The 288,358-nt window shown below is 44.4% G+C and overlaps 1 long non-coding RNA gene across 1 annotated transcript; it reads left to right on the forward strand.

Moving 5' to 3' along the window:
• The first annotated feature begins 35,740 nt into the window (after positions 1-35,740).
• Positions 35,741-187,713, forward strand: LOC142803081 (uncharacterized). The gene is made up of 4 exons (XR_012893997.1): positions 35,741-36,002; positions 152,325-152,511; positions 184,831-184,891; positions 187,579-187,713. It is a non-coding gene; the product is annotated as an uncharacterized LOC142803081 (long non-coding RNA).
• The last annotated feature ends 100,645 nt before the right edge of the window (positions 187,714-288,358 follow it).

The raw sequence follows: 288,358 nt of genomic DNA on the forward strand, positions 1-288,358 counted from the left end.
CGATTTTGTGGCTGATAGCAAATTATGTTAATTGGAGAGCCATCACCATCGTTGCAGCCCTGTCCAGACAGCACAATCGAGTGAATGCCATGGTCGTTCGTACGCGGAAAGTCAGGGAGCATTAGAACAATCGTGCGCACTGGCGCACGGGCTGGTTTGTCACGCGGTAGTTTTTTTGGCATTTTGCGTGCACTCGTAGTTAGCAGAAAAACACTAATAATGAACAGGTATAAAGTTTTACATATCATATCAAACGTTTTGTAAACTGATCTACAACTACATCATTGAAATGTTTGATCCATCTTCGCTCTTTCAAAAGTTAGTTATTTAAACACATATAATTAAACAATATTTTAGAACACGAAAAACAGTCTGTGTAACTCTAGCCAATTGCAAACAACGTGCGATTGGTCGCGTCGTAGTTGTGTGTGCTGGCATGTTTTCATACTCTGGCTAAAGATAGCGGGGACACCCTGTATAGTGAGAACAATAGTGATTGAACTAGCGTAATTTATTGCTTTGTGAAATGAGTGAGCCACTGTGAAAAAATAGAAAAGAAACAGGCATGCAGCTGCCATGGTTTGAAAAATTACTGAAATGTCACAAGAAGCCGACCAACGAAGAGTTAAAATATTTTTATATCCACCCCATACTACAGTTACACTTGAATGAAGCAGCAGTGGTGGTGGTTGCTTCCATCGATTGGTGGAAGAAAATGTAAATAAATATGGAAGCATGTAGTATAATAAAAGTTCAAAATAAAAGTCCAAGAAATGTACGCCGATGGAAAGGTCGGCTGTAGGGGGATTTCAGAGGGACTGTGCCAGAAGTTTAGTTGTGCGAATAAGTGTGCATGACTTTTCCTATGCTGACAAATGTCCGCATTTAATCATGCCCGACTAAAGGCTACTCGAACGCGTAGTAAGGCTCTTATATACTGTACTGACAGAACAAAATCGTGAGCGAAGGGCCCGAGGGCCCGAGAAGCAGAGGGCATAAAGCAATTAGCAAGGCCGAAGTCGCCGTCACGGCAAACACCATGACGCAGCCATTGCCACTGCGGTCGGGTTCACGACGCCCAGGAGCGCTGCAAATCGAATTGCGAGCACTACCACCACTGCCGTCACTGCAGTCTACGTGGACTTGGCTAGAGAGGAAGCGGAAAGTGTGCTATCAAACCGAAATTCTCCGTCTATCGAGCAAAAAAAAAAAAAAAACTTGGCATCATAGTTAAGTTTGCTTCCTCAAGATAAAACAGTACAAAAAAGTGCTATGAGCAACCACATAAAAAGCGAAGTGGAGAGACGGCTGAAGTAAAGACAGAAAATGGAGAGAAGAGCCAAGGAACTAAGCGCACACAGAAAGCGACAGAGCTGTTTTGGGGGAAAAAGAAAAGTAAGGATTGTCTCGAAGAGATGTCGCATTGCGATCGATGATGGATGCTTGCAGAGACACACCTCCCTGCCAGACCTTCCTCCTCTGCCCTCGGTGTCTTCTCTCCAGCCATACTGTCTTCTCCATGTGACAGTTTCGGGACCTTCCACTTCACCTCGGGCGGGGATAGAGAGATGCGCGATGTCGATGATGCCCCGACTTCACTTAAAGAATAGTGCGACATTTTGTTTTGTGGCTTCACAGCATCAGCGCCTACTTAATGATGGTGCCTCCCTCTGCGACTTCCGGCGACCCATGGCGTACGCCTGCGTTTACGCGATTGAAAGGCCGCTTCACTGCTTGAAGTTACCCGCCTTGTCGGAAACTGCGCTTACAACTCAGACGCCCAATCTTGCCTCGGTGCCCTCTCGTCTCGGTGTCTCGTTATGTCCATCAGAAGGTCTCAACCGTTTTTTTACTGCATCGTTCGAGAGAGGACCGTAAAGGCAAAAAACTTGAAAAGATGTGCTTATTTTGCTAAGCCATATAAATGCGAATGAGGTTGAGGTTGAGTGGAGTAAAGTTTAAAGAAAATGTGCAGGGTGGGAAGAGAGGGACTACTGGGGTGGGCTTACAGAACCCCCAAAATGAATGCAGCTCCTCAGTAAGCATATAGATAAGGTATAAGAAAGTAAGTCGTAGAAGTACCTCCATTTAGACTCTTTCATTTAGAGCATTCTAGATTCTTCAGGATCGAATCGTAAAAACACTGATTCGTTTCACTATGTAAAGGGCGATGACCAACGAAGCCATTTAGCACACTGCACAGATTCAGCATAACAGAGGACAGTCTTGTATTAAATGCAATTAGGAAAAGTGTCTATCAGCGCTTGAACCACTGCGCAAAGCCTACCGTGACACGTCGATGGCGATAGTGGCAGCCCATGAAGTGAGCCTTTTTTTACAAAACCGACTTGTAAGCCCGCATTCTCGGCTTCGCAGCTTGAGCCGTCTTGCCTAGCTTAAAAACTCTTGTGGCAGAGCTATTGGTATACAGTTCACACTGGTTCGCCGCACGTCTTGCTGGCAGCTCTGGCTCGCCGTGCGCATTTGGCGTTTCGTGCACTGGTCTTATTGGTGTTTACCGCCCGCCAGAGCCGTTGATATTCCCATTACCATTCTTTTTACCTTTGGCTGTATGCACTTTGCTCGTCGGTAGTCCTAACTGTAGGTATGCGTATCATGGCTAATGCAGAACATAAACACAACGCCTTTACTCCGCAGATGCTGTTTCCATTTACCTCATTGCGCTCCTACCTAGGCGTCCTTTCTTTCTGCATGACTAGGCATCCTTCTAACAACGAAGGTTTCAAAGCTTTGCAACTAAAAGCAAACTCACATCGTTATTTTTATAGTCAGCTTTATTTTTAAAAGCAAAAGAAACTTTTCTAAAAAAACAAAACAGAGGAGTGTTTTAGCTCTACTAACGCAAAAGCAGTGTAAGAAAAGAAAAAAAGACAAACACACGTTTGTAGCACGAAGTCACAGGGAAATTCATACGAGTTTCTCAAATAGCGAATTACCTTATTTGTCGGAAAAAGTCATCCTGATTCGGGGTTTTAACCTGCACCTTGACCTTTCCAGGTCAGTGATTTGTGATAATTTTGTCCATGCGCTTCGAAATGTTGATTAATGCGTCCTCGCGCTGGCAATTGCTAGCTTCCTGGCTAGCTCAATTATTAGAGTGACAACCCCGGAAAGGCGTTGGTCCCGGGTTAAAACCCCGGATTAGGCCGACTTTTTCGGCAACTAAAAAGCTTATATTGGGAAATACATACGGATTTCCTTGTGACTTCGAGCTACAATCTGGTGGTTGTCTTCTTTCCCTTTCGGAACTCTTCCACCACCTTACGAGTTTCCACAGAACTCATTTGTAAAACCAGTGTAGGGACGAAGCAAGCAGTGAGCGTTGATGCTTCCCACTGCAAACCATTTACTATTTATTAGTTAACTCACCTCTGGTGTGCTAACGGTGCTAACGTACCATGACTTTGCAGATAAGATTAACGAAGTGGCGCTTCGAAAAGGTGTCTATAATGCAGGTGAACTTTTATGTCTGTGATTTTAGATAAGGAACTTGAGCGCCTTAACGAACTTTGTAGGGGATTCTGGTCCCGCTGCTAAACAAAACGCATTGTTTTACGCTGTAACGACGAACTCCTAATATGCGATCTATGGGTATGTGTTAAATAGTGAGATTCGCCCAATATTTGTGGCACACATCTGCTTATGATGGACCATGACGACGCCATGACACGCCTACAAACCAAGACACTATAAGGCACCTCGCCCCTAACGGCTGAGATATTTCCTGCAAACACTGTATTGACTTTAGCCTAGGGTTATTCGTGGGATTTTAGGATTTAGGATAAAGGGTATTAGACTCAACCCACGGAAGAATATCTTGGCCATAGACGTTGAGCACCCGGCTGCGCTACATACCCTGCGAACTGTCACGGAGCTTGGAGGCATTTATCTCAGAACTTACATTTCGCAGGATAGTGACACGACGACAGGCGTCATTTATGACGTTGATGTTTCCATACCGAACGCAGACCTTCCTGTTCTGGTAAAGCCAGCTACTGGGCAACGGAAATATTGCAAGTATGCTGACTTGGCAAATCTCGTTGCATCAAGGTGACCTTCAGAGGTGACTGCATCCCATCACATGTAAAGGTTGGTCATTTTCGTCACGTCGTCCGACCATACATCTCAAGACCACTACAGTGCCACAACTGTCTAAAACTGGGTCATGTTAGTGCTGTGTGTAACAACAAGCAAGCATGCCCACGGTGTGCCAGACCCCACAAAGCAGAGGCTTGCCAAGCAACTCTCCTAAAATGCAGCAACTGAAACGGGAACCATGAGACCCCGTCCAAAGACTACCCAGTACTGAAGAAAGAGAGGAGCATTTTGAGACAAATGGTTAAAGACGGATCCTCATGAAAGGAAGCGGTAACGGTTGTTCAACGACGGCGTTCCCGTCGACGTCGGTGCTCGAAGAAAAGGAAAAGCAGTCCTGTGCCAAAGGTGCCTTCACTAACGCCGCCACCGCCACCACCACCGCCGCCACGACCACAGAGACCTCCCCTGCCCTTGCCACCAGGTGGGGTACGTCCAGAGGGGCCGGAAGACACTGTGGCGCTACAGAGAACATCCGGCTCTGACTGGCCCACTTTACCGCGAGTACACGTGTCTACGGAACCACAATATCGACAGTCAACAACGAATATGCCCCCAGCAGGCAGTCTGTCCGCCCAAGTGGTACAAGTCTTTTCTGTATTGAGGTCGTTCATGAGTGTTATTCGCACTCTATTGGATAGTCTACAGATCCCTGACGCTAAATGCGCGCTGCAAATCTTGGACACACTAGAACCAGTTCTTGCCGGACTTCAGTAACAAGATGGCGCACCATAGACTACATCAGCCTTTCCGAGAAAAAGTCAAGCGTGCTTCCATAATTCAGTGGAACGCAAGAGGTCTACAGTCAAGAATGCCTGAGTTCAGACAATTCATTTTCGAAAATGGTTTTCCCATCATCATCATTTGTGAACCGCATTTTTCAAAAATACCTCGTCTGTCGGGCTATAAATCGTTCGTTTCTTCATCGTGCATTGAGCGAAGTCAAGTTGCTGTGTACATTCGTAAAGAACTCACTTACATTCTCCAAAGAGTGGAGTCTCACAATGAAAATCACTACGTGTGTCTATATGTTAAAAAGAAGAAGTTGTCGTTTACGCTGGTAGGCGCGTATATAGCGCCTTCAGGTCGACTAGATCAACAGATATTGAATGGTATATTTGCAACGACTCCAGCACCTTGGATATTGATGGGTGTCTTCAACGCCCATCATCTATTGTGGGGAAGCATCAGGACAAATCGAAAAGGCACGGACCTAGTTGATCGCACATCAGAGCACGGGCTTCAGGTGCTGAACGACGGCAGCCCTACTTATCTCCGAGGAGTAACTTACAGCAGTTGCCTGGACTTGACATTAGTGTCACATAGCATTGTCACGAAAGTCCAATGGTTCACAGATATTGAAACACATGGCAGCGATCATATCCCCCTGTACGTGACAGTAAGAGGTTTGAACGATTCTCCTTCCCCTGGATATTCAAGACTTATTGACTGGGAAGAGTTTCAGATATCAGTGGAGAGCAAGTGCATGCACGAACCACCGGAATCCATTCAAGAAGTGATTAGTTGTGCAATGGAGACTTCCACGAAGATATTTTCGAAAGAATCGAGACGCACGGCACTCGGCCAAGAGTTGGAACAACTTCGAGTGGTCCGCCGACGTGCCGAAAGACGATACAGACGCACGAAATCTATCTCTGACCTCAGAGAATCCAGACACACTCAGAAAAAAATCCAGCGTCGAATGAACAAACTTCATGAACAACGGTGGAAGAATTTTCGTGACTCGCTAGACCCTCGAAAGCCCTCTTCTCCCGTATGGAGGACTCTTCGAGGTATTCACTCGCATCCGCAACAGCGTCACCCCTTCGCCGCTCTCGCGCTACATCAACGTCGCTCACGGCTTGATGTTTCTGGGGAATTTTGTGCAAAGATCGCCGGCGACATCTCTATACAGATCGATCTATTGCCACAGGATGTTCCAGTCGCACGAGATCAGCAAACGGAGGTTGCATTCACCATGGAAGAACTTCATGCGGCATTGAACACATGCAGACGCTCATCGTCCCCAGGTCCGGATGGATGCTATGGCTGGTTTTCGACGAGGTCGGTCCTCAGTTGATAGCGTTATTGACTTAGTGATCTCTGTTCAGCATCAGAAAGCTCAGAAGGGGCTGTTGGTAGATCTGTTCTTAGACGTGGAGGGTGCCTATGACAACGTGACCCACGAGGCTGTTCTCAATGCTCTTGAAGCAGCTGAACTTGGAGGTCGTGTCTTTCGATGGGTAAGAAGCTACTTCACAAAGAGATCCGTGTTCGTTTTAACTGAAGATGGGTCTACGAATAAGTATTTCACAAGTCGTGGGGTGCCACAAAGCGGTGTTTTGAGTCCAACACTTTTCAACCTGGTTCTCGTGGGGCTCACCGAAATGCTGCCACAGACGGCTTATATATCTCTCTACGCTGACGATATCTGCATTTGGGCGTGCAGCGTGACACGGCCTCAAGTGCGCGCAAGAATACAAAAAGCGGCAACAATGACATCGACATACCTTCGCCAGCAAGGTTTGACTATCGCCACAAAACAATGCGCAGCGGTGGCGTATACACGCAAACCGATGTCTTTCTTCTAATTGTGCATCGATGGCAGGTCAGTCCCATATAAGAGCACTCATAGATTCTTAGGCGTCATCATAGATCGTGACCTAACCTGGAGCCCGCATGTCACATACCTGAAGAAAAAGCTCATTGCCATTGAGAATGTATTCAAGTTCGTCGCCGGAAAATCATGGGGCCCATCCGTGCACTCCATGTTGCAGCTGTACACAGCCTTCTTTCTCGGAACTCTCCGGTACAGCCTTCCTGTCCTGTCCAACACGTGCAAGACTAACATCCGTGCACTGCAAAGCGTTCAAGCCCAAGCACTTCGGACATGCCTTGGCCTTCCAAGATGCTCATCGACAGTGTCAACTATTGTTATTGCACAAGAACAACCGGTCACAACGCACATCATTGTCGAGACACTGAGAGCGCACATTCGGCATCTATCACGGCTACCGTCACATCATTTAGTGTGTTTGACAGCTCGGAGGCCCCATTCTTCGTACTGCGGTATCGGGACAAAACATCAGGACATACTACCGCCTGGCTTCAAACTTGCGATGCATCCAGCAACTGCGCCATGGAGTCTTCGTCAACCTGACGTGCGCTTATCAGTTCCTGAAATCTTTAAGAAGGCACACATGTCAACGGTAGCCCTGAAGCAATTGTCTTTGCGTCTGTTGGACGAAAGGTACTTCGACCGCATACATGTTTACGCCGATGGCTCCACTAAGTCTAACAGCTCCACAGGAGCAGTGGTTGTTCCATCTGAAAATGTGTTGCTTCAGTACAAGTTTTCTCACACTACGACGTCGACAGCAGCAGAGCTCGCAGCACTTCATGGTGCAGTAAAGTACATTCTTCGCCAGCAACCTAACCAATGAGCCGTCTTTTGCGACTCCAGGTCAGCCTTACAGTCACTACGGTTTGTTATGCAGCACGGGTTACATGAACAATCAGTATATCAGATAAGCCACGACTACCACGAAGCGCTCGCGGAAGCTCACGATATTGTATTTCAGTGGTTGCCGAGTCATTGCGGAATCGTCGGCAATGACCGCGCGGATGAAGCTGATGGATGACCAACACCAGCGCACGCCCATACCACTCTTGAGAACGGACGCTGCAAGGCTACTACAATTACTTGCTCGCCATATATCTCTCCTACAATAGAATACGCAGGGTTTCTCCAACACGCACCTGTATTCGATCGACCCAAACTTGCAACTTCGTTTGCCATCCGGGCTTCCACGATGCGCTGAAACTTTACTGTGTCGCATGAGGTTGGGCGTGGCATTTACGAATTCGTACTGTCGTCTCCTTGGAATGGCGAGCACTTCAGCATGCAACATCTGCGCCTGCGAGGAAACGCTTGAGCACATTCTATGTCATTGCCCAGCATACCAGACCGAACGACGTATTACGGAAGCCAAGCTCTGTCAGCTGGATTCACGGCCGATTACAGGAGAGAAGATCCTGGGACCTTGGCCGACGGCTTGCCATACGCGCAAAGCCACAAAAGCCCTCTTGTACTTTTTAAGGACCACCAAACTTCACGACCGCTTGTGAAAGAACTGTGCGAGGCCGTGCTGTGTAGTCTCGAGCTGACTATTTATGCTTCTCTTTCTTACTCGTCTTCTTTTCTGTCTCTTTTCGTTCTATTAATCTCCTTTTCCCCCACCCCAAGTGTGGGGTAGTCAACCGAGCCAAGCTTGGTTAACCTCCCTGTCTTTCCTCTCTATTTATCTCTCTCTCTCTATCTCTCATAGGATTATCGTTGTTATCAACAAACGACTGAGAGGAACAAGAAAAATGTATCTAATAACTGCACTATTTTTTACCCTTCTTTTTCTCTAACAATCCATACCTTACACCCTCAAAAATTTATATGATCAATTTTTGGCCAATCTTCTGGTGGGGGCATAAGACATAGGCGAGATCACATCAACAGCAACCACCGCCACAACAAAAACAACCACAACTTTCACTTTCAAGTTGTCTTGGGTGATTCCACAAAGAACTCCGCCATTTTTCAGCAATGCAGACATTTTTTTTTGTAAACAAGTCTGTACGAACATGTGCGCCGAGGGTACAGAAGGCAGTGAAAAGGAACCTGCAGAAAGAGCAAATAGTGACGCTACCAAACAATCATAACAATATTCTTCCTCATGGTATAATCATTGCAAACGTAACCCACTTCACGCAACCTCTAACTGAACAGGTTATATCTTTCCTTTGGCTGTTCTTACTACATTAACTGCTACTTCATTTGAGCTTCGGTTGAGCCCTGAAACCACATGCTCACTTTTCTCCACTCGACCTCTCGCTCAAGGAGCGGAGCTCCTTGAGCGAGAGGTCGAGTGGAGAAAAGTGAGCATGTGCAACGTAAACCTCAAGGAGCGGAGCTCCTTGAGGTTTACGTTGCACCGAGTAATTCTAACACGAATTATCGTCATCACTAACCACAACGCTATAGCTTTGTCCTTTTCAACTTCTGCTTCAATCCCACAAAACCTGCGCCAATTTGTGTGGCCTGGAATACGAAAACCAAGGCTGGCCACTTTGTTACACTGCTGAAACATCTCGTAATTAGTTACAAAAATATCGCGTAACATCGCGTAACAACAAGTTACGTGACTCAACATCTCGTAATATCACCTAGATTTGTCACGGGACTAAAACTCATGTACCATAAAGTCGCGACACTAACATCATGTAATATCACGTAATTACTCAGGTGGCCAAAAAATCACGCAAAATTCAGTCGTGTGATTGAAACGTGCGTAAAATTTAGACCTGTGGTTCTAGACAGTAAAACATAGACACGTGAAAATTCAGACAGCGCCTCATTGAAGTGGTTGTACCCGCCATGAAACATGCAACAGCTGGTCCCATATCATGTTCCCGCCAAGAGCCACACAACAGCTACAGTAACGTGGCTAAAAAGACCACGTAATAGGTATTCACCTGACATTTCTAGCCAAGTCTAGCTTATACTTAACGCTACTAGCCAAAACTTAGCATCTCTCACAAACGCTTCGCATTACTAGCAAAGCTTAGCTAGGTTCCACACTAGCTGCACTGGTTGTTCCAGCCTTTGCGGCACTAGGACAAGCTGGTCACTGTTTTTTTTTTGTGAAGACACAAAAGAGTACCCCCGAAAATTCTCTAAATCGCTACAACAAAGCACCATCCTCTTTCCGACTTTCTTGCTGGTCACGTTCCAATGGAAGCAGATTCAACCCGATATTTTCGCAAGCGCTCTGGGTGAACGTGGTTGCAGGGCAAGCAAGAAATTGTGCAGTGCCGTGTCTGACTCACGTCTTACGTGCGGTGCCTATTAGCGCATTCTGGCAGCCATTTCCACGAAAAAAGTATAGAAGTAGTTATCCACGTTTTAATATTGCTTCATTTCATTTTCTTGTACTCCTTCATTATTGCCAAATATTTGTGGCACCGCTTACCATTATCATTTCGTTCACGTTTGCAACACAAAGAGTATGAGCACGTTAAGGTGTGGAATACTTTACCACGCATGTGTACTTCACGAAAACCGTGCTGGCCATCTCTGATAAAGTTAGACAATCCTGAAACGCATCTCTGTTTCCACAAGAAGTCTTCAAAAATCCTTACCTTGTTTGCCTTAAATTCGAACAATTTCTTAGTGAACTACAGGTCCTTGAGCATTGCTATCTATCTATCTATCTATCTATCTATCTATCTATCTATCTATCTATCTATCTATCTATCTATCTATCTATCTATCTATCTATCTATCTATCTATCTATCTATCTATCTATCTATCTATCTATCTATCTATCTATCTATCTATCTATCTATCTATCTATCTATCTATCTATCTATCTATCTATCTATCTATCTATCTATCTATCTATCTATCTATCTATCTATCTATCTATCTATCTATCCATCCATCCATCCATCCATCCATCCATCCATCCATCCATCCATCCATCCATCCATCCATCCATCCATCCATCCATCCATCCATCCATCCATCCATCCATCCATCCATCCATCCATCCATCCATCCATCCATCCATCCATCCATCCATCCATCTATCTATCTATCTATCTATCTATCTATCTATCTATCTATCTATCTATCTATCTATCTATCTATCTATCTATCTATCTATCTATCTATCTATCTATCTATCTATCTATCTATCTATCTATCTATCTATCTATCTATCTATCTATCTATCTATCTATCTATCTATCTATCTATCTATCTATCTATCTATCTATCTATCTATCTATCTATCTATCTATCTATCTATCTATCTATCTATCTATCTATCTATCTATCTATCTATCTATCTATCTATCTATCTATCTATCTATCTATCTATCTATCTATCTATCTATCTATCTATCTATCTATCTATCTATCTATCTATCTATCTATCTATCTATCTATCTATCTATCTATCTATCTATCTATCTATCTATCTATCTATCTATCTATCTATCTATCTATCTATCTATCTATCTATCTATCTATCTATCTATAGAGTTTCCCAAAATTAACTTTAGGGCACTCTGGCGATGCGACCGTTCAGCGACCATGGGAATGATGGGCAGTACACACAATTGCCTAGTCTTCGTACTTGCCGGTGGCAAATCGTACTTGCGGCTTCGTTTATTGCTGGTTACGGTTTTGTTTTGAAAAAAAAAACGAACCCTTTTGAACCTAATGACTTGATTCGAAATGGTAAGCCTAAATGTGGTGAAGCGCAAACGGTGAACGTTTGCTAATTTATGTTTTCGTGAAAAAAAAACAGCTCCAAGCCACACAAACACACAAGGAGCCAGAAGCAGGCCAGAAGTACGAAAATTAGACAAATGTGTGTACTACCCATCATTCCTACGCTCGCTGAAGCGCCATGTGTTGCAGCTCCCATAGACACTGGCGCCAGAGTTCCCTCTAGTGTGTATTAAGAGACTCTATGTATCTAACTGCCTGCCTGCCTGCCTGCCTGCCTGCCTGCCTGCTTGTCTGTCTGTCTGTCTGTCTGTCTGTCTGTCTGTCTGTCTGTCTGTCTGTCTGTCTGTCTGTCTGTCTGTCTAGCTAGCTAACTAGCTGCCTACATCTCGGTGTTCTCGTGATTACCTCCTATAGGCTCAGGCGGTCCAAAATTAGTATGAGAGGGTTAAAAGCATCGACGAGTGCGTCTTGCTGGTCATGGTATCAATAATGGTAAAAACCCGTCGCGTATATCCTCAAGCTCTTTCCTCCAGACACGTGTGGCACATAGCCGTAAGCCATGGACAGTGGTATGCTGGTATGTGCCATATACGACTGACAGCTTTTATCTGAACATGAATGGGCAGGGGTATGCTGGTATGTGCCATATGCGATTGACAGCTTTTGTCTGACCATGAATGGCGAGAAACTACAGTGGTAAATTTAAGATGTGGGAGCATTAAAATAATTAGACAATGACAGTGCTGACCCGACGAATGGAAATGAGAATTAAAAGGATGCCAGCAGGAATCGAAGCCAAGCATTCTGCATGGCAATTATTTACTTTACCACATAGCCACACCAGCTCTGGAAACTGTTTTTGAAAAAGAGCCCTTGCAGGCTTAATGTTGGAGACACAACTGTGGTTACAGTGCTGATCATCTATTTTATAAACATTTCATATGTACTTCTATGATGCAGGCGTCACGTCAGGTTACCGTCAATAGTAGCTAAGCACCTATACTAGCTAGCAATGAAGTCGGTTTAAATAGCCCTGGCCAGGGATATCATTGTCGCTATAGCACAAGCGCTACATATCAGCTTACCGCTTCTGGCGTTGGTAATACTTTAGTTTCTGTTGGCACCTTCACGCATTTGTAAGCAACTGGTCATGTAAAACATATGGGACTGTTCAACCTATGTCTCTGCATACAACATTTGTACATATATTTAGCGTGAAGTCGTAACATTTTGCTAAATAAACATTTAAATTTACTGTCATATTTCCTATGTCTTATTTCACATTTTGCGTTACTTTTCACAAGAACGCGTATTAACTGAAGCTAATCTTCATCGCTAAAATAACGCATTATATCTTGATGTCAAATCTACAACACAATGGTAGGGCAGTGATACCTTCCTTGCTGAATGAACCTTCCAGATCTCACTTCCATCTCACGGTCATGAAAAGATTCTTCAATAAGCTTTACCTAAAAAAAAAAATGAGCAAGCTTTAATTTAAACAAACCTCATACCACTTCGTTTAACACTCAGAAAACAAGCGCCATGAATCTCAACGAAAGCCATTCGAAGCAGATCCGAAGCCTCTACTACCGATCATTCGCAAAGCGGTACTAGAGTGTACTAGAACTTCTAGTACACTGTAGCGGTACAGCACCACTGAAAAAGCCGTTGTTGACACTAGCGCCAGATAACCCTCTAGGTGTTATAACTTCTAGTGCAATGTAGCGGTACAGCGCCACTGAAAAAGCCGGTGTTGACACTAGCGCAAGATTACCCTCTAGGTGTTATAGTCTGAAACTGTATGATTCGAGTCAGATGGAGTCAAGTAAGCGGCAAGCACAAGGTATATGTAAACCGGTACCGTAACTTCCATAGAAGCCCATGGATCCAGTAGTCAGCGGCTCGTTGCCACCGTCGCCATCTACGTCAGAAAAAGACAACTAACAGCAAAAACAAAATAAAATTAGAAAATGACGTTACAACTAGAAGCGGCAGCGACGTCGCGCATTTGCCCTATGTGGCACGAATTAGAAAATTTTCCCAATCGCTGGCCATGCCTTTATTACTACGTGACTTCATTGCGCCTTGATTGTGTCTCGGTAATTGCATTCGAGAGAAAAATAAACAGAAATAACAAATATTGAGGAAGCAGAGTTGTTTTATTAGCCACATGACGTACCCCCAATATGCAGAAGGAACTTTGCAGAGGCAATCGTGAAACAACTGTTCACGAGCACAATAGAATAATAGTTCGAAAACTCACGTTGCGCAATCGTTGAAAACCACTGCAGTGAGACAGCAGTTCTGAAAATACAGCTTTGGCAGCCGTAAAGTACAGCGTCTTGTTGCTTAGCTTGTTGTGTTGTCAGTCAACATAGGCGAGGGCACGCCGGCTATGCTCCAGCTAAGCAGTCGGCAGTCACATGAGTGGCTACTTACACATTCTGTGATCTAGTTGAGCTATGAAATGCACATAAAAAATAAGCAAACTTCTGGAGGTACGCACGGAACCAGCGCAGAAAAGTGAGCGATGCCTCGTTGACCTGGCAATGCGCCGAACCAAAAACACGCAGACACAAACTCTGATAACATACTACCTGGATACGCCCCCAAATCCGTTGGCCCATGTTAGCAGACTGCCAGCCCTGCCCGCTGTTTCTGAAACCGAAAAAAATGGGTGTTCAAGCACATAACAAAGATCAGAGCTTTAATGAAGTAATCTGCGATTTTTTGTTAAAAATAAAATTAAAACTATTGAAAAGGACGTCTAATTCTTTTCTTTTTGTTTTCGCTATTTGTCGCCTCCTCACCTATTTATTCAATAGTCAAGCGGTTGTTCATGTCTGTCGCGATAGGTTTCAGAACACTTATCGTTACGACTTTTGGGACCTATTTAGATTGATCTTGGCAAGCATTCAAAGGGTAATGCACGCCCTCCAGTCGCCACCCAGTCGGCACAAAGGTGCGCACATTGGGTACGGCAGCAAAGCACACATATGCGGGCTTCACCACGGTGATAACCAGACCATGCGCAGTATATCGTTGCGAGTGCTTGCCGCTTTTCGGGTATCATTTGACGCCGATAGTACACGAAGTGAATATGACGAAATCCACCAATATTGCATTCTCTTGACGCACGTCATAGCAGCCTGAAGATTTCAATCTCCACACAATAATACACGTCTTTAAGCAAATGAATCAGGAAAGTAAAACTTTATTTGCATCCGGAACTTGTTACTGGATACGCATTTGCATAATAAATCCGCTAAGTGCAAGCCTATGCGCAGGATCTATCCGTCTAGTTTTTACCGAAAAAGAGTAACCCACTTCGAAAGACGGAGCACCGCACAAGCATTCCTTGACGTGAATCTAGAACTGGACTTCGTATATGAAAGGTGTCTCGGATCTCGCTAAGCCGTCTCTCTGAAAAAGAGTTGCTTCTTGATGGAGCTGTAGTTTAGAGTAATTCATTATTGACCCGCGTCACTAAAATGCAGCCCCCACCACCACTTTTGCGTTAATGTGGTCGGGGTCTTGATTCATTTATATATTGGATCTCGTCATCCCTCACCCACAACCGTGATTATGACCATTAATGAAATGGCTTTGAAAAATGAAAGATGCGCAAAGTTTGTGCCAATGAATGTAGATGCGTGTAGGTGGCCTAATGAAGGAGCATAATGCTCTTGTAGTTTTCGAATAGATGGTAAAACTTTCATCTTCCTTTAAAACACCCCAAAAACAGGAAACAAAAAAAAAAACTGCAAGAAAATTATATGGCTAAAGCTGCTACAGCGCACAATTCAGCAACGTTCGCAAAGTGTATCCACGTCTAGTGCACCGTACCCTCTGTAGTTGTGCCTGGCACTCAAATGTGGTCGCAGCGATGTGCTTTCTCTTTGCCAATGGCCGCAGGTTCCACAAGACAATTTGACGGATCGTTGCCTGTCTAAGCCGTCTCTTTCAGACGATAAATGAAAATCCGCTTTCCTCTTTCTCCTGGTTTTTCATTATTTACATAGCGGAACAATAAACCTTAGGAATAGCAGAAGCTGCTTCTCGGACTTAGCACGGCGTCGTCTTTGTTGTACCTAAAGCACATTCTTTTCTTTCGCGGAAAACAATGAGAGGAAACAAAAAAAATGAAAGTGTAAAAAGTTGGATAATGATTGGCTTTTTTTCTTTCTGAGCTATTCAGCAGGCAAACGCTCCTAAAGCACTGCCGTGATCCGCATTGACCGCACAATAAGCCGACCTTCTTTAAGCCGTGAAATGTGATAACCAAGCAGCTTTTTAGGACTTCCTTGAATAGCTATGTTGAAAATTTGCATAATAATACCGCTTTCTATCTTCCGTACCAGGTTGATCACTGACTATGCATTGCCTCGTCTGTATTTCTTTCCTGTAGAACTTCATTGTACATAAAACGTCTCAAGCACTAACGATCACTGCCCTCTGGTTTCCGATATCTGCGTTGCTATCACGGGGCCATGTGGAACACCCAGAAGGAATAACGTAATGCTAAATTGATGAGCGAGAAATGGGCAGCACACAATTGTTTCCCTTTCCACTCCTCATTTCAGCTATTCAAAACAGTTTCTTCTGGTTGAAGCAGTGAATGATTTTTTTTATGTCATGCTCATCAATGGGCACGCCATGAAGCTTCACGTACTTTCTTTTTCAACATTTTCAGTGATAATCGAGCCACTGACCGTACCGCGACATAATAGGTACAGGTATCATTTGAGTACTGCACTCGTTTTCTATGCTGTAATTAATCTCCTGAGGAAGAGCTACTTTATTCCATCACTCGTAAATGTCTATTTGATAAGAAAACACATGCTTTATCCTAGAGCTCGGCTTGAAATCCGTAATGACTTGACGCGTAAAAACTGGTGTTATTTTTTGTGCTATGGGTATGTCAATACTTTTCGATATATAGCAAACGTCACTAAATCATACGTGATAAACCTTAACCAGACCGCAAGCATACCTTAACCAGACGGCAAGTACTCGGTATTTATTTATTTATTTATTTATTTATTTACTTATTTATTCTAATGCTCTCAGGACCCAGAGGCATTACAGAGAGGAGTGCTTAAACTTTAATACATCAATAACTGCAATATTGATAGCGGCAGGCTCTTTGATTGAAGCAACGGAGGCAGGAAGGTGGTTCCAGTCCCTACCAGTTGGCGGCAAAAAAGAAGCATGATAAGTGTTAGTGCGGCATAAGGGAACCCTAAGCTCAAGTTGATGGTATAAACGTGGTCAAACGTAAGCTGGGGGGAAGAAAAAGATCACTTTTGAGTGTCGAATTGGTGTAAAGTATTTTGTGAAAGAGGTTTCAGCGTAAGTATTTTCGACGCGACTTAAGTATTTGTAGACTTAAAGTAGCTTTCATTGGGGAAACACTGGCGAAGCAGGAGTAATTAGAAAGCACAAAACGAGCTGCACGATTCTGAACGGTCTCAACAGCTGTGGTTAATACGGAACTAGATAGATCCCATATAGAACACGCGTAATCTAATGTAGCTTTAACGAGTGTTTTCTACCATGTAAGCTTCAATTCTGAAGGAATGAATTAAAAATTACGGCGAATAAATCCAAGCATGCGATTAGCGTTATTAAATACGTGCTGAACGTGCACACTCCAGGAGAAGTTTTGGGTGATATGCACGCCAAGATAACGGTAACTGGTTACGGGAATTAAGGAGAGCTTTTTAGGGAATTGGAAAAGTTGTCGTTACTTTTATTATGATGCGTTACTCTCAATATTTTGCACTTATTAATGTTTAGTTTTATGAGCCACTTGTCGCACCAGTTAGAAACAGCATTGATGTCAGACTGTAAAGTAGAAATGTCTTGGGTGTGATGAATGACACAATACAGCACGCAATCGTCAGCGAAAAGTCTAATGGTAGAAATAATTCTGACAGGTATATCACCAATATAAATAAGAAAAAGTAGTGCATCCAAAACAGAACCCTGTGGTATATGCCTGATGTAACGGAATGAAAGTTTTAATTATTAGCATTAACATACTGTAAACGGTACGTCAGGAAACAGTGAATCCACTCCATGATGTCTGGGTCTATACCGAGCTTGCTCATTTTATAAAAAAGAAGGGTATGCGAACCAGTGTCGAAGACTTTAGTGTGACCTAAAGATATGCAGTCGGTAATTACCAATAAGGTTATTGTCGAAAGCACGAAAAAATATTTTTTGTAAAATAGAGTAACTGCGTTTCACAAGAGAAATGCTTTTTGGAACCATGTCGCCATGGTGGGAAAAATGAATTGGATTCAAGAAAAGATACTAAATCTGAATAAATGATATTCCTCGAGAAGTTTGCAGGGTACACGCGTTAAATATATTGGCCTGTAATTGAGAGAGATTGCGTTTACCTGGTCTGTGAGGTGTAACCACGTAACCAACTTTCCAATCGTCTGGCGAATTAGAAGACTGCAAAGACTGCGAAAAATGTCCAGCAAATATAATTGAGGAATAAGATTTTGTGCCTTTTAAGAACCTTGAGTGGATCTCATCATTACTTGCGGAACTAGACAAGTACCTCCAAGAAGTGTTTGTGTGCTTTCGTGGAGTAAAATTTATCGCGCAACGACAGCAAAATAAACTGTGCTGTCAAACAGGTATCTGATTTGATTGATTGATTGATTGAACGTTTATTATCATTTGTCACATTTATTTATTATCATTATCATTATCATTTATTATCATTTGTTTCTCAAGGCCATCACCTTGAATATCTCTTGTCAAGAATAACCTTGGGCACTTGTATGTCTTCGTAATTGTTTAAATTTTCATAGTTGATTTTTATTTTCCATAAAACTTTCCAGCACATTTTTTGGTTGCCAACTCGTAAACAACGGAAGTGAGCGTAGCCCCTAGAGATATCTACGAGTGCTGGTAGCAGCTGTTGGCATGGCTCCTTTCTGGTTCTCTTTCCCCAAAGGATAGACACCATGCACTCGGGATGGTGTCTATGCTTTGTTTGTTTGTTAGTATTTCTTTTTCTTTCTTTCTCATTCTCTCTCTTTGACATGAGGACGCTCGTAGGTGATACTGTGTCTTTCTTTTTATACATGCCTCTAGGCACAGCCTATCCTTTGTAACAAACTGTTCACTGCAGTCTCTCTTTACAACATCACAAATGAAAAAAAAAAAGACAAGGTATTACAATTCATTCAATTTTGCTCCCTATTTTGTCTCATCAACCGTAGAGCCTGTTTTATAGCAGTGTTTTTTCCCCAAGGCGAGCATTTCTTCGTAAAAGAAATCTTGAAATTAAAGAGAAACAATAAAGAAGCTAACTAACCACTTCGAGCGAAACGCCAACGTCATCTTTGTGATCCACACTGATGTGTGTGCGTTTCTTTGAGCACTCAGGCGCGCCCGTGCGAAGTGCTGACGACTGTTTGTACGTGGCACACGGAGTATCTCTGGTACACGGTCCACGCCTCTAATGATTGTACTTCTGATACGCCGTCGATGCTCGATCGAAGGAGATTCGTTCTACGTTGAATGGGAGAACGTCTTGCCGTGTTCGATACTTCCAACGCTGCACTGTTTTGTACGTGCTCGCTGATCTCTGAAATTTAAGCAGGAGTTGCTGCTGTCCAAGCTGCTCATCTCTCCGTAGTTGCAGTGTTGTGAGGGATTTCGTTTGCAAATTCTATATTTACTACTGAGAAGTACAAAATCACAGTATTGATGCTCACTTGGACGCAAACGTCCAGCCTTTCTTTGCCTCAGTATCTTTGCTGCTTGAAAGAATCGAGTGGCATGGCTCACTGAATGAATGCTTCCGTCGTATTGAAGCAGGTTTGGTAGACGCTCTTTATGTTTTGAAAATACTGAGCTAGCCGTCAGCCGATGTGCGTAGGAGGTAAGGGCTTTTTTGCACATTGCGAAGTTTATAATTACGTTCACATACCAGTTTTATCAGTATCATGAATAAAATGGGATAGAAAACTTGACAAATCGGCACTGACATATACTTGAAAGATTGAAGTTAGAGCTAAAATGAAATTACAAAATGAAAAAAAAAGCGAGGCTGCAAAAAATAGGTTTCATGTTGTGACTTCTTTCTGAAGTATTCACATCACTGCCTAGACATCAGAGCTATAAAGCACAAGACGTTTTATTCGAATTGGTCTACAGAAGAAGAAAGAGACTAATAGGACTTGAATGGTCGTCGCTGAGGAATGTAGTCCCCTAAAACAGGCGTAATCATTCTGGTGCGCTCTCCTGCTATACTACCGGAGAGTGTGACTGTACAAATCTATTGTGGTACTTAATGTTTTCGAGATTTAAGCGAAAATTTTGAAAATACGTCTGTCATATCTAATACACTGCTCAATTTTACGTCTTCGATCTATCATTATCATAAATACTATTGACTTTCCTGTATTTATCAGCATGTCTCTCTCTTTAAACAACAAGAACAACACACGAAAACAAACTTCGTTATGGTGGCAGTGTCAACAGCATCATAGCAAGTGCCGAAGTGGTATACTATGCCTGCACGTATTAGACACGCGTACAATTTAAAAATAGAATCTATTGCTAGACCACAAGCATTGGAGTAGCTGGGTCGTATTGATCTTAACTGTCACACAAATTACCTGTATTGAACTGCGGATTGAAGCTCTACATTATGCGATATCATTCATAGGCATTGTGGGTTCTTGAATCGCATTCCGCGTTTTTGGAGGTTAACGTCTGTGGAAGCATTCAAAGCTTTATATTTTCTGCTTAGAAGCGGTGCATCAAGCTGCGAAAGAAAAAAATTCACTTCTTCTGCAGGCTGCTCTAACGGCAGACGACGACAAGATGTGACCGTAAAGACACAACTACAATTTGCCTGTGAACTACACTTTTTTTCTTTCTTTTCCTTTTTGTGTTATGTACGTCGCAGTACTGATGGTGAAACAGTTTGTATCAAATAGTAACGCATCCCTTTTTTTAAAAGCTACTTCATAGATCATCTCATTTTATGTTTCCTTAGCCACGCTGCACATGTATTATGTATTACAGATAAATGACCCCCTCCCCCATCTACACAGACCCAATTAGGATGAAATCAAACCTTACGACAGCACTTCAGCCGTGTCAGTGGTTATATAACGAATAGCTGTGTCATCCTTATAACGTTTAGAACTAAGTAAAGCAATAGTGCCTTTCGGTCTGATGAGTACTTTATCCAAAAACTTGGCTTTGAGTGGCGGCTAGCATATTCATCCGCTGGTTCACCTTTAAAGGGTATATAGCTGTGGTCATTCTTGGTTGTTTAATCAATCATTGTTCACGTTTTGGTGTAAATAAACGCCATTGCAATACTTTTTGATAGTTCCACAATATAGCGTATAGGTCAACTCCACTAATCAGGAGCTTTGGTAATGAATTGATCAAATTAGAAACTTTGAATGAATTAGGTTTAAACTAGCTTTAATGGCGCCACACATTCAACTTGGGAATCGTTACCTGATAGTTTGATGTGCGTATAAATCTAAGCTACGTTCGAATGTGGGTGGTGGTTTTGACAAATGTGCTCTCAAGCTTGCGAAATAAATGGAATGCTGCCCCATTCGCTTTCACAGTAAGCTCCATGAAATGCAGTAAAACTGAGTTCGCCATTCAGCTATCTCAATAATGAAAACCCTTTTTTTTATTCTGCATTCACGCTGACCGATTATCGATGACACATAACACTTCTAATCGCTTTATTATTACCTGACTCTCATCGTACTTGGCATATTGTCATAAAAATTATATATTTCCCAAGTTAGTATACATAGTCAAATAGGAATCAAATTTTCATGTAATTCGTAAGAATAATGATTATTTAACCGGGTATTTAGGAACTAAACTTACCATTCAAATTTATCACATGAATTCCAGTTGACCTAAGTTTCCTTGCAGAGCACTAGTCTAAAGAAATGCTGTAAGCTTTCTTCGCCATCAACAATGTTAAAGAGGGAACAAAATTAAATATATAAAAGTGAGTGTAGATCAAGCAAACTTTATTTTCAGCCTATTGCATATATGTGTACAATGCAATCGAATAATACGCATGAAGACCAAAAGTTGGGGGGGGGGGTTGCCATTTTATTGGAGTGAGTGAGTGAAACAACTTTATTCGGTCCACAATAGACGCGAGTAAACTCAGCGTCACCTGGCTAGGCCCACTCGGGGACCATCAGGTTAAACCTGACGGCCCTCGCGCGGGCCCTCTGGACGGCCAGGATTTGAGAGGTCTGGTCCTGGGCCTTAATGAGTCGCTTCATTTCCTCTTGGGTGAAAGGGGGACCGGCAGAGGCGCAGCCCCACAGTACATGCTCGAAGTCCGCATAACCACCACACAGGGGGCAGTCCGGGCTTGGAAACCGTTCAGGGTACATTGTGTGCAGTGCCGCAGGGCTCGGGTAAGTGTTTGTTTGTAGCAGTCGGAGAGTAACAGCTTGGGCCCTGCATAGCGAGGAGTGTGGTAGAGGCAGCAGTCTTCTTGACAGATAGTGGTGCTTGCATATCTCGTTGTACGAGCAGAGAGGCTCAGGTCGCCCAGGAGATGACGCGTTACCCGGCACACGGTCAGTCAAACCTCGTGCAGCCGAGTGCGCCTCCTCGTTGGGATTGAGCGAGGCACCCTCAATGGTTCCAAGGTGCGCAGGAAACCAGACCAATGAGTGATTTTTGAGGAAAGAAAATTTATTGGAAAGAAAATTTTGAGTACGTAAGCGTAACAAGTAAATGTCACACACAAAAAGGGCAGTCAGAGCGATTATTGAAGGGCTGCAAACTACCGACGAGAACACAAGTGACTTTTTTACATCACAGAGATTCATTATTCCTTGTTTGTGGGTTTTCGCTTATTTTTATCATGCTTAACTAGCAAAACAACTTTACTTAACATGCAGCAATCACAGAGTCACGGAAGTTGTAACTGACGCACATGCTCTCTCTCTTCTTCTTCTATAGCCGGGCAAAGCTGGAGTGCCCTATCTCGAGAGTTTCACGGTTAAAGCAAAAGTGCACAGAGATCAGCGAATGCACCGTGAAAGTTCATCTCTGAGAGCTTCTTTTTTCACGTCTACCACATTCACGTCTAACCAGATTGAGTGAGTCTGCGCAACGCTGCGATTCACTAGATAATGTAGACGAACATATTAGGGTGAAGAAGAGGGCGATCTCAATTTTGAAAACCTTTAAAAAACCACTCAGGCATTCTTATTCCAAGGACAAATGTTTTTCGCAACCAGTTCTGGCCTAAACAGTTTTTCTTCACGCTCTTAAGGTAAGTACCTCTTGGCAAGAATGAAATATGCAGAATCGCCCCACCACCACTTTTCTATCTTTGTGTTACACTTATTCAATAGTGAAGCTGTATTTTTTAATTTGTGTCACCTAGTCATTTAGCTGCTAATTTCGACTAGCTAAAGTTTATATACGTTTTTGGGAGCGAATCTCCAGTTGTCCACAAAATAACACCATTTGCATGGTGAGTGAACTCGTACGGCACTTCTTACCGCCCTTCCTACTATAAAACTTTAACAGAAACTTTGCGTATTTTATTATGTCAGGACAGTCTCATTATCCAACTGTTCTTCGTTTTGTTAGGTGAGAGTTGCTGGAGTTAATAAAATAATCTTCTAAAATCTACATACATCTAGCTATTTCAGATTTTATGCAGCTTAAGGAGGGATTAAGTCACGTTGAGAAGAAAAAAATACACGATTTCACAGGAGAAGAGATACGTGGGCAAGTCTTACCACAGCAATGCTTCTTTTTTGTTTATTTTGTCTCGGGTTGATAAAAAATTTCAGCAGCTATTATTTTACACCTATGTACTGGGCAATCGCTGTACCTCGCTGGCACAATGCAACTATTTGAGACATTCCATCATCTCTAGCGCGCAGATGAATAAAAAACAATCCGGTGAAAAAACTCTCTGTGTTTTTTTTTTCAAATAACGTCAAGTCACGCAACATATAAGCATCTTCAACCAATGAACGTCGTTTTGCGTCGTTCACTCAACTCTCAAATAATCTGAAACGCAAGCACCTTGCTCGCTCAGCACACACTGCAAAGCAGATTTTACCCCATCTATCTTTATCTTGCGTGAGCTGTAGACTGTCTAAGGAAAGGAAGCAGGTTTGATACGTCACTAAATAAAGCTTCTTTGCAATACATAGGAGAGAGATGCTGAAAAAGATATTGCTACTTGTTCTGCGGGGTGAACAATTGGAAGGGTCAGTGTGTTGAATATGACTGTCTAAAGTGGTGATAGCCACTCCTTGGCGTGGCGGACTGGCTTGTGACGTTGGACATTCTGAACATTGATCGCATGCACTCAGAACTTCTTTTCTTTTTCTCATCTCAAGGGTTCTTAGCTCTGGACATAGTTATTTTTACATAGAACACCTTCTAGGCCACGTTTTTCTTGAACAGGCTCTAAAAAGTTTTGACCTGACAAAATATTCTCTTGAACAAAATGTGCGCGTACACGTTGCGCATTTTTCAACCCTTCCGATAGAGTTGCCGAATCTCGTCGACAACCTCAACCTCATCGTGTGCTGACTTGCGTGCATTCGTTACCACAGTGTCGGCATGTGTGAGGTACACCGTCAGCTCTATCAACTTCTTTATCGCTATCAGGTCTTCGTGACGTGCCTTAGGTGACAAGGTTAACATATCTGTTCAGAATGTAAATGTAGGCTTTGGAAAATAGGCTGCCGCTTCAAAAATGTGTTGTCTATTGAAATGTGCGTAATATCGACAGCGACAACACAGCTCGTTCTCTCTGTTTCTGCATTGTGGGCAACGTGAACAACGTGGCCATGCTGATTTCGGTCCCCGAAAAATATATTTTCCCGTTAGAAGGATGAAATTGGAACTATCGCTTCCCCGCACAAAGACACGTTTGATAAACGTTATGTATATGATATTCTATTATATTTTTTGGACAACAAACAAGACAAATGAAAAAAAAAACTTACCCGTGTCATTCAACCGACTTTTGGAATTTTCACTCTGCAATCTCCTGATCTCTGGAAGCACAGCCTATAGGGAAGTAAGGTTCTTCGCTGAAGCAATAAATATTTGTGTTTTCACAGTCGTTTTCGGTGAGATCTGCTTAGTTCTCTTTTTTCGGGCTTGAGCAAAAAGTCCGTACGCTATTCTATTTCTAATCAACCCATGTTCAGCCGACGAAGTAACTTGAGAAGCGCTTGCTGCAGCAGCATGAAAATTGGTTGAGCAAAGAATAAGGTATGTTGCTCTCTTGCCATTGACGTACATTTAGCGACGACACTATCGCGGTTGAATCTTCAGTAGCATAAAAGGCTGAACACAGTGACTAAGTTTGATCACCTCTATATCAAGATTAGCTTGAGCCTGCCATCTCTGTTAACAGTTCAAGAAATTACACAAAAATTGAAGTCGGCACGTCCGTCTAATTCCTACAGCGTCTAACGGAGGATGTCTCTTGTCGTCCCAGCGTGTGAGCTGCTAAGTGCCTATTTTATTGAGCACACTGGCACTAGACTTCAATAATGCTGGAAAGAAAATAACAATCTCTAATGTGCACCATTTTTACCAGAATTATAGAGAAGACTGAAGGCGCGACAGAAGATCTCCCCCTTCTCCAAACCAGGAGTTTCTTTTAGATGGGAAAAGAAAGTATTTTATGGATTATCATAGAAAGAGGGAGAGAGAGAGAATAAAATAGGGGAAAGGCAGGGAAGCCAACTGGAAATTGTGGTATCCGGTTTGCTACCCTGCTTTAAGGGACGGGGGATTGGGTAAGAAATATGTGAAAAAAAGCGAAGATTAATATAAACGCGCGAAAAAGAAAAAGAGAGTAGCAGTGCTATAGCCTGTTTCATAGGCCATTACCAAGCAAAAAGTTCAATAAGGTCTTCATAATTTTTTTTGTGCGACGCACAGATCATTGGTATTCGAGTACTTACTGTTCTGACAAAGGTCTGTCGTCAAGGTGGGCTAACGCAGCAACTAGCGGCGGGCTGTCTTTGCTGAATGTAGCGAGGTAGTGACAGAGAACGTGCCTTATCGTTTCATCGCTGCCGCAATAGTCGCAAGCAGTACTGTCAAGTATCATAGTCACCTGAATATTTCGCAGTCTATTGACTCGCTGCCAAAGTTTTTCTTGAAGAAAATGTCAGAAGTCCTTGATTTGGAAAGATGCAGTTGTTGGTGGCTTTTTTTATCATTTTTAAAATCACAGCTTTGCTATAACTCTGACAGAACGCTCTGGAGTGGCAGATAGTCTTTTATTATGGTTTTTTCATCACAAAAAGTTTTAAAATTAGCACTACAGTGCTTTCATCTTTGCTTTAGCTTTCGGTTTTTTGCTCTGTTTAGTAAATGGTCGACACTCAATTTTCTTTCTCAACAATATTGCAGAAGTGCCTCGTGGCAGAGCCCTTATTGACATATGTTTGCTGTACTTGATACAAATAAGTCACCGGGCAACGAACATCAATTCGTATACCTTATAAATTTTACCTAAAATCTTATCTTTGATGGAAAGCCATCACAGCCAGTTTCACTTAACATAAATAGCGCACTGCAGTGATAAATTAAGAGCAAGAAAAGCACCCAAGGTTTTTGTGTTTCTTGCGCAAGCCAGAAACAAATCACGAAAAGCATTAGTACGCTACATGCTGTTCATGTCGTAGTTTTCAGCCTATTCAACGGTGTAATCGCCTCACTTGGCAAACCAGAGTGCAAGGGTTCTCAAATAAACCTCAATGAGCGGGTCTAAACGGGTGTATTGCGAGAGTAGGGTGTTTTGTGTTCCGACCGTATAGAAGAAGACATCTTGCGCTATGAGGGCTTTCAGCAGCTTCAGTTGAACATCGTTAGGTTTCGATAGAAGGCGAGACGAGTGTGCGAGATAAACTTGGTTGCGTCAGCTTAGGGCTGTCTTTGCCTCAGTGGGAACATAACACGACGAGACTACGCAGAACATGAAAACCTTGGTCCTTGGACGCACAAGACGAGTTGTTGGGTAGAAAGAGATGGGCAGATTGCTCGCGATGAACAAGGTTGTCGCTGTAGGTCTCGCGAATAATCTAACTCTCCTGGTATAGAAGTACTCTCATTTAGATACAGTCTTGTAACGAAACCCTAAACATATTGAGTTGCCAAAGAACCATACACGGAACAGAAAATGAGAAGCGCAGGCGCATAAATATCAAGTTGACAAAGATGGAGCATGTAAATAGGGAAGCAGGCGGCTTCTTTTTGTCCCCCAAGATACGTAACTATATACGCGTTGTCACGCTACTCTATCTTTTGACACGAAGCATAAAAAATCCGTGAGAGTGAGGATATATACATAGTCAACATTCTATTGTAAGGTACAAGTTGGGTGGCGGCCCGTTGCGTATTTAAACACGCTCTGCAGGACTTCAATGAATGTTACTATACCATAAAATAGCAGGTTTTGAATGTTGCTGTCCCCAACGATTGATTTCTTTGGGTGCATGTCAGCTTAATACGAACTTAAACCAATACTTTTCATCTTTGACCCGGCCTCTTGCGCTCAATCAAGAAAAAGGAAACGATGGCGTTATTGAAGTTGTGCTTTCATTATCGATGCGCTAGCGCGTGACTTTTCGGGTAAACGGTCGAGCACCATAGCCACTAGACCATCATGGAGGGTCGAAAAGGGTCTTGTCGGGGTTAAAAGGTGGATAGGTGAAGGGGAGGGTTTCAGGCGGTATACATGGCTTGCGCCTATATGCGTTACTTGACGGTAAGCGCGATCGACCATATTGACAAACAGCAGTTAGACTGTGTTCACTGCTGCCTCGCCGCAGCGGGCGAGTTTCTTCCTGCAGTATGGTTATATTGTCACGGGTTCGTGACGTGGCCGAAGAAAACAGACTCGATTATCGGACCAAACTGTTTATTTGGCCAAACTTTTGGTCGGTAAACGAAAGGTCAAATCACCTGAGCTTGCAGGGGTGATCACAGCGTCGTCTATCAATCAACTGACAAAGGCCAAGTGGGTCGGCATTCATACATATGCCCATCATAGGATGAGTGTGTGCGTGTGTGTGTGTGTGTGTGTGTGCGTGCGTGTGCGTGCGTGTGCGTGTGTGCGTGTGCGTGTGCGTGTGTGTGTGCGTGTGTGTGTGTGTGCGCGTGTGTGTGTGTGTGTGCGTGTGTGTGCGTGTGTGTGTGTGTGTGTGTGCCGTTGATAGCTATATTATCACTGGTCATGGCGCAAGCTCTCGACCATTCTCGAGTGTCCGCGTCTTGTGCGCAATCTTAGCAGAACGATCTACAATAATCATAAATCTTCTCAAACAATGAGGTGCCGTTTGGGCTGAGCATTCTTGAAGACTATTTGGGCGAAAGTCTAATGAAATAAAAGTGAAAAACAAAACAAAACGAGCGTTGCAATATGTGCAGTTGTGGCTGCTCTAATCTGTGCGGCAGCAACGGAATAAAAAAAGCAGCCCAGTGGTATGAGCTCCTTTCCTATAACAAATGTTCTTGACGGCCAGCGTGAGTGTTCAGAAAAGCTTAGCGAGAACTGTGATAGTACATGGCTTACGCGCGCAATGCGTGTAAATTTCAACAAATAAAGCCCCAACGTTTGCTTGCGTGGAGCGAGCTTGGTATAGTAGGCAAGCGAAAACAAGCGGAGATATGAAAAAACTAATTAACGTGCATGTTCTTTAGTTCGCAGGAAAGCCGTTCACGTTGTTCAACGAGACGAACCCATTCTGGGCGCCGTCTCTACGACTCAGCTACACAGTTTCATGCATGCAGGTGCGGCCCGACATTGGCGAGCGGAAAACAGCCTCTCAAAAAGCGGCAAGGGAAGGCCACCGAATTCCGACTACGGGCTAATTCGTGTTGATGAAGCTCATTGCAGATCAATCTAGATGATGGTCAGCATGCAGGGATCCCTGCATGCGGACCTCATATTTATTTAAATAAACCCCCACTGCTATGTTCACACAATTGTTACATAAATCACTCTAAGTTTATTACAAAACGGACAGCAAAGGTGACGCGCGATCAAAAAACGCGCGGCCACGTGAGCAGCTCGCTGCAGTCGTGTGAGAACTAATTGATTGATCGGTATGTGGGGTTTAACGTTCCAAAACCACCGAATGATTATGAGAGACGCCGTAGTGGAGGGGTCCGGAAATTTCGACCACCTGAGGTTCTTCAAACGTGCACCCAAATATGAGTACAAGGGCCTACAACATTTCCGCCTCCATCGGAAATGCAGCCGCCACAGCCGGTATTTGATCCCGCGACGTGTTGGTCAGTAGCCGAGTACCTTAGCCACTAAACCACCGTGGCGGGGCAGTCGCAGAGGATGTGGTGTAGCGTCTCTTCGCAATGACAGGCATCGCAGAGAGCGTTGTCCGCCATTCCTTATGCACAATGAACGGCGCAGATGCGATTGTGACACGGCTCTTCATGAGCAAATTACCATATTTGTTCGGTAATTCACGTTGCTCAATCGCCGAAAGCTACTGCAGTGAGACAGCAGCTTTGATAATATAGCTTTGCCAATGTGAGAGTTGAGCGTCTTATTGCTTAGCTTGTCACACTGCGAATGATGGCAATGCAATATTCTTTGGACTTCAAGCTTGTAGAAGTATTATTGACCTGACTTTGCATTAAAGTGACGTTCAACTTATGTGTTGCACTGCTCCGAACAGAATGGGAAGTGATCATTTCCCTATATATATCAATGTTTCTGGCTACCCTATGGCGGTAGCTAATTCCTGCAAAGTAATAGATTGGGATCGCTACCGAGAGCATCTAGATCCCCGATCAGGGGATATGTTCCAGGATATGCTGGCGAGCAAAGGGGCCGCAACCACTGTGCTTAAGCTACCTGCACATTTTCCAGCCGCGGAATTAAAACTCCGTAATTTGTGTGCGTCTAGAAGAAGGGCCGAGAAAAAGATTATGCCGAGAGGTGGCGAACATGCTAGCAAAATTCAGTTCAACAGGCTTAATGCAGCAATACGGCGACACAGCAACACACTTCGGAGTAAACAATTGTCAACGTTTTGTGAGGGTGTAAGTGTATTTATTCCACTGTCAAGGATATGGCGAGTAGTAGATAGTGTCGGAAGCACGTACGCCCCAGCCTTTGAGACTGTTCATTGCCCTCGCATTATTCAAGGATACATTAATGCTGTCTCTAGACGAAGAGTTTGCTGACGTCTATGTAATTGGAAGAAAAAGTGAACTACCTTACCCTTTTCCGCCTCATTCTACATCTGCCGTCGATGCACCGTTCACGCTGCGGGAATTTACGTCAGCCATAAGTTGTCTCCATCGACGCTGTGCTCCTGGACCTGACGGAATTACAAACCTAATGATCTCAAATCTGCATGCAAAAGTTAAGAGCATGCTTCTGATGCGTTTCAACTATGTTTGGTAGTCGGGAAACATTCCTCAAGCCTTGAAAATCGCCTGGGTCGTGCCAGTGCTGAATCCAGATAAAGACAGAACAGAACTGGCATCATACAGGCCTGTATCACTAACTTCATGCGTAGCGAAGCTGGTGGAAAAGCTGGCCTGTGTTCGGCTGACATGGTGGATGGAGAATCACAAGGCCTTTCCAGAATGTATGACTGGGTTTCGGCAACGGTTGAGTGCACAGGACAACATCTTGGACTTGGTGAGTCTCATAGAACACCAACGAGCATACGGCTTTTCAATTCTGGCATTATTCCTGAACGTTTCAAAAGCGTACGACTGCGTGTTCGAAGGTGCAATAATTTGTTGTCTTGCATCTATGGGAATAACAGGGCACCTTTTACGCTTTGTTCAGGCGTTTTTTAGGGATCGCTTGATGCACGTGAAGTTAGGGACAGTGCTCAGTAGCTCAAGAAAAATTACCAGAGGAGTGCCACAGGGCAGTGTTCTGTCTCCAATGTTGTTCAATATGGCCGTGGCTGGTTTGCCTAAGGAAGGAAGGAAAATAATAGGAAAATACGGCAGGGAGGTAACCAGCCTATAGGTCGCCGGTTTGCTACCCTGTGCATGGGAGGGGGATGGGGCAGACGAAAGATAGAGAGCAGAGAGGGAAGAGAGATAAACACAGCACATTCGGCAGCACACACGCGCACACTCATAGTCCAGTCTTGTCTTTCGAGGTGTGTGACATTGCTGTTACAGCCGCTTGTTCAAGTCCGTGTCGCGTAGGAATTTCAACAGAGCTTTTGTCGTCTTCTGTTGCAATGTCTTCCCTCGGGCACATGACAGAATAGTGTCCACAGACATTTGGCTGTTGTCGATGCGCGCAAGAACGGACGCCTGTGGCTGTCTCTGGATGTCATGCAACGGACAGTCGCACAGGATGTGATGTAGCGTCTCTTCGCAACGACAGGCATCGCACAGAGCGTTGTCGGCCCTTTCTATGACAAAGGAATAAAATTTTCTAAATGCCACTTTTAGCCATAAGCGATGAAGAAGGTGGCTTCTCTTCGGTCGAGCCCAGTGGGCATGCGGAAAGCCATCAAAGAGGACACGTGGTGTTGACGATTCGTCTCGTTGCTTCGTGGGCACCATAGTGACCATAGTGAAAACGTTATTTCACGCGCAAGTCGTCGAAAATTACTGGCAGCATTGGTCCGCGAAAGTGGTATGGCTTCTTCTCGTGTTACTTCAAGAGCTTCCCGCACGGCAGTATCGGCATGTTCGTTCCCTATGACGCCGTTTACCTAATGCTCTCAAGATTGGGAGCAAGACAGTTCAAATATCAATTTATGCCTACGACATAAGCATTTGGCTGTCTGGATATCAGCATAAGCGATAACAAATGATTGGCCAAAGAGTTATACTCTCCGCACAATGCTATTCTAAATCTATTTGACCAATATTATCAGCTGAAAAGTTTCTATTTATGGTATTCCCAGGTATGCGACGAGAAAGAACGCTGAAAATATTACTTCCTGATGCATCAACTGAGCAAGTTAAGTACATGAGATTCTTTGGAGACACACTAGGCACCAGGATAAATTGGCGACGGGTAATAGACCAGATAATGTCAGCGCTGTCACCCCGTGTAAACGTTCTTCGAAGGATGGCCGGAAGAAGCTGGGAGAGCCACCCAACATCAATGATAAAGTTACACGCGTCAGTAATTGTCAATCGTGTGCGTTTCCCATTGCTTCTGATCTCTTCGAGTGAGTCACAATATGAACGGCTGGAAAAACTTCATAGTAAAGGCCTCAGAGTCGCCTTGGGAGTACCGAAGTTTGCAGCGAGCATAAAGGTGCTCTATGGAGCTTGTCTTCCGCTGTTACGTTTTCTCGTCTCTCAACGACTGCTGGTACAGTTTTGCCAACTTGGCGAATCGAGCCCAGGACGAACACTACTCAGTCGTCTTCGGTGACGCACAGAATCACGAACTTTCGTGGCCCTCAACACCCTTCGCCATCTCGGCATCGATTTCCCCAAACAAAGACAACTTTGACAAGACCCACCTTGGTAACAGGCGGATGTTGACTATCAGGTGACTACTCGTTAGATCCGCAGCAAGCGTTGCACACCCACAGCAGTAGTACGTTCTTTTGTATATGAATATATTGAAGAAAAGTGCAGCGATCATTCGAAAGTTTTCACCGATGGATCAGTCGACATAGTGCGCGGAGCTAGTGCTGCAGCGTTTGTGATCCCGTGTCTAATGGTGTCCTGGGCAGCGCGACTCGAGTGCGTTGTTTCGTCGACAGCTTGTAAAAGCGTGGCAATTCAGGCAGCCCCCAAGAAACTGAAGTTTTGTTGGCCGCAACAAGTCGTGCTGCTTTCGGACAGTAAGCCCGCTTTGCAGCGGCTAAAACACGTATTGGTTTTGAATAAATGCACTCAAAGATGATTGCGAATCCTTAAAGACCTGCATTGCATTGGTATAAACATAAAGTTTCAATGGATTCCATCACATGTGGGTATAGCGGGTAATGAGGCGGCTGACAGACTTGCCCGGAGTGCTCTAGAGCTTACAGCAACGAAGAAGGCTCCCAAAGACAATCAGGGTATCTTACGAGAGGCTGTCAATAAGCATTTTCACTCATTATGGCTGACGCCTCACCACCCATGTGTGACACAAGGGCTATCAAGGGAAAAGGCCTGCTTGCTTCATCGCATCCCCAGGATCAGCGCGTATGCCAGCTTGGCTTCACAAGATCAGACTCTCCGCGACGCCCTTGAACCCGAAGTGCAAGGAAAATAATGATATAAAACAATATTTGCTTAGGTGTCGTGAGCTTAAGAAGGAACTTCAAAGTTTTTTTGAGGAACTGCAACGTTTAGGCAAGCCATGTGGCAGCGTGACTGATATTGTGTTTCCACGTGGTCACTCGATCTTCAGGAAACAGGTGTCGCGACTACTTTTGCAATTTTTGAATGCTAGAGACCTCCCATGTGACTGGTGATAAGTAACAATTATGTTTGGGGTATAGTGCAGCGAGATAGAGTACCGGCATAATAGTGCATGTGGAATAAGCACAGAGGCCATCGCCTTATGCAGACTTACGTCGCGCTATGCACAATTTTTATTCTAACCGCCCGCTCATGTTTAGTTAAAAAACATGCAAAGGACATCAGCTACAATTAACAAAGAGAAAATTGGGCGGGACAATTTCCTGCAAATTATTCAAGGCTGGATCCGCCAGCTACCTCTAATATTCTAGCCTAACCTAACCTGACCGTCACCAGAGGCGAAGGCACGCGCCAGCGAGAGCAGTCAGCAGCCACAGCAGCACCTATCTACACATTCTCTGAGCTATGATAATTGAAATGTGGGGTTTAATGTCCCCAAACAACCATATTATTATGAGAGACGCCGTAGTGGAGGGCTCCGAAAATTTCGGCCACATTACGTGAGCCGATTCAGCTCTGAAATGTCACACCAGCAAGCAGCGCATAAAGAATAAGTAAACTACGGGAGATGTGCACGAAACCACCACGGAAAAGTGAGCGATGCCTCATTGACCCGGCAATGCGCCGAACCAAAGAACACGCCAAACTAAATACAAGCTCTGATAACAGATTGCCTCGGTACGCCCCCCCCCCCCCCCTCCTCGCCATTTACGGCACTCGACCGAGAATTGGGCAATGAACCACTTAGCCAAGTGTTACACCATGAAGTTAGTTTATAGTTAAATTTGACATATATAATATTACATCTATTTGAAAACATCTAAAATGAGATTTAGTTTGGTTGTTTGTCCCCTCCACCGGCGGGCGTGGATGCCGGCAGGCGTTGATGCCTGTGGCAATAGGTTGCCGACACTTTTCGTTCCAAGTTTCGCGACCCATGTAATTCGACCATGGTGCACCAACACGGAGGAAGGAAAAAGGTAAGGAGAGGTCATGCCCAGCCGGCGCAGGGCGTAAAAAATGTGGCGGAAATGACATCATGGCGGCCATATTCAGTAGGCACAATGGCGGCGTTGTTATGGTTACGTGTTGCGCAGTGAAGCTGGTCTAGCAGTGAGCGGCCGCGGCTGGCGGCGGAATGTGTGCCTCCCCAGGTCTCGTGCTGAGCCGTGGCGGACAATATCTGTGCTCTGCGCCGCGTTATTGGTTACGCAGTGTTCATCTGGCTGTTACATTACTCTTAGCAACGTTTAGAAATCTCTTTGTCCATCACGGGGTTTTAACAGTTCGTAGAACAAGTGCATATCCATGTGTCGTGCGGCGGATGACGCGGATGAAGCAGTTCGTGTTCAGCGAAATGGCGTTGGGCACCATGACGAAGCTGAATGGCGACGAACGCCTTGCAGGTCAGTGACGGTTGAGCAGTGCTCCTGCTTGTGACAATGGACGACACTGTTGAGCCCAGCAAGACGCCGTGAGGACCATGTGCACATACGTAGTTTCGTGTTGTGTGTACAGTAACAACTTGCATGTGCGTATTAAAACACCTGTTCTGTTCCGCTTGGTACACTCTCCACCAGCATTGCATGTAATCTCAACGTAACAGCAACCACGTTCAACTCTCACTAGAACCGTGCTCAAAGTCACCACGGTCGCAGAATGCTGACGCAGGTGAGTTTCACGCGGAACACGGACACAGTGGCAGGACGCTGCGTCAGTCGCGTGGCGGAATGCAACCGTAGAAGGCGCACGACCGATTGTGTTGTCTGTACAGTTGCTGAATTAATGACGTGAAAGCACTCGCCGTTGTCAGTGCATCTAGCGCGCGGTCTTTCGTAGTTGCTTCGTTGTCAGCGAGCTGTTACTCTTTGTTATTACTCGGACGAAGCGATTTCGCTGAAGGTGTCCCGCTGGTTCTGAGTGATGAGCCCAGTTCCATTAGTTTCGGATCGTCACGACACACGCGCTGCGCAGCCCACGTGCTTTCCGAGCCGGAGAGGGAGTCGCGCCTTCTGCTTCGCATTCATATGTAAACAAGAGAGGAGAATTTGCCTACTCCATATGGCCGACTTCCGGCTTCATCGCGGCTTCACAACGAGTGACGTCAGGGCCTCCCCTTACCTTTTTCTTCCTCCGTGGTGCACCAATATAACCACCGCAGTACCGCAGCGATGATTACGTCACGTGCAAGCCATGAAACAAAGAGCCCCTAAAGCACCTCTGAAAATACGAAAAACGAGCGCGTTATTCCCTGCCGGCGTTTCTCAAGTTAGCGGCGTTATTCGTGAGGCCTTGGCTGTTTGTTCACGTGGCGTCCGCCTAAAAAAAGCTGTTGATTGGTCGAAAAACGAGACATATTTGTGGCGAATGGCCGACTATCCAGCGTTGCCATGGAGTCAGATGCTCAGTCTGTCACGTCTGGCATTAAAATCTTGCACGACAAACTGCTGTCTTTCCGTTTTCGGCGTTTGCAACTTCAGCGGCGGGAATAGCAGGGTGTTGTCATAACGCGCAAAATCCTGACTGGCGAAAACCCTTAGCGCTCACATTCCAACATCTTTTTTGAATCAATAATTGGCGAGGAGGAAATAGCGTTCGTAGGAACGGTAGTGAAGTCGATAGACCAACTACTGTTCCGCCTTTAAACTCAGTGCGATTTAGCGGCCATTTGAAACAATGAGTTTTGAAATAAAAAAAACAAGAGCAGTTTTATATTTAGAAAGCGAAGGGTATACCAATTAGTTTCAAATAGATATAGTGTTAGACCAAAAGATGGTTGTCTTTAGTCTTATGAATTTGCGTCATTTTTGTTAGCACCGCTTGAACTCGAAAGGGGGAGGGGCGCTCTCGCAGCTTCAGAAAAGCGCCTCGTTACGTTAGTCCACTTAAATACACCCACCACGGGATGATATCTTACTTTGTTTCACCGAGTGTCTCCGGAACTCATGTGCCGTGAATGTAGTGCCTGCTGAGTGCCCTGTTACAGAGACGCGTTACGACGGGATTGCAGGCAGTGGTTGGCAGGTTAGGCGAGATTTAACAGTGGATGAACATCGGCTTCGGCGATTGTCATGCGAGTGCGGGGACCGAAAGGGCGATGTGGCCGCACCTGAAAAGTGAACACGTTTTCCTGCACAGGAAGAAACAATATTTTCATCAAAGATGCAAGAAGTTCTGGAGGTATTGTTTGAATTCTTGATGGCTTGCCTTTTTGTCAATTACTACATTGTCTTAGAACACACAGCGGCTTGCATCGTAATAAGGCTAAAATGCACGACGACAGTTCAGATATGCGAGCATCAGGGTTCATGAACATGCATCTTTCTGTCTGTACCGAAAGTGGGTGAAGTGTAGTATAGTGCTATAATTAAATGAAATACACGTTTCGTTTTTACAAATAACTGTAAATCTATAGCCTACGAGCAGGAAGATACGTTGGATTCGATCATCAATTTAAATCGTACATACGTGACGAAAATATTGCACCACTTATTTGCATTTTTTTTATTTCAGCCATAGCTTTCATCCGCGAAATTTTAAGGAAAGATATGCATAGGCATATAAGATGTACTTCAGCGATATAGTTAGATAACAATCAAATACCATGGTGATGCATTCATGATTTAGACTCACCTACCTCTCTGTTCAGTGCGCGAGCATCCAGCCCGCTTTGCCGAGGAATGACACATCGTGTTGGTTGAGAGGCCTGACATGGTGCGCATGTGACTTGGAGCACGCGTGGGCTAATCGGAATGCAGATTTTAGGTTACCTTTCTTTTTTTTCGTTAATTCATTTCTTGGATGAACCAAAGAGCGTGCATTCGTTGGCTTTGATAGCCGCAAGTGCTCCGTGGATGAATGCACTGGCTTGTTTAAGCGTGGTCGCTGTTATGATGCAGTTATGCGTGTGTGTAAGGGCACGCGTGCCCTTTATTACTACGTGAGACCCCTCATCTGCCGCAAGGTGCAGCCCAGCAGAGCAAAGCTGGCTCGTCATGCACTCTATATGCCGAGGTGCACGAAACTGTATTATCGTGAGTAATATGGGTTCGAACACGTGAGCGCGTGGCGGGTATAGCCTCGCACCTTACATCAGCTGATTCTCAGCGGCCGTTCTCGGAAGCAAAGTGGAAAGGGCGGCGTGCTTCTGTTATCTGTTAGCACTACCGCCTGGGTGTCGTTGCTGCAAAACGGGGGCTTGAAGCGCGTTAGGGGCTGCAAGTGGGGATATGAACTCATATAACGCACACAGCCACACACAATCACCCACCATGCTATGTAGCTGCTGAGATATCGGCTGCGACGTAGGCTGCCAGAATGCCGAGCCTGGTGGTGTTTGCTGTGCATTTTCATAAGTCTTTCAGTCTTTGTTTTTCGTGCATTTTTCTTCGTGTGGTTATCGCTAGCGGCAAATTGGACGCAATGACGTGCCGTTCAATTGATTGATGAATTGATTATTTGATTGATTGATTGATTGGTTGATTGGTTGGTTGATTGATTGATTGATTGATATTTTACGTTGGACGTCCCAAAACCACCATATGATTATGAGAGGCGCCGCATGTGGAGGGCTCCGGAAATTTTGGCCAACTGGGGCTCTTTAACGTGCACCCAAATCTGAGAACACGGGCCTACAGCATTTTCACTTCCATCGAAAATGCAGCCATCGCCACTAGGATTCTATCCAGCGCCCTGCGAGTCAGCAGCCGAGTGCCTTAACCACTAGATCACCGCGGTGGGGTGGGAAGAGTGCCAACAGACAGTGGAATGGCACTTCTTCTTTCCCTTCTAATTTGGGCAGCGCCATGCACGTATCACGCTATCTCGGTCTCAAGGCTATTTTTCACGCGTTCGCGTGTGTAAGCTCATATTGCACACGATACGTACAGGTATGTAGAACAAATGTTGGGGTATCGTTGTTATGTCGACGTAACTTATCTCATTAGGACCAATGAGATGATCCCCTAATGTCAAACAAAGAATTTATATGCGGAAAAGATATTGCCTTCACCACCTTGTAGTGTTCGACTAAACTGTGTCTATTTTCCCATTCAATGCAACGAAAAAAATGTGAAAAAAGCCACGTCGTTACCTTTAGGCATTCTTATCGCCTTTCGTATAATTTTTATTGACGTTCATGAATATAATGCTGACGTGGCAGTCAAGTATTATACCAAAGAGTAGCGTCCGTGCTTGAAATGCCTTCACAAAAAGGCCTTATATCTACAAGCGTCATGTCGGGCACGAAATGATAATAACGTATGTAATACATAGTGTGGTATAAATAAAGAAACAGCAACCAGGTGTCACAGAATGCGAAGCGTGTTCAATGCTTTCAGCACAATATAAAGTTTCAGCCCTAATTATTTTTATAGCCATAGCATCAAGAAAGATCATATAATGTCTTGCAGATGTGTAGCGGATACCTGGGTCATCTTCTGAGCAAATAATTAAGATATAGTGGGAGGTCTCATACTTGAAAAAATATTTTTTATGACATAGTGGGTTCGTTGCAAGCATAGTAGTAAGACTGAACCCACGAAGGGCTCTAGAAAAGCGTCTTTTACAGCTTTCGCTATGTCCTCCGTGCAGGCCTGGTGATTTTAGAATTGTGAGTGAGCGGCTTGTAACTATAAAATAAAAAAAAAACATTTTTTTAAATGAACGTGTGAATATAGTATGTTGTCACGTTTGAATGGGTTATTCAAGGAAATAATTCATCCCCCTCCACCTTTTACGCTCTGTGGAAGCATGCTAAAAAACACGGAGTATATATTCTAAAAAAAATGTCTAATGAATAGATTAACCATCGTAAAAAGACAAAACACTTTAGTAAGAACACACTCAGCTAAAGGGGCTTGCACAGCCCCCCTAGCTGATTTATGCCGTTATGAAGATCTTTTCGACAGTTCAGGGCCGTTATCCTTTCCCGAACATTCTTGTATTATCGTAACGGCAAAGTAAAGCGGCTTCCCATATTCAAAAAATGCAATAACAAGCCTTCATCGGCATTGTAGACTTTATCATAATAATTATTCTCAATTTGTCAAGCCTTTCAGCTACTGCATTTTTACTGCCTTTAGGGTTGCCAAACGAGAAGACAACAAAATGGAACATTTTCGGGGGCTGCGGGGAGAGGGGCGAGAGGTGTCTTTGCGTGTTTCGCTGCTTCAAGCGCAACACACGACAGAAGAACGGGAAGCTTTTTCGTCAGGCACAGCAGCTACTCGTGCCGTCTGAATCATCCTTCATTGCACAGTATACAGCAGCCACTTCAATCAGCGACGCATGCCACAACATACCGCAATGCAGTAAAGGACACTTAGCCACCAAGAAAAGGCGTTAGATTAAATATTCATTTGGTTTGAAACGTCGTGCATATCTCTTTGCTTGAAAATTAGAATTAGAATCATTATGAAATTATATTAAAATTAGAATCATTATGTGTATGGGTCATGTTTCTTGGTACACGTCAGGTGATCTGAAATTTCTTGAATTGCCTATAGTAGGCCAACTAGATAACTGCTCTATTGATTAATAGGCCTACTGCCACCGTGGCTGTTTACGAAAGATGAACAGGAAAAAAGAAATATTTATACGACAAATAATGGTCTTCACAGGCAATGGTGCTTGTCTGGCTATCGTCTTTGGTATGACGCCTTTTTGAATTTACAATATATTCGATTAATCACAAGACCATGCATGTAGAACCAAGCTAATGTCCTTGAAACAAATTTTCCTTTCATAGTTAGCAAGATAACCAACAGCCCATAATATAGAAATACCCAAGTATGGTGTAACTCGTGTGGAACGAGAATGAGACATATTCTTTTTAGAAACAAATGCCTCAAACATTATGTAGCAATTTATTAATTGAACAATGTTTCAAGATTTTGTCAGGTGATCGGCTTTGATTACATTTTGGCACATATGGTGATGGATGGCAGGCATCTGCTTATCGCTGCTTGCCATCCATCACCAGGTAGAGTTTTCGTATGCTCCAGAGATTCGAGCTCGTGCTTTAGTATGTTACACGCAACCCATCACCCTACTTATATCAACCTTGATATTTCCCCCAACCACGTAACCCTTACAGCTTTCATTCACTCTGTATTGGGGTCAAATGAATCTTGCTTTTTTTTTGGACACATGTCTTATTTTTATCATTTTGCATTCACTGTCAGTTTTGGCTGAGATCTAAACAGAACGCTTCTGGTACTTTTCAGTCCGTGTACTGATGGCTGTGGTGTGGCGGCAATAATAATTTTTTTAGAAGCGAAGCTCCTTATGGCGTGGCTTGTGCGTCCCCCGTTGTGGTGCGTAACCACCCGTGGTACATACTTGAAACATTGGTCCTTAGTATTTCCGCTGGATGGCGATACTTTTATATGATGAATACATGATGAAAAGATTTGAGATGGTGGTACTTGGAGTGGTCACTACATAAAGGGATGGATAGGTGGACATACATATAGACGGATGAACTGACTGACACACAGACAAGAGGAGTGGACGGACGGATGGACTGATGGACAGGCCTGCAGACAAAGGGACGGCCGCGTGAACAGACGCATGGACAAACGGATAGACAGATAGGTGAACGAACGGGCGGGCGGGCGGATGCATGGACGGATGCATGGACGGACGCACCGACGGTCACACGGATGGACGGATACACATACTGACGAACAGACGGACGCATGGACGGACGGAAGCAAGAACGAATGAACGGACGGAAACATGGACGTTCTTATGAACGCTTCGCCCCACCAATTATCATTCACTGCGTGAATATGCTGTAATTTTTTTTTTTGTAACTTAAACTTCCGGGCGCGTCACGAGCCAGGTGCCTCCAGGGACCAGTTTTTACTGTTTTGCCACTGTTCTAATACAGGATTAGCAGTTCTTGTTATTCGATTCACCCGCATCAAGACATTCAAATACCCTTCAAGGAAATTTTTACTTTTTGTATTCCTAATATGACAGGTTAGAATGCAACGACAGGATGCCGCAGTAGGCATGTGCGAATAAATGAAGTTGAAAAACTTTTCGACTTTTTTTTATTTCCTTCGCCTGGCTGGTTTGCTTGTTTTAGCTATACATGGTACGGCCATCACTGAAGATTCCCTTCAGTAGAATGCATGCTGCGGGCATTTTTCTTCAGATGCTTGAGCAGTGGTACACTCTTAAACGGTGAGAAAAGAAGCCTTTAGCATGCACGAACTTGGAAAGGAATCAATGGGAGGTAGTCTCCCGAATTCCTTTATCGTAGCATGCGGGATCAAGACGGCTGCCTAAAAGAATTCTTCAATTACTCTCCCTGAAGGATGCTCAATTATACCCTCAAATAAATATTTTTAAAGTTCTGAAGCGCAAAAAGGCATGTTGTTGAAAGTTCTCGGTATGAAGAAAAATGTATATAAAGTTGTGTTGCATTTCAACTTTGATGAAGCTGAATGACCACTCGTTTTTTTATTTATTTACAAATACTACAGGCCCTAGTCGAGCGCAAGCAGGAGTCGGAATATCATAAAAAAACAAAACCAACAATAAAGCTTAGAACTATCGACAACCTAAGCAGTAAAGCACAACCAACAAGCAAAAGAAAATGAATAAATAAATATGTTTCGCAATAACAAACACACAACATTATAAGTGATACAACATGCACGTACAGTATTTCAACACATAAGATGAACCCTGTGCATAAAAAATGAACGCTAGAATCAACTGCAACAAAGCTGTTCAGCATAAACCGAATTTTACATATCAAACAAAAGGTTATTTAGGAACTGAACAAATTATTCAGCTTTGCTAGCGTTTACTACTTCTTCAGGTACTTCCATTGTGATATATCATGTGAAAAAAGAGAATACTGATGTATATTAAGATTACAAAACGGCTGCCTAATTGTTTGTAGTGGTTTATACGACCAGACTGCATGGGGGGCTCAGTTATGTAGTTTTCACGTGGTATTTTGTAGTGACCATGATACAGCTGATATCAAAATTTCTAGAAAGACACTTGTCTGGCTCGTCTCAACACAAGTGCTGTTTGAGAGGCTTAGAAGAAAATCGCGTCGTTGTAAAGTAACGCCCTAAGGGCTAGAATCACGTGTAAATATGTCATCGAGTACTAATATGTATTGGCAGCAAGGTCTTGTTTTATACGTCATGTTTTATAAGTTTATGAAATCGGCTGAATTGTTTAACACTGTTTCGAAACTTGGAGCGCAGCATCAGTTACCGACAGCTGAGACAGCTTCACTATTAAAAGAGCATCCATACACGGATATCAGTTAGAACAATTTTGTTTCGAGAAGATGCGATATGCTTTCTGAAACGAACACACGTATACTGAAATGAGCAGCTTTTCTCACAGCATGCGATTTATTTTTGTTCCCCGAGCCTTGTTTCAATATTCCAAGGTACCAATGCTTCGCAAATGATCTGTAGTACTTAACGCGACAGCAACAGCGCGGAGTCCATTAAGTGCATACGACAGACAACAGCTGCGTCCAGTTTGTGTAGAGCAGAGAGCCAGGCAAGATCAGTCCCGATGGCTAGCTGAACATTGCTGACCACGCAAAACATTGACGTAGCTGCCCCGTGCGATAGCGGGTGCCGCATTGGAAGATTTAAATATATATATATCTTCCTAGGGCACCACATTTACCCTACCAGCCAACATAAACTTGTGACGTAGGTTGGTTAACGTTACCACCGCAATGTTTCCAGTTTCACGAGGCGCACCACATCTCGCTCATTTGCGTAGCATGCACTTCAAAACTGCGTTTAAATATGTTCTAGGCTTTGTGTGCCTTTGCTATTTCGTATATATTGTGTATGCCTTCATATAAATCTATGTCACTCATTTTCTCGCCTTCGAAATGTTGTGTAAGCGCTACTTTGAGCAGTGTCTGTTTTCCTTCATTTTTACTTTCCCTGCTGTAATTTTAGAGTGAAGCTTCTTATGGGGTGGGTCTGTCGCTCCTCCGTATGTATGTATGTATGTATGTATGTATGTATGTATGTATGTATGTATGTATGTATGTATGTATGTATGTATGTATGTATGTATGTATGTATGTATGTATGTATGTATGTATGTATGTATGTATGTATGTATGTATGTATGTATGTATGTATGTATGTATGTATGTATGTATGTATGTATGTATGTATGTATGTATGTATGTATGTATGTATGTATGTATGTATGTATGTATGTATGTATGTATGTATGTATGTATGTGTCACAAACGAGCGCTCAAAAAAGGGCACGCCACCAAATTTTCGCGACCAAGCACCGGAGAGATGCCTCGAGGTCAACGATAAAGAAGAAAACAAGCATCCAAAGGCTCCCCGGGTGCGCTGTCTCTCTCCCCTCGGAAGCGTAAGTTTGCCGACGAACCTCCTCACATCAGCGGCCGAGCAAGCCCAGGAAGGTTCTCGAGGGAAAGGGGCGTGTTGATCCAGAGTTGCGTCATGTGTCGCGGACGGACCTCGAAACATCTCGCTCTTTCCCCAGCCTCGCCGGCGCATCGCGCCGACGGAAACGATGAGAGTTTTCTGGAATCTAGCGCAAAGGGTATTTAACTGAGCAGCAGAGATGGAAGATCAGGAGAAGGAATTCTGCGCCAGAGTGCGTAGGGTGTTTCCGCCGTGTCGTCGGCGAAGCCTTTGGTCCTCAGTCACAAAGGAGGAGAAGAAGAAAGTATGCGCAAATGTGTGTAGGGTTTTTCCGCCGTGTGGGCGAAGCCTTTTGTCTTCAGTGACAAAGGAGGAGAAGAAGAGGATTTCCACCTGAGGGGTGAAAACTCGTGCTACAGGCAGGAATGTGTGTCTACCGCCAGCGAGCGAAGACGCGTGGCAACAGCTGCGCGTGGGAAGCCGACGGGTTACCGGCGAAGAAGTTTGGTGCTTGGAGAGCGGCCAATCGAAGACGCGAGGTTTCTTGGAAGAGAAACTTCGGGGGCAGCGGAACCACAACAGCGCTGGACTTTGAGTGAGTGATTCTCGGAAGAGTATCATTCAGACTTTTGTTCCAAGGACTTTGGACTGAATAAGTTTTCGAGCTCTTTAGTCTTTAAGTGTCTTGGTTGTCCGATGCATGCGACTGCATTGTAGTGCGTATTGTTGTTTGTGTCCGTTGTTTCAAGTGTGGCTGATTGTACTGTGTAATACGTTGTTTGATTGGTGACATATCGTATTCAACTATTGTCGAGTGTGCATATTTTTGTATCGATTTGATCTGCCATAATTGAGAATATAATTTTGTTTTGTTTACCAACTCTCGGCTCTGACTTTTTCTTGGGGCCACAACCAGCGTCCGCTGGCGCGCCAAATAGAACCACTTCTAAATTGTCCATGCTTCCGTGGTGCAGTTCAGGGGCCAATATTTCGGTCCTTGGAATTAACCCGGCGATCGCCTCCCTAATTAACGGTACCTGTGACAGTATGTATGTATGTATGTATGTATGTATGTATGTATGTATGTATGTATGTATGTATGTATGTATGTATGTATGTATGTATGTATGTATGTATGTATGTATGTATGTATGTATGTATGTATGTATGTATGTATGTATGTATGTATGTATGTATGTATGTATGTATGTATGTGTGTGTGTATGTATGTATGTATGTATGTATGTATGTATGTATGTATGTATGTATGTATGTATGTATGTATGTATGTATGTATGTATGTATGTGTGTGTGTATGTATGTATGTATGTATGTATGTATGTATGTATGTATGTATGTATGTATGTATGTATGTATGTATGTATGTATGTATGTATGTATGTATGTATGCATGAATGCATGTATGTATGCATGAATGCATGTATGCGTGTATGCATGTATGCGTGTATGCATGTATGCATGTATGCATGTATGCATGTATGTATGTATGTATGTATGTATGTATGTATGTATGTATGTATGTATGTATGTATGTATGTATGTATGTATGTATGTATGTATGTATGTATGCACGCACGTACGTAGCCACAGGGGTTGCGAGATGGGAGAGGGCGGTACTTGGAGTGTTCACTATATGGACGCATGAACGGAGACGTGGACGGATGGACAGACAGGCTAGCAAACAGACGGACGGATGGATGGACTCACGCACGGACGCACCGGCAGACGGATAGACGCATGCATTTATGCTCGGATGGTCACGCGGACGGACGGAAAAAAGGACGAACAGGTGGACGGGTAACGGATGGGCTGACGGACGCTTCGCTTAACTCATCATAGTTCACTCCGTGGATATGCTGTGATTTCTGTTAATTAACCTTTTTGCTCAGCCCATGGTAGCCAGCCGGTCAAAGAACTGGCTAACCACCCTGTCCTTCTGCTTGTTTCTCCTTTCCTCCTTCGCTTCCTTGTCCAACAGTTAAATTCGATGAAATGTTTTATGCTGTATTGTGGGTATTCACACGATTTTCTCACGCTATTCATATGTGAACTCTATTCCAGAAGTGCTATTAAAAATGCCGTTTGTAACGAACAAATACAGTGCCGGAAGCTAAAACAGCTATTTATTAATGGCGAACTTGTGCCCGTCAACTCAATACACAAAGGTTGTGAGCTCACTGGTCAAAACCTCGTCAACTTCTCCTGCGTCTCGCCTCGAGCTGCTCCTCGAAAAACCACCAGCGTTCCTTGTCCAGCGCGTGATGTGGAGACACCTGCAGCCAGCGTTGCATGGCGCGTTGGCGCGTTTAGCTTGGCGCGTTTAGCTTGGCGCGTTTGGCTTGTCAGTTGGTGTGGCAGCTCCTCGAAAAACCACCAGCGTTCCTTGTCCAGCGCGTGATGTGGAGACACCTGCAGCCAGCGTTGCATGGCGCGTTGGCGCGTTTAGCTTGGCGCGTTTGGCTTGTCAGTTGGTGTGGCAGAATTCATAAGAGCAGGAAGCGGGGCAAGACTTCGGTAGGTGCCTAACAACATGCGGCATTAGTCCCCCTGCCGAAACGCATCGTCCCGATGCGTACGCTGACGTCGAACAGTTTTGTAATGGAGTATTTATCTGATGTTTGAGCACATATATCAGTTGTCTCGTTCAGTGCCTTTCGTAGTACGGTTTCATTCGTACTACATGTACGACTTCTGGGCGATTCCTGCGTCGGGTTGAGCACACTTGCCCTTCAGGAATTACTTCGTAGTTTAGCGTGCCTAACTGGCGAAGTACTTTGTAAGGGCCGAAATAGCGCCGCATCAGTTTTGCTGATAGGCCAGGTGCGCGTATAGGTGTCCACACCCACACTTTGTCTCCGGGGTTGTACTGTACGTCTTTCCGCTTCAGATTATAGCGACTTGCATCGGAGCCTTGTTGCAAAATGATACGATGTCTTGCCAATTGCCGTGCCTCTTCTGCCCTTTCTATGTAGTCACTGATGTGTGGGTCACTCTCATTCGAATCGTTGATAGGTAACATCGCGTCTAAGGTCGTTGTGACCGTCCGACCATAAACAAGTTGAAATGGCGTGAAGTGTGTCGTTTCTTGTACTGCGGTATTATACGCAAATGTTGCATAAGGCAAAATACTGTCCCATGTCTGGTGCTCAACGTCCACATACATCGAGATCATGTCGGCGAGAGTTCTATTGAGCCTTTCGGTTAATCCGTTTGTTTGCGGATGGTATGCTGTAGTCCTTCTATGATCGGTGTGGGTGAGCTTCATAACAGACTGCATCAAACGGGCAGTAAATGCTGTTCCTTTGTCTGTAATGACAACCTGTGGTGCGCCATGTCGAAGTACAATCTGAGTGACGAAAAACTGGGCTACTTCGTTCGCCGTTCCTTTCGCGAGAGGTGATGTCTCAGCATATCGAGTCATGTAGTCTGTTGCTACCACAATCCAGCGCTTTCCCGATGAAGAGAGAGGAAATGGACCAAGCAAGTCCATTCCCACTTGCTGAAATGGCCCTTTTGGTGGCTCTATTGGTTGCAACAGACCCGCTGGTTTCGATGGTGGTATTTTACGTCTCTGGCAATCGCGGCATGACTTAACATAATGGTGCACCGAATTCCTTAATTTCGGCCAATAATACTTGCGGCGAATTCTGGCCAAAGTGCGACTACTACCCATATGGCCAGCCGATGGGTCGTCATGACACGCTTCTAAGATTTCTGCTCGCAGTGATGATGGTACAAGAAGCAGAAACGTCTCACCGGTGTTTACGAAGTTGCGCTTGTATAGGACGTCGTTCCGGAGGACATAGGATGTCAAACCACGGACGAAAACTCGTGGTACCTCAATTTCGTGACCCTCCAAGTATTGGATAAGCGGGCGTAGTTCCGGGTCCTCTCGCTGAAGACGAGCCATGTCCGACACATTCAGAACTCCAAGAAATGGGATGTCTTGTTCTTGGTCAGATGATGGAGACTCAACAGGTGCGCGAGACAGGCAATCCGCGTCATTGTGCTTGAGACCGGACTTGTAGACCACAGTGATGTCGTGTTCCTGCAGACGCAGGCTCCATCTAGCAAGTCTTCCTGAAGGGTCCTTGATGTTTGCCAGCCAACACAATGAATGATGATCACTGATTGCTCGAAACGGTCTGCCGTAGAGGTATGGGCGAAACTTGCTGATGGCCCATATAACTGCGAGACATTCTTTCTCTGTCGCTGAGTAATTAGACTCAGCATTCGATAGAGTGCGGCTCGCGTAAGCAATGACCTTTTCTTCTCCATTCTGCCACTGAACGAGGATGGCACCGAGGCCAACGTTACTCGCGTCGGTATGTATGTCTGTATCGGCCTCTTCATCAAAATGTGCAAGTATTGGAGGAGACTGCAAACGGCGTCGCAACTCTGAGAAAGCCGCTTCTTGTTCCTCCCGCCAAGAGAATGGTACACTTTCTTTCGTTAGCCGTGTCAAAGGCTCAGCGATTTTAGCAAAGTTTTCAACAAAGCGTCTGTAGTAGGCACATAGTCCCAGGAATCGTCTGACGGCCTTTTTGTCTTGCGGTTTCGGAAATTTTTCAACTGCTGCAATCTTTTCCGGGTCTGGGCGGATGCCTTCCGCACTAACTATGTGCCCGAGGAACCGAAGCTGACGAAATCCAAAGTGACACTTTTGCGGTTTGATGGTCAGTGCTGCCACGCGAATGGCATCCAGTACCATTCTCAGTCGGTGGATGTGCTGCTCGAAGGTTGAAGAAAAAACCACTACATCGTCGAGGTAGACGAGACACGATTGCCACTTGAGTCCGGAGAGCACAGTGTCCATCATCCTCTGGAAGGTAGCGGGAGCAGAGCACAAACCGAAAGGGAGCACTTTGAACTCGTATAGTCCGTCTGGGGTCACAAACGCCGTCTTCTCGCGATCTCGTTCGTCCACCTCGATCTGCCAATATCCACTTTTTAAGTCCAATGATGAAAAGAAATGAGCATTGCGTAACTTATCCAAGGCATCATCGATCCGTGGAAGGGGGTAAACATCGCGCTTTGTGACTTGGTTCAGCTTTCTGTAGTCAACACAAAACCGCAGAGTGTTGTCCTTCTTTTGGACTAGCACTACCGGTGATGCCCACGGACTGTTGGATGGCTGGATTACATCATCGTTGAGCATTTCCTGCACTTGGTTCTTGATGGCTTCCCTTTCTTTTGGCGCTACTCGGTATGGGCGCTGATGCACAGGTCTCACGTGTTCTTCGACCACGATACGGTGCTTTGCGGCGGGAGTACGTCCGACTTTCGACGAGGTGGAGAAGCACTCGGCGAACTCTGTGATGAGGTCAGCAATCTGTTGCTTCTGAGATGACGAGAGCTCTCTGTCAATGTCTACTGACTGGAGTACGTTATCTACTGTCTCTGAAGCTTTATCAAGAGTGCAAACATCTGAGACTTGCACGTACTCATGCAGCGATGCTACGGATGTTCCCTTCGCAACATGCTGCAGCTCATTTCGAAAGTTAGTTAATAGGACATACGCACATCCATCACGAAGGCTCACCAGGCCTTTTGCCACGCATAGTCCTTTTTCTAGTAGCAGTCCGATGTTTCCGTCAGCTAATCCGTCACAGTCACGAAGAACTTCACTCCTCACAAGAACGGTCACACTGGAACGTGGCGGCACGGTTACATCTTCGTCCACAATGCGGAGAGGTAGAACGATTGGTTTCTCCGCATGACAGAAGGCGATGGCATTCTCCGTAGAAAAGGAAACCTGGGACTCTTGCAAGTCAATGACTGCACTGTTTGTTTGCAAAAAGTCCATGCCTATAATCAGTTCCCGGGAGCACTCAGGAAGCACAATAAAGCTGCCGACATACACAAATCCTCTTATTCCTATCCTTGCGGTGCATAACCCCACGGGGCTAACTAAGTGCCCTCCAGCGGTACGTATCTGAGGTCCGGTCCACTCAGTCATCACCTTCTTAAGCTTCTTTGCGAGAGCATTACTGACAACGGAATAGTCTGCACCAGTGTCTATTAGCGCAACGGCCTCGACGTCGTCGATCGTGACTAATATCTCGGAGGTAACGTCGCTACTACTGCACTTGACCGTCGTTGCGTAACTGCCACCGTCCTGTCGGGCTAACAATGGAGGGTCTTCAGTTGTCAGTATATCAGCGGCCTCACCTCCAGAGGTCGCTGGCTCTAGTTTTCCCGCCGCGGGCTAGGTGAACGTGATCTTCGGAGATTTGATGACGGACGAGGACTCGGCGACCGATAGCGCATCGGTGCTGTCGAACGCGACTCCCGTTGTTGCGTGTCTTGAGGGGAATAGCGTGAAGACAAGTATTCTTCGATTTCGTAGGGCCGTTCACCGTTCCGTGGGCATGGTGCATTGACTGGAAAACCACGCAGTCCCGCTCGTCGATACTGGCACGCCCGGTAAAGGTGACCTGCTTCTCCGCAGTGGTAGCAAAGGGGCCGCCGGTCTACAGTGCGCCATACATCGCTCTTACGTGGTCTCGCTTCCGGCATTGGTAGCGGCGTACTCGGAGAAAACGTCGGAGGCATCACAGCAGTCGCAGCCGTCCGATTCATGCGTCCGAGGTCCTGTCGTACAGCTTGCGCGTACGACAACTGAGGCGGAGGCTCCGGTTGTGCGCGCTGTAGAACCTGAGGTTGTGGTTGTAGAACCGCTTGCCGCACTTCTTCGCGCACAACGTCGGCAAGTGAGGACATCGCTGGATGAGCTTGAGTCATTTGTATTTTCTGGAGTTCTTCCCTTACGACAGCCCTCACCATTTCACGCAAGAGATCAATGTTACTCGTGAGGGTTGTCGACGCCGCGCTAACAGATGAGACGCTTACATCCCGGTTGTATTGGCGCGCGCGCTGCTGCAGGGTCTTTTCTATCATGGTTGCCTCTGATCTGAACTCAGCAAGAGAGCGCGGTGGATTACGCACCAGGCCTGCAAAAAGCTCCTCCTTCACTCCACGCATCAGGTGCCGCAACTTCTTTTCCTCAGCCATGTTCGGGTCGGCCCGGCGGAACAGTCGAGACATGTCTTCAATGTACATGGCGACGCTCTCGTTGTTCCGTTGGTTTCGCGTCTGAAGAGCGGCCTCTGCCTTTTCTTTGCGGTCCGTGTTTGGGTACGTAGCAAGAAACTCTCTTCGAAAGTCGTCCCACGACAATAAGGACGCTTCGTGGTTTTCGAACCACGTACGTGCAGAATCTTGCAGTGCCACGTAGACGTAGCGAAGTTTCCTAACTTCGTTCCAACCGTTCAGTCTGGCAACGCGTTCGAAACCGTCGAGCCAGTCCTCGGAATCCTCGAAAATATCACCATGAAATACCTCTGGTATGTGGGGTGGGTCCATGACGATATGCGATGGAAATGAACTCGCTTGGGTGGCCATTGCAGGGGCTCCGGAACTTACGTCCTCCACTGGTCTCGAAGAATCGAAGAGGGCACCAAACTCGGGCTGCTCACCTCGTAGGCGACGACTCGTTCGTTGGTGTACGGGAGTCAACAGCGCTGGCTCCAACCTTCGGGGTTCTGGGCTATGTTCCCTATGCTGAGATGGGCTTGGAATCATTACCCCGCACCTCCACCAGTTTGTAACGAACAAATACAGTGCCGGAAGCTAAAACAGCTATTTATTAATGGCGAACTTGTGCCCGTCAACTCAATACACAAAGGTTGTGAGCTCACTGGTCAAAACCTCGTCAACTTCTCCTGCGTCTTGCCTCGAGCTGCTCCTCGAAAAACCACCAGCGTTCCTTGTCCAGCGCGTGATGTGGAGACACCTGCAGCCAGCGTTGCATGGCGCGTTGGCGCGTTTAGCTTGGCGCGTTTAGCTTGGCGCGTTTGGCTTGTCAGTTGGTGTGGCAGAATTCATAAGAGCAGGAAGCGGGGCAAGACTTCGGTAGGTGCCTAACAACATGCGGCACGTTGAACGAAGTTGTGCAATTAGAAGTCACGTACTTTTCGGCGTATTGGTATTAACTCCAATAAAATAAAACTTGAATTCTTGCGTAGAAGGCAGGTCTTCATGGTTTCGCTTAGACATCAATAAAAGTAAAAAGAAAGCAGTTCACAAATCCTGTGTGTATAGAAACAGTCATGAATGGTACGCCGAGATTAAATTGCGTGAAATCAATTTGGCAGTAGTAGACGACAAGCGGCCAACCTATAGTGGTCAGCCGCGGCGGTAAAATGCAATCTATAAGGAAATACAGTGAATTGTAAACCTTGGACTTGTGCAGAACAGTGATCGTCGTCGGATATTTCCCCTCTTGTTTGATGAAATTGTATCGACAAGGTTGCACCGACTCCACTCTTCAATTAAAAGCAGTCTCATTTTCCACGTGCATATACGTTCAACACAGATTTATATTTTTTGTATACCGTGCCTCACTACAGCTGCCGTCATTCCCCTTCGTGTATGTGAGTGCGTGAGTGTTCATTCACCTTCGCATTTGGGCAGGCTTGAGAAGGATAGACGAAGCACTTTGCTCGAATGCATCCCCTCGTATCAGGTGATCGGGGCTAAGGAAAAATGAAATTGAAGTGGGATATCATTGCGCTCTGCTATGGCTACTCACTGAGCATAAGGTACCTTACACTAAAATATACTTATAGCCTTCATTATGACATCATTTATTGACGATTTGCCCACACTTGATTCATGATGGAGTAACAAACCAAGATTTTCATAGGCTAAAATCTTGCTAAGTTTGCTGCAGCGCATTATGAGAGACACCTGAAGTCTTTGTAAATGACGGCTGTGGTAAATAATTCCGAGATGCGAAAACTAGCCAGCGAGTTTTTCTTTATGCAAATAAACTTTAAACCATGGGCAATACAATTATTTATTTTCATCTTCCGAATTCACTGGGAATTTCAAAAACTAAAAAAGGGTAACGTCCTTCGTGATTGAACAGTATTCCTACTCTTCAAATGCAGCATAAACATCTTATTATGCAACTAACCAAAGAAATAAAAAACATAAAATTGAAACATTCGTGAATAAACATTTGTGTGGCTACGCAGGCTTATCACACCTTGATCAAAAAACTTTGTGCGCTGTTATAGCAAACTCATGCGTTAAACAGTAGACGCTTGTTTTGCAGAAGATGGTGCACGCTATTGAATGTTTGCTGTGTTTGGGTGCTCTGATCTGTCTCCCTTGAAGACAACGTGAGGTGCAAAACATCTTTGGGACCAAGCTTGTCGGCGTCTCCTGTCATGATGGAGTACCATGTGGACACGAATAATTATGAAAACGGCTGTGTGCCAGAAAGGTAAATCCGACTACTCTCCACTGGCTCGCCGAACACAAAAAATGCAACACTTAGCTTAACTACTAGCCGATGACATTAGTGCACCTGAAACGTCCTTACCTAGATACCGTAGTGAACTGAAATCGGGCATATAGGGAAGAAGATAAAGCACCTTCTGAGGGTAAGCTGCATTCCGATGCAAATTTCTTATGAGGTATTGTGGAATGGGATCACCCTTCCCTACCTGCCCGTTTCAGGCTTTGCACCACTCGTTTCTCCTCAAAGAAATCTATCTCAAAGCACTGCTCGCTTCACCCCACCCCCATATTTTATGTTGGTGGAGTATAGACACGTTTCCCTAGATGCTCCGGCCCTCTCCAGATTTAGGGGCGGAGCACGCTAAGGGTGAGGCTTGTCCCATGTCTGCTGTCATGGCTTCAATATGAGGCCATGCTCAGGTAAAGCACGGTGTAGTCTCCACATATGTAAGCATAAAGACTGTTTATCAGTAGATTATTATCTATTATAGTTGCGATACAACAATATAAAACAGCTACACGCACACACCCTCTATTCAGAGTCGGAGACTTCAACATAGACACTATACTGATCTTAACCCCTAGCTTTGTCAAGCCGTCGTAAATGACTTCATGGAAATGCGCGGATTTTTTTTTACGTGAAAAAAAATCCGGTGAGCTACCGCGTGACCTATCAGGGGATGCCTGTGGCTCCCCTAAATATTAGTCTCTTAGAACTCCAATAAAGTTCTCGTCATCTCATATGCTAGATGACAATCGAAGTAGCGCAAGAGTGCTTGGTGTGCCTTTCAGGAAACTGAACTCCTCCTCCACATGAATATTGCTCAAACAACTAGTTAGCTTAATGCAAGCCTTAAATTCACGCACGCCCAATAATTTTGTGCAAATTAATTCGTAATAATAAGAATTACGTTTATTTTTTATTTTTGTTTGAAAATATTGGGGGTATAATGGGGGTGTGTGGGGGAGGGGAGGGCATGGGTTAACCTTTAGTTTGTGAGCGACTACCAGCCGAAATTTCCCCTATAAAGAAACCACAAGCTCCAGCGGGCACAGGCGCCCAGCACCTCAGTTGAAGGCTTGCCCGACTACGTTTTTACATGAATAGGAGTGCATATCAACGCAATCGACAGGAGGGTACACAATAGAGAACACAGAGCGCTGATGTGTTTGTCCTCTCTTTCAACACGCCCCATTCTAGAGTCTTCTCCGTTTTTCGCTTTCTCCCTTATTTCTCGCAGCTATCACTGACAGTCTTTACACGTGGCATAGCGGCAGATAATCTTTTCAGCATTTACGCAGCCATGCGACGTGTTATCTTCTCTGCTGCGCTCTTCCCTACCAAGGCGAAAACGAGGAAGCTCTCTCGACGTCATCATCATCTGTCGTTTCTCGCCCGGGCCCGGAGATTCAAATTCTCGTGCTGTGAGCCTAGAACTGCACCTAGCAGTTCTTTCACTCCCAACCAATTATTTGTACGCGGAAGGAGGTTCGTGATTCGAAAAGCGAAAAAAAGGAAAACAAGGAAGAGAAAACACAAAACTTTGCAGTGTCAAGTAGTATGGCTAGAATTTATGAGAAATATAGTAAAAGGAAAAGAAAATAAGGAAACTGCGGTATTGAATTAAGACGCGTGCAATACGTGCAAACACAGAATTGACCTGTCAGCGCCGTCGTCTCGTCGTACTGCGCTTGGTTTCATATTCTCGGCGCGAACGACGGTGGCTCACCCCGTGTGTTGACGCCTCGTGTTCGGGAGATCACCTCCATCGTGCTGGGTTTGTGGCGAGTATTTTGTTCGAAATTCGAGGGAGAATACAGAAAACAGAGGAGGAGGTTTACTACTCTTATTTTAATTCCGACCTTGCGTCACTGTGCATACCGGTATTTGAACCAAAAGAAGAAAGAAGTTTGAGGGGAGCCCTATAGAAACCACCCCAGGTGCGTGGTTGCGTGGGTGGCGGTGATATATGCAAGATGGGGAGCGAGATAATGCGATGGGGTGCTGCTGCTTATTGTGCGATGCGAGACGCTCTCGCATGAGCTTCACAATCTGGAAATGACGAGGATCTGCCTGCCACCCGCATGGATCTCAACTTGAACAATTTTTCATGCGTTGACATATGGACGAGTTCGGGAAGAATAGATCATAATGTACCGCAGTTTATTTCCTTCGTTCTCACCAGCTGCCATCCGAGAAAACATTTGAAACATCATGTTTGCACCAGTCATATACCATCGTCGTTAATTGACATCTCGTATTACCAAAGTTAGTAAATGTGGAGCTAACAAAACGGCCGTGAGCGCATCATGAGCGTGGTATGTAGTCATGTTCTTACAAGACATGCATGTAACGAATAATTGCGTTTGGCACCAGTCACATACTTTAATCATCCATTCACGTTAGGTATTACCAAATTTGGTATATGTGAAACTAGCGAAACAACCACGAACTCACCATGAATGTGGCGCGTAGTCATGACTTGCATGAGATGCATCTCATGGTTTCCACATGAGAGCATGCTACCTATGCTCGCCATGCAGTCATGTCATACCAAACCAGTGTTGCAATATGTCACGTGAATGAAAGCACCGCAAGACCAGCAAGACAGTGACATGTAAACTATGACATTCATGACATACATATCATGAATCTTATGTTATGACTAGTCGATCCTGCTCGTTATACTGCCTTTTTATGGCATGTCAACTTTGGTATAGATCCCATAATCTGAACGGGCAGGACAAATAAATGTCTTTGACGGCTAGACAGAAAAAAGTGGCAGATCCCAAGTACAGGGGGAATTGACGATATGCGAAGCACGAATCAGAAATTCTGATACGTCACTTTAAAATCGGCACAACGTTACGAGGTGGAGGTAAATGATGCCGTACATGACTTCCGTGTCGAGGTTATCATGTTTGGGTGGGTCGTTCACCTTCGTCATATATTCACGTCACGTGACACAAAATTTAGTATATGGGGAGTTCGCGAAACGGCCGTGAGCTGGTGAAACGACATGACATGAGCTGGCGAAACGACACGACGCGCGTGTCAGGATTATCTTGTTTGCATCAGTCATATATTTCGTCATCCATTGACCTCACGTAACACCTAATTTGCTATATGTAGAGCTAACAAAACGGCCGCGAGCGCATCATGAAGGGCTCTATTAACCCCAATGTAGCGTTGACGCGTGCGCACGCTGGGCACAGCGACGCTAATTTGGCCAAACGCGAGCAATTTATAGCCTGACGCCAGGCGCGACGAGTGCAACCAGCGTCCGCCGGCATGGACCGACGACAACCGCGCGAAATGTGAGATGCTGTATTTCACGCCGATGTGTAACCCAGGCAACACTGTGTCTTTCTCTATTCGTGTAGAAGGGACGCCGGACGCGCTGAAATGCGCATGCGTCAAATCAACGCAGCGCAGCGCGCGCCTGCGATTATACGGCAAGACCGGCGCCTGGCGTGGCGACGGCGGCATGACGCGACGAAATGAACGCCGGCGAGCACGCGCACCGCGTCACGTCAAAATGTATTGACGCCTTGACTGTGGCATGTAGTCATGTTCTCACATGACACCCATCTCATGATAATCACGCCCCGCCACGGTGGTCTAGTGGCTAAGGTACTCGGCTGCTGACCCGCAGGTCGCGGGATCAAATCCCGGCTGTGGCGGCTGCATTTCCGATGGAGGCGGAAATGTTGTAGGCCCGTGTACTCAGATTTGGGTGCACGTTAAAGAACCCCAGGTGGTCAAAATTTCCGGAGCCCTCCACTACGGCGTCTCTCATAATCAAATGGTGGTTTTGGGACGTTAAACCCCACAAATTAATCAATCATCTCATGATTATCACCTTTGCACCAGTCACATACCGTCGTCATCCATTGGCGTCACCTAATACCGAATTTGGCATATGTGAAGACTAGCGAAACGGCCGCGAGTATATCATCAGTGAGGCATGTAGTGATGTCGTTACATGACACGCATGTCGTGATTATCATGTTCGTATGTGTCATTTACTTATGTCGTCGTTTCGCGTCACGTATTACCGAGTTTGGTGCATGTGAAGCTAGCGAAACGGCCGTGAGCGCATCATGAGCGTAGCATGTAGTCATGTTGTTGCATGACACGCCCCTTATGTTTATCATGTTTGCACCAGTATCATACCTTCGTCATCCGTTCACGTCCCGTAATACCAAGTTTGGTATAGTACTCGGCTGCTGACCCGTAGGTCGCGGGTTCGATTCCCGGCTGCGGCGGCTGCATTTCCGATGGAGGCGGAAATGTTGTAGGCCCGTGTACTCAGATTTGGGTGCACGTTAAAGAACCCCAGGTGGTCAAAATTTCCGGAGCCCTCCACTACGGCGTCTCTCATAATCAAATGGTGGTTTTGGGACGTTAAACCCCACAAATCAATCAATCAATCAACCAAGTTTGGTATAAGTGAAGCTAGCGAAACGGCCACCAGCGCATCTTGAGCGTGGCATGTAATCATGTTGTTACATGACACGCATCTCATGATTATGATGTTTGCACCAGTCACAAACCTTCATCATCCATTCACGTACTGTAATACCAAATTTGGTATACGTGACACTAGCGAAACGGCCGCGATCGCATCCTGAACGTGGCATGTAGTCATGTTGTTACATGACCCGCATGCCATGATTTTCGAGTTAGGGTCTGTCGCTTGTCTTCGGCATGCAATCATGCCATACCATACCAATTTTGCAACATACCATGTGAACAAAACCACCGCCAGAGCTACAGGACCATGAAATGTGAATCATGACATTCATGACGTACATGTAATGATTTTCATTTTATGACTAGTCAAATATGTTCTCCATACAGTTATGTTATGCCATACCAAGTTGGGTATTGATACCATTATCGAAACGGCCAACAAAACAAAACCACCGTCAGATCTACAGGACCATGAAATGTGAATCTTGACATTCATGACATACATGTCATGGTTTTCATTTTATGACTAGTCAAATATGTTCTCCATACAGTCATGTTATGCCATACCAAGTTGGGTATCGATACCATTATCGAAACGGCCAGGAGAGCTAAAAGTCGTAGGCGGCTAGATAGATAGATAGATAGATAGATAGATAGATAGATAGATAGATAGATAGATAGATAGATAGATAGACATGCTCAAAGTCGCCGAAGTTCGCTAAGAAATGCTTCGCATTCAATAGACAGAAGCAGTCAAAGTCACCGAAGTTCACTGAGAAATGCTTCGCATTTAAAAGCGCTTTTAGGTATGACAGACTTCATTTCAATGTTGCCAGCGGTAAGTACCATTCCTTTAACTCTGAAGGTAATTTAGTGGCTTGTACTGATTCTTTTGGGGACGAAGCTCCTTATGGTCTAGGGCAGCCCATCCTTCCGGCGAAGCGATCACAGCATATCCACAGACAGACAGGCAGACAGAGAGACAGACGGACGGACGGACGGACGGACGTTCCGCCCCACTCCGTGGATATGGTGTGATTGTTGTGATTTCCCATGTCACTTTTTTTCCATACACCACAGCCCCTGTGTTGAGCCTAATGCTTGTCGCCTTCCGCAATGCAATTGAGCGAAGTGGGGAAACAATAAGGGTTAGCTTCACAGGCATCATGTGCAGTTTAACACCAGAAGTCGTTGAATGCCATCGTTTATTTCATCGTTCAAAACGCGCTGCACGAATTAAATTTCGCCGTGTGCTTCTGACCCCTTTTTCTTCAAAACGCCAGAGATTGCTTTAAAAGTTAAAAAAAAATGACAGCATATCCACGAATTGAATGATGATGAGTGGGCGAAGCCTCCGTTAGTCCGTCTGCGCCTCCGTCGATCCGTTCGTTCTTGCTTCCATCCGTCCGTGCGTCTGTAAATCCGTTGTGCATCCGTCTGTGCGTCTATTCGTCCGTTCGCGCATCCATCTGTTTTTTGATGCATCTGTATGCCCGTACGTCCAATCGTTCGTGCATCTATCCATGCATCTATCCGTGCTTTCATCCATGCGTCCGTCCATGCGCCAGTCAGTGTCTGCCTGCGTCCATTGATCTGTTCGTCATCTGTCTGTCGGTCCGTCTATTCGTCTGTTCTTGCATCCGTCTGTTTGTTTATGCATCTGTATGCCCGTACGTCCATTCGTTCGTGCATCCAGCCATGCGTCCATCCATGCTTTCATCCATGCGTCCGTCCATGCGCCAGTCAGTGCCTGCCTGCGTCCATTAATCTATCCGTCATCTGTCTGTCGGTCCGCCCGTCTTTCCGTCTGTCTGCCTGTCTTTCCCTCCATGCGTGTGTTCATCCGTCCGTTTAGTGAATACTCCAAGTACCGTCATCTCGCATCTTTTCATCATATTGCCACATTTCTTTCTCAAGCTTTGTTATCGCCCCATTACACTACGTTCAGCGCAAGGCGCGCGTACGATGTTCCAGAGGCTTCGAAGTTCTATTGATCGTTTCGGTAAGACTATGCCCACTTCATGCACATTACAGATTTTTCGGAAGCGTACGTCAGCGCTAGCGATAACGCTAGAATATTTGATGGCAAGGATTTATATGCCGACACGCTTCGTCGCTTGCCAGTGGATCGACAGCCGATGCTCTGCTCACCGCTGTTAGTGCCAGTGTCCTGGTGTGCGCTCGCTGTCTTTGCCCCACCGCAGTGGTCTAGTGGCTAAGGTACTCGGCTGCTGAGCCGCAGGTCGCGGGATCGAATCCCGGCTGTGGTGACTGCATTACCAATGGAGGCGAAAATGTTGTAGGCGCGTGTGCTCAGATTTGGGCGCACGTTAAAGAACCCTAGGTGGTCTAAATTTGCGGAGCCCTCCACTTCGGCGACTCTCATAATCATATGGTGTTTTGGGACGTTAGGCCCCACATATCAATCATCAAGGTGACTTTCTTTTCACGTGGCCAGGCCCGAATAAACAGTTTAATATTCGACCTGCAGTCTGCTCCCTGTGTCCACGTCACGACCCTGTGACATCTGGTGGAGGTGCTTGCTATCCATGTACCGAACGCCCCCCTTCAGTCGAGAGCAATGCCCAACCGTGAGGCACACATCCAGCCAACCTTGACCTGCGAGCAAGCCGCCGACAACAGGGGCTACATCCACAGTACGGGGCTCTACTCGATAATACTCGCAAGACGAAGGCCACCAACACTACTGCGACCACTATGACAGCCCTTGTTTTGACACCCCCCATGGTCGTAATGGAGCAGCCAAAAGAGCCATCGATCTTCCACGGATACTCATTTAAAGAACCTGAAACCTGGCTGGAAACGTACGACCGAGTGGCCGCCCTGAACCACTGCGGCTCCGAAAAAAAGTTGCACCGCGTTTTCTTCTACCTGGAAGACGCGGCGGGTACCTATTATGAGATTCTAGAGTCTGCAGTGCGATCCTGGGATCTTTTTCGTGGAGCATTCCTGGAAACGTTCACGATTGTCGCTCGCGAAGAAAGACCCGCTGCTTTGCTTAAAACCCGGGTGCAGCTACCCAACGAAAATGTCACCATCTTCACAAAAGTGGTGACGAAACTATTTCGGCACGCCGATCCTACCATGGCTAAGGACAAAAACCTCCGCTTCCTCATGCAGGGCGTGAAACAAGAGTTGTTTGCTGGACTCGTTCGCAACCCACCCAAGACGGTTCCTCACCGAGGCCTCTACAATCGAGAAGGCACTTGAGATGCGCACAAGGCAGTATGACCGCCCCTCTTCAACCTCCAGCTACGCCGAAGCACATGCCCTCAGCACGGACGACCTGCACGAGACCATCCGATAGATCGTGCAAGAAGAGCTATGGAAACTGTGGCCTTTGTTGCAGCCCCAAATGGATTTGACTGCCGACACCATCCGTGAAGAAGTTCGGGAATCACTAGGAATATTCGAAGCTCTGCAGACTCAGCCGCAAACAATGAGCTACACTGCTGCAACCCGGCGCTACGCTCCCCCTTCACTCCCACGTCAAAGGCCACACTTTCACAGTTTCGTCGCCAGCTACCGTCGCCGCCGACGCCATACCGTCCGTCTGCTGGACGACGCAACGCTCCGAGAAAAACTGACGTGTGGCGGGCCGCCGACGAACGACCTCTCTGCTACCACTGCCGCTGCCAGTACCGTCATATGGGACTGCGTGGTTTTGCTGTAGATGCGCCATGTCCACAGCGGCCAAAAAGACCCCGCAACCTCCCCGGCTACCTTGCAGCAGCGCAGTGGCCACATCGAGTATCCCCTCGTTCACCGTCACCTAGCCGCTAGATTTCCTCTCACCGCCGATCGTACACTGGCTCAACCCGGGGTCGTTCTCCTTGCCCTTTTACGGGAAACTAAGGGCAGCACCCACTGGAGGTGCGGTTGCTGTACGACGAACTGCCGAAGATGCTCCGCTGAGGACGACGCCGCGACGAAACCTCAAGAACCCGCCGCAACATGAACGTTGCCCTGACATCTAAATTTTCGGGCAGGAAGACGACTTCATGACGCAACGTCGAAGCGGCGGCACAAATCGTCGTAGCCAGGATACGACGCTGCAATCTAACTACAATGTGAGGAGACGAACTAGCGACCTCGACGTCCTCATCGACGGCCACAGCATCACAGCTTTTGTCGACACCGGAGCCGACTATTCCGTCATCAGTGGGACATTCGCCGCGAAGTTAACGAAAGTTATTACAACTTGGGAAGGCCCCGAAATCCGTACAGCAGGAGGCCACCTAGTTACACCTGCAGGAACCTGCACAGCCAGAGTCACCATAACCGCCAAATTTATCCTGCAAGCTTCGTCGTGCTGCAGCATTGCTCGAACGATGTCATCTTTGGTATGGACTTCTTAAGCCTCCATGGTGCCGTCATAGACCTGAGAACAAAGTCTGTAACGCTATCTACAGAAAAAGCTCTGCCGCCACTCACTTCGTCAGGAAGGCAGACCCTGAATGTGCTGGAAGGCTAAGTCACCCTTCCTCCTCATTCCGTCGTCAGCATTTCCGTCGGCACTCCAGAATCGACACACATGCAAGGCGTCGTTGAAGGCGACCAACACCTCTTGATCAACCGCAAAATTTGCGTCGCTAGAGGAATAGCCGAGCTGCGAAGAGGAAACGCAAGAGTGATGCTCACAAACTTCAGCACGTGAGCAAAGCGAAACGTCGTGCTCACAAGGACGTGAGCAAAGGCCCGACGGTCGCCTACATCGAAGGAATACTGGAAGCCAGCAATGCTTTCACCCTCACCGATTCCGCCCAATCTACTCCGACGACTAAAACCCTTCAACCAACATTCGACGTTAATCCGAGCCTTGCAACGCATAAACAAGAGCAGCTTGAAAACCTGCTCCTGAAGTACAAGAACTACTTTTCGTCGTCATCGAGCATTCGAGAGCCCCTGTCCCGAAACATCGAATCCTAATAGAAGAAAATGCCAGGCCACTCCATAAGAGTCCGTACAGAGTTTCGACGCGAGAACGCGAAGCCATAAAGAAACAAGTCAACGAAATGCTCCGCGACGACATCATCCAGCCTTCAAAGTGTCCATGGGTGTCACCAGTGGTGTGAGTGAAGAAAAAGAATGGAACACTACGCCTCTGCGTTGACTATCGCCGACTGAACAAGATAACTAAAGAGGACGTTTGGCCTCTCACCCGAATAGACGATGCCCTTGATCGGCAACACAGCGTCAAATTTTCTTCATCGGTGTACCTCAAGACAGGCTATTGGCAGATTGATGTAGATGAGAGAGACCGAGAAAAAATTGTGTTTATAACACCAGACAACCTTTTCCAGTTGAACTCAATGCCCTTCGGTCTTTGCTCTGCTCCTGCGACTTTTCAACGCGTTATGGACGCAGTGTTGGCAGGATTCAAGTGGCAGACTTGTCTCGTTTACTTGGATGACGTTGTCGTGTTATTCTCAAGCTTCGACGAGCACTTTCGGCGTCTTGAAGCTGTACTTCAAGCTATTAAGACTCCCGAACTCACCCTGCAGCCAGAAAAGTGCCGCTTCTCATACGAGGAACTTTTGTTCTTGAGCAACGTGATAAGGCAGTCCGTAGTAGGATCTGATCTGCAGAAGAAAGCCGCCATCGATGCATTTCCGCCGCCCGCTGACAAAGCCGTGCGTTAATTTCTCGGCCTGTGCACCTATTACAGGCGCTTCGCCAGAAACTTTGTCCGCATCCCCAAGCCTATCACTAATTTTAGGACAACTGACGTCGATTTCAAGTGGGAAACCCCACAGGAGAAAGCATTTGAGGATCTAAAACGACGTCTGCAGATGCCTCCAATACTCGCGCATTTCGACGAAAGTGCCGAAACAGAAGTGCACACTGGCCCAAGCAGCGTAGGACTAAGCGCCAGCCTTGTGCAGAGAACTGATACACTGGAAAGGGTTATTAGTTACGCTAGCTGGTCACTATCTAAAGCAGAAAGCAGTTATTCCGCAACAGAAAAGGAGTGCCTTGCCATCATTAGGGTGACGTCAAAGTTTTCTTCTTATCTCTACAGCCGGCCATTAAAAGTTGTGAGCGACCACCACGCCTTGTGTTGGCTAGCTAACTTAAAGGACTCTTCAGGTCGCCTTGCCCGATGCAAACTGAGACTTCAAGAATACGACATTACCGTCATTTACAAGTCCGGCAGAAAACACTCTAACACCGACTGCCTGTCTCGAGCCCCCATCGACCCACCACCGCCCGAAGACCTGAATCACGACTGCTTCTTGGGAATGATAACTGCTGATGACGTCGCTAAACGTCAGCGGGCTGACCCGGAACTTAGGAGCCTAAACGAATACTTCGAGGGCAGAAGCTCTGTTGTTCCGAAGGTATTCAAACGGGCACTTACGTCGTTTTCGTTGTGAAACAGCCTTCTCCGAAAGAAGAACTTCTCGCCGCTTCGAGCCAAGTACCTTCTTGTGGTACTTTCAGCGCTGGTACCAGACCTCCTCCATACCCTGCACGATGATCCAATGGCAGGATAACTTGGTGTTTCCGGCACGCTCGCGAGGATATAAGAAAGGTATCACTGGCCGTGTATTACCGCCGACGTCACTCGTTACGCGAGGACATGCCGAGACTGTCAACGACGCAAATACAGCTACAAGGCCAGCAGGTTTTCTTCAGCCGATCGAACACCCTCGCCGACCGTTCCAACGAATCGGGATGGACCTACTGGTGCCGTTTCCTACATCAAATTCAGGAAACAAACGAATCGTCGTAGCTATTGACTACTTCACCCACTACGCCGAAACAAAGGCCCTACCCAAAGGTAGCGCCTAAGTGGTAGCAGAGTTCTTCGTTGAGAACTTCGTCCTTCGTCATGGCGTCCCAGAGGTTGTCCTCACCGATAGAGGTACTGTCTTTACTGCTGGTTTGACTCAAGCGATATTGAGACACAGCCAGACAAGCCACCGCCGCAACACCGCCTACCACCCACAGACAAATCGTCTCACCGAGGGGCTAAACAAGACAATCGCTGACATGCTGGACCTATAAGTCGACGTTGAACACAAGACGTGGGAGGCCATCCTTCCGTACGTGGCATTCACGGACAACACGGCCGTGCAGGAGACGACGCAGACGCAACCGAACAAGTTGGTGAACGGAAGGAAGCCGGCAACGACGCTCAACGCAATGCTACCTAACATTGCTGAGGAAAAAAGCTCGACGTTAACCTTTATCTTCAGCGCACTGAAGAAGCTCGTCAACTTGCTCGCCTCAGCATCACGAATCAGCAGACTACCGTTACAATCTTCGGCGACGCTCCGTGGAATACCAGCCCGGTGAAGGTGTTTGGGTATACGCCGACGTGGACTCGGTGAAAAGCTTCTGCGACGCTTCTTCATACCGTACAGGGTGGTTAGACGTCTCGACCCACTCGATTCGGAGTTTGTTTTCAACGGCAACACGAACTCTCAACGTCAACGACGTTGATCGCGACCAGAAGTCATCCATGTCGCACGCCTTAAGCCATTTCCAGCGCGTTAACGAACTGTAAAAGTGTATTTTCTTGTTGTATTATTGCTGTATCGTAATTTATTGCTTTCACTTTCTTGCAATATTGTTGTACTTTGATCTTCTGTTACAGCATCGGGACGATGCCTTTTTAAGAGGGGGGGGGGGTGCAGTGCCGCGTTCCTTTCTCAACTTTGTTATCACCCCGTTACACTACGTTCAGTGCAAACCGCGCCTACGAATGTTAGAGAGGCTTCGAAGCTGCAGATCGTTTTGGTAAGATTACGCCCACTTCGGGCACATTACAGATTTTTTTGAAGCCTACGTCACCGATAGTGATAACGCTAGAATATTCGATGGCAAGGGGTTTAAATTCCGATACGCTTCGCCGCTTGCCAGTTGATTGACAGCCGACGCTCTGTTCGCCGCTGTCAGTGCCAGCGTCCTGGTGTAAGCTGACTTTCTTTTTGCATGGCCACAAGGTCGGCCCGAATAAACAGTTTAAGGAGGAGGAGGATTGAAAGGGGAAGGACAGGGAGGTAAGCCAGTAAATAGTTTAATATTCCACCTGCAGTCTGCGCCCTTCGTCAATGCCACGACCACATGACAATGCGTTCATCATATAGAAAAATCGCCATCAAGCAAACATTCCAAGGACTAAACGAGAGGTGGCTACCTACTACTATTACTACTACTACTACTACTACTACTACTACTACTACTACTACTACTACTGCTGCTGCTGCTGCTGCTCCTACAGCATCGCGGACGCACGACCCTTCGCATAAGGAGCTTCGCCCCTAAAATGAAAGTGCCCCCTAGCGTAAGTATAAGATTTTTTTTTTGCTTGTTCATCATAAAACTATACGGGCGTCATCTGTGTTATAACATCTGCATGATTTATTTCAACGAGAACTATATCACCTAGAGGTGAATCCTAGAACGAAGCGGCTACGTACCTCATACATGGGAGGTGGCCGACCCACGCCTTAAGGAGCTTTTTCCCTAATATAACAGCGTATCTTCGGACTGAATAATGATGAGAGGGTGAAGCGTCCCTCAGTCCGTTCGCTCTCCCGTCCATCCATCCGTGCGCCCATCCATCCGTTCATCCATTCGTCTGTGCTTCCATCTATCTGTCCGACCGTGCGTGCAATTGTCCGTAGTCCACCCATGCGTCCGTTCGTTTATCCATCCATCCTTCCATATGCTTGTCTGTCTTTCCGTTCGTCCGTGCGTCCTATTATGATGGTACCTGGAGTGATTGATTGATTGATATGTGGGGTTTAACGTCCCAAAACCACTATATGATTATGAGAGACGCCGTAGTGGAGGGCTCCGGAAATTTAGACCACCTGGGGTTCTTTAACGTGCACCCAAATCTGAGCACACGGGCCTGCAACATTTCCGCCTCCATCGGAAATGCAGCCGCCGCAGCCGGGATTCGAACCCGCGCCCTACGGGTCAGCAGCCGAGTACCTTAGCCACTAGACCACCGCGGCGGGGCTGGTACCTGGAGTGTTCACTCCAAGTACCGCCATCTCTCGTCTTTTCATCATATATTCGCCATATAGAAGTAGCGCCGCCCGGCGCACAATTCAAGGACCGAGCGAGCAGTGGCTAGTTTCTACTACTATTACGACGACAACTACTACTACATACATCGCGGACGCACGAGCCACAGCATAAGGAGCTTGGCCCTAAAAAAATGGCAGACCCCACGTAAAGTGGGAATGGATTATATGCGAAGAACGAATGAGAAAGGTTAATATGTCACTTCAAAATGAGCTCAACATTACGTGGCAGACGTAAATTATGTGGTACATGACTTTCATGTCATGATTATCATTTTTGGACGTGTCATTTACTTTCGTCATCTATTAACGTCACCTGATACCAACCTTGGTATAAATGGAGCTAGCAAAACCGACGCGAGCGTGCTTTGACCGCAGCATGTAGTCATGTTTTACATGAAATTCATGTCGTGATTATCATATTTGGACGTGTCATTCACATTCATCGTCCATTCACGTCAGGTAATACCAAAATTGGTATATGAAGAACTAGTGAAATGGCCGCGAGAACACTATGAGCGTATCAAGTAGTCATGTTTTCTATGAAACGCATATCCCGATCATGAGGTTTGGACGTGTCACTTATCTTCGTCCATTCACTTCACGTCATACCAAATTTGGTACCCCAAGCTGTACCCCAAGCTTGACGGGCTGCTGTTGGCTTGATGCGAGCGTACCTTCAAAACTATTCGTTCGACCTAAGAACCTCGACGCACCGGAAGATCACTAGCACTGAATGATCACCAATTTCATTTCTCTGGAGACTTGTTAAATGCGAAGCATTTCATAGCGAGCTTCGGCGACTTTGAGTCTATCTATCTATCTATCTATCTATCTATCTATCTATCTATCTATCTATCTATCTATCTATCTATCTATCTATCTATCTATCTATCTATCTATCTATCTATCTATCTATCTATCTATCTATCTATCTATCTATCTATCTATCTATCTATCTATCTATCTATCTATCTATCTATCTATCTATCTATCTATCTATCTATCTATCTATCTATCTATCTATCTATCTATCTATCTATCTATCTATCTATCTATCTATCTATCGATCTGTGTGTCTCTCTTTGTGTCTGTGTGTCTGTCTGTAGGTGTGATTGCGTGCGTGTCTGTCTATTCGTATGTGTGTGGTCTGTGTGTTTGTATGTGTGTAGTCTTTGTGTGTGTATGTGTGTGTGTCTGTGTGTGTGTGCGTGCGTGCGTCTTTGTGTCTGTCTCTTTAGGTGTAAACCAAAATGAGTATAGGGGGGATGAAATAATGTCCAGTTGGAAATAGTGTTTTCGTAATTATCTTTAAATACATGTTTCCTTTTGTCTCAATGGTTCTAACACAAACACTTCAATATTCTGTCAGCACGTAGGAGCATTTCAGTAACTGTGTTAATATGAATAGAAGCAACATAACAGAGACCTGAAGCTTCCCAGAAAAACTCTCTGTCCTTTCACCCCCCCCCCCCCCCCGCCTTCCTCTGAAAAAGAAGAATATACGTTCCGTGAGGTAAAAAATTCAGAGTAATAAACTCAACGTTAAACTATCGAACACAACGCCACAAATAGAGACCCACTGTTCAATATCCAAGATGTGCGTCGCATTATTGGCCGACATAAGTGCTTGTAGTGACTGGCCGGATTACGTCATGCAACTTTTCAAATGGTGCGTTCCATTTGTTTCTTTGTAAAACGTGCTTTTCTGCAAGAGTGCTGTGTTAGCCGGCAGAGTACAGTTGCACAGAAAAGTTAGGAGCCAAGTCTGTCGAATCGTTGCTCGTACAAGAGCACGTACGTGACCGCAAAATGCACTTGTTCTTGTTATTTGGTGAAGAGCAAAATAAAGCAATAACTAAATATAGTGAAGTTGACACTTTCTTGATTCGATATACGTGATGTAGAAACTGCGTACAACGTAGTTGCCGCTTCTCGCTCTAGTATGTAATTTTTTCTATATCAATAATGCTAAAGGGCCCGCAAATCTGCAGTACTTGTCTTCGTTGTATATATACGCTTGAACATAAGCGCTCATTGCTTGTGAGAAGCTCGCTTTTGTTCGAAACTATCATCACCAGTTACACAATAAATAAACTGTCGGGCATTATTTATTCAGTAATACACAGAAACAGGTACAAAAAAACAGAGATAGGGAAGAGCAGTTCTCCGAATTCTCCTCGCTTCAATGTTTATTTCCCTACAGATAACTGCATCCCCTCACAGAATATTCTCCATTGTTCCGCAACAAGAGGCACAATGCTGTAGCTCTGTTATATTCGAATACGAGGAAATCATGTGCTACGTTCAGCTGGCCAAACATTTGTTCTGAAAACGAACTAAACCTGTAGGCAAGCTGAGAAAGTTTTTGATGCGAACATCGAAAAGAGATCAAAAGAGTGGAGTGATGGAGGAGGCATGTGTACGCCACACGGTGGTACCAGCGCACCAGACGCTAATTGTGACGGAGGGAAAGTCGTATGCATGATGTAAGAACAATGCAAACAAGAGTGCCGGGCTCAGTGTGGGTGCTGGTGGTTGGGAGCGCAAAGTAAGCTTTCGTCGGCATTGCGTGAATGCGTTGCCAAAGAGGAGCAGCGTCGCTAATCCCTGAGGAATGGGGGACCTCTTTTCCATAAGGTAAGATGAGCGGGCGTTTCTGTGTATGCCTCCTAAAACACCTGTTGATCCACTGCCGTAACATCTGCCATTAGCCTTTTGGGTTATATATATTCACTTCTATTAGCTGTTATTTCCCACGTAGTGAATTCTTCGCGCAGAAGCTAAGTTACTCGCTTTTGCAAGTCATAGTATGATCTGGCTTGTGCAAGAGCTTAAATGTCTACGTGGTATCTACGTTGAAGTTACCGAATACAAAACCATAGATAAGAATAAAAAGAGAGCTTTGTTTTCTAGCGACAATTTGTAGGACCAAAACAAGAATACTTACTTACGAGTACTTTTGTCAGGGCAATTTGTTACGATGTCTTTTCAAGTTGTAATCACCTTGAAATACACATAAAATAACATGCATGCGCAGAAGCAGCGCTGACGGACGACATAGAGGATGAAGCGTTGAATACCGGTATTGTGTGCGCATGTTTTTTTTTATATCTGATTCTGCCATGCTGAATAAGGATCACATCTTGATAGCTTTGTGAATTAAAAACTTCTAAAGTGACTGCGGTCGAGCGTTCATATAGAGCATATCGGTGCAGACGAGATGGTCACACGTAGTAAAATTTTCAACAAAAGTTACACTGCGGTACAAAGTTATAGGCACACTAAAACACGTCTACTTAAAGCCGTTTTTTTATACGCACTCGCACGTGCTGAAACCTTCTGTGGCATTACATACGAGCACGCACGCCCAGACGTATTTCCTGCAGCATCCTTGTACTGACTTCCCAGTGTTCTCATTCGCAGAATATTAGCGAGCGTTCACGAAGCTCTAGCGCACTAAAGTTGCTTGTTACAATAATGCGGCAACGCTGAGCTTGTCCAACAGATTCCAAGGATAAAACTGCGTATGTCGAACAATTTGAAATGTAGACGATCAATGTTAGGCCACGGATTCTATTAGACAAGGTGCGCAAAATCTCCAGCCGAAAATCTGCACAAGAAAGCGTCAGCACTAACGTTTAGTAATGAAAGAGTTTTATAATAGGGCCCTTTTCGTCGCAGGCCCAGGGGTCAGAGGTTCAACTCCCAGGGGGGGGGGGGGGGCAATAGAGTTTTTTACAATAATATCTAGAGTGAAATCTGGCGCAAGTGCCTATGGGGGCTCCTTCAGCGCGCAAACCTTTACTTCCCATAATTCCCACGGGAATTATGGGAAGTAAAGGAATTATGGGAAGTAAAGAACGGAGAACTCCAGGCCATTGCGCTTTCTTGCCACCTGGATGTCGAGAGCGGGCAGGCAGTGGTCGCTTTCATACTCGACCTTGTTAGCGTGTTGCTTCAGTCGCTTTCAAAACGACTGAAGCAACACGCCAACGATGTGCGGAAGTTCTACAAAGAGCGAAGCGCAGTCGCCGAACATGCTGAGACGTTGGATCACAAAACAAATTTCGAAGTGACGGCCATCCTTGAAAGCGAGCCGAACTGGAGGAGAAGGTTGTTACTCGAGCCGTGGCACATACAGAGGACAGCCCATAATATCTACCACTCTCTCGGAATCCTTTCCCCAGTGTAATTACACGGATCGTGCTCCACGGCGAAACGAGAGAGAGAGGTGGGGGGGGGTCATGAGCCACCCCGCGAGTGCTTAGAAGACGACGCTGCCACGTAGCTTCCGCAGTCACCCCTGAGGAACAAACCAAGTCGGTTCCCGAACGTCAGGTTTCTTCAAAACTTTTGGTTGGAGTCTAAATCATCTCCCAACACTGCGTCTCCCTCTTTTAGTCACGGAGGGACGCAAGATGCACTAAAACGCACATGCGTCAAAGCAAGGCGTCACGGCACGCACCTGCCAGTATATGGCAGGACCGGCGCCTGGCGTGGCAACGCCCGCGTTACGCGACGAAATGAACACAGGCAAGCTTGGCACCGCGTCACGTCGAAATGTATTGGTGCCTTGACTGTGGCAAGTAGTCATAATCTCACATGACACGCATCTCATGATTATCAAGTTTGGACCAGGCACATACATTCGTCATCCATTGGCGTCACGTAATACCAAATTTGGAATTTGTTAAGCTAGCGAAACGGCCGCGAGCGCGTCATCAGTGTGCCATGTAGTCATGTTGTGACATAACACGCATGTCAAGATTAACATGTTTCGATGTGTCATTTGCCTATGTTGTCCATTCGCATCGCGTAATACCGAGTTTGGTACATGTGACTCAACTGAAACGGCCACGAGCGGATCATGGGCGTAGCACGTAGTCATGTTGTTACATGACACACATTTCATGTGTATCATGTTTGCACCAGTCACATAGTTTCGTCATCCATTCACGTACGGTAATAGCAAATTTGGTTTAAGTGACGCTAGTGAAATGGCCACGAGCTCATCATGAGCGTGGCATGTGAACTATAGTCATGTTGTTACATGACACGCATATCCAGATTTTCATGTCAGGGTCTGTCGCTTGTGTTAGCCATGCAATCATGCCATACCATACCAGTAATGCAATATGCCATGTTAACAAAACCACCGCCTGCAGGACCCTAAAACGTAAGTCATGACATTCGCGACATACATGTCATGATTTCATGATATGACTAGTGAGATAAGTTCTTCATACAGTCATGTTATACCTTACCAAGTTTGGTATCGATACTATTATCGAAACGGTCAGGAGAGTTAAAAGTCGTAGGCAGCTAGATAGACAGATAGACAGATAGATAAGAATTTATGCAAAATTCGTTCCGTTAAACGAGCTTCTCAAGAGCAAACACTTCACTTGAATGAGCTTGATCTGTGGACCCGGGCTCATTTTTGAGATTAATTCAATGAAGTTTCGTACTTTGTTGCATGGCATGGCGTAGCCGATGCGTGCCCCCTTATCACATACGTTGGCATCTTTACAAAATCACTTGTGCATAAAGTCACCATGCGGAATATGAAAATAAGCCACGTGTGCTGCATCACCTGTGCAGAGATAACGTATTCGGATATTGTTTCGAGTTGTCGACCTAAATCGTAAAACACAGAGTACGACGAAGGTGTAATGGCTGATGTAGGTTGAAATCCTCTATTTCTTGCAAATGTTGCAGAATATATTAGAACTGTGTGGGACTTTGAGTCACAGCAACAAGCTATGCCAGAGGCAGTGCACAGAAACCTAGACGTTTTGAACAGCTTTGTTTTGTATTTTTTCCAGTGTAAAGACACTAGTCTTCGTCCTTCTTTGGGCAGTACGTCTATCTTCGCTTTTGCCTAGATTTTGTACGTAGTTGTACAGAAAAGTGCACGTTAAAATATCACAAGGGGTCTAAATTACCGAAAACGCCTCACCGCGCTGCGCCTCACTATCAATTCGTGGTTTTGTCAGGTAAAAACTCCAAATATGGTACATACCGTATGTACAAGAAAAAAAAGAAGGAAAGAAGGTAAGAAAAGTAAAAGTAAAAACCCATGCCAGTGTCATTCAGAGGAACATCACTGGTGTAGCTATAAATGATTACACGACTGCTCAACAAAGAAAAAGCGAGTTCTAAAATATTCCGCTGCTTTTATTCCATCCTAGTCAGGGTCTAGTTTTGGCACACTTGATGTCTGGAGGAACTATGCTAGGAAATATAGGTCAGCTGCCAGCTCTTGGGTTCCAGAAGAATCCAGACGAATGAGCGAAGCAACTCCCACAGATATTCTTTAATAAAATGAAGCCTTACAATGTGATAACTTTTTATTGTGAAGAAAATTCTACTGAAGCCTCGTACAATGTCACAACTACGTTGAGAGCATCTTTCACTTGTTATGAAACACGCTATCCTACCTTCTTCTCTCTTTCCCTGCCCTTCCAATCCTTGAACTTCATCGTTCCGTGTTACCCCGCCCCACTTCTGAAGCTCAGTCAGCCCGACCATTGAACTGAACTTTTCACTGTGAACTATATTCCTAGCGCATCTACGTGTTCCCTCAAGCTTTTTTGGACTCGCCTTCGTTATACTAAAGCGGTGCGAGTCGCTGGTGCACCCGAGAAAATCTTGTCCTACGAAAATGCGATCGGATTTAATATTGCTTGCCCAGCGATATGAATTAGGCTCCCAAATGACCAGAAGGTTCCGTTAAAGATGGAAAAAAGTCTAGAACTAAGAAGTCCCGACAATATCAGTAGTGCCGACCCTCGGCCGAATGCTCGACGGCTGTTTTTTTTTTCTTAGAAGCCCTTGCTCAGCGCGTGCATTAGATATTCTTTTAGCAGACTAAGATCCTGGCTCTCTGCAAACCGGTGTTTTATAGCGAAGCTAAAATAACATCCTTCTTTCCACTTTCCACTTCAACTGTCTTGCTGTTCACTTCTTTTATCATGAGCTATGTCACTGGACACCTTTCTCTCGTGAGCCTAAACCTCTGCTGATGCTCGTCCGCCTCCTTCTAATGAAGACTTTACGGGCTTCGCTCGAAGAGGCGCATTATTACTCTCTGGCATATCACCGCCCACATACTGTTTTTCTTCATTATCCATTTCCTTGTACGCCGTTTGGTTAATTTTTCTGTTTCTCTTTACCTTTTGCTTCACACTGCATTTGGCCATTGGTATTTCCTGATAGTTACGGCCTTTAACAACTAACGGCAGGTTGTTATCCGATTGAAAATATGCGTGATGAGCTCGAGTAAAAAACGAGAAAGAAAACATGGGTCCGCTCATGAGAGAAAGCTTTCATTAACACCAACTTCTTGTGTGATCTTGGAGTCATCACTCCGCCCCTTCTTCTAGGGAGATTCTTGGGTGCTTGCATGATTTTGCACTATATGCGTATTCAGCGGGCAAATAATGCACGAAGTGTACAAGATGTCAACACTAACGTCACGACAACCACAGGCTGCATTTAATAATATACTACAACTATTTCTCAATGACTGCACTTTAATGAAATGGATGAAGCCTTTGAGGCGAAGTCTGCATACGAAAGTTTGAACGAAACCACGTTGCTCCTTCAGTACTTCATAGCGGTACTCTAGCCGAGTGCCTAATCCATTATTGACATTACATGTTTAAAGCGGCATTATTATCGTCAATGTCTAAGGCCTCAGTATTCTTCTCGCCTTTTCTTATTCACCTGTACGTGGGTACGCTGGAGAACATATTATCCCGAACCAACCTACGTGCCGTACTCTACTAAACTCTCTCTTTTCAACTTTTTTATGAATGACTAAAATGCTTAACACTCAGTGGATGGCTGCTCATCTGCAAGAACCTAAGGGTTCGTAGCAATGGTCGTTTGTGCGTCTGCACGTTCGTGTAGTTGCCAACAACTGCGCAGAAATACCAGATATGATCAAGAAAGAAGTTGTGTTACAAACGCAGCACAACTTTAGTCGTGTAACATTTGATTTCAACATATTAACCACTGTAGTTGAGAAGTGGAACTCCCAACCCCACCAGACAGACTGTCGAATGTTTACATTGAAATGGAACTCAGTATCAGTTCCATCGATGGTGTTGCAATACCAGTGATGTCATTGTTTGAACGATACCTCAACATCGGTAACAGCCCCAGAAAATTTAACTTGACCAGATAATTCAAAATTTTATGAATGTGGCCATTCGCTTCGAGTCACACGCTTGATGTTTGGTTATTTCGTTCGAAATAGGGAATAGCTGGAGTCTCAGAAGATATCATTAGGGAAACACGTATACGGGTGAACTGTGTGCAATAATTTAGGGCAAAATAGTTTAAAAAAAGAATGCCCAATGGGTGAGCTTTCATTAATTATGACGAAAATCTCTTTCTTTTGTTGAAACTACGGCAAAGCTGCGTGAAACAGTGCGTTCTGTTTTTACGTATTTGTTCTGTATGACTTCTTGAGCAGGAAGAAGAGGAGAAAAAATAGAAGGTTAAAGAAGCGCATGGCCAGACTTGCTTAAAAGCACGCAGCACTGATATCCCCGATGACCCCCCTATTCCGTTGCGTGTTAGTTTGCATCTCTGGTTTTGTAGGGACGTTTGCCTGCTGCGTTAGCTTGTTTCTTCAATAACACGATGCTGTAGCATGCTCCTAAATGGCTACTGGCATTGCTGCCATGCTCATCGAGTTAGGGGAGGCTTGAAAGTCCCCACATGAATAAGTTGCAACTCTGGCTGCCATAATTATTTTCGAACTGCGCTAACAAAAAAACAATACCAGCACTCTAGCTTTCTTTCTGGCACGTACATATTTAACACTAACTGGTTTTAAGACTTACTGAAGCTTTTAGGAGCCATTTCAACATTCGCTTAACAGAAACGTGGCTTTCGCCAAAAAGACTTGTTTAGATACTCACAAAAAATAATAAAAACTGGTACATGTAATCTCGACAGGAAGAACAACACAGCTGCAAGGTGGTGGTTGAATATGTTCCAGTATACAGCTCTAACAGAAAAAATAGCTACAATACATCATTGCGATGATGAATTAGGAGAACGTAGTTGACAAAACTGTCGTTCGTTCATTTATTGCTTCAATGGGATATATCTGCTTGAAAGAACACTAACATACGCATTTCAATTGGAGTGCTGCATCGCATGCTGCACAAAATTCACTTAATGCACTTCGAGGAACGTTCGTTCACATAAGCCACCTGTTGTAGACAGGCAATGTTGAACTCAGTTCACTACAATATCATCGTTTATAGACTACAGCACGAACGCAAGAATTGTATTGCTCCACCGCTTTGCCTGGGGAATGAAAAGCTGCAAAAAGGGCTATCGACAAGTCTGTGCCATTGCTTGTATGCACGCATGTCGTGTCACCCTAAAACCACACTGTTGTTTCTGAGTATATATAGCGCACAGCACACCCTGCATGCGTAGGCAGCATTACACGGAATTTGGTCATCGGTTTTTGCGAATTAAAAATTTCTCATGAGGCAATGCGACAATGACCGAAAGCACAATGAATTTGCACTGACGTAGAGGTGTGGATAACACCAATTCATGAACTGAATTCTTAATAGATAATAAGCACTGAAGAAAAGCATTTTATTAAGAAGTGACCTTTCCACTTGGCTAAGGGGATTGTGAAAGCTGCAAGGGGAGCTTCGAGACCCTGAAGAGTATTCAATAAGATAATGAAAATTCGCACAAACAAAGTTATGTAAACCTGTGCCTATGGAAACACAGCAGTACCTTTTTATGAATGTTAAGCATCGAAAAGTGTACAAAGAATAAAGAACCTCTGAGCAAAACGGAAAATGGCCCAATGTTGAATTAAGGCCACTTCGTCTGTTTTCCAAAATGAGAAAGAGAGGCTATTAGGAGCGCTCTCCTGAAGCCAAATTAGTGTCTAATTAAATCAAGCCGACTATTCGCGATAAGTGCCAGAGACGGCGGGATATTAAAGCTCACCGCAATAACTTGATAGCAAAGTGGAAAACAACTGACGCACGTCCCCCTCGTACGAGCCAACACACCGTAAATGTAAGGCATATGACATGCACAAGAATTTTATAAGTTCTATGCTAAAGCTCATTTGAAGGGACATAAAAAACAGAAGGAGCGTATTGGAACCTTTCATGACCCTAGGTGTAATATAATGAATTCATTATTACGAGAAGAAAGTGTGAAGTGGTGTGAGCAAAGCAAGGGCAGTTGAGTGGATGCTTTTTTATTTGTTGGTATATAAAAATGCACTACTGAGAGTAGTGCACGAAGCAGTGATATAAACCAAAAGGCGCGACAAAAAAGTAAAAAAAAGTGTGCAAGCTGTCCCGAAGGCCCATAGTTCATCCCCTAATTGCAGAATTTCACGCTTCTCGTTTCCCCTTTGCGTTGTTTGTGCCAATTTGTTCTATTGGCGTGCTTTTTATTTGTATTTCTACAAAACAGAGTGGAACAAATTCAGGACAGATAGCTTCCGATTCATCTGCATGACACAGCAAAGTCCATTGTTGGAATTTCAACAATAAAATGGGGCGTACTTGGCTGGGAGCCACCATGTCACTGGATTCGGTCCAATTACTCTGGTATGGTTATTTTAACTTCAACGACCTCGGGGATGAAATGAACGCCAAGTTATAGGAACAGAAATTTTAGAATAGCTTGGTCCGTATCAATATACAGAACCTCTGTATTGAGCTCAACTGTTTCGAACAAGTGAACCTGGCAACATGCAACATGACTTGTGCACTGCTACCTCTACCAGTTCGCGACGCTTTCGACTAAAGCAAAAGCATACTGTCGCTCTATTCAGCTCTTCTACCGCAGTGAATATCTCTGCGTATCTCTCGTTGCAAAACATGGAATCATATAACGACATGTGTGCACCTTTCAGACGGATTGGTTGTTCCCGTCTGTGGCATTGCCCACATTGGCCAACAACCTTCTGCCACGTTGAAGAAATTACTTACTGTCAACTAAACACAAACTGAAAGTAAATGTCCTCCTTTCACAACTTTTCCATTCCCAAATAGCAAGACATGAAGATCAGTGCCGTGAAGTTTAGGCGTTATTGTTTATAAGGAGGAAATAGGAGATGGGGTAAAGTTTGAACAACACGTGACAATAGTACCTGCTAGAGTGATGAGCAGCAGCGCTATAACCAGCATTGTAGGTACCGCGGCTCTTTATGACATGACATTATATGTACAATACTTAGACCTTTATTGCTTGCAGACTGAAGTGTACACTCTATTATTTTAAGTCTATGACGTGCACAGCACTGCCATATTCTCTCATTGGAAATATAGAAACTCTATAGCGGTTATACGCAGAGTCCCCATACAAGCAAAGGAATGCCGAAATGTGCACGAAATGTGTAGCCCAATTCGTTCACATTGAGTTCAATGAGCGAAGACGCACTTTTCCAATGACAGCCCTTGGCGTTGCACGTTGGACGCTGTAAAGAAGGACTCCAATGGTAAATGAAAGCAACCTCCAAGAGGCGTATTTCTAGTGACATTCTAATTTCCCTGGCAATGCGAGGCAAAGCGTAATACTGCTGCCACGTTTACCGTATACTTACTATCACGTTGAAACAGTCAATGTAAAGGTTTCAGATGTGCTTATTTTGTAAATAATCAAAATAAATACAGGAATAAATTGATATGCTCATTTCGTAATTATTCAAAAGAAATACAGAAAATATTTTATACTCTTTTGTCAGCTTATTTTTTGGATCTTCTTCAACTTAGGAAGCACGAAGAGATGGTAACTAATGTTTATGAATATTCAAACTGCGACAAGAAGCGATGCTGACTCAGGTATCGCCAATTTCACAGTATCTTACTGAGTCACACTACGTCTTACGCAATATTTTCTTCCAATTACGGTACGCTCATTGCAAACTTTAGTGCGCTAATCTATATTGTTTGAGCCCGAACAGATATATCTAAACCCCGAGCAATATATTTCCTAAGAATCGGGACGTTATATTATAAGCTGCGTTTAACACTCGAAAGGTCATGATACGATTAACGATGATGCTGTAGCGAAGAATTCTGGAAATTTTAGCTTCTGTTATTTCTTTTAAACTGCACCTAAATCTAAATAAAAAACCGTTAGCTTGTCGCCTCCATTCAAATGTGGCTACCGTGGCCGGGATTTCATACCACGACCTTCCTGTAAGCAGTCGATCACCATGTGCACTAGACTATACGGCCAAGGTTGGAATATATGACTTATTAAATCCAAACATGTGCCCTGAAGAAATCTTCTGGAGAATTCAGCATACCAACAATACATTTCGAACAGACTTGCTAATATTCATATCGCATGACAAAATGCACTAAATTTATGGTCCAAGACAGTGCAAATTTCCATAATAGTCATATATTTAAGGAAAAGTGCTCCTACCCTAGAGGCGGAAGAGAGAAGGACAAGAGAACAGTTCTTACATCAGTTCTACTTGGATGACGAATAGTATCAAATCTCAGCATCACACTAACTAGCGAAAACGCACTATGACAAGGCAGCGCCAAATAACAGCGAGACATTTCAAACGGTTCGAGATTCAAACGGTTCGAGTTGACCTGTGACAGAAGCAATGCCAGACTAACTCTAACAAAAAACTGTGATCTAGTCTGTGAGCCCTTAAGACCTTTTTTTACTGGCTGTTCTTTTTAACCTATTTTTCCACCCAATTAGTAAAACTTTCTTTGCATGCCAAAAAGCTCCAACTATGAAGAAAGGAAAATAAATGGGGAATAGTCAGGCACAAAACACACTGCAGTTACTTCCCGTCAGTGCTCGCACAGACAAAAAGCCGAAAGTGCATCAGGTAGAAAACAAGATAAAACAAGTCCTTGAGGGGGCTGCACTCAAGTGGAATTCTCATCTGGAATTAGGCGTGAGCAGCTTTGGTTGCGAGTCACCTACTACTCCTCCGGCCTTTGTTTTAAGTTTTTTAGTTATTCTTCATCTAGGTTCCGAAGTCCCAGGCTTCGCGTAAACTTTTCTCACTTTTTCACTTAGAAAGTAGTGTCATGATCCATTGCAATTCGCCACCTTCCGACTCGCTGGAAGAAAGTCAAGAATATCAAAGCGAACAATGAGCTCTGAAAGTCAAGCTCCTGCTCAGAACACTCGTTTATTTATTTATTTATATATTTATTTATTTATTTTCATACCTCAAGGGCCTCCTAGAAGGAGGCATTACATGAGGGGTGGTACAAGTGACAGACTAGAACAAAAAACGAGGATAGGGGTGAGGGGGAGGTGTGCTACAAACAAAACTATATACAAGACCGTTACAACAATAAATGAGTGAAGAAGCATAAAAAAAACTACATGGCCGGACACGCTACACGTTCTACATTGGGACCAATGTAGAACGTGTAGAAAGAGTTTCATGAGTTTAAACTCATGAAACTCTTTACACATGCAAAGGAGGAAACGGTAAATTACAGCAACTATGGGGCTCCAAGTCAGCCTGGTCGTAAAATACGAGAACAAATAGTTGAGACCTAGACGCGAGAATGGCAAAGGTAAAGAAGGAAGTGCGTTTGTCTTTGTGAGCGAGTGAGAGCTCACGCTTTCGCTTCATGCAACATAAAATAGTAGCAGTATACAATAATGCAAACTCATCGCAATATTTCCGGGCGCGATTGCTCAGTTACCAGGGTTTCAATGAGCTTGTTGGGAAATAATTTGAAGAGCTTTGAAGCAACGCCGAAGAACACCTGCACAAGAAACGGCATATAATGACAATGTACGGCGGGATTTTCCTCCTGGACACAAAGACGCTCCTAGCACGCCCAATGAGCTAACGAAATACTTTTATTTAGAGAGAAGGCTCTTCCTGCCACCTCATACCAAGCTAAACAGACCGCAGGCGGTCACGCTCATCCTCCTGCAAACCAACTTTTACCCTAGTCCTGCGTTCATTAATAGTATATATCCGGAAATTTACATGAATATTTCTTGCGCGGCTTGTGGTGAGGTGGCTACTTTGCTTCACGTGCTCTGAGGGGGCGGATCGCGGGGCCCGACGTTCAACAGGAAAATGGAGGACACCCTCCTGCGAAGTCCCGTCTTCGAAGACTGAATTCTGGCCGTCCAGCGTGCCCGTAATCGAGCCGGTAGGCTAGACCTGTTGGTTCAGTGATGAGATTATCCGGGCGCACGTTTCGTCACGCTTTGCCAGACCAAATAAAAACTCACTCACTCACTCACTCACTCACTCACTCACTCACTCACTCACTCACTCACTCACTCACTCCGCTCACTATGCAAAACTGAATTATGTTTCAAAAGCAGACGGCTTATACACCTCAATCGGTATGGTTTTAAAAATAAGCATTTTGTTGTTAGCAACGCTGTGTGGTGTCCCTATGTGCCTTCTATATAAGTGTGCTGTTTTGCGCTACACGGAAGCTATTCAGATGCTTCAGCATTGTATGTAAAGGACGACGAGGTGGCCGTGATTTTTATATTCCTGTGCCCCTGCCGTCCACAATTCAATCGCTTCTGCCATGGTGTAGCCGTTACAAAGCTGGGCAGATAACGATGGCCACAACTTCAATCCTAACAATGATAGTCACATCTCGATGAATATGAAAAAGCTACAGTTATACGTATAAGTGCTAAATCAGTGCACGGTAAAGAACACCAGATGTTCAAAGTTTGCGTAGCCGTTCACTAACTTATAGTTGTATCGTTTTTCTTGGCACAAAACACATTAAATATTTTAATTAATAATAATGTCAATCAGAAAGTGCGGGCTAATCATTATGAAGTGTGGATGCTTGTTACAAGCTGCCACTCTAGCGTCGCAAGCGCGAAGTCGGCGACGGGAATGACAGCAGGTTGGTTCGTTCCGTACGCAAGCAGAGACAGTGAAGAGATCAGAGACGTGGGAAAACAAAACAAACTTTATTCTAGTGATATTGCAGCACACGGTATCTAGTACAACACTTCAATACAACTAACGAAATACATCAACACTTGATACAACAAGAAATACATATAAAGAAACAATAAATCAGCTTACGAGAGAGAACTATTACAAACTACACAAACTAACCTCAATAGAACTACGGAGTAGAAAGTTCGAAGATATAAACAGGTGAAGGCATACGTGTGATGACCGGCAGCGTTGCGTCCCCGACGATCGGATGCGAGAAGTCGCAGAGAGTTCTGGCACGACTGCGATGTCAGCGGTGTTGCAACGCTGGTGGCTCCGGGTGGCTAGTGCTTGCAGGTGACTTCGAGCAGGTTGAGCTAACTCGAGGCGAAGTCCCGATGTCTACGTTGCAGACGTTAATATCGCGTCCCAACTAGACGAACGGCTAAGTTTAGGTGGCCAGCCGATACAGAGCCACACTAAAAACTTCTAGAAGAGATGCTTGTTGATCTGTTTCTACACCATGTTGGTCAGCGACTAGTCTGCCTAGCAGGGCAAACTCCTGCGCTTAAATCCCCTTCCTTGGGGATTTAAGCGCTCTCTTCCTCGCTCTCTTCCTTGGGGACAAGAGACCTCTACATGGGTCTAATTATGCGCGTTTAATTGATGGAAACTCCGCCTTAAAATATATTGACCCCACCCCTTTTTAATTAAGAGAGGGCCCTCAACTAGCGAGAGTGACAACCTGTTGGGATGTTGTCATACGGCTTGGCCACCATAGGTTTTCCCTCGCTTTTCCCCGTGGGAATGGTCAAACCGTTTGGCTCTCAGCCGGTGCGTCTCGTAGTCTAATCCTTGTTCGGGGTACATCGCGGCCTTCTACGACCTTGCAGACGCCGCCGTAGTTACAAAAGGATCAACCGTCGGCGGCGACATTCTAAGAAAAGCACCCCATTCTGCACTTCTCGGCTCCCTTTCATGCGCCCGCCGTTCCCACGGTCAGTGGGGAAGTACGGCGCCCGTTAATTGCCGTGACGCGGGGTCGCCAAAATTGGCCGTCCGTGACGTTGCACCCCACTTTCAGAATGTTATTTATAACATTTGTTCACGCGGAGGGGAATTTTTCGACAACAAGGAACAAAGCACCACCAACAAGGGAGATATGAGGACTGTCCCTCTCATACACAACATAAATAGGCAGAGTGCATCAAAGTAACAACAAAAGGGAAGAAACAATTGCTAGAGTACCAACTTCAGTTACACGCAACAATATCAATGCGCCATACGAACAAGAAAAAGAAATAGCCGTGTACGGCAGCCATCAATACAGAATACACTGCACGAATGTATACTACGAAACAAAACGGAACAGGTGCGCTCCTCTACTGTAGTGAAATCTTTCAATGTGCATTACAACATGTAAAAACAACCAATGCACCAAGCAAAAAGAAAATACTCAAAATACACTTTCTCCAGCTTACAGCTGTCCCTCACTTCAATCGACCACGCGGCAGTCGCGGTCTTGCCGGAATTCGAGAACTTCCGAGGCAACGACGCGTATGTGCTACCAGTTGAACGACACGGTCACGCATCATTCGCGATTTCAGGCGACTTCGGTCAATCTGGCGGAGGGGACTCGGGCGATGCGTAGGACAGAGTGGCCATGCTTTCTTTGGGCTAGCTCCCGTGTGGTGTTTAGCTATTGTGGCCTTTCTTCTAGGACCCCTTCGACAATCCTGTCCCCGCAAAGCCTTAAATCTCCAGCGTACATTCCGTCGCGAGGATGCGCGCTGTGGCCTACCCTTTCGCACTGGCGCCTTACTTCCCGCCACAAAGGCCTCTTCGCTGAACTGGCCGATGAGCTACCCTCTTTTCGTTCTCCCCGAGGCTTGCTTCCTCCTTTTTTTCCTTCGCTTTGTCGCGTGCGTACCCTTCACTCCTCTACGGCGACGTCTGCGACCGACTTTTCCTGCACCGTTAGGAAATCGGCCTCGGGTTGCGTCATCGGCAGTTTTACAGCTCAAGGGCACAGCATTAATCATGGTGTTAATAGAACGGGAAGTCTGGCCCTTTTCAGGTGATTTTATTTGCGAACCAGCGTTCTTTCTACTTTTGGTCCGGCTCCTCGCACGCATGCAAACCGGCTTTCAAGCCGATGCAGAACTCCTGGTCTTACTTGCTACGCTGAAAGAATTTGTGCCTTTTTCCCGCGTAGTACCCTTTTTCTCTCGCGCGGCTTTCCGACGTCTCTTGCATCTGCGCCGCTTCTTGCGACTCCTTTCCGAGCTTCCCGATCGCAACTCCAGCTCGTCAACCCTCGCACACCTTGCGTCAGCTGTCGAATCCATGCAGTCTAAATAATTTTCTAAAAAATCATCTCTTTCGCACTCTAGACTGGTGGAAAGCTCAACACACTCAAGAACAGTGCTGCAGTTTTCCTTCACACAATCTACCTCGAATGGGTGGGAGCTGTCGGCAACTGTACTGTTATTCTCACCCTCTGCTTTGGCTGCTGCTCCTGAGCTTTCTCCGGTTTCCTTGCCTACTACCACATTGTTTGCAAGTTCCACCGGCGCGACAACCTCAGTTGAGGCCTGTACCAGCCTGTCTACAGTATTTTATCTGTTGTGCTAGCATCTAACTGGCACAGCACCTCGTCGTACATGCTCTGGTCTTTGTCGGCCTCTATACTCAGAGCAGCACCTTTCGCAGCTCTCAAATTTGGTTCGTCTTCGAACCTGCTGCGCTCTTCACACGTGCTAGCCTTCTCTATAGCTCTGGACTGCACCTCACTCGTTTGAATATCGTACTTCCCTTTAGCTACACTTACGGATGACTGAATTTCCGTCCCATTGCCTCGTTTTCCTGTTCCAATTATTCGATCACCAAGTCGCGTGTTCGATCACGCTCTTTTCTATCCCTTACTTCCTTTTCTTCTCTTTCTTTTCTCTTTTTTTCTGAAATCTCAACCGCGTTTTCAATCTCCTCCTCACTGGCTTTTTGCGAGATCAGCTTCACACTGTTACTCTCACTGAGGCGAATCTTTAATTGCAGTAACAGCACTTCCCATTCTCCGGCTTCCCTTGCCGCTTCTGGTTCTTTCACCCTTTCGTCGCGTTCTCTCTTCCTTTCTTCGCGTTCTCTCTCCATTTCTTCGCGTTCTCTTTCTTTCTTCGCGTTCTCTCTCTCTTTCTTCGCGTTTCTTTTCCTTTCTTAACGTTCTCTTTCCTTTTCTTCATGCTCTCTCTCCCTTTCTTTTTTTCTTTCGTCCCGAGCCCGTGCCCGCTCTTCTCTGGCTAACGCCCGCGCATGTTCCTGCTGCTCCTTAACCCATTGTCTCAGTACGGCGCCCTCGAGGCCTAACTGCTTACCGTGCGCGATCCACTTATCAAAATCCGTACACTCCATACTGCAAACTGTCACTATAATGCCACTATACAAACAGCGCAATCATATGCAGGGTGCAACTGCTTCAACTGTGCGGCTCTATCACCATGCTGTCCACACGGTTCTCGTTCACCCCTCACTGTCTTACTCTTGTACGGAACGTCCTAGTCGCGAACGCCAGTTTTGTTACAAGCTGCCACTCAGGCGTCGCCAGCGCGAAGTCGGTGACGGGAATGCCAGCAGGTTGGTTCGTTCCGTACGCAAGCAGAGACAGTGAAGAGATCAGAGACGCGGGAACACAAAACAAACTTTACTCTAGTGATATTGCAGCACACGGGATCTAGTGCAACACTTCAATACAACTAACAAAATACATCAACACTTGATACAACAAAAAAATACATATAAAGAAACAACAAATCAGCTTACGAGAGAGAACTATTACAAACTACACAAACTAACAACAATAGAACTACGTAGTAGAAAGTTCGAACATATAAACAGGTGAAGGCATACATGTGATGACCGGCAGCGTTGCGTCCCCGACAATCGGATGCGAGAAGTCGAAGAGAGTTCTGGCACGACTGCGATGTCGGCGGCGTTGCAACGCTGGTGGCTCCGGGAGTCTCAGTGCTTGCAGGTGACTTCGAGCAGGTTGAGCTAACTCGAGGCGAAGTCCCGATGTCTACGTTGCAGACGTTAATATCACGTCAGAACTAGACGAACGGCTAAGTTTGAGTGGCCAGCCGATACAGAGCCACACTAAAAACTTCTAGAAGAGATGCTTGTTGATCTGTTTCTACACCATGTTGGTCAGCGACTAGTCTGCCTAGCAGGGCGAAATCCTGTGCTTAAATCCCCCTCGTGTCTCCTCACTCTCTTCCCTGGAGACAAGAGACCTCTACATGAGTCCAATCATGCGCGCTTAATTGATGGAAACTCCGCCTACAAAATATATTGACCCCACCCCTTTTTAATTGGGAGAGGGCCCTCAACTAGCGAGAGTGACAACCTGTTGGGTTGTTGTCATTCGGCTTGGCCACCAGAGGTTTTCCCACGCTTTTCCCCGTGGGAACGGTCAAACCGTTTGGCTCTGAGCCGGTGCGTCTCGTAGTCTAATCCTTGTTCGGGGTACATCGCGGCCTTCTACGACCTTGCAGACGCCGCCGCAGTTACAAAAGGATCAACCGTCGGCAGCGACGTTCTAAGAAGAGCACCCCATTCTGCACTTCTCGGCTCCCTTTCATGCGCCCGCCGTTCCCACGGTCAGTGGGAAAGTACGGCGCCCGTTAATTGCCGTGACGCCGGGTCGCCAAAATTGGCCGTCCATGACAACGCTCTTCGCCGCTTGTTCAATCACTATCTCTTGTTTACAAAGTGATAGTTATTGGAACGATTTTTTTTTCTGCTTGCTTAACGCAAAATGGTATGTGTTGTGGGTCACAGCATGACATTTTGTTGTCAAGTTTAGTGCACCTTCAGGATTACCTTTCTTGGTCTTTTGTGTGGTTGACATCATTAAAAATTGGGGGACCCTTTAGCTTCGCCTTTAAGAGTTGAACGCGATAGCAAAATCCAGACCCAAGTGCACCCTTCAACCACTAAGCGCATACATATTTATATGTTTTTTCACATACACACGCACGTACACAAACACGCACACAGTAGATTGGACCAGCGCGTGCTATTATTGACGAATGGGCTCGTTTTCGTTTGACACCTGTCAAAGAAAATGCGCTAAAAGGCCTCTGATACGCTTTTTCAAGTAACCATGGAATGAATTCACTATAAGAGCTTATTGCCTCACAAATTTAACGCCGCCAATATTTTAAAGATCCGTTAAGTGTGAGTGGAGTTGTAAAGGTTCGTCACATGCTGCAATTGCATTATCTCCTCTCTCGTCCCGACGAAAGCGCTTGAAGTTAAGCAGGGAGGGGTGGCAGGGCAAAGAAACTACCACGCCTCATGACCTTGAGCACTTTTTTTTCCTTTGAATGCGTAGCTTTTTCAGTGAGATCAAACGCACACGCGTGGACAAGTAGCGGCCTCTGGCGGCTATCTCGGTAACTTAATGTTTCGGTCACAGACGCACAGATTATTTTTCGCTTACAACCAACGGGGCCGGCGCATGCGGCGGGTTTCCCGTGACACGAGCTTTTTAACACTATCGCGTTATTATTGCATTAATAGGCAGTTAGTTCGGTGAAGCGCCATTAAGATGACTCCACATCTTTCGGCCCTATTCACGCCTTCTTAGGGCAGCTAAGTGTCTTCATTACTTTGAAGCATGTATTCATTTCTGTTTCTTTTACAAGTACAATGACAAGCACAAGCCGCGAGCACAAGCGGCTTGTGCTTGTCATTGAGTGTTTCTTTACTTTGTGTATGTATTAGTTGCGGCCAAATTATGTCATTAAGTCAAAATGTAGCGTGAGGAACGTGAAAGAGTATGCTATACGGTCCCTTCCAGAAACAGCATAGTCCCCATTGCTAACAAAGGTAAACCCGAGCTTAAGCGTGCTTTTATTAAATAATGAATGGTCGTGTCCTAGTGTTTCCACAAGCTATTCGTCTATGTTAAAACCAGCTGCATATGTCGGCAAAGATGCCGCAACTTTCCTGAAATGTTTCAATCTAGGCGGGTGTTGTAGCTGCCGCCACCTTGTCAAGACTGCTGCTAAGTAAGCTATGATTAGCTCAGAAAGACGTGATGGCTAGCGTACCCGGTAAGTTGAAGAATTCTATATTTTTGTAGTGGATCTTGACAATGTTCACAATAGCTCTCCTACCCCTCCTTCGCAAGTGCCAATTCTAGCAGATGCTGAAAAAAAAAAAAAACTAGCTGAACGCACGCCTGTGTCCAGAACTTTTCTCTTTAGCAAACAAAATAGGAAGCGAAAATGAAATAGGACTCATAGAATGGACTTACAGCCTGGGCTTCTTTATGACCCGCCTCCTATTTTAGGTGTCGTCCTGGGACTTGCCTTTGCACTCCCACAACATCCCAACTTTTGTACGAACATGTTTCAAAAGAGATACGAAGCTACAGCTTGACGACTTCCAGTCAGTGGGACAGGGACTGTTTGCAGCGAGAATAACGTCCCAGAAATCAGTCCAGGGCTGTTGGTCTTCTACATCAGTGAGGAGATAAGATATGCGCCAGCTGCCGCCAATACGTATACCGGGGTGACGCACGAAACCACCTGAAATCGATCGGCATCGCTCGTATACCTTTCGCAATCGAACCCGGCGGTGCAGTCGATACGTAGCGCTTGTCGCGACCACTAATACCGTTCGTCGGCTGACGACCATGTGGATCTCCGCTGCACGCACACACGCCTCCGACATGACAGAGACGCACCTGAGCCACTCGTATAGTACACAGCGCGCTTCTTTCTTACTCCACGCCCTTCTCGTCCAATCTGTTCGCAAAGAAAGCGAGTGCCGACGGACCACGCATGGTCGCTTCTTGTGATCAAGCGAGCCGCCACCGCCGGCCTCACGCACATCTTTTCGGGCACGTTTGCCTGAATCGACCGGAGGAGAACGGCAGAAGTATGGTGCAGTACGAGTACGCGTTGTTTTCTTTTCCTGCGGTACTGTACGTAAATGTGTACCTGAACGCTGACTCGTAAACAGGCTTGTTACAATTTTGTACGGGCGGTGATGTGAAAAATGTTCTTTCAGCTATAAAAGAAAAACAATTAAATCTCACTGTTCCCTGATTAACACACTCATGGAAGGCGCACGGAAACGCAGCTTTGCTCGCAATCTCTGTATTTCTTTTTCTGTCAGACTATTGTGTTGCGCCTTACCGCACACGACGACTGTCTTCGCACAGTGTATGAAAAATCACTCCAAAAAACAGTCATGGAAAAAAAAAGATAAATGGCATAACACTCTGAATAACGACAGTATAAATATTGCTTCATTGCAATGCTCTTATGCTTGCATGTTTTCAAGCTCCGACAAACTCCGTGAATAAAATAACCCGAACTACCACGTTATGTTTTCAGTAGGGCTTCTTTAATTGATTGATATGTGGGGTTTAACGTCCCAAAACCACCATATGATTATGAGAAACGCCGTAGTGAAGGGCTCCGGAAATTTCGACCACTTGGGGTTCTTCAACGTGCACCGAAATCTGAGCACACGGGCCTACAACATTTCCGCCTCCAGCGGAAATGCAGCCGCCGCAGCCGGGATTTGAACCCGCGCCCTGTGGGTCAGCAGCCGAGTACCTTAGCCACTAGACCACCACGGCGGGGCTTAGGGCTTCTTTATAATATTTATTTTGGAAGTGTAAATTTCTACGGCAGCAAAACAGTGAAGTGTTAACAGTGGAGCTGAATTACATTACAAAAGCAATGCTTACACGGCTCACCGGGCACGGCTATGGCAATAGTTTTTTTCTCTGCAATATCTACTCAATAAACGTTTTCAAACTACATGACACGACCTAGTCACTAGATCCGTCATTTTTTTTTGTATTGCTCCATAGCAGAAGTAACACGCGTGCTCTCTCAAACATCGACACTTGCCGATAACATCTAGAAAAATCTTCGCATGATATGCGCTTCGTTAGTGGTTCTTGCTTTCCGTTACTTTGTGACCATAAAGAGCTAGAACGAGGTAAGAAACGGCATTCTTGTGCCGCAGTCTTCCTCCACTGCTAAAAGATTCGATGTCAGCATTCCTGCTGACCCGTGACCCAGGAAAAAACACAACAAAAAGTTGCTTCGTCAATTGCGACAAAAGGAGCCAACAAAAAAATGAAGAAGATAGAAAAAACCAGGTGGCGAATCACGAAGGTTCTGCGAAACGTATGGGCGAAAACAAGAGCTCCGTAGTCTACGCGCCAGCCCCGCCGGTCTCCCGCTGCGCACAGAACGAGAACTTATGATCCGGAGAGAGGTCGGGGTTTGATGTGTTTTGTCTAATTTTTTTTTCAATATCAACACCAAACCTGGAGGGACACTTCATTTATAAATATTGAGGCGCCACCTCTGTAAGGGGAGACTGAAAGAGGAAACTGAGAAAAAATAATACAAAAAAGCAAGGAGGCAGACTGCATCAAGTATGCTACCTTGGACAAAAGAGCAGGGATCACGAGGGCAAAAATAGTGGTGTGGAATAGGGTGCAAACAAGCACTATTATTAATCTGGTTGCCATAAGGAGACGGAAACGAAACTGTACAGGTGTTGCTTGGTTCGTGCACTACTCGTCACGGTGGTCAAGTGACTAAGGCACCCGGCTGCCGACCCGCAGGTCGCGGGATTGAATTCCAGCTTCGGGGGCTGCATTCTCGATGAAGGCGAAACTATTTGAGGTCCGTGTGCTTAGATTTAGGCACACGTTAACAAACTAAAGGTGATCGAAATTTCTGGAGCCTTTCACTACGGTGTCTCTCATAATCATATGGTGGTTTTGGGACGTTAATCCCCGGCAAATATTATTATTATGGTTGTTGCACTATATACGCAACGCATACGACTCATCTATTAAAGATGAACAGTTCGTGTGACGAAGAAAACGCTTGCAGGGTCAAAAAATGATTAGCAAATTGTTCTTTTCGTAGTCTTAAGGAAAATGTAAGGTACCATCACTAAGCCAATTATATCACACCCGCGAGGGTGAGTTGGGTCTTTTTCACCTTTGAAGCATGCATAAGCACTCTTGTATGACCACGCACTCAAATCTACCTAATGATGTCTCTAAATGGTAAATATTGGATGCCACTTTTGTCTAGGACTAGATTCAAGGTTAGGTGCTTTTCAACTATTATAGTTGGTAAAAACCTGTGTCTGAGAAATCCATGCGGTCAGCCACTCAGCACAAGAAAAAAAACACAAAAATAATAATAACAAGTATACGTTTTTTTGTGTGTGTTTCATGGTGCAATAATTATACAATGTACATCCTCCTTCAACCGAACTCTCCTTGCCCCTCTCCCAAAAAAGAAAAAGTAATTCGGAGGATCCAACGCATTGGTCGAGCCGATTCTTCTATGCCAAGCAGTCAGCGAGTAAATGCCGCTGCTGTTGCCGCAATCTGAACCAAAGTGAGCGAACGTCATTATAAAATTGGGGGACCATTATGCTTTGTCTTTAGGAGTTGCACAAAATCGCCATAGCTGCTTGCACCCTCCCCCCCACACACGAGCTCATTTAGGTTATCGTGTTACTACATATGCCGTATGAGTTGCCTACGAAATATCTCAGAACCGTCGTCATACCTTGTGAAAAAACATACTAAACAAATGGTGCGACGGAACTCAAGGCCTTGTAGTGGGGCTCTGGAATGGGAGACCGTCCCAATTTCGCCTTAATTCTCTCCAGCAGAACAAATCTCTACTACTACTACTATTTGTTTTACGTATTTACGTAAAACAAATCCTATGAAAATTTTAGCCAAGCCTAGAAATTCTTTTCGAAAGGGGGGTGGGTGCATTTGTTCAATGCTACGAAGAACATCCTTTTCATTATCTACATTCTTAGTGGAACACCCAAATTCATCCGAATTTCAGGAGAGGTGGGGAAGCTAGGGTAACTTTCCTGAATACGGGCCTGACTTCAGCATACATTTCCTTACTATACGAACTTCTGTGCTACGCTGCCGTGGAACGGCTCCTCGACAAGTTATTTCGAAAGAAATATTATAGAGAAATTCTATGGCGTAAATGTTATTGTAGTGTTACCACGGTGTCTTCAGCTATTAAAATCAATTGAAGTAGCGATATATGTACCACGTGCATGGTAAATAAAAACATTGCCTTTCGATTCGCTTTTGGTGTCCTTCAGTCTAACAGAAGAAACTGAAGAGAAAAGATGAAAGCAGAAAATGTTTGTTGGAACTGCTCCCTAATAACCTCGAACTGATTGATGTCCCAGATATCCTCCTCATGCTAACGCAACCCGATGGCGGTGCTTCCGGGGACGAAACGTCACACCCGATTTTTCCTCTTCCGGCATCTTACCTCTCGCTAGATCTCATTGGCCAGTGCGTCCGTTTAATGAAGGCTCCTGATGAAGACACCAGGAGCCTTCATTTCCTGTTTACCCGATGAAGACATCAGGTAAACAAAAACCTTTAAAACAAGGTAGAGTGCTATGGTGCAAAACGTGCGATTTATTAGCTTTTTATTGTGATGGGGGTCATTATTTATCACAGGTTGAAAAACCAAACAAGCAAAAGGTGTCAGAAAGACGGCAATACTTGAACGACTGCCGAAATAAATATTGATAAATTTGAGATATAAGGTTACCGTATTAACAAACTCAGCCGCAATCAATTCGCTCGTGCTTGTGTGGGCTTCAAGAATGAACAAATTCATCTACAACATTAGCTGAATCCACCGGAACTGCTTGTAGCTAATACTTTATTAGCTGCAAAGCAGCTCTATGACTATCCCTCGGAACACCCCCACTGCACATGCTCATGCTCGCGTCTCGTGCCAGCCCAGCAATACACCTGCAAAACTGTCGCTTCCCTCCCCCCCTCTTTCACCTTTGCCATGCCGACGCGGGCAGCGCCTGCTAATTAAAAGATGGCAGCATACCCACGGGGTGAATAATGGAGAGTGGGGCGAAGCATCCGTCCGTACATTCGTTCTTGCTTCCTTCCATCCATGCGTCCCTCTGAGTGAACGTCCGTGCATCCATCCGCCCATCCGTGCGTGCGTATGTTCGCGCATCCGCACTTACATCCGTGCGTCCGTCCCTGCGTTCGTCCATGCATCCGCCCCTGCGTCGTTAATGCGTCCATCCGTCCGTGCAGCCAGCCGCGCGTCCATCGATGCCTCTGTCTGTGTGTCCGTTCGACCATCTAATCAACACACCAAGTTACCACCATCTCGTATCTTATCATCATATATTCTGCATGTAAAACACCGCCATCCAGCAGACCTTCCAAGGACTATACGAGAGGTGGCACACGCACACTTTCTTAGGGCTTGTCCTTCGTGTCTACTTCCCACCTTTAACCACCTCGAGTTCATAGTATATACTAGTTCACTGTACTCATGGCACTGCGGCCCAACGCTCGCTAAACCTTTCTAAATCCAAAGTGGTTACGCCAAGTGAGTATAACGTAGCAACCCTTTCTTGTCAGATAGTGCTTGATGTACATGCCAATGGCAGCTAATGGAGAATGAGAGACGTCAGAATTTGGCTTTTAGTTAACGCACCCGCTGCGATTGTTTTGTTGTTCAACACCGCACAGGAGAAATTTCTCAACGGCACCACCCTGCAGGTCAAATCGTAAGGCATGTTACGTTCTTCGACGAGGGACGAACGGGTGCTGCTTTAAGGAGCTTCGCCCCTAAAGAAATGACTGCTCGCGCTGCACAAGCACTCACAGGCCTACCCGTATATGTAGGCACTAGATCGCGCTTTCAGGATTAGGTCAAAGATTGGAGGCCAAGTTTCCACGAAGACACGAAGTTGGAAGCTGGTTTTCGATTATTCGTTTGACAGTTTCGTGGACGGATGATGCGTTCTCCTTATAATATCTGTTCTAATGCCGATGTTTATGGGTGGTGGTGAAACGTTCATCAAATAAAGTAAAGACACGGTGATAAAACGACGTCTGGGACGGGAGAGTCCTATCAACGCATCCTACAAAATCAAAATCTTTGCATACACAACTCAAGTAACCGCCGAACCTCTTATGTGCATAAAACCAGCGGCAGATATTCGTGTATAGTTTCTTTGATATTGAGTGCAATGTATGGCAAATTTTCCGCCTATTTGTTCTTTTGCAAGGGTGTATACGTGAAAGCGGAGGGTTGTCTCGAAGATCACCATGCCTTGTCCCAGAGGTTGGTGCTGCTGTTCCTGGTACGCAGGTTGACGATGACGCACGCTTGGTCTTCTCTTAAGGAGTAGGAGAAGAAAAGGAATGAAAGACAGTGAGGTCAATCACGCACGCGTTAGCTTTATTCTCCGGTATGCCAATGACGCTAACGTGAAGGTACATTACGCACACAGAGACAAAGACACAACTACAGATTCATCGACGCCTACTATTGAAAGGTCACGGTATTTCGCCTGTCATGCCTAAATACTTATATTTGAACGTTATATTACCTTATATTTTACCTTCCATGCCGTTTCCTTTTTTCGAAGCTACAAGTAAGTAAAAATATACAAAAGAAGTTCAGCAGCGCGACACTTGAATCGTTGTGCGAAGACTGAGATAACAATCAGTTAATGGCATTCCCCATCTCTCTTCTCTACACTCTTTTCTCTTTCTCCGTCTGTCTATCTTTCTTTCTCTATCATTCATTATTTTCTCTCCCTCTCTATACCTTTCTCTGTCTTTCTTTGATGCTCTCTTTCACACCTTTCTTTCTATTCGTTTTTTTTTGCCGTGTCTCTCTTTCTCCTTTTTTTATGAGGTGTCTTACTCACTCCTCTTTTCGCCACCCCACATCCGTCCTACTAACCCCTATTGTTACTGTACACTCCTAAACAAGGCTACGCTGCGCTCGATTAGGCACGGGCTTCGGTAAGTTCTAAGGCCTCCACGCGACGAAACGTTTTCTCACTAGAACTTGTGTTTTTTAATGTTTTTTATCTTCTCCTTTCTTCTATTTTCTCGTCATCTCAGCGATCTAGTTTAATACTTTCCGCAGTGGAGGAATCGACGCTTTTGTTTAGGGAGTGATACAGATGAAAATGACGGCAACGATGAGAAGAACCCAAACAGAGTGCGTGCTTAAAGCCTCTCCGCCAAGTCACGGTAGAGAGGCTCGGAATATAGATTTCCCTACGTGGGAGCGGCTCTATACGTATTAGTTGACGTCCCAACAGACCTAAATAATTTTTTCCATACCATACCATACCACAGAAACTTTTACGGGTTACAACGGGGAAGCTGTTAAAATACCCCAAGCCAGTGGCAGCCTTGTTTGCCCAACTTAACGCTGGCGTAGCCCGGCTGCACATTCGATGAAAATATTTTATTTTTCTCGTTGTGGAGTGAAAGCCAGATAAAATTAAGTGCCATATCGTAGAGCGTCCGGTAATGTCTCTTCAATATTGCACGAAAAAAACAAAAACAAACCCGAGTTTGGTTCAGAACTATAGACCGAGTACGAAATCTCAAAACAGACATAACAAACAGTTCAACGAAAGGCGTTTCTTGGCTAATTGGTGCATAGATATTATCTAGGAAACCCCCAGTGACACACAAGGAGACGATAAAAATGAAGTACTAGCACATTGGTGTGCTTCTCTCCGTTGCCTCGCCTTTCGTCAGTGTTTTACGGCAAACTTTATTATAGACAATAGCAAATAGTGGTTTTTAAACTCTGACATGCACAAGTAGTGAAGTGTTGGTATTAGACACACCATGGTCGAGGACTGTTGTTTCAGCCTGGGCACCTGAAATTTTATTCACAGTGGCCGAATATCTAAATATTCCCGAGTTAATCAACAAAAACAGTGCTATTATATTTAATAGTAATCATAATATTATTTATTAGGGTTTTACAATTCAATAACACAATATAATTATGAATGGTGCCATCGTGCGAGGTTTGGAAATATTGACAGCCTGGCTTTTTTTTAGTGTGCATCGACAGCTAAGCACACGGGCATCCAGCTTATTGCCTCCTTCGAAATGTGGCCTCCTCGGCCAGCGTTTAATCTTGTCAGCTGCCGGTCAGCATGCACTATAACCAGTATTATCACAACAATGGGTGGCAGAGTTTTTTGCATTTCGCCCTGTCGCGAAAACGGTGCGACTTCAAGACCAACACCGAGAAACGAGAATCGCAGTGAACGTTTCATGCTCGTAATCGGTAGAAAGAAAAGCGAATAAGTCAGAATGACACAAAGTAAATGTTAGTGGATCGACTGCACACAATTTACTCTTCTGAATGATAAGTGCTTGTCTAGAGTAGCGCTTATAATCTACTTTGCAGACTAGCGTCTGTAACAAAAGCTATTAACCTGGTGCTCTCGCAACGAGAGAACTCACGGACTTCTGTTTCAATCTGCACTAAAAGCCTAGCTAATATAAAGGGAAAGTGAGGGGCAAAGCAGTTAATCCGGAAGGCACATGGTGACAAGCTGGCCAACTGCGAGTACAGTAATAGATTTTACACTTCTATTTTTCCTGCGAGCTGGTTGCCTTGGTTGTTAAACAGTTTCGAGTTCAACAATTAGGCATGACTGTTTGAGGGAGACAAGGCATTCCCTCGGTTATTGTTTTTTCCTAGTGATTCGCGTACAAATAGTGCGAAAACTCTCTAACACAGAAATTCGCTTGTCATCAACTCGTTTACTGCCAAAAGTACACTCAATGTTACAGTCTGTACAATGATGTGCAGCGCCGATTCTTTGTTTACAGATGCGCCTTTGCATCATCACCGCTTGCGTCGGTAATGACGCGACGCCGGTTCAACACGCTCCAAGTGTCAATAAAAAAGGAATCGTGAACTGAAAACTCTGAACTTTCTCTATAAAGGAGTATACTTACGCTGCCAGAGAGTCCTTTTAGAAGACAAAACAAGTTTGTGAAGGCAGCGGAGGACCATGCATGCCATCAGAGCAAGCGCAATGTGCCCTTCAAGGCGTGAATAAGCGCCTGTTGCGTTACCTTTTTTTTATCTAGGTAGAAGTGGAGATATACTCTGTTCAGCGTGCTGCAAACTTGTACGCTTGGTGAATGTAAACGCAGTACACTTATAACTTATGTGAGGCAATGAGCGATATAATTCTCACTCTCGGTGTTATCGTCAATAATTGGTGCAACAGCTTTTCTGTATTATATAGGTATGTAATACCAGAGAGCATCGTACAAAGCATCGAACACGTTACTTGAAGGTCGAAGGTTCGGCTCCTGCCCACGCAAGTTATCATTTCACCCACTTTTGTTTCTTCTCATTTACATTACAATTGGCCTAGTAACTTCCCCTATACCTTCCTTCGCATTATTGTCTGTTATATCTCATTAACATTGTGTAAAACACGAAAAACGAGCCCTTAAGTATACACTTGTTTTCCTTTTATATATATATATATATATATATATATATATATATATATATATATATATATATATATATATATATATATATATATATATATTTATATATATATATATATATATATATATATATATATATATATATATATATATTTCAGAACTAAATGTGAATGTGAACTAATAACTGTTGTTGTTTAGACCATGCAAGAGATTACTTGGTTTTAAACAGTTTTAGCCTCGAGCACATTGACGCATCCCTAAAATAGCAATTGCAGTCCTTTTCTTTAAAAGGCATATTTTCTCAAAATTGTACAAATATTTCGCTCTTCAAGTCATACAAGACCTTCGATTCCAAAAATAACAAATTGTCAGATAAAAATTATCTCAAGGGGTGTTAACACTGGTGGATCAAAAACAGCCAGTCAGTAAACTGCAATCACGACTGGTACTGCGCACATAGCTTCTGTGTAAGTAGGAAAGCACCAGTTAATGCGTGACGACTCTGAGAAACAGTGTGCACGCAGAAGATATCGAACCAGCGTCCCCTGTAATTACATGTTGCATGCTGCGATGTTGCCTGTGTACGTGTCGCTCAGACAACACCACGATAAATTATGCTACTGATTTGTCCCTTAATGCGGTCACGTTCTCCTCGATGTTCCGTGCTAGGTTGAGGAAACATGCGAAACGGTCGTTCTGTACAGGACTTGCTTGTCGCGTTGTTACAAATTAGTAAATAATCCATCTTCATTCGAGAGATAACTACACCGGGCTGCAATCCTAGCCTTTTTAAAATTTTTCGTTTTGTTTTTACCTTTACGACAGGTATTCAATAAAGAAAGACCCCTTCACCACTACAGCTGCTTGCAGCACATGGCTGCCCCTGTCGTTTTCGTGAGCCTTTTTTTTTAATTTTTATTTACAACAGTTTGCTCGACTTCGTTTCATTTTCTTCTCAGTATGCGTATGGCTATAGCTTTTGATTGATTTATCTGAGAGTTTAACATCACGAAAACACTATTGATTATGAGAGACACCGTAGTGAAAAGCTCCGGAAATTTCGACCACCTGGGGTTCTTTTAACATGCGCCCAAATCTGAGCACACGGACCTACAGCATTTTCACTTCCATTGAAAGTGCAGCCCCTGCAGCCGCGATCGGATCCCACGACCTGCGGGTCTGCAGCCGAATACCTTAGCCACTTGACCACCATGGCGGGGTGGCTTTAGTTTCTTACGCTACGCTGAAACAAATTTTCCGCATGAGCTGAAAGCCGTCAGAAGCGCCTTAATATATATATTATCGGTATGATGGTAGTGAGCGTTGCTCTGCGTGTAATTTCTTACGCGTGATAAGAGTGTTAAGAGATGTAAGCTATTAACATCTACGGAAACATAAAAAAGTAAGAAGGTAGTGTCTGACATTAACCTGAATGTAAGTTACAAAAGAAATTGCATGAACGGATTTTCTAGTGGGACACGCGAACAAGGTGTTCCTAATACACTCGAACGAAAGTGTTTGAGTTGTATCATTCTCTATTTTTATACCTTTTTACTTGTTCCTGGAATGACGACTAAATAAGATATTTTAATTTAGCCGTGTGACACCAAGTGTTAGAGGGGCAACATTTCGATGATGTTTTAATGGTCGAAGGCAGTGCAATAAAGCACTCAAGTAAAAATAAAGCCAAAATATTTTATATTCACGATGCGTTTTGTGAAATGTCTTAAGGCTGAAAAGGCCTTACATATATGCTGAAAGGTTATAGTTGTTATTTTTCAATAATGTTTATGTTCCAGCCTGTGCTTCCGATTACTGCATTTGTCAAGCGGACGTACGTCCATAGTTAACTCAAGGCTGTCGGGTGAATAGGGTGCTCCGGCTCAAAGTTTTGGGTCACCGTTGAATTATAAGAAATGGTGCAGGTATTTTAACAGATTGTGTAGACCTTCGTGTACCCCTTCTTGGCGTTCATACCTGACTGCCCTAAGATATTTTGCGTTTTGCGCGTCAACACCACAATATGTTTATGTGGCACCACAATAAACATCATTGAATCAACCTTGATCTTTTGGAGTTTGTATCCTGTATCTAACTTATGTTCACCAAAATTACTGCATTTCGATGCCCTTGAACTGCAGCCGCCCTGGCTGGCAAAACAACCCGTGGTATTAAACCAAAATCTAGGAATAAGTCGCACATTTAGTACGTGAACACTAGCGTCAGGAAAAGTGAGCGAATTATTTTTTTCTTTTGCGTGGTGCGTGCATTTCTGCGTGTATCTCTGTGTATGTGTGTGTGTGTGTGTGTGTGTGTGTGTGTGTTTGCGTGTGTGTGTGTGCGTGTGTATAGGTGTGTGTGTGTGTGTGTTTGTGTGTGTGTGTGTGTGTTTGCGTGTGTGTGTGTGTGTGTGTGTGCGTGTGTATAGGTGTGTGTGTGTGTGTGTGTGTTTGTGTGTGTGTGTGTGTGTGTGTGTGTGTGTGTGTGTGTGTGTGTGTAATATTAGTGCATCTGCTAGTTGAGTGTGATTGTATCGTTGTGCAGTCCCTACGTCTTTACAATAATATTCTCGTATCTTGGACTTGTGTTTCATGGCCTTAGATTACTTGCATGCGCCTTTGTGCTTGTGGCATCAATTTGGGCTTATTCCACCCACTTAAAGAATAAAAAAACTGAAATGGCTTATCAATGTATGCACCTTTCTGTTCAAGTTCCGTTTGAACCTGTCTTTATTATTTTTAAGTGAGCAACATTGCGTAATCCTTTGTTCGGCGAAATAAATGCGAAAACTTTTTGTCGATTTTAACGTGTTTTTATTGAGTGTACAGTTTAATATGAGCATATGTAATCCCTTAACTTTTTAGCATTGACCATCGCCGTTGCATCGGCCTACTTTTTTGTTTTGTGGTAGAGGTAGAGTCTTTCTATAGACTATCGAGAATATTGGAGCTCACGCTGTCTTTATGTGGCATATTGTCACGTGCTTGTCAAAAAGAAAGAAAATGGCAGTTGTGCATGTGCCATGAAGTACAAGGAAATGAATGAAAAAAAGAACTCTCTTGCGCGTTCTATTAAGAAGAACCAACCTGCTTCTGGTGTCTGAATCTCTGCGCAAGACCTCTGTTTTGACGTCGGGACACAGGTGGAGGTGCTGGAGCCTACAACCTGATGCAGAACAGCCTTGCTCAGACCCGTTCACCTAGTCCAGAGACTCAGCCCCTCATCACGACTCCAGTGCACCGATTCAGTCGGCACCTACTAGGCCTAAGTCGCGAGTCCACACCTGTTCCGCCTCTTTCCAGCATGGCAGCTCCTACGACATCCACGGTTATCCCGCCATCGCAGACCACTCTTCCCTCACAGGTAACTCTTGAACATCCTCGCGTGTGGAAGTTTTCCGTGGGGAAGAAGTCGAGGATGTCGAGGACTGGCTCGAACAGTTCGAACAGGTCGCTGCATCCAACCACTGGAGCGAACAGCACAAACTTGGCCGTGCATATTTCGCACTAGAAGATAGCGCTCGCACGTGGCATGAGAACCACGAGGCTACATTTCAATCTTGGGAAGACTTTCGTCGAAAGCTCCTCGCTACATTTTTGAACTAGGACCGACGGGATCGCGCACAGCAAGCGATTGAGGCCCGCGTGCAAAAACCCAATGAAACAGCCGCCATGTACGCAGAGGGTATGATCCGTCTGTTCCGACGAGCTGACCCTGACATGCCCGAGGCGAAGAAAGTGTGTCACCTAATGCAGGGTGTTAAAGAACAAGTGTTTGCGGGCCTCGTACGAAATCCACCTACAACTGTAGATGAATTCATAAGAGAGGCGACTGTCATCGAGCGCGCACTGCAACAACGACGCCAACACTTTGACCGCTTGCAGAACTACACGGCAGTAAGTGCTCCAGCTCAGAACACTGCCGTATGCGAAAGTTCCCTGCGACAAATGATTAGGGAAATACTGCGTGAGGAACTTCGGGCCCTCTCCGTTCCCTTTGCCCAACCACCAATCACATCTGTTGCCGAAATCGTCCGCCAGGAATTGAGGCAAGTCATTACACCACCCGCGCCAAGCCCTGAGCCACATCCAGTGAGCTACGCTGATGTGGTCCGTCGCCCTGCACCAGCATTTGTGGCACTGCCCTTCCAGCCACGACCCGCTGCCGTACCTTGGTGGCAACGGGATTCTACGAGACGACCACCAGTTCGCCGAACTGACTTGTGGCGCATGGCCGACCGTCGACCTATTTGCTACCGCTGCGGAGAACCCGGTCACATTGCCCGCTATTGCCGTAACGGGGATTCTGGGTTCGGGAACTTTTCTCGTCCCGCTTCTTTCCGCTCCGAAGACCGTCGTGCCCACAATGCCGATCAACTATCACCTGCCCAAGCAACCCCACCCCGTCGCTGGCGATCTCCATCACCTGCACGTCGCCGTGACTTCCCTCAGAGCTACGCAGACGTCACCAGAGGCCGTTCGCCTAGCCCGCGTCGGGGAAACTAACTGATGTGAACTCGGGGGGCAAGGTTGCCAATCGTCGAGACACTGAAAAGTTCCCCCAGTCATCACAAGAAGGTATGACGACAACGACGATGAATACGACGACGAATATTAATGCCGATGAAGTTGTACGTGCCGATCTGAGCGTTCTCATTGACGGACATCACGTTACAGCACTGGTTGACACTGGCGCTGACTTCTCAATCATGCGACAAGAGCTCGCCGACCACCTTAGAAAGGTCAAGACACCACGGACAGGGCCGCACGTAAGGAGTGCTGGTGGTCAGCTGATGACACCCACGGGTAAATGCACCACTAGACTTCGCATCGGGGATTCTAGTTTCGTGGCCACTTTCGTCGTGTTGCCAGACTGCTGTAAAGAGTTAATTTTTGGCATGGATATTCTTCAAGATCATGGTGCTAATATCAACATCCCTCAACGTATGGTGACGTTTTGCGCACATCCTTATGCCAACAGCAGTGAAGAACCACGCGGCCGTTTACGAATAGCTGACGATGTCACACTCCCACCTAGATCCTGCTGCCTTGTGCCGGTGTCCAGTGGGTGTCCTTGCTATAAAGTTGTGATAGCGGAGCACATAGTCGCTCTTTTGTTCACGCAAGGCATTTCCATCACGAGTGGTGTCCTGGCGCTTACTGGTGGACAGGCAGAAGTGCTCCTCACAAACTTCAGCAACGAGCGCCGTCAAATCCAGAAGGGTACCGCAATTGCCTACTACGACGATGTAGACCAAGCCGGGGATTGTTTTACCTTGCAACCAGATGACGCGGTGGTCCCCGCCTCGACAACTTTGTCGGTGGACATCTGCTCTACGCTACCGCCCTCTGATAGGAAGCGCCTGCTTGAACTTATACACCAATTCGAAGACTGCTTTTCGCGTACGTCAAAGGTCCAGCAAACACCATTGACCAAGCACCGCATCATTACTGAAGACAACACGCGACCGGTTCGGCAAAACCTCTAACGTGTGGCTCCGAAAGAACGCGAGGAGATTCAGAAGCAAGTACACAAGATGCTCGCGGATAACGTCATACAACCTTCGAAAAGTTCTTGAGCGTCCCCCGTGGTTTTGGTCAAGAAAAAAGACGGCAGCATGCGCTTCTGTATTGATTATCGCAAGTTGAACCAAGTCACGAAGAAAGACGTCTATCCACTGCCCCACATAGACGATTCACTCGATCGGCGGCGTCATGCGCGCTATTTCTCTTCAATGGACCCCCGAAGCGACTACTGGCAGATAGAAGTCGACGAGAGAGATCGTGAAAAAACGGCCTTCGTGACGCCCGACGGCCTATACGAATTTAAGGTGCTACCTTTTGGGTTGTGCTCGGAGCCAGCCACGTTTCAGCATCTTATGGACACCGTACTATCAGGCCTGAAGTGGCAAACATGCTTGGTCTATCTGGACAATGTTATTGTATTCTCGGCAACATTCGAGGAACGTCTCAGCCGTTTATTCACCGTCCTCCAAGCCATACGTTCGGCCGGCCTTACTTAAAAACCGGAAAAATGCCATTTTGGTTTTAACGAACTCAGCTTCCTAGACCACGTCGTCAGTCACGAGGGTGTTCGACCTGACCCTGCCAAAATAGACGCCGTAGCGCAATTTTCTGCACCACGCGACAAAAAGGCCGTGAGACGCTTCTTAGGGTTGTGTGTCTATTACCGGCGATTTATCGAGGACTTTTCGTCTATTGCGGCGCCATTGACACGACTCACACGCGAGGACGTCCCCTTATTTTGGGGTGAACAACAAGAATTGGCATTCAATGAACTACGACAACGCCTGCAAACACCTCCAGTTCTCGCACATTTCCACCAGGAAGCCCCTACAGCACTTCACACTGACGCCAACAATGTAGGTCTGGGTGCCGTTCTGGTGCAGTGGCAAGACGGCTGTGAAAGAGTAATAGCCTACACCAGCAGAACTCTCTGTCGCACGGAGGAGAACTACTCGACCACCGAGAAGGAGTGTCTCGCCGTGGTGCTGGCGGTCATCAAATTTTGTCCATAATTGTACGGCCGCTCCTTCAAGGCTGTTAGCGACCATCACTCTTTGTGCTGGCTCACCAACCTTAAAGATCCATCTGGTCGTTTGGCGCGCTGGAGCCTAAGGCTTCAGGAGTTCGACATGACCATCGTCTAGAAATCTGGGAAGCGGCACACCAACACCGACTGTCTCTCACGGTCGCCAGTGGAGACTGTCGCTCGTGATGACGAAAACATGGACGCGGCATTCTTGGGAGTTGTCAACACAGCCACTATTGCAAAGGAGCAGCGCAGTGTCCCCGAGCTGTTACCACTCATTGAATATTTAGAAGGAAGACGTAAGGATGTGCCGCGGTTATTTGCCAGAGGACTGCCATCTTTTTGCTTGCGAAACGATGTTCTCTATAAGAAAAACTTCTTACCAACCGGCAACCCGCACTTGCTCGTCGTGCCTGCCTCTCTTCGAAAAGAAATTATGGAAGCGTGCCATGATGAAGCAACTTCTGGGCATCTAGGCTACACCCAAACATTGTGCCAACTACGATGCAAGTACTACTGGCCAAAGTTTCCCGCTGCTGTTAACCATCACGTGCGAACTTACACCGACTGCCAAAAACGCAAAGCACCTCCCAGCAAGCCAGCCGGTCTTTTACATCCAGTCGAAGCACCAGCAAAGCCATTCACTCACATTGGAATGGATTTCCTGGGTCCCTTTCCAACTTGCACAACAGGGAACAGATAGATAATCGTGGCCACCGATTACCTCTCCCGTTATGCGGAGACTAAAGCTATGCAGCGCGGCAAAGCAGCAGAGGCCGCTCAGTTCTTTATTGAAAACATCGTCCTTCGGCATGGCGCTCCGACAGCAGTGATCACAGACAGAGGACCTGCTTTCACCGCAGAGCTTTTGGAGTCAGTTCTCAGACTCAGCGGTACAGCTCACCGGAGAACAACTGCATACCATCCGCAGACAAACGGACTGACTGGGTGCCTCAATAGGACCCTCACAGACATGATCAGCATGTACGTTGACACGGAACATAAAACTGGGATAAGATATTGCCGTACGTGACCTTTTCCTATAATAACGCACGACAAGAAACCACTGGAATGACGCCGTTGAGAGGCTGATCTATGGTCGCGAAGTCACGACAACGTTGGACGCCATGTTGCCGCATGAGTTTGACGACATCCATGTAGACGCCGAAGAGTTCACTCAGCGCGCCGAGGAAGCCAGACAGCTCGCGTGTGTGCGCATCTGTCATCAACAGCATCAAGATGCACAACGGTACGACCCCCGACACAAGTTTATAAGCTACACACCAGGCGACAAGGTCTGGGTCTGGATTCCGATACGTCGAAGTGGACTGTCGGAAAAACTGCTAAGACGGTACTTTGGTCCATACAGCGTCACGCGACGCTTGAACGACGTGAACTATGAAGTTGTTTCCAACACCGACTGTAGTTCTAAGCGCCAAAATTATTTACCCGAAGTCGTACACGTGCGTATGAAACCGTATTTATGCAGTTGACGCGACCACTTCATACGCCTGGTAGAGCGCCTAAGTTGCGCATCGGGACGATGCCTCTTTCGGAGGGAGGCAAATGTCACGTGCTTGTCAAAAAGAAAGACAATGGCAGTTGTGCATGTACCATGAAGTACAAGGAAATGGATGAAAAAGAAGAACTCTCTTGCGCGTTCTATTAAAAAGAACCGACCTGCTTCTGGTGTCTCAATCTCTGCGCAAGACGTCTGTTTTGACGTCGGGACAATATAATATATGCTTGTAACAAAGTGGCCTGGCAACAAGCATCTTTTCTTTTACTTTATATTTTTTCATAACATCAGGTTCTATTAAATCTGTCGGAACATACTTTTTTTGCGGTACAACCTTATTGAAACAGAAAAAAAAATTGCCTTCTGGCCCTTTAAAAGAGCAGTGTCTTCTTATCCAAAATTGTAAGCATGTACAGGGACCTGTAAAAGAAAAGAGAGCAAATTGGCTCCTTGAGAAGGAAAATGTAAATTCCAGAGAGTTCATTGGAATAACGAGCTGCTCCATGTTGCAAGATATACGAGGGCAAAAAAGTTGTTAATGGTGTTGGGAAAGTCGAAACTGCAAGCAAGAAAAGTATAAGTATACAAAGTCATGAAAATCAGTAGTACCAACGATTTCCGAGCTCCCGAAAAAGCACTGTCGCGATTCAAGGCAGGGGCTACATGAAAAGCCTGTCGGATGCACTTGAGGTCACATAATGAGGGCGTGGGTTTCAGGTTTTTCTTTATTCACCATGGAGCCTGTGCACCGTCCGTTTGTATTTAGCAGCAGAAACCTCTAAGTGAAAAAAAGAAAGTTATAGAAGTACCAGGATAATATCGGCATTATTCTTCAAGCTTCATGTGTTTTCTTAGTACGTACACTTTCTATTTAATCGAAGAGTAGTGCTGGTCTTACATGTACCATAGCCCCCGTTATTTCAGTTTCTTGATATTTGGAGAAGTCATCAAACGGTTAAAAGTGTTTTTAAGGATTTGCAAACATACTACAGCAGTGCGGGTGTTCGTTTTTTTTTCTTAGTATATTCCAAATAATTTCAGAACAGGGTTCCTAATAGACCTATATGGGTGGTTGTTTGGTATCTGTGGCTTCACTTTCACCCTTGACAAAGAAAGCTAGCATTAAATGCATCAGTCGACGTGAGAACAAATTTTTTTGCGCAAAATATTCATATGCATTAAAATATGTATAAATGTCACGTTAAATTCACCACCGAGAAAAAAAGCTAGGGCGAAAGCAAGTTTTGCTTAACAAAAAAGTAATCGTGTACTAATCTCCTTAGGTGAGAAAATCTTGACATTTTCAGAAGAAGCGTATGTTCTCTGTCAAATTATTCATGGCATTGTTACTTTACTTTTTTGAAACTTTTCCAGGTAATTTTGGCTGTGTCATGTCTGTGACTTCGACTGTACGAGGCTGAAGGGGATGCTAATGTTTCAGAGATTTCGAAATATTTTCCCTAAGGTTAACTGCCACTTAGTGAGAAAAGTATTGCACGAATAGTGGCAGAAACGTACTAGTAAGCACGCGTATTTTTATCGCACTCCATTACATCGACATCGAGAAATTATCGACATCGAGAAATTAACTAACATTAAACGAGCAGTTTCCAATTGTTGCTGATAGTTAGCCAACTAAGACAGCGCTCATATATGTGAACTATTTTTATATGCGAGCTTTCAAAGAGAATTCTTTTAAAAAACTCAAAACATTTGAGCTCTTTAATCTATGATTTATCCAGTGGTGCGAGATGAGAGAAAACGAGGAAACGAAAGGAACAAAATCATCCTTATTCTCCATGTTTCTTATCTCCACCATCTTTTCCATGCACTTGTGCCCTTATTGTATATTTCTGGGCAGGCTTCATTTTCTGGTGTTCTCGTTGCGACAAGTGTGCTTTTATTTGTATGCTCTCTCCTCACTCATAAACGAATGGCTGACCTTTGATACCAAGGATAACGTAGCTGGCAGCACTCGTGAGGCCGTATTGGTGCCGTCGGGATAAAGCGCGACGGTTCCTAAAGAGAGGGTGGGTCACGATTAGATTCCGGGCACTCCCCGATGGCCGCCAATCCGACGACGTCGCAAGGACAGCAGCGTGGACGATGTCCGCTATAAGGCATCATCCTCGCTGTAAGTGCTTTTCGATCTCAGCGCCTAGGGTCATAAAACTCTCGCTAGATGGATTGCATTGACGTCATACATGCAAGACTAACCCGGGGAAGACGAAAACACTAGGAGGGGGTTAGAGTAGGGGTTGCAACATACTATATGTCAAAGGTCCTGCCTGTATTTGCTTTGCGTGAGTGTTTGGTTTACATTTTTATTGTACACGTCAGTAACAAATCTATAAAAGCAATATTTATAACCAGGCGTCTTATACGAGAAGAAATTGCCGCAAATTATTCCCCGTCTTTCATGTTAAGCAGAAAAAAAGGAACGGAACAGTACGTAGTAAGACGTTGCTGAAAGCTATTGAGACGAATGTGCACGCGCACAGAAGACATTTATTTAAAATTGGCATATGTTTCTGCGCATACCTGTCCAATTCCATTTGTACTAATTTCTGTCCGACTGAATTGCGCGTGTAAAAGAAATGTTTGATATTGATGCGTTCAGAAGGTAATCACTAAATGTTGAGAAAACTTTGCCGTGAAACAACGTTGCTTGATTCAACATGGCAAAGGTATTACCAGCAAAGTAGCCGAAGTATCCAAGGTAATAAAAAATTCACAGACTTCCTTTTTTGACGCTGTGGAATTCATATCCAAACCTTGGTGACTACCATGCAGAGGATGAATCATCAAAGGTTGCACACTTCCACGAAACTGTACGATTAAGACGCAACAACGTCATGTTGGTATCGCTGTGTCTATGAATATGTCTGCTGCCATGTTACCTCGGCATAGCTTACAAGAACTTATGAAGAAGATATCGGATGGTCGCGTGAGTAACGCTATGCGTACGCGTTATTGCAACATGATGTCAAAATATGATATTATGAATTTTGACAAATCTTAGTGAAAACTTGATTTTAGTCACGCAAATACTGCTTGCACACAAACAGACTTTGGATTTTAGCTCACATGAATTTCGCAAACTTTTCTAATTATGAAATCTCTTGTGGTCCAAGTGTTCTTGCTGTAGAAGAGAGACATGGATGGGCAGTATGAAGAAAGGAGGGTTTATTACCAGGTGCTGTGAAGACATTGCGTTTCCGGCAGCTGCACGGTTGATGCGAAAGCAAGGGACTAGCATATTCTTACGTTTCCTACGAAATACAAGATTAAGCGACGTATGGTGAGCCGAGATACATGAAACGAGTCACTCGGGTGGAGTGATTGCCGGCCAGGTCTGCCAGGGTAACCATTCCTGCGGCAACATTACCACTACCAACAACAAATGTGTGAATGACTCACCTTCCTTAATAACAGTGGATAATTTCTATTGTAGTCATATGTTCTTATGTGGAGATTTAAAGTGCTTTGAATAGTTCATCTCACAATCTTGGAGTGCTTCTGTATCATGTTATCGGTCATCTCTATTAAATTTTAACCTAAATAGCAACTATTTTATTTCTTGCACAAGTATTTACTAATATAGCAGATTCGCAAATTTCGCAATATCCAAATACCACTCTTAGCATCGAGGCACACTCTAATATACAGCTCCTGATGACAGTGAAGTAGAAAATCATTTGCGATGCGCTTCAGTGAAAAAAAAAATTGCGATGTCGCCGTTTTCCAGACGCTTTTTCCCCTTTTGTCGTCCTTAACTCCAGCTGTCTCATGAAGATAAGTATTTGAGTGGCAATTAACCATCCGTTAAGCGCAAAAAAAAACAGTCTTAAAATTCAATGTACTTCTGAAAGTAAAGGGGCATTATCTTTGCCGTATACGTGGTTAATCACGGGAGTAAAGACGATGAAGAATTTGACGACAGACCATGTACTTTGCTCAAACAAAGAAGCCACGCGAAGCTCTGTGCTGTTATATGCGATGGTGTCTCTCACATTTGCCAAATTCAAAATAGCTTGAGTTGGCTCGCCATGCTAAGTAATTCGAACGAAATCACACATGTTACTTTTCGAAGCATTGCTTATTTGCACTGATACGGCCAAAATAGACAAAATCTTTCCCCTATCAGATTAGATACGCTCAGTAGTGTTTACTTTTGGGCTACTTGGTACATGGCACAATAATTTTGGTGAACGAATGGTGAGAACGAGTACGCACCGCAGTGGTGATAAACGAGTATGTACCACAAAAACGGCATATGGCTGATTTTTGTGGTACATACATGTTGATTGTATCATTATTAGTGATAGTATTGCGGCTAGGTGAACGTGTTACAGCTCTCTTAAAGAGCTTCGTGGTGAACATCAATATAAAATACCTGAAAAATTAGGCTATTCAACATTGCTTGAAACAATATTTACCCTTTCAACCTGGTAAACTAATTAAACAGTGGACTATGTGCTTAAGATTCAAAAACGTTTCGCCTCATGTTTCTTGGTGTGACAGCCGATCTACATGAAACGAAACGTTGTTTGTTTTTGATCTATAAGTAAGCGATTTGGCAAAACAGTGCTTTCGTTTTATGCATACCAGTAGTCCTCGCTCTTTTTGTGGATTGCAAGTGGAGAGGACGTCATATGCTGGCAAAAGATAGTGTATTTATTCCTTCTTATTCCTATACTACTATAGTAGACACTTTTACTTGGATATGAACATAATGTACAAATATGGATGAAAAATATTTGTACCCATTCAAAATTTCCCCATACGTGAGCGTTACGTTCCAGATAACTGAACATTTCGCTTCTACGGACACACAAACAAGACGACAAATAGGTTTCAGGTCTTGTCCAGACAGCATACGTTAAACTATGGCGTATTCCCTGAGACAGATTTTTGAACGCGCCACGATGCAAGACATCCTTGGCACATACAAATAGACAAGGGGGAGGGGGGAGCTACACTGTAAACGAATGCTTCAACAGCGTTAAATGGGTACCGAAATGAGAAAACCATTGTAGTGATTACGAATCGGTCGATAAAAGCGCAGCTTGTTGATCGCTCTAATTGCCGAGCATAATCGCACCTTCTCCACCAACTACCGAGTACATTCGATTGCTGTTATCACATCAGTGGTATTCGGGGAGTCTTGGCGTAATCCACCCTTTTACGTATCAGAAACGTTTCGGAGGTTATCGTTTAGTCGTAGAATATCCATGCGTTACACGAATATCACAGTACGCCCAGGATTTGTTTTATTGATACTACAAATAAGGAGATGTTACCGCACAATTGAGGCACTGGCTACTTTTTAGCCCTTGAGTGAATGTTGAACACATATGTTAAAAGAAAAATAAAGAGCAGTGCATAAAAACTGGAACACACGAACACACATATGCAAAAACAGACTCAAGCGCACACACCAAATAACACTAACACGAACGTATAGAAAATGTTCAAAATTCAGAAATCTTTCTGATAATGTCTCTAAGTAACATTTACTCCAACCTGCATAAAGTAGCAGTGCACACGTCTGGTCCTCATGGAGATATATCCTCTCAGGTGTACATAACAATCGACATGCCATGCACTTCAGCGCACGCATATCATACAGACAAACAGAAGAAATTAAGTTGAGTCCTGGGAAGAAGGTTCCTAAGACCCCACCGAGGGCTACGCCCATGACGGGGTCGGGGACCAGATGTTCCCAATCGCTTCACAGGCTCCCTGGACCATCCAGAATTGTTTCGCAAGGTGTGGACTTGTGGTGCGTTTTAAAAGGTCTGTCTCGTTGACGTGATGCTTCCTTGCTGAAACGCGTAGGCGTGGGCACCGCCACATGAAATGAGGGAAGGTGGCGAGCTGATCGCATGTCGAGCAGTTAGGGGAAATATTCGTATACAGCGCCACTGTGGCCGGTCACGGGAACGAGCTAATTTGGAGAAGTCGGAGGGCTGTCTCCTAGTTAGCTCTCTGTGTGGATTCGAAAAAAAAATTCCTGCCTAATCTGTAGTGCGAACATAACTCATGAAAGGAGGTAGATGTCATGTAAGACTGCGTATGATAAGTATGACATGTGCTCATTGTCAAGTATGCTACAATAGTCTGTGGTCCTTGTATTCACAGTCAAAGTGTCATATCAGTTAAAATTGTACCAACAATGATTGTGTAATGGCTGTGACTGTGACGCTCTGTGATTTTTTTTCAATTGTTCTCACTGATACAAGTTAGAGAGCCGCAACTCACCTGTGTTGCCACATTCAGCGCTTTCACAAGAACCTGATAGTATGAGTGTATCCTAAATAACAAAAACGCTCACGCTAGTACAAAAATATTCCTAACTCTGACTGTACAGGTGCCCTAAGGTATTTATTGTAAAAACTTTTCCGTAGTACTCTTATAGCACTCTGACTGTTATCTTGTAGACCGCTTTGTTGAAGAACTGGAAGGTGCTCAAGTAGCTCTTTGCCAAAGATGAATGTTGAAGCCATCGTTATACTAAACTACTACTACTACTACTACTGCTGCTACTACCATTACTACTACTACTACTACTACTACTACTACTACTAATAATAATAATAATAATAGTAACAGAATAATTTTATTGAAGACTTGTTCTGTTAGGCACTCTAAGTTAACCAACATATAGTGTGTAGTGCGACGCAAATGCCAAAGGGTTATGTGGATGCTAACTAGCTTAACTTTGCTTTGTCAAAATGAAATCGAAGGAGCAGCCGAACAGTGTAAGGATATCTCCAGGTGACGAAGAATGTGGTTAAACAAAATTACCTAGAAAAGATGACAAGTAAGAACGCTTATTTTTCTTTGAGTAATCACGTTTAAAGAAACCTCAGTTAGAAAAAAGCAAACTTTGCTCGAGAAAAGCATTTACAAATTTATCCAGACTATGTGATCAAAGTGGTCAGTATATATATTATGATAGGTCCAATAAATATTGAAGGGATCAATTATTGGTTAAAGAATCAACCTATATAAAAAATAATTTGCTTTTGCAGCCCTAAAAGAAAGGAAAAGAAAGTATGCTGTGACAAAATAAGAAGCAATATATTAGGGAAGTACCGCAAAAAAGGCTCTCTTTCGTGTTGTGTCGAGCATAGTTTGCTGTAACACACTAGATGAGCTGTGGTGTCAGGGTTTACGAGAGCTACAACGCACACCACTTCATTTAGCATGGGAATGATGAGTAGCACACAGACTTGTCTGATATTCTTACTTTCGGCACCATTTGGCCTCTCGTGACTTGGAGCCACTTTGTCGCGAGACGACATCAGCAAATGTTGAGCCACTGCAAATCACCATTTTAGCATTTTAGGTTCTCCAGTTGAAATAGTGTCACAATGTCCAGCAAGGTCCGTTAATTTATTTCAAAAAAAAAAATGAAGCAGGACCATAAACAAAAACACTAGTGTGGTTGAATCCCACAAGCACGAAGACTAGGTAGATTTGTGAGACATCCATCATTATCGTGGTGGCTGAACGATCGAAACGACAAAGTTCCATGTATTTCATTTTAGGAAACTCAATAGTGTCAGCAACGTTTCTCGTAGGTTCTTAGGGCATCGTGATCAGAATGCAATAACGTCAGCGGCTACTGCTTAAGAAAATGTCAATGAGGCGCGTTTTAAGTTTGTGCGCATAGACGATGACTCGGCATATTTTTTTTCTTTGAAGGTGGTATGTCACCTTCGTAACCATGACTGTCACGTATATAGAGTAGAGTACGCATGTGTAAGTCACTGTAAGTATTTCTGAAGTCGAGCTCAAAGCTTCAATTAGGAAAGAGAAAAAAAGTGACAGCTTCTACAGAATAGGACCATCTAATCTTATTTGTGCTACAATAACCGATGGCCCACTTTTTTCCCTACCGGTGTTTCGAGTAACGTGAGTTTGACCGTGTCGCCCCGGTGGACCCTGCAAGATAGCTTGGTGTTGTCTACCTAATATGCAAAATGAGTTTCGATACTGCGCTGAGGTTTCCTTTATTTCAAGGATATTTCATACGGTAATCAAGCCAGTAGGTGTTTCCAGATCCGGCAGCTTTTTTTTTCCAACACCAGGACCAAAAATAATCTGTCTTGAAGCATCCGCTTTTGATGTTCTTAGCGTATTTCTGAAGACCTTATACTTGTCACGTGCTTCTGAGCAGCTCAAAACATTTTTATTAGAAATTTATGCATAGCGCTCTCGTTGTAATTGAGTTTGGTAGTGTTTTTTTTGTGCGCTTACGTAGAATTACTGATCAAGCTACAGAACATGATGTATCTGCTTGCAGAGCACGTTCTATTTGACATGAAGGCGCCGCTGTTTGTCTTCAGTGACACTGTCTTCAAGTTTAAGGTGAAACTTCAGCAGTCTGTCAAACATATAACTCCCGTTGGTAACGTCAAAAATGTGTGTAAATTTTTGTAAATATGGGAATATTGTAAATATGGGTAAATATGGGGATATGGGGATATTTGTCATATTTGTAAATATGGGGAAACAACAAATTATGCGTTGCTGGTACACAGACTTGGCTGATAATAATGTCTTCTTACCGCGCACAAGCTAATAGCAACTTCAACAAAAGGTGTTTTGCAGGTATACTTTAATGCGGATAGAATGGCTATCAAATGAAGAAGCACAAGCAGAATTTACAGTCTTTTTTATTGAAATGATGAAATAGAGAGGCTAGTGTCATTAAGATGGCACCGGCTACTCCTTCTCACTTAGCGAAAAAAGTACGGGATGAGCGAAGCAGTAAGAGCACACAATTCAAGACAGTAGAACACACGCTGTGAAAGTATAGTATAGCTGAACATCACAAGATAATTCAGATACAGCTATTGTGTTCATTTATATGTACACAAGTTTCACACACAAGGTGAGTTCGCACCTAGAAAAGTGAATATTCATATCATCTGAAACACTGTCTCAATACTATACATTTCCTTTCGTATAGAGAAAAAGGTGACATGATATACAGTAGGTCAACATTTGCATAAAATATTTGATCATAGAGGAAACTTCTTGAAGGCGACAAGTGCTCTTTCCTGAAGACCTGCAGTTGACCATGGGCCTAGTATTTTCTTTACTGTGAAAGACCTCTTATTTAAAAGTTGCAAACTTGGTCGTATTACTTTTCTTTGGGACTTGTTTTTCTGGAACTCGAGAAGCAGGTAATGTACATCTTCGTCAGGGAGGCCGCCAGAGCATTCTGTACCAGACGCACGTACTATCCTGTGTAGTAAGCATCACGTAAGTTCTGTACCAATCCATGGGCGCTGACCCAATGTTTCAAATCTCGTAATTTTTGTCAAGTATGGCAGACTGCTTAGTTTATGCAAGAATATATTAAATATCAGTCCGAACTAGTAGACTTTTCATCAGTTCGTTTGTCTTTTGTAACGCTACAGGTTATCTGTCTCAAGAGTAGACGGACTTTGATGCGTGAAATCGAAAGGGCCCTCCTTATTGTGGGCGTTATTTGCCACGGCGTTCAGCGCAGTGTTTCTTAGATGCTGCAATGACGTAGTATCCATGGATATGCGATCACTGGTTCATTGCACTTCTTTTTCGTGTTTTTTATGGTCTCACATATTACGGAAGCGTTTAGATAACTTTTTTGGTCAATTTGCAGCGACACTAGAGTATCTGTGAGTCAACTAAAATATGTTCTTATTTTTATGAGGAGGCTACGCTACAATTTACATCGTAAACAACAAATAGAAGTCATAGCTAATATTTTTTTTATTTCACACGTACTGCAATGGAGTTCTATTAGCGTCTGTGTAATAGCAAATTACATTTTTGTCCCCATCGAGAAAACATGACTCCACTAAAGTAGGTTTTTTGATAGCGACAACCTGCCTACCATTAGACTCCCCGCAAGAATGTTTGCCGGTCATACTTTTGCAGCCATTAAGCCATAACGCCTCTTTCCGTTATGCTTGGAGGCCGATAACACCCCTGCACAATTAAGTTGCCATGACGTCCCTCAGGGTGGTGTAGTGAACCCCGTGCTATTCAATCTAACACTGATCGCTCTCCATACGCACCTACCAAACAGTATTTGTATATAGACATACGCAGATGACATCTTCATCTGCACATCTGTGGTGACGCGCCTGCATTTACGAGCGAGAATCCAGAGAGCTGCTACTGCAACTGCTTTGTACCTCCGCAATCAATGCCTGGAAATTTCCTCCGGAAAGCGCGCTCTTTTGGCATTTACGGACAAACCCATGGCGAAGTGCACTGTCAAATAATAGTAACAATATATTATATAGTCGATCTCACAAATTTCTGGTTGTCATAATCGACAAAGACATATCATGGAGCCCTCATGTGTCGTATTTGAAAAACCGATTGATGGGCATATGCCATCTTTTCACGTTTCTCGCTGGAAAAGCTTGGGGAATGCAGCCCAATGCTATGTTTGATTGTACAGGGTGCTTTTCTTTGACTTTCTACGATAGTCTGCCCGCATTATAAAACACCAGCAAAACAGGTCAACGCATGATACAAAGCGTTCAGACACAGGTGCTTCGAAGCTGTCTAGGTCTGCATCAGGGTGCCTCAACAGTGGCGACTATAGCTTTAGCCAAAGACCTTCCCCTGCAGGCCCATATTAAAATTGAAGCTCTGAGAACAAATATGAGGCATGTGGCTTGGACTCCCCGTCACCACTTAGCCTCTCTACTAGCGGACATGCCTCAAACTTCCTTTTGTCGAACAGTAACAACACATGGGGACTCCCTACCAACTGGTTTTACGCCCGCGGCGAGACCTTCAGTTCCTCCATGGTGCCTCAAACAGCCAGTCATCAACTTGACACTACCAGGTATCCAGAAAAAGCTAGATTTGTCAATACCAACCCTCAAGCAGCTCGCCTTACTTCTGCTGTACGAGAAGTACCACGACTGCTCTCACGTCTATACACCGACGGCTCCGTCCTGCCAAACAGCTCAAAAGCAGCGGTCGGTATTCCAACATATGCCATAACCATCAAATTGAGGACAGCTCATGCAACCACATAAATGACAGCAGAGCTTGCAGTACTTCGTTCAGCCTTGCGCTTCATCAGAGAGTTTTAGAACTGCGGAATAGTGCTACGTACGCGTCACGCAAGCGCCTTACGTTACGTGGCGTCATTTGTCACTAATCGGCTTTTAGTACGCCGTAGTACCCGCGTACGTAACGAGCGAGAAATGTGTTGCGCCATCTGGTAGATCGAAATAGAAGCACGTGCTGTTGACAGCCAATGTGAGCCAATCGAAGTGTTATAGCCAGATTATGGCCGTATTTTAAGCCAGAGAGCCGGTCGGTGCTTGCCTTCGATGCCACCATTTTGCAAAACGAAGTCTCGCGCTGTCGCGAACTTGTTCGAGAGCGGCGCGATCACCTCATACGTACGCACGCACGCATCTCATGAGTGCGTACGTAGCGGCTGCGTACGTACGCAAGGCGATACGTGCGCGTTGCGGTCTGCGCATGTACACTACGCAGAACGTGGTGTTTTTACGTACGCAATGCCGCCCCGTACGCAGCGAACACAGTACTAAAACTCTCTATTGACGACCAAAGCACGCAACGTTGGACGATCTTCTGCGACTGCAAGGCGGCACTGCAGTCACTTCTGTCAAATATACGCCGTGGTCACGAGCAGTTGGTATTTGAGACAGCATAAATGCTACACCATGTAAAAGAGAAAGGACACTACGTTATATTTTAGTGGGTGCCAAGTCACTGTGGAATTATCGGTAATGAATTGGCTGATCAAGCTGCCCGTTCAGCCCATACATAAGGCAACGATCAGTCAATACCTCTCTCTAGGACGGACGCTGCTAGGAGGCTCCGCTCGCTTGCTCGCCAACGCTCCATGTCACTTTCGAATGAGCCTCTGTTTACGCATGCATGATTACGATCCCTTGACCCTACGATAGGCTTGCAGCTTCCAAAAAAAGTTAGACAAGGTGACGCTACTGCTCTGTGCAGACTATGGTTGGGAGTCGTGTTTAACCGTGCGTACGCGTTCCGCATAGGGATGGCCGACACCACCACCTGTGCACACTGCGGAGACGAACAGACAATTCGACACGTCCTGTGTGACTGCCCGGAATATAACGTAGAGAGACAATACTTTTCTAATACACCAAAAACGTTAGTTAACCAGCCCCTGTCAGAAGAAAGTATACTGCGCCATCGTCTTTACATACATTTAATAATATAACCACCGATTCCCCAAGCCCAGCGTAGGGTAGCATACCGGATACAAGCATCTGGTTCACCTCCCTGCCTTCCTTTTCTTCATTTCTCTATTTTCTTTATGCACATAATGTTTCTCTCTTGCCTCTTTGGCTTTCTGCAGTGAGCATTCTGTAGTAGTTGTGTCACTCTGGCAATATCTCACGTTCCCGATTTTTATTGTTTTACTCTGCAAGGGGGCATAGAAGTCGCGCAGGGTGCAGATTTGATAGGCCGATGAGGTAGGCCACATGTGGTAAACATAATTCTCGATCATCCCGAGGACTTGTAGTCAGCTTATACTTTCAATGCTTTACAGAGTCGAAGGCATGTAACATGCATGGAAAACGTGACAATATGAATAAAGCTGACATGTACGTAGCAATTGAAGCAATAACTGAAAATAGCAAAAAATGACTCGTAAAATCTTCGGGAAAAAGTGAGCTGATTGAGGAACATGTCTGGGGTTAACGGGACTCTCCGAAATCAAGCAGCAGATATAGCGTCTTAAGTATGCAGGCCAAAAGAGTGGTGGATTATGTGCGGGAAAAGAAGTAACTTGTCTAAAGATGCAACAAGGAGCACAAAAAAAAGTATAGCGCCGGGGCGGTTTACTAAAGAAGCCGCGCAGTGCACGGGCAGCAGTGCAGACCAAATGTAGGCCGATCATGATCGGTCACTATACGAGAAGCCGTGTCTGACAGCTGCCAAGAGTCCCAGTAACTCGTCTTCGGGAGCTGTTCCAAGGCTTTTTTTTTTCTGACTTGACAGCGCATGGAGAAGCGTGTCTGTCCTCCCCAGCGAGCCTTTACCATCGTGGTCGCTAAGTTGTTTCTCTTCAGTGACATAACAGCGAAAGGAAACTTGTTACTTTGTTGGCTTTCCTTTGACGAGCGCTCAGTTATCGTGCGGCACTCTTCTGTGCGCAGTGCTTCCGCTGTGGCCTACTCTGGGAAGAACGAGCCACCGAAACTAGGAAATAAAGTTAATCTTCTATTTGTTTTGGAATTTAGATGATCGCAATTAGCCGCACTCAGGGTCGAACACAATAACAAACCAAAACTTGGCGTGACACATGGATGGAACTCTCACACAGCGGTAACGACTTTCGCACAGCATTTGCTTGTAAATATTGTCTACAACTAGCGGGATGCCTCGTTAGACAGAAAAGTATCTACCATGCGGTCGAAGAGTAATACCCTTTTAATTTCTTTCGATTACCGTTTAGTGTAAGGCTCTATGTAGGCCCAATGGTCCTTCGTGCTGTTGTTCTGCTAAAGTCTGCTGAATGACTTTTTCTTTATAAGAACCTGGCAGCGATTTCCAAATGCTGTATACCTAGAGTGTTCTAGATTGTATAGGAATCGTCCCCGTTTTATCAGTAAATATGTTGGATGTGAAAATTGTTGTCGGTGTAATGCCTTGTTCAATAAATAGGAGGTTTTATATTTTTGGATCATACATCATCAACAGTGACGTTAGATCTAAAACGCAATGTATGTGTAACGTAACTTGCATTAGGCTTATTTAATTAGAGCGGTAGACTCAATGCTACCCTTATAGTATATAAAGCTTCAATTATTTAGTAGTTCTGCTGCATGACTTTATAGTTATATTCGTCAAGAACAGAATTCAACAGAGCTTGCTTCAATTATGTGAAAATGTTGCGAATAACAAAAACTAAGTGTTTTATCATTCATGTAACCGCCGGTCTATTCATCACTTTTCAATACGGCCCTTTTGTAACCTTGTGAGTGCCTTACGCTCTTTTTATGCGACGTCAAACGATAAATGGGCTTGACCCATATTATCGTGCTTTCAGGTATCTGTTTTTTGATATTATGCTCAAAATAAAGATTAAACTTCAGGAAAAAGAACGTTTATTGCAACGTAGAGAGCGGGAACATTACTCCTCATTACATTATTGAATTACCCTACGAGTTTTTCGCTGACAAAGTGCGCATACAGAACACCCTGTATTCGGTGTTCTGAACCAAGAGAAGAGAACGCACTGTTGCAGATAAGACGCCCTAATTATACTTGCTAGAATACCAACACCAAATAAATTAAAAAAAGTTACCTACTATTACAACTTAGCAAAAGCAGCAGTAACGTTAGGCTGCCGAAACAAGTTATCAGAACCTCAGAATCTGGGTAAATATTTTCATGTAGGTCCTTTACCATGTCAGATTTTCTGCAGCCGTGTAAGTGCTGTTGTCTGATAACTTGTACTGTAGGAGGAAGCAATGTCACGGACTTTTCTACTGTCTGAAATTTATTACAACAGTTGCTGCAATGAAAAACTAACGCGGCATAAAACAAGCAGTGCACATTTGCTCTGCGGAATTATGCTAGGCAGACGAAAAGTCAAGAAGCAGAAATTGGCCCGTTTGCAGCATGAAGCAACAAGGAAATAGGAAATCAGTACAAATGTCTCAGAAAAACAAAGAGCTTTTTGGTTGCCGCAAAATTAGTCCCAGTCCGGGCTTTCTTTCCGAGAAATTTCTATGTATTCTCTATGTGTTCGTGCTACCAAGGGGTTTTGTCTATTTCCCTCCCTAAAACGAACATTGCTTGACGACGACGCTTAGGCGAAACCAACAGAGAAATACATCCCATTGTCACGAACCAAGTATAATCGAAACATCTCACTGAGATGGTACCACTTTAGAGGAGACCTCTTTTAGCTTATTTCGCTGTAGTTTTGGTGGAGCCGGACAAGTAGACGGCCATTCACTGTGTTATGTCTGTGCATGCTCAAAACAGCAGGTGGTGAAAATTTTTGGAGCCCTCCACTATGGCATTCCTCATAGTTTTATCTTGCTTTGGAACTTACCCCGAGTAATATCATTTTTACAAGAATATTCAATAACACTGTAACATCTTTTCGCTGTAATATTCATTTTTCTTTGTTTCCTTGTGGTTTGTTGTGACCACCTAATTTTTTATTAAAGTGCCAAAAACACTAGGTGCAAGAGCGCTTTTGTGTTTTGTCATATTATTATTGTGACTAAACTATGATATAACTGAAAATATACCTTGCAGTCTACATTGATAAAATTTATGTTGCAACGAGAAAAGATTTATAGGGCATAACTTTCCGAGTTATTTACCAAAGTATCGGTAACTATGCCATCCTTTGAATACCATTATAGTGGTAAAAAAACTAGAAGAATAAGGCTGCGCTGGCTTTCAGGGCATGTAAATCCTGAAAATCACTAATGTTTTTAAGACAAATAGTTTGTTTTAAGTAAAAAAAAAAACAAATGAAAACACTTGAAATTTAGAGATTGACCAAATATGACATTCTCAACGTTAGCTTCCCCGCAATGCCTTATTTCTATGCAATGTCATTGTGTGCATTGTCCAGAGATTGCTTTTTATCTTTTTTATCTGCATTTTAGACACGTTATTATATTGCGCATTAAAGAGGATTCAGCCATTTAGAAAAGACAAGCCGAGGCGTAAAAGATGGCAACCTTGGGTATTAGGAAAGAAGTGCTTGGAAAACACCTTTGCTTGTATTGTATTTGTGGTAGAATTTCCGGTTTAACATTATCTTTCTTCGAAGAAATCGCGGCCCAATGGATTACGAAATCACGCTGCAAGCAATCAGTTAGGCGGAAAAAAGGATGAGGATAGTTGTTCTTATATTTTTTTGTGTTTCTCGTATCTTTTTTTGTGTTTGTTGATCAGTTGTGTAATTTTCGTGCTTCTTCACCCCTCATGTAAAACCCCACTCATTGGGGTCTTTGAGGTACCTGTAAATAAATAATAAAATAACACACAGAAGATGAAACCAGCCAAACGAAACCACAAAAACACCAAGTAAGAAGCGAACGTGAATGCCAGCTGTCACTCTCTCGAGCAATAAAAACCGTTATTCAAGTTTTCTTTTCTCTTGTCTTTGTTTACTCTTATTATTTCCTCTCAGTATCAACCCTGATAGGTATAAAGATGAAAAAAAAAAACAATGAAATTAGCTGCTGCTGTCAGCGTCTTTAGGAAAACGAATATCTCGGAGCCTACAATAATAACGCTGTTGCATGCGCCTCAGCCTAGGTTTGGAGAGCGTAGTGCCATTCTCATGCAACAGCTGCTTCTTTTCTTGTATACCTCATGCATAATTCTTCGCTTAGCATCAGTAGAAAACGGTGAAAACGTTCGGCTCAACCATTTCAAGAAAGGCCTCTACACGACATAATCACGTTATCCGTGTATTCTTTTCCGATGCCTTCGACTCTAAAAGGAAATTTCGCGTTGTTCGGCCATGGAATCGAAGCTCCCTGCACGAATTTTCCACTGGCTTAGCGTTGTTTTTGGCCTTCGCGGAGCCAATTTGGAGCATCTCCTCTTCGAAGTAGTTGTATTTTGAGAACGCGTAATTTAAACGGACATAAATACGAGTTACTGTTGTTCGTCTGTGATTACATTTATTTAACTGCTTGCCACTAAGTCGGCACAATGTCTGCACTGCAGATGATCATTCTAAAGTACTCTTGAATTGACAAAATTAGGCCCAAATATTTAATAGGTAGTAAAAATAGGTTCTCGTCATACGAAACAATAATACGACTCTAAGGTCTAGCAAATTTTGTGCATTAATATTCCCGTTTCAGTTACTCAAAGAAGTCCTCAGCAGTTTTGTTCACGCATTTTTAACTACGAAGTTCCTGCTGCTTTTAGTTCTCTTGTTCAAACAATCCTCGTGCGAAGGTTAACGAGTTCATGTCAATATAAACGAGTCGCTGTGCTCAGATTATTCTTCTTCTGTCATTTCTTCGGGGCACTGTTGCACCAATGTCGCATAATTGTCGGAAATGGCACCCGTGGCTTAAAAATGGAGGACACCAAAATAAATGGCCGTAATATAGCGTTCGCTTTGACTACGCGCACCATACGTGTTGTTGCTACGGGCTATAAACAATGGGTACTCAGATATTATACTGCGCGTTTCTGCATGGCCGAAGAAATCTTCCACGCCTCCACCTCAATCCTCAAAGAAACATCGCCAGACTATGAATTGCACTGCTCGTACTACTCTACACTCAAGTTGTTTGGTTACCTTGAAAGTAGTTTAAAAGTGCATGTCTGAATATATCAGACCTCAGACTTTTATTGTAAATGGCTCAATCATTGAATACTCCTAAAACTGTATGAATTATGACCACTCAGTGTCGAATTTATGAAGCATTTTGTTTGTAACAACTCACTTCCATTGGCCAGATGGTTTCGCGAATTCTCCGTTCACATTCCTGATTGGCTAGAACTTTTATCTATGAAACGTACAATTATTTTGTCGGTCAATATGTTAGCTTTAGCATTCCAAAACCACCATATGCACATCAGACACTTCGCACGTGCCCCCGGCCATCACCTTGCACTGTTGCCTTCAGAGAGGCGCCAAGCATCGTTCGCCAAAATTATCGTGAAATACAACGATAAACTTCCCTCGGGCTTCACTCATGCATCTAAACCATCCATACCACCTTGGTGTCTTATTCGACCCACAGTGCATCTTAGTGTACCAGGAATCCGGAGGAAATCTGAGTTTTCGTCGCCCGTGCTGAAACAACTGTCTCTCCTTCTTTTGCATGAGAAATATTCAGACAGCATACATGTATACACCGATGGTTCCACGAACCACCAGTGTTCGTCAAGGGCAGTAGTTATCCCAGCAAGAGGTGTTACCATCAACTTTAGGACTAACCACTCCTCGCAATCTACAGCAGCGGAACTAGCTGCTTTGCGCGCTGCACTTTGTGTGGTCAATCGAGAACCACCGCAACAATGGTCGATTTTCAGCGACTCAAGGGCTGCCCTACAATCTGTGCTCTCAGCACTGCGTCGCGGCCCGTACGAACAGCTTGTTTTCGAAATTCGATGCCTTCTCCACACTTTACTCGAGAAAGGGCATCATGTGACGCTTCAATGGCTGCCAAGTCACTGCGGCATCATAGGGAACGAACATGCCGATACTGCCGCGCGGGCAGCCCTTGAAGGAACACGAGAAGACGCCATACCACTTTCGAGGATTGATGCTGCCAGTAATCTTCGACGACTTGCGCGTGAAATCACGTTTTCACTATGGTGCCCACCAAGCATCGATACGATTCGTCAACACCACCTGTCCTCTTTGATGGCTCTCCGCATGCCCACTGGACTCGACCGAAGAGAAGCCACCCTTCTTCATCGCTTATGGCTAGGAGTGGCATTTACAACATCTTACTCCTCTGTCATAGGAATGGCCGACAACGCTCTCTGCGATGCCTGTCATTGCGAAGAGACGCTACACCACATCCTGTGTGACTGTCCATTGTATGAAATCCAGAGACAGTCACTGGCGTCTGCTTTTGCGCGCATCGACAACAGCCAAATGTCTGTGGACACTATTCTGTCAATTGCCCGAGAGAAGATCTTGCAACAGAAGGCGACGAAGGCTCTGTTGAAATTCCTACGCGACACCGACTTGAACAAGCGACTGTAACAGCAATGTCACACACCGCGAAAGACAAGACTGGACTATGACTGAGTGTGCACGCGTGTGCTGCCGAATGTGCTGTTTCTATCTTCCCTCTCCCCTCTCTTTCATCTCCCCCATCCCTCTCCCATGCGCAGGGTAGCAAACCGGCTGCCTATAGGCTGGTTAACTTCCTTGCCTTTCTTTTCCCTCTATTTTCCTTCTTTCCTTCCTTCCATAGTAGAGGACTCCGAAAATTTAGACCACCTGGAGTTCTTTCACGTGCACTCAAATCTGAGCACAAAGACCTACAGCATATTCGCTTCCATTGAAAATGCAGCTGCCATCGCACAATATCTTTGTCAATGCGGGATTTAGTGCGCGCCAGTGTACAAGAGCCAAGAAATAGTTTGAGTGATGCCAACGAAATTTGTACTCATGCATAATTGAAAACATTCAATGCTCCACTTAAGTTGTGTTGCGGAAGATTTCTTAGTATGCATTCTGAATAACTTTGAAAGGTGACTTTTCGTTTCGTAAATTTGAATTAGACGCGCAAAAAATTGGGGCAAATGCTGCTATCTTGATGGGCTAATAACGAGTCTCATTTGCCATTCAGCAGCTGTAAATTGTACTTGAGTGTTATTCATCACAATAAATGAATGAGCCACCCTGTCAGTCGAAGATTGCGCAATGCGTAAGCTATTATCTTAGCGATTGTTCTTCAAAAAGCACCTCATGTTTTTGATACGTCTCCATCATAAAAAAATTTCAATAAAAACAGCCATGCTGTTATACTTTATTTCTTTTGCAACACTTTTGTCTGGTGCTTTGTTTCTGATTACTTTATTTCAATAGTTTTTGTTTGATGCTGAATTTTTCTTGATTGTAGGCTCTCTTGTACGTAAAGTATTGGCAAGTTTTAGAAAGAGGGCGCTGAGCAAGCCTCCTTGATAGACACTTATAACATAGGTAAAAAGACAGAATACAATAAAAGATTTAACCTTTGCAGGAGATCTTGCTGCACTTTCACGCAAAATATTTGGTAACTGTGCTGTTTCTCACAAGAAAGTAATGTTTTCACACAAATAAACAGGTGAATAGTAATGCGATAGTGTTAGGCAGCATGTGACAATGATCATAAATGACGCAAAGCAGAGTTGTAAAAATATTTTTTGAAGAATTTTTATCCGCCACACAATGCTTATTTCACCTCAAAACTCTGCGCGAAGGTGTCAAATTCTGTTGCATTGGCTGAAACAACTCGGCTTTATCGTTTCGGCTCATTCATACTTCTTTCAAGAAAGATTATGTCCAGTTGTGATATACGATAAGGCGATGTCATAGGAGAGACACTAATATATCAGTTGCTCTCGTTATCTCATCGTGTTACCATATGCGCAGAAGTGTTTCGCGTGGGATAAGTGTTTTGCAGTTGTGGTACACGCTCACACCGTAAGAATAATAAGCGTAGCCAAACGGTATTGACACTACCAAAAAAATAAAGCTTTCTTACGCCAGGACGACGATATGCGCACACCTTTGTCCAATTAACAGCCAATGTTTACTTGACCGCGAGATGAAAAAAAATGGGGAATCCTTAAGCTTCGCCTTTAGAAGTTAAATGCGATAGCGAAATTCAGCCCATATTGCACCCTTCAATCGCTGAGAGCATACTTATTCATATGTTTTGTTACATACACACGCCGCACACAAACACGCACACAGTATATTAGACCAGCGCGCGCTATTATCGCTGAATGGGCTCGTTTTTGTCTTGACACCTTTCGAACAAAATGTGTTAAAGGGGCCCTGAAACACTTTTTCAAGTAACCATAGAATAAATTCACTAGAAGAGCTTATCGCCTCATGAATTAAACGCCACCAGAATTTTAGCAATCAGTCTATTTCGAGTAGAGTTTCAAAGGTTTGTCGCACGCCGCAATTGCATTATCTCTTTCTCGTCCCGACGAAAGCGCTAGAAGCTAAGCAGGGAGGGGTGGCAAGGCGAAAAAACAACCGCGCCTCATGACCTTGAGCACTTTTCTTTCTTCAACGATGGGAGAGTACGAGCGACAGTGGGCTGCAGGTGCGCTATGTGGGTCATGGACGTGAGCTCCTCCCTGATGACATCCCGCAATGACGTTGAAGAAGACTGCATGGGACACACTGAAGGTAGTGTGAATCCCATTGATTCTAATTCGTCGCGTATAATCACCCTTATTGTGTCTCGTAGGTTTGGATCTGCCGTAATACGGGCCGCGTCACTGTCCGGTTGTAGGCGCATAGACTCGAGTTCTTCGAGGCGCTGACAGGTTGTCGCAACGTCGGCAACAGTAGCTGGATTCTGGATTGCAAGGGCATTGAATGCGACGGGTGCAATCCCCTTAAGAAGCTGGCGTACCTTGTTTGACTCTGTCATTGGGGTTTCAACCCGGCGGCAAAGTGAAAGGACATCCTCGATGTAGGATGTATACGACTCGCCGATGTGCTGTTTCCGAGCCGCGAGAGCTTTCTTTGCGAGAGCCGAACGAACAGTCGGTGTGCCAAAGACATGCCGAAGCTGATCTTTGAAGGCGGACCAGTCGGGGATGTCAATGTAGTGGTGGAGGAACCACGTCTTCGCGACACCCGTGAGGTAGAATGACACGTAAGCGAGTTTGTAGGTGTTATCCCACTGGTTAGCAGCGCCGACACGTTCGAAATCGTCCAGCCATTCCTCCACATCTTCCCCGCGCATACCGGCGAAGGGATGGTGCTCACGCTGGGGGCTGTTAATGACGTGAAAAGGCGCGGCATGCGGTGGCGGAGTGGGAACGGTTGCAGCACCGACCTCTTCTTGGTGCGACATATTTCCGGACACCTGGCCCAAGCGGTGACCTGAACGTAGCTCCAGGGGGTAGAGTGGTCGAGAGGATGACGAGGGATCTAACAGCACCTCCACCACGTATGAAATCTTGGTTTGGAAGACCTTTATTAGGCCCGAGGAACCGGCAGCCGACAGCGGAGATGCACGAACCAAGATGATGATGATACGTGACAACGATGAGGATGCATAAGCAATACATGATAATGATGATAATGTACAGATGAAGAGGATTGGTATACTAAATGCCCACAGTATATATATATATATATATATATATATATATATATATATATATATATATATATATATGGGATATGGCACAACGGGAGCGTTGTCAACAAGGATAAATATATTTATTTCCCAACACTCATCCCCTGATGAAGGGAGGTCCCCTCCCGAAACTGTTGGGAAATAAATATATTTATCCTTGTTGACAACGCTCCCGTTGTGCCATATCCCATACCTTCACGAAGACTAAGTGGCCCATTGAATTATTACTCCCACTATATATATATATATATATATATATATATATATATATATATATATATATATATTGATACGTGTATGGAACTGTCGCCCCGACACAGCTGAATTGGCACCGAAATGAAGAAGACGACAACGTGGACAATTGTTGTGGGTTGAACTCTCGAGCTTCTCCCGTTGGCCTGCTTGACTGTGCGCTCTCTAAGCCGTTAGCAAGACCAGCTCTCGGTGAATAAATCTTCCCCGTAACATCTTTTTGTGAAGGTGCACTGTGGCACTGTGTCGGAAGACTGACAAAAACATGTCCGAGGCGGACAAGATCAGCAACGTGTTAAAAGGCACTGCTGATGATGCTTTCAACATACTAATGTGCAAGAACTGCGCCACTGTCGACTTCATCATATCTGAATGCCGACGATTTGAACAAGCTAAAAGCAGGTGAATAACCCACCACATCACGAGACTACCAAATAGTGCGTCGACTTCGTCTTGCGAGGATTCTGCAGTGCCTCGTTCACTTGCGCCTCCTGCCAATATCGCAAGGATTGTTCGCCAGGAGCTGGAAGCCATGGCACCCGCTTCCTATCAGCCCCCTGCGCAAGACAACTGGGCAACAGTCTCGCTTATTCAAGCCGTCGTACGTCAGGAGTTTGCTAACCTGGGCATCCAGGTTCCCCAGCCCGCCAGACTTATGCCGCAGCCCATGAGCACTCCCGTCCACAACGCTGACCACCACTCTGCTCCACTTGTCGCTGCAGCAGCTGCGACTCCTCGGTGTCCACCACGCTACCGAAATCCATCTGAGTGGCGCACGCACGATGATCGACCCATCTGCTTTCCTTGCTCTTGAGTTGGGCACATCTCCCGCCATTGCTGCAACAGGTGGTATTTCCGGCCAAGCTTTCCTAATGTCGACCACCGTCAGGACCGTGGACACTATTCGCAACGCGGTTTTCCAGATAACCATATTCAGGACCCTTCAGCTCGCCGTTCATCTCCCCGCTCCGAACCGTCCTACGCTGACGTCGTCGCCCAAAGAAAAAACTGGTGTAGCCGCTCGCCGTCACCTCAGGGTCGGCTGTCATGCTCCCCTCAACGCCCCCGTTCTCCGTCACCGGCTTATTCTGGCCATTCCCCGGGAAACTGACGAGTGCAGCTCCTGGAGTTGGCGCTGCGTTGACGACTTGGAACAAAACCCCTCAACTGGCTACAAATTCAAGACGCAATTTACTTCGGGTGTTTGTTGATGGCCACGCCGTTACTGCTCTAATTGACACTAGTGCCCAAGTATCTGTTATGAGTTCTACACTTCGATCTCGCCTGAAAAAGGTTCTCACACCGGTTATGTTCTCTGCTGTTCGAGTTGCCAACGGAAGTCGAACATCGGTGCTTGGTATGTGCACTGCCCGCGTTACTGTTGCTGGCCACCACACTTCCGTTCTCTTCGCAGTCCTCGATGCTTGCCCACACGACGTCATCCTTGCAATCAACTCCTTAACCACCCACTCCGCCTTCATCGATTGTTCTACCGGTATCTTACGGCTCGAATTGCCTTTGTGCACCGATTTCACTCCTCCAAGTCGCACTCGGCTACGATCCGTGGAGTCTCTACGGCTACCACGCCAGGCTGCTATGTACATTCCTCTGTCGCCCTTCCCGTCCGTTCCTGATGGAGGCTATCTGGTGGCTCCCCTCATTGATTTGACCCTTACGCACCACATCGCACTTTACACCCCGACGGCGCGGAACATTTACTCGTCGTACTGCATCACCTGCGAAAGGATGTTCTTCGACAATTCCACGACGCTCCAACTTCTGGACATCTAGGAGTCTGCAGAACTTACGACCGGATTCGACGACGAGTATTCTAGAAGGGCCTCTACAGCTCTGTTCGCCGTTACGTCACATCATGCGACCTCTGCCAGCGCCGAAAGAAGCCTACGACTCCCCCTGCCGGTCTTCTTCAACCTATTGAAGTTCCAGCCGAGCCATTTTATCGAGTGGGGTTGGACTTGCTAGGTTCCTTTCCTACTTCTACAACTGCAAATAAATGAATGGCAGTAGCCACAGACTATGCCACTCGGTATGCAATCACTCGAGCGCTACCAACCAGCTGCGCAACCGACGTTGCCGATTTCCTGCTGTACGACATTATTCTCCAGCATGGCGCTCTGTCTCACCTGCTCACAGATCATAGTCGCTACTTTCTATCTCGTGTGGTTGAGGATCTACTTCGATCCTGTGCTACCCGTAACAACTTCACCACATTTTACCACCCTCAGACTAACTAACGGCCTTACGGAGCGCCTAAACCGCACATTGACAGACATGCTTGCCATGTACGTATCTACCGACCACACTGATTGGGACATAGCTCTTCCGTTTGTAACCTTCGCCTATAACTCGTCACGTCATGAAACAGCGGGCTACTCCCCTTTTTATCTGCTCTTCGGACGTCATCCCTTACTGCCCTTCGACACACTGTTTTCATTACACCACCCATCCTCCACTTCGTACGCTCAGGATGCGATCACCCGGGCCTTGATGGCACGCGCGGTAGCACGCGCTCGGTTATCGTCGTCGCAGACAGCACAGAAGTCCCTTTATGACCATCGACATAGAGATGCCGTTTTTTCTGCGGGATCTCTTGTTCTCCTGTGGCTCCCGTCTCGACGCGTTGGCCTCTGCGAGAAACTACTATCGCGATACGCTGGGCTCTACCGAGTCATTCGTTAGGTCACAACTGTGACCTACGAGATTGCCGCTACCACAAACTCATCAGCTGCTGCACCCAGAACGGAAGTAGTCCACGTTTCTTGTCTCCAGCCCTACAACGCCGACTCGCTCATTTAACAGGCACCGAGACGGTGCCTTATGGGGCGGGGTGATGATACGTGTATGGAACTGTCGCCCCGACACAGCTGAATTGGCACCCAAATGAAGAAGACGACAACGTGGTTGTTGTGGGTTGAACTCTCGAGCTTCTCCCGTTGGCCTGCTTGACTGCGCGCTCTCTAAGCCGTTAGCAAGACCAGCTCTCGGTGAATAAATCTTCCCCTTAACAATATGTATATAAATAATCGTCGACAGCAAAATACGGGGAAAGACTGAGCCAGGAGAGGAGGAGGACGTGTAGTGACCTAGGCAACGCTTTTCGCACTGCCTGCATTCTCCGGGTGGTAAATCCTTTTCGAGCGTGTTATAAGACTAAGTGGCTTGTACGCGACACGCTTCTCTCTGTGTTTGCTCCTCAACGGTCTATCCGTTCATCACGCGCGCCTATTAGGCTCTGTTACTCTTTTTTCGGGTAATTTTGACTTAGAGTGTGTAGTATTTTCAGAAGACGGTATAAATTTATGCAGCCTGGAGATACCTATGTGTTAAACTTTTATTTCTCTTTTTTGCTCAAAGAGCCAGGGAGGGTAAGGCCGGGTAAATAAAATTCCGAGTTTGTTTCTCCTTCTCCAAATAAACCAAAGATTTGATACTCCTCGTATACTCGAATTAGTGGGAGTCTTTAACTTAACCTAATATTCCTAACTTAAAAATAGGAATATATTTGATTTGAATTCATTATGCACGCCAGTGTAGGGACATATCGCATTCTCCAGAGGGCCTACCTTGTTGTACTCCAGTAGTTCAGTGAGCCTTAAATGAATTTAACGGCCACTCGCGAAAGTCCCATATGCTTTAGGTCACACGCTTATTCACTTCCGCTTCTTTCGGAAACCTAACTTTATCTCTAAAGCATCCCCCCAGGAACCCAACTTAACTACTATAAAGAACCTGGTGCTTTCAATAGGACGATTGTACTTCTATCGTCTTTCGGAGCGAGAATGGTTTTAGCAGCATCGTAAAGTTAACTGCAGCTAAGGCGTCGGTACAAAGCAAAAGAATAGGGAGCCGGAGCTATTCTTTGAGCATTGTGCCGACAGAAGTACTGCTCGGCTCCTTGTGGTGCTGTGGTTAGCGCCTTCCCACGCTGACAACCTTTTTTGCACACTCCGTGCTTGAATCAGTATTGGAGTACACGATTACCTAGCAAACACATTGTCTCCCTTGAGAAATCTTCACTTGTGAAATTCGAAGCTGTTCAGCGAAGGTCATTAACGAGCAGGTCATGGCTCATAGTCCAAACTGCATGACTACTGTAGGACCATGGTTAAAATAGGTTTACTTTCATTTACTTTGTGCCGTAGGCTTGGGGAGGCATATCAGCCGTTGGCAGACAGCAATACTTTAGTTGCACTCGGTCGAAGCGTTTCCGACCGAATCTGCCGTGAACGCAGAGACTACGGCGCCAGCATGGTGCCCCGCATAGTTCTGCCGCGACAGAGACCCCCCCCCCCCCCCGTGGGCAACAGGGATTAGAAGTGTCCTTGTGACGACGCCCTAATTGCCTCATAGCACTGGTAGTCGGGGCATCAATGGGCGTCTTCCGAGAGCTTATGCGGCACGTTGACTCCTCAGTTCGGTTCAGCTGAATCCCAGCAGCAGTGTTCACGCACGCCGTTTTGAGGCAGCACGCATTACGAAAACTCGGAGGTCACCGACAACCTTTTGTCCCGGTCCGGCCTTAGCTCCGATGGTTCTCGGAAGCGGGTGGGCTGGTGACACGTGAAAGCGTGGCTGATGTCGCGACGATCGGGCGCTCAGTCGGCGAGTTTGTGCGTGTGGTCACAGTGGCATGTCTTCGACTGCTTCCACGTTCATCCTCGAAAATGAGCTCGTAGGTAGAACCACGTGTAGTCAGCGAGCGGTTCTTCTAACAGCGTGCAGGGGACAGTTGGATTATTGCCCCGTCGACAAGAAGTTGACTTGTTCCAGGGAAGCCGTTCCTAATGCCCCGAAACCCAGTACATGCACCTCTAAGTCTAGATAATTGTGCGCGCTCAGCTGGCCTTTGCCTCTATGACCTTCTCTAGTCGTGTTTTATTTACATTTTGGTTGTGTTATTTGGGGAGAGGGCATGAGCCTGCAGGTACACGTAGGTGGCATCCTCGTGGTGGGGTTTTTGATCGACTAAGTATACTGTCCTATTAGAGGACAAGCGGGTGACGATTCGTCAACATTTGTGTAAAGGTGGAGCACAGAGGGAATAGGAAAAGGCCCCGGAGCTCTGCGAAGCGTTCTGAACCAGGCTTGAGGTGTTAGGCACCATCCGCTCCACCAAATCCCGTAGGGTCAACCTACAAAAGACGCTTCATTTCCAAAGTGTCTTTCTTTCATTTTTCTTTGTAACTTCGATGTCCGTACTTAAGTAACTTTTGTGCAGTCTCTAAATACACGTTTTTTTCAGCCTACCAGAACTTCTTCATCGCTTGTGCTCCATCTTCAAGTGAGCAGCAAGTCAATCGCCGCTATTTGAATAGCGGCAGCAAGATTCCTCTCCCACATTGCTATACCACTTTTGGGTGGTGCGTCTCGGTCGCTGAGGTGTGAGAGTGGGTTTCTACTACATCGAAACGAACCCGGATATTACTACCACCCTCTGAGCTTTCTGATTATTGCCACTTAAACTTACAACTTTCTCATTTGATTTCAATTTGCATTAGCTTCGTCAACTGCCTGGGGCAAAATAAAAAAGGTCACTAATAAGTACGATATAGCTACACCATTTCTCAAAATTAGCGTAGGTATGCAAAGTGTAATAATGGAGAAGCCCTGTATTAAAAATTCGGCTGATTCCACGTACCGTCAGAATCAATGATACGTGAAACATGCATATGGAAGTTTGCTATGTCGCACTTTTAAAAGAAGCATAATGGTACAAGACAGATGGATGTAGTTTATAGTAAGCATACGGACAAAAATTATGCGCATTCACGTACCCAGAAAAAATTTGTATGTGAGGAATCGTTGTTGCGTAATGAGGCTACCAATAACGTACTTACTACCCGCACCAACAGTGGTAGGTTGAAGTGTTCTTCTTATATTAGTCCATGAGTATCACTAATGGCGACGTGATTTGTGCTTTACAGTGTGACGATGTAAATATCACATGTAACTTTCGTTAGCGTTCTCTCCCGGGGACCGAACAATGCTTGAATACATCACTGAATCACGAGAATACGAAACTAGAGTTTATATTGATTGGGCTGCTATAAAAGTGGAGTCAAAATCCAAAGCATATTTCGGGACAACGTGGCATCAAGCCTGCGTCAGAATTTCGCATAAGTAATATTTATTGATTTGTTCTAAAATTAGATAATCAGCAATCCAACCACAATTAAAGTTATACCTATCTTATTTCTGTATGGCTGTGTGCAGGAGTACTTAATTTTCACGGAGAACGCTAGGGTTCGATTTCTGCTGAGATTCCAATTTTATTCTTAGCATTCCTCGGGTCTGCACTACCGATGCTTATTTCTACTAATGCATGTTTTCGTGGGAGCCTTCTGCGTCAACGTAAGTGTTACTGTCCAGGACACGAGTTTACGATAGCATAACAGCGTCCTGGGGTAGATAGAAGCTGTCAGTCACCTGTAGCACGTTCCCGCCAACCACGGAAGGTGATACGTGGATATGTGTCACACGTGTGTGGAACAAAAGGCTTGACAACGTACGCGGTACGATTTTCCCGTTATACATGTTGTTACCAGACACCCATATCCCCGATTTGATTGATATGTGGGGCTTAACGTCCTAAAACAGCCGTATTATTATAAGATACGCCATAGTAGAGGGCTCTGGAAATTTACTACACCTGGGGCTTTTTAACGTGCACCGAAATCTTCACCTGTATTCCTCAAGGTCTCTTACTCACCCTTAGCGATTTCGGTCTAGAGCGGCGATCATGAGGGCACCTTGGCATGAGCGGCTAGACACAGACAGACAGACAGACGGACAGACGGACAGACGAACGGACGGACGGACGGACGGACAGACGGACGGACGGACGGACGGACGTACGGACGGATGGACGGACGGACGGACGGACAGACAGACAGACAGACAGACAGACAGACGAATAATTATTAGTGATCAGCCAGTAGTAATATCAGTGAGATGCTCGAGATTGGTGTATACTTTGCGATGTCAGTGCACGTTAAGGCACACTAAATGGTCAGAATGTTTGAACGTTTTCTCGTATTGACATTCAGTTTTGGAGATGTGAAATTCCAAATAATATTAATCATTCGTTTATTCTTACGACGATGCAGTGTGGGAGCCCCTTTCTCTACTGTTCCTCTCCCCCACTCGCCCCTAAAAAAATACAGAGACTGAAACGAGAACCATGCTTGGGATAAAAAATTACAGCATATATACGGACTGAATGATGATGAGGGGGGCGAAGCGTCTGTCAGTCCGTCCGCGCTTCCCTTCCGCCAGTTCGTTCTTGCTTCTAGCCATTGATGCGTCCGTCCGTCCGTTCTTCTGTCCGTGAGTCTATTCATGCGTCAGTCGGTCTGTGCGTCCATCCACTCTTCTATGCGTGCGTCCGTCTGTGCCCCTGTCTGTCGGTCCGTACGGCCGTGCAGGCATATGTGCGTCCATCCATCTGTTTGTCCATCCATGCGTCCGTCCGTGAGTTTGTCTGTATTCCTGTCCGTCTATCTGTCTACGCATCCATATATTGAACACTCCAAATATCACCACCTCGCATCTTTTCATCATATCTTCATCACATAGAAGTACCGCCATCCAGCGGACATTCCAAGGGATAAACGAGAGGTGGCTACTTACACTACTACTGCGGCGGCGACAACTACTACAACTAGTTTCACTACTACTACATACATAGTGGACGCATGACCCACGGCATAAAGAACTTTGCCCCTAAAAATGTTAACGGGGCGGGCGCAGTTGTCTTATTCAAGGCTGTATCAGTTGCTGCCTTAACGAAGATTTGACCATTTGCCAGATAGGTTTCAGCAAGCGCCGTCAGTTTATAAATTTTTCATGGCAGTAAGGAAGAGTGCTGAACTCTATAAACGGGTGGCTAAGTGCGTGTTTTCTAATTAATTTTGCCTTTGCTCTCCATATGGCTCGCAGTAAACCTTTTAGCAGGATCACCAAGTAATCTATCAAAGATGATTAATGTCTGCCTTCCGCGTATGGCTATAGGACAGCAGGCGGTGTAATTATCAGATAAGAAGCCTAACCATGAGGAACCGGCAGAAAGCTCGTCTCCGCTCATCTACTTTAATTAACCTCTTCTATTATTGCAGTTTGCTTTTCATGCAAGCAAAACAGTGCTAGACATAATACTTTTACAATTATTTGCGTTATTTTTTGCTCCATTTATTGTGCTAGAGAAAGGAATAGGAATGTAGTTATATTCACAAACTATGTCATAGAAGATTCTATATGTTGAGCGTTAGGGCAATTACTGTTAGAATTCGGATTCCAGATTGCAGTTTATGCCTAAGTAGTAATATTTTATGAGAAAAAGCCGAATGCTTTTGTTCAAGGTATGCAGAAGCATTACTACATTTTTATTGTGGTAGTTAGGCATGCCTTCTTAGTACTACCAACTTTTTCTCTTTTATTGACTATACAACGGTAAGCACGAGTGATAACTAGCCTGTATCTCTATTATGAATAATAAAAACAGGAAAATAATAATAAAAAGAAAGACAGAAAAGAAGAAAGAAAGAAATAAAGAAATAAAAAGAGGCATTAAACAATAGCATAATTGCTTGCTCGCGGCAATATTGAGGAGGCTTATAGAACTGAACGTTGGAACCTTGCTTTTTGAATGAGACGGCAGCTTTCAAAAGAAGTCATCACACAACTGACCATACATGTTCCTAACTGCCCTACTTGCATTTGTATATCTATCTCTTGGTATCTTTCTCTCATCCGCCTGCGTTTTCTCAATATATCAGTGATTGTTTTTGCCGCTGTTCCTATCTCTATACCTGTCTGTAGCGGGCACTTTTATTTCTTGCTTTTTATTGGAATTTCTTGCTTACTTCCTCAATACTGCTCTGCGTTGTTGGACTAGTGCAACCGAACACATTTAAGCTTGTTTTCTCTTTACCAGCATAACGATTCAGGCTTCCTAACTCTCGCCACTTTTCAATTTACGCGTCTTTCATACTTTCCCACAGCCCTTACTTCATTTTCTGTTTATCTGCTGTGCGTTTTCCATTTCGCAATTCTAGCCTTTCAACGCATCTTCTAACGTCTGCGTCTTATCAGAGAATCTTAGGACGACTTTTCGTGTGTAGTAACCGATGACCACATTTCCGTTACCACGTTTTTACGACCACTATCTCACTCTTTCTTTTCCCTCTTGTGAACGGCCTTCATTACGGTTGCGATGCATCAGAAAACATATCGCCGATCTGGCATACTTCTCGTTCAAGTACTTTTTTTTGCTTGCCAGGCTCCACAATTTCTTGTGCATTCTTAGCACTACCTATGTGAGAGACTCGAATTGCGAACTGGTGTTATTTCATGGCGACCATAACGTCAGTTGTTGCCATTCCCTGGTTCCGTTTGCCGTACTATGTTCCTCTTATGTCTATTTTCAGAACCCCCATAAAGACGCTCGTGGGACTAGATAAGGCGCTCTCCGTGATTATATTTCAAAGAGCTGGAAACCGGAAAACAAAACTGGGGCAGTTCCAGGAATATGGGTTTGGGTTTCATTAGTCTCATTGTTTGATAACTACAGACTTAACGGTGACCAAGACCGCTGAAGTTACAAAAGGAACAGATTTGTATAAATCAAATGGCTTGCACAAACATTTCGAAGCCGTAATTTGAAAATATTTTGACGGTATACGTAACGAAATGGGCTCCCCAATGTGGCGTGGTAACTCCCCAATGTAGGGTGGTTACTCCCCAATGTGGGGAGTAACTCCCCAATGTGGGGTGGTAACTCCCCAATATGGGATGGTATGTTCAACACGAGTGAGAGTGTAGCTTTTCTGTTTATTACTTTCCTTTTGATGAGAACTACTGAATCATTTCTACCATTGTTTCAATTACGTAGTTCATCATCATTTTTCTACTGAACGCTTTACACTCTTCCACGCTATAGCGTCTCATCTGCTATTAATATAGAATTATTTTTCGTCCCACAAATCGGAAAAGCTAGAATGTCGGAAGCATAACTTTTTCGCTCATCAGAAAAAAAAACGAAGTGTATATTCTTAACATGCTCAAAAGTTATTGGCATATCACTAAAGCTCCTTGTTTCGAGAAACCCTGCACTATAAATATTTCAGGCATAGCTAAAGAGCTGTTATCATCAGGGGCAGACAAATCCTGCCTTTCAACGCAGCTTGTTGATAAAAAAGACTGTGGTTGCAGTGAGCTTCATATTTACCTTTCTTCTCTCAGAGTTCAGTATATCACATACTGAACTATCATAATGATATCACATAATGCTTTACTTTCTCTCTTTCCTTGATAAAAAAATCAATGTGAAATTTCACCACCTCAGTCATAATTTAGTGATGGTTATCAGGCTATACATAGTCTGTTAATTCAATCAAAAGTTTTGCTTCCAGATTAGGGCGTTGTTTGTGAAGACAGATCTTTATTTACTGACATCCGCAGGGCCTCGCGGGAACCCTTAACGATACAGGACCTCTACTCACTAAAGTTCAATCAGATAGGCGATGTCTGAAGGGAGGATGCGAGGATCACGTTTCTTCACCGGATTCCCCGTTGTCATGTTGCGTTAGTGTATGGCGGATATCCGGGACATCAATCACTGTGCGATACTCGAAAATATTTTGAACAAACATTGACAACGTTCCTCGGTAAACATTTCCTGGAGCCATAGTGAAACTGGCAGTGCACACACACACACACACACACACACACACACACACACACACACACACACACACACACACACACACACACACGCACGCGCACACGCACACGCACACGCACACGCACACACACACACACACACACACACACACACACACACACACACACAAATCAACAGACAAAACAAAACACGATTGAAGCATGTCACGTTAGGTTTACGTGCATCACCTAAGCACATCATCCTGTCGTCACTTGCTTAGTCCGTTTTTTTTTTATTTGAGCGCTAAAACTGTAGCCACGTATAACAACAACCAAGGAGCCCACCCTAACACTCCGGCATTTTTAGAGTGCTTTTGAGACTAAGAAAATAGGCTGCTGTTTTAAAAGACCTTTTTGTTTTCATTTTTCAGGTATACGTATGCGTCTGTATGATGTGTGCAGTTCATCACCCCTAATACTACCCGTTTTTATTTTACCACTAATAGAGAGGATGAATTCACTTTAAAATCGCCCTGAAGTGACATAACCTATAATCAATATAGAAATCGCGTCATGCAGGAAATAAAAGCCATGAGCAGAAGGCTGTCGCGAGATTTTATTGAGGATTCAGTGAAGCTTTGAGCGCGTTTTGACGGCATGTTTTGTTGTATTTTTTAAGAGTAAGATTGAGAACTTCGATGTGTCCTGTAAGCCGGTTATGAAATGCGCAATATAATATAAAAGAAGTTTATTGGTTGAAAAAGTGATATCACATTCGCGTTTGTCTGTCGATGCACACACCGACGCTTGTCGATCTAATTTGTATTATACTTCTAATTTACGTGGTAGAACAACCTGTCCCTGACATCTCTACTATCACGTTATATGCATTGCTTCTGAAACGACCAATGCAATGTTCGTTATCATATAATTAGCTACATACCATATTTATTTATTTATTTATTTATTTATTTATTTCGACATACTGCCAATCCCATCAGGGATTTTAGCAGGAAGGGCGTGAACACAAAAATTCGAATAGGTACACAATAAAGACATACATCGCGATAAAGTACAGAGTGAAACTAACAGAATCGGATCATTTAACAATTTCAGATCAAAGAAGGCATAAAACATTAGTGTAAAGAAAAGTTGTCAGAAGAAAATAAATGCAGCGACTTGGTTGACACATTGGTTGACATATTGGCATATGCATCAAGAAACACAACAAGAAATTACAGCAATAAGAAACTATCCTACAATATGGCGAAGTATTTCAAGGAAGGGCAAATTTATACACACTGAAAAACAGAAACATGTTCAAGAATCAACAGGGCGATTTCTCTTCACCTGGATTCAGTACTAAAAATTGCTTAAAGAAAAAATATGATGACATGATACTTCGCTCGTACATTGTTCACACGAACACCCATATTAAAATCAACCAGGTGATTCCGTTTGCATGATACAAAGTTCATTTTCGACAAGGGTTAGAAATTTTGCTAATTCGGTAGTGCTGGAGATACTCGGATCCAGTTTATTCCATTCATTAGTGGCTAACGGAAAAAATGAGTACCTAAAGCAGTTTGTGTTGAAGGAGTATTCGTTAAGTCTCATTGGGTGTTTTTGGCGTGTTTTTCTAGTTTGATCAAACGTAAGATAGGCGGATACATCAATGTTTAAATGACCATGTATTAATTCGTGTATGAATTTTGCACGTGCTAACCTTGTTCTATTCATTAGAGTAAGTAATCCAGCTTTTTTCAATAGTTCAGTCGGAGAATCTGTATGTCTGTACTTGTTGTAGATGAACCTCATAGCTTTCCTTTGTATTCCTTCCAGTTTCGTGATTTGCTGTTTTGTGAATGGTGACCAAATAATATTACCGTATTCCAGTAATGATCGCACAAGGGAAGTGTATGCAAGCAGTTTTAGAGAAGGCGGGGCCTGGCGAAGCCGGTATCTGAGTGTAAACAAGCGGCGTAGTGCAGCTGAAGTAACGTAACTTATGTGTGCATCCCATCTTAGATCTTCAGTTATAATAATTCCAAGATATTTATGCTGACTTACTCTAGTTATGGGAATGTCATTAATGGTGTAAAGAAAATTTGACCTAGTTTTTTTTCGACTTACTGATAAAATTGTACACTTGTTTGCATTAAGTGACATCTGCCATTTACGGCACCAGCAGGAAACATCTTGTAAAGCACTATTTAAAGCTACATGGTCCTCCGTTGAGTTTATTTCTCGATATAGCACGCAGTCATCCGCGAATAATTTGATTTTTTCCTTAATATTTGTAGGCAAATCATTAATAAAGAGAAGAAACAAAATTGGCGCCAGCACACAGCCCTGCGGAACTCCAGATGTGACGGAGGTGGTAGCAGAGGTTTCATCGTTAAATTCCACATACTGTGTACGATCAGTAAGATAACTTTTGATCCAGTTAAGAACAGTAGAATTTCCTAAAGTGGCCTCAAGTTTTTGAAGTAGTTTCTTGTGTGATACCTTGTCGAATGCTTTGGCAAAATCGAGGAAGATTAGATCAGTTTGTTTTTGGTTGTCAATACTCTGGGATACCTCATGTGTTAATTCCACTAATTGAGTTATGGTTGAAAGACCTCGGCGGAAGCCATGCTGATAGGGAGATAATATACGTTTTTATTCTAGGAAAACAGTTATTTGTTTAAGAATTATGTGCTCCAAGATTTTACAGATTGTACATGTCAGGGATATAGGTCTAAAGTTAGACATATCATTTCCGCATCCTCCTTTATGCACAGGAACAACTTTGGCCTTTTTCCACTCCACAGGTAAAGAGCACGTTGATAGTGATTTGTTAAACATGACGCACAGATATTTAGCTAGCACCTCTGCATATCTTACAAGAAAGATGTTAGGAATGTTGTCAGGCCCTGCTCCTTTTTTTGTGTCCAAGTTTAACAAGAGATTTATGACACCGGCCTCATTGACAATAATCGGTTTCAGGGTACCTTCCGCACTAGTGTCGATGTCTGGAATGTTTCCGTCATCGACAGTGAATACAGACTTGAAATAGTTGTTCATTTTGTCTGCAGTGATCGGGTTATCTTTTTCCGGGGGTGTGTTGCTTTTGTTGTTTTTTGCAGGCTTTAGGTAGCTCCAAAACTTGCTGGGTGAACTTTTTAGAAAGTTTGGCAACGTTTTAGTGAAATAGTTGCTCTTCGCTGTTTTGATTTTTGTTTTTAGGTCACTCACAGCAGCAGTCAAATTATTTACTGTTACTGCTCCGGGTTTTCGTTTCATTCTCTTTCGTATTCGCTTTACTTTGCGTTTCGCATGTATTACCTCACGTGTTATCCACGGGTTGTGTTTCTTAATTTTTTTCACTCTAAGAGGTACAAAGGTATTAATACAGTGGTGCATAATTTCTCTTAACTGAGACCATAATATTTCATTGGTCGTGGAACTATCATTCGACAATTCTTCGAAGGACAGAAACTTTATAATTAGATAATTTAGTATGCTGGTGTCGTCGGCATATTTAAAATCCGGGTAAGTAATTTTTATGTTCGTTGCTTCTATTTTATCATGAAAGGGGACAGTGCACAAAGTGAGCTTGTGATCAGATATGCCATCCATAACTTCAATCTTTGTTTCATCGGCTGGGAAGTGGTTACTCAAGAATATAAGGTCAAGAATATTTGAAGTTTCTCCCTGGACACGTGTTGGTTGGTTGACTACTTGGTGAAGATTAAATCGCAGCATTGTGTCGATAAGGACATCTGAGCATGCGGAATGAAATTTCATGGATTGCCAGTCGATATCAGGAAGGTTAAAATCACCCAACAAGATGAATCTTGCGCTTTGTATGTTTTGTTCAATGTAGTTGTAGAGCGATTGCATGCTATCTTCGCCATTCCTTCCATATATTCAAAATCCTGTTGTTAACTATATATGTTGTTGGGTAGTACTATATAGTGCAGTTGTTTAGCTCATTTTCGTACATCTTATCATGGTGTGACAAAAATAGCAGAATAACAATTAACGATAGTTCTAGTTATATAAAGATTCATCAACAAAAATGGGAACTGTGTTCTACTAAATGATCGCTGAACACATTTTCGTTTCTGCTGCCATATACAATATGCTACAATTCAGCGTAGAACATAGTAAGTTAAGTAAAAATTTTGCTTCCCTTTTTATGGCTCAGGATAACATAGCCTAAGTCAATTTGTAACGCAGTTATATTTGCGTACCAAGATTGAGCAGCGACGCACTTCAGAGAGGTTACGGGAAGGGTTCTGATTTCATGACAAGGATGGGATCACCAGCCGGTAATTAGGTGACTGGATTAAAGGACCGTTCTGTTTTTGTTTGAGGAGTTTATGCTTTAAAAGTTGAAATGTCAAAGTTCAAACACGTGTTTCAATAATCAGAGCTGTAAGTTTTTGGAATAACAGAGAGCTGAGCTAGTTGGGAGCTATTCATTCTAAAATACAGGGCTTGCCAACAGGGACGGATGAAGGTGAGGACACTGCAGACGCTGTCCAACAACTGTGAAGCGGCACAATGGTGCCTTTACACGAAGTCGTAAGTCTACCACGTACTGTCGCGTATATACTATCGTATCTACCATCACATGCTCACTCGTATATATATCTTAACTCAGCCTTGTACTACCAACAGACTAGTCACTGACTAAGATCGCTCGCACCTCATTTCAGACTCCGTTAAAGAGGAACCAAACTACATATAGCGGGTCACGTTATTCACACATGTACGGTGGAGCTATAAGTTATCCTCGATTTGGCCAAACATGCTGAGTCCACCCTTCGTAATTTAGCTTGAGAGAAGAAAGTTCACTATGGAGTAATTGCTGACTCCCGAGATGTATTTAGCGTTTGCAAACACACTCACACTACCACTGCTGTTGTGCAACAACAGCGTTTTTACGTTGGGAACAACGACATGATTTACCACTACACTCAATTTTGGGCAATGTGGGCATAACAGAAAATGAACGGCCACATCAACAGGTGCGCGCAATGCTACTATCCGCGCTGTCAAAACCACCTGAACACATATTCCACAGTGCACCATAAGAAATTGAAGAACACGGTTATTGCTACGATTGCATGATAGCTTCGATGTATCCAACCATTTAGACATACCTCCAATGGCTTGAAAAGCGTTACTGCTCAGATTTGGGTGCTCGTAAAGAACTCCAGGTGGTCGAAATTTCCGGAGACCTCTGCTACGGCGTCCCTCGTAATTATATGATGGTTTAGAAAGTTAGATCCCACATATCAATCAAATCAATCGTCAAAAGCGTTACAGGATTCTCAATGACGCTCGTAAAAAGAAGTTAACGAACGCTACAATCGGCTTGCAAAGGACGCTTTCATATATGTCGATGAGCACTTTTGTGCGGAAATGAATAGACTACTGGGAATGGCCATTTCACGAAAGCGTGAACATGATTGGAAGTTTGTTTGGACAATAAATGGGATATCTTTGCCCGTCACGCGGCGACGTCACCTATTGTGGGAATCTGTCGAGATATTGACGCTGAGAACATTAGCAGTGCTCAAGAAGTGAAGCTTTTAAAGTATTGAGTGATGTCGTTTTTCTTTTTATCATGATGTCGGCTAGTTATATTGCCCCTGAAGGCATTCAGCACATCGTAAAATCTAGAGCAAACGTCAATCATGTGCTCAAACTGTTGCTTTTAAACACCCGATCCCTTCAACTAAAAAATGATGCTGTTATTTCACTGTTAAAATTGTGTGGCACAAACTTGAAGCTTTTATTGTTCCCAGAGACGTGGTATACTGATGAGTCATAACATTTCATGATACGTGGGTTCAATCACTTTTTTTTAAATTGCGTGGAAAGTAGAGGTGGTGGCGTTGCCATTCTAAAAACACTGAATTCTTGTAAAGTAATCGAATAATATAGCACTGTCACAAAAAAAAAAGACTTTGGATGCCTACGCATAAAGAAGGCCTCAAATGTATTTGCCGTTCTGTGTCGCTCTCCCGGTGGTTCTATAGCTGATTTCCCCTCATTTCTTGATAGTCTTTTATCGCATGCAAGTGCTATAAAATATATGCTTACTGTATATGACAGTTTTATTATAGATACCTTAAAAAACTCAGTTACAAGTAAAGAATTTAAACACTTGCTTGAGTGAAGCTCATTTGAAAATACCTTCACTATGCTCCACGTATTACTGAATCCTCATCGTAATTATTGAACATGTTTGTTACCAATGCTAGCGCAGAAGAAACAATTTCTGGGGTGACCAGTTCTGACAAAAGCAATCACTTGCCTGTATTGTTTTCTTAAAGTGAATAAAAAACCAGAGTACGTGAAATTGGAAGAATCTACGTACCGCTCTTTACGGCAAAAACATGGGAAGACTTTAGGTGCTGTATCATGCATTCAAATTGGAATAAAAGAATGGCTGATGAAGATGCAAACAACTCGTAAAACGATTTTATCGCAAAAGAAACTCTACTTCGAATCAAATTTGTGACGCAATCATGACGTGATTATGACGTGGCGAAGCCCTTTAAGGTCCCGACTTCTCGGTATCTAATTTCGTCGCGGTGCGTCGTGTAGTCGTGATTCATCATAAAAAGAAATGTCCGCCACAAAAATTATGATCATTGTACTACTCACCACTTGTCCAATAAAAGTGAAGGCAAAAGTTAGCAGACGACGTAAGTGAAGCTGAAACACCGTTCTCTACATGCCGTTGAGAAATAAACCAGCTATGGTGAAAAGAAGGTCACGAAGGAGAATGAGAAGAACAACGCTGCCATGCTTCACCCTGCCCGAGGTGTCACGTTACAGGAGCTGAAACAGCTTTCCCCACATGCTTCGCTCTTCCTGAGCTTTCTTTCTTTCTTTCTTTCTTTCTTTCTTTCTTTCTTTCTTTCTTTCTTTCTTTCTTTCTTTCTTTCTTTCTTTCTTTCTTTCTTTCTTTCTTTCTTTTTTCTTTCTTTCTTTCTCTCTTTCTTTCTTTCTTTCTTTCTTCTTTTTTTGTTCTTTATTTATTTATTTATTTATTTATTCCCTTCCTTGCTTCCTTCCTTCCTTTCTTCCTATCTTTCTTAATCTTTTTCTTTCTTTTTTGTCTTTTTGCCTGTCTGTCTTTTACTTCAGCGAAACATTTCGTCGGTTGTACTGTGAATTGTATTGTGAAATGTAGAGCTAATTTTGTCGAATTCGCGTAAGCTTAAGGGAACTGATTTTTACATACGCGAAGATTTTTCCATGAAAACGTGACAAGCTCGCCGAAAGCTTCTGGAATACGCAAAGGCACAAAACAAACGCTTTTAGCTATATCTAATGATAAACTTCGCATTGACACTAACACCTACGTTCTCGATCACTCTAGCAACGTAGTTGTGCTGTCTACGAAATAGCTAGAGGCTAACACGAGCACGCGTAAGCAGAGTCAGTTTAAGTCGCCATCTTTATTTGTGTCTTCTACTACTATCCGAAGCCTACTTCCCAAGAGGGGTGAGTTGTGTTCTTACTTAGATGATAGTGATGCCGACATATTAATACTAACGGAGACTTGGCTCTATCCTGACGTAAACAACGAAGAATTGTTCCTAGATAAAGACAACTATAACATATATCGATGTGACCGTATCGATAGAAGAAGAGGAGGCGTCTTAATAGCAGTAAAAAAGACAGTGTCATCAGTTCCCCTTGATACTAAGCCCTCTACAGAGATAACTTGGACTGCATGCGTTACAACATATGCAAAAATACTTATAGGAGCATATCATCGTCCACCGGATGCCCATTCCTCTTTCCCCAAAGATATACGTGACAATATAGAACGAGCTACGCAACTCTATTCACCTGGCCTTATATGCCTTTTTGGCGATTTCAACTACTCGCTCATTGATTGTCTACCATGACTACCACATATCACGCCTCATCAAATTTTCTAGAAGTAACCCTCGACTACAACCTATCGCAAGTTGTTCACCAATGTGCCCGTGGTACTAACATATTTGACTTTGTTTTCACTAATGCACCAAAAACCACTGGTGCGCTTTCTTACATAGAAGAATTTAGCGACCACAAGCTCCTTAACTTCCAAATCAACCTACCTGTAACTTTTACAGGCTCAGTGCGAAAAACAATCCGGGATTATAACCGTGCTAATTTTGATCAATTCAAGACGGAGCTAGAAGATTTTCACCAGGAACTTTTTTCGCCGTCGTTTGCCTCACAAACCGTGAACGAAAACTAGATTCTTTTCAAAGAAAAAATATTACAGTTAGTTGACGAGCTTGTGCCGCTGATCTCTACATCCAACGATAAAACTAACCCTTGATTTACTATACATCTTCGAACATTACGAAATGAAAGGAAACGTTTCTATGATACCGCAAAACGCATTGGCTCTGTGTCCTACTGGGATAAATACAAGGTCTGCTTACAAGACTATTGTAAAGCCTTAGACACAGCTAAGAAGAAATATTATTCGCAGGACTTGCCGTCACTTCTCAAAAATAACCCTAAAAAGTTCTGTCAAATAATTTCACCCTACAAGAACTCTCCTAATCACATTACAATACACGACCCGCCGCGGTGGTCTAGTGGCTAAGGTACTCGGCTGCTGACCCGCAGGTCGTGGGTTCGAATCCCGGCTGCGGCGGCTGCATTTCCGATGGAGGCGAAAATGTTGTAGGCCCGTGTGCTCAGATTTGGGTGCACGTTAAAGAACCCCAAGTGGTCAAAATTTCCGGAACCCTCCACTTCGGCGTCTCTCATAATCATATGGTGGTTTTGGGACGTTAAACGCCACATATCAATCCCATCAACATTACAATACACGATAATGAACTAACGCCACTCTCTGATGAAGCTTCCGCTATTGCTTTCAATGAGTACTTTGCCTCTGTTTTTAAACAGGAAGATTGTTCCAATGTGCCATTTGTTCCAGATCACCCTTTCGCTTTAATGGCCCAAATCATTGTCACTGCCGAAGGTATAGCGCAACTCATCACGAATCCTAAGGTTTCTACTTCATCAGGCATTGATAACATTAACTCTAAAATACTTAAGAACACCACAGATATTTCCAGCCGCTTACTCTGTCTCCTATTTAACCAGACGCTATCATCAGGTGAGCTGCCCAAGGATTGGAAGATTGTTAAGGTGATTCCCGTATTTAAGTCTGGTGACAGGCACTCGCCCCGTTATTATCGACCCATTTCACTTACATGAATATTCTGCAAACTACTTCAATATATCGTGGCTTCTCGTATCTACGATCACCTTGAATCAAACAACTTCTTCTTCTCTAATCAGCATGGCTTTAGAAAAGGCTACTCATGTGACACCCAGTTATTCCAATTCACGACTGGCCTTCACTTGAATATGATTGCTAACAAACACACCGATTGCCTCTTCCTTGATTTTGCCAAGGCATTCGATAGTGTCCCTCATTGCCGTTTAATCTCTAAATTGGCTGCACTGCGTATTGATTCATTAATCCTGTTTTGGCTACGAAGCTTCCTCTCTTCGCGTGAGCAACTTACGGTGATCAATGACATTTCATCTAACCTTTGTGACGTCACATCCGGTGTTCCCCAAGGCAGTGTAATAGGTCTGTTAATTTTTCTAACATACATTAATGATTTGCCCGATAATCTTTCACCCACAATTAGGTTGTTCGCCGACCATTGTGCCACATACCGCAACATTAAATGTTTTAATGATCATTCCGCTCTCCAAAATAACCTTGACCTAACCTTCCGGTGGTGCGAAACTTGGCAGATGTCCCTTAACGCATCTAAATGCAAGTTAATCTTGTTCACCCGAAAGCATATCAATCCAGCATTTCACTGTAAGAATAATAACGCCGTTGTTTCAGCTACACCGTCTTACAAATATTTAGGCGTTCACCTTACATCGGATCTATCCTGGACTACGCATATAGCAGCTGTCTAATCGAAAGCCTCTCAATCTCTCGGAAATCTCCGCACAAGCTGGCGCAACGCTCCTTCTAACGTACGCGCATTATCATATATTACTTATGTTCGCCCGCAGCTAGAGTATGCATCATCCACATGGTCACCTAATCAAGATTACCTGGTATGTATGTTGGAAGCCATCCAGAATAGGGCAGCGAGATTCATCTCTGGAAAGTACGACTATCATTCAAGCATTACCCTAATAAAACAAGACCTTGCATTTCAATCACTGGAAATACGCCGCAACATTGCTCTTTTATGTCTGTTTCATAGGTACATTTATAGTAACGAAATTCACTGTTTGCCACTTTATTCTCCTGCGCGCACTTCCCGGCGCATTCACAATGCACGTAGTTTCATGCGCATTCATGGTTACATGCAGGCATATAACTTATCATCACTACCTCGAGCCATTGCATATTGGAACGATCTTCCGGATCATGTTGTATCTATTTCTTACCGTGAAACTTTTCGTGATAACCTGATTTCGTTGCACTCCAATATTGTATAACGCTGTTGCACCTTGATTTTTTGTATATATATATTTTCGTCTGCTTGTCTCCTTTGTTGTTATTTTGTTTGTATACTGATGCCCCCTTACTCAATACCCTTCAGTGGGCTTGTAAGGTATTTTAAATAAATAAATAAATAAATAAGAGATGCTCAAGATCCTTCTTTCTCTGATTTTTTTTTTATTTTCTGAACACTTTGCGCCATTTTACATTATGTACGTAATCAATCTCCATAGGTGTGTTATCTATGCAACTTACATTCAGCGTTGGCGTCCTCCAAAATTTGAAGCAGCCATTTTCTGATATTAGAAGTAGTGGTAGAGCAGGGTTCCACTTTTGTGCAAGAAGCATTGTGACTTTTCAATCTCCGAAAAACTACACTTAAAAATATACCAAACCTTCCATGTTGGAAAAATCGAAGCAATGCAACCTCTTGGAGAGGCATATTGTTCTTAATATGGAGGACGACGACCTCCACCAGCATGGGTTCTCCTGTGCTGCTAAGTGAATGATGGCGTCGGAGAGAGTTATACGAAGGTTAGCTATACATTGCTTCATCATATGAAGGGTTTTCTAAGGTCACTCATAAAACTAAGTGGTTACGGCACTGAAAGCGATACCACTTTGGTAGCGAAACCCCGAAGCGTGTGTCATGTTTCGTTTGAGGCACGTGGAACAGACGCCACTGATTGTCTAGCGACTACGGGGGTGATCACCTCACTTCTCAATGTTCAGTGGATAAATGACGTGGCGGTCTGTACATCAATTCACAACCAAAGAAAGAATCCAAGAAAAAAAAGGAAAGAAAGAAAGCGGCCGGTGCAGTATAGACAGCGACAAGCAAGTCTACGTTGTTTAGAAGAAAAGAAATACTGATGGTCCCTATGAACGGGAAACCTAAAGCAGTCTATAGCCGAGGAACAGACAAAAGGCAGACGTATAAATATATAAAAGATAAATAATACCATTGTTCAATGCGCCAAACTCGTTTGACGCGACATAGTTCGCTTTCGCCTGCTTTAGAAATAATTGAGATCATTTAATGAAAGAGGTTTGACATAGTAACAAGCACGCAAACGTCGAAGGTGGGAAGGAAAGTTAATCATGTCACATTTCGCGAATTAAAAGGAAAGAGTCACGTATTGAGGATTTCGAGACATTATCGTGCAAGGGTGGCAGGTTTTTCGCTTATTAAGGTTGTAAAAAGTATGTAATCAAAATGGTGATGCCCAGTAATGGAAACGGTAAGAAATTCATGGATGGAAGAATAGTTATCACTGGTTTTTGTTGGGTATTCAGCATGTCGTATAAATTCAAGATCATTTTTTAAAACGTTTGCACACCTATTGGCTTGAATGTGTGTATTACACTTGAAAAAAAAGAGCCTCATTGAGTGAATCGGTTCTTATGATGGTTTAGCTTTGCACGTACTCTAACATGTCGTTAAGGCTTCGACTGCAAAAGTTACGTGTATTTTATTTCGTAGCTGCTCTCTGAGTAATCTGTTCTTTATTATTATTTTATTTTAGGTCGGACGTATTGCGCCTCGCTCTATTTGAAGCTCAGCCGTTTGCTTACAACCATGACACATTACCACTTAAAATTACCCGTACCGGTTTTATTATATAGACCTCTACAATCCTATTTTTACCCACGAAAATGTTAACCACACCATCAATCCGTGACTCTCAAAAACACGCAGCAATTACACGTGTCAAAGTAAGAGCTAGGGCATAACTAATTTTTGCTTTTGTGTTAGCTTAGTTAGCAAGGAAAGCCGATTTTGGCAGCCAGTGCAGTCGCTTCTACTTTCCCCGCTAGAGAAGTTTCGAGCCTCCGGTAATTTGATGCGAGTGATACCAAAGCTAGAAATCATTACGAGGTGGTGGTGGCAGCATGCGATGGATGAAACAGACGAACCAAGCACGCAGATGTGCTTGCGAGACTATAGTGAAGGCAGCAATAAACTCATATGCGACACACGCCACCAGGGATTTCAGTGAAGTGTGTGTTCTCGGCTGGGCTTGACAATACGTTCTTTTTTCTTTGTTATATGTTCTCCATTGTCCTACGGGAATTTTCGTAGTTACTAAGCGAAAAAAACACCTTGCTAGTGGTTCGGTAATAACGTACAACGGGATCTTTCAAACGACTATTTTGTTTTGTTTCTTAGCATTCAATTACGCTGCACAAAATATACTCACGAGTTTTCACTAATAGAAATTTCCGATTGGTTAGCACCGTTCTACTACACGCCAAATATTCAGAAGGCGAGACACTTCCGATGCCAAACATAATACACAATAGTTCATTGACTAATCTGGTCTCGTAAAGCGGCACATATATCAGTCCTCCCGGCAGCGTCACGACAATAACCAGCACTGACTGGCTATTGTCGTGCTGACAACAGCCAGCAGGATGGGTGGTTAAACTAAATTGAGCTGCAGTTAAAGATGTAACGATTTCGGCAAATCACACACCTTGCGAGAATAAGTTTCATAAGAACAGTCTAGCTGTCAATGCAGCATTTGTTGGCCTTGAGAAAAGCGTTACGAAGTGGACCGACATGTTTTTATGAGCTCGAATCCCGGCTGCGGCGGCTGCATTTCCGATGGAGGCGGAAATGTTGTAGGCCCGTGTGCTCAGATTTGGGTGCACGTTAAAGAACACCAGGTGGTCTAAATTTCCGGAGCCCTTCACTACGGCGTCTCTCATACTAATATAGTGGTTTTGGGACGATAAACCCCACATATCATCATCATGTTTTTATGAGCGTAGCAGTACATTGTCAATATACCAGGAACACTGGTAATTCAAGAATAAATTATGGTCGTACGTATTATCAGCACTCACGTGGAAGCAAATGCCTCAGTATTATCAAAACGAAGTGCACTTTGCGGTGAATATCCCACGCAACCTTCATTGGCGTGTTTCGTTAGCAGCCTTTGAATACAGCTTGCTGAATCATAGGAATACAAATGAAAGTTTATTAGACTGCTGTAATAAGGGAGGTAATGCTGGAACTACAATTGGCATTATCAAAAAAGTTGGACACCTGTATAACAGGAGTCCATGTGTAATGCTTATTGCACTGAAATTAAGTTAGATATGGAGCATTGCAGCTGTGATTGATGTTGCACCAAACTTACGCCTGCAGGGTATTTCTCCAAAGCAGTTTCCAGGCCCGGCATGATTCCGTGATAGAAAATACCTGACTCCCGAACAGAATGCAGGAATTTGATTTCTGCTGGGACCCTGACGTTTATTCTTTGCATTTGTCTGGTGAACGCTGCCGATGCAAGTATTTTTAGCGTTCTTGTAAATGAATTACCAATGCCTGGTTTCACCGTTTCTGGGTAGATATAACAGGTGAATCCTTTGTGGCACATACTCGCATACCGTGGCCTGTGATATGCGACTAAGTGCCCCACGCATCTGGACTAGAGCGTTTCACGACGTACACGACAATAAATTCACAATATTCATGTCGTGACGAGAGAGTCACTTTAACAAAGCCCCTTTACCCTTCTAAGCTACTTTTGGGTGTTAAGAAGGCAATTTTAAGAGCACCCAGATGTAAGCGGGAAGACATAGAGGCATACAGATAGATAGATAGATAGATAGATAGATAGATAGATAGATAGATAGATAGATAGATAGATAGATAGATAGATAGATAGATAGATAGACAGTATGGCGCCAGCTGTGTCTGCATTATTATTTCATTTTATTTTGGCATTGATTGATTGACCGGTATGTGGGGTTTAACTTCCCGAAACCACCATATGATTATGAGAGACGCCGTAGTAAAGGACTGCGGAAACTTTGATCACCTGGGGTTCTTTAACGTGTACTGAAATCTGAGCTTACGGGCCTACACTTTCCCGCGTGCGAGTACACATTGAACGAAAGTGAACCGAAACAAATGTAAAGAATTATATGCGGATAGACTCCACATAAATTATGCACAGCAATCACTTAGAGATAGCGTAACCAGTTCCACTGGGTTAACAGGTCTGTTACAAGGTGTTTGCCTTGGGACATGTTTCACTTAATTTTTTGCCTCCACATTCTGAAGTGGAAATGTTAGCCACATCATGTGCTGTTGTGACCATTAGGCACCATATCTCTAACAAAACATGTTATTGCTGTTTAGATACGAGCAACGTATCATAGGGCGTTGTAGTGGCAGCACCAACATGCAGTTGGTCTTACCAAAACCATCGACATCCTCGTTCTGTCAGCACTATGTTTCGATCAAATGTCTATGCTACGTCCCCTATGATTCTTTTGGCTCTGCATTCCTTCTGGAAAATGTGAACACCCGCTTGTAAGTATGTAGGTGAGATGTATACATTGTTAATGAGGCGTGTTACGCTTCTGCACTTCGCTCAAGGAAGAGACGCAGAAGTTACTGCTCACTCAGTTTATCTCAAATTTCGTCTGATGCTCCTCTCCTCATTTCCACCCCATTCATCAATGCCTCGCAATTTGAGCTTGCCTGAGAGATTCTCGCTGTTGCTGCTCGTTTCAGCGCCAGGCATTCCCACCTACTGTATTCCTCTTCTGGAGTTCGTTCGGGCCTGGAAGGCTTCGGACGATTATCCAGGAGGCTATATAATCACTTGGACGCACACGGCCTGGACTCCGCTGTCTCGTGTTGCAACCACGCCACTCGGGTCGTCATCGTCTGTCTCACCCGCTCTAACGCTCGCAGTGCGGTAAGTTTTCATAATGGCTTTGAGGCCTGTTCCTCTACAGAGGCTATCTCTATGCAGGAGTAAAGGTCGACACTGCCCACGGAATACTCCTGGCTGTGTCAGTGAATCGTGCTCTGCCTACAGTGAAGTAAAAGCCTCGGGCAGAGCTCTCAGGGTATATAATATATATATAATAGCATATAAGATACATTTCAGGCAATGTTTTTAATCGTGCACATCCTCAACGGAACCTGGTCTTCTCTCTCGGTTCTTCGGTATTTGAAAATATTTATCGAATAAGCTTTAAGCACAGCGGACATGTCAAGCACATATTTTCAAGTGTTCTCGTAAGGCTGTTAGGAAGACAGTGGTTGTGGGGCTGTCCATGTTGCGATTGTAATTCGTATTCGATAAGCTGTTGTCTCGACTGCTTGTTGATCTGAGTGACGCGTAAGCAACCAAGGTGTAATGCGCACGAGGTGAACATTGTGCGTTCGTGTATTCGGGAAAGGGTTGGCTTTATAAAAGAAGCTCGTTTATGCAAACCATGCTTCATGTCTAAACACACGCTCGTATCTTGTTACCGATATGTGGCATGCTAAAATATTTCCAAAAAACGCTAACATAGTAATCATGTGGGGGTCACAGCTTGGAGCGTTCGCTCTGAAATTACCTTTCCGCCATCCACGCCGGTAAATTTCTCTATGACATTGGAGAAAGAAAGCACGCTTCATTTGCGAGTTGCAGGAACGCGCACTACGGAATTCACTGCGCCCATTCCTCATTAAACTACGACTTTAGTGATGTTTGTGACCACGGTAACTGCAATTAATGTCGCGAATGCAATGTTCCCGTTTTTTTCTCACTATGGCGCTACTTCATTAATCTATGAATATTGATCGACCGAATACTTATTTACTTTCAGAGAGAGAGAGATAAAGATGCAAGGAAAGGCAGGGAGGTTAACCAGACGCACAACCGGTTTGTTACCCTGCACTGGGGAAGGGATAAAGGGGAGAAAAGAGGTTGCAGAAATATTTACTTTCATATATAAAGTAATCCTACCACCTAGTTTTGTATCTCATTTACTTTCATATATAAAGTAATCCTACCACCTAGTTGTGTATCTCATCAGAAAACATCAATGGAACGACGTCCAGCCTGTTGCATCATTTCTGATTACAGTTTGTGCTTTTAAAATCAGTGGTGCAAAAGACAAAGTAAGATGCCAATTGATCGCACACACTCAATATGTATTTTCGTCTGTCTGCTAACGGTTGAGAATTTCTAGCTAAGTTTTCCATGAACTATCACTCGTGTTCTGGTAAATTTCACAGTGAAGCAAGTTCTGTTTGGGAAACACTTTTGAATGTGCTACAATATGCACGACTGAAATAAAAGCACGCGTGTGTATTCCTTTTTTGCCATAAGGTAGCCAGACATATATAGACCCACATGTTTTCGCACTGGTACCCCATACAGTGGTTGCTCCTATGCTGTCACACCTTAATAGTGAAGTGGTATTCTCTTCCACATTAAGCTAATAAAAGGTACATTTAATTACACTGAAGACCCATTTATGATCCGTGAGCTTTATTCAAGCACTTTCGAGGGCAGTAAAGGTACAGGAAAGGTGATAGCATGTTTAACATCTACAGTACACGTGTAGAAATAGGTCGCCGGGATATCATCGTATGAATGTGTGCTTTCGCGAGAACGCCTCTTGGACATCGCTGCACGAATACTATTCCTCTGCATTGGCTTAGGCAATACATTCGGAAATAGATTACTGTGACAGGGAACATGTATGTGTTCACGGGACGACGCACATAGCGTTATCGCTAGAATGGCATTGATTTTTCCTAGGTTAGTGATACAGGACCATCACACCTGACTTGGTCTACATAAGCTATTCTTTTCTAGTTAAATAACACTTCGCTTAACCCTAGCTTCGGTAGTTGAGGGGCCAGCAATATTCGGAACTGTTCAGAAGGACGAATCGTTACTCTTTACGCGTCATGCGTGCTAGAGTATGTGTGCAGGGTTTGGAGGAAGAACAATAATTTCCCGACATTTCTGACGGCCTTGTTTACCATGCTCTCAAATATAGGGGTACTGCACGAAAATCCGGCCAGCGTGGCCTATTACGGTGTAACGTACCACTGTGACCTATTAAGTGAACGTGTGTGCTTGAGGAGAAAACAGTGCGACCGAGATATTGCAAGGCCCACGGGTGTACACTAGTCTCGCCTTGTGAATGGGATGTTTGATTACTTGTCGAGGTAGGTATATACACGGTTAATATAACTGAGATATCACTGCATTCTTTAACTTAACGGAACAATAGCCAACAGCACATTTATTTTTCCCACGCCCACCCTCGTTTACATTCACTAAATAGCTTTTGTTATCTTCCCAATTCTGTGCATCTCCTAAATATATCTAAAACGGCATGAATTTTATTACTGCGCACGACTTAAAAGGCCTTTATTGTCTCCATATATTGAGAATGTCTGTTAGATATTGAATGTTCTAATTAAAAGATAGCTAAGAAATTTTCGTCGGCAACCAGCATTTCCTTGAAGCTGCAACCAATGTATTGGAAAAAGGTGTTTTTCTGAGCGAAATTACTTAGCAGAATCAGAAGCAGTGGCAGCATATATATTTAGCAAAGCATATGCTTGCTGATAAAAAAAAAACATTTTTAATAGATATTCACCATGATTCGAAGTGAGAACTGCAGATGTTCAATTTTTATTAAGAAAAGAAAAATTGGGGGGCCCTTAATCTTCACTTTAAGAGTTGAACGCGATAGCGTACTCGGCCTCCAGTGCATCTTTCAACCGCTAAGTGCCTACTTATTAATATGTGTTGTTACACACACACACACACACACACACACACACACACACACACACACACACACACACACACACACACACACACACACACACACACACACACACACACACGCACACGCACACGCACACGCACACACACACACACACACACACACACACGCACGCACGCACGCACGCACACGCGCACACGCGCACACGCACGCACGCACACGCGCACACGCACGCACGCACGCACGCACGCACAAACGCGCGCGACGTATGGTACAGTACAGGCTTTCGATCTATTTAACAGCACTTTTATAACAACTTCATGAAAATATTGTACAGTGATACAGTCACATGGTCCTGTATTATGAACTGCACGTAGGCGTGACACTTGTATTCGTAAATGGTCGCATTCTGTCGTCCGTCTTGCGTTAGTTATCTGGCAATTGTGCGACTTGTCCTTCCGGAGACCTCTTTTCAGATCATGCCAAGAGGAGCCACTGTAGTTCATAGATACTATGAACTGTAGGAGCATCAATGAAGCTCACGTCACAAATATAGGGCCCTAAACGTTTTTTATTTATGCAAACTATTCGTGCGAACAGTTATCGCAAATTGTGGATGCTCTTTCCATGACGCCTGCCCGAATGGCCGCCTTCCTTGACTTGTGTTTCGACCAACCATATTTGACGACATTGCAGATGTCCTGTATTATTGCACCAACATGATTTACCATGACAGAGCCTGCAGATAGAAGAAAATAAATAAATACAGAAAATTTTTTGATGACATCAGCCAAAAAGGCTTTGAAGCACCACTCCAAGCATTCTTAGAAAAGAAGTTGACATGCTTCCAAGCTATAAGTATGACAGAAGGTGAATGGTATTTCGAGAGGCTCATTCTATTTCTCGAAACAAATTGAACCAACAGACAATCCAACCTAGCAAAACATACGTCTTTTTTTTCAAACAGTAGTGTTAACACTATTACCTACGCTGAAAGGAGCTGAATTGGTTGAAAAAAAAATGAGCGCTTTCTGTCTGTATGCTCTACAAGCTATGAGCAACGAAACTCCATTCAGTGACACAGCACACCTATTTTCGACACCTAAAAATAATGGAAGCAGTTTCATAGCATGTAAAAAGGCAAAGTGATCATCACTCATCCAAGGGAACTTGTTGTACAAGTTTCGTAAACCATGGCATGCTGTTGCTATAGCTCTAATACTGTAGCAATGTTCTCAGACTCTGCGACAGAAATACTGTGCTTTTTTGTAGAGAACCCCACTAGGTTGGTGTCAGGGTGTCGGTAATCAAACTGCGGTTTAATCAAATGCGGTTCTGTATTCTGTGAGATCGCTATACGACCAAACTTGCACCTCTCATCAACAACAAAAAGAACAATAACATGGTCGGAATATGGTACCCTCTCTTGTTAACAAAGACATTGCTACATTTCATTCTTTAAGCTTATTGCTGCATGGTGGCGGGAGAGGTCTTTAGGGGGTACCGGATGTATAACCCCGTTCAAAGGACATGACATTGCGCTTTTTCTGTCATCCTAATGTTGAATTTACGAAAACTAGGGGCATATTTACTCACCAAACTTGGAACCACTGAAATCATGCTGTTCGCACGTTGACTGTTGTCTCCTGTCAAATGAGCCGTCGAAGTGGTTCCAGCCGCCATTACTATTCCACAGATGCGTATCCTCATTTATGCTGTAGTAGGATATTTCAAAAATGTGAAAAAAATTAAATTTATAGATGTAGAACAATTTTGTTACCTTTTCTTGGTACACTTCTTTGAAATTTATGTGTAAAAATGAATATTTAGCTAGAGCATTGCACCATAGACGGCCCTGATGTGTCATGCACACCGCAGTTGCAGCGAAATTAAAGTAATGTCACTGCCCATATTTCAGAAAAAAACGCAGAATAGATGTGTGTGTGTGTCTGCTTACACAAAGGGCAAATTGACAAGCGTGATCGCCCGCGCTTGCATTTGTCACCAATATAATAAATAGGTCAGCCCAAGGCAAACCTGCGACGTCGGGCCGAGCACATTGGTCAACCTATTGCCGACCTAACCAATTGGAGTTGGATGACGGTCAATTTACGACGTCGGGCGAAGCATCGTTGCCGACCTACTGCAGACCTGGCCAAGTGGCGTTGGCAATTGGTAAACCTACGACGTCGGGCCAAGCACCCTGGTCGAGCTACTGCCGACCTGGTCAATGGCCACTCACGGGCCGACCACTTTTTTGGTTGTCTCGCCGACTTAACTGGCCACCGACTGGTTTCCGACCCTTAACCGACCATTGGCCACTGGTCATGTCCCCTTGGGTGACCATCTATAGAGCTGTTTGAAAGTCCTTGTGTGTTTTTAGCGGCGAGGGCTGCAATATTCCGGCCTTTTTTGACGTAGTTTGATAGCTTCCCAAATGCGTCTACAAATCACCGAATGGGCTCGTTCTTGTCGCGGCACCTGTCGAAGCCAATGCGTTAGGGAGACTCCTTCCACTACATGGCATTTATGTAGTGTTTTTTTTTTCCAAAGCAACTGCAAGTAACATCGTGGCTTTGTGGCAGGACACCTGCTTGCCACGCCAACGGCCCGGGTTTGATCCTCAATACGACCAAAAATTTGATTCTTAATTTTATTTCCTTCGTTCTCGTTTTTTTTTGCTCATAGACTGTTTATCCCTCACAACCAATGGGGCCGATGCCGACGGCGAAATTTATGCGACATGAGCTCTCTATCATTATTGCGTTAAAGAAGTCATGCTGCATAAAGTTGTTGATCTTTCTACCCATGCTAGCAGTCTTGTCACATATATAAGAAATGTATTTGAATTGATGATTTATTTCTAGACGATACCTAATAGTTTAAAGACACCTATCTTAAGTTTCGAAAATTTCAATCATGAATGTTTTGGTCTACGCATTGTTTTATGGTCTGGCCCTATTGTATTTCATTTTGTTCAGCTAGTTGGCAGAAATACCTTGATAGAACTCTGAAGAGTATTTTTGCGAGTGTTGCACACAGCCTTACAGTGTCCAGTCACAAGAACGCTTTTCAGTCACTACGTAGTGATATGTCTATTGCATTGCTTTTCGAAAATGTTATAACGGGTAACATTTCAAACGGATTTTTATAAGATTATGCACCCTCGCGGTAATTACCCAAGGTAGCTTGTTGCGTAGTTCCTCATTGCAAGATAATATTTCGCAAAGTTAAGTAATACATGAATCATATGGTAATTCAATCAGCTTTCTAGCGAAATGCTTAATCAAGCAATAAAGTGTAGCCTAAACCTCGATGCTCTATGCCAAATATTCACACCCTTTCTACTTGAGGTTTCTGATGCAGCGTAAGTTAAGTTTGGCACAGTACAGCAAAGATTATTTTCAATATGTTTTTGTGCAGTTTACAACAATTTTTATTGTAGTCTATACATCGCTGATAACTGCAATAGCTCAAGAATTGTAACTGATTGACAGGCCATAATTCATACCACTGTTGAAACAAGCAAATACTACTATTACTACTACTATATTGTTAATACTAATATTAATATAAAGAATAAAAATATAGTTTATTATTTTTATTAGTAGTAGTGGTTTTATTATTATTATTATTATTATTATTATTATTATTATTATTATTATTATTAATATTAATATTATATTATTACTGTTGTTGTTGCTATTATTATTATATACTGGCTTCACTGTTGGCTTGTATGATTTCTTTTTTACGACTGAGGCGTTCAGATATCCTGTTTCGTACATTAATCTATCTGATTGAAATTGTTAGTATGCTGTTCTCCACGGGGCAGGATGTTTTCCAGAAGGCTAATTAAGCAAGTTATATACTATCGCGAATATACCTGTGAAGAAAAAAAGAAAGACGTTAATCTGGTAAAGCCACAGCATTACACGTCTATTTTAGCTCATTGCGCTACACTACTATTCCGTTTAGTCGCACACTTGCTTTTATCTGGAATCAGCACAGACCTAATCAATGATGTTGTTTCACTGCGAAGCTTTCATTTTTTTTTGTTCCAACCGACATTCGACCATGGCACAAATCCTCATTGATGCTAAGTCGTTGGAGCTGTCTTTAAATCGTTAATTTTTTCCTTGACGGTCTCGCCTTTTACCAGTTGAAATAATACTAATTACAAAAAGAAGCAACGGGAATAAAGTGTTACTACATCCACTACATCGTCATTCCAGTGGACCGCGTCGGCGCAGACCAAGATCTCGCACAGCGTGGTAGTGGTTAGAAGATGAGAAAAGGCACCTAATTTCTGCAACCCGGTCGGGAGCATGGCGCAGTGCCTAACGCACAGCGTCGCAAGCCTAAACACAACCGATGAAAAGGCCCTTTTCGTCCTCTCTCCCCTTCTATATCCCGGAGGACAAATACACACACACACACACACACAAAATAACTAAACCACGTGAGGCGGCAGAGCGTCACGGTTTTCCCTCTCCCCCCTGCTTTCCTCCTTGAATGAAGACCAACTGACAAACGTGTCCTTTTGTACGCACTGTTCCAAGTGGGCTGTTGGTCAGTGTCCAAATAAAGGCCACTGAAGCACATCGGTTGTCGCTTCTCGTATTTCGGGCCAACAGTTGCTCTGTCGCACTCGGGCGGCAGCTGGCTAATGCATCGGGACGTGGTGTTAACGCCACCTGAAGCGCGCCTAGATTATTGTGCGACGTGGTGCTTCCAACGTTGAGTGACCCTCACTGCCAGAGTTAGATTAGCGTGGCTACGAGACATCAGGTGTACTTTTAGGGGCGAAGCTCCTTAAGGCGTGGGTCTGTTCATCCTTTGTATGTATGTATGTAGTAGTACGTAGCCACAGTTAAAACATACTCACTTTAGAGTGGGTATGTGTCACAGAGGATGCGAGATGGGAGATGGCGGTACTTGAAGTGTTCACTAGATGGACGCATGGACGGACAGAAAGACAGAGTAGCAGACGGATGGACGGATGGATAGAAGTGCGGACGTACGGACGAATGGACGCACGAACAGACAGACAGACAGACAGACAGACAGACAGACAGACACACAGACAGACAGACAGACAGACAGACAGACAGATGAATGGACGGGCTCACGGACGGACGCATAGACAGACGAACGGACGCATGGATGGACGCACAGATGGTCATGCGGACGGACGGAAGCACGGACGGGCTGATGGACGCAGTGCCCCACTCATCATCACTCACTCCGTGAATATGCTGTGATTTTTTTTGTCGTCTCATATTGCGCCTGTAGGACGACCGCTTGATTGACCAAATTTCGTTCACCAACTTCGAACCTCCTGTTTCCAGTCAGCCATCCCAGCGGCTTTCCGATGAGTATACTTTCAAAAAAAAAAGTTATAAACTGGTTATAAAATGCCTCTTTTCCAGCTTTTCCTCTAACTGCACTGTGCTTTCCGCGAAGGCCTGGCGTTTTTTTTTATTGTGAAGTTCGCATTCTCAGCAAGTATTTATAAGGTTAAACAATATTTATTATCACAACCGGACAATAATACTGCATATGTAAACTTGTGGTATGTGTTTCAATAAAAAAAGGGACCGCGTTACTTTTTTTGTACAGTCATGTTCAATATCAATCTCCAAAATATGTACCTACTTATAGGTAAACGTTCCCGATGGAGGCGGAAATGTTGTAGGCCCGTGTGCTCAGATTTAGGTGCACGTTAAAGAACCCCAGGTGGTCTAAATTTCCGGAGCCCTCCACTACGGCGTCTCTCATAATCATATGGTGGTTTTGGGACGTTAAACCCCACATATCAATCAATAGGTAAACGTTCGGAAGTTGGGTTTCTTAGTAGCGTAGAGTAATAAATTTTATCGCATAAATAACGAAGAGACTGTGTTCATGTACATGTACAAAAAATTTGGCAGATACGACGTATCTGGAAAACCTATGTGATGCGAAGCATGTGGATGCAAGGTGATTGTGTTTTAATTTTTTTATTAGATAGATAGATAGATAGATGAATAGATAGATAGATAGATAGATGAATAGATAGATAGATAGATAGATAGATAGATAGATAGATAGATAGGTAGATAGATTGATAGATAGATGCCAAAAGTGCTTGAAGTACGCAAATAAATGCTTCACATTAAAAAAAAATTGCCCGCAGCTTCCCTCGGGGGAACACTGAGGAGGATGCGGACCATATAATTGGTTAATGGGGTGTTAAAGTGCGACTTACTTGAGTCGATGGCTAAATTGGTTAACGTGGTTGTGAAATGGGGTGTTAAATTGCGACTTACTTGGGTCGATGGCTAAATTGGTTAACGTGGTTGTAGGAGGGGGTGTTAAATGAGTGAACACGTACACACGTATGCGAAAGGGCGGCGCTGGTCGAAGGGACGTCGATCATTGTGTTTGTGGATTTGTTGGAATTCATTTCACCGCGACCTTGGACGTCGACGCGCCGTACAAACCAACCGACGAGCGGCAACTGAGCGAGCGAGCGCCGACCTTGAGTATTTATACAGCACGACGGCGCATGCACTGTCAGCTGTTGAATGTTCTCGAAGCGCGACGCCACATGCGCGTCCACTGGAGAATCAGGAGAATTGTAGATGTCGAACGCGGTGTGTAGAGGAGGAAGGGTGCCCAGATGGTGGAGGAGTGAAGCGCGCGCGGTGTGTAGAGGAGGAAGGGATGCACAGATGGTGGAAGAGTGGGCGACGGCGCGACGGCGCATGCGCGCGCGTCAGCTGTCGAATGTTCGAGAAGCGGTGCGGACGGCGCACTACAAGGCGCGAGTATAAGATGCTCCGCATCTAAAAAGAGGAGAAAAGAAAAATACCTCCGCACATGTATCGTTACATTGCAGCCATTGGACATGATAATGGTGTTAACTTTTGTCTTTGGACGATAAATCATTCGTTGAAAGTTATAGTGCGTGGTATGTCCGTCCTAGAGAAGATAAGGCGTGCAAAACACGGACACAAGACAAGCGAGCAAGTAAACGCAAACGACGACTGACAAATAAAAGAGCACACAGCGCATGGAAAGGACGATAAATACTTAGCAGTTTGATCTGTACCTGTTTTTCTACGTGTCTTCTTTTCACTTCGGGTCTTCACTAGGATTCTACCAGTCATCGCTCCTTATTAACAATCTACATGGTATTTACATTGCAATAGGCAATTTATGTACCCAGTCGTTGCATACGGCAGTGTACAGCCACCGAAAGAAAACAAGGTGACATATGAACAGACCAATCCCGACTAGCTGAATTCAACTAATCTTGCCATGTCCCCGTAGCTGCCAATTGTTTACACAATGTGTAATGCATCTGTAAGGGCAGTTTTTTGTTTAACGTTTCGCGCTCTGTTTCTTGGCCAACACACTTGGAACACAGTCCGGATTGTGGCTCAAGTTTATAGGGAGATCGAAAGACGCACAGGCAGTTTTTGGGCACGCACAGGCCGACCTCACACATCCTTTTGACTACGGGCTCCCGCAGTCATAATCATGACCTTTAAAGTGTGGGCAAGAAGTGTATGGGGTAATCGCGACGTGAAATCACACATCCCAAGAGTCAAAAGAAGCTCAATAGGGGATAATGTATAGGAGGGACGGAACAAGGGTTTGTGGTTTTGGTACACTGGCAAGGCTGTGGTACACCGGAAAGCCGATATGACCTGCCTTACTCACCTTGCTCTTCAAACTTTTTTTTACTGCTGGGCATTGAATAAATTGACGTGATGTCGGTCGGCTGGCAGAACCCACCACGCAAATTCTGGTCAATCTACCCATGATGATAAGTGAGGTTGAAGTCTTCAGATGATGTCAGTTTGCTTACAGCCGTTATTATTTTATTAATATAACGCTGTCTATTTGTTTTTTCTATGTTCGCGGTTAATGCCTCAGGTGTGTCTGGGCTCTACAGAACGACACTGAGATCCTGTCTTCATGTTCGCACCAAATACGCTGCAACTTCATCTGTTTTATTTATTTATTTATTTTACCGATGGAGCTTGTCTTAGTCAGGGCTTGACCGGAAGCCGACCTATACTGCTCGGGCATTCTTTTTTTCGCAATGCACCGTAACAGTTCAAGGGGTTACCTATGGGTTGGTTTTTAAATTTATGATGGCAGGGGGGGGGTGATCGAAAATGAGTAATGAATATAGGTGTCATATTGAGACAGTCATAGTCTTCGTTCCTGGTTACGGGCTTGTTTCACAGGAATGCATCGTTGTCATGCTGTTGTTATCATGCCGTTCTAAGCATTATTGTGATTCTTTTGTTAAGGCATTATGTCGTTGTCATAAAATTATTATTAGCCGGCCATTTTTAATATTTTCATAATTTTAAAGGCAATACTGACACCGTACAAATACCATTAATATCTCCACATGTGTGCATTCTGCTCTAGTACTGAGATGCTTGCCAAAAAATTGCCCGCAGCTTCCCTCGGGGGAACACTGAGGAGGATGCGGAAATTGGTTAACGGGTGTTAAATTGCGACTTACTTGGGTCGATGGCTAAATTGGTTAACGTGGTTGTGAAATGGGGTGTTAAATGAGTGAACACGTACGGCACGTATGCGAAAGGGCGGTGTTTTATTTATTGCGACGAACTTTGAGGACGATGGCTTAGGGACGTCGATCATTCTGTTTGTGGATTCGTCGGCATTCATTTCACGGCGACTTCGGACGTCGACACGCCGTACAAACCAACGGACGAGCGGCAACTGAGCGAGCGAGCGCCGACCTTGAGTATATATACAGCGCGACGGCGCATGCGCTGTCAGCTGTCGAATGTTCTCGAAGGAGAAGCGCGCGCGCGGCACAGATGGCGACGGCGCGACGGCGAATGCGCTGTCAGCTGTCGAATGTTCTCGAAGGAGAAGCGCGCGCGGCACAGATGGTGGGCGACGGCGCGACGGCGCATGCGCGCGCGTCAGCTGTCGAATGTTCGAGAAGCGGTGCGGACGGCGCGGACGGCGCACTACAAGGCGCGAGTATAAGATGTTTCCGCATCTAAAAAGTTTGCACCGTGCAGTTTGCTTAAAGCTTCCACATATGCATGGTAGCTTAGAAATATACCGGTTGTCTAGAACGTTAGCCACAACTGAAATGACTCGCCTTTATGGAAACTAACTAGAAGAACTATAAACTCGGATCTTGAGAGAATTCACCTCAATATTTCTTCCTAAGCGAACTTCGGTGCTGTATTTCTGGTCAACATACCATAATGCGGGTTCAGACTTTCACCAATTCTTCAGCAACAACAATAAAATGAAAGCCGGATAGAGTGCCCACTCAAGATAAACGACGTTGAGAGCCTATTTTATGGCTGCGTTGGAGATCCTCATCTGCTAAAATGCATCTGGCCAGAAAAGAAACACACAAGATCAACAATTCTGCTTTACTGCAACAGCGCTCTCAATAGGCCGCCATCGCATGCTATCAAGTTTCCTGTTTAGCTCTTCAAATTCGTAGCGATTCGCCTTCTTCGCATCGCTATCAATCTTGTTTCTGTTTCCGTGATTTCTTCAGACACAACCTTGTGCACAGAAAAAATACGAGCCAGTGATAGTGAACTACCCCCGAGGCCATATGTTATCACAGGTGGGTATCAGCGAGGGCTCCAAACTTTTTCGCAAAACATTGTAAATTATGCATGCACCCGAAAGTAGGCTCGTTTTTTTTCCGGCTGGCCGTTCATGCAAATAACCTATTCTTATGATGCGTCATATTTTACTAAAATTCTAAAACTTCTATCGAACCGTGTCCCTTCGTAAACCCAAAAAATAAGAAAACACTTAGAAGGGCAAGAGTGGGGGCTAGTTGGTTGAACATTGTTGAGACTCACACCGCGCTGGAATTAAACACACAAATAAAAGACACACTGAAGCACAGGTAGGACACACACGAGCGCGAACTAACAACTGTTTATTCGATGGAAATGTGACACACACATATATAGGTTGAAAGGAGAGAAAAAGAAGAAAAAGAAAGAGCGTGAACATGCGCACTGCCCACCAAGATAAAGCGCCCATCAGTGCTAATCAAATCCAGCCTTGTCAACTATCTAAAATGTCTACGTAAAAAAGTATATTCATTGTTTATAACTGCAATGAATATAACTGCAATGAATATAACTGCATGATTATAACTGCAAGCAAATCAGTCACCCCAGTAACTTAGCTACCCATTGCATGAAGTGTCATTGTAAGCCGAACTTTGAAAAGACCATTGTTTTATCCAGATCAGAAGACAAAAGGGAAAGAGAAATCATTGAAGCTTTCATGATGCGCAGGTTTGGTGAGGACAAATGTGTTAGTGTGCCATCTATTCATTTGTCAAACAATGAATATACTTTTTTACGTAGACATTTTAGATAGTTGACAAGGCTGGATTTGATTAGCACTGATGGGCGCTTTATCTTGGTGGGCAGTGCGCATGTTCACGCTCTTTCTTTTTCTTCTTTTTCTCTCCTTTCAACCTATATATGTGTGTGTCACATTTCCATCGAATAAACAGTTGTTAGTTCGCGCTCGTGTGTGTCCTACCTGTGCTTCAGTGTGTCTTTTATTTGTGTGTTTAATTCCAGCGCGGTGTGAGTCTCAACAAGAAAACACTTGAAAAGAAGGGTGTTTGAATAGCCCACCCGTCTTCAAACAAACGCCGCCTGCTTCACACTGACAAGCTTCGAGTTCTTTCAATCTATGGAATGTGTTTATCCTTCAATATAACTGATCGATTTTCTGAATCGCCAAAGCTATTTAGAAATCACACGTTAGACAAGCAACCATTATTTGCCTCTAGGCACCGTTGTACAACCTTCACCAAAGCGTTGTAATGTTGACGCGTTGAGTTATGATTCACATACAATTTCGTTTTCTGAAAAACTATTCTGGTGTGATACATGAGCGGTGCTAGATGCTCGGTGATAAATTTTGTGAGGCTGTTGCGAGAAATTTCTTACAACGTCCGTCCGTATAACTTCAACTGAGATACGCATTTTGTTTGATCTCGCTTGTGCTTTTTGCGAAGCCATTCAAGCTACACCAGTATAACCTGTTAGAGGAACATTTAGACTATTCAATGGAGATTGCATGAATTCTAATGACAGAAACTTTAAAAAATCTGCCATAGATTTCAGCATCTCGTTATTCTTTTGAAACCCTACGGTTGGTTCTGTAGTTAAAATAAGTACCAGTGTAGCACTTTTTCTTCTCTCTGGATGGCTCTCTCGTGGTGTTAAGAAAATATACAGTGCTGTCAGCCTCAGTACAATGTCAGCAACTACAACCAAATCAAGACGAAGAAGTGTGTTTTGAATAGGAGCTACTTCTGCTAACTCCGGCATATTTCAGTTGTAATTTAAGTCTGTTGATCAGTTTTCGCTGCTCCCTTGGAGGGGATGGATGTAGACCACCCCGGGCGCCTGCCGGCACCAGCGGCGACAGCGGCGGCCGCCTCCAGGAAGCGGATGGGACAAGCGAGTGACAGCGACAGTGAAGATACTCATGCTTACTATCTCAGCAGTGAGGACTTCTCAGATGACGGTTTCCAACCTGTGCTGGGCCGCAAGGCGAAGAGAAGGAACATGAGGACATCCTCATCCTCAACTATTCAAACTGTAAGTGAAGCGCCGAAATCGAACACTTATACCATCCTGTTTTTGCCTGCACTTCCTACCGTCAGCATGAAACGCCTTAACAGACAGTCTGTGTCGAGGTCTCTGGAAACGCTCGTGCCAAATGAGTTCACGGACATAAGAGTGAACGCCAGAAAGAATATACTGGCTGTGGACGTTTTGCACGCAAGTGCGTTGGGCGTTCTGCGCAGTGTAACTGACTTGGACGGCAACCAGGTGCGCTCTCATGTTCCCTTGGGATGTGATGCAGTAACCGGCGTGATCTACGACATTGATGTCGCTATTTCCAATAATGACTTACAACTTCTTGTCAAGTCAACAACTGATACTCCAATTGTTGATGTCACCCGGCTAGGCAATTCTCGCTGTGTGAAGATTGCGTTTAAGAGCACATCACTCCCCTCTCATGTGAAGGTGGGGTACTTCAGACATGCTGTGCGGCCTTTCATTCCAAAGCCTCTCCAGTGCCGTAAATGCCTGAAACTTGATTGATTGATTGATTGATTGATTTGTGGGGTTTAACGTCCCGAAACCACCATATGATTATGAGAGACGCCGTAGTGGAGGGCTCCGGAAATTTTGACCACCTGGGGTTCTTTAACGTGCACCCAAATCTGAGTACACGGGCCTACAACATTTCCGCCTCCATCGGAAATGCGATGCATGAAACTTGGACATGTGAGCAGCGTCTGCGAGAATTCGGTGGTATGCCACCGCTGCGCCGAGCACCATGAAGCGGATAAGTGCGTCGCAACTGTCAAGAAATGCTCTAATTGCAATGGATCCCATGAAGCCACATCGAAGGACTGCCCGCGGATTCAGAAGGAAATTGCCATCTTGAAGGAGATGGTGCGCGATCACTCATCTCATCGAGAAGCCACAGCTAAAGTCAGAAGGCGTCGTTCACGTCGACGTTGGTCTTCGAGGACGCCCGCTACCTCCTCGACACGTTTGCGTGATCCCTCATCAGTACCACCTCCTTTGCCTCCCAGACCACATGCCGTGGGAAAGGTTGTAAAGGACAAAGCCAGTGAGCATACCCTAACTGCGACAGAGTGGCCTGCACTTCAAAGGGAAGCAGCATCAAGCGAACCGAAGGAGTTTCATGACGGCCAGTCCGCGCTCCCGGTTCGAGATCTTTCCAACCAAGACAGGCAAGTGACTGCAATCGTCCCGGTTCGAGATCTTTCCAACCAAGACAGGCAAGTGACTGCAATCGTGCAATCATTAATTGCCACGATTCGCACGCTACTGAGCAGCATACAATCTCCGTCTGCTAAGAGTGCACTGCAAATACTGGATGCACTGAATCCAGTTCTTGCTAACTTCGTATAAGCACAATGGCTCAACAAAATCTCATCTTCCGCACTGAAGTTAAAAGTGCGTCGATTTTTCAATGGAATGCCAGAGGCATGAAGTCCCGTATCTCGGACTTTCGCGAATTTGTTCGGGCCAATCAATTCCCTATACTTGTCATATGTGAACCAAACGTATCAACGCCTTATAGATTGTCCGGTTATGAAGCTTTTTGTTCAGCCGCTTGCGAAGAACGAAGCAAAGTAATTGTTTACATTCGCACAGACTTGACTTATCTTTCGCACCAAATAAGTTCAAATGACGACAATCAGTACGCGTGTCTTCGTGTAAAGAAGAATGCACTTTCGTTCACGCTTATTGGTGGATATATATATCCGTCATCGCGATTTGACTGCGACAGATTAAAAGACACCCTAATGAGAACCGATGGGCCTTGGATTATCACCGGTGACTTCAACGCCCATCACATGCTTTGGGGGAGCACTAGGATGATTGCCAGGGGCCGGAACATTGTTACATTCGCTTCCGATTACGACCTTTCCATCATGAACGATGGTACCCCCACATATCTGCGGGGTCTCACGTATGGCAGTTGCCTTCACCTGACATTGGTGTCACGGTGCTTCTCTCACAAAGTTAAGTGGTTTTGCGATATTGAGACTCATGGGAGTGATCACATACCCACCTACATGACGATCGACGGTATCATAAAAAATTTCTCTTCCGGTGTTGCAATTGGCACTGACTGGTCGATGTTTGCATCGCGTGTTGAGAACGCTTGCCAAGAAGGTCTCGCCTGCAGCCTGGAAAATACCATTGCGGAAGCTATGCAAGCGTCCAAATGTAAATTACCATTTTTGTCTAAAATAACACAGTTTGACATCGAACTGGAAAAATTACGAGCTATACGAAGGCGTGCTGAACGACGATACAGACGCACAAGATCTATTTACGATCTGAGGGAAGCAAGGCGGCTCCAGAAAAAGATTCAACGACACATTTACAAACTGGAGAGCGAACGCTGGAAAGCATTCTGCGAATTTCTAGACCCTCATAAACCGCTGTCATATATCTGGAGAACAGTTCGTGGTCTTCGCTCCTCTCCGCAACAACGGCACCCTTTTAAAGCTTTGGCACTCCATCATGGAAAAACAGAACTCGAGGTGGCTGAAGAATTTTGCACGAGAGTTGCCGGGAATATTATGAACGAGAGCATCGACGTCGTGATCGTTCCTGAGACGCGATTACCAGAAATGGACATTCCGTTCACCATGGAAGAACTGGAAGGTGCGTTAGTCGCTTCTAAGCGCATGTAATCGCCAGGTCCTGATGGTATTACTTATAGGGCGTTGGGACACCTTGGACAAAAAGCCAGAAAAGAACTTTTAACATGCTTCAACAACTCCTGGCTCAGCGGCAGTGTTCCCCGAGAATGAAAAATAAGTCGATTAATACCACTTTTGAAATCGGGAAAATCACCATTGGACTTGACAGCGTATCGCTCTATTGCCCTCGCAAGCTGCCTCGGAAATGTGATGGAAAGAATGGTTCTATTTCGTCTCGAGTGGTACTTGGAACGATACACCAAATACCCTTCTTGCATGACAGGCTTTCGTCGGGGCCGCTCCTCCATTGACTGTGTCCTTGACATATCGACATTTGTTCAACAAGAAAAAAGTCGCAAGCGCATATCAGTGGCACTCTTTCTTGACGTGAAGGGTGCATATGATAATGTAGCTCACGATGCCATCCTCACTTCTCTCGCAGCAATGGGCATTGGTGGACGAATGTTTCAATGGATAAAAGATTATACAACTGGCAGGGGTTTCTTTGTACAAACATATGAGGGTACAACTGCCCAACATTACACCTACTGCGGAGTACCTCAGGGAGGTGTTTTAAGCCCCACATTGTTCAATGTAGCCCTCATTGGTCTGGTGAAGGTTCTGCCAAAGTCGGTGTGCCTATTTATATACGCCGATGATATTTGCCTCTTGAGTGCTGCAGTTACTCGCCCTCAGGTGCGTGCACGAATACAGCGGGCAGCAACCCTTACAACAGCCTACCTTCAGAAACAAGGCCTAAATATATCAACTTTGAAGTGCGCGTTGATGGCGTTTACACGCAAACCAATGACGCCATACCCTGTTTACATCAATGGGCAGAGTGTCAAATATGCACGGACGCATCGTTTTCTGGGCATAATAATCGACAGAAGTCTTTCGTGGAGCCCACATTGTGCGTACTTGAAGAAGAGACTGCTATCTATTGTGCATATCATGAAATTCTTGTGCGGTAAAGCATGGGGAACTTCTGTGGCCTCCATGCTACAGCTGTACAGGGCCCTATTTCTGGGTCTATTGCGCTACAGCTTGCCGGTACTGACTAACACTTGCAAATCAAATACTCATTCATTGGAGAGTTTGCAGGGTCAGGCACTGCGTGTCTGCCTAGGACTGCCCCGATGCGCTTCTACTTATGCCACAATCATGCTTGCCAAAGACCATCCGGTCAGGACATATATAGTTGTGGATTGCCTCAGAGCGCACATTCGACATGCTAGCCGTGTCGCCGACCACCACTTGGCCCTTCTACCTTCCGGAAGACCACGTGCTACGTTTTCAGACGTCATAGCCAAGCACCTAAACAGCATTCCATCAGGATATACGCCAGCTGCGAGAACGGCATGTCCTTTGTGGTGCCTCGACCAGCCGCAAGTACGTCTAGAAATTCCGGGAATCAAAAAGAAAAGCATTCACTCCAGAGTAGCATTGAAGCAAGCAACACTGCTATTATTTCATGACTTGTACTTAGACCGAACGCAGATATACACTGATGGGTCCGTCTCGTCCAGCAGCTCATCAGGTGCCGCTGTAATTCCGGCTGCAGAAATGACAATCAAGTTTAAGTTGTCACATATGACTACCTCTACGGCATCAGAGCTTGCTGCTATAAGGGCTGCTTTACAATATCTCGTTCAAGAACGTCCAGGAAAATGGGTCATATTCTGTGATTCGAAGGCAGCGCTTCAGAGTTTGCAGTCTGCCATGCGTAGGAGGAGTCATGACCAACTGGTACAAGAAATAAGACATTGCCATCATGAAGCTCTAGCACGAGGGCATGATATTATATATCAATGGCTGCCTGGACATATCGGTATTACCGGAAATCAATTAGCCGATGATGCAGCCCGCTCAGCCCATGAAGAAACCCGTGTAGTCCCGATTCCTCTATCAAGGAATTATGCAGCAAGACAACTTTACCTGCTGGCTCGAGATCTCACACGCACGTTCTGGTCGTCTACCAGCTTCCAAAGGTGTCAATTTTATGAACTGGATCCTTCGCTCAAGCTAAAGCTACCATCACAACTTTCCCGCTCCGATGCGACACTGTTATGCCGCCTTTGGTTGGGTGTTGCATTTACAAAGGTGTACTCCTTTCGCATCGGTATTGCAGACACTCTTACATGCGACTACTGCGGAGCTGAAGTGACCATTGAACACGTCCTGTGCAGCTGCGCTTGCTACGACACACAGCGATGCCAGCTCCGGATGGTTTTGAATCGACTTGACCCCGGACCATTTTGTGTGCAGAAGATACTAGGACCTTGGGCATCTGCCTCAGTTGCGCAGAAAGCAACTAAAGCACTGCTACTCTACCTTAAGTCAACAAACCTGAGCGACCGCCTGTAGACTGTGTGTGCTCCCCGAGTGCGCTCGTGATTGTGTGTACCTTCTCATCTTTCTGCAACCTCTTTTCTCCCCTTTATCCCTTCCTTAGTGCAGGGTAGCAAACCGGATGTGCGTCTGGTTAACCTCCCTGCCTTTCCTTGCATCTTTATCTCTCTCTCTCTATCACAACCAAAAAGGCAAAGAAAAAACACTGCAGTTCATACTGACTGCAGAGAATACAAAGCCTTAGGTAGTGAAATATTATCCAGCACTCAATACGAGCCCCGTATAAGCAGGTGTTTAAACAGGGATCTTGGCCACTCTGTGTTTGTCACAATGAGAAAAGAATAGTCTTCAGCAGAGGCTGAATTTCTAGGCCTTAAAAAGCATTTTAGGCGCCAAATCTAGGAAGGCAAAACATCGTTCTAGTCACCCAAAATAGAGAGAAAAAACTCGTTTCAGGCTTCTATGGTAGTAAATATCGGTGCAATAAATTTAACAGAAATGTAAATAATTTCAAAACAGGTGCGGGACTTGTATCTACGATATAAAAGCCATAAAAAAGCGTCATTGTTTATGATGGCGCCTGCAGTAGAACATAGCTGTGCTATTGTTCAATTTCTCTTAAAACGCAAAGAATGAAGTCTCTCCTTTTATTCTGTAGCAGGGTAAGCCAACTGTCTGTACCCTGTCGAATCAACACACCCCTGGGTTTCTTGCTTTTCGGTGCGTTTGAGAAGGGCATTGCAGGAGCAAATAGTCGAACTGCAAAAAGACCTCAGAAGACTTATACCTCGCAGAGGCCGAGTTTAAACGCGTCAAGTCAATTTCATTACTGTTGGTTAAACACAGCAGGAAGTAAATTAGAATTAAAAGAAAAGACACATAGACGTCAAATTTTACCGTTTCTTTATTTACTTTCTTTTTCGCTCACACTTCCTTATGATTTTGCATTCGCCGACCGCTCGTACCATCTCAGCGGGGTGATGCTTGGTGTCGAGCGCGTCCCTTTTCGTTATTGCTAGCGGCTGCTTTTCGATCAAATCCAGTTTTATAACCACCTCTTTCTATGTTTTTTTTTTGTCCTGCCGTTTGACGCTTAGCGATCTTACATGGCACGAAGTGCAAGAAGCGGGCCATTTCAACTGCATTTAGTATTTCAGCTACAGAGCCGGTATACTTAGAACTAGACAAAACCTTATCCAAATCCTGTTCATCTTAATAGTCCCCTCCCCCTAATCATGCCTTCTCTTCTCATGAGTACCAGTGAAAGGTCGTGCTATGTATGACGACAAGCTTCAGGAGAATATATGTCAACCACTGTGTACTAGTCAGAAATTGTTCTTCTTGTGTAGCTAAGTGAACCTGTTGCAATGCCGTCTGCGGCGTATGGAACTTGATAGCCGTTATGACTTGGCAGCAAATGTTTTCAGAAGCGTGTGAAAGAGAAAAAATACACAAAAAGTAATGTAAGAGCAGTCTTTATACTGCTAAGAGTAAAAAGACCCTCAAAGCTAGCTCTAAGTTGTCAGCACGCCCTGATTTGTTGAGTGTGTTCAACGCCGAAGCCTTCCCTCTTAAGCTTCCTGTACACACAAAAGCACTCATTTCATAAAAAAATAAAAGCCTTCTCAGAAGCGAAAGCAAAGTTGAAAAGCCAAGGCAGTGAGCAAGAATGGCAGCCCGGCGAAGCAGACAACGCGCAAAGAGCGAGTGAGAGCGAAACCGTGTTTTCCATGCACGTGTTAAGTACAAATAGAAAAACCGACTCGTCTTGAGCATTAACGCGATAATTATACTAGATTGTCTATATAAGCGTTTCAGCTATCTCTTGTCTCTCTTTCTGTTTTTTTATAAAAGTTTCCTGTAAAGCCTTAGGTATCTTGGAATATTTTAAGTTTAGGGTACATTTGGTTTCTGGCACTTCTCGAGTGTTTGCGGTGCGTCAGCCGCAGTAAGCATTCTGCAGGCTTCGTGCTGCGCATAACAATAACCGACGTCGTCTGCAAGCTGGAACAAACGACGCAATGGAAGACAAAAAGGCGAAAAGGTAAGGCAAAAGTGAAACTGGGAAGAAAAAAATAGATTTGGGGAAACTGAAGAAGCATTATAAAAAGCGCTTGCCGCCACTGCCCTCCCATATAGAGCCCTTTCACATTAGGAAACGAATGCGCGTTCGAAAATAGGCTCTGAGATTCGAGCGTCTTCGGCGGGCCAGTGTTTTCTGTTTCCTACTGTGCGTCATTGCATCCTTTCTCTCGTCGTTTTTTTGTCTGCAGTTAGTACCCTTTTATTTCACTTTTCACGACAGGGTTTTCCTTATTGGCATTCTTTTGCCCAAACTACGACATTTCCTTCCAGCTGTCGCTCCTCGTTTCGTGCCTCCCATTATTATTTTTTCGTTTTATTCATGGACATCAGCTGTCCAAAAACAACATATGAAGGAGCGCAAGATAAAAAATGAAGAGATAGAAAGGTGAAACGAGTGGAGTGAAAGCTCTTTTTGGTTACCCTCGCACAAGCATGGCCAATGCGTAAACAGAAGCAGCAGCGAGAAAATAAAAAAGAGGACAAGCGAAAACAAAAAATGGCGGAAATTTACGTGTACTAAAACGCCTAATGGTGTCGCTGCTCGTAGCGGTGCATTTGGAGCTGGCGGCAATTTCCTGCTCAACCCGTCATTTAGTGATTTGCCAACGGAGCACGTCACTGAGCTGGCCTCTCACGAATCGGCTGTCGATGATGCACGCGCGAACCTGCGACCCCCTATCCCCTGGAACAACAACAACAACAACAAAAACAACAACAACAACAACAACAACAACAACAACTACTACTACTACTACTACTACTACTACTACTACTACTACTACTACTACTACTACTACTACTACTACTACTACTACTACTACTACAAATCAGCACTAGAATAAATGGGCAAAGAGAGAATGCCTGTGTCACAACGCGTGCGTCTGCTTAGTAGAGCGACAGAAAAACACAAAATCAAGAAGCAATGAGTGATAATCAATGACGCCATGTAAAGGCACCACACTTCACAGTTTTTTTTCACCTTATGTGCATTTACGAGAGCGTCCTTTCGAACAAATCTCGTAACCTTTTCATTCGGTTTAAACAGATGACGTAATAAAAGATGTAATAGCCGACTGAGCACTCGCTGTTGACGCAGTTGTGTAAATTTGGCGAGGGCTGCGTGAGATTAGTCAGTGCTTTCATAGCCTTATTTTATGCTCTTTGACACAGGGCAGTAGGGGCGCTCATCGATATAATTCGGAAGCTCCCCGCCCTACTCCCCTAACATAAATGGATGGATAAAAAATTCACATGTCGCGTGACCCGTTGACAATTCATTTTCGAAAACCACTTCTGGGTCTAGAACTTTGTCATAATAAGAAGTGCTGAGGTTAACCCGCCATGGTGGTCTAGTGCCTAAAGCACTCGGTTGCTGACCAGCAGGTAGTCGCATTACCGATGGAGGCAAAGCGCTTGAGGCCTGTGTGCTTAAATTTAGGTGCTTTGGAGATTTAGGTGTAAATCTCTGGAGCCCTCCACTACGGCGTCTCTAACAATCATATAGTGGTTAAAGACTTTTACTCTGTTCGCAAACTTTTCTTTGAAATGGTCTTTCAGGGTACGCTTATTTTCACAGATCAACTTCTTTATTTTTATCGTGTATGTGGTGAGGTTAGTTTTGAAAGTTGGTTTGAAATGTTTTAGGTAATAACTTTTTCAGGAGACTTACTTGTATTATAATTATTCGGGTATGTCAATGTTGGTTCGCTTTCCTGTTTTCTTAGCTGCATCGCACACACCATCCTTTCCATTAGGAGCGAGGCTTTTCGGCATCGATGAAAAAAAAAAGAAAAAAATTGGCCCCGTATCTGCATGTAATCTGCAAATGTCTCGAAAGGCGATAGTATTGCGTGTGAAGAGAGCGAAAACACATTTATTTGATGTTCTGCGCAAGGAAATCGGTGAACGGTACTCCTGAGGCGCTGCGTTAGAGTGCCTCGAGCGTGCAGCGGAGGCGAACGAGCGAATCAAGTGACGTCACACGTGAAACATGAGCGCGATCTGGCAGTTCTTGTTGGAAAACAAAGCGCGTGGCCTTGAGACGGGAGTGCGCGCCCGTCTCAGAGGTGATAAGGTGTAGAACGCAAGGCGACAAGTAGGTGCCACCACCGTCTGGTCCTATCGAAGCGTTGGAAACACTCCCCGTTCTGTGCAAGAGTTGCATCGTCAGCACAGCGTGATAAGCGCTTCGGTCTTTAAAATTGATTCTGTATGCCTTTTCTAGTAAAAGACGAACATGTAAAATATGTATGTGTTGTTATGGTGCCTCATATTTGCGCAGTATTGATTTTTAATTGACAATACCACACGTATGAACGCTGATTCTTGAGCAGCATTGGTGGGCGCTGCGGATGGGGTCCGCCGTTAGGAGTATCGTCTGGTGCTGTTTAGAGTGCCCAGTTCGCGGTAACAGTGGACAGACAGACAGACAGACAGACAGACAGACAGACAGACAGACAGACAGACAGACAGACAGACAGACAGACAGACAGACAGACAGACAGACAGACAGAGAAGCAAGTGGGCGGGCGGGCGGGCAGGCAGGCAGGTAGGCTAAAGTTGTTGCGTGGAATGTCCCCAAGAAAGACTATCGTCTTTAAAAGCAGTGCCAGTTTTTTTTTACGACAGAGGTTTTTCGTGAATGTCAGCTGGGAACACTTGATAGGGGGTAGAAAACGCTAACAGAGTGGTGCTGTGGCGTATTCTCGCAATCATTTCCGTATTATTGTGTCCTGTGATTTCTCGGCTCACAGCAGTGACCCCATGGCAATCCTGTTTGTAGTTTGCCATCTTGCTTTACAGGAATAATTTTTGTCGATGTGGCCTCATCAAGTGTGAAGCTTAAGGGACGGTTTTTAGCTCTCCCATAGTTGAGTACCAAGTACTCTAATTCTTAACCACTTTTTCTAAACACATGGCACAGCGTTAAACAAATTTGCATGACAGCAAACTGTCAAACTGAACCGCTCATAAACACCGTTCGGTGCTTCATGTTTATGTGTGCGCGCCGTCTCGAAACACGTCCTACGATCAAGAGCGTGTGCACGCGCCACTCCGTTCGTATTTTGAGTGTTGGCTTATTCGCATTGAGATGTTTGTAGGAGAGAAGCCGCTCCAGTTGTCGGGGTGGACGGAATGTTGTCTTACAAAGAATTATTTGAGCGTCCATGCGTCCTTGCACATCTGTCTCTGCTTGACGAACATACGCAGTATGCTGGTCTAAAGTTCCAGTCGAAAGCTCGGGTATATATGGCAAGCCAAGTTAGAAGCAAATAATTCAATGCGTGCATGATGTAGGACTAATTTCATTTCAAAGTTTGTTACTGTTTTTGGTGCCTATTGCAAGCAAAATTTCGACTATTTCTACGACGATTCACAAGATTGTTGTACGAACAGTAAGTATTCTCCTCTACTATGAATGCTAACAACATTCTTTAAAAAAGACAGAGTGAAACTTGAGAAAGGGAGCAGGCGTCATAAGCGAGAACCCGAAATCCCTCGATGAAGTATATATAGCGTAGACAACTAGATAAATGAAATTGAGAGCAGACGCTCTGAAGCGTAGCACTCCCCATTAGCAGCGGCTACTATGTCAGCTGAGAGAGCAGCTAGTGTATCGATTGTTCTTGTCTCGCGAAATCTCGTACCGGTGTCGATCAAGAAAGCATATGAAAGCCATGTAGATAAAAATGCCTAAACTGCGGAGAAAATCAGCGCAAAAATAAAATGTTGGTGATAAAAAGGGCATTTGGGCAGAGAAAATAGAGCTGCCATTTTGGTCATCTTTTATGATACGCTTCGTGGAGCGTAACGGATAGGGATGAAAATATTCTGAGTGGAGGAAAGAGAGTCGCAGCACCTGCGGTTGTCCCCTAACAGTGTGGCCAGATTTCGATTTAGCACTTTTGTATTTTTTTATTTTCTTTTTCTAACCCTCAAAGTGCCACGAGGACACCGCACTCCGTGATTTTTTCAGACCCCCACTAGACCCAGTCTAAACGCCCGCGGAAAGGTCTCTATTTTTACTGCACAATACTTATCGATACAAAAATGGTGTGCTCACGTGACACGGGGCACTCAGGTGCATATATAACTATAAAATGGTTCAATATTAGCATAATGCAAGAATATAATCGTGACCGAAATATTACCAGGGAAAACGAGAGAAAAATGAAAGAGAGAGTAATAGACAGCAGCTTTGGTGAGGATGTTCCACGCTGCTTTGAAAAGCTAGCAACGCTTCTTCAACCTGTCAAAATTGGCAAACTGCACATGTGTTGGTGATATTTGGCTATATGAATTCCTCCACAGAAATCCTCGCCCTTAGTTTTCGTGTCGGCATCCTCCTGAACGTATCACGATGAGAGACAGAAGAGGCATTTTGTTTACGTTTGGGTGGGTCCTTACAAGAGCTTCGTATTTTGTTACGAAGGCTGCTCGTCAAGCAGCAATGCATTCAGGCGTGCAGTTATTCGCCGGCTATGTAAATTTGTGTTAAAAAAACAGTACAGAAGAATTTACCATGCGCCGTTTAGCTGAGTGTATATTTCAGGTTTGCAAATTCAAGTCAGGGGCATTCAATATTCTTCCATTATGATTTCTTCGTCAGCGCCATTCGGCTACACTCAAAAGTTGATCATCCCTTCTGAATTCATGTTTTAATTAGATAACCTAAAGAGTATAAATTAGCAGGCAGTGCAAACCGAGAATAAGGTTTTATCAATTTTATCACTTTTTCCAGGCTTTAGGTTCACGTGTATTCTCGGGACATAAAGCGAGTGAACGATCGATAACGTTCACTGCGAAATAAGATTTTCGCAATATAAATACGGCAATATGAAGCACATTAGTAGCTCGAACAGTGTTTAACTTCATGGAATCATTCTAGAAAACTACTTTCTACCCCCCCCCCCCCCTTTTTTTTTTTCGTTTTCATTCGTCGCATTGCATGTTTCGTCGATCCAAATGGGGATGGAGACTGCCATTGCGAATCGTGACTAGGTTATGGTTCATTGCGACCGCAGCATTGCCGTTTGCGTGATTGTCCTGGTTCAAACTTAATATCAGGACTAAGAAGTGACAAAAAAAAATGTTAGAACAAGACGAAAAAAAATGCGGGTAACAGTAATAGCTAGAGGGTCAGAACACGGGAAGAGGACGGGTAATAGAAAAATAGGGGCTAGAGCAGGCGCGTTATCATGTAGCCTATTGCTTTCGCGTGATTGCTCGTTTCATAGGCGTCGGTCTTTCTCTCTCGCTCTCCCCTTTGTACTCATAATCGGCAACCGATATCTGACTCATACGCACACTCGGTTGAAGCACAAAGTGCTCATTTCAGCCCTTGAAAAATATCCTGAAGGGTAGCGACCATTGAAACTGCCTTAATTAGTTATGATAATAAAGAAAAGAGACCCGTTTATATTCTCCTTTAGTGGATCTACGTATTTTAGTTTCTGCAGTCATGTTTAGAACTCATGAATTCTGGTGAGCTGTAAGGCATGTTTCCTTTGCTCATGACTATTATTAGTTTGCACTCATCAGTACAGACAATAACACGTAGCTGGAATGCTTGACCCTCAGGGCCTCAGGTGATGCCATGAAGTTTGCGGAAGATATGACCGTAATTCAGAAACATTGCGAGGCACGAGAGTACGCCGTTAGTTTAGCGAACCTCAAAAGCAGGTGGCCCTGGGTGCGTGTGCTTTTAAGACTTTTGCCTCGAGGCACATACGGGGCACCACCCATTGACTGGTTGCATAAGAATCGAAGGAGTAGCAGAATGGAGACGCATAGGGCGTTTAGGTTAAACACTGAGGCTACGCAATATCATGAAAAGTAGTGAACTGAACAAGTCAAAACGGAAATAAATGCCAAGGACGTTAAGTGGCGCGCATTTTAAGGACGCGATATACTTGCGTCGTTTGTATTGGTTGTGAAGACGTTTCTTGATTTTCAGGACGGAGAGGCTGCTGCGAATAGGATGAAGGAGCTGCGACGATCGCCCATCGTGCACCATATATTGTGGAGGACCCCACTCCTCCTCTCTTACTCCGGAGAAAGGAGCCAGTGGGGCTGGAACCGTTTCGGTAGTAGTTACGCTGCACACTCGGCACATGTATACTGAATGCGTACAGATGTGTTGTATCCTTGCAATCAGGGTTTCCCTGGTGTGCTTGCTTGGCCCTCCTGCACTTAGTACATACTTAGCAAGACGGAGAGAGAACTTATTTTCCGGCTTCAATTCAGGATTGGGTGTTACTCGGCGCTGTGCTATTCTGCTTACTGCATGCGCGGAGGAGCTGGACAGTTGGCACTGGCGTCTTGAAAATTTACTTCAAAAAAGGAGAAGCGAAACATGTAGGGAAGGATGTTTCAGCTCCACCAACAGAAAACCTGAGAGGGCAACCCGTCAGGCGGTGGCGGAGACTAATTATGACCCTGTGAAACTGCTCTCTATATAAACATAAAATACACGTGATGATCGCAAAATATTTGTGTATGAGTAGCGTCTCTCATAATCCTATGGTGGTTTTAGGACGTTAAACACCACATATCAATCAATCCTTTTAAAGGTAGCTGATCAAAGTAAGAGCAAAAAAAAAAAAAGATATCCCGCCGCTTTTCCTCGACGCAGTTCGTGCCTTTCGGCTCATGAGTATACATACTGCCAGATTACTGGAAGTCTTTTTTTTTTCGAAAGAGAAATGAAATAGCAAATGATGCCAGTTTATCGAGCGAGAGAAAAAACAGTTTCCGGGTATGCTCGTTGATGTTCGTGACACGGGGGGCATAAACTACTTCCTCAAACTTTTTTGTGTGTTACGCTTGATTTCTATCAGAGCTAAGATGCTCACTTTCTCAGCTTCTTCAATGCAGATATTTTTGAGAATGAAATAAGACAATTTAGGGCCAGATAGATTTTTTTGGAAAAAAATTACTTGGTCTATATGCATATTGTTGCTCACACACTGCGGACTTTTTCGAACGAAAAAATAATCCTGTTTGTTATATTGGTAATGGTGACAAAAAGTAAGCTGGCAATATTTTAGGCATACCCTTTGTAGATTACCAGCTCAAGTAGCCGCTTAGACTGTGTTAAGGTGTTATTTCATGACACGCAGTCTAGCAGGCTTGTTGTGTTTATTCTGTTTATTAATATTCGCCATTTTTTTCACAAGTGTATACGTCTTTAAGGTACAGTTACCTGCACCTGTCCAGAAAGCACTGGCCTATCAGAATAGAAGGCATAAGCGCTACGTATGCGCAGATCGTGAAATCAAGGCAACATTTTCTGCAATAATTTCATTTTATATATTTGTTCGAACATATGAGCCAAGGAAGTTTGCGGTAATCATAAAGCTGTGATGGCAATTGGCAAAATAAAAATACGCCAGTTATTGAAGCAGTGTCACCATTACAGAAGTTAAATAGCTGGCGTTGTGGAAACGCATGCCGAACTACGCACTCAAACACTAGTTGCTAACAAAGAAGCAAAACTGAACTCTGGATGCCCGCCACTGAAGATATTTACTATTTTATACTAAACTGCTTTCCCGCGAAAGTTTAGGGAGTCGAGATTCCACTCCCACTTTATTCCCTCTTCAACCCGGCCATTTATTTCTCGAGCTTTTTATTGACTGTGTACAGGCAAGAAAACAACCTTTAATATGACACAATGTTTTATACCTGCAGTCAGAAAAAAAAAACAAATTGAGGAACAAAATAAAGAACCTGTATTGCACAAGATAAACGGGGAAATCAATAAGCACACTGTGAAACCATACAACCACCTAGCAGCAGAAACTACAGAATGAGGCGAATATAGCCCGAATGATTTAAAGATAATCTAAATAATATTAATTTAAGGAAAATTGAAAACAGTGTGGGTATGTACTTACTTAAATTTAAGAGGCCCTCAGGAACGCTGAACGTGAAAAAATAAATAAATAAAGGCGCATCGAAACAAGCAGTGGAGTGAGAGAAAACGGCACCGCTGCTGGGAGAGGGGGGAGGGGGTAGTGTGAAAGAGGATGGAAGGCGTTATGCTACAGGAGATTTCTTTCTTCGGTTCGCACGATGGAATTTGAACTTTTTGTCTTTGCTACAAAGCCCACCAGGAGAGTGCGGGAGTCTGGCATATAAAAACACAATTTGGCGATGTGGAGGGTACGGGGAGTAAGAATAGGTCCTCTGAACTTCGTAAGTGAATAAAACGTGAAGAAAATAACAACAAGAAAGCATAACGAGCGGGAAATCGGAGGGGGAGGAGTACTAGAATCGTGCTTACCACGCACACATGAGACCAGCCTTCAGGGGGGCCCATCCATCGCAGCATCGCGGGGACGTCGGTCGTGGTCGCCAGAAAAAGGCCTTCGTCGCTGCTTTGCAATGCAGAATGCCTTTCGACCGGACCATGGGAAAGTATTTCCCGTCACCCGCCTTCTTTCGTTTCACAAAGAATGAAGAATAGGAGGAATGAAAATTCCTTACTAAAAGATTACATAGAAAAAGATAAATCAAATTGGAATCCTATATTGCTTACGAAATCACGCAACAAATGTGGTCGGACGGAAACACAGACGGGAGAAAGAAAAGCGATGAAACGACAGGAAGTGGAGCCTTACAGAAATTGTTTCCGGGGCCGAACGATGCAGTGCCCCTGGCGGCTGCAGTGGGTAGGAAGATGCCAGGATTCCTTAACGACGGTGGTGTCGAGAGAACAATCGCCTCAGGTCTATGTGCCCGGAATGAAGAGTGAAGAGGTTGACAAGCAGTTTCCAGTGAAAGAAATCAGGCCCAACCCACAAGGCCACTTGAACTCTGAGTTTCAGGGCTAAGAGAATCTTGTCCGTCTCCGAAATTTTGTTGCGTTGCCACGCCAGCAGTTTAAATTGCGAAGTGTGGCCGCGCCTGCGTTTACTGAGGCTTTACATGGAAATTTAATTTGGAACTGTGAGTTGAAACATCACCATGCTTGCTTTAAAGAGGAGTAATGAGAAAGCTTGCAAAACTAAATCAGGCCGATGTACGACTCCACGTCGGGAGAATTTGGCTTTATTTATTTATTTATTTACTTAATAATTGATTAGTTGGCGTATTAGTAAGTTGTATACAGTCGTTTACGTCCCATAAAGCTGATGAGAAACGAATAAATTAGTAGGAGGCGTTCACTTTTTGCTCTTTGCAAATGCGAATCGTATTTTAAAGATATCACAGCGAAATGTGAACCATAAAATAAAGCTCGGGGAGCATACGACGGGAGCAGTGTAGGCGTACCAAAAGAGGTGTTTTTGCTTTCGAGACACACTAGTTATCAGTAGTTTTTGTTAAAAGAGTGCGTATGAAACACAAACCCATTTCGTACACTGAGAAATGCCATAAATTCGAAACAAGTAACTGTTCCCAAAAGTTTTCCCGTGCAACTTGTTTCTATTTGATGATATCTTCATTTTAGGCTCAAAGGAGTGTGCCTATACAATAAACGTACACAAATGCCCACAAAAACTATATATAGTTATGCAAGTGCCTGTTATACAATTGTTAGACATTTCGATAACGCGTGAGGCAAGTGCATCGCTACATTAATAGATGATTTTATTTATTGACAATGCCGTGAACAAAAAGAACAAAGAAAGATAATATTATTTGTGTTAAGTGATTTTGAGCAATTTTAAAAAGCGGCTAAAATGGTTAAATATGCTTATTTTAGTTTTTTTTTGTTTGCAGTTTTCGCGGTTGTAAAAAGTATGGAAGCTAGAAACTCAATTATCAAATGCCGGCTGAACACTGCCGTTACGTGAGTGGTAAACATTGCAATAAATGTTTGTGCGATACTTTTTTTTGCGTTTTTGTGCAACTTATGGTATTCTGCGTAGCTTCTTCGTAGGTTCTTCACAACGTTTACGCAAGTGTCCAATTAACCGGAGTCACATGCTCAGAAGTTATTTAAAGAACTTACGCAATGAGCCATAAACAAGAAGTAAAAGGTGAAAGAAGATCAGCTAGGTGAATATTCGTGTTAACGGGGCTGTTATGAATATTTCTTACAAAAGAACCTGGCCGAAATCAATTTCTCAGTGTGTACAAGAACTTCGAACGCTCATTTGTTACGAGAGAGCCCTGGGAAACAATCATCGCATGTGAACTTTTTGAAGCCATTGTGTTGATAATGAGCTCGTTATCTTATCTTCGTCGTAGCACTGCGGCTGCATAAGGTGCGGAAAACAGACCTAGAATATTCAAGTTTTATTTCATGTAACAAATAAATGACAGTAGCTTTATGCAGTTTCTTACAAAAAGTCTGTGGTGCGTATCTTACTGAGACGTTAACGGCGACCGTGTTCATTTAGGTATAGCTTCGGCTGCATGAGAAATGTACCACATATTCACCAAACGGTGAAAGTTGTAACTTATGCATAATTTTGTTGGGGCAGTCTTTGAACTAGCATACTGAACTTATTATTTTCCCCAAATTTAGCAGCTATTACGTGAACAATGAAGGGCTGTTGAATAAAGATGAAGCATTTTTTAACTTGAGATCTCTATCTGCCTTGTCCTTGTCTTTATTTCTACGTGATACTTTGATATTTATCTTTTTCCTGAACGTGGTGTGTGTTATGATGGCAAAGAAAATATGTTAGCCATGCTGCTATTTCGTTACTTAGTCTTTTTGTTTATTGATTGAGCAATGAACACTTGTTCTTGGTATAGCCAGCTTTGACCTCCAGCTTTCTCAATTTTGCAGCTAACTGTGAAGACATTAAGAAAGAGAGGGAAAAAGGCCCCTTTGCTCATGAAGTTTGTAGGTAAGTTTTTGTGATTAAACTAAATCACCGCGTCACTGTATTTCTATTTTTTTAATTCTAAAATGATGGCAACAAGTGCTGGTTGACGGGACGCCTGAAACCTTAAAAATGCTTCTGTGCCCAACCACATCAAATCAACCGTGTTCCATCACAGTCGCCTCCTTTGAATTTGTGTGCAACCGAGTCATCATTCTGTTGAGGCATACGTTCCTTTCAGAACTACAAAAAAAAAAGAAGACGTGCGTGACGACTTCTCAAAGCGGCCCCTTTGAAAAGGTGATTTCTGCCAAGCGCGAATGACGCATGCGGGCAAGAATGCAGTCAAGGCTTTATGCCTTCCCAATCTCGAAGGATCTAAAGAAAGAGTGATCAAGACTGCACTCACCTTTCATTACGGTCGCATCTGCATTTTCTTTTTGTGCCTCAATCCCGACGCCTTTAGAGACGATACACAGTACGTTGAGTTCTTTTCAAGGCAAGCTGCCACCATCATTATAACGGCTGTGATACACAATCAAGCCGAGTTTAAAAGCAGGCACGGAGAACTAGCATTCCAACATCGTACAAGCTGGTTTGAAAGGAAAAAAAATCCAGCAATAAAAAAGGGGCGGGAAAAAAAAGAAACAGGGCTTCATTGTTGTTGGTTGGTTATGTATAGGAAGTAACCTCTTTTTTTGGCAAGTGATCGCAGAGCAACATCGCAGAGTCTGAAGGCAACAGGATCATGGAGGCTCTCTAATCTTTCCGACCTCGAGGGATCCTGTTGATGTTCCTGCGGCTGTTTGTCTAAATACGAAGGCGTTGCCAGGCTAAGGCACTCGGCTGCCGTGAACGTCTCGCGCAAAAGAAGTGGACGAGATTGGAATACGAGGAACACCTCGGACAGTGGCTCACCAAGAGTTGCGAGAGGAAGAGTGGACAGTGGCCGACTCTCCCGGTCATTTCTCTTCTCACTGGACTATCCACGTCGACAGCGTAGAATGCCGCAGGCCTTGTTTAGCAACGATCCGATCGAATTCAATTGCCACCGTTACTCTCTTTCTTTACTCTGTTACGGCGGCTTCGTGTTGGAGCCATTGGCCATGTTGCACACTGGGTTGGCGCGCGCTTATCGCGTGGCTGTCTCCTATACCTTATAGGCGCGTGGTGTCGGGAGGCACGACATGAGTCCTCTTGGTGTTCATGATGCAAGGAACATATATAAGGAAAGGGAATGGGGAGAATAGAGCGACACACAAAAACAACCTCGCTATCGGCGGGGGAAGCCAACGAGGCGCGTAGGATCAATCGAAAGGAATCTCGGGATTTGTTTGCTGAGATGGCGCTGCTATTCTGGGAAGACGCAGAAGTGTTACTTTTGTGAGAGTAATTTCCTTTCAGTATCTTCATTGCAGCAGGATTATAACAGTGTGTCTAACAATACCAGCAAAAAAATAAAGAACGGAAAATTCTGATTGATTGATTTGTGGGGTTTAACGTCCCAAAACCACCATTAGATTATGAGAGACGCCGTAGTGGAGGGCTCCGGAACTTCTGACCACCTGGGGTTCTTTAACGTGCACCCAAATCTGAGTACACGGGCCTACAACATAGCGGAAAATTCTTGAATCTACACAAAATTTTTTGATTTCTTCGGTGGTGTTTCACGCTTTGTGTTCGAATGCAGGGTGGATACACCATACCTAATCGTTAAGATAAGTATTATATTATCGCTTGCGGTGTGGTGTAATTGTGGTGTAACTTTTTTATTCAGCGAGACATTATTAAATAACGCTAAAGACATGTAAAGTGTTGTACGCATCGACATATGTTGAAAAGACGCATATGGTTTATGTAACCAGCTGTTTGCACTTGGCCAACGGCGCCAACAGCAGCATGAGTGTTACCAACACCACAAGTAATAGCCTACTATGTAGAGCTTGTCCTTGCGAGGTTATTAGTCCTTGCTTGTGCGACGTAGACCAACTTCAGTTGACGTAGGCTCGACGTTACACCTGTATTATTGGAGTGCATATGTAATCTTTATAAAATTACTTAGCCGTAAGTGCAACCACAATTGACATTTCACAAACGTTATACTCGCGTATAGGGTCTTTTTCCAATGCATTTCCAATGGAGGCGGAAATGTTGTAGGCCCGCGTGCTCAGATTTGGGTGCACGTTAAAGAACCCCAGGTGGTCCAAAATTCCGGAGCCCTCCACTACAGCGTCTCTCAATCATATGGTGGTTTTGAGATGTTAAACCACACGCATCAGGGTCTTTTTCCAAAGCAGGTTCGAGACCTGGCATGGCTCTGTGAATACTTGATTACCACGCACAATGCTTAAGTTGATTGTAGTTGGGACATAGGCTATCCTTTGCATTCGTCGGGTCATGGTAGCTGATATTAGTTTTTCTTAACGACCCCACATTTTAATTACAAATGTATCTTCTCGTCGTTCCTAGATAGATATAAACTGTCAATCAGCTGTGCCGCATACCTCCATAGCGCTTATCACGAGCCATGGTGTATGGATATGGGCCACACGTGCCTAGAGGAAAGGTATACACGACGCATGTGGCGGGATTATCGGGTTATACATGTCATGACTAGCCTGACATATTCTCCAAACCTTTGTACGTTCCCGTGTGAAGGTTTATCGTTCCTCGTGCCGCATTTTTCGTAACCAGGATTGATTCTTCTTCAGGCTCACTCACGTCGGCTCAATTACGTCGCAAGAGCGGAACCACATCAGGAAGATTACAGAGGCGTACGACGAACACTTCAGTGCATGAAATCTGTAAGAAACGCATGGAGAACATAGAGACAAGATGAAGACAATAAATGACCCATGAAGTGAATAGATCCTTGTCTATTTCTTGCTACTTAATGGAGTGAGGAATACATATAGTTCAAGTGAGTCGGTGTGGCAGTGTGACTGACTTGAACGTGTGTCAATACAATTGCACTTTTGGTGCAACCATACAGACGCGCACTTTCAAGAGTGTTTTTGTCGCCACAGTGAAAATCTACGGAAAAGAACAGCAAGCATATCAAACAATTGCAGAACTGTATGTGCACTCGATCGTGTATATGGAACTTCATGAGTACTTTTTATGCTTTCTTTTATACGTGTATGGAACTTGACAGTTCTTGAACAGTTGTTGAAGTTTTCTGGGTGTGACCTGAGGTTTTTATATGTCTTTGAACTTCTTTTGTTTCGCGTATAGAAATTTTGCGTGCCACAGAAGAGGAGCAGCTGGTACCACTAATGTCATCAGCATTGACAACGAAAGTGGACGAAAAGATAACTTGCCACCTACTGGAACCGATCCTCCAACCTTTGAACAACGCGTCTGATGCTCTACCACTGAGATACATTAATTTCTTAATGTTTACGTTACAATTATTTCTAATAACATCGGCTACAGTACCTTGGCATGATTGTTAGTTAACATTATTGCCCCGTCGCGGTGGTCTAGTTGCTGAGGTACTCGGCTGCTGAGACGCAGGTTGCGGGATCGTATCCCGGCTGTGGTAACTGCATTTCCGATGGAGGCGGAAATATTGTAGGCCCATATGCTTAGATTTGGGGGCACGTTAAAGAACCCCAGGTGGTCGAAATTTCCGGAGTCATTCACTACGACGTCTCTCATTTCATTTTATTCATTGCATCTTTAAAGGCCCGAGGGCATTACGTGAGGGGGGGGGGGGCAAGAAATACAGTGTAAGGGTGTACAATTCAATGTGAACAAATTATTATAAACAATACAGTTATAAATACGCATGTGGTAGTTTGATCAAGAATGACAACAAAAACTAATAAAAAATAAACAAAAGAAACGTATGACTGGGCATTAGAGTACAAACAACATGGCAAAAATTATACATACAGTACGCTGGCAGGATATATTTACAGCCATGGGTTATTGGGTGGAATCAAAGTGGTATTCCAATTTGGCGCGGAATGATGTGCGGTCAGGCGTGGCAACTATGGAGTCGGGGAGGCGATTCCAAAGTGTAATCGTTTGGGGAAAAAAAGAGTCATTCATTGCAGATGTACGGCCGTTCATTGGTGCAACGGGGATAGCATGGTTAATGCGAGAAGAAGTTTTGTTAGGGGGCTCTCAAAGTTCATTCCTTGATTTCGGGCAGAAAAATAAACTATGCACGAGGCATAGGCGTGAGATCAGGCGGCGTGACGCGAGAGGTAGTAGTTGGATTGAATGTTTTGTGGCAGTAGCGCTGATTTCTCTGGAGAACTGTGATGTTAGAAAGTGGGCAGAGTGGTTTTAGACTGATTATAGTTCGTTAGCGAGATATGCCTGGGATGGATTCCAAGTGGACTATGCAAATTCGAGTTTTGGGCGTACGTATGTTAAGTATGCTAGTTTTTTAACGTCAGGGGATGCTGATTTTAGATTACGGCGCAGAAATCCAAGCATGCGCAGAGCGTCTCTGCAGATGGACTGCATATGCGGCGCAAATGAAAGAGTTGAGTACATGTGCACACAGAGATACCTGTGCGACGAAACGTAGTAATATCTGTAATCATATGGTGGCTTTGGACGTTATCTTCACATATCAAATCAATTATCATCAGTCATTTCACAATATTATTGTGTCCAACAAAGAAAACGTGCCTTAATATTTGCACTTGTTTGTTCCAGGACTACTTACGTAATACCAGCCCTGCGCATGCGCAAGGCATGAATTACGTAACTAGTCGTTGTATTCTAGAACAATAAGAACGAATATACGTATTCACTTTTGTTATTCTAGACGGTGTTTTTGAAATGCAATGCACCGTTGTCGGTCTTCTCATTTCTCATTTCATCAAGTAGCTTGCTTTGTGTAAAAAGGATGCGCATACGCGCTGGCATCTTGCCCTTGTATATATGCAATTATTTTGACTACGGCATCTTTGGTTGTCCTATTTCTCTTTATTTTTTCTATCTTATTAATGGTTTGGTTGAAAAATCCAGGTGCGATGACAATATTGTCACATGGCCAAGACCCTCACGAAAGCAGCAGACTATATGTGCAGATGAAACTGTTTGACTGAACCAACGCCTCCTTTATTTATTTGAATGCTAGTGCAAACGCACGTTCATAACGGGAACCATCGGTCCGCCTTAGTTCAGGGAGTGGTCGTGATATGACGCTACATGAGAGGTAGCGCTTCTTACAACCACACGTGCTTCCACGCGTTTTCCCCCGGAGATGCGATAGACGTGTTCTCATACGTCTGACACATTTGTCGCTTCGGGCTCCTTCTTTGTAGCTCGGAGCAACGCCGCCGCCACATCACAGCGCCTGCTGTAGCGTTGCAGTGGCTTCCCCATCGGCTGCCCGCATAACGCTACGAATGGCGACACGCTATCTCAAAACATCGTATCTTACACAGAGCCAGCGTGATCACCAATAGTGGGAACACAAGGAGTGCAAGACGCCTCCCCACGAATCTGTAGTACACAGCTAAACAAAAGAATGGCTTCATATGATTTCCGTCGTGAGGCACTTATTGAGGGGCTTTCTTTTCCATGACTGCAAAGCACACGTGAAGGCAAGGCGATGGACAGAGCAAGAAAAGACCAGAGGAAGGGTTGGTGAACGGCTGGACCAGGCGCAACTGGCCGATGCCACCTAGATAATTTCAGGCCTGCTCACTGATTCTCGAGCGGGCTTTGACGTCACTCCGTTAACACTGGTGTGTTTCCCTGCACACTCGACAGACGTGGATTTTCAAGCCTGACGAACATTTTCGTGGCGTGTTGGTGTGCTTGTTGGCGACTCGAGAAGACCGTGCAGTGTGGATATGCAATGCGCTTTTTGCACAGGATAATGGCAGTACGCTAGGCTGTAAAACTGAATGGTTGGGCGATGCTGCGTGGTGAATCATCGCGTAAAAGAGACAGATGCTGCGAGCGTTCTCGTTTAATTTATAAGAACAACTAAAGAACGGAATGAGAGTGTGTCGTCCGTCAAGTTGACGTCGACATCTGTTTTCTTCGTGACCTGAAGGTACGTGTCCCTGTCCTACATATTTCTTTTCTAAATGAAGGGGTCATGTGTGCTTCTCACTTGTTAGCATAAGCCCTGGCATTAAAAAAATAAATGGGCGTGTCAGTAAGTTTTCAGAACAGTTTTTTTCTTCAGGGCCAGCAAACATTTTGATATTGGTGATTAGCGCAGCGGACCTCTGTTTACTTGGCTGAGAAAAATGAACGAATGCTGTTGCATCGCTTAGGATATCGGTTTTGTGCCTAGTATTTTATTGCTGGTGCTCCAACCACTCTATTGCGGTTTTACAATGTTGCTCCAGTCTTGCTAGCACCTTAGCCGAATATATTTCCTTGAAATTTAAATGCGTGTAGGCACTCACGGTAAAGCGCCCTTCTTAATAAATTTTCAGGTGTGTGAGCTCTACTTCAAGCTAGAATATTTAAGAACCACCACCAAATATACGGATCTAATTGAGAAGCCGCGGTGAAGTTGTGCAGTAGAAGGAAGGAAGGAAGCAACAAAAAGGGAGAAGGCAGGGAGGTTAACCAGAAAGACATCCGGTTGGCTACCCTACACTGGGGGATAAAGGAAGGGGACAAGAAAGACGAGAAAGAGGGAAGAGAGGGAAAAAAGGGGGTGGGGGAGAGACTGACAGTAATTTCACTGCAGCGTGTAGAAATCTACCGCATGTCAGAGGCGTTCACACAAGCCTGTCTTTCTCAGGAAACGCAGCAGGGCTTTCACTGCCTTGTGGGCTGTCGAGGCATGTGTACGTTGCTGTAATAGCACCTGCACAGAAAGAGGCCGATCATCCAGTCGCCGCATTGCGTTGGCAAGTACTTGTCTCTCTGAGGCAAATCGAGGACAATGACACAGCAGGTGTTCGATATTTTCGTCGGTGCCGCAAACATCGCACGCCGCACTGTCAGTAATTCTGATTAACGTGGTATATGCTTTCGTGAAAGCAACTCCCAGCCAAAGGCGATAGAGAAGCGAAGCTTCACGTCGATGTAGGCCGGGTGGAGGCCGGAGTTGTAGTGATGGGTCGAGCTCGTGCAGTCGTGTACGTCGTATGCTTGGTGTGTTCCACTCGGTCAGTGTGAGACTGCGGGCCAGTTGACGAATCTGCCTCGCTGCATCCGCTCTTGAAAGCGGTATCGAAACACTGTTCCCTTCTTTATGTTACGTGCGAGCAGCATGATCTGCAGAATCATTGCCGCCTATACCACTATGCCCAGGTAACCACTGAAAGACGATGTCATGGCCTTTTTGTATTAACAGGTGGTGTAGTTTCACGGTTTGGTAGGTCAACTGGTCGTGGCATCCGCGTCGGAGAACTGATATCAGGCACTGTAACGCTGGTTTTGAGTCAGAAAACGCAGCCCATTTACCTGGTCTTTCTTCTGAATTGATGTGTTCCAGTGCGTTGCGCAGAGCCTCGAGTTCTGCCGTCGTCGAACTCGTCACATGTGAAGTCTTAAAACACCGAGTTATCCCTTGTGATGGTATAATCACTGCTCCACCTGAACTAGACGGCGTAGTAGAGCCATCCGTGTAAATGTGCACGTGGTTACTGTAGTTTTCTTCCAGTAGGGATAGACTCAGTTGTTTCAGGGCATGTGTCGGTAAGTCCGATTTTCTCCTCATTCCTGGAATCATTAAGTGAACTCGCGGCCGGCTCAAGCTCCAAGGAGGAAGCAGTGGCTTTGATGCAGGTGCGTATGTCTCAGCAAACGATGAACTATGCTTGGAGACAATAGTGCCGTATGTCGTGCGGGGCCTTTCAGCAGCTAGACTCGCCAGGTGGTGAGAAGGGGTCCTGGCATAATGCCTGAGGTGCATGCGCATTGTCTCGGTAATAATATGCGTATTTATCGAGTGATCTTGAGCGATGGCAATGGTTTCAGCCGTTGAAGCACTGCGGGGTATTCCAAGGCATATCCTAAGTGCTTGGGCTTGAATGCTCTGAATTGCACGCAGGTTGGTCTTGCCGGTGTTAGACATTGCAGGTAAGCTGTACCGTAAGAATCCGATAAACAGCACCCTGTACAGTTGTAGCATGGATGATATGGGCACTCCCCAATTTTTTCCTGCAAGGAATTTGAGCATGTGGCATGTTGCGACCAGCCGCTTCTTCACATAGTTCACGTGTGGAGTCCACGACAGGTTTCTATCTATTATGACTCCCAAGAACCTGTGGCTTCTGCTGAACGATATGTATTCTTCATTAATCGATATACTGTAAGCAGACATTGGTTTCCGCGTGAACGCTACCACTGTACACTTTCCGCAGGACACCTCGAGGCCTTGTTTACGAAGATAGCATGACGCCGTTGTAGCAGCCTTCTGAAGGCGGGCGCGAAGCTGAGGCCTTGTCACACCTGATGTCCAAATGCAGATGTCATCAGCATAGACAGAAAGTTCTACAGTGCTAGGTAGCTGCTCGACTAGACCAATGAGAGTTAGGTTGAAAAGGGTAGGGCTTAGCACTCCTCCCTGAGGAACTCCTCGGCCGCTGTAATAATCAGGTGTTGGGCCATTCGCTGTCATCACGTAAAATGATCTCAGCTGTAAGTAGCTGTACACCCACATATATATCTTGCCACCAAGACCTACTGTTTCCAAAGCACTAAGGATGGCTTCATGGGTGACATTGTCGTAAGCCCCCTTAACGTCTAGAAACAGGGCGGCGCACAGTCTCTTACAGGCTTTCTGGTGTTGAACATATGTCACCAGATCAACAACGTTGTCGATTGATGAATGGCCGCGCCTGAATCCGGTCATTGATACTGGATAGATTTCGTAGTGCTCTAAATACCACTCCATTCGTGTTAGAATCATTCGTTCCATCGTTTTTCCCACACAACTGGCAAGTGCGATAGGACGGTATGAGGCAATATCCAAAGGAGATTTACCAGCCTTTAGAAGTGGAATGAGGCGACTTGACTTCCATGCCTGAGGAACAGTACCAGTCTGCCAGGAGTCATTGTATAGGCGTAAGAGTGCCTTCCGAGCTTCGTCTCCAAGATTACAAAGGGCACGATAGGTAATGCCGTCAGGACCGGGTGCTGAAGAACGTCTGCACAGAGCCAGTGCCACCTCTAGCTCATCCATAGAAAACTGGCATTCCATACGGGGATCACGTGAGGGTGGTGGGTTGTCAAAAGTTCCCGTTCTTGATACTGTGAAATTGGAATCACCGGCAATTCTTCTACAGAAAGATTCTGCGACGTCAATCTCTCTGCATCGAAGGTGAAGTGCCAGAGATGTAAACGGGTGTCGCTGACCCAAGGTTGTGCTAAGACCCCGGACAGTTCGCCATATCAGTGATAGGGGCTTTCGTGGATCCAACGACTCGCAAAAGGATGTCCAACGTCGCCTAGCCAGTTTATCCATGTGCCGCTGCATTTTCTTTTGAATGCGTCTAGCCAGCCTCAAATCATCCATGCACTTTGTCCGTCGGTACCTTCGTTCTGCACGACGGCGTATTGCGCGAAGTTTCTCAAGCTCGATGTCGAAATCGGTGCGCTTGTGACTAGTCAAATGTGTATGCGTGGTATTCTGCAGGACATCCTTTATCGAGTCCTCTAGGTTATATGATGAGCCGTCGGTACAGCAGTCTTCCATTAACATTTTGAATTTCGGCCAATCGGTGTACTTGAGGCCTCTTGAGGACTTGGAGCTGGTGAAACCTTCTATACACAGGTAAGTTGGTATATGGTCGCTGCCCCGCGTTTCCAGATCCGAAAACCAGTGCACTTTCCTGATAAGTGAGCGAGAAACCAATGTAAGGTCCAGGCAGCTGCTATAGGCTGATCCGCGTAAATATGTAGGGCTTCCATCGTTACAAACGCAGAGTTCGTACTCCGAGGCTAAGGACACCAATTTTCTTCCTCTAGAGTTGTCCCTGGAGCTTCCCCATAGGAAATGGTGGGCATTGAAGTCGCCAGTGATCACCCATGGCCTTGGAGTCGATGTCAGAATACCGCGTAAGCGCTCGCAGTCAAGGCGGCTTGATGGAGATAAGTAAGCTCCGATAATCGTGAAAGCAACCTTATCCTTCTTCACAGTAAGGCACACATACTGATTACCTTCATCAGGCGAGACTCTGTGGTGAACGTAAGTGAGGTCATGGCGCATGAATACAATAACTTTGCTGCAGTCTCTGTGAGTGGAGGACATAAAGCACTCATATCCTGACAGCTTGATTGAAGCACATAGGTTGGGTTCACAAATCACAATAATGGGGAAGCGGTTCACAAATACAAATTGTCTAAAGTCAGACATGCGCGACTTCAGTCCTCTGGCGTTCCACTGAAAGACAGATGCATTCTTGACTTCCGCTCGAAACGACGGTGCCTCGCTGGCCATGGTTCTACCTTAGAGCTGCAAGCACCGGACTCAGGGTGTCCAGCACATGCAGTGCGGTCTGCGCAGCAGAAGTCTTCATATTACTCAGTAGGACACGCATGGTACTCATCAGCGATTGCAGCAAGCTTATCACTTGATCTTCATTCATCGCATCACTGGTTTGAGGGGTCGTCGAGGGCGGCGGGATTTGATGCAGCTCCGAAGTAGGTTGACGTCGTGGAAGAGAGGGCCACTGTTCGGAAGGCGCGACTGCGGTCCCTTTCTTCTGTTTGGCAGTATCCGTCTTCAGTGAGCTTGGTGTTCGTGAGTCAGCCTCTTTGATAGAGGATGACATCTCTCTATCGGTAGAGGCGTTTTTCCGTGATGGTCTTCGCCCACGACGCCGTCGTCGGCGTAGTGTAGCGGCAGCTTCCTTGTGTGTTGAATTGTCACGCACCATACGCCTGAGTACCGCGTGCTCGTTTCGCACCCGCGGGCAATCTTTGGATGAGGCCTCATGAGCGCCGTGGCAGTTTGGACATCGTAATATGGTGGCACTGCAGGCGTCTTTTGAGTGAGACTCAGCGCACCGCGGACACACAAGTTTGTTCTCACAGACACCTTTTACGTGTCCCATCTTGAAGCACTTGTAGCATTGCAGTGGCTTCGGTATGTAAGGACGCACTGAGTGGCGAACATGGCCAACTTTGACATACGAGGGAAGGCTGTCTCCCTCGAACACAAGCCTCAAGCAGCGTGAGTTGCCGAGTCTGGTAATGTGCGTAATGCGGGTGCCTTCAGTCGCTGGCTTTATTAGTATTGGCAGGTCATTAGCTGAGATGGAAAGATCCACATCATAAATGACGCCAACAGTGCCATTACAACCTGTAGCGACCATTGGCCGAACTTTCACGTTGCCGATTTCTGTTATGTGCCGAAGGCTTTGCAGTGCGCTACGGTTCATAACGTCTACAGCAAGGACATTCTTTCGTGCATTGATCCTCACGTCTTTGATCTCATTCGGCGCGGTTTCCTCGAGAAGCACAGAAAGAACTTGCCTGTTGAGGAGTCGCAAGTTAGATTCAGGTTCTTCGGGCATAAACAGCATGGTGTGCGGCCACCGCTGTGGTGCAGTCTTAACGGTGGAAACACTTGCCGACGATGCCGTTCGCAGCAGTCTTCGTTTTGTAGATCGATTCATGACGACCGTGAAGTCATCATCCGATGACTCAAAGCCATCCGAATACAAATCGGTTGCCTCACTGTCGGTGTCGCTGGACGCGTTGCTACGCTTCCTGGATGACGAAGTCCGGCGCGACGGTTGCACGCCTGGAACATTCTCAGGTGTGTCCTGAAGCATCACCGTAAAGGAGGGAGCGGCAGCTCCCAGGATTTCGAGGAAAACAAATTGAAAACACTGAGACACGGGCACAAGCGTTCTGTGAGAGAATCACTTCCTTGTGCAGTAGAAGCGCTCATGAGGCTACATGGTCTGATCTAGACGCAGTCCTAACATTTGTCTTAGGCCCTAAGTTATACGAGCGACTACGCACCACTACGACAGAGGTCAGAGCAAAAGAAGAAACGCTGCATTCTCTTTGTGTCTCTCACGAGTCATTTTTGTGAAACGAGAGATTTTCTCTTGCATTAGTCGTCACCCTGATATTCCGCTGAATAACATACTTCAGGTACACTCACTCTTCAATAACTACGTGTCTATGAAGGCAGATGTTCGAAAGTGTATTAATAAAACGGACTCCGCACCAATAAGAAAAAAATGCACGCGAATTCTTCGTCACCGTCTTTCCCGCAGGAAGACGAGCCGCCCTTTTCGTGTCCGACGCGCGTGTCCTCTGCGGTTGATGTGATCGTAAGAGCAGTGGAGTAAGAAGTGAATTCACGGAGCAGGCCTATCCTACTCCTGCTGCTGCAGCTTCTCCTACACACATTGCAGAAGAGACTCGCTTCTTTTTGGCTCCCTCATTTCCTCCTGTCTGTATGCCAATGTCTCGCATTATGGCGTCGATGCTGCATCGTGAGTTCGCTACGCTGATGACGTCTTCTTTATTTGTTAGAAAAATTTGTTTTTCGAATATTTTTTATCTCATATTCGTAAGCGCTCGACGAGCACGGAACAAGAAGGAAAAATGACTACGCGCTAAGCTTGCGTGTGCATCTGTCGCGAGGAGCTGTATCACTCAAAACGACCGAGCGCCTACGTAAGGTTCTTCGAAATGCGAAACACTAAGAAGTGTGCTCACAGTAGTAGCTGCCACTGGGGAGAAGAGCTCAGCTCCAGTTTCAAGTCGGGAGCGCAAAGCGATGTCGCTGGTATACGATAAGAAGAATTTTAAGCATACGACGCGGAGATTTCACACAAAATAAAGCACATGTCGAGTGCATTTGCTTGTTGAATTCATTGCTGGTGGTATCTATATACGTTTATTTTGTGTGGCGTACAACGTTCCTTGTCTGTGCTATTCGTGTAACTGATAGAACGCGAGAAACGACCTCACTGTTGTTACATGCGAAAAGGAGGAATTGATGTGTGAGCAATCTTACTTTTCCAGTGTAGAACGTTGGGTCGTTAAATTCAGTTATGTGCGCAAAAAAAGATGTTAGATTTCGTATATGGGAAACTTGCTTCGAAGTCAGAGGAAGCGCCGGAAGTATTTAGTTGAATTTGCAGAAAAGAAAGCTACAATTCATTCGCCTTATTTCGCAACCTGTGAAACCTTTACAGTAAAGCATAGAAAAGAAGAAACGTGCTCGTATACTTTTGGAAATCAAGGCGTTGGTTGTTCGCTGAAAAAAGGAAATAGCAGTGACTTAGCTAAGCTGTGCCAGGATATACGTAGCGTGAGCTACGGACGGAGGTACGGAAGACCTCAGACGGATGCACCAAGGATATATGGACGACCGAACCACGGACGGACGCACGAATGCACGGAGATACGCACGGATGGATGGATGAACCACGAATGCATGAACGGACGGACGAATCATGGATGGTTTAACGGATGGAGGGACGACCACCAATGGACAAACGAACCACGGAGGGTTGATCGCGAACGGACGGACGGACGATCAAATCAGGGACGAACGGAAGGTCTAGTGAGCGAGTGATCTTGCGCGAGTCAAGCGCTAGCCTACTAGTGACACGTCATTCCAGGTGATTTCAGGCCTTCGGAGCGCCAGCTGTGCACCGTTTGACGTCACTGCTCTCTGCGCTTGCGCAGAACTGCTTCCCGTAAACGACGCAAAACTCCTCAACCTCGGTCAGTGTAGCTTACGCCCGAAAAGGCTGCAGCAAGCCGTTTCAAACGCGACTACTTCCACGCTTCAGTAACCTAATATAACTGAAGTGGGGCAGTTGTTAACACTGTAGTAGATAACGTTTTGTAACATTGTATGCGTGAAGGCGAAGATATGCTAAACTTTCGCTCTAGAATCACCAAGAGAGGGTTGTTATAAGGTCCTTGTGTTGCCCGAAATGTATTCACTTTTTGAAAAATGTAGCTGCTAAAGATACGCAGCGCTTGCTTCAAATTACACTAGTATTAATTAACATAGCGAGATATTAGATTGATTGAATGTACGTACACACAAAACTGATGCTAAATAATTTCAATATCGAACTTTCAGAGACTGTCAAAACTTTGGGCGTCATCTTTCATCAACATATGTTCTGGAATTCTCACACTGAACAATTGTGTATTAAGCTAAGAAAAGCCCTTGGCGTGCTGGGAATGTGTCAGTCGTTTCTACCGCTCCCCCAGAAACTTCTTATCTTTAATACGTTTTTTGTTCTCATCTACGCTATTGTCAGTTGGTATGGGCTTCTGGAACTGAAACATCAAAACAAAAGTTGTATACACTTCAAAAAAGCGCTTTACAGGCTGTTGCAAATATAGGTTACAGAGAACACACATCCCATTTATTTGTCAAGTTTTAAGTTTTAAAATTTAGTGTTGCATATGAACATAACTTGTTGTCTTTGAGGTCTGAAATTTGAAAGAATTGCGCAAACCTGAGAGGCTTAGCACATTTACAGCCGAAAATTTTGTTGCGTCCGATGCGGAGTTCTGAACACTGGCACATCCCCCGACCGCGAACAAATTACGGACTCCAAATGCTAAAGCACTCTGTTCCCCATATACTAAATAAGTTCAAGCTCACAGAACAGCAATTGCGTCTCCTTTCAAGTAGTGATATATTAAACCTGTTTGTATAAGGAGCTATAAACCCAGAAAAATTACACCCAGTACTTGTAAATGCATGAAATTTTAAGTGTACCCCTTTCTGTTATAGCGTCTTATTTTGGTTGCCTTTTTTCCCAAAAATTGTTTGTTTGTAAACACCCAAGTGTGAATCTATTCTGTACTTCATAAACAACCACTAGAATGTAATTTTCTTTTCTTTTTTCTTTCAATCATACGTGAGCACCGTATGGAGTTTGGTGTGCCATTGTTTCTGTTGCCTTGTACAAATAGGAGGTGGGGCTAGTCAAGCTGCTATAGCGCAGCTTTTTTCCTACTTTCCATGCTACAATTGTTTCTTGTTTGTGTAAATCACGGTGTATCGTTGTGGTGAAATAAATTTCAACTTTCATCTTTCAACTTTATTTAGGTTGGTCCTAACCTTTAATATCCCTACTTGCACATATGGGCAAAAACATATCAGTATAGTGGAATAAGGCTAGCCAACCCACTGCTTGATAGAATTGCTTGAAACGTCGGTACTACTTCAGCGTTTAACTAAAAAACAACAAGAATCATCTATGTGAGTCGATATGTGGAGTTCAACGTCCCAAAACCTAAATATAATTATGAGAGACACCGTAGTGGAGGGCTCTGGAAATTTCAACTACCTGGGGTTCTTTAACGTGTGCCCAAATCTGAGCACACGGGCCTACAACATTTCTGCCTCCATCGGAATTGCAGCCGTTGCAGTCGAAATTCAATCTTGCGACCTTCGGGTCAGCCGCCGTGTACCTTAGCTACCAGACCACCGCGGCGGGGCATCTGTATGTGTCGACCTTTGTAACCAAACGGTAATACGGGTGCACAAAACAATGGAGTTCCTCTCATTTCACCTGTAGAAGTGTATGCGTGCTTAGATCTGCTTAATAGGCCCTGGATTAATGGTAAGAGTTTTTATTTATTCAGATTTATTCAAGAAAAAAAAAACGCTTATCTTTTTTTTCGATGAGGTGTGTCAGTGTGAATGACCAAGGTTATGTGAGCTGAATTGTTGCTCCAACGTCCACATTTGTGAAACCTAGGTATTGCCGATCCAACGCTAGAACATGCTCACAAAGCGACGACTCGTAGTAGGACCCGCTTTGGTATCGTATGACTCTGTAAAAAAAACACTGCCCTACTGCGGTGATTTAATGCCTAAGGTACTGGGCTGCTGACCCGCACGTCGTGGGTTGGAATAGCAGTTGCGGCGACTGCATTTTCGATGGAGGCGAAAATGTAGGCCAGTGGGTTCAGGTTTGGGCGCACGTTATTGAACCCCAGGAGGTACAAATTTAAGGAGCCCGCCACCACGGCGTTTCTCACATTCATAAGGCGGTTTTGGGACGTTAAATTCATGCATAAATCATCAATCAGTGCACAAAACGTTATTGGTAGTACTGCTTTCACAAGCTACGTGACGCTTTGATTAGAATTTATTTGCTTTTTCGGGACGTAGATTTAGTAAAGAAGACATAGGTGCCATGCCTTTTGAGTTAAGAATCTGAAGCAAATGTTCCAATTTTAACTGCAGTGATAGTTAGCGTATTAAAGCACATTCATCAAAAAACAAAAGCTGCTTGAACAAAGCTACTCCTGATGCTTAAAACATTGTTTGAACGTAACCTTGAACGCTTTGGTAGTGGTGGTCAAGTGCGTTGAAGATACTAAGAAATCGAAGTGACACTGTGAGAAAGCGCTGAATAGTAGCTGTTAGGAAGCGGCCCCATGAACGTTCATGAAGATGAGGAGGATATTATTGATGAACATGTCCTAATGCTAGAGGTGTTAATTTAGGTAAGTAGCAATAATGATAATTTACTTTAATGTGTTGTTGTCATAGTACGTCCCCGTGTTCAATGCAGGATGGTATACCTATTGTGTAAGTAGTGTTCCCAGTGCTCACATTTGTGAATATTTCTTTTTTTCTGAAACAAAAGCTCATTTTTTTCAGGTCCTTAATTTATTCCCATTTGTCTACTTACTAATTGTACAGAAAAATTATCTACTGCAGCAGCTGAATCGGCAGCGGTATACAAGGAGTTGACTGATATCCGAGTCGTATTTAGGGCATCGTCCAAAAATGCACTCGTAAAATATTCCCATCGTAATGCACTCATCAAGCGGATGCAGAGTACTCGAAAGCTAGATGCCGGCTCGTCCATTAGCGGTGCATTAGAGTCGTGCTACATCGAGAGTAACGCTGAGATTTCTCTGGCTAATTAGGGATTCCGGATTTCGGACGGCATATATAGAGGCTCTATCGTAACTCAAGAAACTGGGGTGGAGAGGTCAATTGAGTGAAAAAAAAATCAATCTCTCGACCATGATAATGCAGGTATTTTCGCTTGTAATACCTAACTAAGAAACACTGAACATGCTTAAAAGGCGTGTACTTAGTTGTGGTCTATGTACCATAACACGCAGCTAATGCGTAACCTAGCGACAACCCACCACCTGAAAAATTATTTATGATAGATGGATACACAATGCATAGGCTGACCTAAAGGGCTAAACATGAGATCCTGGGCACTGTGAAGATTGTGAGCAATAAAAACGTTAGATGGCAACATTATTACGAATTTTCTGTCTGGATGTTTTTTCCTATTTTCTTGGTGTAAGAAATGTTTTTTATTAATTACAATATTAGTTTGGGTAATATGCAATAATGGTCTATTTACAAAAAAAAAACAAATTTGGTTTCTTTTTGACAGCATATGTGTAACCAAGACTTCGCATGGCACCTTTCTAAAAACCTGAAACGTGAAATAAAACGCAAATGTAGTGGAACAAGTCTCATAATTTGTTCGAACAGTTTTCACTGGATAAATTGTTAACCACAATAGAGGTCTCATTTTTCTTGTTTACTCATGTGCATGATGTATGAATACTGCTATGATTTCTTTTATTTGTAGTTACATGGACAAGCCAGCAGCAGAGGCGTTTCTTCACTTCTTGCAAATATTACGTAATCGACCGCAAATAAATTTGTCCACTTTGATGTAAAAATAACTTAATAGATGTTAGAAGCTCCTTTTTTAACATATAGGAAAACAACGATGCTATTTACTTTATGCATCTCACGAAATATCATTGTTATTCGTCTTCCTGTTTCTTATCTAACACACCTCGACTTGTCTATCAGGCAGTGCTTTTTTTTTAAGTTCTGATTTTGCTGCTAATAAACACTTGCTTATTATGAAACGTGCCCCGTTTTATCTTCAAGTTGTTGAGCTGTTTGAGATAATTCTTGCCTTCAAGTATTGCGTGCTAGCTCCGCTTCTTTCTGATAATAAAATAAGGTTTTGATAAAACTAAGTTACGAAGTTTTCTTTTTCTTTTTTTGTTGATTGGCCATACATGTTCTATGATACAATAATATAGTCGGGTTAAATTGCTTGAATAATGCACTGTAAGCTAACAGGCACGTCAAATACGTGTAACTAATACAGCGACAAAGTAATTACGCACTGGCGTACGTACTCCTAACATATTGCGGTATAACAAGGAGAAAACATTTATATCCGCACGTAGTTGGGGCATAATCGGAGAAAAGAAAGAAAGTGCTGGGAAGTCAACCAGACGTGATTCCGGTCTTTTAAACTGCGTGAGAGGAGAGAGGGAGGAATAAATAATTAGAAGAAAGAAAAAAAGAGGGAAGCTAGCCTAATGACGTCGGAAAATGTGTGTCTGTTTATTGGACGCCTGCAAGTGATTACTTAGCCGATGCGATTATAAAGAGGCTCTGCAACACTTTTTGAGCATGGTCAGGCAGCACTATATGTATACAGATCGGTAGTCAAGGCTCCTGAAAACACGTAAGCTAGTTATTGCGGCGCAGAACATGGCCTGGGACTTACAAGTAATTCTCAACGTCGGCAACTCGTTTGTAACTTGACAAATATTCTATAATCCAAAAGGCCACGTCTCAAGCTCAAAGTTTACGGTCAATGGTGAACTTGAACATAGTGGACTGCATAGCCACCTTGACCGCCGAGGTACGCGAGCTTGGACAGAAGACGTGGGGGTCGAAGCTTCTGTCTACACCCAAGAACCGGTCTATACCGGAAACCAGTTGCACACGGTACACCTATTAGCAGAGGGACTTACCTTGGAAAAAATATAACAAAAGAGCGATATGTACGTACAAACACAATTCAGGGACGTAGTCAAGTAACCATCGTAAATGTTCCACAAGTATACATCGGCAGTTCCCACTCAACCAAGCATTGGACAAACTTCCGGCGGAAATATCTCTGGCGGGTTTGCCTAACTCATTGCTCTAAACTGAAAACGATATTTGGTGGCAGTCGTCGGGGCCTTAGTGTTGGCTGTGCTGCACTGTACTTTGGGTGGCGGAAATCGCCCGTCCTAGCAGCTGTACAGGAAGTATAGGCAAAGTTTCACTAGACGCTGATCACTGCTAAGTAGAAAAGAGATAATCATATATATAAAATATGGGGTGCTGGTAATTTTATCTAAACGAGATAACAGCCAGTGCATATTCGTCAGAAAAAAGAGTGCATGCGGATTTCATGAATGGGAACGTCTAGCTCAGCGCCAAAGGCATTGCACTGCTAGCCCATATATTTGACTGCCACATATAACTGAAGCATCTTTGGAGATATATGGCGTGTCCTGTTGTCTTAGAATTGTTTCATAAAAGCTCATAAAGTCGAAATTTTTTTTCATGGTGTCAAATTTTTCGCCGGCATCTCAGTTGCCATAGCTCGGCTGCGGCTAGAATGACCAGGTAGAACAAGAAAGACGGAAGAAAGATGCTTCTCCTGGTAAGATTGTTGGAAAACTGCAGCATTCATTTTTAAGCAGCATTCAGTCAATAAAGCTGAGTTAGCTTTTCTCTACGTTTGGGAAGGGCATAATTAAACTAACATTGAAAAAAAAGTATACCTTTTTTTCAACGACTTATGAATCTCAGCTGCTGAAAGAAAAAAAAAGAAGTAAGGTTGCGGTATTGATAAGGGATGATAATAACGGGAGATATGACTCTATTATGCGGTAAATACAGAGAGCGAAACCAAAAATTGGGCGGCTCACGAAAGCAGTTCCAACGAAAAGATTGTTTTCAATCCCGATTTTATTTTAAAAAAAGGTATACAATGGCGAAATAATGAAGACAAGTTGTGACTTGCTCAGAGATCATCTGGGTCAGTACCCGCCGGGTTTGTGTGGAAGAAAGAGCTTGGGAAAGAGTCGATGTCAGGTGGGTGCGAGGAACAAAACAAAAGTGCTGCTGCTGAAGGGCAAACGGGGTAGAGCACAAAATAGAGGGGGACAGAACGAGAGCAGGAGTTGCGGGTAAGGTAATCGTCGATCGAACGTGAAACCAGGGTATCGCTGAGCTGCGATCAATGGCGCGAGCATCGCCGGTGCACGTTCACTTAGAGATGTGCCCTCGGGCACGCGAGATGGCACGTCCAAACCGCACAAGTTTTCCGAAATTGTGCGCCTCGCGTGCTTGTCTTTTCACTGCTTTGCTGCTGCCCGCGTTGCTTCTTTCGAGCACTTATTTGTTTTTTATCGCACCCTTTCCTCCTCGTCTCTTCCCGCAAAGCCCAAACGAACCTCTCGTATCCCGTTACTTCTTTCTCTCTGAAGTCACTCGGCCTGCTCCGTTTTAGGAAGTAAACGCCGGATAAATTGTAGTAAAAGTTTGTTGAAAAGAAGGAAGAGGAAAACGAGTAGAAGAAAAAGAACGCGGGAACAGAACAATGTAGCATTTCCTGAAACAAAGATTTGGCACCGATCGAACTGCGGCACGTAGCAGTTGTTTTTTTTTTCTTTTCCTGCGTGCTGAAAAAACGCTGAAGTTAAATGAAAGGGGCATCCTGAAAGAAGTCATTGAGGAATCGGAGAAATAAAACTAACAGAATGAGGTAATCAGTGGTTCGATCAAGATGAATACTTAATTTCAGCCAGCCTGTTTGCTTCAGCGTAGGCGGTTAAAAGAAATTGTGGGCTTGGCCAATTGATCAGTGTCTTGTTTGCGTGACATTAGTTAGGAGCTTAAGATGCTTCAATAAAAGTGAACTATATAGAGTTCTGCAAAATTTATTCGTCATGCCAGTAGGCTAAGTAAAAACAAATACTTTAATTGTGGGTCAGGTAATTGGCCTTTGCGAAAGCTAAATTGGTTTCTTCTGTGCTCGAGCTTAATTTACTCTGGTCTGAGTAGTTATTTGCCTAATCCCGTTTAAATAATAAAAAAATCTATTAGTAAATGACCAAATTATTACAAGGATTGTCTTTATGGGGTCTAATCAAGGAATTTCAAATTTATATCAGTCTAGGTACTTTTTTCCATCTCTTATGGAGGTGGAAATGTTGTAGGCCCGTGTGCTCAGATTTGGGTGCACGTTAAAGAACCCCACGTGGTCTAAATTTCCGGAGCCCTCCACTACGGCGTCTCTCATAATCATATAGTGGTTTTGGGACGTTAAACCCCACATACCAACCTATTTCCAACTCTTGTGGCCTTACCACGTCGTGTATTGTCCAACATAGTATACATCAGTTACGTTGGAAAGTACCAGATTTTTTTGCTTCTATTTTCTTTATCCCTCGATATTATTTCCCTTCAGCGCTTACTGTTTGTTCAGTTTTTCTTGTGACAATTTGCAAGGATCAATAGAAAAAAAATAGAAATGTCCACGCGTGCTGTCACAGGGCGTTAACAGCACGTCCAAGTTTCATAGGCCGAAATATCGCCATTTTTTATGAACTGCGTCTTGCAGTCATGTGAGCACCCTTCTGACAAAAACTACAATAGGCGGTCTGACGCAGTAAACAAAAAGTCGCAGCTTTGCCGCAAAAGCGAAGCAATTAACGCAATAGCAACAAATCGGGAGGTCACGTGGAAATCGGCAAGCGGATCAAAACGTTTTCCACGGTTCTCAGACACAAATGACGCACAGATCAACGCAAATCAGTTGTTACTTCGCTGTGTCTAAAAAGCACGCCCTTTTCGCAAATAGAAACTGTTTAACAGTGGAAGTGACGCTTGTGCACCTGGTAACCTCATTAGAATCGTTTAGGTGAAAGCCCGAGGCCAGCAAAGACGTATGAATGTCCCCACCATGTTATAAGCGCATGTGATAGCGTCCACCCTGCTCCCTCTCCGTGGAATGAAGTACACTTGGCAGATGAGAGCGCGCGCCCCCGCGTCTTGATGATGTGGCGACGAGCGCTCATCGCACCATCTTGCTGGTAATGCTGAAAACACGATAGTTCTCTCCGAGATGCCCTTCACCAGCGGTAAGTGGTAGATATAAATAGCTTGCCATTTGAACGTTCAAAGAAGTGCTCCTTTGTGGCTCAATGGCTAACGCCTCGCATTGAAACCTAAGAAGTCCGAGGTTCGATTCCACGCGTCGTTGTCTTTTTCTGAACTATTTTGCTCTCTTGCAGTTTTATATATATGAAGATACGTATACATATGCGGTGAGTGATGGCGACGCTAACGTCGACGCTGATCCAGCCGAGCATGCTCATATATTTCCTATCCCAGTAAAAAAATAAAGTAATAATATCTGGGGTTTAGCATCCTAAAACCATGACATGATTACGGGAGACGCCATTGTGGAGGGCTCCGCAAATTTCAAGCACCTGGGGTTCCTAAACGTTTACATAAGTCTAAGCACACGGGCTCAAGGATTCTTGCAATCATGGAAAATGCAGCCGCGGCAGCCGGGATTCGCTCCTGCGACCTTCGGGTTAGCAGTCGAGTGCAATAACCACAACACCATCGTGGCGTTAAAAAATGAATGTAAGAAATACCATGAAAAAAACAAGCTGATTTTCCCTTTTTCACGTTCACTGATGCAAAGGCGTTAATCAGGTGCATTCACATAAACTCAAAGAAAAATAACAACAAGGAAGCGACACAGGAAGCAACAGGAGGGGTTTTTATCCTCAAGCAAACTGTTAGTCAGCTAACGCAGAGTATGAGAGCAGAGATAACGTGAGTTTCTTATTAAATTTGAAACCAAGCATAATCACTGTTGCTTTTTGTCATATACTCTACGGCAATAACTGAAAAACATGGATGAATAGGGGCTCAGGAGGACATTTTCAATGTGGGCTCGCTGTGTAGCGAGCTTGGTGATATGTGTAAGGTTCGCCTGAAGTTTTTTTTCCAACTTGGCACACATGTTTACCCCAAATCTTTCGTATACTGTGGAGCTAAAGAGTGAGCTGGTGCTTTATTAAACTAGCTGCACCCTACACCAAAGCATGTATACACAACCTTTTGATGTCGTCGCTTTTCGCCTTTGCTTCGATACTACATATGAGGATTTTTCGTGGGATTAAGTATCCTGTTGTATCGTGCTGTTTTCACGACTCTTCAGTTGGATTTTGTTCCTCTCTTGAAGTGTATTTTTTTAGAGCAGCCTGGATATTTTCATTTGTGAAATTACGATCACAAATCGCACAACGTTATTCACGGGGTGTTTCATCAGGGCCACAACCTTCCCTTGAAAAGAGTTAGCTGCGCAAAAACATTTTTAATAATATTGTTAGTGCATTGTATGCAGAACATATTCATTTTTCAAAGGAGATCGTCACATACTAAGTTTACAAACAGAAACCAAAACGCGGCGGTATGCACTATATTAGAAAGAGAGCATGCATTCGCGCCTCGCGATTATTTTCGAATCGCGTTATGTTGCTTATTCCTGCTTTTGCATTCGACACTTCCATGACACAAAACTTATTATCTGAGGCTTCACGTCCCAAATTCAAGTTATGGTTGAGAGAGACGCCGTAGAGGAGGATTCCGGAAATTCGAATAATGTGGTGTTCTTTAACGTGCACTGACATTGCACAGTACCCGGGCCTCTACCACTTGGCCTCCATCAAAATCTGACTGCCACGGCCGGGATTAAGCCCGCGGCTTGCGAGGGAACAGCCGAATACCTTAGCCACTGTTGCAACGATACGGACTTTCTGAAAAAACTTCAAATCTACAGCAGGATTTGTCGACGTAATATCAGCGTGCCCTCCGTTCATATATATATATATATATAAATATATATATATATATATATATATATATATATATATATATATATATATATATATATATATATATATATTATGGGTGGAAACACGTGAGTACATCAGTTGTATAAACGACGGCACGGCTTCGTATGATCAGCGGGTGCCATCAAATATGTCCAATATTCAAAACTGCTAAGTTTTACTTGTAGTGACAGATTAAAAAAAAGATCTTGGAATACAGAATCAAAAGCTAAGGTGAAGTGTTCAGGTGAAATAATAATTATATTCTCACCCTTCTTGTAAAAATATTTTTATGGCACAATTGAAAACTTATCAGGAGTAAAGGAAATGCTGGAAGAAGTGAAGGAAGTTAGACACAAATTCAGACCTTACACTTCACATCGGATGCTCGCTAATTCATTACGGTGCGTGAGCTCTTGAAGAACATACGAGTTTGCACTTTCTCTAGCCATAGTTTTACACTCTTATTGGTTCTTTCCGTAGCAAGCGCAGGACGTTGTGTTGACCGGGTCAAGATACTTTGAAAGCTGTCCGAAGCGACAGCCTGGGTCACATGGTGTTACCTACCATGTATACTTAGAAGCCCTCCGGAAATCACACAGCTTGGACATCTAGGTATATTCGAATGCCGCAAAATGGAGAGTTGGGCTAGTTGGCTAGTATTCATAGTGTAACAGCGCAGAGACAAATCACAAAGATCTGAGTGCTCGTGTTGTTCAGATCTTCGTTTTGAATCGTCTCTGCGCTGCTCCACCATGAATATTGAAATGCTTCAGATACTGCTGTTTCAATTCTACGCAATCGATATGTGAATGTAGCAATATTTCTCAATGTTTTTCAGCTTTTAGGTTTATACGTAAAGAAACACGAAACAATTATTCAAAATCGATTCTTTTATTGTGCTATCACTCATAATGTGACTTAATTAACCTGCTTTCAAGCGTGGAAGGGCTCATGCAGTTTATTTTTTGTTCACGAACAGTCTTGTCAATTCAAAACGTACATAAAGGCATCATTTCAGGTAAGAAATGACACAATTTAAAACTGACAACCGATAGGATGAGAAGATTGAAAAATTTAGGCGTTATTCAAAAGCAAATCCTTCATCGGCCTGTTTTATTTAACGAAACCACAGCAGTAACGTTTATTGAAAAAATCATTTTTTCGGGACCCACGGCTTTTCTATAGCGATTTCTGAGGCTCAATCAATCCCGCAATGTAGACTTAAGATGTGAAAACTGACTTGAGAAACCCTGGAGTGAGGCTAACCTCAATCGGCACTTTTCATTACAGAGAGAGAATAAGGCTGAATAAAAGACAGGAATGTTAACCAGAAGAAAATTTATTATTTGCTACTCTGCATTGAGGAAAGAAAAATGGGATAGTAAGGTAAAGTGAGAAAAAAAAAAAAGAAAGTGTCAAAAAAACGCGCGTACACTTAAGCACGGGAATGTAACAGTCGTCTCTAGAGTCGAGGTGATCTCAGGAACTTCAGCAGCAAGTCTGTCGCTTTTTGGCTGTAAGGTCGAAGGTTCCGGCATTCCAAAATTGATTGCTTCGAAATACATTACTTGTATATTGCCACACAAGCAATCCATGAACTTCTAAAGGTAACGGGAAGCGTCCTCGCGCTTCATAGTGTTTATACTGTATGCTTCTGCCACTTGTGGTGGTGTAAGGCAGATACAAAGATTTCTCCAACATAGAAATTTGTGTTATTGATAGTATACTTACCATTGGATGTACATTTTGGAAAGTATTGATAATCATGAGTCCCCACCTCAACCGTAAGGATGCGCGCACAGTTAAATACGCAGTCTCATATTTACTGGCACTTGTCAACTCTTTTCAACAGGGTGACGCTTAGTAATTCGGTGTCAATGAATTCAGCCTAAGCATTGTCTTAATACCGGTGATTTTTTTGTGTTTCACCTTTACTTACAGGTCGATAGGCCGTATGTCAGTCTTTTCTTCATGCATAGTTGTCAATCATGGTCGAAGGCCAGAAGCGTGCTTTGTGTATTCATTTATCATGCAACAACTGCATCAACATTAACAAGTAGTCACGCAATATGCCGTGGCTTTGGTGTAGCCCGTTAGGAGCTGAAAGCAGTGGCCGGGGCTATTGAGACAAGCAATCAAGTAGATTGAAGACGCAGGATCAGTTTTTCGATCTGCATACTTTTTAGGTTCTGGCAACCGTTCAGTAGGGCGCATGTCGTGCGTTTTATCTGCTCAATCTGGAGATGGGTCGATGCAGATGTGGCAATAAAAGTTGTTGTAATAAAGTGAAGTAACCTTATAGAAGCAAAAAAAAAGGAACGAAAACAAACGATGGAATATAACTAAAAAGGCTGGCAATAAAGAAACATGGCCTTGTTGTTCCCAGCGTGGATGGCTGTATACACGGCGACCTGGGTATTGCTCCTTACACACCCCAGTGTCACGCGAAACAGACGCCGACACCCACCCACTTCTTAAAGCTGCCAATTTATTCGGCACTGCACGAACGTCACGCCCGAGCCTCTCAATTTCCTTTCATTGCGTGTTTGTCACTCCGCCTCGACGAGCCGCTTCGATCGTTCGATATTAATCAGGGATGGCAGCCCATATGTTGCTTCGGTACCGAGGAAACGATTTCCAATTTTAATTGCGCCGACGTTAATTAGTCGACGATGGTGCAACATCAGGTGAACAAAGGAAACTGCAAACAGAAAACTAATGCCGGGAGCCTTAAAAAAAGGAAAATATTTAAAAAGGTGGAAGATGTGACAGGGAAAAGAGAGCCACTGGTAAAGGGGGGGAGGGGCAGTATGGCAGTCGTCCCGCGTTTTCTTCTGTATAGTGGATCCACGTTCACTGAACAGCTCTAAGCATATAAGTAAAAAATTTATGAAGGTACTTGGTCGCCAATTTTCCGTCCCCACGTGCAGGGTAGCAAACCGGCTTTCCTGGACTGGTTGACCTCCGTGCGTTTACTTTTTTACCATTAGTTCACTTATGAAGGTTCTTGCTAAATTTTTTCCAAACTCCTGCTTTCAAAATATCATAGTTAACATAACTATTCTTAACCAGTTGCTCTAATTCAAACATTACATTTTCCCACATCACATCTGTCCAATATCAGCTTTACTAGCTCGGACAGTAACATCTCAAGACCTCCACTTTTAAAGCGCATCTAATGTGAGTGTCTTAGCACTTAAAATTGTGACAGGTATTCGCAAAGAAGGAAAGAGAACGTCCCAACCATTAAAACTAAAAGACGACGTATCCTTCTCAATTTATTGCGGACTCGTCGCTATAGGCACTGGCGGTGATTGCCTTTCTTATCATACACTTATCGATTCATTGTTGGCTAACGGAGGGCATGTGTAGCCTCCTAATACACGGCCATGAGGAAATACGATAAAAACGAACAGAATAATTAAGGGAAACCGAGCACATCGATGCTTATAGCTGCACGTCCTGCTATGTAAGGATTGTAGCAGCGCTATTTCGCAGAGAATTGAGAGAATAAAATTTGGAACAAGCTGATCACAATAACAAGGAATAATGTCTGATGCGCGGGCGAAACAATGTTGGATGATTGGCGTGTGGCATGATTGGCCTGCATGATTGAACTGCGAAGTAAGGTCTCTGCACGAGGGGCAAAATGGAGCAACGTAAAAATAAAGCAAATAAAATAGAATCGATACATAATCAAAGAAGTAACTGCGATTACTCAGAGTGTTTTCGAAGAAGGAAAAACTAAAATGCTATAAAACGAGTTTGTAGGGCCTTCGGTTTGTAGCTGTTGATTAGCGCTTGTTTTGTAACGTGTTAAGCGGGCGGATATATAAAAATTCAAAAAGAGTGTCAACAACTATGGCGCAGCTGAACAAAAAAAAAAAAACAGTAAAGAGCTGTGAGGTAGCTAAGCCGGAAGAAATAATTCCGGTTCTCGTAAAAGCCGTCTTCGAACACGAGGGAAAGACAAAATTATTCCGCATTGCACGTTTTTCGAGAGGATCTCTTTTACAATACAATAAAGAAAAAAATTATAATAACGTGACCTAAAAAGCGCTTTGCTCTAGTTTTCTGCCTTGAAAATGTATTCGCCCGGGTACAATACCCTTTTTCTCATACAGACAGGATGAGAATGTTCGGCGGTGATGCATTCGTAATTAAAGAACGATAAGCAGGCAGGATTAATTTATACCCGGTTCGTGTTTCCCCTTCACTAAGACGGATGGAATTACTGCGAACTGTGGTGCGTGATTCGTTATGGTCGTTTTCGTGTGCGCATGCGCGAATTCTGGAGGGTAGGAATCGTCCAATTAAAGCGAGTCTCATTGGAAGATGCGGAGGGAGGGGTTGGGGTACGTAGCATTCCTAATTACGTTTGACGTGACTCTCGCTGCCTGCGTCTGCACGTGCGTGCGTGCTGCATTTCGCGAATGTGTGTGCCGTCCACTTTTTCAAGATAAACGTGCTTGTGCAGTGTGTGGCGCTGTAAAATTTTCTCTTGTTCATTTTAGCCGCACGTGGTATTAAAGTGAAGCTCTAGGCACCTTCGTTGCCTGAAAAATTGTACATTGAATTCTTCCTACACATAACGAAGAATATTATCTGCTTTACTTCTCTTTTAATAAAGAACTATGATGCTGAGTAAAACGAATACACTGTGTCTAATAATGTTTTCGCGACATTGGTTAGCTCAATAAATTTTTCTGAGACTTCGTATGTTAAGTCTATGGTACCGCAGATTACGACGTACTTCAATTTTATTGATTAGAGGCTACGTTGGATCCTGTACACGCCTTCGAAAATAGATAACGTCATGATGTTGTATGAGGCAACCTCAAGATGGCGTCTCCACTCACAGTGTCTTTTCGAGAGTTTCTCGCTTACCAAAGGTCGTGTCGCAGTAAGAGTAGTGTTTTCGAGATTGTGATATAGTATATTACTAATACGCAAAAAAGCGTTTTGCTCTTTAGGGTCACTTTAACCTAAGAGGAATTTTCTTCCATTCATTGCTTTTATTGCTACAACAGCCGTGTAGGTGTTCCTGGTCGTCGAATGAAAGAACTATATGGATCAGAAGATGAGACTTAAATTTCATGGCAAAATTATGCGTAAACCTGTGGAACAGAGAGCCCATAATTCTCATATTTTTTCTAGTTTTGCTACTGAGTTTTTTCACATAACATTTAGTGCTATGTTGGAATGCAAGAAGCACTAGTTATGAGATGTCATCACCAGACGCCTTCATTTTAAAACGAATATGTTCGGTCCTTTCATTACTTTCTCAGTCTTAGAAATTTTCTTCATCCCCAAAATTGTCTTTTGCACTGAAGCAGCGTTTGAGGAAACCTCCGTATCCGTATGCATCATCAGCAAAGAAAAAAATTATCTACACAAATATTTTACCGTCAGAGGGAATCCACAGGCAGCGTCTTCATGAAGCAAGCCAAAAGGTTGCATGCTTTAAGATGAGATTTCGTTCACGCTCATTTGAAATTCCAAGAACGTAAGTAATGAAGTAGTCTGCACGCGCTCAGAGGTCGACGCTGGCGAAACAGGACGATTCTTCGTCGCAGCTTATCAGTTCAACGAAATGAGGCAAAGATGAGTGGTTGTCGACTTCATATATGTAATGAGTGATTCTCGGATTGTGTCATATTGAATGACTGAAATGTTTGCTGTGAGACTCCGCAAAGTGACATCCGAGATCAAGGCAAACTATTGCGATAAAACTCGATAGCACTCGGACGTTACTCTATCCGTCCTTCGTTTGGTGATACTTTTTAGGGGCGAAACTCTTTATAGCGGCACCCGTTCGTCCCCCGTAGTATGTAACAAGTATAACATTTTGACCTCCAAAGTGGTGCCAGTGAGAGACTTCTTCTGTGCGTTGTTGAACAATAAAAAATATGTCAATGGCTGCTAATGTGGAATGAGAGACAGGAGCATTCGGCTTTTAGTTAACGCGCAGGCTGCGATCACCATTAGCAGCCATTGGCATGTACATTGAGCACTGTCTGACAAGAAAGGGTTGCTACGTTATACTCGCTGGGTGTAACCTCCTTAGCTTTAGAAAGGTTTAGCGAGCGTTCAGCCGCAGTGCCATGAATACAATGAACATGTATATATACCATGAATGAACTCGAGGTGGTTAAAAAGTGGGAAGTAGATACGAAGCGCAAGCCGTGAGAAAGTAAAAGCCGAATTCTCCGCCTCTCATTTCCCATTATCGGCCATTTGCATGTACATTGAGCACTATCTGACTGAAAACGTTTGCTAGGTCATACTCGCTGGGCGTAACCTCCTTGGTTTTCGAAAGGTTTAGCGAGCCATGAATACAGTGAACTAGTATATACCATGAACTCGAGGTGGTTAAAGGTGGGAAGTCGACCCGAAGCGCAAGCCGTAAGAAAGTGTGCGTGTGCCACCTCTCGTTTAGTCCTTGGAATGTCCGCTGGATGGCGGTGCTTCTATATGGAGAATATATGATGAAAAATTGCGAGATGGTGGTACTTGGAGTGTTGAATAGATGGACGAATGGACACATAGACAGATAAATGAATGGACGCATGAACGGACGCAGGGGTGGCTGCATGGACGAACGCAGGGACGGACGCACGAACAGGCGCACGCACGGACGGGCTGATGGACGGACGCATGGACGGACGGAAGCAAGAACGAATGAAAGGACGAATTCTTCGCCCCACTCTCCATCATTCACTCCGTGGATATGCTGCCATTTTTTTGCTTTTTTTAATCCGAGAATGATACAACGCCGGGCAGAAATACGAGCGAAGCCAGCTGGCAATTACAAACATACTTTTTGCAATTCATGGTGGTTCCCAGTTAGGGCAGAATGGAGGCAGCCATATCAATTTTAGGAGCAGTGAATGAATGTTGCTCAAGATGCACTCTGCACTTTGAAATTGCCTCTTCGCATCCCTCGATGCATTAGTTTCGGCCAACTTGGATTATCCACCATTTGTGCTCAATGCAATGTGTCAGATTGAAAAAAAAAATGTTGTTCTAGCACATGTACATATTTCTTGAGCATGACGTATGATAATTTATTGCGCACTGATCTGAATATAGTCGGTGACAACCTAAGAAAAACTATAAGCTCCATCCCCGACTGATCGAGGCAGAACTCGGGCAAGTCCAATAATCAAGAGGTTAAACAAAGTAGGGCTGAGAACCCCACCCTGTCGGACGCCATGAGAGGTGTAATGGTCTATGATGTGGCCTTCTGCAGTGTGCATGAAGAAGGATCTCTTCAATAAGTTGCTCCGAATCCATTTAAACATTTATCCACTGATTCCAATATTTTCCTAGGCATCGAGAATGGATTCTTGCATTAACTTTCTGTGTACGCCGATGACATCTGCATCTGGGCTTCGGCAGTGGCGCGAAACCCAAGTGCGGGAAAGGCTTCAAAAAGCAGCGACATCAACGTCGATGTATCTCCGTGCTCGAGGGCTAGCAATTTTTCCCGAGAAATGCGCCTTAGTTTCTTTCACTCGCACGGCGATGTTATCGTACCCGTTTTCATCGAGAATATCAGAATTTCGTATGTGAGACGTCATCGATTCCTGGGCATCATTATTTACAGAGATCTTACCTGGAGTGCTCACATTGTGCACTTGAAGACGAGGCTCAGCTCTATCGCCCACGTAATGGAATTTCTCGCCAGTAAAACTTGGGGAACATCCGTGTCAGCCATGCTTGAACTGCACAGAGCGCTATTCTTGGGGTATTTTAGGTATAGCACACCTGTGCTTTCAAATGCCGGAAAAACTAACATCTGTCTCCTGCAAAGCATTCAACGCCAAGTTTTTCGCACATGCTTGGGATTGACTAGGTATGCTAAAACGGTCGAAACTATTACCATTGCCAAAGACCACACGATAACGACCTATATAACTGTCGACACACTCCGGGCGCACATTCGCCATATATCCAGACTGCCTAACCACTACCTTGCTAGCCTGCCACTGGAAAGACCAAATGCAGAGTTCTCCAGTGTGGTGATGGCTAACCAGCATTTAATCTCCTGGAGATTCTCACCCACAACCATACTGCTTTGCCAGGAGTGGTGCCTGAAAAAACCCCCTGTACACCTTAAAGTCCCGGGGATAACCAAAAAGACTTGCTTGTCATCTGCAGCCCTCAAGCAGATCTCTTTGGACCTTTTGCACACATATGAAAACTAAACTTAAATTCATACGGACGTTTCATCCTCGGGAAGTTCGATGGGTGCGATCACCGTCAAGTTTAAGACTTCACACGTCACAACATCTATGGGCTCCGACCTCACCACCCTTCTAGCTGCAAATAGATTTGTTATGTGAGAATCCCGTGCTAAATGGGCTGATCTGTGACTCCAAGGCAGCCCTTCAATGTATGCGAAATCTACGACGCGGGAACTACCATCAGATGATATCTCAAATCAATGTTTTTTCAATGGCTGCCTGATCACTGTGAAATTGGTGGTAACCACCTCGCCTACAACGCTGCCCGTTGTGCCCACGATGAAGCACCCACACTGCTCATACACCTGTCGGGCTGATGCCGCAAAAGAACTTCACCGCATCACGCATAATACCACCCTTATGCATTGGAATTTTCCACTTAACTCCACTCGACGCCCGCAGAACCTCGCGTCATTACTTCAATTACAGCTGCCATCAAGGACTTCGTGATGGGACGCTACAATGCTGTATCGGTTGTGGGTCAGCGTTGCCTTCACCAATTCATTAGGTCATCGCATTAGTATGGCTGACTCCCCCAACTGTGATAACTGCCATTGTGTAGAAACTCTCGACCATGTTTTGTGTCATTGTCCAGACTTTGAAGAAGATCACTGGACTATCCAGTGTGCCTTAAGAAGGCTGGATGATCGACCCTTTACTCTTCAGAAGATCTTGGGAGCATGGCCTTCACGTACATCAGCCCAGAAAGCCACACAAGCCCTTTTACAATTATTGAGGACAGTGTAACTATGCGACTGCCTTTGAAATCAGAACTGTGTGTGCGATGTGCGTGTTATGTGCAATGTGTTCTCCTTCCCTCTTTCTCTTTTTCTTCCCCATTCCTCTCTCCCCCGTGTATGGTAGCAAACTGGACTTAGTCTAGTTAACCTCCCTACATTTCTGATATTTGTCTTCTCTCTCTTTCTCTTCACCCCATGAGGCCTCATTCCCCTTATTTTCTATATCTCCGCGCTACAAAGAAAGTAGTTCCCATACAGTGGCCACAATTGTCACGCATACAACCATCATCTTACAATACTTTTTTTGGTATTGAAATAAAGAATCCGAAGTTCGATAAATAAAATAAAGAAGGCATGGACTTCCGCGTCAGCATAGCAATATATATGTCGTTTAAATGCCCCCAATGTTTTCTCGGAGTCCAAGAAAAAGCAATTAACATCTCTCGAAGGCGATGTTGCTGCGTGGCACATTTGATTGCACTAAACAAAGAGTGCCACATTTAACGTAGTGTTTAAAATTAACCAATAGTTCTTCTGCGGTTTCACAAAATGAATCAATCACACTTTATCAGGTCGTTTGTAATTTTTACGAAACTTTCACTGCCACGTTTTTTTCCTGTGTTCTTTAACTATGGCAACTATTACTCAAAGCGAAAATGGAGAAGTGATCTGAGATTGACTTCGTGACTTTTGATGCTCGTGCTGCCGTAAATCCGAATGTGCGTCTCAAGTCGCCGTGCTTGTCATCGTGTTTGAAGTAAACGCTAATGTCGTTCGACTTCTCGAGCCCGTAGCACACATTGTGTCTAACAGTGGGGATCATTGCATATGTTGTCCTTAAGTTAATGTCAAGGTGATATACGCGTCTGCAGTGGTGGTGACTAAAAGCTGTAGGGGAATTTCTTTTTTGTTTGTTTCAACAACTTGCACTTCATGGTGTTGCTATTACCCCGTCTTCTTTTGAATATTCAACTTGCTGAAAGCGGCGCCCTGCAGTTTTTCTACAACAGAGGTCACTCTTTCAATAAATGTGTCTCTGCGAAGGTGCGTCTGTGCATGCAAGTGCGTTTCTCTCTCTAGGGAATGTGAGTGAAAGATTTTTATTTCACAGAAGAGTGCTAAGCATCCATCTTTTCTTTCATGGTACTCTAATTTCATGTAAAAACGTTATTTCTATGTGTTTTACATGTACGCAATACAGGCATAATAAACACTGGAAAAAGTGAGGCTCTCTACTAAGATATCGTTAAGGCCTATAGAATGTCTAAAAAAACGAAATCTTTTTTTTTTAATCAATAACGTTTTTGGCGACATCGTTTCAGTAACAATCACGTTCGATGTAACTGAACGTGATTTATCGTAATTTGGTCGATCACAATTGATGCAGCGATAATACATAAATCGCGTCATTTCCCGGTTTTGAAGAACCACGCACGGAGTTTTTCATGCAAGGCGTTCGTGCATCGAGCATGAGACAAGCGCTTCCGCAAGAAAAGCTTCAATCCGGCACGTAATTATGAGTCCGTGGCAAAAATTTCGTCAAAATGACGCAGCTGGACTAATTGACACGCATCAAAATATCCACACACGGACACCGTGACCACACTTCACTTTATAATGCATACACCACTGCTTATTCTCCCCACGTGGTTTTTTTTTACTTTCGTACTCACAGTGTTCTCTTGGTGACTTTTATCTCACACCTCGTCCGCCCCTAAATTCGTATTATGGGCGCACAAAACAGCCCATATTGCAAAATATCACCAAGATTCCCACATTGGGACACGCAAGTACCACACTCACTTAAGCACATGTGGCAACGCTGATGCCATGGCTTTAGCGGGTGGTAAATCACAGACGCGCACATTCCAGAAAATGCAGGCGCGCACATTCATACTTCACCTTCACCTTACTCCACACGAATGAGCGTGACGACAATCGTGGAGACTGGTCAACCTCAGGAGTTCAGCTTGGTGCACCCTGGTGCCGCAGACAACAGGCGCCGTGTTGCTGCTTTACGATGCCGAACCGACGGAACGCGATAAGGCTCTGCCGCTTTGGTGCACTTCAAACGCAGCAAAATTCTAAACACCAGCGTTTAATGATGGCCGACAAAGATGGTGCTGAGTGCGAGGGGGGAAATAGCTTCTTCTTGAAGAAAACACCACAGAAAACGGAATGGACGCTTTCCGGTCTTGGTGCAGCGGCACATCACCTCCCGTCGTGAACAGCGCCATGCTGAATTCGTCATTGGTTCATTGTGACTGTTACGTCATGGAAATGAGCGGCCGCAGTTACGCGCAGATTATACAAATGAACAGGGGAGCACTTTACTTTTTATTCTTATCTTGTCACCGAATATAGTTGAAAAGCCCTCCTGAAGAATGAATTGGTTTAGCAGCAATTTAAAATTTTTAAAGAAAAGAGGATGAAATCTAGCTTGAATGCGACATCACATCGCGAAATCTGTGAAAAATGATGAACGCTTGAGTAACAATTAAGTAAACGATGGTCAAGGGAGCACTAATACCTCACCCTGCGCGATAATGTGCTGATCGTCCCAGCACTGTTTCATTCAAGCACGCAGCCTGAGAATACACTGCTGCTGATATTAGTTCAATATAATGGCGCACCAAAATATTTGGTAAATTGGAGAAAAGAATCGCTGAAAGAAAACGCATTAGGATGCCTTATTCAGTAATTACTAATTGTCTCAGTGGCATAGATTATCTTGCAGATAACGGCTTACGAGGCTATGTAAGCAGCCATAAAACGCACAAAGCGAACATCCATGCCTAGCGCTTGCTTGAAATTGGTCTGTTATGTTTCATCTTTTGCGTTATTGTGCTTAATCGATTGTAGCGCTACCACTATTGTAACGCGAGTGGTCACTTTTCATTGCATACAGGAATGAAAAAAATTCAGCAGAATTTCAACGTTAGCCTCCAACGTGAGGGTCCAGTTTAGGTATCAGAAGTCTAGAAAAAAAAAAGAAACTAGTGTCATATTCGAGTAAATATGAAAAGCTTTTACCCATGTGAATAAATTTAGATGAGCGAATTCGTCTGATTTAAAAAAATAACACTTTCGTTGAAGTGTGCAAAGAAGAATATACTTGTAGCGCGTATAGTAATAATTATAACCATCTATAAAAGTATTATCAGTTTGATCGTGTGCCTGTCTATATCTGTGCAATTTACGTTTAGCCTATTACTATGTAAAGCACGGGTAGTATTCGCCGAAACATTTTACCCTATAATAATTGGTAGGATAAATATTCAGCCAGTCGTAACGCAGAGGATGCGCCTTTCAAGACGCCGGATGGCCAATGGCCAATAAGAGTTAGAAAAGGAAAGCCCCGTGAATTGGGCCCCATATTCAGTGCATTACCAGAAGTAGCTTGCCAGGGCAGCTTCCAAATGACTCCGTTGACTATTCGTTAAAGACAGCTTTGCTCTGTACTATAGCGTGGGTTTTCATTAATCAGCAGAGGCAGTCAGCCAGCATGCACGGTCAACCACGATTCTGAGAACACTAAGACCACGTTACAGTTTGTTTTCTGAGAAGCAGCTTTCAGCTTTATACGAAACTGTTGTCCTGCGCGCAAGCGGAGAACCTCCCTTTCCCACACCACTGGCTGAGCTGCGCGCGAGTGCCATTAGAAAGGACGTTCATTCCGTTTCGCATAACAAAAGGACGTGTTTGAAAGCAATAAGAAAAACATTCGCCTCAAAAGCAACAAAGCATAACGAAATATTCACTCAGCATCGTAACAAGTTTCAAAGGAGGAAGCGGAGCGAAACAAACATAATAGAAGAAAGTAATAAATGATAAAGATTATAAGAAGCATAGATGGCGGCGCCTCTTTGTTAACACTCACGTAAAGAAATCTCACATGCGAGAATTGAAAAAAAAAACACTGCAATTTCGTTCAGGAAGCGCACCGCAAAAAAAGACGAAGTGGGAGAATATGAAAGTATTTTCTAAAAGAACTCCAGAAAATGCAGCTCGTCTCGACGCGGCTCTACGTCGTCATTGAGCGAAGCCCAAGGGCAGAGCAGCCCACGCTAAAGTCGAAGCATAGGCAGAAAAATTGTGCTGAACTCTGAGTTATCTAGTCGCTGGTGAGAAATGCGAGAACCAAATTTAATTTGTTGCTAAGAACAATTGAGTAAGGCGTGATGTTCACCAGAAAAATTTGAGTATGTAGTAAGACGGAGATGAAATTCAAACACAGCGTTGTGCGGAATCTAAGTGATGGGCAGGTTACGTAGAATAAGGGAAACGACGACCAGGTGCAGGGTGAACTAACAATTTGACGCGAAGAAGGGGAAGGGGGTTCTTCAGCACACAATATTTATGCGGATGCAAATAGAAGTTGGTCGAGTTTGTTTTCCGGCTTTCTTTCTGGAGACTGCTGAAAGAAGTTGCTGCTCCTGCGTATGTAAGTGCGAGCACGGGGTACCACTGGTAACGTGATGGCTCACGGTAAATTGAAAGACAAACTGTACGTTCCCGTGCTTATGCAGTGCAGCGTTCGAAGAGTCACAAACGAAAATCTCATTTGCGTTTCCACGGGTGCAAGTTAGGGCCGAACTAATCTACCATTTTTATTCCAAGACTTTTCCTAGAGTGGTCAGAGAGCTGCGCATGCAGTATCAGAGAAGTAGGCTGGTTGTAGCTACCCAACCTTAAAACAGAAGAAGAGATGCGGGAAAAATTTTCAAAGTAAATGAGATCGCTGAAACGTTTTCACATTAGACTCGTCAGTGAACAATTTTTTTAAAGGTATGGTATGGTAAAGTTTTTCTGGTCCTGAATATCAACACTTGGGTGTAAGCGGGCGCCCCTCACGTTGAGACAGTAAGGTTCAACCATAAATCATCGTATTGAGAACCTTCTGACGTCCTGTGCGTGATCTTAGCTCCACTGTGACTGACTCTTTGCCACTCGTGTATTGCCTTATCACAGTCTGTGAAAGACACAGGACGCTGCCAAAGCATATCGCCCAGAATAATGGGGCGATACTATTATTTTAATGTGGACTACTTACATAGCGAACCAAAGTCTCCTGAGAGTTTCTATCAACGTACCTATTCATCTATGCGTCAGCGATGTCCGAATGAATGTAGTCAAGGCAAGGTTCAAATTTTAAGAAAAACTGTATTGTGCTAAGTTACAGGTGAATCGGCAGTGGTTACATGTATAAGGAAACTGGACTCGGTGCAGGAGCTCGATCGGATACGTCCGACGCCACTCGCGTCTCGGCTTGCTCTGCGATGCATCGCTCTGCGGTCCCGGCTCGAATCTCGGCTCGTTCTCCCTCTCTGGCGATGCGTTGCTATGCGGTCCCGGCTCGAAGGCTCACTTTTTGTTTTTTGAATGTTCGTTGAACCAATGGGCGACCGCGTCGAGTGGACGCGCTCAGGGCTCGGAGTCCACGTTAACGCAGTGCAGCGTTTCCCGAGCAAGCACGGAGACGCTGCCGGAGAAGGAGGCGCTGCCGGAGAATGAAACGCTGCCGGAGAATTCAGCTGTGCGAACTCGAGTGCCGCTGACACGGCCCTCCCGAAAATTGCGCCTGTCCTCAGGCGTGCGTGTCGTTAGATGGCGATGGTTCCGTAACTTCTAGGAGCGGCTCCTTATATCTACGAAGCTGCTCCACGTTGACGATTTTTTGGTTGATCATGCCTGGTGTGGGGTACTCTTTGGATCTCGGCCCTGTTTCCTCCGACGAGGGCCGTTATCTCGAACGGACCTTCATAGCGAGGGTCTAATGTGCCTCGAGCGCTCAACTCAAGCAGGACGAGGTCCCCCGTTATGAACCTCGGAGTTCGCCGCTTCTTGTCGTATCGCACCGTTGTTTTGCGCTGACTCTGCAGTAGCCTCTCTCTTGTCTCCGCACGTCCCCTTGCCAAGTCGTGTAGTCTATGAGACTCGTCGATGTCTCCCTCGACTGAGGCGAGGTTGAGCTCTCCTGGCAGTTTTGGGTCGTAGCCGTGCGTACGTCGAAATAGGCTGTTGCCACTGTGACGATGCTTCGTGGCGTTGATTGCTAGCGATGCTCGGGGTAGTTCCTTCTGCCATTTGTCCTTGTTGTTTAGCATTTTGCGTACACCTGTTTCAATGTTCCTACCATTCGCTCGATCAGTCTGTTTGATTGTGGCCAGTACGGTGGGGAGTTCTTATGAGCGATTCCGAGTCTGCGATGGAATTGGTTGGTTTTCTTGTTCACGAATCCCTTGGCTTGGTCCGTAATAATGACGCTGGGAACTCCAAATCGCGGAATCCACCAGTTTGTCATGAAGTCAAGGTAGTGCATCGACGAAGTGCTCGGTACGGTCACGGCGTCCATGTATCTCGTGGCGTGGTCGATACACACGAGGATGTGGTCTCCCTTCTCGTTTAGCGGACCCATGTGATCCAGGGATATCACCGCATTTGGCTCAGTAGGAATATCGCGTGGGATGAGGCAACCTTCATTCCGTGTCGTGCGGGCGTTGATAGTCTGGCACGTGTGGCAGGAGTCAACATACTCGCGTATGTCCTTTCTCATCGATGGCCACCCGTACTTTCGCTGAATCAGGTCTCTTGTCTTCTCGACGCCTAGGTGGCCGTTGTTGTCGTGGAAAACGATCATCACACTGCTTCGGAGGGCAGCGGGAATGATCACCCTCCGACGGACCCATCCTCCCTCGAGAGATTTCTTCACCAGTATGTCGTTTTCGATCTCGTAGTCTGAAGATTTGTGCTTGGCCTCCTCCCGAAATCTTTTGCAGTCAGTATCCCTCTCCTGAAACTCGCGTAGGCGACTGTGTTTGCCGACCACTACTGCGTAGCAGTGGAGGTCTCGGGTCAAAACGCCCTGGTCGAAAGCCTCTGCAGATTCCGACTGCCTCGAGAGAGCGTCAGCAGCGGAGTTCTGGCGTCCTGGCTTGTGCTTGACGTCGAAGGTGTACTCTGCTAAGTCGAGCGTCCACCTCGCAAATTTGCGGTTGCTGGCTCCCTTCTAGACGAGGTATGACAAGCTGAAGTTGTCCGTGAACACTGTAAAACGAGGGCCTCCTCTCAGGTAGACCGAAAACTTCTCAGTGATCGCCCAGTGGAGCGCCATGCACTCAAGCATATTAGAGTGTAGACCACGATCGTGCTCGTTTAGTGATCTGCTTGCGTACTCTATGATTCGCTCCTTTCCGTCTTGAGTTTGAGAAAGCACCGCACCCAGCCCGGTTTGCGAAGCGTCGACGTGAACGTTAGTCGGGCAGTCTGGGCGGAAGCTTGCCAAAATCGGTGGGTTCTTCAAGGCATGTTTTATGGCGTTGACGGTTGCTTCATGAGCATCAGTCCATACGAAAGGAACGTCCTTCACCAGAAGGCGCCGTAGCTTGTGCGTGACCTTTGCAAACTCCGGTATGAACTTTCGGTTGTGGTTAGCGAACTGCAGGAAGGAGTACAGCTTCTTTGCGTTGCGATGCGGCTCGAACTTCTCGACAGCGGCAACTCTGGATTCGTCCAGTGTTCGTCCTTCGGCGGAGATCACGTATCCCAGGAAAGATACTTTGTCTTGAATCAACTGGCATTTCCGGAGATCCATCTTCAAGCCGTTGATCACGACTCTCCTGAGTGCTTCTTTCAGCAAACCTAAAGCCTCCCTCACTGTTGTGGCTCCCTGCCCGACATCGTCCATGTACGTAGCTGTCTTAGGTAAGCCATCGAACGTGCGACGCATGACTCTTTGCATGGTCTGAGGGGCCTTGCAAAACCCAAAGGCCATTCGAAGGTATTCGTACTTTCCGTCAGGAGTGACGAATGCGGTCTTGTGTACGTCGTCCGGTTTTATTCGTATAGCCAGAAATGCCGTCTTCACGTCCAACACAGTGAAGTAAGCCGATCCGTCGCGCATGACATCATCAATAACTTCTTCCATGACGGGCATTAGATAAGAAGGGTTGATGGTTTTCTCGTTGAGCTTGCGATAGTCGTGTACCATTCTTCGTGGAGCCGTCGGGTGGTGCGGTTGGTCGACGACTATCGTTGGAGCACCGTACTCGCTTTCGCTCGACCTTATGATGCCCTTGGAGAGGTAGTCATCCACCTGTTCTCGGATGAACTTGCGATCAGCCGGTGAGCACCTGTACGGCCTCGATGACACTGGTATATTGTCTCTGAGTTCGATGCTGTGCTCGGTGTGAGGACACACTCCCAAAGTGTCACCTTTGGAAGTGAACGCTTGGTGATGCCTTAACAGAATTGCGCGAAGTTGTTCCCTCTCTGCCTCGATGGCATCCTTCATTATCTTCCGTGTGGCGTCTTCGACTAGACTCGTGAAGTCTTCGTCGGGTCCGGGACATTTCGTGTTGAGGCGCACGTACCCTTCGTCTTCGGAAACACTCTCGTCCGATTGCCGGCAGAACGTCGCAATAAGCGTTTCCCCGGTGCGGTGTGGTGTGCCTTGTTTCGGGGGTGGCACTTCGGATGATGAAAATTTTCCGGAGGGCTCGACTGGAACGATAGTCACATCGTTTGACGTGTGAAACGTTACGTCGACGTTCGCGACTCGTCGCCAGTCTGATCCCAGAATCAGGTCGATGCCGCTGGGCAGTTCGGTTACCACGACGTCTTCGAGTCGCACATTCGTGGTGCCCAATGTCACATCAAGCGTTGCAGCGAGAGTTGGGCATATGCTGCGGTTGAGAACTTCAATGTTCTCGCGCGATACCCATGCGTGCGTGGGAATGTCGTCCGTCAAGGCATTGGCACTCATGATGGATAAGTTGGCGCCACTGTCAATGTACACGCGGACGGGTCGGTTTTTAGCAGTACCGGACACTATTGGTAATGTACCGCCCGTCGAATGCAAAAAACAGTTCGCTTGCCTACGTGACGTAGTCCCTGTTTCGTGGCTACTATTGTCCCTCTTCGCTCGTTTCTCGTCCGCTCTGATCGTTGCTGGCGTTTTCGGCTTTCTGCAATCACGGGACAGGTGACCGATGTCGCCGCAGTTGAAGCACGAACGAGCAGAGATGGGCCGCGGGTGTGGAGCTCCCGTGAAATCGCTGCGCGGGTTGGCCTTCGGCAAGTTGGCAGAGCTGCTGGCTGGCACCCGCTGGTTCGAACCCTGACCACGGCTCGCTGTAGACGATGACGGTTTCTTGTCGTTCTCGGCACACACGGTCGTGCGACGCCTCGCGTCGAGCAAAGCCGCTCTGTCAATGAGTTCGGTTACTGTGCCACACAGCTGCGCTGCGAGTGGGTTGGCCCATGTGTCGTCCTGGATGCCGCTGAGAATGAGGGAAATACGTTCTTCCTCTGCTAAACGGTACGGCGCCTTGTTCAGAATGGCGTTCTTCGAGTACATGTACTCGACGATGGTCTCGTGGCTCTGAAGGCGTCGCTTCGTCTGCAGTTCGAGGAACTCCTGCATCGTCAGCTTTCGTTTGAATCGGAGAATGAGCGCTTCCTTCCATTGCTCCCAGGTGTCATACTGTGAGCCGTAGGCGCTGTGCCAATCCTTGGCAGATCTCGTCAAGCGGCTTGCTGCTGTCACCAACGTCAGCGATGGCGTCCAGTGGGCGAGCGCTGCGATTCTCTCCACTTGCGTAATCCATTCGTGAGTACTTTGTTGCGGCGTCCCATCGAACAAGGAGATTGAGGATGACGTGTCGCTTGTGGAATGAATCTGGATCGGGCTCGTCGTCGGTGGACCTTTCGACAGCGTGTTGGCGAGCAGGGCTTGTGTGTTCACGAGCGCGGCGAGGATCTGGGCCATGGAAGGTTCTCCCTCGTGCGTTGAAACGGTCGGCGCGGCGGGGCGTGCCGCGTCTTGGTTGGTGCCGTCGTTCAGTGACGGTGGCCGCGTCGAACCCGAGGACATTGTTATGTCAGCAGGGACGGAATGGTGCAACCCGAGGGTTGGAGTCGTCACCCGTTTCGTTGGCAGTGAAGCGTTCTGATGGGCTTCGTGCAATGTCTCACGTTCACTCGTGGTCGCACGGTTAAGCTGGGCTCGCAGGCTGCTCAGTTCAGCGCAAAGCCTCGCGTTGTCGGCGGACAGCGTCTCCAGGTGCGCCTGCCGGTCGTCGTCGTAGGCAGCCTGGTCCTTCGTTGACGAGTCCGTCGGCTCTAGGGCTTGGCGAGTGATGTTGTTGCGGATGATTCTTGCGATGAGCTCGTCCTTTCGTCCGGAGCACCGTAGACCTCGTGCTCTCAGCTCGTCGACGAGTTGCTTTTTCGTTACATTGGCCATCCTGCTGTGGTCGAGGGTCGTGAACACACTTTCGACGATGGTCGTTTCGGAGTCCCGAGACGATGCACGGCGTGGCGTCGCTTTTTCTCGTGGCGTCGTTTCCTCCTCCGCATGCAGCTCGGTCGATTACATCATGTCGGCTGCGCCATGTCAGCGATGTCCGAATGAATGTAGTCAAGGCAAGGTTCAAATTTTAAGAAAAACTGTATTGTGCTAAGTTACAGGTGAATCGGCAGTGGTTACATGTATAAGAAAACTGGACTCGGTGCAGGAGCTCGATCGGATACGTCCGACGCCACTCGCGTCTCGGCTCGCTCTGCGATGCGTCGCACTGCGGTCCCGGCTCGAATCTCGGCTCGTTCTCCCTCTCTGGCGATGCGTTGCTATGCGGTCCCGGCTCGAAGGCTCACTTTTAGATGCGGAGCATCTTATACTCGCGCCTTGTAGTGCGCCGTCCGCACCGCTTCTCGAACATTCGACAGCTGACGCGCGCGCATGCGCCGTCGCGCCGTCGCCCACTCTTCCACCATCTGTGCATCCCTTCCTCCTCTACACACCGCGCGCGCTTCACTCCTCCACCATCTGTGCACCCTTCCTCCTCTACACACCGCGTTCGACATCTACAATTCTCCTGATTCTCCAGTGGACGCGCATGTGGCGTCGCGCTTCGAGAACATTCAACAGCTGACAGTGCATGCGCCGTCGTGCTGTATATATACTCAAGGTCGGCGCTCGCTCGCTCAGTTGCCGCTCGTCGGTTGGTTTGTACGGCGCGTCGACGTCCAAGGTCGCGGTGAAATGAATTCCAACGAATCCACAAACACAATGATCGACGTCCCTTCGACCAGCGCCGCCCTTTCGCATACGTGTGTACGTGTTCACTCATTTAACACCCTCATCCTCCTCAGTGTTCCCCCGAGGGAAGCTGCGGGCAATTTTTTTGTTTTTGAATGTTCGTTGAGCCAATGGGCGACCGCGTCGAGTGGACGCGCTCAGGGCTCGGAGTCCACGTTAACGCAGTGCAGCGTTTCCCGAGCAAGCACGGAAACGCTGCGGGGAATGAAACGCTGCCGGAGAATTCAGCTGTGCAAACTCGAGTGCCGCTGACATATGTACCCAGCTGCTTATGTCTGAGTGCTGTTGCAGTCACCTCCAACTCGGTGTGAACCGAAAATGGTATGGAACTGTAAAAGGCTATGGTGAATATGGCTGTTCATTCATGAGATGAATAACATTATAATCATCTTGCATATGTCTTCAGACCCTGTCCTCCCGACACGTGTGGCACATGTCCGTATATCATGGGACATGGTATGTGGGTATGCACCACAGGTGATTTGCAGTTTATATCTACCCAAGAACGGCGACAATAGACATTACTTATCAATTGCCACAGGATTAGGCAATTAAAAGCCGACATTGGGGGCATATGCGCCCAACGAATGTGAGGAGGAGGAGGAGGAATATACGTTTACTTTTTGAAACGGTGTTGCGGTGTAGGTTCCGCGTCCACCTTAGGTGGGAGGTCTCCTCATTCCAGGAACCCTCTGGCATTCGCTGACTCCTCGGCCCTGGAGACAAGACGTCGCTGTTGGTCCAGGTCCTCCAAAGCGAGCTTGGCCTCCCTAGTTTCGTTTAGGTGTTCTTTTTCTTTACCAGCGTCACAGGTGTTCGGCGGAGGCGATAGATCTGTATTTGTATTGCATGGAAACTCGAGAATCAGGTGGGCCAACGTGTAAGGTACGGTGCAAATCGGGCAGACATTTTTATGTAATGTTGGGTACAATCGGTGCATTAGTATGCCGTGAGCGTATGTGATGCTCTGCAGTCTTCTCAGTATTGTGCTGTTCTCTTTGTGGAGCTTCCAGTGTGGTGGTGGATACTCCCTGCGTGCCAGCCTATGGTGTTGCAGTTATACAGAGTAAGTCTTAGGTACAGAGTCAGCCTCTGCGGACGCAGTCCTGGCGTCTAGAAAGCGAGAAAGGGTAGCCCAGTAGGCGTGATTGCGGGCCATGGCCTGAGCCGCCTCGTTTCTTTCCAGCCCTTAGAACTGGCTAGCTTCCCTGTCTTTCCTCTTTCAATCCTTCGTCCCCAGAAACCCATGTCACACTGGTGAACGGCATTGGAGTGCTTCGACACTTCAATATCTGAATGGCTTGGGTAGACACATGACCTTTGCTGTAGTTTCGTATGGCTGCTTGAGAGTATGTGAATACCACAACTGCATCCAAGCACGTTGTGGTAGCTAGGGCAACTGCCGGCTCTTCTGCAGTTTCTGGGCCTCGGGTGCATACTGTGGCAGATGCGAGCTCTACGCCCCAAGTATCAACGACGCTCAAAGCGTGGGCGTCTCAACCAGGATACTTGGCTGCGTCTGTATATCTGGCGTCCGGAACTTGGCTGTGATTTCGTCGTAGAGCATTCACTCGTGCCTGCCTTCTTTTCTTGTGAAGCGTGGGTGCATATTGCGGGGGATTCGTGTAATATAAAAATATTCGCGGATATTTGGTGGAATCTGTTCTTTTCGGTCCGCATCTTTGTCGCCTATAAAGGTTTCACTGTAGTTAAGCCGTTGTAGCATTGATCTTCCAGTGGGCGAGAGTTTTAGTCGTTCTAGCTGGTTAGCCCTGTGTGCTTCGGCTAGTTCCTGCCAGGTATTGTGCACGCCCATTTTCAGTAGTTTCACAGCGGAAGCCGTAAATGGGAGCCCTAAAGTGATTTTGGTGGCCTTACATATTATGATGTTCAGCTTCTCTACCTCTGCGTTCTTCAGGGCGAGGTAGGGAGTGCGATTGGTTTTTCGACTGCTGGTTCTTCAGGGCGAGGTAGGGAGTGGCATAAATTATTCGACAGCTGAAGAAAGCTTGCACCACGTGCAATGTGTCTTGCTCTTTAAGGCCGCTTCTACGGTTCGTAATTCGCTGACGAGATGCGTGAGTTGAGATAGCGTACTCTGTAGTCGAGGGAGTGCGGCCGCACCTAACCCATCTTTGTGAATGTGGAGTTCCAGTACTCGTAATGTTTCCACTTTCTTGATGGGCTTTACGTTAAAGGTGACGCTGGGATCGGGTTAAATGTAGGCGGCAGGCGGTTCTCTCGTTCTGCACTTGAGGATGAGGTGTGCCGACTTTTCGGGAACGCATTCAAAACCACAATTTTTCAAGTACCTCTCGATGATATCTACTGCTTCTTGTAAGCGCATTTCTTGCATTCCGGTATTTGAGGCCCTTGTCCATAACGTAATGTCGTCCGCATGAAAGGCATGTCACACGTCTTTCATAGCATCGAGGAGGCTGTGAAAAATAAAAATTGGGGTCTTCGCAGGAATTGAAACCAAGCTTTGACAGTCAAGTATTCTATTACAGAATCGCACCATGTCTTGAAAGTGTTTTGGAAAAAGACATTGTGCAGGTGTTATGTCGATGTAACGCCAACTGGCACTGTTCGCTATATAATTTTATCAAAAATAAATAAAGATTTCATATGTAATCTTATAATACAGGCGACATGTTGGGCCGGGCCACGTCAACTGTGGTTCCAGTGTTCGCTTCTGTTTAGTAACAGTGTAATAAAAAAATTGCATTTGTATTCCCATTATTTAGCAAGCTATACGCAAGTGCTCCTCGACCACGGCAGAATACGCTTACGAAAGTTAAGTATGATATTAACATTATTGTAGAATTATGTGAACTTGTTTAGACGATGCAGACGTCTGTGCTCTATAACGTAAGTGAAGACGTTACGTTGGACCATAGGCGACCCTTTAAATGCTATTATTATTAAGATGTAACATACTTTAAGCCAGGGAATGTATAGGGTATGTTGTAGGAGGTAATTGTAATGTATATTTGAAGAAAGCATATTTAATTAAAGGATAACTTACCGTGGTGAGGGAACGAGCCTATGAACTCCGAATAACGCGCTCGATGCTGAACCAACTGAGCTACCATGGCGGCTATTTCCCATATGCCAGTTCTTGAGTATACGCGTATATGTGAATAAAGCGTTACAGTGTCAGTCAGCGTTGCCTGTAGCCATGGAGGCGAATGTGGAACACTCTTTTCATTTCATTTCATTTTCATTTTATTTTCTTAAAGACCCGCGATGGGGTATTACATAATGGGTGGGTAAATATAAAAACAAAACATAGAAGCCAAAGATTTAACATAGAAAGTGCTTATTGATATTTTCTATGAACGATGATGGGCAGGGAATGGTTGCGATTTCACTGGGAAGGCCGTTCCAGTCTAGTGCGGTACGTGGAAAAAACGAGGCAGAAAAAGTAGAAGTCCGGGAACGCGGCCGAGCAACTTGAAGCAAATGGCTCGTGCGGTGAGATATGCATGTTGCGGGAACGATATAAGGTGGGGCATGCAAAGGACTATGAAAAAGTTTGTGGAACAATGACAGGCTGGCAATACGACGGCGAAGTTCTAGATCTGGTAAACACGATTCTGCTTTCAATCCAGATACGCTTACAGTAGAAGAGTATGAACAGTGAATAAATCTAGTGGCCAGGTTTTGAAGCGATTCGATGGCATGTGTAAGATATGATTGTCGAAGGTCCCAAGTTGGCGATGCGTATTCTAGTTTAGGTCGAACGATGGATTTGTATGCTTGTAATTTTACGTGTTGTGGAGCGAGGCGTAAATGGCGTTTAAGGAAACCTGCCTGTTTTGGCTTAACGTTGCACGTGATCTCATTACAAGCTGCCAGCTCACTAATAATCGTTCTTATATTACCTAAAAACACCATCTGCCAGAACAAGATCCTCACTATGAATGAAAAAAGAAGTTTTTATATTTTATTTATATAACGTAAGGCAAGTTGTCTAAGTACGTTCTAAAGCCTCTGCAATGTGACATTTTAAATTTATTTAAAAATTTTTGCTACTCTGCTGCAGCACTCAATCGGTCGAGTTGCGTGCGTTTTCGTTCGGAGGGCGTGTTGGTTTCTTTGACATTTCAAGTTGTTGGACTTAGTTCTGGCGTTTGAAGCAAAATTGTGGGCTACTTCATGAAACATGGGGAAATATAGGACAAAAAAGAAGAATAAACGCAAGTTCAGAATTCAATTAGCCAAGCGGGAACCCACTGTGTAGCACGGGTATGAGAGTCAGCCGAAGACACGCAACGAGCTAAGAAAAAAAATTAATGGTTCATATCACTCAACAGAACATTTTTCCACCATAAAAGAGGTCCCAAGCTAAAAGCCAGGTAAATTCCAGGCATATTAAATGCTTATTTGTTACATGTACTCATATAGTGGTTATGGGACGTTAAACCCCACAAATCAATCAATCAATTATTTGTTACATGGACATTCGGGTCATATCTTTGAAGCCACTTTTCTGGAAACGTAACTTTTTGCGACCTACAGTTACGCAAACAATGATGGCTTTCCTTCTAATTAATACTTTCACATAGAATTTAGTGTGCTGCCTCTTTATGGTTGGAACTTTGCATTCAAGCAGAGTTATCGAAAACAAGCAGCAACTTTTTGTACTACGACCAACAGCGTGAAAAAGAAACCTGCCAAATGTACTATTTTTCACTCTTTTTACGATAACGCACCCAAGCTTTGAGATATGATAAGCGTGAAGATAAGATGGACGGAATGTTGTGTTCACTACGTAGCTGCAAAGTGCAGTTTCAGTCGCGCCAAGACTATTCTAGAATTGACTATTGGGGCAACATGCATGTTTTTGCACATTTTTATTTTTATAAACTCATTTTTTTATATATTTAGCAGTTTCATCATATTAAACCTAAAATTTACCTAATCCCCAGAATCTGAAATTATAAGTTTACCTTTTAGACTAAAAGTGTAAAGCTTGTTTTTGAAGGTGGTGACCTATACCTTAAAACAAAACAAATTACCTAATTACGGGGGGAAAACGCAGTTAGCTTTGACGCTATACGCCAATGAACGTGTCCTAAACACAGACGCGGAAACTGAAGCTATAAAATAATTTGCTTCTCAAACAAAATTTTCTGCTTGAGCAACCGCTGCAATTTTTTCGCGACGATTTCTTTCCTCAAAGAATGCCTTTGTGAGCGAGGATACTTATCTACAAAACCATACACACGGCCAAGAGCGAAAGCAAATGCACTCAACCTATGAGAATGTGTTCACAGACAAAAAACAGCAATTATTGTTTGGAGGTCTCCCTTGAAGGGCTCTTACCCTAGAACTGTCCACTAGAGTATGTAAAAGATTGACGCATGAGATCCGAACTACGAGTTCCGCGCCAACATGAGTCCAACAACGAGTCAACGTTATAGTGCCGAAAATTATTTGACCTTCCCATGTTATACTTTTATGTAATGAAGATGAAAGGCAACGTAATCATATAATATTAAATACAAATTCGTCATAGAGTATTCGTGTTTCAAGCGGCCAAACGACAGAGGTCACTTGAATGCACTTACACACCTTATTTGGACAGCTAAGTGTCGGGTAATTTTAGCAACCCGAAGTCCTGCTGTACCAAAACAAAAAAATCCTGCTGTAGCAAAACAAAAACATATGTTCAACGCAAGTTTTAGAAAGCCCAATAAGAAAACAGAAAGCATCGCTTAAAATCAGGGCATGGACGAGAGTACCAGTCGTTGGGAGCGATTCTATAAAGCGGTGACACTGAAGAGCAAGGTAAAAAGCAAGGGCTGAGAGGTAACCCTCCCAGCCAAAGAGGGAAAGATGACAGCAACGAGGGAACAGGGAAATATGAAAAGGCGACATAGAGAAATACGCTGTAAGGAAACGTGCGGTGAAAGTGTTAAATGGACGCTGAGTTAGTAAAGGTGACACGCTTTTTATAACCGTGTCTGCGCTGGCTGAACCGAAGCGTGTTCGTTGTGATTGGCGACGACATTCCCGTTTCCATCGCCGTCGAGTAGATTCACTTTTTTTTTAGTCGCGACAGTGTCTTTTAGCGGATTGCTAGCGCATCTGTACAAACACTCCTAGCGGCCACTCTACTGTTGGCCAGCAGAGGAGCCCGTTACCAGCGCTGCAAGTCCGGTAATTGCAGACTATCTGGATTTTTTTTCGTGCTCTCCGCCTTCAACCTTGGACAGCATTCCCGTGCGCCTTGGCAAGTGCTTATATTGCTTCTCTGCTGCTAGTAAAGCAACAGTCATCGTGTGTTCTTCCGGTGTGCTGGGCTGAGCCTGCACCTCTTCTGCTGTGCTCATCTATGAAGAGCACGCACTTCGGTCTGTCCAGACCAGGTAGCTTTCGTGAACTCGCTTCTCAACGCTTCGCGACAGCGGGGACAGACGCCGCACTAGTCCTTGTGTAAATGCTTGCTTCGGGTTAAAAGTATAAGTTAAACTGAAAGTGACAATATGTTTCTTGCAAATGCCCAACGCATTTCCTGGTTGAAATTAGCGCTGTAACGTGCTTCTTACAACCACACACTTGCTACGTCACCCACCTTCGACACAAGTTTGCCATGTCTTGCAGAAGTTTTGAGAAGGAAGTAGTGAGGGAGAGGCGAGAAGTAGGACTACGGAGAACTCCATCAGCACACTGCTCTGTGGCACAGGACTTAGCATTGTTTACAATGGGTCATGCGGTGAGTACTCTCGTTGCTATAGATATGGGTGCACCAGAAGCTCGTTACGCTGAAAACAAGCCTTCGATTTGGTGCTACACAAATAGTGCAGTGCTTCTCAGCAACCCACTCATAATCCGCTATGTGCCTTTCACTTCCACATTTTTTTAGGGGGGGGGGGTACACACATCTTTACCATGTAACGCTTGCAGAAGAGAAATCAGCGGGGAAGGGAAGGCCATGTAGGCGTTCACTCAGTGCCTCTACCAGCGGTCAAGCAATGCCGTAGATCGAGATCAAGGCTACAAGTTCTGTGGGGCTATAATTCGCCACTCTGTAGCAATGTTGGCCTAAATTATCCCCTAAAGAATTCCAATAAAGGGGAGGCGAGTAACGAACTGCACTTGCTTATTGATGAAGATTATCAGCGGTCGGCGATGGTGTCTGCCGAGCGCTGATACCACCCTCTGGGTGTGCACACTGGTTCAGTGGTAGAAAAATTGGTTGTGCTAGCTCGTTGACACGGTTTCGCAAAGCCGGAATGATCTTACGAAGTACATGCATGTTGTGACGGCTGAGTATTTTACAGGTTGTGTTTGGTGGACGGGGTACCGCACGTCGTTGAGGCACTTGCCCGACGTGTGCGCCCTGTCGATTGATTACGCTCGTTACATCTAACGGTGTACTTCGTTTATTAGGGCCATTGCCATTCTCTGAATACTGAATAGCTTTTTGGCGGTGACGTATGTCTCATCAGTTTGAGTAAATTGCCAGTTCACCGTTAAATGGGCAGAACATTAGGCTGTGTTACTGAGGGAAGGGTATTTAGCGTAACCGCTAAAGAAACAAATTGTGTGACATGAGGTATGCAAGGTTCTTCAGGGAGCCTTTTAACACAAAAATTGTTTATGCCGATGTTCCTCATGGTTTGACTGACATATTTCCGTCATGAATAAGATGCTGTAAAAAGTGCTCCAACAAATGGCAAAAAAAAAACCACTACGAAATAATTCCGTCCCGGAAGTCGATTCTACGACCTTTCGCTCCGCAGCGCGCGGAGCAAAACAGCTCGGCTACGAGCGAAATGTTCGTGAAGGTGGTGACAGCGGGCTGCTTATATACATGTTTTACCGCTTCCGAGCTTCAAATCACTTCACGTGTTCTCGTTATTGCTAATGAGATGGTGCAATAGGCGCGTGGGGCTCGCTTTTTATGGCTTCACCCCGCGCGTTGCGATGCGCGAATGCCTCAACAGGGCGCGCTCACTCGGGTGAGTGCGCTTACCTCTCGATAAAGGTGTTTTGAATGCCTTGTTCTTCAGCCGCACTTAAAGTTACAGAGAACACGAAGGGCTCTTCACTCGCTGCAGCGGCCACGTTCGCGAAAGCAGCACGCCGCTCACACACAAGGAAGCTTCTGTGGCCCTAGTTCGCTCGCCCATGTACCTATAGGTTTACGAACACGTTAATGTTTACGAACACATGTGGTTTACGAACACATTTGGTCGAAATTTCCGGTGCCCTGTAGCACGGCGTTTGTCATAATTATATTCTTTCGGGACGTGTAACCACAGATATTAGTATGAATTAAGTGCGCATCCACAGCAGCCGTACGGACGCGGCCTGTCATTTTTGATAATGGCTAGCAGGCTGCGCCAGTACTGCTGGTACGTATACGGGCAACTGAATTTGTCTATTATTTGTTGATTCGGTGGCATCCACGCTCTACTGCGCATGCGCGTCCCCACCCCTCCTCCATAGAGTTTTCTAAGACTAACAAGAGAGGACTGTGGCGCTGCGATCATTCAGCGACCATGAGAATTGTGGGTGTGAGATGTATTTGCCCAGTCTTTCTGCTTGCAGCCGCAAATCGCACTTGTGGCTTCATTTACTGCTGTGTTTCGTCTTTGTTTCGAATTAAAGAACAAACCTTCTTGAAATTCGTGAGCAGATTTCAATTGGTGATCCTGAAAGATGATGGTGGTAAAGCATAACTGCCGCACGTTTGCCGATTCTTTTGTGACAAAGCAGCTCAAAGTCACGCGAACTGAGAAGGAACGTATACAAAGACGCAAATTACGAAGATTAGGCAAATCCATGTACCACCCATAGTTCCCATGCTCGCTGAAGCGCCATGTGTTGCTGCTTCCATAGGCACTATAGCGCCAGAGTTCTCTCTAGTGTATATTTTGAAAAATCTATGCCTCCGTCACGCTCGCGCTGCACAATCGTTCACTGGCCACCCCGTATATATATATATATATATATATATATATATATATATATATATATATATATATATCATCTGTCAATCATCGCCCATTAACAGTGATTGGCATGTTCCAGTAGAAAACCACAGTTCATCACTGCGTACTTTGCGCCTGCGCAGGTTTCTCTCCTTCGCAACGCCTCCATGAGCACCAGCATCAACGCCGCCGCCACCGTAAGCGTTAGCGTTCACTGCTTCGCATCTACACGTGGTTCTCTTTAGTGAGAGATGGTCGAGCTCATCTTGTGTATACCTGTGTAGGGTCGCTTCAAATGTCATTCGATTTGAGCAGTGCGATTTAAGCGCTGAGCTATGACAGTTGATCGCGCTTGCATGGTTCATGTTTTTTCGGCGCGTCCTTTCTGCTTGTGAAGCACGCTGTATGTTTCTAGTCGCTTGTCGTTTTTTGGTTGACATTACAATTTGTTGCAACATCTATAGCATTCAATCATTCGCTCTTTTAATGAAACAACGCACCAGGAATGCTTAAGTACCTCTGTGAAGACATGTTTCACTTTCCTACTATACCGATTCCTATAACTGGAGGGTCAGGAGCGTTTTTTTTTTAATTTTTGAGACTAGCTCAGACCATTGTATATAAAATTACAAGTGGGTTAAACTCACAAAATACATTTCCACCATTTGCATTCGTCCGTATCTTTTGTACCTCGGCCAGCAAATTTGGCTGACATTTTTACTTCTGATAAAAGAGGGTTTTTATGACCGCCACTGATGAGGCATATTGCAGGGTTGCTGCATTTCATTTCTGTAAGCTTCAACATACGAATAATGGGAAACAATAAACTTTTAAAGCATATATGAGAAAAACAACGACCTATAGCTAAGACAGAAATGAGGAGCTTCGCAATCGACCACTTTTTTTCTTCTGCGAACGAAACAGTCACTCCAAGACTAATAATATTATTGGGGGTTTAACGTTGCAAAACCACGATATGATCATGAAAGAGGCAATAGTAGAGGGCTTTGGAAATTTTGACATTGTGTTTTTTAAAGTGCTCATAAATCTAAGTGCTGGAACCTCAAAAATTTTCAACTCTATCGAAAACGCAGCCACTGCCGCTGGAATCGAATCCCGCCACCATGGGGATAGCAGTGGTGTGCCATAACCGCTTAGCCGTCGTGGCGGGGCCACCTCAACATAGAAATGAACGTCTTTTTTCTCGTCTCAACCTCTTGTGCAGAACACAGTTGGAGCGCGATGGTGCGTCCACTTTAGACCACATCGTAAAGTTTTTTTGTGTTTATGTTTTGACCAGACGCACTGTGCATTCATAAAAACGCCCTAATCAACAACGTTTCGGCTATGCACTCACGGTAAACAGTAGGACATCTTAGTGAGCCCGATGGCACAAATGCGGCTCATGCATCCGTATAGCCATAATAACAATAAAGAAACACGTGTACATCATGAAGAGATAGCGTTTCATATATGCCAAAACTTGTCAGAGCTCTCCGAGATGAGTTGTTCATGCTTATATTATAATATGCGAATTTGCTAAATGATTTGAGTTCAAAACCACACCATGTCTTTTCCATAGCTAATTCGTGACTCGAGTGCCACGCGCAACGCACGTGTGGGGGCTATGATTTGAAAGTAGAAAGCTCGCCAATGACATGCGCTTACAACCCGGTTCATACTACGCGACATTGTTCCGCCTAAATGTTTCCTTTAAGACTAGAAGAGCCCCGCGAATACGAGCACGCCACCGTTCATGCCCCTCATTGAATGCACGTGAATGAGGCCATGCGTGAAGCCATCTGGCGCAGATACCACCAAAGCCCCTCTCTTTTTCGCGACCATTTGAGGCAGATGCAATCCTGGGGCCCAGGGGGGCACAGGTTGCAAGTATCGCGTGTTCGAGTGACAGCGGCCTTCGTGACGTCCTCTTCACGCGATACACAGACATACACACTCCCTCACCTACCCTCTTCGTTGCGGTTGGGTGAGCGGCTCAACCCTGCAATGGGAGCGTTAGGCGATGGCGGCGGTGAAACGAGGCAGTAGCTATGCCGCGCAGAGCTGGGCAACGCAGCGTGCAGGGAAGCAGATCTCGCGGGACGCAATTTATATGGAAATTTCATTCATGGGAGACCATGGTGCATGTGACACGTTTATGTGTGCGTCACCTCTTTGTCGTCTACCTCTTGCATGAGCCGCACTATACGGGATAATGCACCTACGATGCCTTTTCCGATGGCGAGCTGCATGATTTATTCGGATACAAGATACTCCGATCGCAACGCTATACCATGCAAAACAATGAACTGACTGATTTCCAGTTCTGGAGCTGGAACTGGTGCCACTAAGCCGCCATAATAAATATGAGGGCTGTGACATAATTTTATTGGCCCACCATACTTCACCATGAGGCCAGGCGACGAGGTGCGCGTCCCTTTTGTGGGAGCGGAGCAACATGCTAAACCTCGTGCAGTCTCGACAGAATCAAGCGTGCGATTAGACGTTCTCGAGCTTGCCCAAGGTCATTTTGTTTTCACGCTTTTGCTCTTTTTTACTGCGCCAGAGCCATGACGCTTGACAACTTTGTCAGAACCATGACACAGTTGTCAAGTTGCTGTGTCAGAGCCATGACAAGATGATGACTCTAATTTTGGTGCCACTCTCCTATGCGGTACTTCATTACTAATCTGAAAGCATGGGGATGTTTTGCATCTTCTCGCTTTCACACAGCTATTTCTATTCAGAGAGCTTTCTACATCATAATATGATTGTTAGCACAAGTGCTTTCTCGGTAGCCCTTCTCTTGCATCCCATACATAACGTAGGGTTCTCAACATTTTTCTTGAGTTTGGTGACTGCCATGTGTATTTTTCAAAGCGGAGCCAAAATAAGCTGCCTGTTTTATCTTTTGTCTGAGCTGTCTGCTTTATTTGTGCTACTGTTTGCATATTTATATTCCCTTGAGTTTATGTTTTTTGAATGCGATTTAGGAAGCAATCATGTCATTATTTGGGCGTGCATACAGTACCGAAAGTTTTGCTTACTGCTTGATGAGATGACCGAATTCAGTTCGCATCATAATAATGGGAATAATTATGATCCATCTTAAAGATCTCAGTAAGGAGATTAAAAAAAAAACGTTGTTAGAACAACGGGTCCATTTTTATTATGAGCGTCCCAACGAGCTATATTCCAAGCAATTCTCCATAGGTACTGATTTTTCATTGTCTTACCTTAACTGGCATTTTTTTTCGATGCGAATATTGTTTTTCTTGCTTGCCAAAATAACACGTGCCGTTGTCATTGCGACATGAGTAAATACTGGTTATGTCGTGTAAGAATTGGAGGCAATTTCGTCACTGTATGCAAGGCGAAGGAAAGTGTGCTTGTGATCGCGAGACCCTTTAGTGTGTGTTTATTGTGACACGTGTATTCTTTTCTCTCTCTCTCTCTCTGTTTACTCTCTTATTCCCCGTGTAGGGTATCAAACTGTATGGAGTCTTTAGTTAACCTTCCTACCTTCACGGTACTGTACCTATCTCTCTATACCTTCGCCCACCCTCTCACTCTCCCCACACACATGTGGGTCGCTACGTGTTCATTGTATTTTTGTTTTTGAAGGCTTTTATTTGAAAGCTGTATGGACCCTCATTGGTACTTACATGAAAGTCTGTTATGAAGAACTGAATTCTTTTTCTTATTTTTTGCTATTTTGTCACAACTTTTAGGGGCTCGAACTTTTCAGTGTCTAGATGGGCAGTGCTAGAAAAGTAGACGCTACACAGTTTAGTAAAAACAGTATAATAAAGAGAAAAGAGGACTGAACACAACACTTATGTTAAGCTTTGAAGAATGGGCTCCGCCAGCGGCCCGCCAGAGCGAGATAATCATGAACGTAGAGTAGAAAATTCAATTTGCATGTAAACTATACAACACTTGGGTCAAAAGAATCAAGTATAAGTTGTAATAAACATTATAACGATAAAATAGTATACAACAAATATTGCAGAAAAACAAGAGGAAGCTCATTTCAAGTTTCGCGTCCGTGTGCTTAATTTACACGTCTCAATATTGTTTTGTTTGTAAACCTGCACTGAAATGTCGTACTGGTTACAGTTTTTTTCCACGACGTTTTCTCCCTGACGAAATGAAGTCACTTCACTCGCGTATCACAGACCGTGCACTAGATTATTAAATCAGTGTTCGTTTAACTTCTACACTGTGAGCAAAGTTTCCTGCTCAATTTACAAACCGTGCTTTCGCACCATCATCAAACTTCAGCTGTTATTTCTTCTTTTCGCATCACGGATAATACACCACATGCACTGCTATAAAATCAAGCTGAAACGACTTGAAAAAAAAAGTTATAGACTAACAAGAGTAAAAATATGGCAAGGGTGCCTGAATATGAGCAGGTCCTTCTCTTATGCACTTTACTTCACGTAGCTTTTTTTTTCTCAGTCTGTAGTGTTGCTTCGTAGAAAATGCGTGTGTCTGCACCTCTCGGTGAAAACCTGGCTGCATGCCTAGCAGAGGTTGTTACGAGGCAGAGAAGATTTATTTGTTGTGAGCACCTATGCTTCTTGAAAAGGTTTACGGGTGCTTTTTTATATTTTTATTGCCATTTTTTCTGGACAAGGTTGTCGGAAGTAGCTGCTGATGAAGCCGCACTTTTCAGTACTTTTGTGAATCCCGACCTCCTTTTCTTCAGGTAAATACGTTTTTCTTTCAAGTATAATGCCCGTCACTGAGATTGCGTGTTTGATACGTCTTCTGTATTGTATGAACGCTTCTGCCCGGAATAAAGTGGAAGAAAATCAAGATTTGTGCCTTTATTTTTTTTTGTTTTATGGCCCCTTTGATCTCCTTCATTCAGCTTCGATTAAGGAATGCTTCCTTGGGTTGCACTGAATTGTCTAACGTGCTGTGAAAATGGCGCAAAAGCGGCATGTCATTTGGACAGTGTGCGGCGCTTCTGGAAAAGTTATATGCAAAGTGAAGGCATCGAAGACTCGGAATAAGCAATCTATGTCCATGTCCATGCGGCTTCGCTTGTTTTACCTAATCACATGTATGGTTTAGGCAGACCTCCCCATAAAGTTTACAGGTTGCAGACCTGCAAATAAAAGCAAAACAAAGGTAGTATAAGTAACCATACCGATTTCATTGATTTGGTATGTAGGAATACTTAATACAGTTTTCTTCTACTGACGCTTAGTTTCTGTATGTCACTATACTGCGCTGCGAGCACACCTCCCTCGCTCAATAATTTGTGGCTTGTGGTACTTGTGTCAAATGCGGCAGCTGTTCACAAAAGAATCACGCGATCACCCTTATCAGCATCAAGTTAGCTAAGTGTCCTTTGAAGCCTTACCTGATTTATCAAACCCTCCCTTCAATAATTTCATATTTCATTCAGTGATACTTTCTGTTTCCACAAGAATAAAAAAAAATAAGTGATGCTGCTGCAGTTGAAGCGCATTCTGCTCAGCACTTCGTACCTTTCAGTCTCAGTCATCTTCTCAGCCCATGTGTTTAGAAAAAGGGTTTCGTAATTCAGAGTAGTTCATGTTATACAGTGGGAAAGCACCAAGCTTTTAGTAGGGTTGACAAAAATTTGGCCGTGAATGAGTTTGGTCATGTACCTACTTCAAGTTTTAGCAAAAGAAACGTCTAGTCAGCAACCATTACATAGGTGATGTTCGTTGGGAAACATAACTCATGGCTGATCCCCCAGAGAGAATAGGTGGCAATGGTTCAAGGATCATCATCATCATCACCACCATGAAGAGGAGGCTACTAAGGCAACCTTCAAAAGCCTGCCATCACCAAGCAAAAGCTCTATTTCGAGCGCTATCGCGCATTCTAACCGCCCAAGGATAATGCGAAGAAGACGACAAATAACAGAAAATGCTTGCTCGTGCAGCATTTTTCATTAAATATCTACAGTTTCATTTTGTAGCCTTCATTTCCACTAGATGTTTTTGGATACATAACCCAACAACTTAAATATCCTGCCGCCCGGCTCTTGGCCGATTCCCGTTTGTGGTTGAGTGCCACAAATGCGCGAGGAACATCATAGACGAATGACCATACCAGGGAACTCCTTCATAACTAGCTAGCACGCAGCCAAACTAGGTTTCCTAATACATCATAGGATGGTTCCCCACCTCCACAGAGAACTAAGGTTTGTAAAGCTCTTGAGAAAGGATGGATGTCTTCGTGAAGTACTCTCCGGTCGTGCGGCGAGAACAGTCGCGCTGTATTGTTCCTTTTCGAGTGAGTTTTGACGGAGGGATATTAACCCACGGCCTGACCTAAACACCGCATTTGTATAATGCAAGTAAGCGCGTCAGGACTTGAACCATCTCTGCATGCTCGGGTAGTCGCCATTCGGCTTAGCAAGCACAGAGAGGTTTCGCAGCCGGGCTGCTTTTATTTTCCTGTCAAGAATACAGCTTGGCAACTCGCGAAATGTGAAGGAAAAGGAAAGACGAAATTCATACACTTCAATCATGCGCATTAGGAGAAAGCACAAAGCGTTTTCACCCGCATAGGCAGCAGGAATAATGCAGTTAGAAGAACGCAAAGAAAAAGAAATTCGGTGCAGCATTACTAGAAATAGAAAAGCTCGATACAAGAGAGACAATGTACGAGTGACTATAAAAAACATGGTCGTGGGAGAGGTTGCAGAAGACCTGTGGAGAGTCCAGGGCAAAATTTTCAGAGTGCCCCCTGAGAAAATCTCTGCTCCTCCCCGCCTCTGGTCGACGCGAGAAGCGTTAGTCTAATGAGGCTGTAAAGACCACAAACCGTGTGAACGTGCACGGCTAAAGTGATGGCATTGCCCGAATCGCGTCGCGTTTTCTTTCTTTTTCGTGTCGTCTTTTGATTAATTTTCGTTGTTCGTTGTTCTGTTCAACGATGCTTCTGTTCAACTGTTTTGGCTGACCATCGTCGTGGTTTTTACAACGCACGCGCGCGTGCGAGTGCCTTTTTAGCAGCTCCGTGGTGTCGGTAGTATAAGGGCACAAAGAGTCCCGTTCAAAACAAAGGCGACCCGTGAACCTGTCCGTTTTTATGGCGACCAGCTCACCTGCCCTCGCCGTCAATCTTCGTAGCACGTATACCACGCAACTACATGGCGTTACAACACCGCCGCTTCACTATTCAACTACCGGCGCTCGTGCTCTGCACTTGTATTTTGTAAGTGGGCGATCAAAAAGAGCATCCGCACAACCCTACCTACGCCACAACGTTTCCGCTGTTATTTTTTTACGAGTACCGAATTACTCCTAATGGAGTGTACAAGTTTTCTTTGAACTCTTCTCGATTTCCTTACCTTTTATGAAAGTCGTAAAAGACGGAGCCACTTCGTAGGAACCCCTCTCCCTGGTACGTAGGTGAACTCTCGAATAAACATAACGGTTGGCACTAAATCAATTTGCTTTATGCCCTAAAGGAAAGAGCCGTGCGGAGACAATTGATTTGACGCTGTTATAAAACAACATGCTCACATAGCAAAGAAAACAAATGTACCTGCGGTGATTGGATGTCCCACGCAGTCCGATTTACCAGAGCATTTGATTTCGTAACAAAGCAGTTCACGCGCGCGCTATACGAGCGCAAGGAGAATAACAGCGCGTTATTATATGCAGCGGGTGTGCGTTCGCGGGTGAATGTGAGCAGCGTGTGTACATAGGCAGGCATTTGCCCAATGCAGGCGAACTGGCAGCCTTGATAGCCGATGTTGTGAGATGGATGACTCTTCCATTTGCGCACCTTGTCCACATAATAAAATGAACCACGAGTCGCTGTGTCTACAGCCCGTCTAGTCTGCTCTCTTTTATAGAGCAGTTCTGGCTGCAGTCACTTTGTGCGACCGGGATCCGGAAAGGTCGTATACGTTGTGAGTAGTTTACACAAATCTAATTTGCAGTCGTAGGAGTCTGCGCCTATTGGCTCTTCCTCTACGATATGCTTGGAGAAAGTGAAAGCGGATTTACGGACATCTGATTGTAGCGCCATCCTATAACTGAGTGGCAAAGTGGCGAAAAAATAAAACTATTTGAAATAAACAAGTTATATAAAAAGTTACGCCATCTCCTGCTAACGAGAACCATGTGTATATGCAAAGCAGTGGGCGCTAATGTTTTCACTGGCGGCGGCATTGACGCTGGCGCTCATCGTGGCGTTGCGCAGGAGAGGAACCTGAAATGCGCGCAGCACGTAGTGATGAACCGGTGTATTCTAATGGTACATTCCAATCGCTGCTAATAGGCACTGAGAGACAGACGACTCTAATTGGACACAGAGACCCGCAGTCTGGTTTCAGTTTACGTGCGCACTGCGAATTCTTATGGCTCAACAAAGCAGAAAAGACATCTCCCAACGCCACTACCTCGAGGTCGAGACCCGGTGCCTATATATATGGGGTGGCCAGTGAACGGTTGTGTAGCACGAGCAGTTTTTTTTTTCAATAAAGAAACTCGCTAGCAGACACTGCCTGCTTCGGAGATTTGGGGTGAGAGAGGGGAGCAGTGTAAGAGAGGATGGAGAGGGGGAGGGAACTCGCATCCCGATTGAAGCACAGATGCCACCGAATTAAGGTCGCTCTTGAGATGCTTCTCATCTAAAATTACCGCGGTATTTTTTCAGCACACACCAGGTGGAACATTTTCGTGAAATTTTTGTATCGCACTAAAGAGCATGTAGCTTTTCAGGACAATTTAACCACCCATTAGAAATATAGGGGGTCATATTGTAGAATATTGCACTCTAGTAATCCACGTGCTTTGTTGCGCGAGACTGAAATAATAAACAGAATCTTTTATTAGGTCTCTGCTTCACAGAACCGAGAGCCGTCTTCCATAACTAGATGTTTTCGTGGAATATCTATTTACAACTCAGTTACGGCTGTCCGCCGCTGTCACCAATAAGACATGGCGCTATGTGCGAAGGTCCCCAAATCCTGATCATGCTTGGTTGAAAAGCGCTATGTATGAGTATGTGCCTTCCATATCTACTGCATGAAGAAGGTCTCTTCCAATGATCTACTTATTGGCCGTGTCCTTATTGTGCCCTAGTGATGGCGCGAGCTCACATGATTTTATGCCTGAATATTCCGTAAAAATGCTCACAACGCATGTATCCTCCATTTCTTCCCAAGATGCTCGGAATTATGATTAAGGCGTTTCGCGAAGTCACGCCACGCGTAGAGAATTTGCACCAGGAAAGTGGAATACAATTGTTAAAAAGTAGTGTACTGCTGAACCTGCACACACAGACGCTAATTGTTAATAAAAGTTGGGATAGAGGTAAAGGATACTGCAGGAGATTAGGAAAGTGGGATAGCTCACCGTAAGAGCTCACTCTGCAGTGAGCAGATAATTAGCTTCGCAGAGCCCTGCGAAAGACAGTACAATGATACCTGATCTCAATTGTTAATTACCTTGAACTATTTTGGACACCTAAATGTTTTCGTTTATATTTCGGAACATCAGAGTACCTAGTGTCTTCATCGTAACGATTGCTCAAGGCTTGGCATTCTCTGACAAGCATTAAAGCTCTTCATTTTCTGCGGCTGTGTTCTTGGCTTCACTGAATGGAGGTCACTGGCGGCAGGAACTTCAATATGCATTTTTTTCGCGAGAGATTACTGGGGCCTTTGTTAGGCTAATAAAGAATAGCGGTTCTACCGCGGAAAAAAAAACAAAGTTCGCCACTTACAGAGCGCTATTATTGTCAGCCGAACGAGCAAAAAAAATATTATGAGGAAGACGGGAATACATATTACTTAGGAAGAAATAAAGGGCCCATAGCTACCGTAAACCTAATGAAGAAGAAGGAAAACGAAGGCTGCTAAGAGCACGTCTTAACAAGTGCCGTTTTTGCGGGCTGCTACAATAACTAAGAATTGTCTTGTTTGAATTTTATGTTGGTGGATTACAGGAAGAGCAAGAATATACGATATCACTTATACAAATTTTCATTAAACAGACTTGCATTTCTTTTTTTTTCAGAAAATGGAAGTAAAGTACCATAAGAGGTAGCTAATGCCCACATGAGCATAGGATTCACAGAAGTTTTTTTTTTATATAAACGTCCCGGAACTCGACTGGTATGTATGCGAACTAGGAGAAGAAGTACATTTGCCCAAATATTATTATTACATTGCGTCAGTTTATTTAACTCAAAAATACAATGAAAATATAAATTTATATCAAGAAAACGCAAAGTGATGTCCTAAGAAAAGTAATTTTAGGAATTGTGCAATCCATCGTAAAGACACAAGACGACAAATGAAAGCTTTCTTTTATCAGGCTGTAAAAATTAAATGCAACGTTGTCAAGATAGTATCGCAAGCGCTAGTCAATGACGGTGAAGGTGGATTTAATGATAAAGGCTCGCTTGACCACCGTTTGTTATGAGCAGAAATAAATATTATTTAGTTTAATACAGACGTTTTTCCCGTGTCAAGCACTCAATAATTGTTGTTCAAAATAACGCAGAAGATACGGTTCTGCGTAGCAACAACTTCGGGCAGTTGGTGATGAATTGTATGTTAGATTTTGCAGTCAATATACTTAAGTTATAATCACCATACATAAGCTAGCATCTTATTTATCAGTTTTTTAGTAGAAACCCTAAAAGCGGTAAATGGCGTTCGTTCTTCTTCTCCCTCACTATTTGTATTCCTCATGCGTGCTGTGTATCAGGCTTTGCGGAGTTCCTGTCGTCGAAAGTTGTAAATGCACTCATGCGCTAAACTTGGAAGTTAGTGCACCTGCATTCTTGTAAATCTCTGCACTCAAAATATGTACTGATCATCTATGTTACTTTACCCTGTCACCTAAAGCGGTCTAATAAGCAGGTAAATAATGAAAACACTACAAAAAATAACGACAACTTGAAAGGTGCTTCTTTTTCTATACTTTTTTTATTCGCGCAATTTTGGTAAATCCCTAATCAATTGACAACCATTTTGATTTCTAAGTAAGCTCTGCTTGTCTTCAGCCCGTAGCCTTCTGCGTATTGCCTAGCGTCTTTGTGGGGTCAAATTTTGTCTTGTGAGTTACTATACTAAGAGTTATTTGAACATATGGCCACTGAAGCGCAATTCACCATTACCTGTCCTCCTCTTCAGTGTTGTCTCAACTCCTCACTTTTTCATTTTCGATTGTTAGTCCCACCTTCCGTGACGTTTACTTCATATTCTTCAGGAATCGCTTCAGTTAATAAATAATAGTTTTTTGGATGGGCGCACTGCATTGCTGAATATTGTTATGAAAAGTGCTCCCAGAGTACAACAAACAATGAGAATCCAGAAATAGTAAAGTGCCTCGAGAACTCTGAGAAATGGCAAGCTTGCGCCTAATGATGGAGTTATTATCAAGAGATATAAAACAGAACAAGAACCTCAGACGCTGCTCCAAGTATAATTGCTCAGAGAGTCCGACGGAGCGTGAAACGAGCCAGCAACCTAACCGATCCACGAATAAAGTGTAACGGCGTGGACGCAGGAAGTACACAGCGACAGCGGCTGGCGAATGCAGATTAAACCGGCATCGCCGTGCCAATATTAAACCCTCACTTCGCTTGCCCGTTCTGCAGCCGAGTGTCCCCTTTGTACACACAGCCACGAGCGCTTCAAGTTACGCACCGCGACCCGGCTTTTCCCCTCTTTCCCTTTTTCATGTTCTGAATCCTCCACTCCACAGTTTCGTGTTCTGCTCTGGGCAGACCCGCGGGCGAGAACAGGTGCTAACACCGTACCTAGCCCGTTTCTCTCGTTCTCAATATTCAGTCGCTGATTCGTCTTCATTAGAAAGTGAGTTCGCGGCCGAGCTTGGACAAACCCTGCAACCCCCACTTCAGCAACTCTGTCGATGATGAAATGGGAAGTAAAGGGGACGCGTTTCAGGAGTGGGATTCTCAGGATTGCTGGGCAGGCAACACCTCATTTCGCAAAGCCAGGCACGCAGCGAATCTTTTGGATGTCGTACGGATATTCAGGGCAGGGCAGCTGCAAATTGCCGTTTGCCTGTGAAGCACCAACATGTGCGTATTGATCAAATGGGTAGGATTATTCAATGTGAAGATAAATGTGTGCGAAACACACGCACACGCACGCACGCACGCACGCACGCACGCACACACACACACACACACGCACACACACACACACACACACTCACACTCACGTACGAGCAAAAAAGGTTCACCGAGGGAACAGAAAGAGCTAGAATTAGTACTGACAAAGTACGCGAGACGATGAGAATGTAAGTGAGTTCTGGCTAGCGAGGACAATATGGTGCTGTGCCATCGCACCTCCAATAAAACAGAACATTAACGCGCTTCGTGAACCGGAAATAAGATACATTATGCGAACGTTGTTTTTTTTCTGTCTTCCTCTTGATGAGGACGAGAGTTTTCGATTGACCACCGACCGTGTTCACGAGGATCCAGGTGCCGAGTGTGATGGGCATTGTGGTAATAAGGAAGCGATGCGGAGAAGGAGATGGGAAGAAGATAGGCGAACAAAGTCGACGGAGCATAGCTTTGGCGGTGCAAGATCAGGAGGGCCAATGGCGTGTGGTAGGACGAGCTGAACAACACCAGCAGAACAGTCAATTAGGGCGGAATGCTGCGACAGAAAATCGAGTCCCAAAACGATATCATGTGGGCAGTGGTCCAGTACGTAAAACAGAACAGTGGTATGACGTCCAGCAACAGTGACGCGGGCGGCACACATCCCAGTGACCGCTGGTGTTGCACCATCGGCTACTCGGACAACAGTGATCGAAGCAGGAGTGAGCACTTTCTTGAATGGAGCACAAAGGCTGGAGTTCATGACTGATATGTGAGCGCCGGTGTCAACGAGTGCTGCCACAGAAGTACCGTCAACATTTACTTCAAGCAAGTTGTGTCCGGGTGTCGCGTGTTGAGGAATTTCGGGTCGGGTCGTCGAAGCAGGCTCACCTCTAGGAGCTGCGCTCGTCAGTTTTCTGAGGATTGGCGGTAGGAGGGTGAGGGAGAGTAACGTCAGTTAGTTGAGCGGGACATGCGTCCGGAGGGCGACGGGGAGCGGTTCGGCTGGGCGGTCCTGGATGGCCAAGCATTGTCTTGTTCCACGTAGATCGGCATCCGAGAACCAGCAGGTGGGTGTCGGGTGTTGGCATAATGCGACCATGGCTGCCCATCGCAGGAAGTGCGGAAATGACGTGAAATAGGCCAACTTGTCCCCAGTTGAAGCAGATCGGCCTGCTTCAACGAACTACAATGACTGGTCTACAACGCGTACCATCGTGATGTCCACTTCAGTCAAGGTGACACAGTCCTTCTCTGGACGCCGTCACGGCGAGTTGGCCTGTGCGAAAAGCTGACTTCGCCGTACTCGGGTCCGTACCATGAATGCACTAAGTCACCGACGTGACGTATGAAATTCAAATTCTTAACGTCACCAGCACGCGATCGTGTTCTGACGTTGTTCAGGTCCCTCCGCTGAAGTGATATTACTCGGACCAATCAAGCACCGGGATAGTGCCTTTGCCAACGGGGGTGATGCTACGGGGTGCCACAAATGAACAATATAGCAAAGAGGACGATGCTTAGGGCCGCTCGTGCAGACTAGGCTCCATAATGTATATTGTATGCCTGCCTGTTAACCTAAAGTAAAGGTATTTTTCAGACGCCTTATATATATATATATATATATATATATATATATATATATATATATATATATATATATCAGTGTCAGCGCTGACTACGTACTTCATCTTCATCTGTATAACAAAACCATTGTAGTGATCATCATCGTATTTCACGCAGGCTGGTTCTCTTTGGCTCGTGCACCTGGAATAAAGGGATAACCTTGTTACTGTCGTACCGGACGTGGTCTCATAAGACCACAATATATACACTCATTGGGTAACTACTGCAATGAGTGTTTTGAAAGGCTCTGAAACGCCCCTCTTCTAGCATTCGCTGTGACTGTGCTGTGCCTTCCACGCAGGCCTGGCGTGTTCTTTTTTTTTACCAGCTCACAATATTTGATATCTGTGGAACGAGTATAACATATAACTGGGGTGGTTAAATAGTATGAACAAAAATTACCCTGGTGGTTACTGGCAAGTTAACTTGTACAGCCACTTAGCGGCCTCTGTTTTTCTTGATGATCATGATGATGACGGAGATCTTGCTGAAAGCTTTGTCAATAAAATACGGTAGTTTAGTTGGAGCAGATCTAACACTAGTGGGCTCATTTCAGAAAGTGGGGCTTCTTTTGGAAGACGTTATTTCGGCCAGAAACACCACTAATACCACAAAAACAAAGAGATGCACCAGTGGTGGAAATTGTCGATCGGATGTCTAAGAACTGCATTAAGGTGCTAACTATGCAAATACACGACAAAGATTTAATTTTTTACTCTTGAATTTACGACATCCCGTGTCAGTGCTTTACTTTGTTACAATCTAGGCTCACGATATGACCCTGCCTGTTCTAGAGGGTTATACTGACTTCACATCATACACAATCACCAGCTGGTCCGTGGTGTTTAACGCCTCAAAGAGAGATATGGCATGAGACACGCTGTTGTGGAAGGCTTCCTCTTGTTTAGACCAGCGCTTCTTCACGTGCAATGAAATCCCACATTACGTAGCTCTTCCAGCATTTTTGCCTCCATGGAAAATTTGATAGCCGCGGATGAGATCGCACCACATTATGACCTGGCTAAGCGGGATGCGGAGCTGCGATTGAAGAGCAAGTGATTGTGGCGGCGTCCACTTACGTTCTTAACACACACGCCTCACACGAGAGATGCACAAACAAGGGCCGCTCAGTAAGCCTTTCACACAATCGAGTCGTAGCTTCTGCGAAGTGTAAGCTGCCGTTTTTTGATGTGGCTACAGGGGACGCATTGCGATGTGGAGTGTTAGGCAGCGCCCGCAGCAGTTGAACGATATACGGCTGCCACGTGACGCAGAAAGGCCGAGCTGATGCATCGACGAAGGGTCATCGATCAACGCGCACGACTTCGTATACCGCTCTCGGCTTGCTCATGCACCATCCGCCCTCGGCCAGCTGCTCGCGCCTGGGGAGCCGCCTGACCAAGGCGACATTTGCCTCTGCGAACCATTACATGTGGACGTTGCGGCCATCGCGCTTCAGCAGTCTCGGGGACGCAGGACCAAGAGCAAGAGAAGAGTTTTGGCACGATCGTGTTATCGCTGCAACCGAGGCCCCTGCACGAGTATAGGGAGGGGAGCATCGAGCATGCTTCGTAGAATAATGTAGCAATGTAGCATGCAGCTTACACTCGGTGGATAAGTGCTGCAGGGTAAAAGCCCACCCCACCAACCATTCTTTTGGTTTCCCTGGCAGCCAACCTCTCGTAAGGCGCGTTGAAAAAAAGCCAAAAAGCTCACAAAACTCCTGTGTCATAGTTGTATAGTGGTATGATAGGACCTTCCCCGAAGAAGCGTGACAGGCACGTATTTTACACTTCCATGAAGGCAACTTCGCAATTTATATTTAGTGGGTGTGCGTAGTGTCAGAGGTGTAAAGGAATATGGGGAAAAATACAAAAAAGTGATCAGACCCTACCCATCAGACTTTCCGGGAAGTAGCATCCTGATAGGAAGATTTTAGCTCTTAAACATTTATAAGCCTTTATGATGAACCAGCCTTATGTGACATGTTCAAGAACTCTCTTTTATGTTTTACATAGTGCATTGTAGCGCTTTTACGGAGCTGGTGGGTGTTTTGACAGTTTAAGGCATAAGCTGGTTATTATTTCATGTCAGAGAATGCATTATGCTGCAATCCTGAATCTGTGCTTCTTCACGCTCTTGCATCTTTACTTTCGGATATTTCTTTTCTGCCTAGTACTGGAATAATATAAATAAAACAAGTAAATGTAAGTTAAACGCAACATCCCCGCAAACTAACAACCTACAACATTACTATAAACTGATCTACACGGGCTTAACGTGCGACTATTCGTTTGTTGGCAAGTTTGTTGGCAATATATGGTGGTAAGTTTCCTGAAAACAATCTCTCCGCCCACCTTCAGCTGAGTCATTGTCCTCCCAGCGGCTTTGCTTTTTTCATTCCTTCTAACGCTTTAATTACTTCCTCTGCCATTACTGCAAGGATATTAAATTTTTCTGGGCCGATATTGCTGCCTACAATATCATCATGGTTGATCTGGCATCTTTACAGCTCTTTGTAGAATTCTCCACCACTTCAACTATTCTATCTATATTGGATGTGACTTTGCGTTCCGTTTCCTTCAAAGCATATATTCCACTTTCGCCAGTACAGAAGCTAGCCTTCGCAGTTCTCAGGATTTTGCTGCTTTTTACCGTATGTTAGATTCTCTCCATATTATAACTTCTGGTATAGGCTGTCCTTTAAAGCATACATTCCACTTTCGCCAATACGGAAGCTTGCCTTCACAGCTTTCAGGATGTTGCTGCTTTTTACCGCATGTTAGATTCTCTACATATTATTCCTTCTAATATAGGCTACCTAACGCCTATTGATTAATTTCGAATGCTCTGCTAGCTCTGTTTTGTCGGTTGCATTTGGGGCTTTGATGGTTTGTCATCTTTTAATAAAATTTTTGTCTCCTGAGATAGTTTGCTATTGTCCTGTCTGCTGACTGCACTTCTGACTTTTATTGCACACACGTTGATGATACTATTAGGATTATCTATCATTGTGTTAATGCTAATGTCGGTTACTTCGTTCAGAGCCGCGAATCTATCCTGAAGCAAAACTTGGAAATCGTGCACTTTTCCTCTCACCACTAGCTCATTAATGAACTTATTGTCTATCAGTTTATGCCTTTGTTTCTACGTCTAGTAGAATTCGAGCTCTTGCTTTTCAATGGTCACTGCATTGTGTATTACCAACTAGTTCTACATCTTGTACAATGCCCGGGTGTGCACACAATATAAAATTTATTTATTTTTTATTTCGCCAATCAAACTGTGCCATGTCCACTTATGGTTACCCTGTTCTATTTAGAAGGTATTTGTATTTGTAATATCTGTATTTGAAAATTGTGTATTTTATTACGTTCTGTGAACTCAACAAAAAACTACCCTCTTGCATTCCTTGAGTCGATGCCATATTACCGCACTGCATGGACTCCGGCCTGCATCTTGCCTATTTTGGCCTCAAAGTCACCCATGAATATAGTATATTGTACCTTCTCTTTAGTAATTGCTGACTCTACGTTTGCGCTGAAGCCTTCAACTAAATGGTCGACGTGTATCGATGTCGGCACTTGGGCCTGTGCCACCTTCATCCTGTACTTCACCATTAGACTTAATTACGCTAATTGAAACCCTCAAACTGATGCAATATTATTGATCATTGTTTCCAGCTATATCCTTGTGTATAAGAAACGCAATTCCTAATTGTTTTCTACTAACGGTAGCATAAGATGTATCTGTTATTCAGTACTGTATAAGCCTCACGTGTCCTCCTAACTTTATGGAACCATATTGCAATCTATTTAACACCCGGTAATCTCAAATAGCACAGCTAGACTAGCCTCACTATATAGGGGTAGACACTATGCCTGCCCAGCGTTAAACGTAGCAAAGTTCTAGCGTTACACGTAGCCAACTCCACATTCCACTATCGGCCTGTCCGAACCCAGAGAATCTTAGCACCCTCCGCTGCATCGCAGTTCTGAGCGCTGCTTCGGACAGTTGCTTCGCAGTCGCTGAGGAAAGAGGGTCGAGGGCTAATTGGTACTTTCATGGGAGGCGGTGGCCAAGCGCTGCACCGGGATGGCCAAGCCTGCTTTGGTGAAAGAGTGCATATCCGGCAGGTGGTCACCAGTGAGGCTGCGCTCCAGACTTTTTTGTTTTTGGTTTTCCTCGTCTCGCTTTAAAAGTGAATATACTGTTGGGAATTGTCTGGCACCATGCTTTGCTGATGGGCTATCTCTTAATAACTATTGCTTTATTTGCTATTCTGAAGCCAGAATAAACTGCTAGTCCTCTGTAAGGCATTAGGAGCATCATAAAGATGATGTATGCATGAAGATGATATAGGAAGATCTATGCCTGATGCTTTTGTAATGGGTTAGAAGCTTTAAACGACACACTCGTTACGCAATCCACACTGTGTGGCGCTTGAATAGTATTCAACTCTCCTACCACACTATACCAAACAGGGTAACCTGATTACCTGCCCGATATACCACCAGGGTAAAGGCTTTGTAGCAATGCTTTCAAGCGTTGGCTTCCCCCACGACAGGATACTCGATTTCCCCGCAGAGTTACCGTTTTCAAATTCCGTGTGATCCTGGCTGTTTTCTTCTCGATTCGCGTTATAGCGGTTGCGAACACTGGCGGCAGCGGTGGTATTGGATAACTGCGCCACCAAAACTGGCTCTTCTTGTGATCTGTTAACAAATTTCGCAGTAAAATCGCTTGAAAGAGCTCTGCCCAACCAGATGCCACAGCAAATTCCGCTGCTCACAATTATTCAGTAGCCTCACTCGTTATTCTAACTCAAGTATTGTTCCGATACCACAGGCATACAATTAGGCTTGAACTAGAACCATAAATTTCTATACTTTCTAAACATGCAAATTGGAAAAAAAAATTATTTTTTTTTCTAACGAAAAAAAAACAATACGGAGAAATAGCAGAAAATGATGCCAATGAATATAAAAGGGATGATATTGGAGGTAATTGCTATGTACATGCAAAAAGAAAGAAAAGTGGACGACAAGATTACTGGCCGCCAGGCGTGACTGAAAGTTTTTAAAAGACATTTTTTTCGGTAGTTCCTAAAACGAACGCCAGTAGCTGGTCGAATATTCTTCAGTACAAACAGGAGTGTAACGTGGTGTTTGCAATATTGAAAAAGGGGAATATCTTACAAGTTGTTTCACTTCACATCTCCATCGTGGCCTGTAGCTGCCCATAAGCAGCGAAGAAAGCCCACTTGTCAGCTCCAATTGTTGGCCGCAACACCAGAACGATTGCAATAATGGCGAAGAAAAGTTCCGGAGAAGAGCGGAATGACCACGCAAGTATCGGATGCGTCACCGAAGTAGTGTGGGCAGGAATTCGCGGCATCCACAAAAGCGGAAGCAGTGCGTGTCGTCATAGGAACGCCACTTGCAAGCGAAACTTGGCTTCGTTCCCTACGCGCTGTTGAAATGAGCGTGTCAAGGAGAGGAAGAAACCGGAAGGAGAATCGGAAGCAACGAAGGAAGGCATAAGAGAGGAAGCGAGAGAGCTGCTTCAATTGTTGGCCTCCACGTGGTGACGCTTCTGCATTTAGCACTGCGTTCATGGCCTATGATGTACTAAGCAAGAAAAGCTTGTACGCGAGTCTAGCAAGGCAAGCTGCCAAAGTTCGTTGTGGCGCTGGCTGACTGAGTGTGGGGTTGTGTTTGGAGGTTACGGGATGGAGATTGAAACAAGATAGAGGAGTTAGGAGGCCGGTCGCTGCCGATGGGGTGTCAGGAATATGGACAAGTGAAGAAGTGGTCATGCAAGCAGAGCCGGCTGATTGTTGTTACGGCCGCAGAAAGTTTTGCCAAGTGGATTCTCTGGAGTTTCTATTTCCGGTAGCAGCTCTCGGCGAGCGCAATGGCTGAAAACGAGCTTTCAATTGCAAACGCGAGCGAAAGGATGGTCAGGCAAAACTGTCAGCAACCAGGAGAGAATGGAGAAAAAAGAAACGGGTCTGAAAAAATGGTAATGTGGGAGTTGTGGTCTGATAGAACGGAAATGCATGTTACAAGTGGACTACAAGCATAAAAGGAAAACTTCAAGGCGGGAAATGAGAAGCGACTTAATCATACGCTGTTTATCATAGTATGTCTTATGTCATGAAAACGGATCTGAAAAAAAGGGCAATGTGGAAATTGTGGTCTGATAGAACGGAAATGCATGTTACAAGTGCACTACATGCATAGAAGAAAACCTTCAAGGCGGGAATCGAGAAGCGACTATATCATATGCTGTTTACCTTAGCATGTCTTGTCTCATGAAAACGGGTCTGAAAACATGGGCAATGTAGGAGTTGTGGTCTGATAGAATGGAAATGCATGTTAGAAGTGGACTACAGGCATAGAAGAAAAACTGCAAGGCGGGAAATGAGAACCAACTATCTTATAAGCTGCTTACTTTAGTATGTTTTATCTTATAAAAAAGAGGCTGAAAAAAAGGGCAATATGCGAGTTGTGGTCTGATAGAATGTATATGCATGTTGGAAGTGTACCACAGGCATAGAAAGAAAACTTCAAGGCGGAAAATGAGAACCGACTATGTCATATGCTGTTTGCTTCAGTATAAAACGGGTCTCAAAAAAAGGGCAATGTGGGAGTTGTGGTCTGATAGAACGAAAGTGCATGTTAGAAGTGGACTACAAGCAAAGAAGGAAAACTTCAAGGCGGGAAATGAGAACCGACTATATCATACGCTGTTTACTTTAGTATACGTTTCAGCTTATGAGCACCAATAGACGAATAACTTACACGCTTTTGTACGCTAACCCAGCCCCAGTCTGCCACATTCGAGAGTAGTTTGTCAGGCTGGTGAAGTCACTGAAGTTTTCGCACAAGGAAAACGGCTGCGTAAATATTTCGCATTTTTTGCAAAGGTTCTGTAAAAGGTCGCACTTGGGAAAGAGTAATAATGGTAGGGCGCATGACGTTGAATGAGCAAGCGGATGCTCGGGACATTTAAACCAGAATTTTTTTTCTTAAGAGGCCCATGCATCATCTTCAACGTTGAAACAAAATGAACACGCTGAGCTTTAGATATACTGAACAACAAAATTAGTAGAAAACAAAAACATATTGCCAAAGAGAGCGAACTTGGAAGAATGGCGTTCCTTATACAGTAAATAGAGATAAATAGAAAAGAGCTCAAACGCCACGCGAAAACTGACCCTGTGAAGTAACATGAGAGAAAGGAAATAGCAGCAAGTAGCTATAGTACGAGATGACAAAACGTGTAACATTCGTTTTGAACCGTATAAAGGGTACAGAGAACGTCAGTGAAGGTTGGGTTGGACATCAACGATCGACATCGCTACCCGTCTCGTAAGCTGTAACAACCGACCCACTAGGATGGCTGTTGAATACCACGCACGATTTCTGGCTTGGTTTCACAAAGTGCCTTCTTGCTTTATTTTTCCTCCACTGCCTCACTTTCTGTGCCCGGTTCGTGGTCTCGGCTTCTCGATGTTGTTGTACAGCGTCCTTTCCGTTCCAGAGCGTGGATATTCCGAAGCCCCGCGCTTCCTTGCGACGTGTGGGTCCAATCAGTGACGCTGAGCAGGCGCGTCACGAACGACAGCTGTCTCGAGCTAGGCAAACAAATCACGACGCTCAGTGCTGCCCCAGAGATGAGTGCGCCCACTTGTGTGATAGTGTGAGGCTTGTTCCGACAAGTTTGAATATTGTTTAGCTTCCTCGTAGGTACTGAATTACCATACTGAAAAAAAATGGTGTGGTATGCGGAAAGACGCAGCAAGTACAATAATCAAAAAGCGAAACCTCCCATGAAGTATCTCATAGTTATATTTTTATTGTAGGAATGAAGAGTCCACTATAGATCTGGAACATAATTGCAAACGTAAAAAGGTGCTACATATGAGAATTCAGAGGTAAAATATTCATTTTACCTCTGATATACGTATTACAACCATAATACGTATTACAACGATAATACGTATTACAACGATAATACGTATTACAACCAACTTTCTACATGCATAGAAACAGTGTTGTCACAAAAAAAGGAAGAAGCTCTGATCCACACAGCACGAATGGACAAAATAGAATGTAGCCATTTACGCATTTTTTCAGGTACTGCAATGTGACACAGATAAGGAACACATTGCTACATAAAAGCCACAAATTCTATCAAGAAACACGCACGGAATCACAACGAAGAACGGATGAGGAGAAGAGAAGAAAGTGACGAAGGGAGCCAAATACATGACGCGAGCCGACCACCGACTAGTTTCATCCTGTTCCGTTCATGCCTGTTGGCTGAGGATAAACAAAGCTAGGGAAAATGCCGCTTTGGTCACGTTGATAATTGCATCCGAACGTTCACCTTCATCATCCTGAATACTTTTTCGTATGACAGAAAAAGAAGAAAAAAGAAATGAAATAAATTAATAAACGTGTTCAAGCATAGCCGGTTGCTTTTCGCTGTGTCTTCACCAAACCCTTTTTTAGCTTGCCTTTAACGTTTTAGGAAGATCGAAATTTCTACTTCTACATTTGGACGCGAGAAACGAGTGTTGTACCAATACCTGTCTAAATCCGGGAAGCGGACGGAAAAGAAATGCTTAAGGAAGAAAGAAATGTTTCAAAACTGCAAATAAATATAAAAACAAAAGACCTGAAAATTGGGAGAACTAAGGCGAATAAAGAATCCGCCAAGAGTGCTCTGTCTGCTGGTGCTGACATCGCGTTTCAGACACATAAAAGGGAACCTCTCTGTGGTCGACCGACCTCAAAACTCTGGCTGTATGAAAAGAACGAGGATAAGATGTTGAAGAGGAGGGACAGCAAGGGGTTGAGGAACACAGCGTGAAAGACAGGAAGAATAGGATGAAAGATGAAATAAATAGAACTTTCCTGGGGTTTCGGGTACGCACTGACACCAGAAAGAAAATCGTGGTCGCAGCAGTTGTCACTAAGGGTTCTTGTGAAGAGCCTGGCAAAGACTGCAACGTAGGCTTCATATTTACTTTAGTCGCTTTGAACGTAAAATCTCATGAGGAACTTTTCGGCAGGCGGCTCTCATTTGCGAGCGTAGCGGAATTGTGTGCTTCAAACCTTTGAGACTCACCGTTGCTTCCATTGCTTTACGCCAACCGTGTTGCCGGGAGAAATCACTTTCAATAAAACTTTCAAGGCACAGATGGTACGTACTCGATTGTCTGTCACTTCTCGATATTGTTATGTCTAACAAACAAAGAGCCGAACGTACTTTCTTCTAGCAGCGCTAGGCTAAACGCGCAGTGGAGCTGATGGATTTCTAGATACTCCTGGTGATACGAAGTGACGCCAAATAATTAGAAGCGATGTCAATTGATTCTAAGCAGTAGAGAGTAATTTTGACTGATGCCGAATGCCTGTCTAGCCTAGCACTGTCGGATGAGGCCATTTCAACCGTAGTACATCGTGGTATACTTTAAGCGAGTTGAGTCTAACACTCTCGATTGAATGCAATTAAGCCGCAATTACCGGTAAGTTGCCTCCCCGTCAGTATAGAGCAAACCTTCTTTGCTCTTCTTATGCCCGCGTCTGGCCCAGTACGCCACCGACACTCTTCGTCTTTGTACAGAACGAACAAGCGAAAGCGCAGTTGGCTGTGACGTCACAGTTGCCGCCACCGAGTGGTTGCGCGTAGTGTCCAGGCAGGCGAACTGGTGATGTAAGAATATATGCCCTAGCGAAGCAAGTGTGCAGCTGTGCAGCCGGTTTCTAGGCAATACGTGAGACGTCATCAAGGCATGGATATTTCTTTCTCTCTTGTTCACGTAGGACAGATTACGGCCAGTGGAGTATATCCAGCTTTCTGGATGCAGCAAGAATTTCTCCTTGCTCTTTTGCATCATCGGCTGAGGTGTACCGTATTTTCTTGTCCAAATTTGGCGAGAATCTTCTGACCTTCCGTGATTTCATAGTGAGGCGTACTTCAATTGCATGCGATGGGAATACATACACTGTTTTGTGCAAAGCTCTGACAGTTATCTAAAAGCTAGAAGCCTCTAGGAAACTGCAGTCTATAAAAATCGCATATCGAAGCCATTTTCTGCCTTTTAATGGTAGTCTAGAAACAGCCTCAGTAGACGCTGTCATTTTGTATTGAAGAAAACCTTAATTTGCATGGACAAACACGTGATTGCCCACAACTGAACAGTAGATTCCCGAGCTCTTTGTTTCATGCGATGACGCAGGTTACGCAGAACAATTCATTCTGTAGTACGCATGTAAAAAAATATCGGCTTTACAGACACCAACAGGCACAATAACTGCTATAGTCCTGCGCCGAACACACAGCACAGTCACAGCGAAAGCTGGAAGAGTGGCCATCCAGTCTTTTTTGAGCATTCTTTAGGTAACTGCTACAAGAACAAATGCAGCGTACCCAAAATCCTCTAAATCATCACAATTTTTGTATGGTGGGCAGGCATTCTTGTTTTGTTTTGTTTTGTTTTCCTGGGAGGTTGGCTCATACCCACTCAGGGGGATTGGCCAAGAAAGTGTAGTGCAGTTTTTTTGTAATCATTTTAACTATGTGTAATGAATTGGTATTATAATAAGACTAATGTAAAAATAAAAACAACATAAAAAGATCAAACGAAAAAAAAAATCAAGTTGAGCAATATTGAGATTTGAGGTGTTATGTTTACCACTTAGCTGCGTTTACTTCACTCTGCCCTTGGGAGTAATAAATAATTTTTTTTTTGTTTTTGATTGAAGATCACAAAGGTATACGCTTGGTTGCCTGAATATAATCGCAAACGGCATTGAAAGCATCCCTGTGGCAATGTCCCGAAGCTGAGGCGCCAAAGCTTAGCGCCGTTTCCGCCGTCAATGTAAGGCCTATTTTCCGAAATGGCATAACTAGTAACCTTTTTCTAAGTATCTCGTAGCGGCGACAATACAAAAAATAATGATCTAGTGATTCCATTTCTCCGCAGAATGCGCAGAGGGGTGATGTTGTCTGACCAGCTCTGTGTAGATATAGGTTGAGGGGGGGGGACACGACATCGAAATTTAGTGATTAAGACTTCGATCTTTCTGGACTGACTCCAGTAGGGTTGCCATGGAAACATGAGGTGGTTATAGTCTGTCCATGTAATTACTTTTTCTATCGTATCAGTGGAGATTGCTGATTTACGATATCTTATAGCCGTGATATATTTTACATCTGGCAGTATGGACAAAACTGGCCCATCAAGTGCGGCTCGTGCTAAGGAATCGGCCAATTCATTTAATCTTAATCCACAGTGACCCGGAACCCATAGTAATCTCAGGAGTCTCAACTGCGGCGGTACTAATGTTTTGAATGTGCTTAGAATTCGAGAGTTCTCTGAAGCTGTCAGAGCTGCACAAACTGAAAGAGAATTCGTCATTATTACTGCATTGTTTTGATTTGATGGAAGTTTTCGAAGAGCTAAAATAATCGCCAAGAGCTCCGCTTCAAAAACTGGAGTAAAATCAGGCAGTCTCACTGAAAAGAACCACTCAAGCAAATCAGAGGCAATGCCTACACCTGCCTTTTGATTATTTACGGAAGCGTCTGTGGCTATTATATTTTTAGTTTTTGCATGCTCCAAGTAATCTAATAATATGCTATAATAATATGCAGGCATTCACTGTGCCATCCTTCGTTATTTTTCCGAGAAGCATGGTACCCACTGTACACTTGCAAGAAATTTTCCGCAATTTTTTTTATGCTGTGGCTCATGAAGATTATGAAATATGCCTGAAGTTTTTGTAATGAGGTGGATCATTTATGACCAACTCATAACACGATTCGCATGGTGTGACATCGAATGCTTGCTTTGCTGTTGAAAGAGTCTTTATTATTCATATTGGCCCGATTTATTTCCCGACATCAAGACTGCCTAAGGTCAGTTTGCAATGAAGCTTTAAGCACTTGCGTCGCTCTGTTGTAGAATACTGGGCTAGCACGCAGGAGATCCGGGTTCGCATCCCATTGTGTTCCTTGTGTTTTTCATTTACATAACGTTTTTTCTTTGTCTTGTGCAGTAGTGGTTACGAACACAGATGGCGGCGGGAGACAACTACAGCACACGCCATTCTTGTGATTTCATAACAGCATTCGTGGTAAAAAAAGTAACAGACAAAAAAAGGCTTCGAAGACAAGTCCTAATTGTGTACCAAATAAAATAAATACAGCATCTCTTCCTTTATTCGTTTAGAATGGCATAACAATAGAAAAAAAAGTTGCAAGAAGAAATGCATACCTGAAGTCTTTTTATTGAAAAGCGTACCTGAACACCTCTCGAAGTTTGTAGAATGACTTTCAAAAGCAATAGCTTTAGGAAGGCGCTTTCAGTCCTCAATCGCAGCTGGAAGAAATGATTTGGTGTATGCAAGAGGAGAACCATGACGGCATTGAATGCTGTTTGTAATGAAAGGGTGGTGAGAAGTTCGGATGGGTAAAAGTAGAAGTGCACCACGCAGGTCAGCCAAGTTATAATATAATTTATGCAATAGGGCGAGTCTAGAAGTTGGTCGTAACGTGTGAGTGCTTTCGTGAAGGTATATCTTTTATTTTTTTATTTATTCATTATGGTATTGACAGTGCCCAAGGACCTTATACGGTTCATTACTGGTTGAAACGGTTCCTCGTGTTATCGTCATGTTATCACAAAATACACTAAAACACAAAACAATAGGAATGCTTAAGAATATCACACGAGAAACGCACACTGTTTTTTTTAGATCTTATAGCCGAGAGTTGACATACGCGTGTGTGAAAAGAACATTTTTTTTTGCAGGTTTTCTTACAGCCACTTTACGCATAAAGCAGCGATTTATGGGCAGTATAAAACAGTTGCCAACTTTATCGCGTTAATTCGTACATGACTTGCAACGGCGCAAATAGTGGCCGCGTGCTTGTGTGATTCACGCAGAAAAATTATCCAACCACGCCCATTTGTTCAATTCCATTGTGCTAGCAACAATTCCGGGAGACGACATGCGCTGCCGTCGTTTGTCATTCCAGTTGACAAAAGCCGAGTCGAAACAAAGCCACTTTTGGAGAGTTGGGACATGTCACAAAAGTGCTCTTTGTGGAGCAAAGTGACTTCTGGTTTCGTCTCTCTAGACAGAAGCGGTTGTCTGGTTCTGGTTGTCTTTCTAGACAGAAGCGTAGCGAAGCTGGTGAAGTGGAGCACAGAAGTTCTGCAGGAATCTATACACGTTTACTTTTCATGAGAAGTTAGCATAAAAGGGGGTGCTGTGAGTGAGAGGAAAGACGTTTCGGCCACAACACACACTAGAAATCCACTGTCCAGTGTCAACACGGAAGAACAAAGAGTTCGCAAGGACTTGCCTGTCAGCGTTTTGAAAAGGCGTAGTTTTCTCGGCATGGCTGCATCACTCTCGGGCAACCATAAAGTAGAACGCCGTGTTCAGAACAGTTAGAAATTGGCGCAGACTGAGTATCAGTTTCACTCGTCTGGCTCCGGGCATTGTTTTTACTTCAGATAGTACCGGACTCAGTTACACAGAACGGTGTAGAAATCTCTACACCCATTCCAGCCAATAATGTTAGGCACTACGCCCGACCGAGAAAACTGCGCTCGAAAACGGCTGTCATCCGCGATATTAGACGAGACTGTAGGGTTTGCAGAAAGCGGTCGTCCACTTTTTCCAATATCTCAATTCTCCTTTAATCTTCAGTGCCCATCATTACGGAGTGTTTCGATGATTGAGCGTCAGGTCAGAGATGTTTTGTAACAGTGTATATTTCAAAGAGTTAAGTAAGACTGTTGGTTGAAGATCTTGGGTTAGTAGTTGATCACATCGAGCCATTACACTATAGTGCCTCCACATATTTTAGAAGCCAACTCCGGCATTTTTGACCATATCAGGTTAAAGGTGTTTTTATTTTCCTGAGACACTCTTGTCAAGCGACCGATAATTAAAATGCTCATCAAATTTCAAAATACCTTTAGCGAAAAACCGCTATGCCGAAACCGAAAACCAACTGGGTACGCTTTTACATGTGATGTAATCCTTTGCCCGGACCAGCCTAATTGCGCCTGATGCCGGCTGTATGGCACTCCCTATCCAAGCCGTTCGTGGCAATCGTTAAAACGCTTACGCTGTTATTGTGAACATATGGCGAATCATTTGCGGCTCACAACGCAACACTACTTGCCATTTATCACACGCTCGCCAACACGGAAAAGTAAATCGCACATTCAACAAACAAAGTGCCAGCCAAACCCAAGCGAACCATACCAGACAAGCAGACGCTGCTATGGGACATTAGTTTCGTCACTTCCACCAGGCAACAATCAACGTCACACACACAAGTTGCCATTAATTTTGGCAAGTGGGGTGATCATTTGGAGGCAACGTATAAAATTCACTTGAGAAGAACCTTGGAAACGCTAAAGTCTGCAATTTGGTGCAATTGTGCAAATGAACGCACCCAGTGAATTTGTTTGAGATCCATTGACCTCTGCAATCGCTTGTGTTGGCATTCAAGCTGATTAAAAACGTCCCCCTGCCCCCACTTCACCCTAAATGAAGAAAATAACTCATAGTCTATATTTTTTCTCGTGTTTAAATTGTGTATGTAATCAGTTTGTGTTGTAGAAAAAAAAAGGTTCAAATTTGCGTGTATTTTTTTTTACTGTGTTTACTCTCTGCACATGATGCGCAGATGGTGGCGGTGCTTGAAGGCAGCTAGGCACAACTCAAGAGCGTCACAAGGGTTCCTGGCATTGGTTAATTCCCAGTTCACATTCACCGGTTCACCGACTCCGGTCTGAATTATACATACAGCGTAGACGTCAATTCGAAGACAAGGAGCCTGTCGCAGATACGCAAGAGTGCGCTGCGCAAGTGCTAGCAGGGCTGTGCATAACTTTGGGTCATTGAGCTGACTGTGCTGTGCTGAACATCGACCTTCTTCAAAAAAGAGTTCAAGAAAGAGTGGACATGGAAAGTCGAGACATTTCTGTCGTTATTAGTAAGTGCATACACTCATTCTATGGTAGTAAATTTCTATTAACCAACTAGCCTGCCTCGCACGCAATTTTCTCCGGCGTAAGCCGAAAATATTCACCAGAGACTTGTAAATGACAGTAATAAACACAAACAAAAAGAATATTTCGCATATTCCAATGAATATGGGCGTCCATTTAAAGCTAAGCAGTAGGCGAGTACAACATTTATCTTTTTTTGTTTAAGCGAAGCGCTGCTAGTTGGACCGACTTCGTGTGTTTGAGTATTTAGGGTACATCGTGGGTTGGTCAGTAACGAGGAATTTTTTTGTGAGTATGACTTGAAGGGGGAGCACTTAATGAAAGCCTTGACTGTCTAAGATTGGCCATACGCTTACCAGGCCCATCGACTACACTGAAACGCAAAATAGCATCCTTTTGTCCGACGTGGGTTTTATCAAAATGAACTGCATGGTACAGTGCGATGATGTGCGCACCATTATAAACGGTTTTCGCCGTAATCCGCCGCATTAAGCAATGGTTGAACATATCTTAGTGCGACATATGAATTAGTATGTAATATTTATGACATTGCTATAAAACTTGATAGCTAACAGTGCCACCGAAGTTCAGATTCTAAGATTCAGATTTTTTACTTCAGCATTCAATTGAAACAAATGCTAGGACAGGAGCAAAAAGCCGCTATTGTAGCGGCTTGACAAGGGCCCCTGCCCCTGCAGAATTCGCCAGGAGACAACACACGCACACAAAAAACAGCAGTGGATCGGTACACAAATTATCTACCGAAAAAAAAACAAATAAAACACTGACATGTGATTTCAAAAGAAGACACGTTTTTCACAACTTCGCTGAACACAATCGTAGAAAACATATACCACGGTGCAACAATACAGATTTTCAGCTACATAAGAGCATGTAAGAAGACTTTCACAAACACAAGCACAATCAAAATAAAAGATGTACCACACCCAAGAAAAAAGCAAGATAAACCAAACACGTATATGACATAAAAATCACATAAAGCCGCATGGCTAAAGAAATACTGCTTTCGCATCTGACGCGAAGTTGTATTTTAATTAATGTTTCGCCCCCAAGATTGTTAAGCAGTAATGATGTACGGTATGGTAGCCGGTCTTTTTCATGATTGGTTCACGAAAAAGGGATAGCCCAAGTTTCACGCTCTCGAATGTCACAGTTGAGGTGATGTGGTTTGCTCAATTCACAAAGATGAATAAATGCAGCGTAGCCTCGTTTAGCACTTTCTTCATACGTCATGGCAAGGTTAAACTCATAAGGATAGCGAAAGGGTAAAACATTAAACTGATATCCTAATGGGCTTGCATGGCTGTCATAAGGAACACACGCAACATGCCGCAATGCTTTTTGTTTTTGCAGCAGAAGTTGAAGCTGGTGCGACATGATGCCATTATAAGGACGTTCTCATGATCTTTTTCATACACTGGCGTAACTGCATGGTGCAATGTGCAACTGCCACGCAGAATGCATGGGTTTTCAATGCGGGCTATAACCATAATTTTTCATCTTTCCGTACCTCTGTTTTCTTTTCCCTGATAACTCTGCCGACGCCTGTCCCTCATTTTCTGCATCACAAGCTCCATAATCACCGTTCCATGTGTGATACGAGCTGCGAATTAGACGCAGCTCATACTCGCATTCTATAGGCCATGGTTTGTGGGTTTGTGCCACACGTGACTTAAGGAAAGGGTTTTACATCAAAAACTGTAATGATATCACAAGGGTCACGCGCAGTGCCATAGTTATGCGTCTCCACCACCGGTGTCCGTAATCACTATCAAATAAAATAAAAAAATTCAAATGCGAAACAACAAAGACATGTGGTAACATAGTAAGATTCAAACCCGGGTCCACCGCATGACAGCCCAGTATTCTACTGCTGAGCCACGCCTGTACTTTACATCAATTCGCAAACTTGCCCTAGGCAGGCTTGATGTCGGGGGCGGGCGGGCGGACGGTCAGGCGGACGGACGGACGGACGGAAATAAAGTGCATTAGGTTCACTAAGAAATGCTCCGCATTGAAAAAATGCCGCAATATTCACGAACTGAATGATGTTACAGGAGCTTTCTTGTAGAATATCCTGTAATTCACTAATACTCCATAAACATCAACAACGATCATATTGCCACGGGGTCGTGACAAGGACGAAGGGAGCAGACTATAGATCAAAGATGAAACCATTTGTTCGGGTTGAACTTGTGGGCAACAAACAAAAACGTAAGATTAAAGCAATACACGCTGGCACCGATAGCGGAAAACAGAGCATCGGCTGTCAATCAACTGACAAGCGGCGAAGCGGGTCGGCATTTATACACTTGTCATCAAATGTTCCAGCGTTATTGCTAGCGGCGACGTAGATTCCAGAATAATCAGTAATGTTCACGAAGTGGGCGTAATCTTATGAAAATGATCTACTAAATCCTTGAAGCTTGTCGAACGTCGTAGGCGTGGTTTGCACTGAACGAAGTGTATTCAGGTGATAACAAAACTTGGGGAAAGAAACGCGCCTATATACTGACATGACAACGTTTTGATATGTCCCGGGCTGTCACCGCAGAGTCTTTGCGGCAAGCCCGAGCCGCTGCTGCATTGCGAGTCCGCCACGCTGCTTCCTCGCCTTCATAGGTGTTCATGGGGCTGAGCGGTAACTAAAAGTGTTCACTGCGTGAGCTCCCGGCACACATAGGGAGCGCACGTGCCGAGGGTGGTGTGCGCAGCCTTAGGTGGCAACGGGCCATCTAGTGGAGCAAATAAACTCGAAGAGCAAGCTCTTATATATTGACCTTGTGCGCCGTGTTACAGCGTTCGTTTGCACTGTTTAGTCTCAAGGCATTGCTATATTTAGCAGCACTTTAGATAGATCAAAAATTGTAACCTATACTTAGACCAATGTCTACTATGATAGAGGACATCAATTTATTTATTTATTTATTTATTAGAATACCCTCAGGGCCCGTAGGGCATTACAGAGGGGGTGGGTACAACATATATAACACACAAGAAAAAAAGACAAAATAAAGAAACAAGTATCAGATGCGCAAATCAGGAAGGCAACATAAGTCAACTAAAAATGTATAAGAATTCAAGCACATACAAGACAAAGATAGATAGTGGAAACTGCGTATAGTTACAAGCATTGCTGAGAAATTGCAGTCTTGAATAACAAAGGGTCTGTTATTGATACAACGGAAGAGGGAATTGATTAAAACGGCACAGAATATGTAGTAACGTTCGATCATGTGTTTCTTATTCATGGTTTGGGTATGGCGTGTATAACACTAGAATGCATTTATGATTAAGACCATTTGACATTAAGACTATTTGAAGCCATTCGAGATTGTCTTTGCTGTGACTTTAGTTCTGATCGGAAGCCGGACATTTAACAACACAGTAACGTCAACAAGAATCCCGACAAAAAAACTTACAATATGCGAGTAGTGTTTCTGTAAAGGGTGCTTTTTTGTAAGGTAGTACTGTTGTGAAACAGAGCCAGAGTATGGAAAAAAAAAAAGAAGTTCGACGACACATATAGTGTGTGCGGTGGTTTAAGACAAAACTAAGAAACTTAGGTAATGATTGGCCACATTCCGCTTAAATAGACTTCTTTATTTGAAGAACATTGTTCCAGTTTTCTTCATCGACAATTGTTTTCTATTGAAATATCAGTTTTCTGGAAACTCGGACTCATACTTGCTTGCTTTCGGCATCGCAATGAGACCCCGTAATAATATAGGTTCTTTTTAAGCAATGCAGATTGCAGCAATGCAGATAAACCCAGTCAAACATGCAGCATGCAGCAATGCAGATCGACTCAGTCAAACTGTTTGATGACAAATTTTAGCCCGTGGTATCCACGAGAACCTTTGTTTTCTGGAAATAAATCTATTCTATTCTAAAGAAACGATTAGCCAGGCACTCGCCGTCTTCGCAGACATTTTCCAAGTGGAGGCGGAAGATTTTGCTTCTAATTAGAACATGTAAAGATACTTAAAAAACAAGTCCTAACTATGTATATCAAATGTAATGCACAGAACTTTCGCTTGCGTTTGTTGGCATTTTTTTTTCTAGTTAACCTCAGCAGCGCGTTGCAATTGATGTGTCTTTATTTCTCTACGATATGTTGTAAACGGACAAACAAGTGACAAGGTGTTTGTAAATACTGAATACCGCTATAATTATACTGAAAAGCTGGAAGCTCCATTCAAAGCTCCATTTTTAACAGTAAATAGAGTAATCTTTACTGTTGTGCTTTCGTTAGCGTACTAACTAATAAAAGAAAGGTTCCTTCATGCTAAGATAGATCAATTGCTAACAGGGAGCCTATGTGGACTAATCAAACAAGAAACATGATAGAAGCACCCAAACACTTTATCGTGCGGCTATTCAGTCATTCAGCAATGCACGTATTCTGGAACGGCGTTCTTAAGAACTTTCCAACTGAATGAGCATTGCGAATAATCATATGCATGCTTCACCGTTATTGATCCCCGGGGTATCAAAACTTTAAGGGCTGATCTATACGTGTTTCAAACTGTACCGATCTAAAGGCACATTTTTACCTAATAAAAAACTTACGCACTCGTACATACTTTCTCACCTCTTTGACCCGCACTCTGTGTAAACCAGAAAAAATAAGAAAGAGGAGTGAGAAAAGTGGATTTTCCGTTGTGGCTGAAGAGCGATAAATTAACAATGACTTGTTTTCTGGCCAGCCTTTGAAAATTAATCAAGTTTCCCAGCATACTCACCACACAGCTTCTATTGAATTTTTAATTCATTTTATTTTGTTTTTTTTTTCTGTAAAATAGTGTTTTATCTTTGCTTCGCCTGGCGCCATTGAGAATACGCCGAATGCTCATGAAGCAGGCTACATTGTTTTCTTTAATTTTACGGGTAATAGTAATACAGCTTTAAGTAATAACTTTTGGTCTCTTGAAAGTTACAGATGAATCGAGGCTTGTCCAAAATAAGACTTATTGAAGTAGGAAGACCATTTTTTGTTCTGTTTTTTTACCCTAACTAAGCTTTCTTATTTCTTTATTTCTTGACCTCTCTTTCCCAACACTTCTTGATAAATAATGGCACATACATGGTGTTCACACGTGCAGTGCAATGAAACGTGCGGCTACAATCACACTGCTTTTGGAAGCAGTTGCACATGTCCCGCAGTAAGACTGCCAGCTGTACTTGTCAATTTTCTCTTTGAAAGAGATCTTGCTCGCCAATTGTAGCAACATTTATGCCGTCCTCCGCCTCTGTTTGTTTTATAAGTGGGGTCTAACGTCCCAAAACCACCATAAGATTATGAGAGACGCCGTAGTGAAGGGCCCCCGAAATTTCGAACACCTGGTGTCTTTTAACGTGCACACAAATCTGAGCACACGGGTCTACAGAATTTTCGCCTGCATGGAAAATGCAGCCGACACCGCCGGCATTTAATCCCATGACCAGCGCGTCAGCAGCCGAGTACCTTAGCCTCTAGACCAAAGTGGCGGGGCGCCTTGTGCCTCAGCTTAATATATAAACATCATAGTTTTTATTGCGATAGCAATTATACGGACACTCTCAGCTGGATTTTGCCGCCGGCATCGGCATTGACGTCGATGTCATGCACCATATATGTATACGTATCTATATATACGAAAACGCAAGAAAGAAAAAAAAAATCCTGAAAAAAGCACTCCGGCGCGCAGAATCGAACGTGGGACCTCTGTGTCGTGAAAGCGAGACGTTAGCCACTGAGCCACCCCGGCGCACATCCTTCACCGTTTAAAAGGCAAGCTACTTATATCTACTTCTTACAGCTGCTCACGAGCTTATTGGGGGGAGGGGGGTTGATTGTGTTTTCAGCATTGCCAGCAAGCTGGCGCAATGAGCGCGCGTCGCCACATCGTGCGGTGGCACCCGCTCTAATCTTCTACACGTACTTTACCCCGCTTAGAGAAGGGGAGCGACGCTCCCCCACGCGCCCTTATCTTGCGGTGGTAAGGACGGAAGGTCGTACGCCTTGGCTGGCCTCAGGCTTTACCTGGAACGATTCTGCTGTAGTTACCGAGTGCACAAAGGTCACTGCAATAATTGAAGTTTCCATTTGCGAAAAGCGCGCGCTTTTCAGACACAGCAAAGTAAAAAATGAGACGCCTATTCGCGGGTATCCGTTCCTGTGAGTACGTTGTATGCGTCAACTGTGCGTGAGCAACGCGGGGCATGTTTCGATCTGCTTTCCATTCTGCGTCAATTGGTTGCTATCGTATTCATTGATTTGCCTTTCCGGCAAAGCTTTGGCTTTTATAATTATAATGCTAAAGGTATCAATGCTCGAGGTAATGATCAAGGTAATGCTCAAGGTAATGCTCAAGGTAACAAGATAGAGCTTTGGCAACCGGGAAAGATTGAGACGACTACATTAGTGCCTTCGTGAAGAGATTTAGCAGTAAAAGAAAACTAATTGCGTCAACAGACCGGACTTATTAGAAAAAGATACCCTGTAATTGGAAATGGTACTATGACTTTGTTCATAATTTTGCAGCATAAATAACTTAAAGTTGTTAAGGTTACGTTTATATACGGAGTATAATAAACGACCCCTGAAAGTTCTATACAACCCTGAAAAGCCTCCTATACGAGCAGAAAGACTAACAATATTGACAGCGGAATAATTTATGAGGCTTCTTATGTGAACCACCTAAGCCAAAGTAGTGCCTGCCAGATGTTGTTACTTTTAGTTCCTAATTATCATTGTTTCACTAATGCATGCTGAGCAATCGCAAAGATTGTACTTTCCTGCAAACAGCTTGATGAATTAAGGTTCATACCAGTATCCAACAAGGGACGCCACTACTGAACGTCATTACAGGCGGAAGAAAATCGTCGATTATCTTCGTATACCAGTGCTATCCAACTAGCTGAAGTTTAAAGTTGTTCAAGCTCATGTCATTTATAAATTCGATTTTCAGACTTTCTCATCTTACAGTTCCTAATGAAGTTACGTGGAAATAAATATAAATATTTGTAATGAATTATAATTATATATCATTCTCACTTATTTATTGAACTTGGGGGGTCGTGGAAGCGAGCCGCTATTCAGAGGAGATCGCTATACATTGAGAAAACATTTGTTATAAGATCGTTGCCAAGCGGCTTGTAAAACCATTTTCTTTATGTTCTTTGTTATCATGCGTATTTACTTAAGTTTCGTGCGGCAAACTTCGTTGTGCAATTTACTCTCAGTTGCGCCTATAAAACCACGCCAGCAGTGAAACGAAATATTACTATCTACTTGTTATCTATTTTTATTATCTCTAATGCTGTCTATTTGGAATACAGGCCTCTTGTAACAGGAGTATGAATAATGAGAGCTACGCATAACGTCGCCTGCTTCTTATGCGTGATACTCCTTATTATCATGCGGAAAAAAAACAAGGGTCATTATATTTAAGAAAGGTAATTTATTGGGCAACCATTACGCTTGAAGATAACCGGATGGACCTTTATGGCACAGATGTGTTTTACACTCGTTCTGGTACTCTAAAATTTTGTCTAGGTTCAGACTGTTATTTATTGTTATCATGTGGATGGCTTGATGTGTGGTCAGATGACTAGAAGCTGGGAATGCAGTAAGCAGCGTTTTTTTACAGGACTCTCCTCGAATTGCACGATTGATAACTTTCAATTATGTCTTCGAATTTCGTTACTGATACTTTGTATCTACACTTGAGTGATACAAAGCAGCAATCGTTAGAACTTCGATGATCTTTTTTGAAATGTGTCTGTTTTTTTTGCTAGCCAGTTCGAGTCGCAACTATATGAAGCTACCAGGTGATCAATGCTGAGAACCACCAAAGCTTCTACTGCTCGCATTCTAAATCTATCATCTCGAAATTAGTTTACCGCGAGCTTCATGTGCTTCTCAGGTGAAGCTAGTGAGGCTATCTATAAAAGTATATTCACATGACCCACGTGATCGTGGATGAATAAGTAACGTGGAATGTGACGTGCTTTCATTCCTCTGCAGCCAGTATTGAAACGACCGGGGAGAATTCACGCTGGAAGTGAGGATTTCAGCATTGCTCCCCCATGATCTCAACTGTGATTCGGGTTTTGTCGTTTCACAAATTGCTCCACTTGGATCGAAACGGGAAAGCGGAAACGGATGACGTATAGTGACGGAGGACGCAATCCACAGGTTTCCATCACAATATTTTCCATCGTGTCAATCAGTCAACTAGTCAACAAACTTTATTTGGGTCTCAAGGAATTAGTGAGTCGTAGTTGTGGGCCGCGCCCTTATTGGGGCTCGAAGACAATGGCCTTTGTTTCTCCCTCTTTATTTTGTTTTGTCTTACTATCTCTTTGTTTCATGTGTTTCGCTTGCTGGACTTTCTAAACAGAGTTTTCATTTACCGTTCTCAATTGTTGTACTGAATAGTGGAGAACAGCCCAATGCTTTTGGCATACGTCTACCTGTGGAGTCGTGCATGACGTAGCACAAGTGAAGGTGTGTTCACACAATGAACAATGAGCAGCGATTGGGCGGAGGATACCCGTCACGGGAACGCAGATGAACTTCTGCTACGGCGCGCAAGACTCCACAGGCTGATATACGCCGAAAAAAATTGCTGCGCTGTTCCCCACTATGGAGTACGGCAACTGTGAGTGGTATATGAAAACTCTGCTTAGGAAGTCTAGCACGCGCGACACATGAAACCGAGAGATAGTAAAACAAAGAAAATAAAGAAAAAATGAACAACTTAAAGACAGAAACTGCTAGAAATGCTGATAAAGATGCAGAAATAAAGATAAAGAAATAAATAGAAACAGAGAAGAATTGCAGGAATGAAAAAGGAAACAAAAACAACAAAAGCTACTCAGCGGCGCCCTTAGTTCAGGTTTAGCGCCATTATAATTTTTACTTCAAGCAGGAAGATACAGCTATTGCAAATTAAAGTAACGGAGAAAAATACCTGGCCGAATTTCAATATGGCCTCTAGTGTTCTCACTTTGTGTGCAATCCTCTTACAAAAGGGGCTGTCTCGTAGTCGGAATTTCAATTCACTTGGGCATTCAAGCGTACCTGTTATGAAACCCGAGAGATAAAGCCTGCGCTAGCATTGAATGCCTGTGGTGAGACAGTTTCGATGGCAAGGTGTATCTGTTATTATAAAGACTTCGATGCCTTGGTGGTCTCTCTGTAGGTATTGTTTATATAAATGTATAAGGTAACGACAACATTAGCAAACAAAAGAGTATGTAAACATGTCAGTTGAGCCGTAAAATGACATGGAAGGTCCTCCAACACTTAAAAGAGCTGCTTCTTCAGGTTCTGTGCTGTTGTGACTGCCTTGCTTTGGAGAGATTGAGATTCCTATTACCTCGGCTACTCCAAGCGTGTCTGCAACCAATTACGTTACTGTGAAATGTGCTATATGAGAAAAAAACACAGCATACCACGGAGTGAATGATGATGAGTGGGGCAAAGTGTCTGTCTGTCTGTCTGTCTGTCTCTCTTGGTGCTATTCTGGACATCATCGAATTCCACCATGTTGTCCAATTCCGCCATTAATTGATGCTAATTGGCCATGTGAGCTGCTACGACCTCTCTGATTGGCTTAAAATGCCGCCATTACAAAATTAAAAAAAATGCGAAATTAAACAGTGTACGGAATAGCACCCTCTGTCTGTGAATGTGCTGTGCTGGCGACGCTAGAGGTATGTACTGCCCTAGACTATAAGGACATTCACCCCTAAACAGGCGCCGCTAGCGTTCACGATGCTGATGTTGACCGGAAGCGTGCCGTATATTCTATCTTTAAAAATAAGTGGCCCAGCTGTAGACACACGGCTATGCACGGGAGTGTCTTAAAAGCAGCACCGAAGCCATTCTTCTCCGTAAAGAGGAAGAAAAAGTTGTTTTAGTTTTAAGTAGGCAAATTACCGTCAAGAGGCGCAGACATAGACATTATTGGAGGTTGGAAAATTCCTGCCCTATGGCACGACAGAGTGTGACAGACAGCAAAATTTATTTATTCATTTTAACAAAACTTGAAATTCGGCGAGATTGTGCATAGCTAACTGAAATTTTGAGCGCAAAAAACAAAACATTCACAATTTTCGTTCTTGACATAATCTTACTTTAGCACTCAATATTCCCGATATAGATTTTTATTTATTTATTACTCATTTCTATCTGTTCATGTTCAGAATAATGATAGCAGGCAGAGTGGTGTCAACCAAGCTCCGAACATTAACTCAATATTGCGAGTATGTGCGTCAGTATGCGGCGGAGGAGTGTCGTGGTGGAGCACCTTACCTGCATCAACTATTCATGGAACACCATGTCGCAACAATTACAACGTGAGTCGAGTGTTCTCAAGGGGGATGAGAAATTGGCATTGAAGGGAGGTGGAACAGGGGGCACAATAAAGACCTCCCTGATCCTTCTCGTTCACTCTCCCTTTTCCAACCTCCCACTGGTCCCTCTTCCTCCCTTTCTCATATAAGCTCTTAACCAACGTGAAGCTGTGTTATGGAGGGCGTCAGCGCCCTTTTGTTTCAATCCATGGCACGACCGCATCGCGTACGGCCGGAGACAATTCCCGAGGTGTCCGCTTCTAACACTCAAAAGGAGCAGAACTACGTGTGAAGAGGAGGGTAGTATTGTAGACAGGGCACTTTACGAGAACTGGGAGTGACGAGTAAATAGAAAGAAACAAGCAAATTAACTGGGAGGAACTTGTAAGTGTGCTCGACACAAAGGATCCGGCAACGAATTGCTAATTGCTGCGGAAAGAAACTAGTGCTGGATGGAGAGTGGCACTACTCGCGCTAGGGGGGGACTTGAAAGTGCTATAGTGCCAGTACAGATGAAAAAGAAGAAAACCTGAATTCAAAGACTAAGTAAAGTTCCGGCCCTGGCTGTCTCCACGTCGACTCGCCGCTTGGCGCTGGCGCGCGCTCTAACGTGCTTTTCTGGAAACGTTTTGCCAGAATGTACTCGGAGTGCGCATGGTAGAAGGCGTGTACCACACGAAAGGCTGGGTGAGCACTGGCGCGTGATCCACTTCTGAGGACAGTTGCGTGCTGCTGCAAACACGTACGCTTGGATGGACGAACAACGAATGTTTAACTATTCGATTTTCGCATGGTTCTTGGTGCGCGCGAATTCACCCCGATGAAATATAATCGTGTTCTGGGCTTTTCTATTTATGCAGTTCACTTTTAAAGAATAGGCAAATATATGAACTTCGACGCGTTTCAAAAAAGAGTAATTATTACGGGTTAGCTAAAGCCTGACACGCAACCTGCTAATGATTGATATGTGGAGTTTAACGTCCCAAAACCACTATATGATTATGAGAGACGCCGTAGTGGAGGGCTCCGGAAGTTTAGACCACCTGGGGTTCTTTAACGTGCACCCAAATCTGAGCACACGGGCCTACAACATTTCCACCTCCATCGAAAATGCAGCCGCCGCAGCCGGGATTCGAACCCGCGCCCTGCAGGTCAGCAGCCAAGTACATTAGCCACTAGACCACCGCGGCGGGGCCCCGCAACCTGCTACTTGAGCGTATTCCATGGAAGACACTCTCGCTTCGCAAGTCCCCATGATGCGTGCGCGCTCTAAGGGGAAAAAAAAAACAGTATCAACTAGCAAATGAATGTCATCTGTTTTTAATTGACATTTGCCCACACTGGCGCCCGATAACACACACGATGACATACGTAATACATTCTGAGCAGGTACAATGATTTGTCTTTTCAATTTGCAGTTATTGCGCTTGAAATCCAGCACGAGGACGGTAAACGCAATTTACTACGTGAAGCCGGAAAGGCTAAAAAATCACTGCATGTTATAGTATGTACTCCAAAGACAGCAAATATTGTGCGCATGAGCCCATTTATTGTTTTTCGCGTGTGCTATACACTTCCACCTAAATGACAAGTTGAAAATTAAAAACAAATGGCAGATCTCACGTATCATGAGAAACGATGTCATGCGAAGCATGCGGAGCGAAGAGACTGGGGTGTAATTTTTTTGTTGTTGAGCGAAACGTTGTGAAATGACGCCAAACTTATGTGCAAATGTTGAACGCAGAGTCATGTACGTTGAATCTTCGCACATTTTTCATACAGGCAGATTTCACTTGCGTAATGATGCCGAGATCAATATGGGTATTACCAACACCAGAAGCGGCAAGTGTAAATGTGTTCTTGTGCTTACGAGGATGGTTACCTGGATATTTCTACGTAGACCAACTTCAGTGAATAATATTTATATATATTTAACGTTCAGCAGACATGACGCATGTATCATATGGCTACATATGTAATGTATATTAAGTTAAATGATAGGCTTGCACTGCCACCACACCTGACTTTGCATCAACATTACGCAAGACATAGATTTTTCAAATAGAGTTTCTAGACCTGGCGTGGCTCTGTAGTAGAAAACCTGAATGTCATGCATTACTTCTTTTGGGCTGAGAACTATCGGCACAGGTTAATGTGAGCGTTTTTAAACTACAAACGAAAAACGAGATTTGTTTAGGCTCGTTTCCATGTCTGCCACTCACCTCTTTTTCTCCGTCCTGTTGTCCAACCTATAGGAATGAAAAACCGACTACCTCACTGACAGGGCTAACGGCACTTATGACTTTACCACCACAAGTGGCAACACGACAGAACATTCCGGCACCTTCGTTTCTTTTACTGTGGCTGTCTGCGGAAGTGAAGAGGTGGGAGAAGTGAACCGGTATTCTGCAAATAACCAGCACACAAACACACACTGACTGATCATTTTTATTTCAACCACCCCTCGTTCAACACATAATTACTTCTTCCCCATCTGACACGAGTGTTTCGTTTTAGATAAATTCGCAACGAAAATAAACTTTCAGTTAACAGAAGGTGGAAAGCTCGTTTTTCGATAGGCACTGGCTGTGGAAATATGAAAGTAAGTTTCTGAGGAATCGCTTCAAATTTGCACCCGATATGAGCCTGATTTGCACTGGTACGTTTCGACACCCTAGCACATCTTCCGTCAGTCAAGCGGACGTCATACGTGATTATTGACGGTAGTCTTTAGAAACGTAATCTTTCCTTAAATACTACAGTATAAACGCATGCGAATTCAAATTCTTGAACGACGCTAAGTAAACGCTGGTGCTCCCTACGTTAGACACATGCTCCCATGCTAGAAGCAGTGACGTAGCCAGGGAGTGCCTCACTCCCACCCCCGTCGATTTTTTTGTTAGAGTGTGCTTTTTATCACATAGAGTTCCTGAATGAGGAAGACAACCGTCACACATATTATTATAAAAAATAGAAAAGACATCCAATGCTGAGCTTATGCTGTCACGATTCGGGCCTATTGCTCCTGGTAGTTATTTGGTTGCAGGGTCTTCCATCGTTATGAAGCTAGGACGAGACCAAAAGAAAATCGCCACACATCTCAAAGTACCGACTTCCTAGAGCCATAACCCAGCAGCAAAGTTGAGTATTAAGTGTCACGTTGAGTAGGAAAGTCAACGCGAACTTTCGGGAGCCGACTTACAAATGTCTAGACGTCTGAGTGAAAGAACAAAATTGAGTGTATACAGGAGTAAAGATCAGAGGCGGAAGGGTGGGAGTACGTGATCGCTCTGCTTCTGGTAGGCCAATGTGGAAATGGCACGGGTAGCTTCCAGACTCGAGGGCCAACAAATAGAGCGTGGAAGAATGGATGAGTTCCCTGTAAGAAGACTGATGGAGACAGGAATGCATAAAGCGTCAGGTTCAGTGTGATAGTGACCGATTGAGAGTAAGCGCACAGATGGTGCGGCCGGCGCCGCGGAAGACGTTTGTCGCTCAGGGAGCGAGCATATTAGTGTTAACGATAAGAAAATAAGGAAATGCGTAAATAGTGAGCAGCATCCGGACCACAAATACACAAACATACCTGTAGTCGTCATAGACGTCAGACAGTACTTCGTACACAGATAGAAGACAACGGCAGGCAGGACTGACTATGAGCTGCGAGTGCTCGCTCGTAACCGCGCGAGTTCTTGTGCGTCGAGAGACGTTTTCTCGCGCATGACCAGCTTCGGTATCCACTCGGAGGCGAATGCTAGAAAGTGCGGTAAAACAAGATATTTCCATTAGACGCTGCGACAGCACGCCGCGATAGTCAAAGCAGCTTTCGCGACATGCTTTCTTGCTCCCTTTTTAACGACGATGTCTGGCATTTATACAGGTTGATGCAAGCATTCAGTTTACCTGTACAACTTTTGCCCGACAATTTTTTTTATAGGGACATAGACTTGTCTTTAAACCACAATTTATATGCGTGGGTGTATTAGGTACGTACCGTAAGACCGCTGTTGTATAAAAAGTGAAGCAGTTTCTTGTGTAATACATTGTGACGTATGCAGGGGTCATAGCTGGTCGTGTCACTGTTGCGAAGGCCGGATTACAAGGAAGTGGGGGAGCACGGGTAGCTGTAGAAAAGACTTAGAGTGATGCCCTGTACCACACAATAGTGATGTACTGTGACTTTGTGTGCTCTCCCTCTCTCCGTCTCGCTTTATTCACTTTTCAGGCTTAGAACTGGCCTATTCCGTTCCCCCGTGTAGGGTAGCGTATAGTATGGTATAGAAAAAATCTATATGGGTCCGTCAGGGCGTGATCTGTCATGAAAAACATTCCTGTCTTTGCCATTTTTCCTGTTTACATTCGTTCCTTGTTACCGCATGTACGCGAACGAATGCACAGTTATATCAGCCTCCTATTTGGACGCCATGATTATTTCACCGAGGCGTAATGCTATGCACCGCGAGAGCATATGTTCTATCTTGAATATATTTCCACCTGATGAACAAGCATTTGATGGTTACATTTTTAAGTAGAACTTGTGGAATGCTGAAACATGATACCTCTATGCGAGACATGTATACCCCTAACATCGTAACCTATCATGCTACATTACTTTGGGTGATTATCCTCTGAAGAAATTTGGTCTAAAAGACGGTGAATTTCAATACACAGCAATTTATCTATTTAAAACCTTTTTGTTTAGTCCGTGTGTGGCGTTCTGACATAAAGATCCGTAGCTAAAGTGGTCAAGCTGCAAGAACAAAAACTTCTTAAAGGATATGCATGCATGCAAGTACGTGCTTGTGCATTGCCTCTGAGGATCTTCACTGGAGATTTTCGCGATAACGACTGAATTAGTTTTGGCGCCCTTCACAATCACTCTAGCAGATATAACGCACTAGACAAATAGCTGAACACGGCAGGAGGTGAATTGAATGAGAGAGAGAGAGAGGAGAAACTCAACATCAAATAAAAGCCTTTGCAACAGGTTATTGCCGTAAGGACTCAGATTGTAACGTTCAGCTTCTCCCTCAAATTTGATATGTCCAGGCCTCCCGTGCTTTATAATTATCAACTCCAAACTTCGATGGTGAGGTGAAGCTATAAAACAATTTTGAAGCGACGCGAAATCTCTAGAGCAGCTAGAGTAAAAAATTATTCGAGCCAGACGAGACACGCTCACCACCCGAGCATTGTGCTGAACACTGTGCCCATCGAGAAGTTTGTGAAAGTTTGTCCATTCAGCAAAATCTAGCTCGAGAGATGAGAGAAATGAGAGCGGCAAAATTAGAGGCGATGTTTCGTAGAGAAAAACAGCCGTGAAAGAGTAACTGCGAAGGCAAGTATGACAGTACGTCGTAAAACAATTCTCTCGAATTGCAAAACTAGTGTTTGTATGAAAGCAGAGCGTTGGTATTCTGCAGCAGGAACCAAGTGATAAATACCAAAATACGCGCCCCTTGCGAAGTAAATTAATCAGGGTAAAAAAAACAGAAAGCACAGTAGAGGATGAAATCCGAACAATGTTGCCGTCGACAGCACACTCTCGTGCGCCTAACTCCACATTGTTCTTGTTCCAGTATTTTTGAGGTGCCTTTGCATTTTTTTTAATTTCAACTTGCCGCAGCGGAAGCGCAGTGACGCATTCCGGACAGACAGGCGGCGATTCGTCTCTGGCATTCAGCCAGCATGCCGCTGTTCACTTTGGAACAAAGAAAACAGCCCTCACGCCGGGGAAGCGCCAATCAGGCTCTGGAATGCGACCAATTTTTCTGGCACACCCATTTTAGAGACGCTTCCTCCTTCTTTTCGCACCAACGAGGGCGCACACGCAATAGCCAACAATAGACGCCTGTGCAGCTTGGTTGAGCCCCTCCTCCATCGATCGTGCTCGATCCATCGCAGGCCTGCTGCAGAGCAGCCATTATAGTGGTACTAGTACGGCGCAGTACGGTCGTTTAAAATGTGGCTTGTGCCACACTACACACCTTGCGTTGTTTATGCATCCAAAGAAAGAATATGGCCCACGCTTTAATGTAGGCATCAGTAACGACTCATTACGATCTTTCAGGATTTGGTTTTCAGCGGCACGATCACTGAGTGGCAGTCTTGTTCTCTCTTTCAAGCACATGTAATCAATCACACTTATTTATTTATTTATTTATTAATTTATTTGTTTATTTATTTATTTCAGATACTGCAGGCTCAATGGGGCCAGTGCAGCAGTGAAAAAAGAAAACAAGAACAAGAACAAATCAACATTCATGAAGAGGATTGATTCCAAACCTTCTCTAAGTGGTACAGAAACAAAGAACACTTCCAGGCAGCACATTTAAGGCTTCTATAGTTGAAGGAAAAAAGCTGTATTTGAACATGTCAGTGTGGGTAAAAAAAGTTGCAATGTGAATGCTATGGTCACTCCTCGTAGACAAAGATCTGAAAATTTTCAGGTGTAAATCTAGCGCCGATGCGAGAAGAATCAATTACACATTCCGGAAATTTTCGGCATTCAACATGGCGACGCTTTGAAATGTAGTGAGACCTCGTTGGGAAAGAAAATTAGTTATAAAAAAAAAACCGTGTCATCTCTATTGCATACAAGACGCGCAGCTCTCTTTGAATGGATTCTAGCTTCTTGATGTCGCATCTCTTGTGGTGGTTCCAAACCACATTACCATATCCAAGAAGTTGCTCATTTTCCTAAATAGTCACAAAGAGTATTATAAACACAGAAATTAACATTTCTGGATAAAATTAAAGGTTATAGAACCCATGTGATATTGGAGCACAATGTCAAGGGTAACTCATCTGTCGTGATAATCATTATAAGAGTTTTTCATTGATTTCGCGGAACATCTGTGAGCAGCTGGGCTCGCTGCGGCACCTCGCGGAACAGATGTCAACCAGGCACTCCTTTCAACGTCGCCTCTCATATCCGCTTCGCCTAAAGCACAAGGGCAAGCAAGGGTACGTTTGAAAAGTTACCCGCAATGTTACCCAAGGTCACGCGTGAAAAGTTACCCTAATAGGGAGTTTTTTGAATACGCCCTTCATATTTTGGGGTGCCGAAGCCCATTGCGTCTGCCTGCTTTGATCAAGCAGGAGCCGAGAGTTTTCGAATAAGGTCTGCGGGGCTGCTGTCACTCCTCCTATTCTAGATCACTCTAGTACTAGCCGAGAGCCGGCACTGCAGTGGGTGCCGTCTCGTTTGTCTGACGCAAAGCTTTTGGGGCAGGCAATGGGGCTCCCACTAAATTCAAGAAATAGCGTCTCCAAAGCAAAACGCAAACCCCGTTTGGGTCTAACTGATGCGCAGTGGCATCGATGCTGTTTCTTTCATTCCTTCAAACAATTGGGGCTGCTTTCCGTAGACCCAAGGTCATTGTTACCCAAGGTCACGCGTGGCGCGAGTGGTGTGGTGGATGAGGTGTAGATAAAAATAACGCACTAACAAAGCAGTTTTGGCATCACTCAGTACTTCTTGTGAGAGGTGGGAACAAGATGAAATGAACTATGGATTTAAAGGTTATGGGCTAAAATAAAAGGAATGCACCTACATACGAATCGATATAAACGTCACTGACTGAATTCGTGCACTCAACAATTTGCTCGCAGAGAGTAGCTAGTTTCCTCTTTCGCCAAGTTATCACTCAAAAAAAGTTTAGTAATTTTAGCAACAAAAACAAAACAAAAACAACTCTCAACAGAAGATTTCAGAGTTTCGTATTACTGAGAAATACGTGAGCTTGGTATTTAACGATAGCGGTGTCAAAGTGTTTTAATATATACCACCGGTGTGGGCTCTTCAAAATACACTTGAAATATTTTTCTGCTGCCTCCTACAAATTACTGTTTAGTATTATTCACCACTTCGCATTTGTATCAGGGAGCGACGTCTGCAACCTCTGAAGTGTGGAAGCGTCTCCTGAACTTTTCACAACCGAAACCTCGTGAGCAGCCCGGCTTTAGGCCGCTTAAAAAAACTGAATGATTTATGCATATCCAATACCACATTGCGCGAACTCTGTCGCCATTTCGCATTTAAAATTCACATCGAAGCACAAACGAAGAAACGTGGGTAGAGGGAAAAAAAGCCTTTTATGAAACAGTTCTGCACTCAAAGCGGGAGGGTTGCGCATTAGTCTAACACGAAACGCTGGAAGCGCACCACGAAATGTTCCACGCCGTTTATCCGCGGAAAACCGAGTAGAGCAAGCAGGAACAGAAGCGGGCTGAATCTCATAACTCAGGGCCTGGTGAGAAATGAGTGGAAAAGAAGAGACGAGGCTGCAGAAAGAAGCCGATAACAGCTGTTCCATAAAAAAAAGGGCGTGAATCGAGAGCGTGCGAGATGCCGATACCGTACAGTAAACACCAGGTCAATACGTAGAATCTGAAACACCCGTGTGTTGGGCCTTACAACCCAAACGCTGAAGTTTGAGAAAAGGGGGAGTGGCTAACACGTTACCGCTGGAGAAGGTTTTAGTTTGCGCGGTGTACAAGCGGCCATATCTTTAGCTATCGTGCATGAGTGGCAGTTTTTATGTGTATCTTTGCCATATGACTGAATTAGGTTTCGCTTGAGTTAAGCACAAGTGTGTGGCCATAAAGCACAAGTCCAGGAGGCAATTTTTGTATTTCGCTCCATAATATTGCACTGACAGACACAAAAGTGGCCGCTTCGCACAATCACTAAAGTTCTGGCTGACTGGACATTGGGTTTGGAGGCCATATGCGTATCGAGTGGAGGTTCTTGGTTCAACAATTCGTAGTACCTTACAAACCCCGAAAAGCCTTGAGTAGGGGGCGGTGTACAGAAAATGTACCATAAATAAAGAATAAATCATGAAATGCATCAATGAAAAGGCGAAAAGTCTAGTACTACGTATATGCGGCAAGCTGCTGCAGCCCCCGTCAATGCCAAAGGCGGCGTTCCCACAAATCTTCTGACTGGGCCGCTGGCAGGGGAAATGCTTTGGGTGTTTTATTCTTCTGTATTTTATGTTCATGCGTGCATGGATATAGACTATTCTACGATATGGTTCCAGTGCCGCCATATTGGGCTGATAACCTTTTGTTTTGCCTCTTTAACCAGTAACGACTAAACGAACAGTGTTGCAGTAGACGCATACGCACGAAGGCGGTTGGAAAGGTTCGTAATATATTTTATGTCCTAAATAATTGACGTTTCAATATACAAAAGCAAAAAAATGGACAGTCCAAGATGTCGGAGTCCACATGTTTAGTTAAAAGAGTCTATAGTGAAGCGAGCAAAAAAAAAAGAGGTTAAGGGAAAGGGGGTGAAGCACTGTCTGTAGGTTGCTAGGTGCGATAACGTATTGTTTGGCAGATGCTAGGACCTCTGGCTCGTCGTCTTGAATCCTCACGCAAAAGAAGTGGGTGAAGAAAGCGAGGAAACTTGAACAACAGAGGTGCAAGCGAAGCACACCAGGCCTTTATGTTGTGTGAGCCGGGAAAATGCGATAGGAGTGCGCATGCTTCATTTCTATATACACACATTGCAAGCAGCATAACACTTCGGAAAAGGGAAGCGCAACGACACGAGGAAAAAAAGACAGAGACAAAGAGCGTTTAATTTTTATTCGTGTCGTTGCGCTGCCATTTTCCAAATGAGTACTGTGAACCGGCTAGCCCAATCCGAAGTACTTCTCGAGCAAAACTAAGCCGTGTTTTTACTATGAATTACACTTCCCGTGCCAGAACAACCAAGTTCGTGAGAGAATGATAATAAAGTGTACTTACGTAATTTGTTGTGATTACCCAGAAACACCCATTATTTGCGCGTTGTTTTTCATTATCATGCTGCTTCGTTTGTCTTTCTGAACAATTACACATATCATTCGCGCCGACGTTCTTCAAGTAGGGTACACCATAATTGAGTGCACTTATTGCTTGTCTTCCCTTCCTAAAAAATACAGCAAATTTTATGGGTCAGCGTACATGCATTATTGAAGTGTAGTGATTAGATGGTTTGGTGATCTTGCTGCGATGAAAGAGCATGACGTGCACACACGAAGCGAAATTCCTTCATCGATGCCTGGTGATAATTCCAAGATTGACGTGACCCTGTAAAAGCTCTATCTTTTGTATACTGCAACAATAAGAACCAACAAGATACCTTGCTTAAAGGCAAGGTACCTATTTAACAGCACATGGCTCATATCAACACCTTGCCTACTGGCCAAGCTTTGTGCCATGAGGTTCCTTGAACAAAATGTGCACTGATTATATTTATGTAAAGGCACAAGGAACAAAGCCCAGGCTCACAGCTCGTAGCCGACATGACAAGGGATAATTTCTGCAGTGCTCCAATAAAACTTCATTGGGCCTTGTTGGTACATATTTCTGAAATAAAATGAACAGCGCAAATACACAGGACGTCCCTCAAAGTTGCAGTTCTCGTATGCGGTCGACTTCAGTCGCAGTCTGTTCATGCTGTGACTTGTATTTAGTGTTTAGACGGCGAACCTGGACGTCTACCCTTCGGCGTTCTTTTTCACCTCATCTATTTTTCATGTGAGGGTAGTAAAGTAAATATGTTAGTTAACATAACATACACTCATTGCTACGTAAGTCGTTTTCTTGATTGCATCGTGATTGAGATGATGTTGTATCATTCCCGGCCCTGCAGCTTAGTGGCTACGACGTTGCACGGTTGAGTTTATTAGATAAATTTTTACCAATAGAAGGAACGAACGTCTGATTTATTGCTGCTAATCAATCTGCGTTATTCTAAATGGTGCACCTATAATTCCCACAACGTTGCTACGTCGTACTACACGTCATACTTCGTAATACACGACATACTTATCACCCGACCTCCCTGAGTCCCTCCTAATTCTTTTCTCTGATCTGTGTTTTACAATTTCACGCTACAGTGTACCCCGTTTACGTTCCCCAACTCGCCCAACAACAAGCCATTCTCGACATATTTCCTGTTTTAGATTGTGTCCCACGATGGAGCCATGTACTATGGAGCCATGAAAATTCGTTTCCTCCGGTGAGCTAAACGGTGGGATCTGTAGCGTAGCTTTGTATTAGAGTGAATCAGGAAGCGAAAGCCGCCTTTCGTGAGTGATCCACTCGTGCTAAAGGGGAACACGCATGTTCGTTAACGTCAGCGCTTGGCGCATCGTGTCTTGCGTCAGGAACGTCTCGATTTCTCGTTACTCACGTGAAATCATGTGCACCGCTATCAAGAAGATTAAAAAAAAAAAACAGCGAAGTACATTCCACTGCTTCCTTTGCAGGCTGAGCAAGTGGCTGTACAAACTACCACCTTTCGCGGTTAATTACAGCCGTGCTCAGCGAAAGCTCCTTTGACCGGTTGTTTACGCCTCTCTCCCCCCACAAAAAAATAAAGCGAAAATTTATGCTCGCTATTGACGTCATCTCAGGAGGTGTCAAAGGAGCTGCTTCAGCTCTTAATGAATATTCTATCCACGAGGCGTGCCCGGCTTTCCGGAGCAGGAGACAGCCGCTGCAGAGCCAAAGCCCCTGCTGTGGATAACGACCGTGATGAGGCCCGCTGTGCTCCATTTCTTGATGCGAGCACTGATAGGGACCTCTCGAAGATCCCGCTATCCCCAACCGGTAAATCCACGTCAGCCGAGCTTTGTCTCGCCTGTTCGGTGCACTCTCTTCT

This window comes from Rhipicephalus microplus, chromosome 3 (genome assembly GCF_043290135.1).
Source record: "Rhipicephalus microplus isolate Deutch F79 chromosome 3, USDA_Rmic, whole genome shotgun sequence".
Classification (NCBI taxonomy): Eukaryota; Metazoa; Arthropoda; class Arachnida; order Ixodida; family Ixodidae; genus Rhipicephalus; species Rhipicephalus microplus.